Source organism: Pangasianodon hypophthalmus, chromosome 6 (assembly GCF_027358585.1).
Source record: "Pangasianodon hypophthalmus isolate fPanHyp1 chromosome 6, fPanHyp1.pri, whole genome shotgun sequence".
Lineage (NCBI taxonomy): Eukaryota > Metazoa > Chordata > Actinopteri > Siluriformes > Pangasiidae > Pangasianodon > Pangasianodon hypophthalmus.
The window spans coordinates 24,510,465-24,747,488 of NC_069715.1; the positions used below are offsets into that span (position 1 = coordinate 24,510,465).

General features: G+C 39.5%; 8 protein-coding genes across 11 annotated transcripts; 4 read left to right on the forward strand and 4 right to left on the reverse strand.

Moving 5' to 3' along the window:
• The first annotated feature begins 2,395 nt into the window (after positions 1 to 2,395).
• yap1 (Yes1 associated transcriptional regulator) lies at positions 2,396 to 37,703 on the forward strand. Its single transcript, XM_026914057.3, has 8 exons — positions 2,396 to 3,106; positions 4,823 to 5,058; positions 21,265 to 21,383; positions 22,408 to 22,521; positions 28,528 to 28,706; positions 31,225 to 31,358; positions 33,497 to 33,609; positions 34,881 to 37,703. The coding sequence occupies exons 1-8, from the start codon at positions 2,906 to 2,908 to the stop codon at positions 35,117 to 35,119; spliced, it is 1,335 nt and encodes a 444-aa protein (XP_026769858.1). The 5' UTR covers positions 2,396 to 2,905; the 3' UTR covers positions 35,120 to 37,703.
• Positions 37,704 to 37,765: 62 nt separating this feature from the next.
• Positions 37,766 to 43,484, reverse strand: tmem123 (transmembrane protein 123). 2 transcript variants are annotated; one of them, XM_034305056.2, is made up of 4 exons: positions 43,150 to 43,484; positions 40,750 to 40,950; positions 40,048 to 40,160; positions 37,766 to 38,460 (listed from the first exon to the last, which is right to left on the reverse strand). In XM_034305056.2, exons 1-4 carry the CDS (start codon positions 43,202 to 43,204, stop codon positions 38,449 to 38,451), a joined length of 381 nt encoding a protein of 126 aa, XP_034160947.2. In that variant the 5' UTR covers positions 43,205 to 43,484; the 3' UTR covers positions 37,766 to 38,448. The 2 variants fall into 2 exon arrangements, with proteins under 2 accessions (XP_034160947.2, XP_026770135.3); XM_026914334.3 differs by having other exon boundaries at positions 40,048 to 40,174.
• A 2,947-nt stretch (positions 43,485 to 46,431) lies between these two features.
• On the reverse strand, positions 46,432 to 51,762 carry tbcb (tubulin folding cofactor B). 2 transcript variants are annotated; one of them, XM_026914088.3, is made up of 7 exons: positions 51,549 to 51,762; positions 50,580 to 50,720; positions 49,279 to 49,422; positions 48,944 to 49,040; positions 47,856 to 48,047; positions 47,576 to 47,648; positions 46,432 to 47,110 (listed from the first exon to the last, which is right to left on the reverse strand). In XM_026914088.3, exons 2-7 carry the CDS (start codon positions 50,697 to 50,699, stop codon positions 46,996 to 46,998), a joined length of 741 nt encoding a protein of 246 aa, XP_026769889.1. In that variant the 5' UTR covers positions 50,700 to 50,720; positions 51,549 to 51,762; the 3' UTR covers positions 46,432 to 46,995. The 2 variants fall into 2 exon arrangements, with proteins under 2 accessions (XP_026769889.1, XP_053090748.1); XM_053234773.1 differs by lacking the exon at positions 51,549 to 51,762 and adding an exon at positions 51,243 to 51,264 and having other exon boundaries at positions 47,874 to 48,047.
• A 6,636-nt stretch (positions 51,763 to 58,398) lies between these two features.
• six5 (SIX homeobox 5) lies at positions 58,399 to 71,966 on the forward strand. The gene is made up of 3 exons (XM_026914032.3): positions 58,399 to 59,194; positions 65,541 to 67,033; positions 67,216 to 71,966. The coding sequence occupies exons 1-3, from the start codon at positions 58,500 to 58,502 to the stop codon at positions 67,902 to 67,904; spliced, it is 2,877 nt and encodes a 958-aa protein (XP_026769833.1). The 5' UTR covers positions 58,399 to 58,499; the 3' UTR covers positions 67,905 to 71,966.
• Positions 71,967 to 72,109: 143 nt separating this feature from the next.
• Positions 72,110 to 77,816, forward strand: six9 (SIX homeobox 9). Of its 2 annotated transcripts, none has more exons than XM_026913861.3 (4): positions 72,110 to 73,974; positions 74,242 to 74,662; positions 76,048 to 76,211; positions 77,004 to 77,816. In XM_026913861.3, exons 2-4 carry the CDS (start codon positions 74,252 to 74,254, stop codon positions 77,194 to 77,196), a joined length of 768 nt encoding a protein of 255 aa, XP_026769662.3. In that variant the 5' UTR covers positions 72,110 to 73,974; positions 74,242 to 74,251; the 3' UTR covers positions 77,197 to 77,816. The 2 variants fall into 2 exon arrangements, with proteins under 2 accessions (XP_026769662.3, XP_026769663.3); XM_026913862.3 differs by having other exon boundaries at positions 76,949 to 77,146.
• A 2,433-nt stretch (positions 77,817 to 80,249) lies between these two features.
• On the reverse strand, positions 80,250 to 88,205 carry qpctla (glutaminyl-peptide cyclotransferase-like a). Its single transcript, XM_026913860.3, has 7 exons — positions 87,422 to 88,205; positions 85,528 to 85,674; positions 84,767 to 85,060; positions 83,876 to 84,037; positions 83,686 to 83,785; positions 82,768 to 82,884; positions 80,250 to 81,041 (listed from the first exon to the last, which is right to left on the reverse strand). The coding sequence occupies exons 1-7, from the start codon at positions 87,671 to 87,673 to the stop codon at positions 80,896 to 80,898; spliced, it is 1,218 nt and encodes a 405-aa protein (XP_026769661.3). The 5' UTR covers positions 87,674 to 88,205; the 3' UTR covers positions 80,250 to 80,895.
• Positions 88,206 to 90,427: 2,222 nt separating this feature from the next.
• On the reverse strand, positions 90,428 to 185,098 carry sipa1l3 (signal-induced proliferation-associated 1 like 3). Its single transcript, XM_026913529.3, has 22 exons — positions 184,905 to 185,098; positions 153,002 to 153,079; positions 129,194 to 130,769; positions 125,874 to 126,004; positions 123,293 to 123,481; positions 122,107 to 122,281; positions 120,078 to 120,181; positions 115,634 to 115,791; positions 114,811 to 115,396; positions 112,869 to 113,143; positions 103,885 to 104,118; positions 102,817 to 102,978; positions 100,486 to 100,607; positions 99,704 to 99,816; positions 99,043 to 99,500; positions 98,503 to 98,724; positions 98,214 to 98,376; positions 97,828 to 98,020; positions 96,832 to 96,981; positions 96,010 to 96,136; positions 95,161 to 95,242; positions 90,428 to 95,058 (listed from the first exon to the last, which is right to left on the reverse strand). The coding sequence occupies exons 3-22, from the start codon at positions 130,542 to 130,544 to the stop codon at positions 94,915 to 94,917; spliced, it is 5,139 nt and encodes a 1,712-aa protein (XP_026769330.3). The 5' UTR covers positions 130,545 to 130,769; positions 153,002 to 153,079; positions 184,905 to 185,098; the 3' UTR covers positions 90,428 to 94,914.
• Positions 185,099 to 192,676: 7,578 nt separating this feature from the next.
• Positions 192,677 to 235,898, forward strand: map3k10 (mitogen-activated protein kinase kinase kinase 10). Its single transcript, XM_026913981.3, has 11 exons — positions 192,677 to 195,053; positions 226,038 to 226,218; positions 226,733 to 226,881; positions 227,257 to 227,432; positions 228,107 to 228,353; positions 228,471 to 228,593; positions 229,018 to 229,156; positions 229,251 to 229,360; positions 230,814 to 231,040; positions 232,345 to 232,873; positions 233,177 to 235,898. The coding sequence occupies exons 1-11, from the start codon at positions 194,177 to 194,179 to the stop codon at positions 233,569 to 233,571; spliced, it is 3,153 nt and encodes a 1,050-aa protein (XP_026769782.1). The 5' UTR covers positions 192,677 to 194,176; the 3' UTR covers positions 233,572 to 235,898.
• Positions 235,899 to 237,024: the final 1,126 nt, after the last annotated feature.

Consider the following 237,024-nt stretch of genomic DNA (forward strand, 5'->3'; position numbering starts at 1 on the left):
TTTATTTCTTCTTCTTCTTTTTTTTTTTTAAGATTTCAGCAAATTGAAGTTTTATATTTTAGTATTTATTTCTGTTTTGAGCTCATAAAAGTTTATGGATATAAGTGAATTTTTTTCATTTATAAAATATGCTTTTAATTATTAAAGTTATTATTTATGTAATCAGAACATCAATGTGTACAACCCACTGTAGAATTTTACTTAGATCTTCAAACTCCTGCAGGTAAAATACGCTAATGTATTAATTTTCTACGCCTTTAGGGATTTTTTTTTCAGAGGGGCAAATGTTAACAACCTGCAAATAAGTTATAAAATACCTCAAATTTTCCTCCCAGCATAAAAAGATGCATTTCCAGTTTGTCTAAGCTTTCTTGCTATTAATAAAACAAAATCACCCACACATGATACGTTTCCTAAATTGTCAAGATGGTGACTATCTACTTGTGAAAGAAAAAATGCTTATATCATATTCAAAAGAAGCATGGCTTACCCTTTGTCAAGACTGAAAGATTTTAATCCCATGTTTGGTAATTTGGGGATGATTGAAAATGCTTAAATTATAAACATCTGTATATGATCTGAACTAACTTTATTTTTATAAACTAACTTTACTATATTATGTTAAAGTAGTACTTTTGCACATATGCATCATAAATATGTATGATATATATTAGTCAGGTCACTTTTATAACCTTTTGAAAGCATGACTTTTTTTTTCCTTAAGATTTTTGGGGTCAGCTTCCTGTCTGATGCAATCCACATCCTCTTGTATGGTCTCACGTGAGTCAAGTAATGGTACTTCTTCTGAGCACTTCCACTGCAAGGGTTCAGTAATATAAGTTTTTTTTTTCAATTAGGCAAAAAATGCTGCTACATTAACTATCCCAGTTTACTTGATGACCTAATATACCTGAATTCACTCTATTTCTTTACAGATAATTGCACTTAGCACAGTGAGAGACATTTCCATGACATTTCCATGATACCTTGTGTGAAAATAAACCCCCATTTCTCACTTTGCAGGAGTGAGTGGAATCAAAATTTCTGTTTTGGAGTTGATTCTTGGTTCTTGATAGATATAATCAGAGAATCGACTCTTTTTTAGGATTGACTCCTAGTCCTAGATACTTGTTACAGTAACCTTGATCCCTTCTGCTCTCCAGAGCTGCTGTTGCCCTACATCTGGTTGGAGTTCTCATCACTTGGAAACCACTCACTGAGGATGGCCCTACATGGACAGCCTAAAGATCAATGAGATTATTGTGGATGGTACCACTTAAACACCATGAAGATGGCTTTGGACTGCAATTGATATGAACAGACTTGCTACGATGGTTAAGGACTACAGTTGCTATGATAGGACTTTTGCAATTGCCACTAACAGTTTTGCAGTCCAGTCTCCATCAGTGAACAGTTGATAACTTCAACAAAATAGACTTTATGTGAAAACTATAATGAATTTCCTGCGTACACAATTGTACTTTTGATCATGTAGTACACAGTTATAGAAGGAAATTATTTATAGTTGCACTATTCGTTGTCACTCCGATGAGGATGGGGTCCCTTCTGAGTCTGGTTCCTCTCAAGGTTTCTTCCTCATGTCGTCTCAGGGAGTTTTTCCTTGCCACTGTCACCTCTGTCTTGCTCATTAGGGAAAAAAGTTTAAGATGTATATCCTGAATTTATATAATTCTGTAAAGTTGCTTTGTGACAATGGCTATTGCTAAAAGTGCTATACAAATAAAACTGAATTGAACTGAATGGAATTGATAAATGATGTTTGAAATATAGGGGTTTATGTTCACACACATAGTGAAGGCATCATGGAACTGTCATGCAAATGTCTCTTTCATATTTCTTTCTTTTCTCACTTACTTACAAATAATTGCAGTTAGTATTGTGAGATTTCACCTGTCCATGATGCCTTCAGTGTGTGTGAAAATAAACTTCTATTTCTCAAACCAGCCATTTTCAGCCATAACATCTCCTAGCTACTAGCCAGGACTAGGAGTCGATCCTAAAAAGAGTCGATTCTCTGATTACAGCCGGAAATCAAGAGTCGATTCCAAAGCAGTTCGCTAACAGACGAGGCAAAGTCAGAAATTATGAGATGTACTATAGGTTTTATTAATATTACACCTTTTATTTGAGACCATCTACTTTTATGTCCTGTGATTTAGTTTGTAGAATCGAGAATGACTAAAATTATTGTGTGAAATAAATAAAATGTTGAAGCTTGGAATCTTGGAATCGACTCCACGGACACCGGGATTCGACTCCAAAACTTCTAGAAACGAACTGCCGTGCTGCCCTCTCGCGCCCAAGACTCCGCCCTCTGTGACTCACTGATCACGTGACGCAAAAAAAAAAAAAGAAAAAAAGAAAGTTTGATGTCCTGCCCCAAAAGTTGCTGAAGAACTTCAGAGAAAAAAAAGTTTGGTCAGTGAATGCGCAGTGATTTTCAGTGCCTAGAAATCGCTTTGCAGATGTCTCTGGAAGTGGTACTCCACTTACTGGAAAAGGTGTCCAGCTTTCAGATTAAAACTTTTTGAAACTTCGATTCCTGGAGGTTTTTGGAAGAAGTTTTTTTTTTTTTAATCGGGAAAGTTTGGGAAGATATGCGCGTTTCTACACTGGGCAGTGGGTCCTGGCCGAGCGGAAAAATAAACCGTCGCCGTGTGTTTATTTTCGCCAGGCTTGGATAGCGAGTTTACGCCAGTATTTGGATAAGTAGCGCGGCGCGCGGATGAGTTTAGACTCGTTCAGATTGATGCAGTTCGGACTTTCTGCGCGCGGTTGACGCGTCTTTGAGCGCTTCAGTCAGATAAGTGATTACTGCTTGTTTTTTTTTTTTTTTTTTAAATAAGGAGGTTTTTTTTGGGTCTTTGCTTCTTGATTTGAAATCATGGACCCGAGCCAGCATAACCCCCCCGCAGGACACCAGGTGGTCCATGTCCGCGGAGACTCGGAGACCGATCTGGAGGCGCTCTTTAACGCCGTGATGAACCCCAAAAGCGCCGCTGTGCCCCCATCCGTGCCAATGAGGATGAGGAAGCTGCCAGACTCCTTCTTCAAACCACCCGAGCCCAAATCCCACTCCAGACAGGTAAATACAGATGAAGAGCACGCTTACACACGAAACGACCGAATAAATAAATAAATATCCGTCCGCGCGCCCCGGGATAGTGTGGTAGCTCAGAGGTTAAGGCGTTGGACCTCTGATCGGAAGGTTGTGAGTTCAAATCCCAGCGCTGCCACTGCTGGGCCCCTGAGCAAGACCCTTAACTCTCAACTGCTCAGCTGTATAAAAATGAGGTAAATCTAAGTCGCTCTGGATGATAATGTATGTTATAATATGTGAATATATGATAATGATAAATATACATATATATATATAGTCCTTGAACGCACTATACTTCTTACAATTTCTAAATTATTGCTACATTTTCTGCAGCTGTTTGGGTCACCTTGTCTCTTAAAACATCATTTAGCTTTTTAATACACTCCAGGAACTTGGAAAGAGTTTAATCCTAAAATTCGTTTCTCAGAACTTGCTTTTACAAGAAAGTCTGTATAAAAAGTGTTATTAACACTTCACACACATCTTCGTTTCATGCCCTAACATCAAAATTAATCTAGTATCTTAATGAGTGATATATTTGAACACATTGTGAGGAATCTATACTATATTTGTGTATCAAAAAAGTTTTTTTTGCCCCGTACACACTCTCCTTCACTCAGCGCGCATGCGCAGTTGCTCTCCTCCGCTCCTTGAATCACTGCGGTTCAATTCCAAGTGGCTCCCTACTTCCTACATAAGTACAGACACAGGATATGAAACGAAGCACACTTAAACACGAAAGCGCTAAAATATTATTGCTCTTGAACTCACCATACTTCTCACAATTTCGAAATAAATTATTGATTTTTCTGCAGCTGTTTTGGACAGCTTCTCTCTTCAAACATCATTTAACATTGTAATACACGCCAGTAACTTGTTTTATCCTAAAGTTCTTTCCTAAATTCGTTTGTAAAAAACGTGCTTTTATAATGAATGAGATGCTATATTATAATTTTGTGTCAAAAAGTGTTTTTTCGCTGGGTTACACATACGCCTTGACTCAGCGCGCATGCGCAGCAGCTCTTCTCCTCTCCATAATCACAGTGATTCAATCCCAAATGGCTCTCTACTTCCTACATAAAGTGCACTCGCTAAGTAAAGACGCAGGATATGAAATTACGTCTTTTACACCCTATCTAGTGCACTAGATATTCAATCAGGAGCCGTTTCAGGGATTCGGCCACAGAGTTCTTTGAGCTTTCCCAAGCCAGGCCTCTTGTGTTTCCTGTCCTACTCCTACCAGACTAGGCCACATCAAGGGGGGAGCATAAACTTTCAGATTTACCCCTGATCTCTACATGTATGCTTATTCAAATGTTAAATATGATATACTTGGTTAAACTGGAAATTTGCTATCATGTAGAATTTTGTATTCTAACCACTAGTTTTGTGCACACTTGGCATGTGTCTGATTCAGCTCTGAAATGGTCACTGCACCAGATCCTGGCTATTCATATTATAAATCATGTGACTGACCCGCTGATCTCGTACACATCCGTTCTTTCTCATCTTAATCTCTTGCAATAGCAACGTGACTCATGCTGTCTTGTGAGTCACTTCACTTGCACTCACCCTCAGTTTTTTTTTTTCTTTCGCAAATGAATGGCCCACTACCTGCCTATGTCATTAAACTCCACACGTCTGTGGTAGGTAATGGTTTCAGATTGTGTTATGTGAGTTGTGTGCATTTTCTTCTTCAAGGCGAGTACAGATGCAGGCACGGCCGGTACGCTCACTCCACAGCATGTCAGGGCGCACTCCTCGCCTGCCTCCCTGCAGCTGAGCGCCGTCACATCCGGCACGATGAGCACCCTGACCCCAGCAGGCACCTCCCCCCAGCACCTGCGTCAGCCCTCCTACGAGATCCCTGATGATGTGCCCCTTCCTCCAGGCTGGGAGATGGCCAAGACCCCGTCTGGCCAGAGATACTTCCTTAAGTGAGTGTTTTACGGCAGCTTTTTTATTTGATTTTGCCGGCTTTGTGCTCACTCGCTGATGAGTTTTTATTATTTCCTTGCTGTTAGGGCTGGGCAGTATGATGACATGATAAGATTATTGTGATAAATTCAGTAACAATATGTTTTCACCGTACTTTTGCGAACCTGTTTTTGTACTTTTCCGCCCACCTGTTTTATTTTCTTTGTTTTTGTAAAGGTTAAACAAAACTCTCTCCAGCACCATATGTTATTGTAGGCTTTTTAAATTTAGCAACTCTAAATGCATGTATAGGCTGTGTTCAAGTTCACAGTAAATATATCAAAATTATTATTTAATTATATACCATATTGCCCACCTCTGCTTACTATTAGAACTGAATCTGGGTAGTTTGAGCTTTCAGATGAGTTTTTTTTTTTTTTTTTTTCCCCTTCACACACTGAACCAAAGCTTTTGTAAAAAAATTTGTAAAAACTATATACGGTATGATCCAAAATGACTTAGAAGTGAAGTAAAATCTGGTTCAAACACAATGCTGGGCAGTTAAAGGGCTTGTTTAAAGGCCTAACAGTGACTTATTGGCAGCACCCTAATCACTAGGACTGAAGTGATTCAGAGTGGGTTGGGCTGTCAGGTGTGTGTGTGTGTGTGTGTGTGTGTGTGTGAGACAGAGAGTGTCAGTGTAAAACTATAAGTCCAAGCTGACCTCTTGCTGACATTTTTTTTCAATGATTCAACTTCTCTGATTCTGACTTCCGTGCACACTCATAGCCTGTATCACAATAACTGCTTAATTAAAATGATCGATTCTTTAGTTAAAAGAGTAGTATGGCTTGTCTTTTCAAACCCTGAGAGAATCAGTGCTCCTTTTCCAAGAAATACACACCACTCTCGTTTATATACATACAAAATAAACAATACTAGAAGACGGGAGTTTACGCTGCCTAGTGAACGGGACAGAATTTATCTTGTGAGTGTGAAATGGTGCTTACCCAGTACAAATATAACATTTGATCAGTATCATGACATTAGCGTAGTCTAAAGGCCGAAGCATATTCAAGTAACGTGGAGGCAACATTGTTGAGGGTTGCATAAAGACGAAACCACCTTCTGTGGTTTTGCTCCTTAATGTCATCCGTGTTGGAACAAGTCAGCTTAAGACCACCTCGTTTGTAATGACCCATCACAGACTTGGTTGCATAGCGTATTTGTCCACAGAGTTTTCCCAGCTGCCACATGAACGACACAGTGAGTGAATCCTCCACACAACGTCCGTTGCTCTGCAATTATATATTCATGGAAGCCAACTGATTGTCAGTGCCTTGACAGACCATGATTTTTGTTGTTTTCGCTAATCTCAGAGGTGCCATTCAAGATTCGTTTCACTGGCATGATTCAAGAATAATAATTTTGATCAAACTGATGCAGGCCAGTCTGTAGTTGTGAATAGAGGTGTTACAGTGTCACGGTTATTCACAGTGTATGATTGGACAGTTACCCCATCGTTGACTCTTTGGAAATACTGTTTAAAGTGCTTTCTGCCTGTTACTGGTTTTTTTTTTTGGACTGTATGAAGTTCTTTAGTCCAGTGGTTTTCATCCATTTTGTATCTGGCTGCGACTCCCCAGAGATTTTGTAATGCCCTCCCTCTGAACTTCCTCATAATCATACTACAGCAGCCTCTGTTTCTCAGCGCAGGGTATGCGGAAAACTCTTTGGATGTGTCCGCTACTGTTGTAAACACGTTACACTGCTATCTCTGTTGCCACTCGTAGCATATTTGTGATTTGTACCATAAACAACCGAGTGTTTGTGATTTGTACCATAAACAACAAGCACAGAAAAACATGGCATTGCTGACCAGAACTAAATGAAACCGCTATCTATGTTTGTCTAAGCAGTTTTTGCGCACTCAATTTTTTTTGCCTCAACATGCTCCCTTTCTTCGCAGCCATGCTCTCTTTAATGACAGTGTGATAAATACTGATAGCATAAAAGATTTTATGGAAAAGTTATTCTCTAAAAAGAAAGAAAGAATGAAGAAAAATGGTGGGATTCTATCTTTTTGTTTTCATTTGGTTTTTGTTATATGTAGAAGTATGTACAAATATGTACATAATAAATTTTATACATTTTTTTTTCCTTTTCATTTTTAACTGTTCGATTAATACCGGGATATTTTTTTGGCTAGGTTATGACACCTTGAAAATTTCCAACCATAACAGCCCTAATCACAATATACATTAATATCATCACAATAAGTAGCTGTAGTGCTGCAATGTTCACGATAACATAGTTGTCGTTATGTAATGTTACCAATTAGACAATAATTACGTCATACACATTATAGCGCAGTGAATAATCCAGCAGTGACTTTTTCATTGTGGTGCAGAGTCAGACCACCCTGCTCCACCCAAAATCCTTTCACTATACAGGTGATGGAGTGTATCACAACGTGTGGCGATCTGAACTGCTGTGAGTGTTAACGGGAATACACACTACTTCGAATGAGCTAGAGTCCTCTAATGTCTGTAAACACACAGCTGCATTGCGATAGGTCAGAACTTTCCTGCTAGCCTCAGTGCTCAGGCTTCCTGTGTGTGTGTGTGTGTGTGTGTGTGTGTGTGAGTGGATCATGTTTCAGATGGGAACAAAGGACCAGTGTAGCCACAAGAGTGAGTGCAGGATAGAGAGGCCTGCTAAACTCATCTGGGTATGGGTTGCAGCAGGACCGCTTATCTTTTTTTTTTTTTTTTTTTTTTTTTTTTTTGATTAAACACAAAAACAAGGCTTGTTGCATTTTTTATCAATGCTTGATAATGGGTACTGCCGCAACTGTATCTGAGCGTCATTCGTTTTAAGGAGCATTGTCTAATATTTATTTACCCGACCAAAGAGTTCAATGGCGTGCAGAACATCTTCATGGGACGTCCGCTCTTATTTATATTTTTTTGCACGTAAAGTTAATCGGCGGTTTGAAAATTTGGCGAGCCATCTGACCAGCCGGTTCTGGCCGAACATGATTACTCTCAGATTTACTGGGATACAAAGGAGAGCTTTTGAAGCCCAGATGTTTGGAGGAGAAACATCTGGAGGACATCTGCTTCATTTGGAGTAGTTCTTTTAAAAGGGGGACGGGGAAAAGGGGGGTAAAAACTCGATTCGGCTCACGAGAGCAAAACTAATGTCTGGAAATTTTCCCAAATCCTAATGCATCAGACAATGATGAGGGTTTAACGTCTGCACACTCTGCTCCAAAATGGTGTATATGAGAAAAACGTGAGGTCCACGGCAACCATTTTTAAAAGGGTCTCTCAAGAATAGACGCACACGCACTCGGGGAGTCCCCTGTCTGTGTGTGGGCATTGTTTGATCTCTATACACTGTCTCTTTGGGTGTCTGAATGCACAAGTGAGCGTCACAGAGCTGAGCCAGCCCCCGAGTGTACCCCCCTCTTTCTCTGTTCCCCTCCTTTTGTTTGGGGATCGAGAGAGACGGGAGCTGCATTTTCTTCATCTCTCTGTTTGGCGTTGACCTCGGCTCTGTTTGTGCTTCACTTTCCCACAGGGCACCGATTTGGTTTGTCAACAGCTTTGTCGTTTTTTTTCCTCCGAGTCTGCACCCATGTGACCTCCATGAAACTGGAAAGGAGAGAAAGGATGGAAAAAGTCCAAGGGGTTTTTTTGTTTTGTTTTGTTTTGTTTTGTTTTTTCAGAAAGATCATTTACAGTGTTGTATGCCATTGATAGGGCAGCTATGGTGAATGGTGAATGTATTACACTACCCTGTTATGCAGCATGAGCAGCAGTTCGCAATGATGAGGAGCTTGGCCTTTTGTGTCTTGGAGGAAGCACAAGTTGGCACCTGCCTTTCCTAGTTGGTAGTTGTGGGAATTGGGGAAAAAAGTTAAATAATAACAATAAGAGTAATGGCAGTGTTAAAAAAAAAAAATAGGTGTTATGATAATATAATATCAATGTAAGATTGTAAGTGTGTGTGTATATACTGAGATGTTTTACAATATGATACATTTTCTGATCTTTGACTGTTAGTAATAATGAAGTCTATATTATAGAAGCTCTGGTGATATTTTCAGTAAAACTACTGATGCAAAGTGGCATCAGTAGCAGAAAACTTACTGACCGTTAAACAACACGCTGACACTGGAGACTCTTTCCATAAATGTAAAAAAAGAAATGATAATATATTAGGATATATTATAATTGTAACTCGATTTACAGCCAGTACTACTGTCAGAGCTGCTTTTATCGAAAATTAACTACCACCTTCTACTAATCAGATTAGAGAATTCAATCGTGCTGTGCATAAATTGCAACTGATGGAGAAATGTTTAAAAAATTGGAATACTACTGTAAAGATGGACATGGCAGGAGAGCGAGCGAGGGAGTGTGTGTGTGTTTGTGACTGCACTCTGCTCTTTGAAGTCTTAACACCATTCAGCAGGAACTCTATTTGTGGCTCGGCCGCGTGTGAGTCACGCAGCTTTAGTGACTCGAATCAGGACTGCCAGCTTTCCGTTTCAGCATGAATGGAAGTGCGGTTTGTGATGCAGCCTTGACACATGGTCAACAGAGTACGAGTGATTCAAGGAACAGAAACACAAAGATAGCGAAAGTATGACAGAGGGACGCACTGTGTCTGTGACTTGGGTCTTTTATTCTTATTTACTGTCATGGTGGAGATCATTCCCTTCCAGGCACCAGCAGCAGAAGTGCCAACAATTACGGTTTAGCCATAGCAGTGGATAGCAATGTCACCTCACATCTCCAGGTACACAGCTCGATCCTGAGCTCAGCTTACAATGTAGAGTTTCGCATGTTCTCCCTGTATCTGTTTGGATTTCCTTTGGGATCTCCGGTTTCCTCCCACTTCTTAAAACCCACTGGTATATGGATTGGTGACTCTAAAGGGGGAGGAGTAATAAATTAGCTAGCTAGTTAACTTGCCTTACCCCTACATTCTCTCCAAAATCATGTGCCCTCACGGAATGCATTTATCATTTATGAATTTAGCATTGAGGTGTCCTGTTTATCAACATACACTAAAGTTTTTGTTGTAAAATTCTGTTGTTTCTCTCCCTGCTAGGTTTCCCTTGTTAACAGTGTTGGCAGCTTTGCAGTGGATCATCAATACACACAAGATAATACAGTTAGATTGAAGCATAGGTCAAAGGTCAAAGTTTCCTCAGATTTAATGCTAGTTCTGGTGTTAATTCTCTCTGTGATTGAGATTAGACACCCGTCAGATACTTGGGACCTTTGGTTGCCGAGATTAAAGCACCTGTATAACGTAATAATCAGCCGCAGGTTTCTGTTTGCCTGAAAGAGATAAGGGGAAGTGGATTATTGGCTTCCATTCTTCTCCTTCTCTCTCTTTTCCCTCTCTCCCCCACTTGTCTGCCAGCTTCCATTATAAACCCCATTGAAGAGAAGGGTGGGAAAAGGTCAACATGCCATGTTGACCTGTCCCTTTTCCTCCCCTCTTTTTCCCCAAGCAGTTTGCCGTAAGCTTTGATTTATCCCGGGGGGCAGGGGGGTCGCCTTGTTTAGTTCTCGCCTGCCTGTTTAGAGATCGTTTTGGGTGGGTAGAGATGGACCCCCACTCTCCCCACCTCAAAAAACAGAGGGGAAAAGGGCTTCACAGGGCAGAAGTGCTCTGGCCAGGGTCATAAACTAATGAAGGGCCCTAATTTAGAGACTGTGGCCAAATAGACGGGCTAATCAGGGCCTTGGTTGTCTTATTAAAGCCAGAGCAGGCCGTTCTGATGGGAATCATGCTTGCCCTCAACACCCCCACCTCAGAACAGTTCTGCTGGTAATCAGTCCACAAAGGTGTGCCTTGTACAAGCTTGTTCCTTGAAGCGATGGGCTAAATGAGGCCAAAACATGGTGTAATAGTTTCTAGCCTTGGTGTAACCATATGAAAGGGATAAAAGCGTCAAATAATTGTTAATGAGCTCCTGGGCCAAGATCCAAGCAAGTAAACTGAAGCTTTTAAAAACCCTCGCTGGAAGGATCTGCCATCTTGTATGCTGTCTCATACGTGAGTCTGCTTACTGAAAGCTCGAGTCCTCCATCAAGTAGGTGAGGATGACGTGGCTGTAGAGGGTAAACTGTGAGAGGACTGTTTTAATTAGCACGGCTTGGTGATCTCTTACCCATTAGGCCACCAACACTGTGGCCACAAGTGCCATAAAACCAAAATGGCCCCCTTATTTCCTTCTAGAGTCGTTAACATTTGGACTTTTGCTCACTGAGGAAATGCAGAAGCTGCTAAACCTGCAAATTGGGAAAAGGTTAGAGTGTTGCTTGGAGGATTCCCTGCTGGGTCGATGTGCGCGCTCGTTTTTCACCGTCAGACCATGTTATTTAGAGCTTCATTGCAAATGGTTTGCCTTGAGCTGTAAACACAGACACGCACACAGGGGTGAACTGAAGTTTGCGATGCTGCCAGAGGCACTGAAACAGTAAAGTTTTCTGAGTAAAGTTGCCACGCCCAATACTCACACTCTGAATTCAAATTCACCATTAATAATGATTAATAACCATGCATTCTTACTAGTCAAAGTTCCCTGAAGCAGTTGAAGATTGGAAAAAAATTGCCTGTTTTTTCCTGTCTTTAGCTGTTTAGTTTCGGGTAGACCGTGCCCACTGTAGACTCAGATTCCTGTTCTTAGTTGACAGGAGTGGAACCCTAGGTGGTCTTCTGCTGTTGTAACCCATCAGTCTCAAGTTTTGTCGCGTTGTGTGTTCTGAGATGCATTTCTGCTCATCACAGTTGTAAAGAGTGGTTATTTAAGATATTGTAGCCTTCTTGTCGGCTTGAACCAGTCTGACAATGCTCTTCTGACCGCTCTCATCAACAAGATATTTCTTCCTGTAGAACTGCTGCTGCTCACTGGGTGTTTTTTTGTTTGTTTTTCTCACCATTCTGTGTAAACTTTAGAGGCTGTTGTGTATGGAAAAAACCCATGAGATCAACACCAACAACGTCACATTTTTTCCTGCAGATTTTTTACGCAGATGCAGGAATCAGTATTATTTTATGCACTGCTCTGCTACCACATGATTGGCTGATTTGCGTTTGTAACAAATTGGCCAACTTAATTTGCTCTAATGGATTCTATTAATAGAACAGTCATAAATATTGTTAAACAGTGATTTTTTTTAAAATAAACTATGCAAAAAGGTAAAAGATGATTGAAGATGACAGCTAGTTAACTTATTAATAACTTAGCTAACAGGTTTGATATGCTGCCCATTAGACTCAGTAATAGTACATTGTACACCATTCGGTGGTGTAATCACTAAAAGCTGTATGCTTTGTGGTTGGTCACCGAGTGTTAAACCATCTGCACTTCTCTCCCCGGCTCCATTTGGAGCTTGTTTGTGTGGCCACTTAAACGAGGGAGTGTGAGGTTGTTAATGCAAATGGGACCAGAGTAAGCAGAATCTCAGACCAACCACCAGCTCAACTACAACCACAAAACCCTGTAACAACATGAACTCCATGTTCCTGATATGCCTGTGATCAAAAAGGATGTTCCCTAAAAAGCTCTCTCTGAAGACTGATAGCTGATCAGCAACACTACAACAGTTTGAGGTGAATTCGCAGATCTGTACTGTTTACTATGCCACTGTATTTTTCCGCTTGATATTACTAGTTTGCTTTTTGTATTTAAAGTGTTGTAACACTTGCATTGGCCCAGTGCAAGTGTTGCATTGGCCCAGTCGCTGGGAACTCACAAGTTTGAGTCCAGATGATGTCACAGCCATCTTTGGCCAGGAGTCCAAGAGAACAAAATTGGCCATGCTTTCTGGAATGAAGGGATGGTGTTTGTCTCTCGCCATCAGTCAGAGTGAAACTAACCAATCATGGGCATCTGTGAGCTCATGTACGAGGAAGAAGGCAGTTAGCACGCTTCTTCGGGTGTTCAAGTAGCATGAGCATCAGTTTGAAAAGATGCACTGTCTTGAAGGAAGCACATGCTAGCACCTTCAAACTCCCTGGTTGCTAGTTGACATGTGATCAGGGAGAGTGGGAATTGTCAAAATGACCAATTAGGAGGAAAATGGGGTAACACTTTGGTTCACAGAGCTTCACGATGGACGCTAATTTGACACTGAATTGTGTTAACATCTGCAAAAGACACTTGTATCCTAGACATCAGTATATTCAGTGTTCTGGCACATCTGTTATTCTGTAGGAAGGGTTGTCCCAAATAGCAGTGTTTTCCATTACGAATGCTTTCTCTCTCTGCCAAGTTTGGCAAGACTTTCTCTTGTGTCATATTGCTTCATTCTTGAGCATGCTTGGTCTCTTATCAGCACTGAGTCGATTTCCCACTTCTCCAACTCTCCCACCTTTAAGACTCACTTGCTGTGTGATGTGAGCCCGTCTTCAAAGAGGAGCCTAATTTGGGCAAGGGGTCAGAGGGTCATGTGGTAATCTCTGCTGATGATGTCCTGCTGATGGAAACCTCGGATTCTCAGTGCTTCACTTGCTGGGGTGTTAGGAAAAGGAAAGCCTTGTTCCTCAAAGAGCTTTTGTAGGTAGAGACTTCTCAGAAGCTGGGAGAAATCTGAGGCTTCGTCTGTCCACAATGGCTATTACATGCTCTGTTATTTTCTTCTGATTCATAGCTGAGCAGAACACAGAGGTCAGAATAGTTGAGGGCTGGTTTAGATCATCGTGAGTCAGTATCAGATGAGAATAGTTCTTAATTAAAAGTGAGTGATCTGCTCAGGCCTAACATGGATTTAGCCTCAGATAGAGGGATGACTGCATGACGAATCAGCAAAGCACATGGTCTCCTTAATTAAAGGGTATTTTTGTAGTATTAAAAAAAAAAAAAAAGAGTAAATTGAAAGTTATTTCTAGCAGTCTGGGAATCCGCCCCCTCCCTCCCCCCCAATAACACCCCCATTACCCCACCCATTCTGCCCCTTTCTGTTATAAATAACAGCAGCACAATAAACAGGATCCTGATAATTGGGCCATCAATCAGAGCTGTGTTTAGTGCCTGGGTGGGTCCAGTCCCAATCCTGTGAGCTCACTACCCCCCACAATCCCCTAGAGCTCCCTCTGCTTACTGATTTCCTTAGCAAAGGCCATGGTGATGACATCTGGAGAAAGGGCCTAAAAAAGACCCCCTTTTCCACTGCCCCACCACCACTGCTCTAGGGTTTGATCTCTCACTCCATCTCAGTTTGAGACAGTTGTGGGGTCAAGGCTCTCTTTCCGTCTCCCACTTGCTCTTTTCAAGGTCCGTGAAAAGAGAAACAGACCACACATCTTTGATACGATGATATGGTTCTGTCATCGTGTGGCTGAAGAAACACTCCTGAAACTCATAACCTACCTCTCAACCTCTGTACTTTGCATAATTTTAGTGCAAGTGGTGTGCACTGCGAAATTCACCCAGGTGTAGTGTACACTTACATAAAAAAAGTTAAATAGAAATAGAAAATAAATAGAAGTTTAGAAGAATAGAATAGAAAGTCTTTGGATGGATGGTGGGCTTACTTGGAAAAAATTCTGAAAGCGATCCCCTTTATTAAAGATTTCTCCTAGAATGACAAACGAAAGAACCATTTACGGTGCATCTCAGATGAAGCGATATCAGAGCCCCCTGAGGTTTGAAGTTTTCAAAATAGCCAGTGCGTTGAATGAGACTGCTGCTCACAGAAGTAAATTAGGAGTAAAACATGTTGGGTGGACATTTTGGGGTTTAAAATTGGTAGTTGTTCCTGTCGAGGTATGTCCGTGGCATGACGTAGCACACGGTAATTTGTCATTTCTGTTTAGTTTAGTCTGTTAACGTTTGACATGTTACTACCCTGCATAGTCAAGTACATGGTGTATTGTCTAAGATTATAGTGCACAATTTGAGACATAGTCATAAGTCTTTTTAAAGGTGTCTCAACTGTGTACTTGGACAGACTCAGACATGCTAAATATGGCAATGTTCTGTATCTTAATCAATCCCATTTCCTTTCTCATGGCCTAGTCTAAAAACTGGACAACCATCCTCTGCAGTTCTTCATCCATTAGGCTGTCACTACCAATGCCTCTGTGAAAATGCAGAGACAGTTTAATAGGAATGTGTGGCGTAACTGAGCCTCTAATGTCTCTAATGTCAAGTGAGCCATTTGGCTATTAAACAGGCCCAAGAATGGCCTGCTTTCACCAAAAAAAAAAAAGCAATTTACCTGACATGGCAGACTACCAACCACAGAATTTTAATTAATCTATGGAATTTTATGTTGGGTTATGTTTAAAATATACTATATACCAAAAATATTCATTTAAAAATCAAATAATACTACAACAGAACTCTTAAAATATACATACCAAATATAAGCTTTGGTTTTGGAAAAGTTTTTTTTTTTTTTTTTTCCTCTAGCAGTTAAATGAGAGAAGAAAAAAAAAATATTGGCAACCATTAGCCTACTGAGCCTACCTGTCTGTTTGGCAACTGTGTATAAAAAGCTAATTGCCCAGACATACAATGTTCTTGTCTCGGGTGCCTAGACTAATGATTTATTCAACTCTGATTGTGTGCATTAAGAAAATTACAGGATGTATGGTTTATCACTGCTAGGTAGAAAAAAAAATCAAAGCTATTGAGTAGGAAAAAAATCCTGCTACTTTAAAATAAAAACAAACCTGCTGGGTAGAAAACAATAGGTGAACTACGTATATGTGCGACACAGCATGCTTCATAACATATAATCTGTACATAGACCCAATAATCTGTAATGAAATTCATTGCCAACTATTTTATAGAATTCTATTGATTTTGTTGATTTGCTAATGCATCCCTATGTTGCTCTCCGCTAGCTGCTTCAACCAGAACGCTTTGATAACTTTTAGAGACATGATTTTGTGGAGGTTTTTTTAGTCCAGTGACTATATCTTACTGCGAAAAGCTTGTCGCAGTGCTTAAAAGTTTGTTTGAAATGCACATACTGAAATGCTGAGAGCCTGTCAGATTGCAGCCTTCAACATTCTGAAGCTTGTGAACAGAAAAGTGACGGACCATCTGAGGCTGAGATTGTGGCTGGGAGTATTAACCGTAACATGGACGCTGTTTTTTTTGTTGTTTTTTTTTTTTTTTTTTTTTTCTTCCCCCAGACAGCACTGTATACTGTTGCCATAGGTGTTAGTGTGCAGTGTGTGAACAGACAGACTGTCTGCAATAACTCCACTAAAGAATGACTAGAACTGGTTGCTCATTGACCAAAAGTCCAAATGAGCCTCATTTACTTCTCACAGAAGTTTAAAAGAGATTCGCTTTTGGCTATCTTATTACCGCCATATAAATTCACAAGTGCAAGAACACACAAACAATGTAGCACAAGACGGGTTTAAAAATAACCGTAGTTGTCTAGGAAAGAGCAGGGTGCCCCAATTCCAGAAGCTTAGAAAGCAGGATAAGCACTTCTATACGTCCACGTGTCTCCATTGTTTCTGTTGGATGGGATCCAGTTTGCCTCCCATTTCCCGGTACTTTCCCAAACTCACTCGCTCTGGGAAAGAGTTGTGTTGAGGTTCTGAATTGCTTAATGTCTGCTGGAAAGCAGAGGAGAAACTGCATGAACTTGCAGAGCAGGATAGTGAGACAACGATAAAGGTTTTGGCCTGGACCCCTGTATTTGCGAGTACAATAACACATTGTGTTGTGTAACACGTGTGCGTGTGTAGGACTTTTTTTGTTGTTTTTGTTTTTCAGCCTGTTATTAGTTAGATTCGGGGTTTGGGCTGAAACGCTACACTGTGTTTCAGAGAAAAAAAGGCCAAATTTGAGCATTATGTAATTTTGGGAAGCCAGAATTAGATGGTTGGCTGAGTTCAGGGACTCAAGTGTCTCGTACATTGCAGTCCCTGTGAGGGCCTCAGTCTGGGCTGTTCGGCGCGTGAGAGACAGCGGTTTACACATCTAATATGGAGCTGTGTGTGTGTGTGTGTGTGTGTAAGCTCCTAGGACTAATAAAGCCCACCTGTGCAAGTTTGCCTGCTTCTAGGTTAACCCTGAAACCCAAGAGAGGAGATCTCAACACACAACATCCTGTGCACCAATTAAAACTAACATACATATGTGCACACACACACGCACACACACTAACTCTCTTCTCCCATCCTCCCTCCCTCACTCCCTCCCTCCCTCTGTCCCTCTCACCCTTCCTCCCTCTCTCCCTGTCCGTCATAGTTTCCAGCAGCCGGGGAAGGGGGAGGGTCGGGGTGACACAGAGTGTAACAGGACCACAGCGATCCATTCAGCTAGAGGAGTTCTGAGGGATTGCTTCCGCGCTTGTTGTTTGCTTCTTTTCTTTTTCTTCCCTGACGGTCATCCCTCCCCCATGACCCTCCTCAAGAGGCCCCCGGTTGCCCTCATCTGCAGCGGGCTGGGCCGTTTTCCTGGCTCCGTGTGGATGTGTGTGTGTGTGTGTGTGGTTGGGGGTAGGTTGGTGTGCCAGTGGGGGGATTAGGGGGAGTTTCTGGCAGCGCCTTTGATCAGCAAAGCATAAACAAGAAGGGCTTGAAAATGGGTGGTGTAGTGGGGGAAGGGGGTGAAGTGCTGAGTCAGACACTCTTTCTGACGTACTTTATTTCTGTGTTTCTTAGACATTCACTCTCTCCCTCTTTGCCTCACTCTTTGTCTCTCTATCTCTTTATGGGACACAAGACAGCTAGGGGTTTACCTTTAAGCCACACTATTACTTGCTCTTTATGCACAAGTGAAAGCAACGATCAATCAAAACAACACAAACGTGAATAATTGAACGAATATCGAACAACACAACGTTGATACTTCTCAAAATCTGTTCTCGTTGATTACAGGTTACATGGAGATGAGAACTGTCAGTCTGCAGAAACTGCACATTAGGAATGTTTTGATTGATTCCAGAAACTTTAGGTCATCAGTTTTAATTCCAAGAGTCAGTCCTATGCAATTTTTATAATGAGGGTTCAGGTTGACCAGTTATAGGCATAGCAATGTGATGCTATCCTTGTGTGAGTGATCCAGCACTTGCATCACAGTTTTCTCTGGTCAGCGCTCCTTAAAGCTTAATTTTCTTTGAACATTCATGATAAAATTAGCAGCCTAGCATAATTTGAAGAGCTAATGGTAACTAAATTCATTAATAATAGGTTGACTGAACATTTACCTGAATCTTCTGTCAGCTTCATAGTGTTGGTTGCTGTAAGATGCTTCAGCATTAGTGGTTTTTGTAAACTATTATTTCTTAGAAATTTGACATTTCTGTTTTTGCCAAACTAAAATCATGCCAGACAACTGACATCTGTGGTTTGGTAGGAGCCATTTAGCAGACAGCGACAGCGGAATTTGACCTGAAGCTTTGGAGTCAACCCTTGATTCTGTAATCGACTCTCTTTGGCATAGGCTCCCAGTCCTAATGCACAGATAATGGATGATCCAGAGCTTGGATCACTTATTCTAAGCCAAAACTGTTCCACTTGCTAGCTAACTTTGCTAACAATACAATGCCACACAAAGCTGTCATAAAACATCACAGCTAGTACAACACGTTGAATGAAAATGAGTCAGATAATGTCTTTTACCACAATGAGGTGTACAGTACTTTGCAATGTTGTCAGAAAACACCACAGCTAATAGCAGGAATATAAGATGAGGTCTTGCTGTCATTTTATCAAAGGTGCAAACATGATATACAGAGTAATGGCAAGATCAGCACCAATTCCCGGGAAGTATGTAACCATGGATGTGCAAGGAAAAGCTAGAATAACTGAAATCCCACCATAACGTCATTATTTTTCAATGTCAGAGCTCCCCAATCGGGCCCAAGAGGCGAGCACTGGAAGCGGAGGTGAAAGCGGGGGATCGCTGTGAATAGTGTTGGGCCTTTCGGGGTCGTAGCTCTGTCTGAGCCTTTGTCTGTCAGGTAAAAGCTTTGGAAAAGTGGCGCCAGATCGTTCAATGGGCTGACACTTCAGTGTGGCGAAGCAGGCAGCGGGAGAAAGAACTGGCTGGGAAGAGCCCTAGGCGTGACCCTGCCTGAATGAGACAGGCCCGGCCTGCCAGGGAGCCCTTTTCCTCGATTAGCCTTCCATCTTAATCGAGCAGCAAGTCCCAACAAAGCAATAATTAGAAATGCCTCCCTGCCACACAGGCAGAGTAAAGCGTTCTCTGTAGAGAAAAAGATCTCACGCAAAGAAAAGAAAACCTGAGCTTCATTATTTTGTCCTAAATGTTTTTGAAAAAGGCTGATTTTTTGAAAAGGTCAGAATAAATATCAAGTTGAAAAGTCCTCATTTCACCACTCGTGGTTAACACATTGCTTAACCTTTAAGTGTGGCAAACTGCAAGGCACCACGCAAACCCCGCAGGACCGAAAGGCGCAAACCCTCTCCTGCTTTGTTTAGGCACTGAATAAACACAAGTGCGTGCGTGTGTGTCAGCACCGGAGTGTGTTTCAGGGATGGTTTTTCCTTGAAAGGCGCTGGGTTCTTTATGTTACACTCCAGCGATCCTCCAGTCTGCTACTCATGAGCAGATCACATGTAATCTCGGCCAAAGTTGACTCTGCTCTGCTGCTCACTCCTCCTCCTCCTCCTCCTCCTCTCTTCCTCTCAGTGCTGCCCTACCAGACAGCAAACTCGGGTTTGTGAAACGAGCTCCCAAAACATGACTATTTTTAGTCTCGGCAGACAAATGGACTCGAGTCGCCAGCACGCTGTCAGCCGAGTTCAACTGCCTTAGCTTGCGCAGGAGGAAGGCTGTAAATGTGTCATTTTTAACTGGTTATGACGGTCATAAGACCCAAACCGTGCTCTGAGTATGGTACAGCAGTGTGTAGAACTGTTTATAGAGTTATTTCCTTTTCTTTCCACTTCCTTTCAATTAAATTAAACGATTACAACCAATCAAAGCACACAACAACAAAAATTATGATTCCATCCAGATTGTGACATAATTTCCAAGAAAATGTGAAGTGTTTTTCCATCAACTACCGTTTTAAAGAGAAATAACATGATGTCATCATCACAGCACCAGCCAAACAAATAGTCATTGCTAGACTGGAACAGACGCTCGCTGCTTGTTTTTTCTTTTTTTTCCCCACCAAAGAAATCTGTTTTCATTCCTCTCCATGACATCTTTTAGAAATACACCAGCAGGGGTTCTTTAGCAGTCCTTGGTTTTGAACTCACAACCTTTCTGCTCAGTAGCACTGAGAACTTACTTCTAGTATACTGTGCATGTTACATTTTACTTCCAAGTGCTTTAGCTTCTCACCTTTGGTAAAAGTAACATTACCAATGAGTGTTAAAGTTTTTAAAAATGCAGTTGAAATGTACTTACATTAAAAGTTTAATATTTGAATGCATTGAAACATTGACTCTCTAATTTTATAAACATTAGCAAAAGCCTCAGAAGGTTAAAACTTTTTTAAAAGAAAATTACAAAACTGCCTATTTTTCACTCCTCTTCATGCCTAAAAAAATATTTTTTTATTGCACTACTATTTATGCTCACTACATAGGGTGGATAACATGATCGTGCAGAGCCTCCTTCGTGTACCTTATGTCTAAGGACACCTTTTGATTATACACTAGCCTCTCCTTTTTTTCCTCTTGAAATTTTTATCTTCAAATAAGACAAAAAAAACGCAGCTCGTCACATTACTGAGTAAGCAGAAAGCGCAAAATGTTCACTGTCCTGAAGACTGTCACGTGGCAGAAATCTTACTGACTGTTACAAAGTGCTGACACTAGAGACTCCTTCCATAAATTTAAATATGAATTTTCTCTCCTATAGAGAAATAGAGTCTCTCACAATACATTATACAATATCAATGATTAGACGTTTTTCTTACATACCAGCACACCATAGATCATGTCAAGCGTCCCCTGTACGTCCCTTTCAATGAGTTGTTACTATAGAAACGATAACGTATTTGAAGGAGCACGTTAATGTTAATCATTTGAATTATAGCCAGCACATCAGAGCTGCTGCTAAAAAAAAAAATTAATCAACACCTACTGACCAAATCAGATTTGAGAATTCAGCATCATTTTGGTATAGCTGATCTTAGCACATGCTGAATTTGCACTGCTGGTGTCAACTTGCACAAAGCTGTATATCAGTGGCAGTTAATGATTATATGTCTTTTATTAAATGGCGTTTTCTTCTCTCCTTGCAGCCACATTGACCAGTCAACCACCTGGCAGGACCCTCGCAAGGCCATGCTCCAGATCACCCAGCCGAACTCAGCCAGCCCTGTCCCTGTTCAGCAGCAAAACCTCCTGAACCCGGCCTCAGGTGTGCACACACGTCACACGGACTATCTTCATGCATGTTTACCACGTGCACCTGAGCTAAAGCAGCACACGCATGTAAACGGAAGCTTGAAGTGCAGGAGTTGTAGGAGTGTGACTGCAGCACATGCTGAGCTGATGTTTATCTGAAAGCCTGGAGGAGATCTGGGAGTCGTAAAACATGACCAGTCCTGCCCCACGTCAACACACTGCTCTCTTCTCCACCTCTCCTACCGCTCACAAGCCCTTTGTAGTCTCCACCCTGTGTTTATAAAAACGTTCAGAGGTCACTTAATCATTCTGAATACCTCAGCCCTTTAATTCTGACTTGGCAATATTGTACCAAATCTATTTTTTGTACCGATTGTTTGATATTAACTGTGTTTCGTTATCTTTCATACCATTTTTATGATACTACTATATCATGGTACATCATAATATTTATGTTTGTTGACAAAATGTCAGTAATAATGTTTTTAAGTATTGTGATTGTTTACTTTTGCGATATCGCCCATTTCTCCTACATAATGGTGCTTTGTAGGAATGTTAAGCAGCAGTAGTCTTCTTTCATCACTTATTTATCTGTGTGTTTGCCACAGTTTTGCAATCATGGTCCTTTAGTCTGTTATTTCTGCTCTAATACACCCTCTAATATATTTCATCAAATTGTTTATGCACAAATGGTATTATGTAGCCAAATCAGAAACCAAAGTCTATGTTTAGTGTGTAATGATTTAACAATGACTATAGCTTCTATTGCTTGTTAATGGCTTTAGACTCAAAACTATAGAAGCCAGATCATAAGAAGTGTCTTGACTGATCACTACACTTGGTCTAAAGGGGAAGAAATTTGAAACTTTGGCGAGTTCAGATGTACTGAGAACTAGGAATGCATCGATACCATTTTTTCAGACTGAGGATGGGGGATTCTTAAATTAAAAAAAAAAAAAATCATTTTTACATAATACGTGAATTATCAGAATCTGCAGTGTTGGTGGTCGAGCTCTTACCTAGCTGTTCTCTCTCAGGTCCTCTTCCTGAAGGCTGGGAGCAGGCAATCACAGCAGAGGGAGAGATCTACTACATCAACCACAAGAATAAAACAACATCCTGGCTGGACCCACGGCTCGACCCACGCTATGGTGAGTTCTACGATCATTTTATGCCTCTGCATATTTATAAACGGAAATAATACACAACAAAGCACACAACTCTCACTAACTACTGAAAATGTCATGCTAAGTATGGTCCAATATTTCCTTTATTTCATGCAATCATCACTGGAAGGTCTGCTTATCAGTTTTGCTTTATTGCTCTTCACAGTATATTATTTTATACTATTATGCAAAATTCCTCATACATTCTAGTGTGTTCAATAAGCTCTGTGTGGCATTCCAGACTCTCTAAACAGGAGAAAAAAATTTTGTGGACCACCAACCTCCAACCAATCAGAAAAAGGAGGCATCTCAATCATTTTGCCAGTGAATTCATAAATCTCCTTCTTATGCATTAGACATTAGTTGCTGTGCATGGGTTTCAGGGGCATGGCTTTGGAAGAAATGCTGAGAAGGATGGCATTTGTTTACATTTTTAAAAATGGCTACATTTAACCTCCAACCAAAATCATGGACTATACCTTTAATGGCTTTAATAAATAATCATTATTTTGGTGCATTCTGAACATTTTCCACAACGTACTTGATTTGATCTTAATGCCACACCAGTTGGAAAAACACTGCTCTACAGAAAAAGTTAAAGATTTTCTTTCAAGCAATGCACAAGCCACCAGTTTAGAATGACAACATACAGCAGAATGACTTGTGTTTCTAAAGTTAATGGATGGCCTTTTGTAGGTTGAAGACTCATTGAGATTCTATCTGGTTAGTGTGTGTGAGTGAGTGAGTGAGTGAAAGAGACAGTTTTCTGAGTATATTCCCACTTCCCGTGACTCATATTGAGGTTAGCCAAAACCGCTCCTAACTCAGGACTCAGCTATGTGTGTGTATGTGCGCACACACTCATTACTACACGCGCACATACAGTTTATTGCTTCTGAATTACGCAGACAGAAACTTTATTCTTCCTTGTTACAATAGTTGAATATTAGTTTCCCTACATGCTAATTAAACGAGACCAGATGTCTTTCAATTTAAGTTCGTAAACTGTTGGTACATTGGGCAGCATTGGTGGTCTTAAAAAGAACTGTCCTTTTCCCCCCCTCCCTGCTCTCTCACTCTCTCTCTCGCTCCACTTTCTATAATCCTCTCCATCCGTATGGCTCACAAAGAGATGAAGGCTTTTGCTTATGTCACTTTGAGTTACTCACGCTTGGAAGTGCTCTCCCTTCATCCTAAAAACATTCCCTTATTTTTCCTCTCTCTCTTCTCTTCTCTCTCTCTCTCTCTCTCTCTCTGTCTGTCTGTCTTCTTTTTTCTTTTTTTTAACATGTGAAACATCAGCCTTTTTCTGCGTAGAAGGTCTGTGTTGACGTTACGGAGATGGTTTTCATAGAGGTGGTTTCATGGGAAAATTGGAAAACGGTGTGTGTGCCTGCCACGTCCTCTGAGAAACTGAAACGCCGCTCTGAAACTTTTAGCTCTTTGAAGATTTATAAGTCCTGAATGTATGTGTCTGGTGGGCCCCAGAATTAGTTGTAATGTGAGGGGGGGGAGAGAGTAGTGCGAGAGTGGGAAAGCATGAGAGCGCAGAGAAGGGGGGATAAGTTCTTTACTGCAAAAAACTGGATACCATTTTCTTGGATGAAGGAGCGTGTGTTATGTGGTGCTTGTTTTCCTGCTAACTTTATCGCACTAGCCTCTAGGACTGGCAACAGATAGTAAGCTGAAATGGAAATGCCTAGAAGTGCATTTGTTCATATTTGTTATTCTTCAAGCTTATAGATAGAATCTGCGTCCCCAATCACTGCGGGAAAAAAAATTGGAAAAACTAATTTGGAGTTCCTGAGTGACTGTGCCCAATTAATGTTAAAATATTAATAGTTAATAATAATAATATCCATAACTGAACTTTTGATATATGAAAGTTTGTCATATTTGCTGTAGAGGTTGTATAAATGGTTAAAACAGAGTTTATCTGGTGAGTTAGCTCCGAATGTTGGGTAGCTAGCTACGTTGAGTGAGCTACTGTTGTTAGCCGTCTAGCTAATGTTTGGTTTTCTTAAAACTAAATATTTTTCTGTCCAAGTTAGAAAAGAGGAAAACTGATAATAAACTGCTGAATCCAATCAGACCTTTTACTTTCTAGTTTTGATTGTACTTTCTAATTTTGTTAGCTTGTGAATAAGAGGATAGTGTTGAGGTGTTTGCTGTGTGATGAATGCATGTCTGTGAGGGAATACAAATAATGGTTATTACAAATAATATAAATAATGGTTAATAATACAAATAATGGTTGGTTATTACAAAAAGACAAAAAACAATGTATTTGTATAGCTAGTTTGCTAACATTCTGAGGTAAATCTACAGCAAAACTTTGTGCTTAAAATACAAATGCAATGAATTATTATTATTATTATTATTATTATTATTGTTATTATTATTATTTCCCAGGCATAGATTGTGTCTTGGTTAAGTCTGAAGAATGTGTTGCATTACTGTAAAGCTCCCAGGTTGATAGCTGGCAGGCAATGGGGCGAACTAGTTAGTGGGTGGGAACTGGATAGAAGAAAATAATAGAATATGGGGTAAAATTACCAAAAAAAAAAAAAAAAGAAATAGTATTACAGAAGTCATGGTAGAAGGATCTACCATTCTGCTCTCCTTCTTGTGATGTTTCTTCTCTCTCTCTCTCGCTCTCTCTCCCCCCCCTCTCTCCTTGTATCTTTGTTGCTCTCTCTGTTTATCTCTTTTTCTTCCCTCTTTCTGCCTCTTGCCCTTCTCTCACTCTTTCTGTTTCTTTTCCTCCTCTCTCACCCTCCCCTGCCAACCCCCCGAATGAGGCCCAGAGCAGGCAGGACGCTTTTCTGCTGCACATGCAGACGGACTTGAGTCAGAGCCAGATCTCTTTATACTGCAGCGCTGCACCTAATCTCTTCCAGGCCTTTTCACTCAGAGAGACAGAGAACGGGGGAGGGAGGGAGGAGTACAAAGGGGGGCTGACTGAGGTAGACCCAAAGAGAGGGGGAAGGGAACAGAGAGAGAAAGGAACAGAAGAAAAGTTAGAAGGCCGACATGCGTCTACAGGAATCTCCAGAGTGGCTGGGAGCGGTGGAGGCGGAGCTTCACAAATTGGCCTGGACTTAGTGTTCCCAAATGGAGCCTTCATGTTTTTCACACTCCGTCTGCAAAGAGCACAAATAGGGAGGAGCCACGGATAAAGCCACAAGCAGACACGCACGCAAAGTTGTTCTGCTATGTTTTTTCTGTGCCGCTAAAAGGCTATCGGGTTATCGGCTGTTATTTTTTCCGCCTGCACTTCAGTGTAGGAGTTGGCACCTTGTCGCCTGGTGCTGAGTGATGTCACTCTCTTATGGAGCTCTCATCTTTTCCAGCGCTCTGCTATGAGCTAATCCTGACTCACACACACAGGCTGCACGCTTGCCACAGGCCAACAGTTCAGATACACATGTGTGAACGGTTAACATTTGTGACTTCAGCGTGATGCATTCACTATATGCACGCGAAAAGATCTGAAACATCTGAGTCATCTTTTTTCAGGATGGCACTAATATAAGGTTTAAAGAGCGTATGGCAGCCATCTTGATCTTGTTTTCAGCCACAGAGAGAGAGAAAGTGAAGTTATAGTAAGACAGAGAAACTTCTCTTTCTCTTACTTTTTCTCCCACCATTAAAACTTTATCATCCTGGACGTTTTAAAGAACAAACATGTTAACTGGACAGCAGGCAAATATTTGCAGAGGCTTCAAAGGGGCCGTGCCCTGTTGTGCTCCGTTAGAACGTTTCCGATAATTTCCTGGCTTGCTCAGGGTCTTGCCTGCATGTAGATGATCTTGTTGGTGTTGGTGAAGGATGGAGGTCTGATAAGAGCTGCTGCAACGTGTTCCACACAAGCGTGAAAAAGACAAAAGGACAGATAGCATTAGCTCTTATCTGTCTCAGTCTCTCTCTTGCTTTATCTGTCTGATTTATGGAGTCTTTCTGACGCTGTCTAGATCAGTGTTTTCCATCCTGTTTTTTTTTTTATATAGAAATAATCCCACAGCACACCACTAACACTAACCACAAACATGGTCCCATATTTCCTATATATCAATAGATTGCCTGTTCACCAGTTTAGCTTTCATTTGCTCACTGCTCAAGGTTGTTATTTAAAAAAATTACCAGTTATTGCTTTTTCTCTTCGTTCACTTCTAAAGTTTGGTTGTATGAGAAAGCTGTTACTGTGTGTTATGTTAGGATGTGTGTAAGTCTACTAGGAGATGACAGAAAGTGCTGTAGCCTTATTGCATTTCATTGTTATCCAGTTTGATGTACCTCTAAATACAAAATTGAGATTTTTAAATGAACTCTGTTTAAACAGCTAATTCAGATCTTACAGATTGATATAGATATTTGGGTCAAATTTATTGCTACAGTGCTAGATTAATATTTTCTTTTTAAAACCAGACTTTCTTAGTACTTCTGAATGAAGTTCAGGGTACAATATGTCTGAGTTTTATATATATATGTACGTATACATACATACACACACACACACACACACACACACACATATATATATATATATATATATATATATATATATATATATATATATATACACACACACACACACACGCAAGTTTAAGCAGACAGTCCCAAATCTCCAGCCAGACTTAAGCATTGTGTATATTTGTGTATATTTTGTCTGCAAGTTCAACTTTAAAAATGTCAGTCACAGAAATTCACACAATGTGCCCGTTCCGGGGAGCAAGAAGCAACAGGTTTGAGTGTAACAGCTCATTAGCTGTGTTCCCTCCTGCACTGGGAATAACTTACTCTGTACTGCTAGTGCACACAGTTCTGCTTCAATAGACCCATATCTATGTGAGATAAGGGTATGAAAGGACACACACACAATTTATCACCCCTGCAAGCACACCCACACTCTGGCTGTACCACTCACAACATTCCCACACAGTAATACAGCCTCTGGCAAGGTGGGGGAGGGTTAGAGGTGTGTGTGTATGTGTGTGTGGCAAGACTCCGATCTGATTCCCATGGAGAGAGAAGAGCGGAGACTCATTCAAGCCTGAGCAAGTAAACACACACTGATTGAATGGTGACGAGGCCGGCTGGGGGGGAGGGCGGGGCTCCCCTGCATGACAACGCCAGCGTCGTCACTTCTTTGTTTTCATTGGTGGCTTGGGCGCATAAGTAAACAGGGATCCTCACTGGTTTGATTACAGTAACACCTCCCACAATCAGCGCCATTTGTTTCAGCTATTCGTGGTCTCTGCAATACACATGACCTCATTCACATGTATTAAAGTGGTTACCAGTGTTTACATCCCGACCAATTGTTAATGAGCACCTGCACACACACCCATTCCTGCAGATCCACTGACTGCAGACATTTACAACATGATCTTACTTAAATCTGTGATTAGTATGTATATCAACAACCGCCATGTTAGCTATATAATGAGAACTATCTCTAGGTGCATTTTTGGAAGCTTTTGATTTAAATCACAGATTATTTGGGTCAAAGAAAAGACTTGTGTGTATCTGAAGGCTGTTCATTTTACAGAAAATTATTAATACCACAATGGTCTCACAAGGATAGGAATATCTGACAGTTTTGACCTTGTCAGGACATTTAGCTGGTCCCCATGAGTCAAACTGCTTTATATATATATATATATAAATTATATATAATATAATTTACCATTATTTATATATATATATATATATATATATATATATATATATATATATATATATATATATATATATATATATATATAAATAATGGTAAATTATATTTTTAAAAACTAAAAGTTCCAGAAAGTTTCCTTTTGGTTACTGAGGTTAAGGTTAGGGGTTGGTTTAGGTGTAGCTACAGTAATAATTACAGTAATTGAAGGAATTATAAGACAAGGTGTAGGTTTAGATGTATAATTATTGGTGTGAAATACAGGAGAAAACAGGAGTGCAAATCTCTTCTTTTTTATGTCTTCCTGTGTTTAGCTCTGAACCAGCAGCGAATTACCCAGAGTGCTCCAGTAAAGCAGGGCACCCAGCTCCCCTCCAGCCCCCAGAACCCAGCCGTCATGGGAGGGAACAACCAGATGAGACTGCAGCAGCTGCAGCTGGAGAAAGAGAGACTGAGACTTAAACACCAGGAGCTGCTCCGCCCGAGACCACAGGTCCGAGACACACACCTTCAACACCAAATTGAACATGAGTCAAGAGTTCACCTGAGCATTTTGGTCTCCATTAAAAACACACCTGTTGCCAATGATTTAGAAGAATGAGTTGAAAAAGAATTAGAGCACGCACTAATGCACTGCGAAGCAAATTACACTTCATCGTTGTTAGGGGTTGAGTTCAACTATTCACAAAATATTCTGATGCACCATGCATCCGCCAATAGGAGACGTCTGGGTGGAGCTTCAGTCCTTTGAAGTCGCAGTGCAGTTGAGCAAGACGGAAGAGAGACTAATCACAGTTGTCAGCTTCCATCCACAGCTGTACAATCCAGTGTTAAATATTTCAAAACACAGCTCACTAGAAGCCTCAGCTCGGTGTGCGCACGAGGATACACACATTTTACCCTAAGAAGGCAGAATAAAAATATGAGGCTCCATCCAATTATAATACGCATATTTTTTAGAATATTTTTTTCTCAGCATTGTCTTCTCCCGTTCATGTTACCGGAAACAAGGCTTTTCAAAAACACTCTCAATGGTGGAGCAATTTTAATTCCACTTTCACTCTTTTTGTGTGAGCAGGAAAAACATCTACATTTTTGAAAATGCTGACGTCACAGCGTCAACACGTGCATGCACGTTGCCCGTCTGCTGACCAGGTTGTTACTTTGTGGTCTGCAATTTCTTATTTGCTAACGTTTGCAATTTAATTTCGCTTTGTTTTATTATTATTCCGTCGCCTGAATATTCTTACTGCTCCTGAATCCGCAATGCAAACTGAGATTTTTTTTTAACAATTTGTATTTAAGTGTAGCTTGATGCAGTAGCTCCACCCTGTTGTTAGGCCACACAAGGCTTTGCATTTGTCATTTTTATGTTTTGGAACTTTTGGCCATGTTGGTGGTATTCTGCATTTCATACTCTGCATCACTCAAAATGCATGCTCTGAAAGTTTCAAATGGGGAAAAAAGGAATTACAGGATAAATGTGCATTCCTATTTTTATACATTTACATGTATCTTTACAATTAGTAACTGAGTAGACAGTAAAGAAAACATTGACCTTAACAAAGAAATAGCCTAAAAATGCATTTTCTATCTGGTGCAGTGCCAAAAATAGCTTGGTTAAAACATAATACTTTGAAATGTATTAAATGGATGTTTCAGAGTAGCTATTGCACTTGTTATAAAACTTTCAATTTAAACCTTGTCATGGTTGAGGCTTTGTGAATTTCTATATGAGAGTTGGTCATCTCACACACTCTAAATCCTCGGCTGTTCTTATAGCGATCAGCACTGTGTTGATAAAAACAAGTGCTCCTCTTTGGTCTGGGGTGTGTGTGTGTGGGTGTCCGTCCTGTCTGTAAGTCTCTCGTGTGGAGTGACGAGTGTTTGTGTGTGTGTGTGTTGGGGGTGACTGAGAGGGGTCAGGGATCGGAAGAAGAGGAGGAGACTTGGTAGGATAGGGGGGCAGACGGGGACGAGGAGCTCGGAGCCGGGAGAGTTGAAGGGGGGCAGCTTTGGAATGTAAACAGAGTGTTGACTCAGCTCTGTGAACATCACACACACAAACTAAACAAACCGAGCTCTTCAGCCCGAAGCAGATCGCTAATGAAGTCAGACCAAGCCCGATGCTGTCAAACACAGCATGAGATGTTGCACTCGATAAAACACGTGACTTTATCACAAATGCATTATTCAAGACTTTCTTGTAAAACGAGTCAAACTGACAAAACTCTCTTCATTTTCTGTATCTCTGATTTATTATTCAGCCCGTTTGTCATTCACGTTCACATTTCTTCATTCATAGGAAGTGTGCCATAAAAAAAAAAGAAGGATGTGACCCTGTGCCCTACCCTACACTTAATGACACGCAATAAACCCACACCTTAGCAGCGTGCAGTTAACCACCCAGTTGGGCCGAGGCCATAAAATCACAGAGGACGCTTACAGAAAGTGACTTTCACAATCTCTTGACAAATGAGAACCAGATCTGTAGCTTGTGACACGTCGCCTGGGATGGGCATCACAATATCATTCAGCAGGGTAATAGAGGAAACGGCTGGAGGAAAGACTTGTGGGTGAAGCTTGCTTTGTTTTTTTTTTGTTTTGTTTTGCTTTTTACGCCGTTCTGCGTCTACATGCCTGCTACAGTAAAACCAGTATTGTTTGTTCGCTAACAGAACAAAAGGCGATCTTTTTTTTTCCTCCTTGAATGAGATAGCAGATCAGCAGAGCTTGTAGCTTTGATTTAGTAACAAGTTTTAATTACATTAAATCATCAAGCTTTAAAGATCAGAAACTGTCTATTAAATTAAACTGTTGGATATAATATGGATGTATCGTTTTTCATATTTACAGAATTTTAAAGAAAAAATGGCTTTGTTGAAGGTGTAGCCCAATTTTTGGTAACAAATACACATTTGTTCACATTTAACAAGGAGGTGCATCTGGCTGGTATGAAATAGTGTTTATTTGGTCTTGTCATCTTAATCATTGTGTGTGTGTGTGTGTAGGAGCTGGCTTTGAGGAACCAGCTGCCCACCAGCATGGAGCAGGACAGTGGCACTCAGAACCCGGTGTCGTCCCCTAGCATGGGACAGGACGGTCGCAGCATGACCACCAACAGCTCAGACCCCTTCCTCAACAGGTGAGCATGAAAGCAGACACGTGAGGCTGGTTTAGCCATGAACGTCTTCATAGCTGCTCGTCATTCGTGGCTATCAAGGATCTGCAATAGACGTAACGTAACTTTGAATGACATACTTTTCCATTTCCTCTTACAGTTTTGTGAACAGGTGGGAATAATCATAGAATATCAAAGGCACTGTATATTTTATAATAATATAATTTGATCATTCTCTGGAACTTCTTCTATTCAAGACACTTCTCATCAGTGGTTAATCCAGCATAGAGCTACAGATTTAACAAAATGAGTCAGTTCCTGTATGACTAGGCAGACTATCACAACAAATAACAGAAGTGCACCATCCAGTGGCCATTAAGAGAAACTCTCCATGAATGTTCATGCTCATTAAGACTAAGTTACAGTCATATTGTTATTGTGCAGAGTACGAGTACAGAACCAATGAAATGCAGTTTTTCGTATATCCCAGCTTGCTAGGAAGCTGGGGTCAGTGCGCAGGGTCAGCCATGATACAGTGCCCCTGGAGCAGATGGGGTTAAGGGCCTTGCTCAAGTGCCCAACAGCAGCAGCTTGACAGTGCTCAGGCTGAAACCTCCAACCTTCCGATCAGTAACCCAGAGACTTAACCCATCAGCCAACACTGCTCATGGCCATGCCCAAGCATTTTGAGGACCAAATAATGATGCTAATCGCGACAAACACACTTGATAATTGTACTCGTGTACCTAATTGTAACGTGCGATGAACTGCTTAGGAAAAAAAAAAAGTGTTTCAAACAAATATGCAACTTTTAAAAGAGTGGTTATGGTTCAGGGGAACACGTCCATACATATCCATACATATTTGTCAATTTTTAGCCCATTTTTGAGAATACAGTAATTATGAGAAGATTTTGTACTTGGTCCTTGGCATTATTTAGCTATAGTAAAACCTGTGTGTGCGTGTGTGTGCGCACATTTGTCTGTGTGTGTGTGTGTGCGCACATCTGTCTGTGTGAGTGTATGTCTGTATGTATGTATCTGTGTGTGTGTGTGTGTGTGTGTGTGTGTGTGTGTGCGCGTATGGCTGTGTCTGTCTCTGTGTGTGTGTGTGTGTGTGTCTGTGTCTGTGCATCTCCTTTTTGTGTCTCTGTGTCTGTCTGTCAGTGTGTCTGTATGTATGCCTCCTGTTTATGTGTCTGTGTGCCTCCTGTTTGTGTCTTTGTGTCTCTCTTTGCATCTCCTGTGTGTCTGTGTGTGTCTGTGCATTTCCTGTTTGTGTCTGTGTGTCAGTCTGTGTCTCTCTGTGCATCCTCCGTGAGTCTTTGCCTGTCTTTCAGTCTTCTGTTTCTGTCTGCGTATCTGTCTGTGTCTGTGAGTCTTGTGTCTGTGTGTGTGTGTGTGTGTGTTTGTGTGTGTGGGAGAGAGAGAGAGAGGGAGAAAGAAAGAGAGAAAGAAAGAGCTTGTGAACAGGCAGAGCTGCCCGTGAGAACATGTGGTCTCAGCTTTAGACAGGCCATCTCCCCCTCACACACACATTGGTACTCACAAAGACCCCATTCATCACTCCACACTCATCCACTACACACACACACACACACACACACACACACACATATCTCACTCTCTTCATTAGTGTAAGCCTGCTGTATTTGCTCTCACACTGTACCCCTGCACACTGGCCTCTGTTTATGGAGAGGTGTGATTCCTAAGCTCACTCCAAACACCACTTTTACAGCTTTAATTTCAGTGCTGTAAACTGCATTTTCCTGATTCTTCTCTTGCTTTAAGAATTCAAATTTATGCTGCTGTGGGTGTGATCGAAATTATGTATAATTATATATAATTGTTTCTGATGTAGGTCTGATGTTTTCAGACCTTGTCTCTTAACTACATTTGTAGCATATATGCAATTATCCCAAACAATTGTTTTGTTTTACTTGCCTGAAACTTGCTTATAATGGTATAAGGGCAGTCATCCGGGCATACAGAATAGGGTGGTGTGTCAAACTTCAGTCGTCTGGTTAAAAAAAAAATCTATTAATTATTAATGAACAGTCCGTGTTTGGTCATTTATATTTATATACATTGTTAATTACAGATGCTAGAGGCAGGGAGATATGGTGAGTTAATTGTTGTTTGTCTCTTTCTCTCTCTCCTCAGCGGAACATATCACTCCAGAGATGAGAGCACAGACAGTGGCCTGAGCATGAGCAGCTACAGTGTCCCGCGCACTCCAGACGACTTCCTGAACAGCGTAGATGAGATGGAGACAAGTATGATGCTTTAAAAATCCTCTAACACCCCAACCCCTAAATTATGAATGCTTAATATACAATTAAATTGTTTCAATGTGTCAGTCATATGTTAACATTTCTGACATTTTATTTAAAATAATATATTCATCACTTGGAGCTGTTTTAGTTTTTGTTGTTGTCTTTGGTTGTTTTTTTTTTTTTTTAACTATTTATAACAGTTCTCATGTAACTGTTCAGTTAGCAGTCAATGCTAAGTGTAATTCTAGTGTAATTTTAGTCATAAGGAGTCTTTTATCACTCATTTACTAACACATCTGAGAGAAATATTGATATTCCTGATGTGTTTGTTTTGTTCTGTCATCACTGTGGCTTTTGCAGTGTCTGTATGAAAGACTTTAGCTGGCTAAAGCCCTAATCAGATTGGATTAGTTTTACACAGGGTGGTGGGGCAATGTAATTATTACCGGAGTATCTCTGGGATTTTTGTCCTGTCTGAATCTGTTATGTGGGTAATATTTTACAGACTGCACATATACACATCTGGAAAGATGACACTGTATGTTGCATTCTATAAAATGACCAGCAGTAATAACCCTGTCAGAATTGACATAAAGATTGTATAATATCCTGTGGGAAAAGAGGTTTTGCACTTTTTCATGCTTTTCTTTCATCTGCTGCTGAAACCAAAATGAAACCAAGTATCGAGTTAAAATGCAGAACAATAAAATATAGACATTTAAAAGGACTTGTCAGAGAAGCAATGGTCCCAAAGGGTTTTTAAGTATGTTGCATACTTACGTAGCGTATATACATGTTTTTTTCATGTGACTTACTAATGATCAACATTATTACAAGTGCTTACAATATTGGTCACAATCAGTGTGTATTAAAATGACTTGTGTGTGACTGTTGACCATTCGTTCATCATGAAGACATGCTCATCTCTGAATTATGAAGAGATTGTTTATCCCGTGCAAATCGATCATAATTACTACAGACATTCTCCAGCAGCATTCCGTAACAGACGTATGTCTTGAGATACCTTATGCTTGGCATCCATATTTCCCAGTTGTCTAGCAACAGTTATTTGGTGATTAACCACTTGGCCAGCAAGTTTTTGGGTTTCCTGACACACAACTTCACAAGTGCTATTTGAACGCACCATAGGTCGCAACACCTGCTAGGGGACAAAAAAATTGTCTTACATTCTGGTAAATGTGGTACATTGTAAAACACTTTAGGAAAGTGACCATTTCTCAACCCCGTCCCTTGTCCTCTTCCACCTTCAGGCGATTCCCTCGGCCCTGCGTCCTTGGCGACCCAGCCAAGCCGTTTCCCAAACTACCTGGATGAAATCCCAGGCACTGATGTGGACTTGGGCACCCTGGAGGGCGAGAGCATGGCAGTGGAAGGCGAGGAGCTGATGCCGAGCCTGCAGGAGGCGCTGAGCTCCGACATCCTGAACGACATGGAGTCTGTGCTGGCTGCGACCAAGATCGACAAAGAGAGCTTCCTGACCTGGCTATAGATCAGCTTTAACACGCACTCCGCCTCCGCTATCTTCACACTGAACTGCTGCCTAGGCCAATCTGTGAAGGATGTGTAGATGCTTTGAGTTTTTTTTTTTTTTTTTGGTGGTTTTTAAAGAGACATTTCACTCTCTTAGACTTTGATTGCATTTTTTTTTCCCACTCACATTAAGCATTAATCACGGTTGGACTGGTTTCATTGGGGGCTTTTGCCTGTAATATATAAACCGCACTTGGCCGAACTGGTTTTACAAGCAGATTTAATTTCTTTTATTTCTTTTCCCCTCCCATCACCTTTTTTTTTTCATGTCTGCATCCTCAAGGCTGGCCCATGAACAGACAATTATTCACCCTCTCCTCTTATACACGTGTGTATGGCTTTGACAAAGTGTTGAACCCTCATCACTCTCGTATACAACCTCATCCTCGCCCACGGCCTGAACTGCCGTTTCCCTCTTTCCTTCATTCACTACAAGCCTGGCAAACCAAAAACACTCACGAGGGCTGCTTGCATGTGTGTGGATCATGATGAGATCTCAATGAGCTTGAGCTGGAGATCTTGAGGGTTGAACCTGTTGCTTTAGGAAGGCTGATCACCCTGCTCGGCTGTGCCAGCATATCAAACTGTAATCGATACAAGTGCCTTCGGTTTGATCTCATAGTGCAGCAATTAAAACACTACTTTTTAACACTATATATATTTACGAACAATTCTGACCGCGCTCTTTTCTATTTACAGTTTTCATTAATCGAAAATGTCTTTTAAAGTTTATATAAAAATGCATTTTGTTGGATTTTTCTAAACTCTAGCCTCAGTCTTATGACTGACTTTTTTTTTTCCATGTATGATAGATCAGATTCTTTTCTCATGGTAACTGGTTTGTTATCTAACACGGTTGCCTTCCAGCATGCTGCCACTGTTTAATCATCGCAGAATAGATGGAACTGATTATTACTATTACCTAGTAATCAGCAGAAATGATCAGGCTAGATTCAGAGAGCTGTTTTTGTATGTTAATATGTAGGTTTTCAATCATTATTAATGTATTTTTGCCTAATCAGTGACAGTATCGTTCGAAAGCAAGGAGCAGAATGTCAGAGTAACTTTTATCAGTGACAAGCTGAGGAAGAGGATGGACGCCCGTTGGCATGGAAGTGATTGGAGCGGTGGATTTGCTATGTTTTAAGCTGGATAAATAAGCACGTCTCGAGGGTTTGCGGTTTAGAGCGGAGGGTAGCTGGTACTCGATTTGGTAATCACGATTAAGAACGATAGCGTTGTAGAGTTTAATGGAAACAATCAGCGATAACTTGTCAGGATTTTTTATTTGCTTTTGACGAGGCTTCCAAAGAGTTTAATGAGTCTTTTTCTCTTTTAAAAACAAAATAATTTATCCTATTCTTTGTGTGTATACATGTAGCATAAGCTAATGAGAGAATGTCCAGCTGATGATTAGTCAGTGGATATGTGATGACTGTCACAAATCTCCCATACTAGATACTCGATGAGCAAGTTACCAAGAGCAGCCTTGTTGTCAGTCGTTTACATTGTTGCAGAGCGATAGAACACTACAGACGTTAAGCGATAATGCTGTTGTAGATCCTTTATATAGAGACACAATGTGTATCTTAAGATGTTTACAAGATTATTACCCCCTACACTACTCAGATGATGATCCTACACTTTAAATGTGATTTTATTTTTTAAAAGTAAAGGTTTGTTAATGAAATAACAGTTTATTTGATGTACTTGTATTCCTTCAGGAGTCAACATGAACAAGGCATGTGCTGATAATGGCTCATATGATGTATCAATATTCAAAACACTGCAAAACGATCAAAATGCCACTTCCCTTGCATTCCATTTCCGAGGCAGCTGCCAAAGTAGGCAACATTTTTTTGGGGACGTTTGTGCTCCTGAGGTAAAGTCTCTCATTCAGAATTTCTAATTTAATAAAAAATATCATAATGTCAGATACCATGATAAAATGTAAGAAAATATTGTGATATGAAAATTGAATATCAGCACCTGCCTTATGTGAACAAAGATCAAAACCTGTGATCAAACTTCGTCGCTGTGACCTGAACAAATAGTGGAAAACAAGACCCAGGTAGTATGTTTAGAATAGTATCTATTTTTACAGAAGTATGGTGTTGGACACTAGTTGGAATAAACAGTGTTGGAGATAGCAATGCAACAAAAACAAATCATTTTTATAAATTGTTGGTACAGTGCTGGTATTGCATGTTTAACAGAACATTGCTTAAAATGTGTGTCACTTAAACATGATTTTATGCGTAGTTAGTGTGCGACTCTGAATATATAATAACTTTTTTTTTTTTTTTTTTGTAGTGGTAGTACTAATCACTTGAGTTAAAGGATTGGTATTTAGATATCTCTAAATGCACACGGAATGAATTTATATCCATTTATTATGATCTGTTTTTTTTTCTTTCTTTTTTTTTTTTCATAGATTTATGTGCATGTATCTTAGAACCTTATGTTCTGTTACATTCTATCCCTTTGCATAATACTTTTAAAATGGATGGGCCTGTAATAAAAAAAATATATACTTTGTTGTACTGGTTGTTTGTGAAATCATTATTTAACACAACGACAAAAAAAAAAAAAAACACACAGAAAACCTGAAGACATCCACACATACTCAGCAGCCAGTGTATTAGCACATTGCATATTTAATGCAATTATCTAATCAACCAATCAATAAAAATCATGCACATACAAGTTAGTTAATGTTCATGTGATTTTGACTCTTTACACAGTCGTGTGAAAAACAATAAAACATCCAGTGAGTGACGGTCCCGTGGGTGGAAACACCTTGTTGGTGAGAGAGGTAGAGAAGAACAGCCAGACTCTGACAGAATGCTACAGTAACTCAGTTAACCACTCTTTACAACCGTGCTGAGCAGAAAAGCATCTCGGAACCAAGAACACGCCAAATCTTGAGGCGGATGGGCTACAACAGCAGAAGACCACATCGAGTTTCACTCCTGTCAGCCAAGAACAGGAATCTGAAGCTATAGCAGGCACAGCCTTACCCACACTGGACAGATGAATATTGGACAAACATCATCTGGTCTTTTTCCAATCTTCAACAGTCCACTTCTGCTGTCGTCTGTACGTGATGATGATGTTTGATGATATTCAGAGAGGTCAATGAGACCTAATATCTAGAAAGTCTAAAATGTATCTGTAGCAACAGGCACTTCACGATGACATGTAACAGTACAGTAGAACATTTCCCATCATAAAACAGTGTTTTATGACCGTCCGACACTCCAGTAGTCCCACTATTATATGATGGCATCATGTTGTTCTCTAAAAGATAAAAACAAGAATTAATTACAACATCGAAAGCCTTGTTGTTAAGCATGTGCCAATAAACTTTCTTATCTTGATCATGGTCTAATATTTTATCAGATTTTGCATTATGATCGAGATACTGTATTGAAACAAGGACACACTGATATGAAGCACCAATCTTTCAGAATAACTTCATGCTTTTTTTTTTTTTTTTGTCTGACGTTCTGTTTATAGATGACTGAAAGCTCTCTGTATCTAGTGTGCCCACCCAGGCCACCTCCTCTTAATGTAATGCAGGTGAATTGCTCATGATTAGAATACTGTGTGCTCTGAATATTATAAAAACACATAACCATATCAGTATTATGATATATTAGCATTTTATTATATCATGCTAATAAATGCGAAGCAAGGGTTCAAGAGTCAGTATGTAATGCTGTTGTAGGAAAATCCCAGTGTTTTTTCCCTCTAATACCACAGCAATTTGCCAATTAACATTTTCATTTCAGATCAAACTTTTTTATCCATTTATAGTTACAACAAATGTTGTGAAACATTCATGAAACAAGTTCATTCCTGTTACAACAAATCTGATTGGTCAGAAGGCACTGATTAATTTTCTGTAACAGCAGCTCTGACAATAGTGCAGACTGTAATTCAACTCACGAGTTTAGACTAATGCACTCATTCTAATATGTTATTGTTTATATAGCAACAGCTCATTACAGGGACTTGTATGGCAGACACTTCACATAATCTAAGCCTAATTAATGGAATTTAAAAAAAAAAAAAAAAAGACTTGTGATTGTTGAAATGGTAAAGTGGTATGTGAGGAGACATTTATTTAACATTCATAGAAGGAGTCTCCAGGCTCCATTTTCCACCACTGGAGAATTTTCAGGACAGAGGACATGGTGCATTGCATTTTCTAGGTAACATGACCAGCTGTGTGTTTTTTGTTTTTTTTTTAAACCTTATTAATTTCAAGAGAGAGAAAAAATGAGAGGCCGGTGAGGAAATGACTGTTTATAGCTGTTAAAATGCAAGCCATAACTTGTTTTTTTGGACATTCTACAACATTAAATGTAACTATAAACAGATAAAAGTATGACATGTTCTTTAATAAATTAAAAATTAGAATCGTTGGCAAATTGCTGTGTTATAAGAGGAACGAAACACTCGACAGATGCTGTTATTGGAAAATAATCAGCTTTTGGGTGGTAACAGTAACTCTGCTTCATGTTCAGCCGCATCACATCACCTCAGTCTGGTTCTTCTCACAGAAAGTTTCACCATAGCAATGACCATTTTTTCTTTATTAAATAGCAAAACATTGCAAATCTGTTCACTGTTAGGCTTAAATTATGTGAAGCTTCCACCATAACTCCTACTACACTGTAGCTGGGAATATTGTCAGAGCAGCTGTCATAGAAAATTAATCATCTTCTGACCAATCAGAAGTGAGAACTCAGTGACACTGAGGCATAAAATAACATTACAGATTGCTAAGAAGTCACATCAGTAAGACTAAAAACTAGTGTAAATCTAAGCTGATGTACTTGGGCTTGGCGCTTAGTAAACAGGTAAAGTGATGATACTCACAGAGCTCGATAGCGCCCCTGCTGGCGAGAGCAGATTAACCTGTAGCCCAGACACACAGCCAGCGTTACGATGAAGCCCAGCATCATTCCTCCCAGCAAACTGGCCACATGGACCTGCGAACACGGAGCTGTGCGGATTGGTGCAACAGGGTGTTTATTTTATTTTATTTCAGTGATGTTTAAAAATTGACAGAAAAAGGAAGTAGAGATGGTGGAAAGACAACAGACACATACACATACTTTCTATTATTTGTTTCAAGATATGTTGCCTTGATTGATTCAGAATGAATTAAAGCAACAGTACTTAAGTTTGGGAAATAATTTGTGTTTATTACAAATTGCAGCAGCAGCAGTTTCAAATCCTTTTAAGAGTTTTAATAAAAGGTGCCTAATATGAAATTTACATATAGTTACATATAAACAACATGAACAGTTTATGGGATGTTTCAACCATTTTATTGTCCAAATAAAAATAATTAACTATGATAAATATCTTCATTAAAAACAATCTCACTTCTTAGACAACTCCTAAAATTTTCTTTCATGATGATAAAGTATTAAAACTAGCACAATAACATAAATCTATAATGTGAATTATAGCTGGAACTATTGTCCAAGGTGTTCTGTTATAGAAAACTAATTAACATCTTCTGACCAATCAGAATCAAGAATTCAACAGCGCTGTGCTGTAAACAGATAATACCTGATGTAGGAACTGGAGTGTTTTGACTCCCTGTTGTTGTAAATGGAGCTCTTAATAACAGTGTAGTGTGTGTGATGGATTCATGGCTTGATGAGTTTGAAGTTGAGAGAGTCACTTGTCCTTCCCAAGCAGTAACATATACCCCAGTTGCTGTAGTATGGGTTTTGCTCTCATTTCTTGAATTTTGAGAGGCTGATAAATCTGGGGAAAAAAAGTAAAAGGTAAACTGTTTGCAAATGTATTATCTCATGTACAGTGCTTACAAAACAGAGTTAAAGTGTATCCATGCTGGGAGGCCATTCCAGGATAGGAAGGTTAAAGTGTGACATCTTTTTTTTTTTTTTGCACAGCATAGGCACTTAGGGAAGCTGCAGCCCCGGCAGTCCCCCACTTCCCGCACACACACACACACACACACACATCAGATTTTATAGGCCAATTCAAATCAGGCCAGGCTTGACAAATAAAATGCCTCCATGGATGTGTAAAGTGATAGTTTTACTATCTGACACACCCTCAGCTTAAATGCAAAATTACAAAAACTCCATCAAAAACACCAAAATACAATCTCATGTATTTTTTGATCTGACAAAAGCCTTATGCAAAATCATATACTACAGTGATAAACAGTATGTCAAAATAGTGCTTGATTTTGAATGCCATTTGATTGGGTTTCTGTGCCTACATTTGGGATGTTTAAATAAACTGGAATTAAATAGAGTTTCGTGAAAACTTTACTCAGTACTTTTTCAAGATGTTAATAATTTAAACTTTATGCCCACTTCTGTGCCTTTATGTTAGCACTATGTTCTCATTTTTCATGTTTTCTTTTATTCAGTGTTGAACTATCATGCATTATATTTTTATTTTGTTTTAATTTTCTACCATATTTGGTTGTACATTACTTTTTGTATTCTATCACTTTAATCTTAACTTTAATCTTAATTTCGAAACATTTGGTATAGGATATGCCACTGATTAATTTTTGCATATTTAGTATATTTTAATGAATTTGTATAATTTATATTTATATGATTTAATGAATGTGGGGAGGTGGTTGTTTGTTTGTTTGGGGGTATTTTAATGTTAAAATCATGCTGACATTGGCCCTGGCAAAAATCTTTTCCTTTTCTTTCTTTTTTTTTTTTAATCGATGAAGAGAAATAAGAAATTGTACAATATGGCATATTAGTACCATCCCAACCAACAGCAAGTTTCACAAATCAGGTACAATTACAACTAAAGCACATTAAATTAAAAAATGATAATAAAATTATTAAAATAAATAAAATAAAATAAATTCTAATTGCTCTCTATGGCCCCCACTTTTTTTTTTATACATTTGTTCAGTTCATTATCTTGAATGATTCAAAGTGGGATGATTCTGATATCGACAGTAGGATAGCCTGGGCTAACACACACACACACACACACACAAACACACACACACACACACACAAACACACCTGTCTGGCCTAAAGCCAGTCAATCACCTGAGTCCCCTTAAAGAAACAGCTGTAACAGCTCCTATAGTTTGTTGTAGCACTAATGGATTAAATCGTGATAAGAATAAGGACAAAGCTGGACTGCGATTTAAAAACTGTTTCTGTATTTAAAATAACTTTAAAAACAATTCTGGGCGCGTGCTGTCACCATAGAAACAGCAGATCATGCGCCAATGGAACCGGATGTGGTTCTTTGTACAGTGCTGCTCTGCCCCCTACCGGCCTGGGAGATTTGGGGATTTAGCAATGGTAAATAAACTTCTAAATAATGACTAATTAAAAATACACAGTCATTAGTATGCATTTTAACTTATTAAAAGATTAACTACTTCTATTAACTTCCTAAGTAACTATAGGGAACTATCTAGAAGACTGTTAACTACTATGCTAACGGCTACAGTAAAGAAAGTAGCAATTAACCGACAAATAACTAAGACTAAATTCGATTAAAATAATTTTACACAAATATAAATTATGAATAAACAAACTGTGAAGCACTATTAAACCACTATCAACAAAAAAACGGCTAAGATAATACAAAGAATATACAAAGTTGTCAATTTTATTCACAGACACCAAAGATCGCTAAACCAACTGAAGAAAAAAAAAATTGTTTAACTTTGAACCGGCTCGTGCGTCCACACCTGAAAGTTTTCATAAAGAGAGCCCAGTTTATTTTATTTCGAAATAAAAGCAGTGAAATGTTTTAGCTGTTGCTTAATTATTCGTTGTTGGCTGTAATACAGATTAACCGTGGTCTGTTTACTGTAATTTCCATGTGAATGCTTGTATAAACAGGCTGGCGGTCTGAACCCGGAACGCTTTTACACAGCACGCAGGTAGACTCGGGACACTTTTTAAAACGGATCAGTGCTAGTGAGGAAAACTGACTTACCCCAGATGTCAAAGAAAGTCAGGTAGAAAATCATGAAATAGCCGCTGGTTTTCATTCCTGTCACAGATGGAGAACTGCACAGCTTTTAGGATGAGCCCAGATCCACCAGTGAAAGAGCACTTGTGTGATTTATCTTCAAAATAAACCAAATCCGGGCAGAAAGCAGCACCGCAGACTACCCTCCTAAACAGTATGTGGAAACAGTATGCCACGTAAAGAAACTGCGGTACTGACATCCTACTGAATACAAAGGACTTGTTTTCACACATATAGTTCCTTTTCCACTGGGGGAAAATACTTGCGTAAGTGTACTACACTTAACTCTTTATGGCACCATTGGGCAACTGGACTGTTTTCCCCCCTTAATTAAAATAGAATCAGCATTTATTTCCTATTTCATATTTTTAATTTTGAGGGATTGTGGAGTTTGTTGCCTGAGCCAGTATTGTACCATAATGGGAAATACTGAAATATTGGATGTTTGCATGCAAAAAAAAAAAAAAAGGAAAATATTTTAAACCAAGCAACAAGCATGTGGAACACGATGCAATACATGAAAAGTGAAATGTATTACAAATGATTTCTTTAATCTAATCATGCTTGCCACTCTACCTCCTTATTTACCACCACCACCATCATCAAATGCCATCTCATCCATACTATCATCCACTGGGAGTGCCACCTCTGCTTTATACTTCTTTGAGGTTCAGTAGACAAAAGAAGCGTTCATCTTGTAAATAACAGAATTTATAAAAAAAACACATTAAAAGTGCTGTAATTCTTTCACCCAAGTTGGATGTAAATATCCTCAAATTAAAGCTGAACATCTGTGCTTATATTCAATATTTAATTTCAACTCCAATATACTGTAGTAACCAGCCAAATTAACAATAACTTTGTCAATGTCCACATATTTAAGGACCTGTCTGTATGTGAACGTACTTTTTCCATACCTATTCAAGTGGACCCAAAAGGGGAACTAGCTATGATACAATTCGATTCAAAAAGGGGCTCAGCTGCCTTTACGGACATTTTAGCATTTGAACTCTCAGAGAACTTGTTCACACCATGACTTCTTTAGAACTCAGACCCTTACTGAATTATGGATAATAGTTCAGAAACAGACTTGCAGTGAAGTACCAGAAATATCTGGGGGGAAACAAGAAACCAGTCGCAGAACCATCAAAACCAGCTGATGCTTCATGCCATATCCTCATGTGACTCTCATGTAAGTGGCTGGCAAAGACAAAATACTGTTCATACATACACTACTGTACTTAATATTATTAATATTATTATTATTGCTTCTGCTGCTTAACTAGTTAAGCTTAAGCTAGTGCTACAATTATCTATTAGACTGTATGACTTTGTCCTGTTTCTATCTAACACTGCTTACTTTATTGGAGTGTTTCATCCATTAAAGTATTTTTTAACATTGTTTGTATCTGTGATGTGACAGAAGACTGTAGCTATGTATAGAGAGCAAGCCTCAAATTCTTCAGCAGTAAAGCAAAATGTGAGGCAGACTGGGTGGTCCAAGTACAGTTCACTTGTGGGCCATTATAAGAGGCCTGATTTCATCTGACGTATTCGCATATGCAAAGAAAATGCTGAGTCATCGATCTGAGACCACTTAGAATGATAAAGTGGATCATCTACAAATCTACAAGTGCAGTAAGTTTCATGACAGTTACAGCTTTTTTTATGCAATCTGTTCTTGTTTTTTATTCTAGCAGAAGCTATGATCACATACAAAACATTTACACTTCAGAAATGACAGAGATTTACAGAATAAATAAAAGAATTACAATTACACACCAACTGAGCTGAGTAAACTTCATATGACAGGGCAGGGTCTCCATCACAGTTTAGTCATTTATCTGCTTTACTCAACAAATTCAGCTATTTGCAGGTTCATAACAATGTTTATTGAGTTTGTTAGTGCAGAAACAAAAGCAAATTGTGCTGGACTCAAAAAAATTACAGGATGTGAACTGAGAATCGCTTAGAAGCACATAAAAAAAACCTTCATATTTGTCACATTCTCGAGACTTAAACATAAATGCCAAATCTTTAACAGGTGCAGGTTTCTTAAATGTCTTAAATGTGTCTTTGCATTCTGGCCATGTCACTAAACTACCCTGTCATTATTATTCAGTGGACCACGTTGTGTGTTTGGAGTGATACTAAATCTGAAGTATACACTGAAACACATCACATGCTGCTCAATGGTTCTCTAATCCAGTCCAAGGCACAGAGATGCCCGATATGGCAAAAAAGTAATGTCATGATTAAGGCAGGCCAAAAGATTCCCTAGATGTGAATGTGTGTATGTAGTGCAGGTGCGATGGACTGGCATCCTATCTCGGGTGTATTCCCACAACACACAGGCTCTGGATCCACAGTGACCCTGACCAAGACAAGGCAGTTACTGAAAATGAATGAACGATGAGGTGCACTGAATCTTCACAAGCAGATGTTTTAAGTAGTAAACATGCCCAAGGGGCAGGCTCATTCAGACTCAACGGTTTATTCATATGAAGGAATGCAGGCTTATTAATGTGCAATTTGAAAGAAAATGATAAAGTGCAATAAATCTCTTTTATTCTTAAATAAATTAATAAATGATCATAGTAATCATGATTCTTATTTTAGCCATCATCACACAGCCTTGGTCATGATGGATTTTAAGATTGTAGATTGTAGGATTTCTGAGGTTTTCTAGTCTGCTAACAAGAACAAGCATACAAGTAAAGTTTCTTTAAAAAAAAAAAAAAAGTTTAACATTTTTAAATGCTAACTGAAACACTACTCATTTAGTCGCTCTCGCATTCAACTAAATCTCTTAAAAATAATCTGCAGTTGGTCAGTATCATAAAAAAACTCATGATACACACAATACAAATTAAAATGTGTGATAATACGATCTCTTGGACTGGAATTGAGAACCACTGCAAACAAATGATTTTCCCAATCCATGCTAATATTAAATCTGTTTCATGCATAAGTTTAGTTTAAAAACTGAATGTGCTTGTGCATGTTGTACATATGTTGTACAATTCATTGTTCTCAATGAAATCAAATGGTAAGATGTGCAGTTTTGATGGATACCATGATATCCTTGTGGCTGTTGTCTACAGCGGAGAGTGCTTGGTATGTTATTTATATAAATAGCCAACCAATGCATTTACTCTGAAACCACAGAATAAGGATGCACTAAAACAATAAGGACACTGAAAAGGTAGTGCACTGTTAAGTGAAAATAAATGAGGAATAAGGCTATTAGTTTCCAAAAACATTTATACATATTATACATATTAGTGAAAATAAAAGTTCAACATCCCAAATAATTATGTTATGCTATCTCTTCTTACACATTTTATCATTCATTAAAAGCAGCTATGAAGAGATGGAGAAAAACACACTGAAGTTCGGTGAGAAAACAAAATGTGAAATATTCGCAATCAAAACGCAGCAAAATGCTTGGCAAAAAAAACCAAAAAAATCTGTTAATTCTGTCTCAGCTGATATGCGAGACAGCTAATTTGGCGTCTACTCCTGTCCTCACATTATGAGCTAAGCAATGCCAGTGGCCACAGAGATGTAATTAAAAATGTTATTGTTTAATTGCAAGCAGATGCTGTTAAATGTCCACTAACAGTGTTGTGTAAAGGCCACCTTTTAGGTTTCTTCAATACAAGCATGAAACTAAAATATGATTAGCTATAACAACAGGAAAAACCCTTGTAATCAAGGGCTATGACAGTGGACTGACTCGAGTCCTGCTTTGTCCTTCCAGATGTTTTTCCCCCGCCTGATACCTTGTGATACCATGCCAGGTGGAGCCTACATCTCATCCAGACCGTAGTCCTCCTCTGGAAAGTCTCCCACAGTCACGGACAGAGGCTTCACGAATGCACCGTACTTTGGCTCACACTCAAAGTACCGCTTGCCATTCACACTGAAACAACACGCAGACATAGCAACCTACATTACCTCCACAGGGACAATGGGGATACAACATGACATTTCACTTTAGTATAACATACATCTTTTACAGTGCTCACGAACTATCTGGTTCAACGAGCAAAAACACTGATCTTTCAGCTTCACACTGTCTTTAAAGCTTGTGTAGCTGAACCAGGTAGATAAACTTCCAAACCAAAATGTGCTTTGTACCCGATTGTAGAACTTGTACTGTCCACTATCAGCATCACTGTTCCTCTTGGTAATCACAGTCCTCCTTCTCTCCTAGTTATTTTGTAATTGTTGTAATGCTGATAGTGGACGGTATGCCGTTGTAGTTTATCATGTATTTGATGTTCATGTATATGCAAAATCAGATAAGATCCAGCAAAAAACATATTCAAATCAAGGCCGAAGTAATGCCTTTCTAAAGCATGAACAAAACTATACTGATACTGACCTGCCATCATTTTTCCCAAGTGGCTCATCATATTTCACACCCACCCAGTAGCCTGGTTTGAAGTCTGCTGTACCTAAAAGATAGAGAAATGTAAACTACAAACAGCCTTAGGAGTAAACAAAAGTAGATGCATGACCTATGCAAAACTCTTTTGTGTTTACCTAATCGCTACTGCATCAATTACAAGACTCAAGTGATCAAGTACATTTGGGATAACCTTTTAATTCTGATTAAACTATTCTTTTAATCTGTAATGAGTGGGGAAAAAATGAGAACACACCCACAAACATAACTGTACCAATCTTTGTTGGCTGACCAGCAACTTGAACTTGACACCGCTTGCCAACTGTGATCAAGGCTAATGCAGCTTTCTCCTCTTCTTCTTTCTGTGAGTGCGCCTCTTCACGTTTAGCCATGTTGTCTTCGTTGAAGCGTCCTATCTTCATGTTCCTTTTGAAGTTTCGCATCGAGTCTGAGAAAAGTCAGGTGAGTTTCAAAGCTCAAAAAACTGGAACATTAAAGTTGACCACTAAAGTGAAGGTGCGCATGACTGCACAGTGGACATACACATCTGGAAACATGGACAATACGATAAAATTATCACCTTTAACTCAGAAAATCGAAATGTCTGAAAGATTTGTCAATTGGGTTGTCAATAATTAATAATGGAAGACACTATATGAGCAGAAACAACATTGAGATGCTGATTTGGTTAGCGTATAACCAGTGGACATAGTGGACCTTTGCCCTTTTGGTTTGGTATACAGATTTGAAACATGAGCTCTAAATTCTGTGTTGGGCAAAGAAATAAAACAATACACTGCCTAGTTTTATATGTCCTATTAATGTACTAGGCATTATTATTTTCAATGACCTGTTTCACAATACATAACTGTTTTTACTTACACATGGCAGCTGTCACAAGAATGATGATACAGGGGTGGATGAATCACTAGCCTGGTTGCTGCCCAGGATTTAATATACTTGTTTGTTTGTCTTAGTCTTTATTAATACACTTATGTCATGCTAGCTACTACTTTCTAGCCAAGTCAATCAAGTTTCCAGGCAACCAAAACGAGGGACTGAGCAACACAACGGAGCTAGCTAATGAATTTATACTTTGCCCACCCCTGTGATTATTGAAGGATGTAATTTCACTTGATGTGTCAGCTGGCTTTAATGTTTGTACTTATTTATTTATTTATTAAAAACCTGCAAAAAACTATATTAAAAAAGTAGCTAAAACTACTATTATAAAAAAGAATATAATTATACACTGCTTTCCATTAGCACGTTCTGGAGGCTAAGAATATTTCCATACAGTCAATGGAACATGATAAGTAAAATCACCCAATAAATATTAATTACCTGCTCTCTTCTCATATGCATCTTCAGGAATCTCATATTTCTCCACCTTGGACAAATCACTGAACGCTCCAGTCAGAGAACCACTGCGGTCAATCACCTGCAGTTATAACACAACTTTATCATTCATCATATCTCAGCTCTCTGTTTATCACTATGTTTTTAACACTTAGCCATAAAATTCCTTTGTCATAAACCAACATCAGGTGTGCTGGGTTTCTGATCAACAGAATGAGTAAATATTTGCACAGAAGGTTTGGTCTACTCTGATTAACAGAATTTGAAATCTCTAAAGCTATGGCTTCCTGACTGCTTCATTATCCTCAGAATATACTCACGTGTATTCTGCAGTCGTCATCTACAGGGTAGGAACCTAAAAGAGCCTCATTATCATCAAGGTTCTGCAAGAACTTGTCTGAAGAGCTGAACAACTGAAGGTCCATAGAGGCCGCAGGGCAGCCGATGACGAGCTCCAGCTTGCTCTGAGGAAGGAACACACAGCAGAGGGGCATGAGATACCAGCACAACACAGACTGCCTGCTTTAGATTTAACAGTGGTACATGTAAAGACAACAATATATGTGATAAACTACAATTAGGAATTATGAAATACTGATGTAGATAATATGCCACAAAGGTGCTGATTCTTCTTCAGTAAATTCTTTATTCTGCTCAGAGTCATTGTGGTTTAAATATCTAACTTCTTTATATTTTGAACCAGCTAAATTCAACAGAAAATATAGCAGCAAACAATAAAAATGGCAGGAGCCATCAGGATTGGTCGAACTTCTTCCTGGATTGTGCAGGATTGGTCGAACTTCCTGCAGGAGCAGGAGGGACCGGTCAAACTTTCTGTAGAAGCGAACTGGATTGGGCAAGCATTCCGCAGGAGCGGAGGGGATTTGTCAAACTTTCTGCAGAAATGGGCGGGACCAGTCAAACTTTCTCCAGGAGCAGACCATACTGATCAAACTTCCTGCAGGAACAGGAGGGACTGATCAAATTTCCTGCAAAGGCGGACAGGATTGGTCAGGAGTGTTGGTGGGAGCAGGTGTGACTCATCAGAATTCCTTCAAGAACAGGCAGGAATGGGATTAAAAAATAAAAATAATAATAAAAAAAAAAGTCCTGCACACAGCTGTACTTCATTGTAAATAATAAAGTTGTTAATATGCATATTTTGAATTTTCAGAATAAAACCACTGTGGTATTTAAGTTTACATAGGCAATTCTATGCAAATGTCAACCTTACTGTGGAAAAATAAAGTTATTTAGTTATTTAAACAGTGGTTTTAACAATAAATAAATAAATAAATTTCCATGCTGCTGTGGGGTTTCTATTGTGATGCTCTTTCTGTGAAGAATACAAGCAATGTTATATAATGCCCATAACATTCAAAAAAGTGTATATATCTCTCAAGTCCAAGAATATGTTTTAAATATTGCTCTTGGTTCTCCCTGAAATCTCACATGACCAGATATGCACACTGTCTCACTGATGCTGAGCTTGTACAGGCAAGTGAAACAGTCCAAATGTCCCATTCACAGCTCTGGAATTGCCCTTAAGGCTCTTGTGTTAATCATCTTCTCTCTCTTGTTCTTTAGTTTGACTGATAATGCAGGAGTGATGGAGAAACACCTTGAACTCTGCGATGGTGATCCCTCGGTTAAATCTCCGGTTCACCTCGAAGGAGCTGAGGGTGCTGGTCACACGCACAGACACCACGGGGTTGGTGACCACTGTCACACACTCGTCCATTTTTCCAGCCTTGTGTTCCTTCTGCCCAGATAGGGAAAAGGGAGACTTGAGCAAAACTGCATTTTAATACACATTTAATATGCAAACATGCCAATTCTCCATTTCTGACTTGTCATTCATCACAATATAAACTTGATCATCTGGAACTAAACCATTACTGGGGACTGAATCCCCAATCTCTATCTAACATATGATTATAAAATCCCCAATCTCTATCTAACATATGATTATAAAATCCCCAATCTCTATCTAACATATGATTATAAAATCCCCAATCTCTATCTAACATATGATTATAAAATCCCCAATCTCCATCTAACATATGATTATAAAATCCCCAATCTCTATCTAACATATGATTATAAAATCCCCAATCTCCATCTAACATATGATTATAAAATCCCCAATCTCCATCTAACATATGATTATAAAATCCCCAATCTCCATCTAACATATGATTATAAAATCCCCAATCTCCATCTAACATATGATTATAAAATCCCCAATCTCCATCTAACATATGATTATAAAATGATGACTAACGTTACTACACCCTATGCAGGTCTGATGAGGAGCCACTGAACCCATGCAACACAAAAAAAAAAGCTTAGCAACTACATTAAAGTTGCCTTATTTAGCAAAGTGGTGCTTTCATAGCTATGTGTGCACTTTTATTATAATTCCAGTTCAATTTCTATTCCTGTCTATGTTCGTTTTTATTAAAAGTATTAATATTGTTATTTTCATGAGGCTACTCTTCATTGTTAAGCAGCACCTAGCCAGGCTAGCCTGCTTGCTAACTAGCATAACTCACAGGCTAGCTAGCCTTCCCGCCCTTTCAAGACTTACCTCACACTTCGGTCCACACCAAAAATTATTTTATCTTTTTTTTTTTTAAATCAAAACGCACAACACTGAATTTATTCACACACGTATATTAGATCCTGTGAGTATTTCGGTTAGCTATTTAGCTAACATTAAAACAAAAGAGCTTCCGGCAGTTTGCACGCCGCCCAGTCCGCTTCTGGAAGTTTCTGCCCTCCCACTTCACAGGCTGCAGCCCAAACGGCGCCCTGCTCCCTGAGCAAGTGCAGTAGCGACGCTGCACCACTAATGGCTTCTACAGTCTACAAAGTGCACTGTGTCTCTGACAGGGGACCGATTTGGAATTCAGCCGCTGATCCAGGGACAGCAGAAGGGAAAAGTGGCCATATAACAGAGTGAAGTTGGCTCAGCGTTTGATTTGGGGAAAGTGTTTTACAGGAGAAGCAAAAAAGATAAATGAAAAAAAAAAAAAAAAAAGCCTAACAACCCCGATAAGTAAAGCAGATTAGCTTTTTTATTTATTTTAAATTATTATTAAATGTTACTTATGTGCAATATTTATGTTTATTTGTTTGTGTAATCTTTTATTGTCGCCTACGTGTCCACTTTTATTAAATTTATTTTAATAATTAATAAAAAAAATAAAATTAATTCATTAATTATGCTTGTTATTAAATTATTGAGCTTTAGATGAGAAAATAAACAACTTCCCATATGAAATACATCAGTGTGACTGTCAGCAGGTTAAATCTAGTTAAACTGTTTTATATAAATGTTCCTAATTTTTGTAAAAAATAAATAAATAAATACATTGAAGTTAACATTATTTAATGCTTTTAGGTTCCTGAGCTGTAGATTAGGAAATGAGCAACGAAAAAGAAACACATTAGAGAGACTGACATCATTTTAAACCCATGAATTAAAGTGACCAGGGAATCAATCAATCAATAAACAAACAGATAAGTAAATAAACACATAGACAGATAGATAGATATATATATAGATAGATAGATAGATAGATGAAAATCACAGATATTTACTTCATAAACCACTGCAAAAAACACACTGGCTGCAATACCATCATACGCCACATGATGTAGCTTAAGTAATATAAAATGGAGTTTTTTGTATTAAAATTTGTATTTTATAAAGAACCCGTTTAATGTACCTATATTTAATAATTTGACTCACTCTTTTTATGTTATAGATCTATATAAATTTGTAATCTAGCCCTTTTAAAACACACTTTAAAACACATTTTTAAAACAACTCATTTTGACCGAAGTGCTGTACATTGAATAAAATAATACAATAAATAACATAGCATGTGAAATATACAAAATAAAGCAATAATACATAAAACAGCCAGACACAAAATAAAATAGCAACACTAAACAAAAATACAACACATATGTCAGACTATCACCTATCCACCCTCCTCAGATGCCAGCATGTACAGGTAGGTTTTAAGTGAAATATTATAGTTTAATAGTGTAACCTAAAGGTAAATGAAATTTGACTAAAGAAACGAGTACATTAAAAAAAATTAATTAATTTTTGCACACCTTCATGAGCTTCCTGTTTGATAGGAAAAGTGCTTTCAAAGTGACCAGTGACTAAAATCACACACATTTCCTTAGTCAATCCCTGTAGGCTCTGCACTGTCAGTATATTTCACAGCGATTGGTGTGCCTAGGAGGGCAAGTGTGCACAGGCATAAAACCAAAGATGAAAGGCTGACACTTCAGAGGTGCAGATAAATGGGGCAGGATGGGGTAGGGGTGGTGTATAACACACTCTCAACCTCTCACTGCTCTTCATCCCCCCTTCCCCTGTAGAAGTGGAGTTTACATTCCTTCACAGGGATGCCATGGTGGTGCAAAGCCATGCTTCATTTCCCTCAGACATCCAGGTGTGGACATGTGTCTGTGAATTATGTTAAAGTCTTCACTAATCCTGCCTATCCAGCATGCAAAGTTGTATCTCACACACAAATGCACTAAAACACACATGCACGCACACACACACACACACACACGAATGTATTACCTAATTCATGTGTTTGACCAGGTAGTACCAGCACTCTACATAATATATCTGAGACTAAATGTAGCGTTAAACAGTCAGGGTAAATGCACATCAGAGAACATTTCAGCGTGCCTCTGTGTATGTTGGCCTTTTCAAGTCATGCAAATTTTAGGAAAGCATGTTCTCCCCAGGGGCGATCTGCATGTCACCTAGGGACACACAAACAGTGTGGAACAAGTGAACGAACTGAAAATAAGTGTGAATTGGCGAAAATTCCCACCAGTAGTTTCAGCAGAGATGTACATCTTGATTTCTGCACTGATTACTCATACAATATGGTCTGATCTTAAACTAAGTCACAATTATAGACAAACACAATCTGACTAAATTAATAACACACAAACAGTTGTACTTTTCATGTTTTTACTGAACATACTGAGTAAACATTCACAGTCCAGGCTGGAAAAATTATGTGAACCCTTGAATTTAGTAACACGTAGAACCTCCTTTAGCAGCAATAACCTCCACCATTATGAGACTTCAAATTCAAAAATTCAGATTCAAATTTTATTTGTCACATGCATAACCATACACAGTATGACTTGCAGTGAAATGTTCTGACATAAAATAAGAAAATATAGAAACATATTAAATATAAAGAAATATATATATAAAAAATATATGAAGGGATTATATATGTGTGTGTGTGTGTGTGTGTGTAAGAATATAAAAGAATATGTATGATCATACTGTAAATATTGTAAATACTGCAAATCTGTTGTAAACATACAATATAATGCAATATAGTATGTATAGTGTTGGATGGTGGCAGCAGCAGTCTGACAGTACAGATATAAAGTGCGGATATGTGCAGTTTTGTGCAAATAATGTGCCGTTTGTGCGATATAACGTGCAATAATGTGCAATGTGCAATAGATGTTCACTGTACAATAGGATGTGCAACATTAGATGAGGCAGTAGCGTGTGATGTTGTCCACATGTTCACAAATTAGTAACGTTATGTAATGTAGATGTAAATGGAGGTTGGGTGTTTGTAGGAGATGTACTATTTGTAGGACTTGCACAACAGTGAGGAGGAATTTTGGACCATTGCTCCCTGCAAAATTGTTTCAGTTCATCAATATTTCTGGGATGACTTGATCAAACAGCCCTTCAGGCCATGCCATAGCAATCTTAATTGGGTTAAGGTCAGAAATTTTCATCTTTTTCAACCATTCTGTTGTTGATTTACTCATATGTTTCAGGTTATTGTCTTGTTGCATCACCCAACCACTCTTAAGCTTCAGGTCATGGACTGCTACTCCGACATTCCCCTGTAAAATTTCCTGACAATATTTTGAATTCAATGTTTCCTTAATGATTTCAAGCTGTCCAGGCCCTGAGGCAGCAAGTAGGGTAGATTGCAGATTGTTGCTAGTGCATGATGTACTATTAATATGGATCACTATGTGTTTTTTAAAAATAGCAAGGAGGTGCTGCAATTTAAGAATATTTGAATCACCCCACATTTATTTCTGTATATGCTAATCCCATTTGATCATATCTTTTATGGAAACTGATTAAGGTTCCAGAGTACACATTTTAACCAGAGAACAGCCTGTAGGATACTTGTACTTCTAGTTCACTTGACTCCATTCACACTGAAATGTACTCCAGTGGACATTTTTTTCATATTTGGATAAAGTGTGTGCCAAGAAAAACAAAAGTAAGATAAAAAGATGTTTCCTTGTTTTCCCATTTTCATTTTGAAAGAAAAATGAACTCAACATACACAGACCAAGCGAGAGAGGCATGTAAAATCGGAAACTGAACTTCATGCCTAAGGGTGTGTTATTGAACATTTGAAATTCAAAACGAAGTATGCAGATAATCAATTACTAAAAAAATAATCAGTCTTTCTATTTACTCACGGTTTTTGTTCTGAAAGTGAATCTAAAAATTTATGGAATTAATAGGGAGATGGAATGCTTTTAGAAGTTGATTGTACACATACTGTTGTACGCATATGTTTTGGATTTCAAAACTACACCCTTAAGCATGATATTTGGTTTGGAATTTGAGATTGCTCTTTTTCAAACCACGCAATTCAATCTCAATTCAAAATTCAACTTCAGATCATACAAATTCAAAATAAGAAAAAAATTCAAACTCTAACTCTAATTTTGTTCCTTTCTATATTATTGTTCCATATAACACCCTGCATGCACAAGACAGGTGGAGTTTCATTACACCATGCCAACAATTTAGCATGAGAAAGATAATTTTTGCAAAACCGCATAACACATAGCATGACATGCTTTGGGATTGGACAAATATATGCTTCAGTGGTAGGCTTTAAACAAAAATGGAATGATAAATAAAACACATCACAGTCTCAGAACACTGCACTTACTATCTCATCTGCAGATACTGGAAGTGCCTTTGTGAACTGCCAATCATGGCAACACAAACATTTAATTTCTTTGACCAGAGGAGAACATTTGCTGTACCAAAACCACCAATTCTGCATCAATCAGTGTTCTAATGTTCTGAAAGATTCACAGTGTCAACCTGAATGACTTTGCTTGCATCTCAACTAAAAAATCATGCAGAAATTTCAGTGGAATTATTTTTTAAAAAGTATACATTTCAGTGTAATTTCTTAGGACAGAATTATTAATGCATTCATTCATCTTTAACATCAGTACTCGGTTTATCCTAATCAGGATTGCGGTGGATCTATTGCCGATCTTGTGAAAATGATGTGAGGGAATACACGCATGATATTTCTGGTAGGTGGGAGGAAACCAGAGAACCAGAGAACCCAGAGAACCCATGTGAACATAGAGAGGATACGTGGAACTCCACACATCTGAGATCAGGATAATTTTCGCTCACTTGGTTAGTTAACATAAGAACAGAATAGAAAACTGAACACTGAAAAAATGAATTTTCTCGATCACTACTTTTATGTTTACTCAAGTGAATTATTACTGCAGTAGCTGTACTTTTAATCGAGTCAGCATGTTTTATACTCTTTCAACTACTGATATTCACCATCAGCTCTGACTTATTATTATACAAAGATTATAGATTACAATTTAAAATTCAAGTATAGTTTAGCAGTGGTGTTACAAAGTACATATTTGGCTAATGTTCTTCCAGTTTTAATATAGATGAATAATATGTCTAAGACACTTTGATCTTCTCCCACTATTCGAATGCAACATTTATGTACTAACATCATGATAGTTGCATATATACACTCCTGGGCAAAAGAAAAATCTGCCATGCCTAAAATGGCAAAATATCAAGCTTTTAATGGTCTTAACAACAAATCACTGGTCAGGAAATTAGCAGGAATTAAACAAATAGATAAAAGAAGTTAGTATGGGAAGCTTTTCCCTTTGATTTCTTTAAAGGTTTAAGCCTTGTGGCCCTTTATGGGCTGCATCAAGTGTGGCATATAACCAAATAATCACTAATCTTTTATGAAAAAAAAATCCCAGAAGATATTTTTTGAAAAATTTTGCACATCCAGACATGTGTTAGTCTGAATTTTACATCATACATTTTAATCAGTATCATGATTTTACCTTTGCATACAAGAAGACTATATAAGTGAATTTCCCTGTTTCTAGCATTTCCCCAAACAGTTCACTGCAAAAAGTAAACCAGCAAATGGTGGCACAGGAGCTCTCAGGAGTGCATTTGTTTAATTCTTGCAAATATTCTGACCATTAAAAGCTTAAAAATTGCCATTTTGGGCTTGGACCTTTTTTTTTTTTTTTTTTTTTTTTGGTCAAGAGTGCATATACACATATGATGAAGTGAAGTGACGTGACGTGACTTATGGCCAAGTATGGTGACCCATACTCGGAATTTGTGCTCTGCATTTAACCCATCCAAGTGCGCACACACACAGTAGTGAACACACACCCGGAGCAGTGGGCAGCCTTTTTTGCTGCAGCACCCAGGGAGCAGTTTGGGGGCAGTTTGCTTGAGGGTCTCACCTCAGTCGTGGTATTGAGGGTGGAAGAGAGCACTGGTCATTCACTCTCCCCACCTACAATCCCTGCCAGACCTGAGACTCGAACCCACAACCTTCAGGTTCACCTTCTGGTTATAAAATAAAATAAATAAAAATATAAAAATAAATAAATAAATGTATGTATGTATGTATAGATGGGTATTTGATGGATTGTTGTTGAGTAAGGTCGTTGACGAGGCGCGAGGCGCGAGGGGCGTGGCGCCTCACTCCCTACACACAGGGAATGGACATCGCTTTGCTTCACTGATTCGATTCGCAGGAATGAACCTGCTTAAATGAATCAGATGAACATTTTGATTCATTTGATTCATTGCCAATAGAAAAACATTATGTAGTCTAATGAAGTTTTCCATTGCTCACATCCAGTGGTTCCTACTGAAACCTATTTTCATGGATTAAAGAAAATTAATGACACTGAAAATAGCAGCCTAGCTCTGTATAATCACCAATACAATTAGATTACTACTGTTTAGATAAAGTAGCACGTAGTTCGCACTGTGTATGACAGCTATCCCTAATCAAGCAGGGCAAAGTGGGGAAAATAAATAACTATAACGCATTATTAGCTGTGAAGCTGCTGCATAAACTCACAGGGTTTTTATTATATTTATCTGAAGGTATGTAATATAGCATTTAAAAAACAAACAAACAAACAAACAAAAAACTTGGGGAAATTAGAGATTACTCCAGTAAAAGTATCGTTTTAGTTAAATTTAAATTAAAAAGGCATCTTTTTATAAAAGTGAGTGATAGACTCACTTTTCAACAAATGATTCGTTCAGAAAAGGGGCCGACTCTTTTTCGAATCGTCCATCTCAGTATACCCGGAGAATGGGCTGAGGGAACGACGAGGGAGGGAGGAGGAACCGAAAGAGAAAAAAAAGTTCAACTAAAAAATGGCTTCCTTGTCTTTGGAGTCTCCAGAACAAACGGAGAATGGAAGCGCCGAGGAGTCCGGGCAAACAGAAGCCCGAGTCAAAGAGGAGACGGACTCGGAGGAAGTTTCTGAGCGGCTGTTTGAGACCTTCCCAAAGTCCGCGCTCGGCTTTTCCAGTGAGCAGGTCGCCTGCGTGTGCGAGGCTCTCCTGCAGGCGGGCAACGTGGATCGCCTGTGGAGCTTCCTGGCCACCATCCCTCCTTCGTCCGACGTGCTACGTGGCAACGAGACCCTGCTTAAGGCCCAGGCCCTGGTCGCTTTCCACCGCGAGGACTTTACAGAGTTGTACGCCATCTTAGAGAGCCGCGACTTCCACCCGAGCAACCACGGGTTCCTGCAGGACCTCTACCTGAGAGCGCGCTACAAGGAGGCGGAGAGGTCGCGGGGTCGCAGCCTGGGCGCCGTGGACAAGTACCGGCTGCGCAAAAAGTTTCCCCTTCCAAAGACCATCTGGGACGGAGAGGAGACGGTGTATTGTTTCAAGGAAAAGTCACGCAACGCCCTTAAAGAATGTTACAAAGTTAACCGGTACCCAACTCCGGACGAGAAGAAAAATCTGGCCAAACTTACTGGACTTTCTTTGACCCAAGTGAGCAACTGGTTCAAGAATCGGCGACAGAGAGACCGAACTCCATCCGGTACCAACAGCAAGAGGTAGGCGAACTATTCCTACAGTAAGACGGTTCAGCTAAGAAGGTTTGGGTTTGTTTTATTTATTTATTTATTCCATGTTTGAGGTCTGTGCTCTGTATTGGAGCCAGGTACCCTTCAGCTCACCCTCTCCTAGCCAAAACAACCCTCTTTTGTTTAGCAAATCGGTGCACGGTCGACAAAATAGTATAAAAAAAACCCCCCCAACATAGCGTATAACATTGGCATTAGCTTTTGAAGCTCCCATGTTGAATCAACAGGATATTGACTCTTTGGTGGCTTCTTTACGGAGAAAGTTGGCTCTGTTTCGGGTTAAGCTACATTTTATTTGTGCATTCCTCCGCCTCAGTACAGTGGAGCTGTAGACACGCGTAGCTGTCCACTGTAGCTTCGTTATACGGACATGTGAGACAATAATGCAGACTAAAACTACTGTTTCATGTGTAGACTTGGTCGAAATAACGCGGCCTAGACTCGGAATGGTGACGTTTGCTTTTCGTTTTATTGGAAAGTTGGAAAGAAAAGTCGGAAAAGTTGCCGACTAGTGCCGGTTTTGATTAGCCAGTGAGACAGTCGCCTGAAACCAAGTCTGAGACTGCAAGCGTGTTGCTTTGTTGTGAAATGTGAGCTCCCAGCACCCAGAAGTGGCTCAGGTTTCCCGACATGCTGCATGGCGACGTCTCCCTGCGGTACACTGCACAGGAATTTCACAGAAAGGGAAAAGAAACCCGTCAGCTGAAAACGAAGAAAGAAAAAAAACTTTCTGCCGAACTGATTTTAAGGCAAGACACTACATGTATAAACCAAAAATCTGTTTCTAATTGCGCTGCATTCATTAAATTTTACATCTTAATGCTTATCCCTAAAAGAAGGATAAGGGGGGCACAGTGGCCTCACACCTCCAGGGTTGGGGGTTTGTGTGTGTGTGTGTGTGTGTGTGTGTGTGTGTGTGGAGTTGCATGTACCTGGGGGGGGGGTTTCCTCCAGGCACTCCAGTTTCTTTGCCCACTCCACAGACATGCGTTGTAGGCTGACTGCCATCTCTAAATTGCCCATTGTAAGTTAGCACCTCGTCCTGTCCTGTGCCCCAAGTGCCCTTGGATAAGCTCCAGGCTCCCCATTACACTGTGTAGGATAAGTGAGACAGAAAATGGATGGATGATACAAAAGGATAAGAAAGGAATTTGCCAAAATGTTCATTAATTAATTTATTTGCATTAGATTTGATCCTGAAAATGTCAAAATGTATTTTTTTTATTCTGATTGGTCCAGATGATGTTGGTCCAGATGATGTTGATTAATTTTCCATAACAGCAACTTTAACACAAGTCCTGGCTGTAAATCAAATCACAAGTTTACGCTATATGGGCAAATGTTTGTGGACACCTAACCATAACACTCATATGTGCTTTTTGAACATCCCATTCCAGATGTAGCCCCCTTGCTGTTATAATAACCTCCACTCTTCTGGGAAGGCTTTCCACTAGATTTTGGAGCATAGATGTGGAATTTGCCCATTCAGCCACAAGAGCAATAGTGAGGTTGTGCACTGATGTTGGGTGACGAGGCCTGGGATGCAGTCGGCCTTCCAGTTCATTCCAAAGGTGTTCAGTGGGGTTGACGTCAGGGCTCTGTGCAGGACACTCGTGTTCTTCCACTCCAACTTTGGCAAACCGTGTCTTCATGGAGCTCGCCTTGTGCACAGGTGCATTGTCATGCTGGAACAGGTTTGGGCCCCTTAGTTCCAGAGGACGGAAATTGTAATGCTACAGCATACGAAGACATTCTAGACAATTGTGTGCTTACAGCTTTGTAGCAGCAGTTTGAGGAAGGCCCACATATGTGTGTGATGGTCAGGTGTCCACATACTTCTGGCCATATACCGTATATTAATGCTCATTCTGAGACGTTATCGTTCCTGTAGTAACAGCTCATTCACTGGGACTTGTATGGTGGATGCTCCACATAGTCTAAGACTAATAATAAGCAGATTTGAAAAATTTGTTGTTATTTATCAAAGAAAAACATTATTGTCGATATGGTGAATTCTTATGTAAGTAGACATTTATTTAGCGCTTTATTTAACATGACAAGCTGCCTTTTTTATTTTTTTTATTTATTTATTTTATTTTATTTTTTTTGGGTCTTACTAACTTCAAGACAGAGAGGCTGGTGAGACTGCTATAGCATAAATGATAACAGGAACTGGTATCAGGGACATTAAATGTAACTAAACGGTTAAAAGCACAACGTGCCGTTCATTAACGAATAAAAACTTGCAATAGTTGACCGATTGCTGTGGTATAAAAGGGATAAAACACTTCAGAATGTGCTGTTATTGGAAAATAATCCATTTTGGGGTGATAACAGTAACTGTGAATTAACAATGAATGTCAATTTTTAAGAAAGTTAAGAAAATGCTTGTAAGCATATCAGCAGTCAACTGGCAAATATCTATTGATTTTCTATTTTAAATCCCCTATTTCCTGTAGTATCTTGCTTTAAAAATGATAAAACATAAAAATCCCACTAAAATAATGAGATTTCTTTATATCCTGTAAAACCTTTAAATAATTTAATGTAGGCTTACACCTGGGATGGTCCATCAAGGCGAAACTAGTGCCACATGCTTTTAGTCTACCTTTAACTTGGGAATTAAGAATTTAGTTGCTCTTGAAGTTAAGTAGTTGTGTGTTTTCCCCTATGTCTCTCTTATCACAGGGGTTCGTGGTTAGGCAGTAATACGGTGCTCTCCAGACTTCACTGATCACCACAGCTGCTCATAATCACTGCTGTCACTATAGTGGAACTTTAATCTAGTACGTTCAGGTCATACGGAAAACATTGGACCAAAGGGGTAATTTTTTTTTTTTTTTTTTTTTTGGCCCTTACCCATAAAATAGATGCAGATCTCTGATGTGTTTAGGACCCAATTGATTTCAATCACTACTGTCTGTCACACTAATTAGGTGGGAAGTCGTTGTTGTCACTATGTATTGCATGTGGCTAGCTATATGTGTATAGCATGGTGAAATAAATTGCAGTTATTTTACGTTAAAAATTGCATGAACGACACTGGCTTTCCACAACAAAGTAGAGGAAGCACCAAAGCAAAAAAGGTATTTATTGTTGCAGTGAAGGAGACTGCAGTGGAGGCTGGCCTAATGGCTTCAGCTTCAAAAAGTGAGGTAGGTTTTAATAATTCATTCAGTCATCTTCACTAAGTGTTCTATCCTGGTCAGGGCTGCAGTGGATCCCGGAAATACAAGGAGCGATGTGGGAATTCACACTGAATGGGACGCTGGTCCGTCCTAGGGCACCAAACACACACATTCACACCCTTTCACACTTAGGGCAGTTTAGCATAGCCAATACACTTACCACCTACATGTTTGGGAGGTGGGAGAAAACCACAGAAAATTGAGGAAACATGTGAAACTCCACACAGACAGTAAGGGTCGAACCAGGCACCCTGGAGCTGTGAGGCGGAAACACTACAGATTGCAGGTTTTAGTAATTATTCCCAATTATTTGCAATTTTATGTGTAGAGAAAATAAGCTGGTTTATAGTGGTGCCTTTGCAAAAAAAACTAATTTTGTGCCTATATGTTGAAGCATGTTGTTCCATAAACATGGGTATATAACATTTTTATAACATTATAACACAATTAAATGAGTTTGTTATTTCAGCAGAAACACGTTAAGTTGACTGACACACTTGAGCTGAACTAAAGCTTTAAACTATACTTTAAACAAAAAGATGTTTTGATGAACAATACTTCTGAACAAGATAGACATTGTGGTTTTATTTCATATGCTGCTTTATGGGCGAGCTTCTAAACAGACCTCCGAACTATTGTGACTGTTGTTCTGGGACCTCCCCCTGTCTGCGATTGGTCTAATTATCACATGGTCACTGCAGTAAACTGCATTTCTGCTTTCTGGATTCCACATTTGTGTGTTTTCTTTAGGTTGTGGGAGCTGCAGTACAAACACACAAGGAAAAACTCATATGCCGCCTCCTTTTATTTTGCTTTGCAAAATAAAACCGACAGCGGACATCTCCCTCTGATGCATTTTTGCCTCTTCTACCACCCCTTTTGTTTATTTGTTCAATTTGACAGGGTTGGCGTGCCTGCTTTAAAAAAAGAGCACACAGTGAGTCCATTACTCAAAATATACCCTTTCCAAAAATATATGCCTATATATATATATATATATATATATATATATATATATATATATATATATATATATATATATATATATATATATATAGGGGCATATATTTTTGGAAAGGGTATATTTTGAGTAATGGACTCACTATGTGCTCTTTTATTATATATATATATATATATATATATATATATATATATATATATATATATATATATATATATCTTTTATTTATAAATATATATATATATATATATATATATATATATATATATTTTATTTATAAATATATATATATATATATATATATTTTATTTTATTTATATTTCTTTTATTTATATATATATATATATATATATATATATATATATATTCCAAAATATACCCCTTCCTTATACACTGCTTTTTATAGTCTAACAACATGGGTACTATTGCAAAATGCATTGTAATACATAAAAGAAACATAGTGCCACATTTTACCCAGGTTTCCCCCTTCAGGGGTTCAGAAGTAGTCCGCAGCAAAACCGATCCAGCAATTCAATTAAATTTTATTTGTAAAGTACTTTTAACAATGGACATTGTCACGAAGTAGCTTTACAGCAAAAATATAAATTCAGGACTTAAAATCTAAATTTATACATATCCAACCATATATTTATAAATTTATACATATAAATTGATCCCTAATGAGCAAGCCAGAGGCAACAGTGGCAAGGAAAAACAACCTTAGATGATATGACGAAGAAACCTTGAGAGGAATCAGACTCAAAAGCAAGCCATCCTCATCTGAGTGACAACTAATAGTGCAACTATAAATAATTTCCTTCTATAACTGTGTACTATGTGGTGCAATTGTGTAACTAGGAAATTCGTCATAGTTTTCACGTGCAGGCAACACTACAATGTTGTGAAGTCTGCTCAGCTCACAGCTCTCTCTAACCCTATTCTGTACCCCAACGGTGCAAAGTGTCCTAGTGAGCATTAGAGATGGGAATTCCCACTCCTTCAGTGTATCACAGCTCAGTACACATGGCTGCAAGACGCAGACAAAAACACACATTGCACCATTCACACAAACAAACAGATCAAATGTTGAAAAGAAGTTTCCATGATAGCATTTCTATAAAATTACACTGAAAGAGTGCATGAATCTGCAAAAAAAAAAAAAAGAGAGAAAGAAAGAAATAAATGTAAATGCAAAAATGTTTTCAGGGTTTACCTAAAAGTTTATGATCAGAATCAGCACATCACTACTAGAAGTGTGTACAGGAGTTCTGAGTAAACCAATAACTGCATCTGGTGGAGGTTCTTTTGTCATTTGAAGTATACTACCAGCTTAAGTGGCATTTAAGGTATGAGTGAGTTTCTATATGGATGATTGAGGTTGCTTAAGGTGGTGTGTGTGTATTCAGCTTTTACACTCTTACACTTTCTAGTTTTTATTTTTTTTTTAAATGTGTTTTCTAAATGCCAGGCAAAGAATGTGGCAGCTCAGGTGAGGTACAGCTGTTTTTTTTTTTTTTTTAAAGAAACTTTGTTTTTTCTTAAGTGATATCTTTTTTTGTATTTTACTGCTCAAACAGCTAGGTATGTCACTTTAAGTCTAAAGTAAGTCAGATTACCACAGTCATTACGAATTGTACAGAAAAACAACTATTTGCTCTTTTCTAGTTTGGAAGTATTGACATTATGTTTTAATTTAGATAGTACTTCCTACAGAATCCTTTCTGTATTGAGGTAACCAGGACATTTGGGGCCTGGATGGTTGTGTTTTGAAATCAGGAATTCAAGCCATTTAAATGCATGCAAAGCAGTACAAAGGAAACTAGGTCACAAGTCCAAAGTAGTAGTTGTTTTTTTTTTTATTTTTTTTTTTTTAAAAAGACTCTGTTAAGCACTTAAACTGCCATGATCTGTTTGTTGGTCCAGACTTGCGTTCCTTACTCTTCTAACTAGACACATTTCCTATTAATTTCATTGTATTTACTAAATGTTTTGTATTAGTTACTGAATAATGGGTTAATGTCATGCACACAAAATAAGACATTTGATAAAGTTTGTCCTTTCATACAAGTATGATACTTTGTCTGTCAGATTGTCCCATCCACAGATATTTCGGATTTTTTTGTTTCATTTTGGTGTTTTCTCTCTTTTTTTTTAATTTTTATTTTAGTGAATCTGACGGAAACCACAGCACAGAGGATGAGGCTAGTAAGGCTGATCTGGAGGACATTACCGACAAACCTGCTGCTCAAGAGGCTGGAGGCTCAACTGCTTCGCTCATATCCCTTTCTGGTGCCCCCTGTAGTACTGGAGGTCAGCTCATTCTCAATAACACAGGGGGATTCCTTACTAGTCCTCATCCCCTGTTGCTCAATGGGAGCCCATTACTGTCAGGGACTGGAACTGGTGTCATCATTAATGGACTGACTCTGAGCGATGGTCATGCAGTCACCCTCAGTCCTGTAACTACTAACACTCCACTTTTACTCAATGGGGCTCAGGTTATATCTAAGGGTAGTGGGAACAACAGCACCCCAGATGAAAACTGCATTACCAAAATAGAAACGCAAGCCAGCCTCACTACGACAGTCCCTGTCTCATTGACAGAGGAAACGAAAGTGACCAACCATAATGTTTCTCCGTTGGACTTCATTACTGTTCCAGAGGCTATGAAGGCTCAAGATAGCACCCAAATGGTGCCTCCCACCTCCATATCCACATCCACAATCTCTTCCACAATAATGACTCACACCTCCCTTCCTTCATTAGCATTGACTCAAAATGGCATCCTTTCTTCTGCAGTTCCCCCATCTGGTGCAGTTATTTCCAACCCTGCAATGCCACTACAATCCACCCAGCAGCCTGAGCTTGTGGTGGTAGCAACAGCTGGTTCCCAAATAAACCCTACTTCTTCCATTTCACAAATAGCATCTTCTTCCACTGTCTCTAGCCCTCAGGTTCTTTCTTTGCCCCAGGTGGTACCATCCATCCAGGGTATTCCAGTATCTCAATTAGTGCAGCACCCAGCAGGGACTCCGTTGTCATGCCCTCAGTTGGTTCCAGTGTCCCCCATTACCACTCAGCTATCCCAGAGTTCCACTCCTCAGTTTCCAACCCCCAGTCTGCAAATTGGGCCAAGGCTTACTCAAGCTCAAGCTCAGAATGGATCCTCTGCACTTGGCGAGAACACTGTCGTGTCTGTCCCCCGGGTGCCTAATGGACAGGCTCCACAAGGGCTGACACTTCAGTTAACAGACCAGTCCAATTCAGCCCCCACCCCACAGACACAGACCCCGCTGGGTACACAAGGCATTCCCATCTCCTCACCAACACAAGTAGTCCCTGTTTCACAGTCCAAGGACACAGGGCAGCCCCAGCTGGTACCTTTGCCTCAACTCATGCCTGTATCCCCCATTGCTGGAGCACCTACAGGGACCATATCCTTTCCTCAGGTGGTCCCAGCAGCACCCTCTTTCTCCATTCCAACTCCGGGAGGTGCTTTCCAAATCTTAACATCTGGCTCTGGAGGAGGAGTTGCTGTGCCCCAGGGAGCTATACGTATAAGCCCCATAGGACCTCCTCAGAGTGTGCCAACAGCTGGTGCTATTCCAGGTGTCCAGCTTCTCAATTCCGGAGTGATTCAACTTCCTTCTGCATCTCCAGGTAAGATATGGGCAAGTATTATTGAACCATATTAGATTCACCAGACATTTCAAAGTTCACTGCAACCAAACATTAAAGTTTACTGTTGGTTAGTACACCAGCTGCAGCAAAATTTATTTTTGTTCCTTCTTTCTGCCACCAAATGAGAGCGCTTGACTGCATCATTCTGCTCTTGTTTTAAGGTAACTTCCTCCTGGCAGGTGGAGGTCCATTTCTGAGTGTTCAGAATGGCAAACTCATCCTCACCATCCCAGCTGGTTTCCAGTTTACCAGCATGCCTGTCAAATCCATCCCAGAAAATCCAGGCCCAAGCACTAACAGCAACAGTGGACTGGAACAAACCTCAACTTCACTACAAAATCAGCCAGTCTCCTTATCCTCTGCCCAGACCTCTACTCCCTTTCAGTCGTCTCCTTTAATTGGCTCATCTGCGCTTTACTGTAGTCCTGAGCCTGGAGCCCTGGCTAACCCTACACCAGGAGCCTCTCCAAACACTTCAGACTCTCCGACCCCAACCCCGACTAGTGTGCTGCCATCCCAACAGACCCTCAGCCCTGAGAGTATGCTGTCATTCAGTCCCCTCAGCAGTGGTGTAGCCAGTGGTCCCCATCTCATTCAACCTGCTTGGAGTCCCGTGCCACTGTCATCCTCGTCTGGACTCACACTGTTTGATGTACGTGGGAAGGGGGATCTACCTGAGGACCCAGCTTTATTGGGCTTACCAGGTGGGGAGTCCCTGCTATTGGGTACCCCTCCACCAGGCGATGATGTACATAGGGAATCTCATCTGGACGATGTGGAGATGGATGGAGATGCAAAAATTCTTACCCAACTGCAGTCTGTCCCTGTGGATGATGATTTGGGTTTGTAACTATTCTTCTCTTGGGCTACCTTTTAGAAGCCCTAAGACAATCTTGATACTCGGTCCACAGCACTCTATATTTTGTTATGAGTCAATGTATGGCATTAGAGAAAGGAATCATGGTAGACTCGTGGTAAATGATGCCTGATTTGTACATTTACAGATTCATGTCAAAACAGAATGGCCCACTTATTAGTTTGTAGGTTTTGTTAGGTCTAACATCATCTCCCTTTTGGGATTCACATTAAACAGTCATAGGTTGTGGAGGTTTTACTTCCCACAGAAAGACATAGGGATTAATGGCATTTGCAGAGATGCATGGAAAGAACCCATTACCCAATAGCAGGGCTTTTTTTTTTTACAATATAAATCCTGCACTATCACTAGAATTTACCATGCAATCAGATTTTTATTAGTTTATGAGACTTCACAGTTAATGTTTGTAATGAATCAAACACTCCAGTCAATCACTTCATTCCATTCAGAGAAGGCACTGCTGACCATTTTATTTGAAAGCAAAAAAAGGCTAGCTGCTAGTGTCAAACCCACACCAAGTATAACATATGTGGTAAATAAACAGAAGCCTAAATAGGAGACTATTTCTGTATATAATTAATTTTAGCCATTTCTGCAAAACTAAACTTGTTTATTGGATTTTACACCACATTTTAATTGGCATTTTAAAGTAATGAGAATAACAAGTAGTTATTTTTTGTTATTGTGTTAATCACATACTGTCTCACTCCTAGGGCCTGTCTCATAAAGCAGGATTTTGTTTGGTTAGCTAGCTGTCTTTGAAGTCATTGTGATCTTACTCTATCTCCTGACAGTGGTTCACTTTTTACTCAGTTAAACTGCCGTAGTGACGCATATTGCACAGGTAACTTGTTGTGACGCAGATTAGGTTCTGGATTACAGAACATAAACTGTTGTTCATCTCTTAGAAAAATTACACTTATTCCCTAGAATAGGCTACTAATCTTTCACTGTGAAAATGGTTTTAGCATTTCTTTAAAACCTATGGAATTAGGAGCATAAATTGTGAAAAGTCACTTTACACTCCAAGCACATTTACAGACTGACAAAGTTCCTTGGATTTATCTGATTATTTTTTATATCAGACATATAGAATTTCCACTGAAATTCTTTTTGAGTGTTAAATAGTAAAATTCCACTCACAGCTGCTGCTCTCATTGTTCTAGTATATTTATATGCATACTGCTTGCTAAGTTCATTACAAGGTAGTCATTTTACCATTTACTCAATATGGCCATAAAAGGGGACTTCTACAGAAGTGCACTGATGATGCAAACATAACAGTAATTTTCTTTAATCACAGGTATCATTAGAGGATCATTATAGTATAAGCTGATACACACGTTATCGCACAGTTTTTTATTGGGATCACCTCATGCAATGTGAGAAGTAATAATCTTAAATGCCACTGAAATCCCACAGTGTAAAACAAGCTTTAATGAGGAGCCCAGGTTATGATGAACCTGCTTTATGAGCCAGACACCTGGATATAGGACTGTGTGTTGACATCGGAACGTGAAGTAGCCTAACCTACACATCTTATGACCATGCCATTTTTCACAATGAGTACATTTTTAATGACAACGTAATAGACTATGTTTTTGTTTTCAATAGGATTGCTTTAAATGGTTTATGAAACTAGACCTGGATTTTCCAGACAGAAAGCTTAAGTTGCCTTTGTGTTGGATATTGAGGTGAAGTACGCAATCTTTAACGTTGTTCTATCCTTAATGGGAAGAGAGGCATGTTTTTAAAAGGTAAACATCTGATAAAATATAGTATCAGGTATTTTATCGGTTTTAGATGTTTTGTTATGCTATCTGTCTACTTTAGCATTGTAATCATCTGCAGTATGTATATACATTTTATTCATTCATGTACATCCAAAGACTGAACTAGTTTTCCAGAGCATTAATTGTTTGTCTGTGTAATGTCAGCCCATAACGCCTAATGTTTTCCACACCTGCACATTTTTGCTATTTAAATTATGCACCGTAACTTAACCATACAAGAAGTTGTCTATTACTTTTCATAGTTAGTTTCTGATTTAATAAACACTCCCATCCATCACTACAGTGTAGCACATGCTGAGAAGGTACTGTTAGCCAAGTTATTTGAAAGAAAAAGGGCTTATTACTGTTAGATTTTATTATTTTTATCTATGCAAAGACTAAGTTGAATTTATGTGAAAAGAAGATTGGTGCTGCCAAATTGGCATTAGTGTTTTTAGATGAACCAGTTACTATACAGTTAAAGCTAAATCCTATGAACCTGACATACTGTTGAATGCGATTCTTCACACTACACGTTCATCAATTATGTGCAAATATAATGTCTGTTATTTTCTATTTTCATACTGAGAATTTTTTAGGATTTATTTCAAGTTACACACTATGACTGTTGTCTTTCATTTTTGTGTAGTCAAACTAATTGTGCATTGATGATTCCGGTCAAAGCTAGAATCAAATGTCTATTTTCATGTTTTGTATGTGGTAAGGCCAGTCAATACTGTGTTGGTAATATTTCATAAGTAACTTTATGGGTATGATGTACCATACACGTCTATGGAATTGGCTCACTCGATTTCAGAAATACCATTTTTGGCATTCCTGGGTGCATGCGAAGTTAAAAGCTGTAAATGAAATTGGACTTCATCTAAAATTATGGTGCTTATCTCCAGTAGGCCAACGTCTTATTATTTTGCACATTTCAGCCATGAACTGTCATTTACTCTCCTCTTGGTAATATCATTGGTCCTACTGAAGCCATCAAGAAATTTTCTCCACTCTTGACCTATAAATGAGTGGTGATGTGACACTACCGCAAACCTTATGTACTGTTATGTTGCAGGAAACAGTGTGTTAATTCCAAACCTAAATGTGCCTTTTCCTGTTCTGTATGTTTTACTTTTCTGTGTATATTTAAAGCATTAGCAGGGGTGGACAAATCGCTAGCCTGGGTGCCTGAAGCATGCAGGTTCAGTGTTCAGCAGGGTGTTAATATACCTTTAATGGATGCTAGACAATATTTCCAGAATCAGGAATATGAAGGGAAACAGTGACTAAGCTGAGCCAAATATAGTACAGTGCAGCACAAAAACTGTTATATAAACCTAATGCTATCTCAACACACAGGCACCTCACAATTAACACTTTACCGGGTGAAAATGAAGACTCTAACTAGACTAATATCGTCTTTATGTGCGATGAGAGAACACCAGAGCTCGTAGCTGAAATCTTAGCCAAAGACTTCGTGCCTTTTTGTCTAGGGTCCAAACATGATTCTCAGATTATCAGGAGAGGGTAAAGACTGTAGCTACATAAAACCACCCCTTCCAGGGATTCAAACGCTCTTTAAAATCTATTCAACTAGACTAAAAAGTGGCAACTAACATAATTTGCTTGTTATACTTGAGTTAAATTGCATTAGTTACCACTTTTTATTCTATTCAGATAGATTTCTGGGAACCAAAACATGGAACTGGGTAGCACATTGGAGCTGGAGGACTGGTGGGCTGATTAATAAATTGGATTTGTCCACCCCTGATTAATTAGTTATGAACCAGCATTCTGATATTGGTGGATTTGCAGAGGTCCATCAGAATTCTTCTGTTGCATTTTCTGTATACTTTCTGGAAATAGCTGTATTTTAGAAGTGTATTCAAAATAGGACATGTAGCATTTATATGCCAAAGGCTTGTATTACTTTTTCTGTTTTATTTCTTCCATGCACCTGAACAATGTGTTGTTTTCCCAATATGTAAGAAAAAGGGAATCTGTGCGTGTGGTTGTGTGTGTCTGTGTATGCATTGGTATGAATGAGCAACAAGTAATGAACTTTCCTGTTGCTGTTATTGAATGTTAAAATTATTATTTGTGGCTTATTTTAGCATAGTTGTTACAGTACTATCAAATATACAAAGCCACAATCATCTCTATTCCGAGGAAAATACACAGCTAATTGAACCAAAGAATTTTGCAATGTACTTTAAATTTAATAAAGGGATTTTATTGTTCCCAGCATGATAAAACAGCATATCTCTTTAAAAGAGTTGTTTTGTATTTGTTATAGTTACTCTATTTTTTATATTCAGTCTAATTTTTTTTTGGCATTGTCTTAAATATACTTTGCAATGCAAGCTGTTTGGTCTCATTTTGTGGTTTTAATGAATGCCTTCACATTTGCATTTGCATTTGCATTAATTCATCAAAGCGACTTACTAGTGAGGCAGAACAATCCAAACACAGAGCTGAGCTACTTTCACAAACTGTAGTCAGTCATTGAAGACCTGTTTGCTTCTTTCGTTTTGCATTGGAATTACAAGTCTAATGTACACTGCTAGTCAAATGTGTTTTGAACACATTTCCTGCAGTTTCTTAATTGTTATTACAGTTTACTCACTATTATTGCCACAGACCAAACAAAATAATATGGAATAACAATTAAATAAGGGAACCAAACTTTGTGTAACTTATTAACTGCTCGCTCTCAGATCCTAATGGGACTCTAAATGAGTGTTTTATTTAAGGCTGGTGCACTTGGAGGATAAAAACCTTTAAGCCTATAGATAAACGACTCATAGACAGTGCTAGAATTAATTGTACAACTTAAATATATGGTGTGATACAACTCTATTACACCACAGCTCTGCTGAATTCTCGAATCTGATTGGTCAGAGGTTTTGTATATTATGCTCCTCACAATTTAAACCTAATTATAAACTGATTAAAAACATTATTTAACAAAGTTAAATTTATTTGGTTGATATATGATTCTGTAAGGAGGGTTTATTTATAAATTATGTAAGGAGTCTCCAGTTTTAGCACTTTCTTAACCAACTTTTCAGAGGTTCCTTTCAGTTTTCGATCTTCAAGGAAAATCTTCAGGACAGAGGATGTGTTTTGCAGTTTCTCTGTAACAGGCTTCATTTTTCTGTCTTATGAACTCCAAGAGAAAGTGAGGTAACAACTGTTTATAGCTGCTATAATGTAAGTGATAACAGGAACTAACTTGTTTTGATGTTCAGTAACATTAAATGTAAATATAAATGAATAAAAAGTATGACGTGTAGTTCTTTAATAAAAATAAAAATTTGTCATTGTTGGCAAATTGCTGTGGTTTAAAGGGAATAAAATACTTTGAAACATACATTCTAGGTTACAATACTGGAGAAAATCATCAGCAAATTTGCTCAAAATGATTTTACATTACAAAAAACAGAATTCTACCTGATTTTTAACCAAATATAGTAACTGGATGATTTTTTTTAAAGAATTGTATTGTATTCTGGTGCATATGTTTATGGGAAAAATAGTTTTGGGTGAGATGGATGGTTTCACTGAAAAATTAAAGGCACAAACATTAGATGACTGATTTGTAGAAGTGGAAAATTGTACAAATGAGAAATTTTTTTTTTGCCAAACTTTAACGGTTAATCAAGAGCCCAGCAATGGTTCTTGATTGTGTGAGGGTCTTAGTTAATCAGTGTTTTAGTTAATCACCCTTTCTTCACAGATTTTAAAAGGACTATGTCAAATCTGCTGTCTTAGTGCAAAGACCACATTTTTCAGGTGCACATTTGGAGGCAAATGACGTCCATCCCTCTGGCATTCATTACATGTACGCCATGCAGGAGTCATCACTAACCAAATCGGCTTAAACGTTGGTACCCTAATTTGAGTTGGAAATAGGAATGCATTCAAATGTAAATGTGTTTATTTTCGATATGTCCCTCACTATTTAAGATATCAGCAAGGCTCCAGGTTAACAGGTTTGTTTTGATTTGTGCGTGCATGACTCAAATGCAAAGTGTGTGTTAGTGCTTGTCAATGTTTTCTTAACCCACATGGGCTCCGGTTACCTGTGTGTACTTCATCGTGGGCGGATCTGCTCAGGAAAGAACAGGCATAAGTGTGTGAAGCCTCATATGCTTGGATACACTCTCAGTTCTCAGCTTGGCAGGACTTTTATGAGAAACACAAAGGACTACAATGCGATTGACACCTTTCTCTTGAAACCAAACTGAAGGCCATCCTGAGAGAAGGTAAACTTGTTAAACAGTGTAAAAAATATGCAATGATTATATTTCATGGCTTAATTAAATTGGAAATGGTAGCACTGAGGCTCATATTACTAATAATTCTATAAATAATACTGTAATATCCTCTGTAACATTAATTATTGACAATGGATTATTGAATTATTGGATTAATGTCCAATATTGATTATGGAACTGAAATTAAATTCTAGGCCCAGTTTTTTTTCCCCCTAAGAATCTGCCTAACCATATAAAATCAAATCTCTCCTCCAGACTTTTTACCATGGCAATGGGTTTTTCCCAGGACCAGGTGGCGTGTGTGTGTGAAGTTCTTCTTCAGAGCGGGTGTATTGACCGCCTATCATCCTTCCTTCGTTCTGTACCTTCTCTCTCCACATACTCTACGTCCTCGTACCTGGGCCCACAGCACAGTGTGGAGAGCGTGTTGAAGGCACGGGCAGCTGTGGCCTTCCACCAGGGTCGGTTCAGCGAGCTCTACGCTCTCATCGAGGGCAACATGTTCTCCCCATGCAGTCACTCACTTCTCCAGCAGCTCTGGCTCCGGGCACGCTACCTGGAGGCTGAGCTGCAGCGAGGGCGCCCTCTTGGAGCTGTGGGCAAATACCGCATACGGCGTAAGTTCCCCCTGCCTCGAACCATCTGGGATGGAGAAGAGACAAGCTACTGCTTCAAGGTAGGAAGACTTGATCTGCTAATTCAGGTCTTCATATAAAGGTCCTTATATATGACAAAAGTAGGAGTGATGAAGCTAAGACGAGTGGTTCAACAGTTACTACCACTAGACTAAAAATATGTCTGATGTTAAAGAAATACTCCAGCGGTTTCTACCTAATCTCTATTACCTGTATCTGTAGTGTATTGATTACTGTGGACAAGAATTTCAATATTTCCCTGTAGTGAAGTAAAAAATGGAAAATCATTTATGATGAAGACCTAAGGGCAGTTGTTTAATTCTGTCCATAAACACCTAAAATATATATAACATGATTTCAAAAGTACAACCTTACAGTAAGTACACGCTAACAGTAAAGGTCTTGAAACAGACATGAGAAAAAGTCTTATGTTCCTAAGTAGTTTTATCCAACTTTCCATCACTGGAACAGCACCTCCAGTTACTTATGTTTTCAAAAAGGTATTGTGGTATCCACTCAACTACACCGAAATCTTCCCTTGGAAAAAGTAGTCCCATTTCTGAAATCAGAATCAGAATCAGAATGAGCTTTATTGCCAGGTATGTTTACACATACGAGGAATTTGTTTTAGTGACAAGACACAGAAAATAAAATGTCAAATAATACAGATTTAGAGCTTTAAAACTGATGAATTCATGAAAGTTTCCTGCAAAAAAAAAAAATTCTGTTTTACATAAATGTTTATCATTGCAGTTCAGCAACTTCCCTTAGACATCTACTGCTGCATGACTTTTGAAGGAAATCAGAATTTATGGACATTCCTTTATTTTTAATGAGTTCATGAGTTTAAATACATTTAAAGCTGTCCTGTTTTGCAGCATGTTATGATTTTTATTTAGAATTGTATTTAACTAAATTACATTTTTAAATAGTTTACTTACAGTGATATGTATTTATTAAATTATTTTAAAAATAATGAAGGAAAATAATCAATAATGAGAGAAAATCATATCATTGAAACATAAGTGAGTTTTAAATCAACAGATCTTAGATAATTTTCTTAATGCAATATAGTATGCCATCATATGTCCTAATATATTAATAATAATAATAATAATAATAATAATAATAATATTATTATATCTTAATATAATATGGTAGTCCTGAAAACATTGGAGTATTCCTGTAAGCATTTTCTAGACTGTTAATGGTCAGAGCTTTTTACTCATACTGATAAACATGTAGACAAATCCCTCTTTGGAACCAGTTTGCACTTTGGAACAAGGGTATGTGTAGGATCAGTGCACCAATTTAAATCTGTAAATCTTTACACTTCTACTGTCACCATATCAAAGTTATCAAAGTTAAACTTATGACATAATGTCGAGCCACTATGCTGAATGTGTACATGTATGTGTATTTGCAGGAGAAGTCCCGGTGTGTGCTGAGAGAGTGGTACTGCAGGAAGCCCTACCCCTCACCCAGAGAGAAGCGGGATTTAGCCACAGCAACTGGTCTCACAGCCACTCAGGTCAGCAACTGGTTCAAGAACCGCCGTCAGCGGGACAGAGCTGCTCAGGGCCGCAAAGGGTGAGGGAACGTACAGTATCTTCTTCTGGCTTTAGATAAAGTATTGTTCCCCACTCTTAATATAAAAAAGGAAGAAAAAAACCCACTTGGCTTGATTAAAGAAATGGTTACACAATTTCTCCTTTGAAAATGATGTCGTTGCTTCTTGAGTTTTGCACTAGAGTTAGGTGACTAACGTAGATATCAAATGATGGAAGTCTGTCTTGTTTATACAAGCTGCCATCTTGGACAGAATGTGGTACATTTTCTTAGCACAGTTTGGTGTAATTCCACCGTTAGGGAGAAATTTAAAGGAGGAATTGTACCAGAAGGCTGGAGATGATACAAATCATAATGTATTTTCACTATGAACTTATGCCATATTACAAAATCATTTATTTAAAAATAAATGATGTCCGTTTGTAGCAAGTATAAATTTTAGAGAGTAAAATATAGTGTTGTATTTATCAAAAACATTTTGAGTGAGATGGACTTACATTAGTTTCATAGCTCCAGTGCAACAAGAAGCAAACATTAGACACCAAGCATGTCTTGGATGATTGACTAGGTAGATTTTCTTGCTGAACTATTTCTTTAACAGGTATTCTGTGAGGTTACAATTGGTAAAATAGAGCAGGTAAACAATACATTGTGAGAAACACTAAATTAAATTAAAATTGCTTTAATTAAACTGTCATTCATTCATCACATCGTGCCTTCTCTGCTTTCCTGACCTCGCCCTGTCCTATCATGCTTAGAATTTGCTGGAAAATTCCAGCAAAAAAGAGCCTCTTTTTTCTTTTTCTATCTTAGGCAAATGGAGGATGCTGTGCCAGAGTGCTTGGGCTCAGACGACACTAGAGGTTCACTCCACAGGTCTGACGATGACCTTTCACCTCCACCTAGCCCCAACTCAAGAGGAGAACTGTTGCCCTGCTCTCAGCTCTCCTCAGCTCAGCCTCCACCTCTCAGGCACCTGGGAGCTGTGCACTACTTTCCCTACTGAGGCGACTTGAGCCTTCAGTGCAGACTAAACACTGTGAGCTGGAGAATGAGACAGTGAGCTGGAGAATGAACATGGACAGACAGCTACTGCCCCCCAGTGATGAAAAAGCAGAATTCCCTCACTCTGAGTAGTCTGTTGGATACACTTGTACATGCCTTATCAAAAAGACATAAAGAAAGTGTCTTATTATGCTACAGGAAATTGCTACATGTTTCAAAATATTAATTTCCTCCTTATCTACTTGTATTTTGTAACAAACCACATTTACTTTATATTCCAGGACCGTAAAATGTTTTTGCCCTCAAGAAGGTGGTGTAACTTCTGCAGCAAACTGATGTATATGTATTTCACTTCCTCTGTTACTTTTACTTAGCTACCATTTTGTTACTTTATAAAGAAAAAAAATATGTTGTCTTTACAATTGTCTATTTTAGGCATTCTTTTCAGTATATAGTGCACTGCACTGGTTTTACAATGACATTATGTTACACCCTATGTAGTGAGCATATGTAGTGAATAGGAAGCCATTTGGCCTGAGTCGGAGGAGCTTAATTAAAAAAAAAATGTTAAAATAGAAATCCTTTGTGAAGATAAGTTGAAAAATTAAAGTTGATCTAAAATCTTGTGATTTTCTTTGCTTAAAAACAGCAACACAAATTTTATATTATAAAAATGCATTGGCGCTACTGCTAATATTCCTTCAGAATATGGCAGTAAATACATTTAAATACTAAATCTTTAATGTATTTGAAATTGAAATGCAGTTTTTAAAGGAATTTGACAAGGCTAGCCATGCCACTTAGCTAGCAAGCAGAGAATGCAGCACAGTTCTTTCTTCCCAGACAAAAACACCTCATGTATAATGTAATACATTTGTAAATTTAGCAAATGCAGTTTAAATCTTCTTTGTCTCCATTTATTTACAATGAATGGAATCAATTGTATCATCATCTCTATCATTATCCTCACAGCTCGTCCAGAAATATAAATCTGATCATGGATTAACTAGCATGCTACATGAGCAGCCATTTCACTAGAGAAGCTTTCACTCGCGTAAGTAATTAGATGAAGTTTTGCCTACTTTACTCATGTTTGTCTAATTATAATTGATAGTGTTTTTACAGTAGGTAGGCTACGCTAGCAGTTAAAGGAAAGGTATGAACAGCTATGGTTCAGTATGGTCATTATGGTTCAATAACAATATGGTTAGCTTTGTGCTAGCATTGCGAATATCTAGCAGAAACTAGAGCATTATGGTAGCAGCAGTAATTGGGCAAAAGGATTTTTATAAAGTGAATTACAAGATTTTCAGCGTTAAACACTGCTCTGTAATGACTTCAGACAGATGTTCCAGTCCTGACAGAGGAATCTGCAACACTAACAGGAGAAAAATGAAACTATATCAACAGGAGTCTTTAAAATGTCTTTAGAGCTAAAAGACCTTTTGTGAAATTAAAATGCCTGAGACATTAATATAACTTACTGAACAAAGTGACACAAATATTGATTTTTGTTCTCTAAGCATGTAGAAATTACTTATTGTCCAGACAATATTGTATAAGTGCAGGTGACTGAATTATCAGTGTAATAGGTTTATTCTAATGGCATGATATAAACAGGCTCATCCATGCATAATAACAATAATACACACAAATACCACAGCTTTTCTCAGAATTTACTAGTGGAAATTTGTAAATGCTGCTACTGTAATTAAAAAAGAGGATATGGTGGTACATCCTCTACTGACTACAGAAACCAAAACAGAACTGACTTCAGGTTTTTCAAAAAATTAAACAGTGATTCATTACTGAGAGAAAACTGAAATCAATGGGCTTTAGTTTATATTAATTAATCGTGGCTTACTCTGTTAAACTTGAGCCAAGACATTGCCTTAATTAGAACTTTTTTACCAGACACAGCTGAAAGAAAATTGTTATTTCTATTATTTCTTCATAGACATGTGCTAATTGTCTGATAGACAATATGTTGTAATATTGCACGCACAATATTGTGATTACTGAACTATCACTAACTTCTGTGTTCAAACAGGATTAGGCAGCCTAGGTAGGCAGCAGTTCTGGACAACTCCCAAGTCTGTCTCGTTTTGAAGGCACCAATGACAGCTGTCTTCTAAAGACATCTTTCTCAGATTTAAAGCATCATCACATGCTTCTTAGAGATGTCAATCCTCTTATTCTATTTAAAAAGCACAGTGTACTGAACTACTGCTACCAAGAAGAACCAATGTTTTTGAAATGTTTCAAAAAAGAAACAAGTAAAACTCGATGACAACTGTGTTGAGAATGCTTTAGCAAATCTAGTCCTTCTTATTACTAATGTGTATGCCTCAAACATCCTTAAAATATACTTGAAACAGGAAGGAAGCTGTTGAAGAAAACCTATTTCAGACGTCTGACCTTGCTGTTTTTTTTCTTTATGTTGAAAATATTGCAGTTATCGTGATATGGAAGTTTCATATAATCACATGCCTTTTTCTTTTTTATTACTTCAGATATTATTACACTTCCACATTTAAACAGTTGACAGTTATATCAAATATTTGAAAACTGTTATTTGAAAATGTAATTGACAAATGTTTTAAGAATTATTTTTGTAATTTGAAAAATTCCTGATTACTTGGATACTTTCAGACATTAACTAGTGTCCCACTGTTGATTATAATTCAGCAGCATATTTGCTTATTATGGAAGCTGTTAGTATGGATTTTTATATAACCAATGCTTTTTAAGAAATGGCACATTTTCATTAAGCGTTTCCTAATATTCACTCATTCATCTTCAGGGTAGCAGTGGATCCGAAGCCTATCCTGGGAAACGCTAGGCACGTGGCAGTAACACACCCTGAATGGAACACCAAGTCCATCACAGGCCACCATGAATACACACATTCTTCACAGCCGATTCACCTACCAGAATGTTTTTGGGAGGTGGGAGGACCCTGGAGCTGTGAGGTAGCGACATTTGACTTATGGCTTTAAGGATGTATTTAAACATTTAAGGCTAGGTTATCATAGACAGAAATTACACAGAAGATAAGACATAGATGTTTTATTGCTATTTATTTTAAGTGTGTAGCTGCTCAAAGAAAGTTTTGTTAGCATTACCTTCAGCAGTCTAGCTAACATTCAGTTTGTTGCAGGTTTTTTCTCAATTTAATTTTAACTAATTTAAGAGGAAACATGCGTAACAGTTCCAGATTAGGCACTGGCAACAGCACATGGTCTATCAGTAAGTAGAGTTTGGTACTGACAGTTGGTTTAAAACCAGCTCCAAATATTCCCATTTCACCGGAATTGAAATATGAGGTCATTCTCAGTCTCACAGGTCCTGCTGAAAGCTTAATAACAACATTGTTATTATTAAGATACATTCAAATCTAACCAGCACTGCATTTGCAACAGTTAGCAATTAATGGCTCAAACTTACGCAGTAAGTCAAATGAACAGGCTTACCACAGTCTTTGGCTGAATGTCTGTGGTCCAAAAGTCTTTTTAGTGTGGATTACTGATTGAAACAGCTGCCAAAGCATGTGTGTTTATGGCTCTTGTTTCAGCAGATAAAAACAAAACAAAAAAACCTTAAACTAATCGTACCACACTTCCACAGCTGATGCCGTGTCTGTAACATATAGAATGCCACTCCACAGGTGTGTGTGTTTAAGAGGAGAGTCTGAGTCGGCTCAGAGGTGCAAGTATTCAGCCAGGAAGATGGCTAGGATTTTGGTGAGGTTCTCGACCGTGGGCCGGTGCATGTTCTCCTCCGTGTCCTGCAGCGTGTGCCAGAATGGAGGGAATGGTGTTGAGATCAAGTGCAGTACCGGTACACCTGTGGGATGGCATGCACATATTTAGGAATGTTACTTAAGCCTTCATTGTCCGCTGCTGTGGGTGGTCCAACAAGGATACCCTAAAGACTTCCCAAAAACTGCTCTCAAGTCACATCCGAATAATCTCACTTGGGTGCTGCACATTTGTACCCTCTAAAAACTGCTACTGAACACACTGAACATCATTTCTTAGTACTGTATCCCTTTACTCTTCTATACCTGTATACTGTAATGATTTATATTCACAATATCTGGTGTCTCACACAATAGGATGGGTTGGATGGGTTCCCTTTTCACTCTGGTTCCTCTTAATGTTTCTTCCTCATGTTGTTTCAGTGTTTTTTTTTTTTTGTCAGTGTCAAATCAGAATTCTTACTTGTAAACTTAAGGATGGTCTCCTCAACCCTGAGTTCAGAAAGTGACATCAAATCAACATGGCTGCTCAGAGCATCAGCAGTAAACAAAGCAGCACGTCTTACCTTTAAGGGAGTTATGCTGTATAAACAAATATTTGTTTTAGCTAGTGTTATAGATTCAACATATTCACTTGTTGAATCTAAAACGCTGACTACACAGATCACTGTTTTGAGGAGAACACGGTTAGCTACCTAGATTGTTGCTAACAAAAGACAAAGATGGAGGCATCCATGGTTTTTACTGCTTTGTAGCTCGAAGGCATGAAGGTCAAAAATGACGGAATTCTGAATTTTGACTTTCCACTTACAAGGTAAATCAAATGCAGCATAAATTGTCTAAATTGTCATTCTAAAAACTTCAGCCAAATAAAAGTAAATAAATAAAAATTAATTTACTTAGGGTAAAAGCAGCAGAAAAAGAAAAATTAAGATTTTTTTTTTAAACTGTTAGAACAGATACATCAAGAAGAATGGTTGGTTCTGCCAAATATTACAACTGAGATTCAAAAATTGTTCAGAGGATATGAAAGGGGTTAGGGCAGTTATACAGGCAAAATCTGGGCAAACATCTTATTAGACAAGATTTATATCACGTTCAGAAATTGATATACACTCTTGGTGAGAATTTAATACCGAAAGTGTGCACATTGGTATTCAGACCTCTGATGCAACTACAAACTTAAACACTATTCAGAACTTGTGCAGCAGTTACATGGAGTTTGCCTAAAATAGAGGAGTGTTTCAGTTATGCGCAACATTGACCTTAGATTTCAGTGCACTTTTTGTCTGTGATATCGACTGGACAGAGGAGCAGTATTAAATCCAACACCAGTGGCTGACAGTTTGATGTACAGACTATATCATGCTGAAGTTTAGATTTTTGGGCTATAAATACACTAAAGAACTATAGCATTCCATTTGAGGCCAATAATACATATATAAACATGACACTGGACATTTAATAGTATTGTTCCTTTAAAGTTAACAAAAGGGTTTTTTTTTCCACACAGACATCAGAGGAGACATCATCATAATTGTTTATCTCTAAGGAACAAATTTTTATGCATAAAGTGATGAATCAAATGAAAGTGAGCCATAAGCATAGGTGATAAATGTGCAGCATACTACAATCAACTACTTATGAAGTTGATTTACTTCAACAAACATTCCAGCAAACATTATACCTGAACACTACACTGACATCTTTAGAGTTAAGGTTACATTAAGGTTATTTTCACTACCATAAGATTAAGTGTGTTAGCTTTTTTATGTAAGACGTCACAAGCATAACAATACATAGGTCATTCACCTCGAAGCAAGAACGGAACGTGGTCATCCTGCACTGGTCCCAGATAAACGTCCTTCCTGAAGTAGTTTTGTTCTGAACGATGAGATGACAGTAAGCCCTGGCGGTGCAGCCTCCTCTCTAAAACAGTGAGAAAAAACAGAGACTATTATTTTTCCTAACTAAAGAAGCAGACCAAGGCTACAGGGCTGCCAGACTCCTGACACGCCAGAAACAAAAGTGTTTCTTCATTTAACACTCCTGAGGATTTCACTAACTGACAATACTGAGCATTTTCACTTTCCAGACAGTAAGACAGGTTTTGGCCTGTTCTTGTTTTTGCATCATATTGCTGTGTCTGCTTTATAAGACTGAATAAATGAAGTGAAATCACATAGTTGTCATTTTTATTACACAATGTCATTATATTACACAGAACTGCCTGGCAAATCAGTGCAACTTAGACTGCAGTGTAAGAAAAAGATTCCATGCTAGAACAATCACACCAGTGACAAAAACATGCAAACTGGATTGCTTTTCATCTGTGACATGGACAACATGCCACACTGAAAAGCAAAGCCTCTTGCACGGCTTGATCTCGTTACTAAAATGAGCAGCAGGGAGTGAAAAGAACATTAAATACAATACACAAATGGTACTGTTTTCATTAGTAGCATGTGGAAAATGTTCCACACTGAAAAGCAAAACCTACATTGCATTGCTCTTAGATCTCTTGACCTCTTCAGGGAAAACAATCAGCAGGGTTTTGCTTTTTTAAGAATTACATGCACAACACAATTGTGTATTACACTTTGGAAAGTTCTGCAATGACCAAGTAATTTCTGATTTATTTTTGGCTTAGGAAAACACTAAACTGCAGCGCTGTTCAATCCCATGTGTTTATAAAGCAAGAGAGAACGAGAGGATAGAAAAACTGCTGACCTGCAGCAATAAGTCGGTCAAACCAGCGCGCAGTGTTATCGAAATGATTGACAATCAGTGGCTCTGCAGCTCCGAGTAAGTCCAGCAGCACAAACAGATCCTGAAAGACACACAAGACAAAGTGTATGTATTCCCGTTAAAATGATATGAAATACTATATGAATATTACAAATGAGTGTTGTGGCCTCACCACTGCCTGCAGCTGCGTGGTGTGTGTGGAGCCTGGAGGATGAGCTGTTTGGGCCATGAGCTCAGCCAGATGACGTGAGCCGTACAGAGAGTCTGTATCTGTCCATTCCTCAAACGCCTCCTCTCCGTCAAAAAAGACAAGCTGCAGTGTCACCGCAGGCCTCTGCAGGAAGAGAATGAGGGGTTGTACAAGAGAAAGAAGCAGAGAGTTAACAGAGGAAATGTGGGTTTAGGTGAGCAGATAGGAGAACGCTCATAACAGTCAACTCAGCACAGTGCTGTGTTTGCATATCCCAACTTGCTTATCTTTGTGAGTTCTGAGTAAAAACACACATGCACACTCACTAGCATTACTGAATTTTCCGCTGACTGTAGTATTGCTGTAGCTAAACATGGCAATTCCTATGCCAAAATTATACCTTCTGGCCCTTTTTCCAGTTAAGGATGCATTTTGTGTGAAACATTTTTCTAGTACACAAGGTCAATATTTTCATGTTTTCCAATGATTTGGTCTCCAAAGAGTAGGTAAAAGACACAGACATACACAGAAAGCATGCTAAGAAGCTGTAGAGAACATGCTCAGAACATCACTTGAATTGAAACTAACAGACACACAGGCCACGCCTCTTTCACTGGAACTAACAGACACAGGACATGCCTCTTTTACTGGGATTGACAGGCACAGAGGCCACGCCTCTTGTACTGGAACTCACAGGCACACTGGGACAGTTTCTAAATAACAGTACATTAGCAATAAAAACAGTATCATGATCAATATTTTCCATTACCTTCACCTTAATTTTGACTGGATAACACACATCCATCACAATATTTCCCATACATGAGATTCCTGAGTGTTCACTACTGATCCTGACATTCTGCGAGTGTTTACCTGCTGTTTCAGAGCTCTAAGCTGCGTGTCCAGCGCTGATGCCAACTCCAGCAGCATGGCACAGGGTACGGCAGAGTCACTGGCCCCAATAAACACTTGCTGTGGGTCTCTGGGGTCTCGTGGTAAGATTTTGGAGTCATGGTGGCAGGCAAGGAGGAGCCTGCGTGGGGCAGAGGGGTCGAGCACGGCCAGCACGTTACTGAAAGTTACGGGTCCTTTGGGAGTAGATGCCTGGAATGAGTCCTTCTCTACAGTCCAGCCTGCAGAGAGGGAGCGCAGCTGGGAGACAATGTGCTGAACACATAAGAGAATGAGGAGAGAACAGCAGTCAGTGTGAGTCACAACTGCAGTCATAAATCTAGAATTTCCTCTAAGATCTCTTAGGTCACTGGTGCTCTAAGTTTAAAGAATTTAAGGAGAGATGTGAGTTGAATAAAACTGCAATCTAGGTAATGGATGAAGGATAGCATAAAATAAGAGAAAAGATCTGAGCTCAGAACTATTTGTGATGCACACCACACCCTCAGCTAACTGACACCTAGAATGATTGTGGAACTGTCAAAGGTGGGGAGAACTCTGAGAACTTGGCCTGGAGTTCTGGGTGATTTCTGTTTTGCATTAGATAGCCAGGCCTGCCATTACAAACACTTGAGTAGGAGTTGTTGAGTATTAGAGAGGAGACGAGAAGGTAGTGGGTGCAGATGGGAATTTACAGGAAGTTTACTACGTGGAAGATGAAGGTAAAGGTGTCGGCGTCTCACCTGGAGTACGGCTTTGCTGCCTGTTGTACCCGGCACCCTCTCGATCAGCATGGGCCGCAGGTGCGTCTCCCAAAGCCGAGCACCATCCACCTGAGCGGCAAGCTGGCGCACTTGGGCCAGAGATAACTTCCTGGGCTTGTGGGAGAACTACACAGACAGTGGATGAGCAGAAATACTAAGTTGTTTAGGAGGAAGTTTGTTTGGATTGATTTGCAGGAGAACAGTGACAGCCCTTAGTTTGATTTCAAATCTCAGGACTTCCAAAGATCCATAATAGACAACATGTCAAACCTATGGTTTACTTGTTAGCAAAAAATACAGGAAAGAACACTATAGGAACTCATGCCAAACCAGTGAGCACTGAAGTGTTAGTAGGGATGGGTAGATACCAATACTGGTATCGGTACTGGTCCAATAACATGCTCATTTACTCATACTTGTAAAAATGACTCTGACGAGAGATTATGACGCAATGAAAACAATAAAACATTATATTCTTTATATATAGCTGTACAAGAGTTTTTCCAAAGTGGAACAAGTTCTGCTCTTTTTCAACTGTAACTCTACACAATCCAAGGTAACTAATGCTACCTAATGCACTTCATTTCAAATCAACTAGCTAAGGATTTAAAGAATGATCCTAGTAGGTTAAGTGCAAGAACATGGCCACTATGCAAACAGGTGAAACATAAACAGAGCTAACTAAATCATTCTGTGACGTCCCTGACTGATTAATAGTAAAGGCCAAATTACACCAGACGTGATGTATCAAGACTTCATTCGATTCCATTAAAAAGCATTCCAGCCGCATCAGAGTTGCTGCCCTTGTTTTATACTTCATGTCTATGCCTTTTAAGCATAAATTCCATAGAAACCACCAAAATCACAAAACTACACTTTGCATATGCACTTTATTTGAAATCATAGGCTACTAAAATGTCATGACTATTGTCAACGTGTAACCAAGTAGCAAAGCATTTGTATGCTATGATACTCCTTTTACACCAACATAAAGAAACAAAAGAAACATAAACAAACACTGGCACGTCACTGACCCGCTGTCTCATGTCACATTTTTAGGTGAACGGTTTTGTAATTACAGCTGGCAGATCTCTACGGCCAAAACAGGCTTAGTTATGAAGACTCGAGAGCAAACAAGATATACCAGTGTAAGTTTTTGTTCTGCTTTTTCTGTTTTGTGGGCGTTTTATATCCAGTCCTTTGTATTAATGCCCACTTCATGGTAGACTGGCAAAAACTATTAAGTAATTAGTAAACAGAAGAGTTTGATTGGCTTGAAAGGGAGCATGGGTGTCTGCAGGGGATTCTGGTAGCTTTCAAGTTAGGCTTAGTCCATTAATTATTAAACAGTTAATATGGCTCTCAAAGCAAAGAGAGAATTCAAATCCTAGTTACCTATAACAACACATCCTGAAGGGTTTTTTTATTGCTGAGGTATTAGGTTAATAATGTGGCATTAGGGCTGCATGGTGGTGCAGTGGGTAGAGTCCCCCGCTTCAGTCCTGAGCACTGGTTACGGTCTGCGTGCAATTTGCATGGGTTTCCTCTAGGTTCTCCAGTTTGTCCCAAAACATGTCAGTAGGTGAACCCTAAATTGCCTTAAGTGTGTGTGAATGTGTGTGTGTATGGTGCCCTGAGACTGGCATCTCATCCGGGTTGTATTCCTGTCTTGCATCCAGTGTTCCCGGGACACATCACCGTGACCCTGACCTGGACAGAGCACTGTATTTTGCATTTGTAGGTACTGGATTTGAAGCACTGAAGTCTGGAAGTGTAACAGAGCATGCAGTCTCAATCTTAACATCTCAGCTCAGTGTCTGCAGTGCTGTGTCTTAGAGACAAATCTGAAATACACACAGATATACACATTTACCTTGTCCTTAAGCAGATCTGCGCTGTGTTTCGGGCTGTCAGTGATGCCGGGGTAGCTGCACAGGTAAGAGCCTAAGATCAACATCAGCATCAGCAGGATCAGGATCAGCGGCAGCGCGCGCCACAGCCACAGCCGGAAAGCACGAGCGCGAAACGCTCCTGTCGGCGCACAACCGGACATGGAGACACCACCAGCAGCACCCGCACCACCGTTCACCTGTGCAGCTCGACTCCTCCGGCCACTTTTCGCCATTGTTTCCGGAGACTCGGATGACTTTGGGCCAACAGTAAAGTCGCGCGGGATGTGTGTGTTATTGTTGTGTGTTATTGTTATTGTGCACGACTGCAGTGAACACCACCGTCACACTTAAGTAGACGTGGCATTGCAAAGCTGCACACTAACCCGCTCCAGTGAACGCCTCCATAACGGCCATGTTAAATCACACATGACACCACAGACGAAGACAAAAATATATAGAAGTATTCAAATTTAAACAGCAAACAGCTGTGACCTTTGACCGGAACGCGGTGTGTTAAATCCAGCTGCACAGTTTCCCAGCGGTACAGTAGCTTTAGGTAAATAACCTCACTTTAGTTTTATTATCATGCCTTTTTATTCGTTTAACATTGCTAAAACCGCCGATAAAACACTAGTTTTATTCCCCATGATACCAGGCATGAGGTTTTGAATTAAATATTTGCATTATCCATGCTGACTGTACAACACTGACAGTCTGCTGAGCACTGCTGCACTTCCGGGTTTCTTTTCCGTGTGACGTAGACAATCTCTACTGGCCACGTCATCGCAGGTAGCGGAAGTAAACATCACGACTGATGATTGTCACTGGATTGTATGGCATTTTTAGCGGTTTATAGTTGGTCACTGAGTTTTATTTTATTTTATTGTTTTCAGAACCATATACGTTGTATTAATTACATAAATGCAATAAACATATATGTAAACTACATATCCCACAAGTCCCGTGAAGCTACCACATGTCACTTAAAGCGCCCTCTAGCAGCTATAATGCTTTCAGAGATATCACAGAGATCTGTTGTCATTATTATATCAGTTTTATACTCACTGTTTATAACTTGCTTGGTTTAAATCCATACTTTGTAGAGTCATTACCTTTAACTAAAATAAGCGAAAATTATATAACAAAAACAAAACAAAAGGATAAAAAAAGGATAAAACATACAGTGAGTGACAGTTTTAATAAGCTGCCCAAGGAAGCCTAAAATAGTTATTTACACTTATAATTATATGAAATAGTTATAAAGTTATTAGTAATTCACAGTGCTTTTTAGTTTGGCGCTGATTGGGAAAAAAAAAAAAAAAAAAAAAAAAAAAAAAGACACCCGGATCACGTGACGCACACGCAGTAACCATAGCAACGCTCTTACTAGTCCTAGCTAGTATCAGCTATCTAACTAGCCTGCTAGCCTAGATTAGATGAATTATTACCATTAATAAATATGAAGTAAACATTGGTTTAACTCTGATGAGGAGGTTGGTGTCCTCCACTGTAGCTTTAGAGGCAGAAAACCTTACTTTATGCAGCCACATACATTAAAAGTCCTAAAAATATCCAAGGGGTTATTTATAGTTTACAATTTTGGAGTATTGGCAGTGAAATATTTTCCATTCAACTTGCTGTAAATCTCATGTCTGCTTACTAACGTGGCTCATGGTTTCTCAATACTATGAACACGAAGAACAGAAAGAATTAAACACGACAGGGTGTGAAGTTCTGGGAAAATAATCAACACTGGGGTGGTGTGATGCATCCAGACATGAAGTGGAGGTAGTAGCACTCCAGAGATTGATGTGCACAGGGAACTTAGAAACATGAAACTGATGATAGTACTGATAATACTGATACTGATAATACTTTTGTTCTAATTAGAAACTGGATGTCCGCGTCTAGATGTCTCAATGTGAAGAAGCTACAGTAATGCTTATGTTTCTGAAGTGACGTGAAGTGTGGCCAAGTGGTGACCCACACTCAGAATTTGTGCTCTGCATTTAACCCATCCAAGTGCACACACACAGTAGTGAACACACACACACACCCGACTCTCTATCCATTAGGTCACGACTGCCGAATGAATTATGTACAGTACTGAGTAAAAGTCTTAGGCACCCTGTTTTTTTTTTGTTTTAGTACAAATTTGGTTATAGATGTTTATGACTTCTGCATTGTTGAGTGAATACAAAAACATTTATTATTTCCAAATAGTACTTTTCCAACCAAAAATTTAAATTTTTCCAATTAAGAACTGAATTTAAATTATTATTTAAATTATTTAAAATAATTTATGTAAGTAAAGAAAGTAATATATTACGTAACAGACCACTTTTCAGACAAGAAACATAATGAAGGCTGCTGCGCACAAATAACAGAAGCAAGTGAGACAGTCAGAGTATCAGACAACTGATTTTTTTTTCTTTAAAAGCAAAAATGTTGCCACACCAAATACTGATTTTGTTCAGTTTACTACTGTTTACTGCTCTTTATAGTATTTTTTATGAAGACATGTTTAATATAATTTTTGAAAGCATCTTTGCTTTACAGCATTTCTTTGCATGTACCTAAGACTTTTGCACAGTACTGTCCAAAAATAAAAGGTTTTATTGTAAACCCTGAAACGTTCATATATTATTAATGAGGAAACGGCTACTTGTATAGTATTATGATGAGTCTGGTTGATACTTTCAGTTTTCACACTGTCAATTCGTGAATACTATTTTTTGCTAAAGTTTCGCTGAAATGATAACATACAGCCATCTTAATTTAGTGAAAGGTTTTAATGGAGGCAGGATGTTCCTCTCTGACTGTCCAGCTCTCATTTAACATCAGACATTAAAAAAAAAATCATCTCAGTTTTTCTTGTGAGGAAAAATAAAATCTGACTTTAGAAAAACCATGTTCCTGTTTCCTACAAACATCAAAGTGCACTGTAGGTGTTCACATTAATGTTCACACACATGCAAACAAAAAGGTTCAATCAGAAATATTTTTAATATATATTTTTTTTATAAAATATTGAAAACATAATTTACACTTATTAAATGTACACTCATCAATATGAGGTTCCCAGGAGAAACTGAAAGATTAATCAGTTATCGGATTTTACGAGGCATAAAGCAAACTGCGAAGGGCAGCATACAAGAAGAAAATTAAAAATTAAAACAAATCATTAAAAAAAATGAGGAAATTGAGCATTGTACAAAAGAGCAGAAATCAAACATCTCACGTATGACTTAAAAAAATCAACCAAAATTCCTTTTTTTTTCACTGAAAAATGGCTGATGTGTCCAAAGAGAAAGAGATAGAGAAGAAAAAAAAATCCAAAATAAATAATCCAAATTTTTACACATACGACACAGCAAGTTTTACAGCTGGACTATAGTTTAATGATTTATTCATGTGCACAGATTCAGCTAGCTGTAGATCACTTGTACTTAGCTTAAAAGTTAAAATAACACGAAAACATCAAAAACACCTCCACCCTTGAACAAACTAAAGAATTAAGACAGCTGATGGTGTGTATAATCAGCACGCAGAGCTTCGCATGAGGCCGTGAGTGTGTGTTGATGTAGCACACACACACGTGTAAGCTGGTGAGGAGAGGATGACCTGATGTTGGCGTTTAGTGAGGATGAAGAAGGCTGACGAGGATAAAGAGTAGTAATGGGGGCATTTTTACACAAGTAACAGGCTCTTTCATATTTCTATATTTTGTCTATGATGAGAAATTTAGAAATGGTGCAGTTTAGTTGCATTTAAAAAAGAACACCAAAATACAGTTGCAACTTTAAATTGCCTAGGATTTAACGGAAACCTCCACCCTGAAACGCATTAAATATGTTTATATTGTTTAGTGATGTGTTCAGTGATTCTGCTGTTAATCTGATGGTTGGTGCTGTATTTTCCTTATTCCTGTGAGAAGTTAGTGTGCCGTGCTGATGTCACAGGGAGACATTGTTATTGCTAGTGCACTTTAAAATGGTGTTTAATAAGAGAAAACAAATTCTCAGCACATAAGGGAGAACGTTCATGTTTCACTGTTGGCTCCTAAAAACAAAAGAGCAAGAGCTTCTTTTATTAGTCACCTTTTCCCAGAGATGTTCAAGATCATACTAATGGAATATCCAATGCAGAAGTAGAGGAGATGTTGGTGCAAACGTTGGACTCAAAGTTCCAGAATGCAATGCAGCTATATGACACAGTCGTGCTGAGCTACAGCAGAGACTTGCCTCGGCTAGTTGGTGATCTATGAGATGACGAGGGCGATCTTTCTGAGCTGGATAGACTAAAGGATTAAAGTGCTGCTGCATCGATCTTTTCAGGTAGGGATGAAGATAGGGCTAAATCCCACTGCACCAATCAGCAGGCAGTTGAACAGCATTGTGGGTAATGTAGGAAACCATGAAAACAGACTGAAAAAGGCAACTCCGAATTTTATTAAAAAATAAATCTTAGATGCTAGGTTAGTTATAAAGTTGTTCAGGGTGGATTTTTCCTTGAACTGTTGTATGATAATTTTCCAGTCTAAACAGCTCTCTCCAGGTGTGTGTGTGTGTGTGTCGGTGTGTTTATCCATATTAGTTGGTTATAGAATATTTAAACATAACGCCACCCTCTGGTCGACGCATAAATAAATAGAATAAATAGTTCAGGCCGTCGAGGGCGAGTTGTGGCTCCTGAGAGATGAGATGATGTTTTCCAGTTAGACCAGATTAAAGGGACAGTCGGGGTTGCGTCGTTTCACTATGCCATATTAAAGCTCATATATACAGAGTACCTACCGACAGCTAATGAGCAACTGGTCTGGATCAAACCTACTCGCTAATTTAGTTACTGTAACTGTATAAACTGCTCTAATACTAACAAAAAAGCCTCATGAAGGGTGACTAATCTCTTTACAGTGCAGGGGATGAGGAAACCAGCATAAGTACATAACCCATACATGGATCTGTTTGTTCTTGGTTTTAAAAACAGCCAACAGTCGTGTCACCTGATACACCTAAACTGAGAGGTAAATAGAAAAATATATTATGTGTGGAAGGCGCCGTGCCTCACAAGCGCAGGCGCTGTTGTGTCTCAGTTGCATACAGACGTACAGTGTCTCGATTCGACGAAGAAGCCAGAGTTTACACACAGTGCAATGCCAAAGCATTGGAAGGGGAAAATTGAGATGAGCATCACAGTTCTAGGAGCAGTCGCTCTAATTGGTCCTGTGTTTTACAGTAATTCTGTTTAACAGTAGCGGCGGTGATGCTTTAAGAAGAGATCTGTCTCCGTGTTTGATTCCTGCAGAACACCACGTGGATGACTGGAGACTGAGATGGGATGACTGATTATTTTTCTACAGTCACGTCTAGTCATTGAGAAGCAGTACTAATGGGGAAGATATTGTATGAAGAACAACAGAAGTACTGACTCTGTCCATACTCACTAACCACGGTGCACAGAAGGATGTCACCTGGGTAACGTAGAAACCAGCACTGTGAGAACAGGACCTGCAGTACATGATGTCATGATGTCTTAGCTTAGATATGACTGTCATTAAAGGAATGGTTCGGCGAAAATGTAGCCGATCAGCCGAAAGATATTTAGTTTTGCACTGGACTTACACTGCAACCAAGTAATGCAAGTCTTTTTCACCCAAGACTCTTTCCATAAACATGCCTCAAACTGTATACTGGGAGTTTGAGAGAGCACAGTTGGTCATGCTGTCCGGGTGAGAGGGATGGCATACTCTCTCTCCGTGACACTAGACGATCAAGAGCATCTGTGAGCTCATGTATGCGGAAGAGGGCAGATAGCGCTTTCCTCCTAATGCTCAGCTGCCCTGTGACAGCTGGCTTCATGTCTTCACCTTCTCTTTTTGGTAGCTGTGGTGTGATAGGGGAGAGCTAGCTAGTGGGTGGGAATTGGCAAAATGATCAAATTCAGAGATTAAAAAAAACAAAACAAAACAAAAAAACCCTGCATCAAGTTCTGCAGTAAATTTACACAGAATTTATGTAAAATATATAATAACGATATACGTGCTGTTATAGGAAGATAATCAACGACCAGGTGGCATGATGATCCTATCACTTCCCCAATCACTGATTATTTTTCCTATTTTCCTAAGGTGGAGTGTCCACCTTAGGTCTGTCAATAAGTTGTTATAAGATAAACCATAATGTATTAGAATGAGCACATTAATATAAAACTGTCATGTGCCTTTCAGCCAGCACTACTGTCAGAGCTACTGTTATAGAAAATTAATCAACACCATCTGACCAATTGAGAAATCAAGGTCAATCAAGGTATAAGGTCAGTATCACTACATAGTGTCACTTACAGAAATCTGTAAAAATAAATCAAACAATGAGGGCAGCTCACTGGAAAACCAGAATCACTGTTTTCCAGTTCAGCCACTTTGGTCTTAACTGTGTAAGCACTGACTATGTCTTCTATTTGAGAGAAAATCCTTTATCTGAACATTTACACGTGGCCTAATGACATCTGCAATGAGTATATGAAGAAGGGCATGTGTTTATGGAAAAGATTTTGGGTGAAATATGGAAGTGACATCCATCACTTGATTTTTACATTAGTGAAAAATACAAAAGCACAACTTGTCTTGGCTGATTTACTTTCATTGAACCATTCGTTTAAGATCATCTACAATGTTTAAGCTGAGGGTCACATACTGTCTGGTTCAGGTAGCACCCCGATGTGTTTATAACATTAAATTACAATATCTTGATCTTCTTGCATTCCATGTACCTGTAAATATATATATATATATATATATATATATATATATATATATATATATATATATATATATGAATCTGTGGGTCAGTCCAAGAGAATTGTACCTCACTTCAAAACTACAGTACCATGTTTTCCCTTGGCACGCTCTACAGTGCTGCATGCTGGGAAGTGTAGTCTCAGCGCAGGACCACAGTCCCTCTCTTTTTGGCTGAAGAGCTGCATGTACAGTAATAGGCCTCTCTGAATGCAAACTGTACGATCTGATCTCTCAGTTCAACTGGCTCAAGTTTGGTGTCCGCGTGTCTGTTAAGACTTGTCCATTACAAAAATAAAGCAATAGTTGGGAAAATAGCTGTGAAGGGAATGTATTCATGATGCTCCCATACAAGGGGTTGGGACTTGCTTGGCATGAGTTCTAAAAAATAGAGATGCCATATGTTTTTTCCTCTTCCAGTTAAAGATCTGAGGTCCCAAAGTGACTCAAAGGTGTGTTAATTTCTTGTGTTTCCTCTCTCTGCTTTCCTTCCTTGTTCCTCTCTTATCCTTCTCAGTCTCAGAGTTCAGTCTTGTGTGGAGAGAGGTGAGGTGAAGGGCAGTGTGGGCATCATGCCGTGTGTGAGCAGCTCGGGTATGGGAGTCATCCATCACCTCCCTTGTTCTAACTGCTGCCTCTGGTTTTAGCTTTCTCTCCTCATAGAGAGTGAGTCAGAGTTCACTTCCTGTCTGATGTGGAGGAGAGGAGCTGGCTGAACTTGCGCAGCTGCTCGCTAGCGGAGTGAGACTCCTCCTGCAGACGCTGGTTGTTCTCCCTCAGGTGAGCCATCTCAGCCAGCAAAGCCACCTTATCCTGCTTCTCCTGAGAGAGAGAGAGAGAGAGAGAGAGAGAGAGGAGAATTAATACAGTGACTCTAAGATAAAGCCTGTGTGACAATTTTGTGTGAGTATTGCAAGTGCTCACCTTCTCCAGATCATTATTCAGCTGCTTTAACATGACCTCCAGGTGGTACAGCCGGCCTGACAGGTCTCCAGGAACCTCATCACTAACAGACAGAGAGACAGACGGACAGACGGACGGACAGTGAGAGAAAACCAGTCAGAACTTACCAGTGGTCTTAATAGTAACATCAGTAACTATATTTATATCTATTAATGACATTTTAAATACACACTTTCATTTCCAAAACACAAACCATTAACTAAACGTTGAAGTATCCATGAACAAAAAAATTATTTTGATTAATAAATTAGCCAGAACATCTATAATGCTTTACTTTAGTAAACATTATCGTTTTGTCTCTTACATTAGCATAATCATATTCTTAGCTATTTATTTAACAGAAACCAAACAATCAAAACAAATACCCTAATAATTATTTTGATTCACTAACACTGACAAGTAAGCTAACTAGCTTGATAGATTAGCATGCAAGTTGTGTAGCTAAAGGTTTCCACGTATCATGTCATCTTCTAATCTCAGATGTGACTGGTCCAGTGCTGTGGAGCTTATTTTATGACATCACTAAGCTCATACATAACATTCCCTGAATTAGTTTGTTTTACAGATGTGTCAAGAAAGTCTTTGTTTTAAATGAAAAAAGTGACTTCTGCACTGTGTTAAACTTTTGTATAATTGGACTAAGCCATCTAAGAGGAGTTAACCCTTTGAAAAAAATATTCCTGGGCAATTTAAGCAATTCTTCCTCTGCCTATAACTTTATTTTTCCATGTTAAGGTAAACATTTGCATATAATTGCCCACATATACACATAAAAGGTCATACTACTCCATGTCTTTAGTGCCTCATTACCTGCTGAAGGTGGGTGTAGTGCGGGGGGTCTGTGGTGTGTGAAAAGGAACTGGACTTATCACAGGTCTCAGTTCAGCTCCTCCAGCATGAGGCTCAGACAGCGAGAAGAGAGAAACTGCTCTTTGCACTGTGAAAACACACACAAGCCTAGGTTACTGCTAAAATACATCTCCTTCATACATGTTCCAGAATCCTAAAAGATGGCGGCCTAAACAGCTGCCATGCTGCTAAACTCCCAGCCAGTGTATCATATTTCAGCTGGAGTCGTGTCTCCTGAGTACAAATGGCACCTTCTGCGTGTGTAGGCAGAAGAAAGCCCAGGTGACTGTGTAGTGTACGATAGGTTCTCTTGGGAATATTTTGTATCCTCATCCTACAGACTGATGGGCAACAGAGTAAACAAACATGCAGCTGGCAGCATGCAAACGGTTTTGCTATGCATTCAGTTTTTTAAATTCAGTAAGAAAAGCTTAAACATAACATTGTTACTGAAATGATAGCAAGATGTAATCTAGTTAAGTGGCCACTCGAACCTCCATGTATCCAGCTACATTAAAAAAAAAACAAAAACAGTTGTGAATGCTATGAAAATACGGAATGTTCTAAGCTTGGTGATCACATGACCGTGTTTGAACCTAAAGTAAATTCCTTAAATCTCATTTAGTGTAATTTAGAAAAAAAATGTCTTCTACTCCTTCATTACAAGTGCAAACTTCAAATCAAGTGATAGTTCATGTATAGTTAGTCCAACACGGCAAATTCAAAAAGCAAGTCAGACAACCTCAAATGTGTTCTGTCTGTTCTCTCTCAGACATGTCTCACCTTCGTAGGCCTTGGCAGCGTTGACGAGACTCGACCACTCGAGACCGCTTGCCGTGTCAGGAAGGGGCATGAGACCGGGGTCGAGTCTGCGCAAGGGGGGCACTTTATCCCTCACCTCCGTAAGAGACAGCTCTGATGCAGACAATGGCACTGAAGACAGACAAAAACAAACACACACACACACACACACACACAGGAGTCAGCATCAAGCTATTCAAGAATTAGTAATATTCTCAGAATACGAGTCACTCATGAGCCGAGGTGAATGGTTCCCTTTTGATTCAGTGGGATATAAACAATTCCCTTTTGATTCAGTGTAATGTGAACGCTTCCCTTTTGATTCAGTGTAATGTGAACGCTACCCTTTTGATTCAGTGTAATGTGAACGCTTCCCGTTTGATTCAGTGTAATGTGAACGCTACCCTTTTGATTCAGTGTAATGTGAACGCTTCCCGTTTGATTCAGTGTAATGTGAACGCTACCCTTTTGATTCAGTGTAATGTGAACGCTTCCCGTTTGATTCAGTGTTAAGTGACCTGTTTGATTCAGTGTTATGTGACCTGTTTGATTCAGTGTTAAGTGACCTGTTTGATTCAGTGTGATGTGACCCGTTTGATTCAGTGTTATGTGACCTGTTTGATTCAGTGTTAAGTGACCTGTTTGATTCAGTGTGATGTGACCCGTTTGATTCAGTGTTATGTGACCTGTTTGATTCAGTGTTATGTGACCTGTTTGATTCAGTGTGATGTGACCTGTTTGATTCAGTGTGATGTGGCTGATTCCCTTTTGATTCAGTCTAATTAATTTTTATTAGGGAGCATAACATGTAGCTTCACAGAATTTAGGTGAGTGCTTATAGTTTGTAAAATATCATTTGTAGTTACTCCCAAAATATCTTAAATATAAAAAAAAATAATGTTATTAAATTTGCATTAACAAAAACTATTACTATGACAAATAAAACCACTGAAATTCTAGTGTATGTGAGATATGCACCTTTCTTATTGGGTAAGAGGACGCCATGGTTGGTGCTGCTGCCATGGCGACGGGTGGGCAGTGTACTGGTGAAGAGCAGGTCGCTGGGTGGTGCCTGTCCATCAAACAGCGGCGTGCTGGCAAAGCTCGAGTCTCTCCGCCCACTACATAAACTCTCATCTGAGAAGGTCCGCTGAAGGGTCTTCCGAGGAGACTAAACACACACACACGACAGTGATATAATAAATGTGCTGTTTCTTTCATGTGAATGTGATTTTAGCAGTTTTACCAGTTGCCATTTTAAAAAAGACTGCACTTAGCTAACATACAATTAATAAATTTATGTCAGAGGTGCACAGCATAATCGGTGAGGCAGAAATGCACCATACCCTTTTGTGTGTACTTACAGATTCTTGTGGTGTGTCGGCTGGTGTGTCCATGATGATGAGTTTCTTCAGGTCGTCCTCAATAGTGCTCTTTTGTGTCGGACGGCGAGGAGAACGCAGGTCCCTCAGAGAGGCCCTCAGACGCGGCTGACCAAACACGTTCTTACTGTTCAAGTCCACCTGCCTGCACACGCACATGCGCACACACACACACACACACAGACATAAATAACTGACCAGTAATGACAGTTAATAACCTCTCACAACATAAAACAATTTTACACACACACACACAAACACACACACATACTTGCTGCTGTTGCTGTCTGTGCTGCTGGAGGTTGAGGTCATAGTGGCTGTGCTGCTCTCTTCCTGCTGCCATGCACCCTGCTTGTTTTTACTATATAAGGATTTGGGGGCAGAGGTGGACAGCTGAGCTGAACCTGAAGTGGGCGTGGCCGTGGAGGATCGGAAAGGCCGGGGCTTATCAGGCACAGCTGGGGTCTTGAAGCCTTGAGGGGTGTAGCAGGCTCTATATATACACACACACACACACACACACCACATATATATTTCAACCTTTTAAAACATCTGCAGTTGTTCACCCCCTACAGCCTCAAAAACAAAGCTGATGAAAGATGTCTTGTTTCTCTATAACCGTTGTGTACTTCACTTAACTTTTACTAGATTTATCTTCTGCTCCATATGACATTACAGCACATCAGTGTATATTGCAAATTACAAGTGCCTAACTCTAATTAGTTTGTCTGGTTGTTATAGTAACAGCACATACCTGAGTATGAAATGAGCAATATACCAACATGAAGATTTAATGGTTCTTCTTGCTCACCTGGGTTTGAAGTTGTCTGTGCTGGCTGAGCCAGGAGGAGGGAAGGTACGCGTGCGGTAATTCTTGCTCTGATTGGCTGAGGCGGTTATGACAGGTGATGACTCTCGCCGGTGCCCCTCCCCGACTCTGGCTGTAGGGGCAGGGAGCTCATGCAGGCCGCTGTAGGTGGCTGAAGAGTGAAAACTCTTATGGGGCGTCCCTGTGTGACTCCGGCTCAGTTTGCTTGATTTGCTGCTGGAGGTGGGTGCGTACAGAGTTGAGGCGTCGATGCCACTGTCGCTGGAGCCTCCTTTCCCCATGGGGTCGGGGTCACAGGGATCACAAGGGTCACAGGGGTCGCTGAGGGCACCAGAGGTGCTAGCGCCCATTGTGTCAAACCAGCGCTCGTCACTGTGGCTGCTGGAGGCGTTACTGGAAAGAGTGTTACTGCTGGAGTGGCTGGAGTACTGTGTCTCGCCCTGAGAGAGACGGACAGACAGAGAGAGACAAAAAAATTCAATGAAACCTTTGCAACTGTGAAAATAAATAGTTCATTTCCATTCAGTTATCTTACAGACATGACTGCAGAAGTAGAAAAGAGGGCAAAGGGTCATATATTATTATAGAACATGGTGATTTGAAACAGAATCTGGTTTCTATGGTAACAGGAAAGACCTCTCACCTTTGAGTGTCGGTTTGGCGAGTCCTTTCCCTGCAAATCCTGACGAGCCTGTCGCCTCTGAGCTCCACCCCCGGTTGCACTCCGCGACAAGGCTGCAACATGCCACATGGGCTCTGTGACACACACACACACACACACACACACACACACACACACACACACACACACGGACATGAAGATTAATTAACACAGATCACTACACAGAATCTGAATCATTTATAGCAAGTCCACACACACACCCACACACAATTTACCACAAATAAGCACTATTAAATATTTTATTATAGGCAAATTAAATATGAATTAATCAGCATCATTCTATTCACTGGATACAATTCATGTGTACAGTGTGAAACCAAATTAAACCAAACAGAAAACAATCAACCTACTCAAACAGACTAATAAATGAGAAAGCAGCCTAAGGCAAAATAAAATACTGCAATCAAAAGTGCAGCATGTAAAAGGAAAAAAAAAGAATTTTGCCTTCAATGGTAGAGCCAAGTTTCTTTTGGAAAAAGAAATTAATATCTTTTAGAAATAATACTGGCATAACTTCCTTCAAAGTCTCAAACTGAATTTTAGAAAGTTCAGGAAACATGTCATCCTTTTATAACTATTTTGTTTGACAAAAGCCTGTATGAATAAAGCAAACCAAACTACCAGACAGCTGCAGTTCCGCCATTTCACCACCAGAGGGCAGAACAAATGAACAAACCCACTGTTGAAAAACTGCTGAAAAACCCAGGTCTGATGTGTGTAAAATGAGGTGCGTGTGTGTGTACCTGTCTTGCTGCGCTCCATAGTGCTCTCCTGGCTGGTGAAGCCGGATGAGGAATCTCCACTGGATCCATCAAGAGTCACATGAGTTTCGTACGGCTGGAGAGCGCGCTGGGCCGAGCTGAACCTGCGCGCGCACACACACACACACACACACACACATACACACAATGGCATGAGTGTTATATTTGCATTCATTTGTGTGGCAGATGCTTTTATCCAATGCAACTTACATGTGAGGTAGAATATAATCCAACCATATAGATGATATAAAAACTGATCATATTCATTTTTTGCCATTTGCTAAAATAAAACACATCAGTTTTGGTGTGTAAAGACCACAACCAGGATGTACACTATATTATGTTATAAGGCAAAAAGAGAAATACTTGGATATAAAGAGAACACCCTGGATACACACACACACTCAGAGAGAGTTAACTGTGTTTATGAGTCGATGTTCAGGTGCTATGTCTTCAGGCATGAGGGTTGGGTCAAAATTCGCATTAAGGACTTGAACCTGATGCGAGCAACTAGAGGGAACAAAAGTCTGACACACACTGATGACACACACATCAGGCATCTTCATGCTTTTGATCTAATTCACAGAGTCTAGCAAAGATGCACACCAAGGCCATGTGTTTACATGAATGTCAACATAAATGTGTTACTCTTTTGTCCCAAATTGAGTGTGTGTGAGGCATTAATGCAATACACACTCATTAAATCCAGATGTTTGGAAATGAAACCTCAGAAGGTTTCCTATTCATTACTGAGGTTAAGCTTAGTATCAGATTTAGGTGTAGCATAGCATTCATTAGCTGCATTAAAAGGTCCTCCAAGGAAATTAAGGTGTGTGTGTGTGTGTGTACTAGCAACCCAATCTCTATTCAACTCTATTTAATTCTGTTTGAGGAACACTCTTCCAACCATTTCAGTTTGTGTATGCAGGTATGTGGGCAAGCTACCATGTTAGCATAACAAACAAGTGGACAAAAAAAGAGAATATTACTTTAGCAGACTGAAATCTGGGTCAGAAGTACACTCTGTACGCTGCATTACTCTCCTGCGGAGCTCCTTCTGTAAATAATGTGAGGAGTGCTATGTGGAAATCAGTTAAAAAAAACAAGAACAAAAGGTCTCCTAATCAGTGAATACCTCTACATAATGCACGAAAAAAGAATAACTTAAATAAACAATGCAAGTGTGTATTAAAAAAAAAAAAAAAGAAAACAGTGACATGTTCACAAAATAAGAACTAAAAAAACCACAAACTATAAAGAGTGTAATTCATAAAGTGAGTCACACACTGACTGCACTTAGATCACAGAGAACGTGTTACTCTGGTTCAGCAGGGCAACACAGAGTAGGTGTGCTCACACACACAATTAAAAAAAATCAGTAGAGAGCAGATATGTCTGTACATGCCTTGACCTCCCAAAACACCCACACACAGCCACACATGTGTACATGATAGGGTTACAATTCTGAAGGATTAATCAGCTGTGTGTGTGTGCCCTGGCATGCTTTACACACTCCTCGCACCAACACACCTCACTACCGGTCTGGCTTCAGTTTCCTAGTATCTTTTCATACAGAAAACCACTTCTGCAAGCCCAACGATCCATATCAAACAGAGTTGTGTATCAAACAGACTCATCATAAGATGCTTCAGTGTGTGCATTTATCGTTGTAGTCAATAATAAGACCACAACACCAGTCCAATCATCTTCACTTACTATTCGGGTGATTCAATGTATGGGATGCCATTTGTGTCCCAATTACAAATATGTATGTAAAGGTAAAATTTGACAACAACAACAATCTGTGTGTGTGTTTCAGATAAAGAACTTAAAGCATTAATAAAACCTACAAAATCTGTATTTTTGCTGGTCTGATCCCACTATAACTGCACTTTACCTTGAAATATAATCATTAAAATACTTCAAAACTCTCACATAATGCGTGAATCCATGTAACACCTCATGTTTGAAACATCCATTCCAATGCAGCATCCATTATAGTTTATGAAAAATGTACATTTTGTCCCCCAACACTGACTCAACCTTGCTGAATTCACCCCTATGAAATATTTGGAACATTCCACAAGTTAGATGTTCAACAAAAAGCTGCATCATCCTGAATTTCCTGAAGATCTTTGGAAGAAGAAAAGTTCATTGGAAGAAGAAAAGTATCATCAACGATACAGTTGTGTTGACTGATTATTTAGGTTATTATTAAAATTTTTTTTTTTAAGTAAATCATTCAAATGTTAATGTTCTCATGGCATTAATCATGCATTTACAGTTTTTTTCATGGTCATGAAAGGAACTTGCCTGTCTGGAGAGGGTTTGTACCGGACGAACGGGCCGCTCAGGGCTGCAGGGCTGAGACCTGATCCCGGGCTGGAGAAACTGGCTGAGGGGTTGCGGTAGGGCAGACTTCGATCTGCCGCTACTGGAGACACGCTGAAGTGGTTCTCAGGGTAACTGACAGGTCTGAGGGAGGACAGACATACTTAGTGGTGAGACACACAAAGTATATTTCCATTCAAATGTTTTGAGATTATAATTTCCAAAAAGATGATGAATCACTGTCTGTGTCCCATCATCTGCTGTTACACAGAGAAGCAACAAGGTGATGGATAGACTAGAGAGCACACTCACAGTTTCATCATTTATTCCAAAAAAATCTCTTTTCATTACCATTCATCACATTTATGTCATTGCAACAAGAAACATAAAAGAATTTAGTTATTTTGTAACTTGGAATTGAAATGGACTTCTCCCATTTGAGCTCCTTTAGAGCTACCCTTGGCCTCTTGGTCTCTGACTACGGTTCTCCTTACCCGGTCAATGACTTTTGATGGATGACCTCCTCTAGGCAGAGTCACAGTTGGACTATATCTTTTCCACTTTTAAATAATGGACTAATTGGATTTAGTGCTCTATGGGATATTTTTTTTTTATAATCAAACTCTGATTGATACTTCTGACAGCTCCTTGGTCTTTCCTGATGCTGTTGGTTTAGTTAAGCTCTCTAACAAACTGGGGGTATTTATAATGTATTTTGAAATCATGTGACACTTTGGTTGCAGTCTTTTGATGGCAAATGGTTGCACCAGAACTAACCAACAGTAACAGAGGTGAATACTTATACAATCACAACTTCTACTATTTTATTTGTAGATAATTTAGTAAACTATATGGATTTTCCCCCTAAACTCAATATTATGGGCTGGTTTGTGGTGATTCCTGACAAATTAAGTCCAATTCAGTTCCAGGTTGTAACACTACAAAATGTGGGAAAGTTCAAGGGGGTGAATACTTATGCAAGCTACTGTTAATGAACAGCACAAGATTGCTGAAACTTTCCATAGGCGGAACTTTATGTAAATGTTTCACCTTTTAGCAGGAATGTGCTGCGGCTCTCTGTATGGGACAGGCACCAGGCCCTTGTGTGTGCGGCTGGGACCTGACGGAGGCCCCACAGTAGTCCAGCGCTGTGCTGATGGGGCGGTAGGGGGACTGTCCCAACGCCACGCGGGACCTCGCCCGCTGGAACGGTAACTCGCTGCCATCGGCTCTGCATCGCCTTTCTGCTCCTGGGTCTTCATCTCGTATTCCTCTGTGCAGCCCCTACACACACACACATGCACATTAACACACTCTCCAACAAACTCAGAGAAATTCACCTAAATTTTGAAATAATGAAAGTTTACACATCTTTACCATACTGACAGATAATCAAAAGTTATGTTTTGATTTAATGTTTCCTAAAGGAATAATCCTGCCAAAAGTGAAATAAATATATGCACTGTTTTTCTTTTTTTCTTACTGCTAATTCAACTCATCAGCCTGGGCATGTTTGATATATGATGTTTGATTCTTATGTTTAGAACTGGATTCAATTATTCAATTGGTAATTGAGCTAACAACTAAAAGTTTAGTTCAAAATCATATTTTCCTCTAAAGACATTAACACGGTTCTGCAATTTGTAACTTTGGGCGTTTTCCCACTTGGCCCGAATACTCGAGTCCGCACCCAAGACGGATTCTGGGCTTGTTTGGGGGGGGGGGGAGGGGTTCATAATCACAACGATGCTTTTAAACAGAAAATTTCCATCTGAAACTTTCATCTGTGGATCAATTGCAGAATCCCATACACTGCTCTTGTGTACTCAGATTTGCAAAATGGTCACTAGGTTCATCCTTTTGCCGTTCATTATTTTCCTTTTGTATGAACACTCGACTGGCGAAGAACAGTGTTTTTTGGATGCATGTCATGTCATTGTGTTGGAATACCTACGAACAAGGAGCTGTTCTCGTAAAAGAAGAATTTTAGCCATGCAGGCTGGCATGAGATGTGCGTTTTTCACAATGCTCTCAGTGCAAACACTCACACCGCAAAAGTGAACTAATTACAGTGCTCCAGTCCTATGAAAGTCTGGTTTTATATATCAATAAGGCATTCTGTCTTCTCTGCTGATGATAATAACTCTTTCACATGTCTTAACTGATCAACTACATTTGGGTTAAATTCTATTTTTGCCTGAACTTTTGCTTTAAAACCACCAAGCAAAAGCAGACAGCTTTCTCAGCTCTATCTGATGGTTCCAGATGATTCCCTGGCACAGTGTCTGAGCACTAAGCTGTAATTTGGGAATGATCTATGAACAGAAATAGTGTGGTGTAATCCCTCTTGAGCAGCACACTAAGTCCCCTAAACACCAAGTCCATCAACAGCCTCTCTTAAAGCTGGGATGAGTTGCATTCATTTTCAACTAGCATTACTGTAGGTCTCATTGTGATGACAAGAAGAAATGTAAGACCTCTCTCTCTCTCTCTCTCTCTCTCTGAAGATGCCTGCACCATCAGCACTATGCGCTCAGGGGTCAGTTAAGGTTCACCTGCTGTTGGCAGTTTAGCTTCCGCAGGAAATCCAACACACTGACTCCCAAAAGAAATACCAGGGACATCACTTCCATTAATGAGTGATTTATTCCTTACCAATAATCAGCATAGCATCTCCAATCTCCAATATGTGTGTATGTGTGATGTTCCCTGTACATCAAGTACAGCAATAAAAGGCCTACGAATTCACCCCTAACCTTGAATTTCAACCTCTTCCCTCACACACTCCCTCACACACATATACACACACACACACACATCCCTTTTTGCTTTGGATGTTTTCTCGAAAGAGATGTGTATTTAACATATATGGAAGGAGTCTCCAGTATCACCACTTTGAAACACTCAGAGGTAAAAGGTCTTTGCTTAAGAAAATTACAGTTTTCACCTTCCATTTCCTCTGTGCCAGTATAAAACTTACCGGCTCATTAACATTTTTAAAATTCATTCAAAAACTGAATCTATTACATAATTACAATTTAAACATAATTATTAAGAGCATGTGTGCGGCCCTACTAAATGCATTTCAATACTCCTACTAGTTCCATGGCATCCTTCCCAATTAGAGAGCCAGAAACACATCCATATTTCATCAGCCTTCATTTCTATGCTCTTATTCTCTATTCCCACAAGGAGAGGAGAAGGAGAAGGAGAAAAGATGGAGAAGGAAAGCATAGGACTTGAGAAAAACAATGTGAAGAGAAATTCTTCTGTCATTTCTGTGTACATTCTACACTTCCTGACTCTGCGCTTGAACATGCGCACCCTTTACAAGCAGACTTGACAGATGCCATGACTCCTTGTTTGTCACAGACTGTGAAACACAGACTTCATGAATCTGGTCCTACAAAGATCTCTTATACATTATACACAGTACGTATTCAATTTGTGAGATCCTTGTTTACAATACTTATTAATTACTAAATACATTCTGTTCTGTACCAGTATCAGAGGTGCCAACAAAACCATCATTTTATCACAAATACCCTAAGCGTACGCTGCTGGACGGGCCGGCTCCACGACACAAAATTAACATAATTGCATGTGCGTTCTGCAGTCCAGGCCATTTGCATATTATGTTGCACTTAATAAACTGTCTACAACTGTAGTGGAAAAATATTTACTGTCAACGGAATGACTTACTTGTAGATCTGAGCTTCAGTACAGTAGCTTCAGTAGAGACTGGTCTTTACACTTTTATTATTCCCATGAAAGGAACCTTTTTTTGGTAGCACGTAGACTAACTGATCACATGATATAGTTTTGGTTTCTATTGGCTCACAAGACAAGGCTTTTGAACTCACCAAGCAAAGTCCACCTCGATAAAGCTGGTGTGAATCGAAAGTAACCGCCAACAGAAAAACGTAACTTTCACTTCTTGTGTCCTTTCCCTTTCAGTGAATTGGCTTTTTCACCAGTCAAATTACACAGATTTTTGTTCTGACCTCTGCTTTATCTGAGACAGCAGAAAAGCAGAGTTTTCAGATGGCTCATATATCACAGTAGCAAGAGGAAAAAAAAAATCAAAACCATAGATGTCGACACTTGAGCTGTCCGAGTCCAGTCTCCAGATGTTTTCTATCCTGACTTGAATTTGTCTCAGATTTACTGGCATTTGTACTTAGTCTTGTCCCAGGTTTGGGCATTGGCCTCACGAAATATGGGATTAGTCTCGACAGTGAGTTTGTAAAAATAATGTGCATTGTCTTTTCTTTTTGTATGCACAAAGTTTGACAAGAAATAATTCCATCTTTTAGAAAATATAGCCTAATCATTGAGACAATGCATAAATGAAGCCATCTAGTAAAGGCTTGGTTTCAAAAACGATTTGGTGCTTTTCGCTCCCCATCTTGACTAATCCTGGTCTTGAACTTGACAATGGTGGTCTTGACTACAGCCCTAGCTGCCAACTCTAAATTATTTAAGCACCCACTCTAACAAAACAAATTCCTTGTACATGTGAGTGGCTCCAAAAAAAAAAAAAAAAAAAAAAAAAAAAAATTCAAAAGCTAAAGATACAAACACAAGGATCAACCCATGTAGATCTCCAGTACTAACCTGCTTAAAAAAAAAATGACTGCAAAGCAAGCCATCTGTTAGGTCTTCACAATTAAACACAATATTTCCCCCCCCAATCAATTTGGTCATTCTGCCACTAGTAAACTCTACCCTATTACACGACAGCTACCAACTGTGGAGACTGAAGGCTAACCTGCTAACTTCCTCTGAGACACGTGAAGCCAACCTCAGCATCTTTTTGATCTGCTGCTCATGCTGTGTTACAGGGCGGCATAACACACTTGAAGGAAACTGCTATCTACTCTCTTCTGCATACATTCCGTGATTGGCTAGTGTCACTGTGATTGACAGGAAAGAGAGAGTATGCTATCCCTCCCACCCAGAGAGCATTTCCAGTTTTGCTCTTTAAGACTCCGGGCCACAGACGGCTGTAGCATTTTCGGGATTCAAACTCGTGATCTCCTTATGATAGGGTGAACTCTTTTCTGCTGCTCTACTCAAGAACCAAGTTAAACCAAATTTAATTGTGAGTACAATATTCAGCTTCCTCAAATTAATTAAACAATCAACTGCAAAACCTACAAGTCGAGCTTATTATCTTATTGGTTAATGTCAAATATTTTTGTGGTGTGACCACAAAAACACACACCCACAAAAAAAATATTATATGTGTGTATATATATATATATATATATATATATATATATATATATATATATATATATATATATATATATATACACACACACACACACACACACATTATCCATCTATTTGTTTACATACTATAGTGTTTTGTGCCTGATTGTGCTTGATAAGATCAGGTATTATTAATTAATTATTTAAAGATTTCCACATGCGAAGAAATACAGGCTTGTAAAGCACAACATAAAACAGATGGTTGTTTTCTTTTGTCCTTAAATTAGCAGAGTAATTGTGATGGTCACTTAGCCAGTATCACTGCCATCTGTGCTGTGTTTTTTAAATATAGTACATGAAAGGAACTGCTGCGATATCATTACTCATCACAAAGTTTCATAACAGAGCCAGATTATATTTCAAACCCATCTGTGTTGAGAGAAAAATCCCTGAGCACTCACATCACAACCACAACATAAAAGCCACAGTTGATCCAGGAACAAAAAGAGCACGCACGCGACACAGAAACAAAAAAAAGCCCATACCTTCTTACTAGATATTTAGTTAGCAAGAAAAATTCCTCCTCCACTGAATGCTTATCTATTCATCCATCCATCCTTATCTCAGTGATCACTGTGGCTGTTTTATCTTCTTTTGTTTCTCATTCAGTCTCTCTCACTATTTTGGGCAGCACTTGTCCCTCTTGTACTGTCTGGAAGTGTAAACTAACCTCTCCGTGTACAGCAGGCTCTGTCGGATCTCTGAGGCAGTGCCATCGTGCTCGTCTTCTAACCAGCTGGAGCGCAGGCAAGCGCCGACATCCGAACACAAACACGCACACAGCTTGTCTTCTTTTCTCTCCCTCTAGCTACAGTATGAAAATACACTCGAAGATGGAGAGACCTTTTTGTGGGAGGGATGTGAAAGAGGAGGGGGTGGGTTCTCTTTAACACCCACCTACTTCTGTTTCGCGCCGAGGAGGTGTCCGGACACGTTTAATGTCTGCAGGCTTACCAGCGCTTCCCCATCAAGATCCCTGCGCGGGGTTAAAGACGGCAAAACAACACTTTCTCTAACACACACATGCACTCATTGTGCATTATTAATTGCCTTGTCATTTTGTTCGTTCCTTATTTTCTCGCTTTAATCTTGAGCAATCTGTTTCACTGGCACTCAGAGAAAGAGCGTACGAGACAGAGAGAGAAAGAGAGAAAGAGAGAAGGGGGGGGGGGGGGGGGGGGTCGAGACAAATAAATGTGCATGTCGATGAATGAACTGAAACTAAATGGATTCTGCAGTCACCATATCCACAAAAAGACAAGCAGAAGGGAGAGATGTTGGTGAGAGACACTGAAGTGTGAAAGAGAAAGGGAAAGAGAAAGAAGAGAGAGAGAGAGAGGTGTGAGAGAAAGAGGAGCAGGAACAGCACTTGTCGGCAACTGATGATCCACAGGAGATGGAGAGAGAGCCAATAAACAGAAAAAAGGTGATGTAACTGCAAAACATGGAAATTTTTACCGCCCAAGAACCGAACAGCCTCAGAAAATCTCTACATCTTTTTTATAATCCACTCATAATAACGAATAACACATGACAGGGCATGCTGTTATAGGACAATAATCAACAAAATTATTCTGTGTTGTGACCCAGCGCAAAGTGGGGTTACTTTTACCACCCCGAAGTTGATTATTTTCCAATAATAGCACATCCAGAAGTGTTTTTTTTCCTCTCATACCTCAGACAAAGACAAAAAAATGCAGCTCTCTGACCTTTCCTCTGTCTGAAAACATAAAGTTACTGTTTTAACGCTAACTTTCACAAAGAATTTCCAAAAATTTTATACATCTCTCAGAAAATGTCTTTTTCCCCCTAGCAACTCTTACATAAGTTTTATATTCTTACAAATTTGATAGAAATATGAATACACACATATACATAACATATATGTGTGAATGTGTGAACACACACATATATATAGTGGAAATGAGCCATTTAAAATGAGTTAATCATTCATAAATTTTGTTTTTTTGAGTTCACGAGCACTTTAACAGTGGAGACAGGAAGAGGCAGCTCTTTTTTTTTTTTTCCAAAAGAGTTCAGTTGTGTAATTAAACTGCCACAAAAGCTCCATATGGCTCCTGAGTGCAGTGTCGAGGCTGTCGCTGAGTAATTAGGGGCTTGAGGAGCCCCTTTAGCAGAGCGCAGCAGTGATTACATGCCTTAAGTGCTGCTACACACACCACAGCACATCCGCACTCTGGATCAGAACATTCACATGAGTCAAGCTGTCTGAATGAGCACATGTGTGTATTTGTGAATTAAAGTGACAGTGTGGCCAAAAGTTATACACAATTTCCCCACTTACCAAAAACTAGTTGATCAGCCAAGACGTGTTTGGTGTCTGATGTTTTTTGGTGTCTTTAGATTCATACTGAAGCTATTTGGCTAATGTAACTGAGCAGCAAGTGAAGGTTATAGACGCCTGCTTAGCACTGTGTAAACTACTTAAATTATCACACACTCTTCTCAAAAGAATATATGGCTCAGCACCACCAAGAGCTTCTTAAAAAAACAAAGCAAATGTGTGAATAATTCTGTATTTATGAAATGAAATCTATAATTTCAGTTGGAGCTGTATTATCATCCAAATCACTAAAATATAATCCCTACCTTCAGTTTTTGGGCCACGCCTCCTATCAAAGTCTGAAGCTTGCATGGAATCATCAAAATACGTGTTGAGGAAAAATGATTCCAGCATCAAGATGATGGCATAACAGCTAAAAACAGTTGTGCCGTTCAGCGGCTCTCTTTTTTCCTCTCACTTGATGGTAATAAGAAAAAAATGCAGCTTGTCTTGTTACTGAGAAACCACAAAGCCCTCCATCCTAAAGACTTTCCATCGATGGAAAACAAAGTTATAGCTTTACCTTTGACTGTTATAAAGCACTAACAATAGAGACTCCTGGCAAAATCTCCTCTCAGAACACATCACCATATCAACCATTACACAATTCTTTTAATCTGTTTATGTGGAGCGTCCGCCATAAAAGTCCATGTACAAGTTGTTGCAAAAGAAGCAATAGCATATTACAGCAATCATGATAATATAAAACTTGGATTTGCCTTACAGCTGGAACTACTGTCAAAGCTGCTTTTATAGAAAATGACTCAACACCTTCTGACCAATCAGATAGGAGGATTCAGCAGTACTGTGATACACTATATGGCCAAAAGTGTGTGGATACCTGACAGTCACACCCATAAGTGTTTGCTGAAGCTCCCATTTTACAACCATGGGTGGTAATATGGAGTTTTATGCTGCTCTCTGCCCCTTTGCTGCTATAACAGCCTCCACTCTTCTGGGAAGGATTTCCACTAGATTTTGGAACGTGGCTGTGGGGATTTGCCCATTCAACAAAAAAAAGTATTACGGAGGTTGGGCACTGAAGGCCTGCTGTGTAGTCGACATACTAATTCATCCTACAACTGAGCAGTTAAGGGTTAAGGGTCTTGCTCAAGGGAACAACAGTTGCAGTTTGGTGGTGTTGGGATTTGAACTCAGTATCCCAATGCCTTAACCACTCAGCTCATCGTAGCAGGGAGTCAAAAATCACAAACGTGATGGGTAAACCATAGATACTGACATCTCTGCATTTCTTTTAGGGGAATATGATTAACAATCATTTGTTTAGCATGTAAGTACAGCAAAGTATGAACAGAATGAGCTTTCTGTACTTTCTTAAACAGTTATGTACTTTTCCCTCTCCTCTTTTCACACACTCGATGTTCTCTCTCCCTATTCTCTCCAACACTCCCACTCATCGCTACCCCGAGAACTGAAGTGTCTGCCTACTGTCTCCAAATCTGCTATGTGTGTGTGCGAGTTACATAAAGAGGAAACAGACTGAAGAAAAGTTCTTTGCTCTCCGTCTCTGTAATGTCAAATGTATTGTAATTGCAGCAAAGTAACCGCAGTCACTCAACAATAGCGTACAAAATGCCAAACACTGATGGAAGTGTTCAGTTTCGCCTGGATAAATGAACACAGCCGAGAACGACTGAACCTGCGCTGTCAGTGCAGAAAACTTCCGGCAGAAATGAGCAACAGCAGCAGCAGCCTTGCCTGCCAAGGATCTTAGTATTGATCATCACTGAAATGAGAACATGTCTCGGAGGAGGGAGGAAAAAGCAGAAAGCAGATGCGGACAAGCTCGCCAGCGCTGGATTCTGCTGCTGCTCGTATGCTGTGCACAAAATCTGCTGTTTTGTGCAAGTTGTGCTTAATGAGTCTTTAGTGGTCAGCACACCTTTCTGTGCAGGCATTATAAGATTCTAATGCGATAGGCGGGTTTGTCTTCAATACTGCAGAGATGTTGGATGGAATTTGAATTCACACTGTCATGTTGGGGAACTCAGCAGAAGACTGGGAAACACACACAGATTGAAGAAGTGCAAAAAGGAATAAAATGACAAGGGTTTCAAAGCCATAAGTTACAGCACTAAACAAACTTCCTACACAGTGAATAGCCAGATGTTAGGGGCAGGTCATATATCGGACATTACATCATGACAGAGCGAGAGGTAGAGGGGTGGCTGCCCCAGATGTCTGACTGGCCACCCTGAGTGCCACCCAGGGGTTACATAACTGGCTGTGACTTCACCAAGATTGGAAATCTCAGTCAATAGTGAAAAATCTTAAAACACAATGCTCTGCACAATCCTCGATTCTGATGGAATTTGCTTGATTCCAAGTCCAGCAACATGAACACTCATTGTTTTGTAGTACAAATGAAATAAAGATGTTTCAATTGGCTCACCTCCGGGCCCCTCCCTCCTCAAATGGTGGGATTATGACCACTTTAACTGTGACCGATGTCCGCAGCAGGTCGATCATCTGGTCGTGTGTGAGCGTCACCGCGGCGACCTTGCAGATCTCCACCAATCGACTGCCTTGCCGAAGGCCCGCCTGCCAGGCGAAGCCATACTCCTCCACCTCGGAAACGGTGCCGTCCAAGCGCACGTGGAAACCCAGCTGGCCCAGACCGTTCCGTCTCAGCGTCATCTCCACTGTCTCACAGCCGACTGTCAGCGCCTGAGGAAAATTGAAGAGAGTGTTATCACTTAACATAGACAATCATGACACTTATGACGCATGACAAATACAAATTTGATGCATAACACAGTTGGGGTCATAAGTTTACATACACATTGCAGAATCTGTAAAATGTTAATAATTAAAATAATAATAATAATAATAAGAGGGATCATATAAACCTCATTTTGTTTTTTTATTTAGCACTGCCCTGAATAAGCTATTTCACATAACAGATGTTTACATATAGTCCATAATACTATATACTATATATATAATACTATATACTATATATACAATAATAACTGAATTTACACAAATGAACCAGTTCAAAAGTTTCCATACACTTGATACTTAATACTATGTATGTTACCTGGATGATCAACGACGATGATACTATGTATGTTACCTGGATGATCAACGATGTTTTTATGTTTTGTGATAGTTTTGTGATATGTTTCATGAGTCCCTTGTTTGTCCTGAGCAGTTAAACTGCCCACTGTTCTTCAGAAAAATCTGTACTCGTATTCTGGCAATGACAATAAAGTTGAACCTAACCTAACTTTTTAACAGAATAATTGGTGTAAATTGCTATTATTTTGTTTAAAAATCTTATTTTTTCATTTAGTACTACCCTTCAGAAGCTATCAGAAGCTACATAACATATTTACATGCTTTTAATTATTAACATTTTGCAGATTCTGCAAGGCGTATGTAAACTTATGACCTCTACAGGCAAATATTAAGCAATTTAATATCTAAAAATACACATTGTGAAAACAAATAACAGGAATTACAACAAACGGAATTCTTCATGGGTGGGTGAATCATGGAGGAAGTCACTGTGTATTTATTTATAAAGTCCTCCAACCTTTAGCCACACCCATTATATTAACCGGAATTTCACCCAGCACTGAGGCCCAAGCTGTAATATCCACCCAGAGCACAGCTTAGACATGCCATTTATGCCAGACACAACTTTATGCCATTTATTTTGGCTCAAAAACTTCCACAAATCTTTTTATAGTTACATTTATTGGAATGTCTGCAAAACAAGCTAGTTAGTGTTATCACTAATGCTGTAGTAGATATAAGCAGTCGTTCCTCTCTTTTCCTCTCTCTTGACGTTTAAAAAAAATGCAGTCGTGTTACAGAGAAACTGCCAAGACCTGAAGACCCACTTGTGGTGGAAAACTTACTGACTGTTACAAAGCGTTGAATCTTTCATAAACGTTACATAAACATTTCCTTACAGAAAACTTCACCATATCAACCGTTACACTTGATTTTAAATTAGATTACGTGGAGTGAAATCATTTCTCTATATGGTTTATTATTAGCCTTAGATTATGTACACCGTCCACAAGACAGGTCTCTGTGAATTAGCTGTTACTATAGAAACGGTAATATATTAGAATGAGTGCATTAATATAGACCGATCACTTGAAATATTTCTAGCAATACTGGGAAAGCTGCTGTTATAGAAAATTAATTAACACCTTCTGACCAATCAAAGTCAAGAATTCAACAGTGCTGTGGTATAAGTAATTATAGAGCTGTTATAGTAGCATTTATTGATATTAATACGTACTCTAGCTTTACTCGCTGTACCTCACCCCAAACATGAGATTTAGACACATTTTTAGTTGTTTTGTTATTTCTTTTACCTTCAGCCTCTGAACCACCTCTCTGATGTCCTGGGCTCCGCCCTCAGGCACACGCAGTGCCACATGATCCCCTCGGCCATAGTAGAGCTTTAAGTTCAACCTCTCGGCCGTCCAGCCAATCACATCGGCACAGAAGCAGTTGAACACCACCTCTTTTGTGGAGCAGTCAGCCAGCACCACGTACTCATTGGAGATGGCCAGCACACATGGAAGCTCTGCTCCGCCTCCACTGAAATCCTGTGCCACTACCCGCCAGGCCACCGCTCCAGCAGCACCGAGCTCCGCCCCCTGGCGTGCCCGGACCCTCTCGCGCCGCTTGGAGGCTAGTGAGATGAGGTTGTTGAGCTTGCCGCTCGTGTCGAGAGGTGTGCTGCTGGCGCAGTTCTCAGCCAGGTCTCGCAGGTAGCCCTGCCGAGTGCGAGCAGCCATGGTGTGGAACTTCTCTGACTTGTGCGCAGCGTTCTCAGCATTGATGATCTTGGCCAAGAGGAAGGAACGGAATGAGGCAGGGTCGCGGAAGGTCACGCCGCTGGGAGGCAGGGGTGGTCCGAATGGGGGCACGTCCTTCATGCGTGTCACTGCAACACTACAGAGAAAAAGAGAGAGGAAGGGTTGAGAAGGAGAAAAGAAATCATCAGCCTGTGCTTTAAAAGACTGGTGACTTCTATTAACATCCAGTGTCTCTGATGGTGAACTGACACTCTTGTAATGTGGTTTAAAAAAAGCACTGCTATGTTAACATGTAGTATCCACGGCAACTGCTGTCAGGGCAGGGTTGCTATGGTAACTGGCAGCAGTAGTGTACAAGGAGAGGAATATGTACCTGTAGCAGGTGTTCTCGGAACAGGGGTTGTGAACGCGAACGATCACAAAGACATGCTGGAAGTGCGAGCGAATGTTCTGGGGCGTGAATGGCAGCGCGCCCGGCTCCTGGAAGATGATGGTCACTATATCGTTCCCTATATGCCTCTTCCTCAGGAGCTGAGAGAAAGAGAGTGAGAGAGAGAGAGAGAGAGGGAGAGAGAGAAGGAGGAAAGGAGGGGAGAGGGAGGAAACAAAAACACAACTGTGTGGATGATGCAACTTGGAGACAATCTAAAATCTATGCACACGAAAAGGAACAGGGAGAAAGGAAAAAGAGATACCGATTAACAGAAGAGCAAAAAATGAGAATAAGAGAGGATTTTAAGGCAGGCAATGACACATGCTGTCACATATGAACCCTAAACTCTTGTGGTGAGACTCTTCAAGATGCCAAAAAGAGACAGAGAGGAAATAAGACTGTGTGGTAGGACAACAGTGCTGGAGCCCAATGAAGGTACTGTAGGGTACAAGACATTCTCTACTCAATTTCTTTTTAAGGAGATTTAAAGGAGCTAAATATTGTAAAAACTAAAAATATGGGCCAGTTAATCACAGACCAATACTGTCACTTACTACAGAAAAAGTCAGTATCTGCCAATTTCATCAACATTTAATATTTCATTGTTTTTGTCATTTTGTTTAATGCCTCAAAAATAACCTTATTATAAACTATCAAAAGCATGTCTAATTCTAGAGCTACTAGTTGTTTGGCTTGACACCAGTAAAATATTTTACACTGCCTTAATGAGGGTTTCACTGGTGCAGTATTTTCTTAAATAAAGAGCACAACTATAAACGGATAACATATTTTATATACACACACACGCACACACCGATCAGCCATAACATGAAAACCAGCCGCCTAATATTGTGTAGGTCCCCCTTGTGCCGCCAGAACAGCTCTGATCCTTAGAGGCATGGACTCCACAAGACCTCTGAAGGTGTGTTGTTGTATCTGGCACCAAGACGTCAGCAGCAGATGCTTTAAGTCCTGTAAGTTGCGATGTGAGGCCTCCATGGATCGGACTTGTTTGTCCAGCACATCCTACAGATACTCCTTCGGATTGAGATCTGGGAATTTGGAGGCCAAAAGTAGTACCTACTTTTGGTAGGTACTAACCACTGCATACTGGGAACACCCCACAAGGCCTGCCGTTTTAAAGATGCTCTGACCCAGTCATCTAGCCATCACAATTTGGCCGTTGTCAAAGTCTCTGTAATCCTTACTCTTGCCTATTTTTCCTGTTTCCAACACATCAGCTTTGAGAACCGACTGGTCACTTGCTGCCTAATACATCTTAACCCTTGACAGGTGCTACTGTAACAAGATAATCAATATTATTCACTTCTCCTGTCAGTGGTCATAATGTTATGGCTGATCGGTGTGTGTGTATATACATATATATACACACACACACACACACACAATATATATATATATATATATATATATATATATATATATATATATATATATATATATATATATATATAAAAACAAAATTGAGTACATACAATTTAAGTCAGTAACAAAGCTTTGGAAATAAGGTGGTGGAACTACAATTTTATTCCATGTTTAAATCCAGATTATGCCACAGCTGTCTAAGAGAGCACAACTGCACTTTACAAATGCATTGTGTTCAATAAATAAATAAATAAATAAATAAATAAATTCACCTGTGTGTGAGTCATTAGCACCTGTTAGTTCCTATTTTGGTGGTTGGTCAAGAATTTTCACCAATAACAGTAAGATAGCTTTAGCATACACAAGAACCAAGTGCCACCTTGTGGATATAAAATGTTTATACAATTACATATGTGAGTGTTTCTGTGTGTATTCATTTGGCCTCATAGCATAAGAGAGGAAGCCATGAGGGATTTGTACATTATTCAGAGCTATTAACAGCCCTTGTAATTCTCTTGGCTCTGTGTGTGTGTGCATGTGTGTGTGCATGTGTGTGTGCATGTGTGTGTGTGTGCGCGTGTGCATGTGAGTGACATGCCTCCATGCTGAGACATCACGGAAGAGGCCGCCCACTCATTCACACTGAGCACTGCTTGCAGCACTGCAAGAGTATCAATTATATAAGCCAGCTTAGACCTTGTGCGCACAGACGCAAATACAGCGGCCTCCATAATTATTGGCACCCTCCATAAAAATAAGCAAAAATGATTGTACAAAACAAACATTACAAGCAATAGTTCTAATGTTCCACTCAAACAATAGTTCTTCTTGTAAGTCATAAGAAATACTTTTTTTTTTGTGAGTGTATCTTCTCTCTAAAATACATGTACCAAAATTATTGACACCCCTAAGGAACATTTCAAATAAATGCAAACTTATTATTTTCATTTGCTCGCAGTCTACAGGAATGCTGCTGGTGCCTTAACCATGTCCTGTTTCCCAGGAGTATACATACAGAAGTGTATTAAACACACAGGTATAATCCCTTTGTCATCAATTACCATGGGAAAAACCCAGAAATTTCAACACAAAGCAGACAAAAACTTGTTGACCTGCACAAATGAGGTAATGAACATTAAAAAAAAATATAAGCAGTCAAAATAACATTAAGCACAATTAGGACTAGAACAACAAGTTTTGCATGTCTGAATCAGTTAGACATTTGCCAAAGATCCATAAGCATTGTACTCCCACACAGTGAGGAGGATGGTGAAGGAGGGAAAAAGACAACTGTTAAAAGCCACTTTCATAACAACAAGCTGTTGTTATGGAAGTTACAAAATGCAGAGCCAGAACTTCTGCGTTAGAACTACATTATAAGTCATGGTCAGATGAGACCAAAATGGTGACATAAAGGGACAGCAAACAAAGAACAGCACCTGATACCCTGCTCTAACATCTGGTGGTGGGATCAGTGATGCTTTGGGGATGTTTTGTGACTGGTGGTACTGGGGGTGTTCTGAAGACTGATGGCATTGGGAATTACCAGGATATTTCAGCCCAAAACCTGGTTGCCTCTGCCAAGAGGTTCTGATTTAGCCATAGATATAGCTTTCTACAGGAGGATGAGCTAACCTTACTTCCAAATCAACACAGAAATGGTTAAAGAGACACAAAACCTATGTTTTCTAATTGCCTTCTCTGTCTTGGGACCATCTTGATCCCTACTGAAAACCTATGGTCTTGAAGAGAAAATGCACACACCCATGAATACAGGGTGTCTCATAGGTCCAGAATCAAAAAGTTAATGTATTTTTATATTTTTACAGACCATGAAGTATCTAAACAAGGAAAGAACGAATCCAAATAATTCTACTGTGAATAAATGCTTTGTTTCACTGCTCTTTTCTTCTTTGATTATAGACTTATGGGACATCCAGTATAAAGGAGTCTAAAATGTTCTGGATTAAGAAGTGGACCAAGATTCCACTACAAGTCTCTCCAGCCTGGTTAGACATTACAGGAAGATACTCAGCGCTCTTAAATGCACTACTTAAAAGACTTTTCTGGCTCATTTTGGCTCATGAATGATGGCAATAATTTTAAAGGGTGTCACATAGTACATAAGATTACTTTAATAATTTATTTCTCTCTCTCTCTCTCTCTCTCTCACACACACACACACCCGCTCTCTTGTTGTCTAAAATAGCTGAGCCAAGCAGCTTGTCTGTTTGATGTGTCCAGAGAGACTAACAGTGCCTGAGGCTGTTCTCCAAGAGCATGGCCCTGAGGCATCCTTAGCTCCCTAAATCTCTCCTTCCTCATCCCATGTGACAGAACTAGAGACAGACAAAAACAAAGACAGGCTAATGCACATGAGTGAGTTGGTAGATGAACACTGCCCTCTGCAGACTTCTGAAAACAGAGATTAGACATACATATTGTATCCTCCAGACTTAAAGATCTGTCTCTTTATTTACGTATATTTTTTTGAAGACAAGCACCAATATATTACACTTTATATTTGGTGCTCAATACACAGACACACAGCTGCTTGTACAGCAGATGGCGTATCCATGCTGGATCACCATCATGCAAACATGAAAAGTATTAAAGCCACGCCATGCCCTTATCCACGCTGTAGAGGAGAGAGAGACACAGAGTCAGAGAAAATAGCAAGTGGAAAGAATGCAGAGTGAACAATGAGCCTTTACAAAACAAGCCCGCAAACGCAGAAACTGAAAGCAGACTGACAGAAACTCGGCCTGACTGAGTAACTGCACATCAGATAAAATAAAAAAAAAAATGCTGTGGAAAAAAACCCAAAAAACATAGGAGAGTATCTGTAAGAGGAAAGACTTTATAAGGAAGTCTAACTGCTGGGGGGAGTTTGACAGAAAAACAGGGGTGTCAGGACCTGCCGGCTTTCTCTGTGTGTGTGTGTGTGTGTGTGTGTGTGTGTGAGTGTGAGCGTGAGCGTGTTGGGGGTGTTTCCTACCTGCTGGGGGTTGCTGGGCATGTACGGAAGCATTGTAGAAACATGAAACATGATCTCGTAGTCCTGGTAGGTGGTGTACAAGGAGTGTGTCCCAGTGGAGTCCGCTGTGCACACACAACACATACACATACTCAGATAAGGCAAAGACCAAAAGACACAGTGATTAAGAGATTAAAAGAATATTTGTTTGTCATGACAGTGTTAAGCTACACAGTCTCATAAATATAAAAACATTTTGTGTAACAGCAAGGACACTTAAATGTAGCACTACATCGTCATCTGCTAAATTTCTAGATTTCCACTTAAATTCCATCTTTAAATTGTAGTCAAAACTGTAAATACAAAACTGAGATACAAATGTGTATTTAAAAAAAAATAATAAATAAAATAATAATAATAATAAAAGGGATTCCTGCCATCTAAGATGGCTGCCTCTATAACGTTACACCAAAGTTTGGTCAAGTTGAGCAGCTTTGGTAAGGACGAGGGCCAGCATTTTTTCTCCTGGCCAGATTACTAATCCACACTCACATTTCACACCGCCTTACTCAATTTCCTCTTTATTGAGGGAAATCAATGTACAATTAATGCAATGTGTTTTTAAAGATTTTATTGCCTATAAAACTTGTGCAGTTCTACTAATTCAAATGGGCAACTTCATTGGCAATTGACAAGCAATATTACACATTACACACAATATTACAATAAATATCTCAATTGCATTGTCTGCAAATTTGCAAAAAACAAATGCACAAAGGCCCTATTTCTGATTAGTACTCAGAGAACGGTTCAAAAGTGCTTATTCAAAAAATAGTTATTCCAAATGCTATTACAAGAATCCACATATTACAATGAATAATCATGCTGAATATAAGAACATAATTCAGTGCATAAATTTCCATACCAGACCACCCCCAAACACACGCATCTGCAGATCAGTTCAACATTCCCACTATTCACAACACAAGTGAAACCGCATTAGATGCCTTTAGTGATGATTCTCGAACTGTCATGCATTTGGCAAAAATGTTTTGCTGACGATGTATGTTACTTTTAAATGAAGTGAAGTGAAGTGAAGTGATCTGAGATGAGAGCAACTCTGGCGTCACTGGTGTATCTTTCAGCACACGTTCTCTGACTTAATGCAGGATGAATCTAAATCCTACTACACTGTAATCACTACGATGATCGGCAGGTCTGTAGAACTAGCGGCCTCTCCTGGTTGGGGTTAGTATTAACATCCTAATCTGAAAGCAATCTTTCCATGACCCACTTTTCAAATGTATTAAAAGCGATCATCAGAGTATAATATGATCCAGCAGGCCATATTTAAAGATAGTCCCCATCCCTGTATTAGAGTAACACACCATTTAACTTGCACTAAACCTCACTGACAAAGTCTGTGTGGCGTTATTGAAGAACTGGATGTAGTTTGAAGCATTTACATACAGAAAAAATAAAAATACAGTTCCACTATACTTCAAATTACAGGTTTTTTAACTGCATTTGTTCAATACATTATTGTTTCTATGTTAACAGCTCATTTACAGGAACTTGTATGGCGGACAATACAGATTATGGCTCTTCATAATCTAAGAATAATAATAAAAAACAGGCAAAAAAAAAGTGTTGTTTAACAAAGAAAAATGTATAATCGATGATATGGTGAAGTTATCATTAAACATTTATGGAACATTAACCATTTATGGAAGGAGTCTCCAGTGACAGCGCTTTGTACCAGCGCTTTGTTCTCCTGTTTTTTTCGTTTTTGACTGGTCACATAAACTGAAGGGGTTTTAATCCAAACCTCAATAACTCAAAACAAGAAGCAAGTTTTTTTTTTTTAAAGGAAGCACTTTTGTTTTGTTTTTTTAGGCTGCCTCTTGGTGTGTGTATGTGTGTGTGTGAGAAAGAGAGAGAGAGAGAGAGAGAGAGAGAGACATCTGAGAGAGAGGGAGAAAGCGAGAGAGAGAGACACCTACCTGAAAGAGAGAGAGAGAGAGAGAGAGAGAGAGAGAGAGGGACTTACTCTTGGTGTCCAGCTGGGCAGCGTACTTGTTGAAGCCCTTCAAACACACCGTGTCCCCCAGCAGCTCCAGGAAGGTGGTGAAGGCCGGCGTGGCCTCCTCGTTGTTGTACATCTCCTCCTCAGTGCTCTGGTCTGCTCGACACAGCAAGATGCCCACCTTATGCTTCTGGCTCAGCTACAGACCACAGAAACAGGACGTTAAAGAGATCCTGTTAAAGAACTCTAACCTTTACCTACTAGGAGCTGTCAGGATGATTTGCACTGTTTCAGCACTATTAAACAGTGCCACATTATTGTATTTGTTTTCGTCTGATAGCGGCTTTAGATTAAAAAAGCAGAAAAGCGTAGCTGCTCCCGTACCGCCTTATCCGCTCAAAAATAATGGTAATCAAGCAGTACTTAACCCCAAAGTGGTACCACCAAGGGTACATCTTTTGCACCTTTCGTATGTATCTTTTACCTGAAAACAGAAATATACTGTAGATTTAAAAATAATTAGAGGTACATAATTGCACCTCAATAAAGGTCCAAAAGATGTACTTTTGAATTTCAACACCAGCAACAAGGAAACGTACAGTATGGTAAATTTATTTCTGAGAGAGTAGCAAGGGGTCAAAGATTGTAAATGTAAAGCTAAACCACTGACGCTGGCAGAATGTGAATATTGTGAATTTTACATGGATTTCAGGTAGGGTAAGAAATGTAAAATTTTACAAAAAATATTTATTAAATTTATTCAAAATATTATCTTGTGGATAAATATAAAATTAAAAGTCTATGATAAATTATTATCTTTTTACATCCTGTAAACATGGCACTACTACTGTTAATGTTTGCTGTGTCAGTTTGAAATGACAGGCTCTTTAATATTCAAACACATTTTTTGAATAACTAAAATTTGAAAGGAAATTTTTTTAAAATTTGAAGAAAAAAAAAAAAAAAAATCAAACGACAAAGTAACAACCTATAAGCCATCTAAGCCAGGTAAAAACAAATCGCCTTCTTTCCTCTGACGCGTAACTAAAACTTCACCAGCCAGCTACTTTACAAAGCAGAATCTCCCAGTTATGTGGATAACTTGAGCCAAACTGGAGCTGGATTTTGACACTAGACTTCAGCTTTGCAGTTATGTGAGAACTTGTTCTTATTAATATTCCCCTGTGGTTTGCTCTGAGCCGTGACTCACGCCTTGCTCGTCCAGTTTCAGCAGCTGCTCGGTGACTTTGGGGGTGTTGAGAGCCAAACGCAGACACGACAGGTTCAGCTCCGGCAGCACAAACTCCAGCACCTCTTTCAGGGGCAGACCCCGCACCGTCCCGGGTTTCGCTGTGGAGGGCACGGCGTCCTCCAGGACAGAGCCTCGCAGCGTCACCATCTAGAGCAGAGAAAGGCAGAGCCAAAACAAAAGACAAAGATAAAAAAAAATCAGTGAAATACAGAGTGAGAAATGGACAGAAAGAAATTAAGAAAGAGACAGAAATAGATGAGTGAATATAAAAAGAAAAGGCAAGAAAAAGACAGCAAGACAGAGTGACCATGAAAGGTAGAGGGAAGAGGAAAAAATACAGACAGGAAAAAAGAGAGACAGAGAGATATTTCAGGCCATTATGTGATGCAGAGAGAGAAGAATGTAACCGAATGTTACTGGAATATTAAGTATATTAATAACACTATATTCAGTTTCAGGCCTACGCGTGAGACGTGGCCTCTACAGATGGAAAGCTGATAGTTTAGCATCCACAGTGTGGCATCATTTCCCCACATGAGCATCTTCAGGATATGACAAAACACTTCACACACAATATTCACACAAATCTCCTGGGTCTCACTCCTTTTTCATTCATTTTCTACTCTACTGCAGTCACATGAATCAGCGTGTGAGGCTCTAAAAGCCGTGCTGGGACTCATACACCAGCGCTGGTGATTCAGGTCACAAGTCACATGGCTAAATAACACATTTCTAACCTCTAAGGCCTGGTGTGATGTGCTGGGTATGTTTGTCTCTACAAACAAACACAGCTATTCAAACAGTTATTCGTTGTTTCATTTAACTTTTACGTGGATATTTACACACAGTAAGCCCTGTGGCAGCATTATAACATTTGATGTGCATTATTTGGGAATATGATCACGTTGTATCCATTAACAACTGTTCATTTTACAGCACAGAGACAGAGGAACAGTATGGCAGCCAAGTAACTGCATGGTACTGTGTATCGAATGACATCATAGCTATTTATGTCTCTAACATGTATGTGGTGGGTGCTAGCTGCGTTTTGTGCTAAGTAATGGTGTGTGTGAGAAAGTGCTGAGTTGTACTGGCATTGCGTCGCTCGGCTGGGTTTAGCCGGATTACATGGCTGCCTGGATGCATCACATTCACCCAGTCTGAACAATGCAGGGGCTTCAGTTCACACACAGACATGCACTCGTTATGTAACACTACTCAGTCTCCGGATTTACCTCCGCCTCAACGTGAAAGCCGTGTCGGTACATTAGGGAAGTCCTGAGCCCTGTTTCAGATGAAGCCTTTTTTGAGTTCCAATGAGCAGGAACAACAATATGATCCAGTTTCAGCAACACACAGGAGGATTAAATGCACACAAAGCTGACAGACGAGCCGAGGGAGTTCGGCTTTGTGCGTGTTTGTGTGTGCGTGTTTGTGTGTGTGTGTGTGTGTGTGTGTGTGTGTGTGCACGCTAGGGGTTGCAGAACTAAATTTTATTGGTTGATCGGTAATTTAAAAAAATAGTCATCTTTTCCATAGTTAAAAACTGGTTCTGGGCATCGCAACAGATATAAATTACATTTCCAGCTCAATGCTTTTTTAGGCATTTAACAACAAAAGTAAATAAATTGGTACAATAAATGTGAAAAACAAAATCCATGTATCAGATTTTGCATCTATTAAAGAATGTACCAATGCTTAAGGTGCGCTCACGTGGACGTGCTGGTGACTCAGGTGCAATCGTCGATTCTGAAACTGAGAGCACACAGCACAGTATGGAAGCTCCTTATATGTCTACAGCGTCTAAGAGGTTTTTCTGCCGTGTTCAACTCCTCAGTAGCATCCAAAAGCGAGTCTGGATCTGCCTCTTTGACCCGGCATGCACAGCTGATCTGACTCTAAACTAGAAGAGTGGGATTGGATAATGAAGTGCAACCCACGGCTCTGAAAGCGTTCATTCACACAGCGCTGCTGACAAAGGAATTCACTCTGGCTACATTGCAAGGATATTAATTACATTTTATTTAGCTTTAAAGGACAACAGAAATAACTGCAAGAGGAATTCCTTCAGGAGCAGGACATCCCTACAGGTCAAAAAGTGAAAAGTGATAAAGTGTTAATGGTCCATTAAACCAAAAATAACACAAAAAAATTACTATTATTATTAAAAAAATACATCTATTTTCTGCTTTAATGGACCATTAACACTTTGATGGAATCTGTGGCTGGGGATAGAGATGTCTGGGCTTACCTTCTCAGCCTGTTGCCACCATGACCTCCACCAGAAAAAGATTTTGGAAATGATTGTGATATGAAAATGTAATAAGGGCACAATGTCGAGATGGAGTGAAGTTACAGGTGTTAATGTGGCGAGCGCAGCGCTGAGGGGACTAACTCACAGTGTCTGTGTAAGTGTGTGCATGTAAACGGCTGAGGTTAGACTCCAGCAGTGAAAGCAAGCCAGTCAAAACACAGCCTGCCTGCTCTTAGGTTACTGAGGTTATTGCTCTCAGGACACACACGCTGCTCTAATACACACCTCACTGGTACGGAAGATGATGCGGTATTGGTATTGGTCCTTCAGGTCTTTGGTGTCGTCCAGTTTCTCCCTGCGGATGCTCAGAGCCACAGGCCCCAACTTCTCATCTGCTCCAAAATAGTTCCAGTGCTCTAGAGAGAGAGAGAGAGAGAGAGAGAGAGAGAGAGAGAGAGAGAGAGAGAGAAGGACATAAATGAAGGACAAAAAAAAAAAAAACAATGCAAAAAGGTGAGCAGGAGAGAAAATGAATAATTTCTAACATCTAGCAAGGGTAGTTTTCCATGATGTCATGTAAACCTTTTTACACTGCAGTGCTGTTGAAGTCTCAAATCTGATTGGTCAGATATTGTTGATTACTACAGATTATTGTTGATTATTGTTGATTCTAGACTAGTGGAAGCTGTATTTCAAATCAGAATTATATTAATGCACTTGTTCTAATGTTATCGATTCTATAGCAATAACTTACACAGAGACGTATATGGTTCCACATAATCTAAGCCTAAGAATAAAAGGATTTTAAAAAAAAAAGTGTTTTTATTAAATGAAGAAAAAATGTATAATCATTGACATGTTGAAGCTTTCTGTAAGGACATGTTTATTTAACATTTATGGAAGGAGTCTCCAGTGTCAGTGCTTTGTAAGGGTCAGTAAATTTTCCATGTCTTCAGGACAGAGGGCTTTCAGCTTTCCTGTTTTTTTTAACATGACAAGCTGTGTCTTATTAACATCAGAAAAGAGAAAAAGAGAGGCTGGTGATGGAATGATGTAAGTGATAACAGGAACTAACTTGTCTAGTGGACTTTCCACAACATTAAACTTAACTATAAAGGGATAAAAAGCATGATGTGTCATTGAGTAACAAATTAAAAATTGTAATCAATGGCAATTTGCTGTGATATAAAGAGGAATAAACACTTTAGGACGTGCTGTTATAAGAAAATAATCAACCATCCCACCACCTCGTCACTGATTATATTCCTATAACAGCATGCCCCATTGTATTTTATTCCTTACATAAATGTCACTCAGTGATACAGTCTGAAAATATCTAATTAATAGAAGCTGTTTTTACTCTAAGCTGACAGAACTGACAAAGGCGGTGCGTCTTATACTCCAAAGCCACTTACAGTTCAGGAAACACAGTAAATAAGGGAATAAGATGGAGGAAAGGACAGAGGGTAAAGGAGAGAGATTAGGCCAGAATGAATAAACACTTGAGAAGGTCATGTTCAGCTGAGTGGCATTAATATCCTGCCTGTTTAAAATGGCCAAACGTCTTTTTTTTTTTTTAAGAACATTCCTGAGCAATGCAGCACTGTTGACAAAGCACTCACCACAAGAGCACACAGATATAGTAACCTTAAATAGTCCTGCACACAGGTATAAGGTGACAGAGCTACAGAAAGCACATTTACTCAACATCTTTCTCCTCCAAGTGTGTGATTTGTCACCAACCGCCGTGACACTATGGGATTTAATTCCTAGTGTCTGAAATGTCAGCATTGAAACATCTTTCATCCCATGGTTCTAGCTCAGGATATGGGTTCTGGAGTTTCGTAAGAAACAGGAATTCGGAGATGAGTGAACGGATATGAAATACTTCATTAAACCAAGGACATGAAGGACACAGTCTTCCTCAGAATGGGGTTGTCTAGACAGGGCCGTGCCACTGTGTGCCTGGCACACGCATGCAATCACAAGCCAAACACACACACACACACACACACACCCCTACACCTTAACTGTACAATCATTAACACAGTGAAACGTTGCTTACCAGGTGTGGCTACCTGGCGTCATTAAATAAACACTACAAAAGCTAACTACATGAAAGATAATTAATAACTTCATTTCCCTGTGGATTTATGGCTCAACAGTATTCATGCTTATCAACTACAATGCACAGCACTGCTCTCTGTGACACTTATTTCTATAACGCTCTGAGAAAATACATCAATTGCAACAAAAAGTGGTCGAAAGGTGCAGGTTTTTTTTTTCATTCTGTATTAAAATTAAATGTAATCTGTAACATATAATTGGAGGACACATGTAATATCTCTGTTAACTAACCAACTTAGTATTAATGAATCAGGGCATCATGGCCATGCTCACTGATACTGCTTTGCACGTTCAGTTCGGCCACACTAACACTCTCTATTAAAGATATCGTTTAATCACCATAAGGATATTAGGAAGATGTTGTAGTACCTTACACTACACTAACAACTTACAACAACTTACACTAAGCCTACATCACACAGTATCATGTTGGTTGGTCTCACGTAGTGTTTTTATTTTATTTATTTGTTTTTACAAATATGAGTAAATGAGGACAGTATCAGCTGGATACTCGATACCAGTGTAGGTACTGATGCATCCCATGCTGTTCAGTTTTTTCCTGCAGATCAGTAACAAACGAAATACCACATTAAGAAGATGCTACTGCTCAGCTGAGTGACATCTCAACACGAATGTCCACATCTTCATGGTCCTAAAATCAGAGATGCAGCTTATTTCTGGTGCCCTACCCATTATCTCACCAACTCTCCTTTAGAAGCATGACTTTTAGAGAACCCACTATCAGCAAGGTTTCAGCTAATGTAGTTAAACAGTCACAATTATGTTATTTTTGGAGTGTGCGGTTGGAGAAGTTTACAGCACTGGCATTTAAGACCCTCAGATGGATTAACATTTGGAAGGCAGATGTACGCTAGTTTGAGAGAACAGCTTAAAAAGCTGCTACTGTGAGTGTGACTGCAGGTTGCTAGTACATTCTGCTAACTTTTTTTTAAGTTGTTATAATAAGTTAAGATGAGAACTGCTCAGAAAATAATATGAAGAACTTGTCCAAAAATGAAAATGCACCCAATTTATTCCAAGTATAGTTAATCACCTCAAACATCTGGTGTCTGCTTTGCTTATTCGGTTTTACACAGGAGCTAAGATGTCACTATACAGTAAGAGAAGCTTAGAGCTGCCTGTTTAGCATTATGCAAACTGTGTGCCTCAAGAATCACGCACTCACCATGTTAATTTATTAAATAATCTCAAAAAGACTTTCACATGTGTCTTCATAAGTCACATTGCTAAAAACAGTTCTGGCAGCCATCTTGAAACCAGAATCACTTTGCACTCTGCGCAAGCATCAGATTCAGCTAGAAGGTGTGAGCTAAACCCTGATGGCATTAACTGTGTATGATTCCAGTGTGTGTGGGCTAAAAAACCTAGAGAGCTGACAAGCTTTTTTTTTTTTTGGATAAACCTTGCTATAGTATGCATGTCGATGTGTGCATGTGGAAACAGGATGTACGTTATACCTTTCCCGTGGAAGTATTCACGGTAGTATCGGGCTCCCAGGTCCACAAGCTCTATGCAGTGATGCTGCAGTCTCTCCATGCGCGTGGCCTGCTCCTCTAGCCCCACCTCCAACATGGCCACGCTGGCGTTAGTACAGCGCATACGCAGCCTGGCCTCCCCACGCTCTGCCCACGAGCTCAGAAAGCTCACGTTGCGCTCGCCATAACTCCCAGTCTCGTTCAGGAAGTTGGGGCAGGTAAGCAGGAGCTGATGTTGAGGACCTGAGTTCAAGCTGTCCAGTCCTGCTGAGTCCGAGGCTTCCATGCCCAAGGTAGATCCCTCTATTAGCAAACTTAGATCGTCCGTACTAGAGAAGGTGGGTTCGGCTCCGCCCAGAGCCAGAGCGCGGGTCACAGCCAGTGAGATGGCTGCTGAGGACATGGCAGACGCTGAGGACGCCCCTGTGGCTGTGTTACGTCTTTGGGCTGCATAGCTGCGCTGGGCGGCTGCCTCATGTAGGTTAAACATGAGGCTCTGGGCGTCGTAGTGCGCAAAGCTACGTACACACTGCCATAGTTTGAGTGAAGCCTCCGACTGTCGTGTCTCCTCTGAGTCACCGCGTGATGCTTCGGTATCCCCCCTGTTGGCACTGCGAAGCTTCCGAAAAAGGGACGAGGTCCCAAGGGATGATTCTGTGCCTCCGCTCTTTTTGCGCACGCGGCCATCAGGGCGGTCTTCTGAGCGAGGGATGGAGGGGACAGGAGAAGGGGATGGGTTGAGTGAGGATTCAGCTTGCAGTAGTTCTCCTAGCCTGGCAGGGGCAGCACTACGTTGGTCTGGCATCTCCTGCTGGAACTGACTGAGCATGTCAAAGAAGCTCTCCTCAGACACGGCCTGGACATTGATGGATGACGTGCTGCCGTACACCCGGAACAGGCGACTTTCGACTTCTGTTTCATCCTGTTCGCTCAGCGTGATTTCGCTGTTAGAACGCTGCTTCAGCGGAGCGAATCCCGGGATCCGGAAACGTGCAGGAGAACCCGGGATGTTCCTCAGAGTCCTTCCCTCTCGAAACTCTGCATCTTTGCTGCGTCGTAGCTGTGGCACCCTTGCCATACCCCCACGGTTAAACCCTTCGTCGCCACTACTGCTCTCTGCTGTCACACCCTGCCCATTTTCCAGCAGCGATTCTCGTGACTGCTCCCTCCTTGGGGGCCAATCGGCGATGCGAGCCCGTACGCCCATCTTGGGCACGGAGACGCGGGATAAGCTGGCCTCAGCCGGGGAGGTGTGGCCATTGTGGAGCGGCAGGCGCAGGTGAACCGGGGGGAGGGGCTGAGAGAGAGGGCCAGGGTCTCTGTACACGTTCATGGTGCCCGGTGCGGTATCAGGGCCGTAAAACAGGGCAAAGGGGAGAACGGGAAAGGCTGTAGAGAAGAGTGCATCCCGAGCTGAGAGGAGCAAGCAGGGGCTCCACACGCTGGCTTTGTCCTCTGCGTCCTATGCACATGTTGTTTCAGTGGGGCAGGACCACGCCTCCCCAGACAGACCTCGACGAGTCACAGTGAAGTGGCGGAAGTCACTCCTGGCACAGACCTGCAAAATAAAAAACACAGACTTCAGTGAAACAGCCATACACAGAAGAGAACACGTTTGTTTCCATAGCTAGTGACACAGGACGCAATGTTTGGATGAAACAGTCCTTCGAATAATGCAGAAAAAAAACGAATGTGTTTCACTGTTTCAGGAAACAAATGAAATAGGAATTAAGAATGAATGAAGTTAAATATAGACTTAAGTGGGCAATTTTAACCACTTTTTACTGTGCTCATAACATTACCATTTTCCATGGTAAGGATTTAAGGATTCATTTACTTTACATATCCCTTCATTTTCCAAACTTCTTCCAGCTGAATTATCTTGCTGTAATAGCATTAGGAAGATCTTCTGTTTAACAGAAAACTAGACTGAAGCTAAAAATGGAAAGAGAAAGCTTAAAAACCCTGCCTGAAGTGAGGAACTGAAAGACGGGAGAAGATTCCGAAGGCAGATTTTGTCTTGTGCATTTAGGCTAAGCTCTCTCTTCCTCTCTGCTGGCACACATATCATTATCAGTAACAGCAGTTTAAAAAAAAAAAAAAAAAGGTCACATGGCTCAGTCTACAGTCTATCTTGCTCCCTCTAGACTAGGGCAAAAACCTATAGTGTCCGTGCCTCACATAAAGCACTGGTCTGGAAGTGGCCATGTTTTGGCTTTGCTGCGTTTGTCACACAGGTGCCAGAAATCTTTAAATTGGAGTGTTGAGTGGTGTAGTGGCTCAGTGGGGGCTTTTCCTCAGCCAGCTGCTGTCTAAAGCGATGAGAACATGCACTGGTCTTGTCAGGCTAGTGAGGTATGCAAAGGTGCTGACAGATTTAGCACCATGTGAATAATAGCACGTAGCTCATGTAACCGTGGTGACATGACGGAAGCTGGTCAGCATGCTGAAGCACCTGGTGGTTACTAAACTTAATCTAAACGCCAGATTAGCAGGCAGAGCAGGAATAACATAAAACGCACATACAGTGGTAGGTCGCTGCAGTGTGTCCTCAGCCCATATTTACCCAGGACTCCCGGGGCATGATTTGGAGTGACTGGCCATGACTCAAAAGAGGTGCTCTAATGATTTATAAAGAATGAAAGCAGGTAGGAGAGGTTCTCTCCTGCTCCCCTTTTCATGTATAAATAGACACACAAGACATGGGAGAGCAGAACAGAGTATAGAGAATTCAGAGAGTTGTTATATAGGAGTTAAAAGGCTGAATGAGCGACAGAGCGAGGGAGGGAGGGAGGGAGGAAGAGAGAATCTGAGTCACAGTGACGGGCTTTAATATTGAAGTCAGACGGGATCAGGCTTCAGCACATCGCTGCTGCTATAAAAAGCTCACTCAGCATCGCCTGTTCCTTCTACTTAACCTCGCTCTCTTTTCTTTTCGTCTTCCCTTTCTCACTTCATCTACATGGCATCCATCTATTTGATAAGCTCTCAGCATGGGCCTTTGGCTTGCTCTTGAGGTGGTTACTTCGAAAACATGCCAGGAGCTTCAGAAGCAGGTTAGAACTATCCGGTGACGGATCTATTTCAGTCCTCTCAGTTACAAATACATATGTGCTCACTTCAATCACACACACACACATACACACACACACACACACACACACACACACACACACACACACACAGTTTTTGCAGCTTGACCATCTCTATGGTCATATACTACATAATAGTTTAAGTTTCAAGTTTTATTGTCATGTGCATAAAGTGTGCTTGAGCATCTATATACAATGAAGTACTGCATAGTACAAATAAACACACTATAAAATCCAAACTAGTGCTGGGCAATATGATGAAATACTGTAATATCCATATTGATAAATTATAAGATATCGCAGGTGTCACAATAATTTTTATAAATAAAAGAGTTCCAAACTCTAATTAATAAACTTTTGTGCTTTTAACTAATTTTTCAATAATGAAATACTCAATTAATACTTTATAAATGTATCATTAAGTATCTAATTTATTTAATCAGATTTTTTAGAATGTATCCTCCTTTCCAGGGCTAAATCACTGACTTTTGTAGAGATTAAATAAATCATCACAGATTTTTTTTTAAACGCAACACTTCTGTTCTGCTGGCAGTCTGTTAGCAAGCCCATATATTGTGATATACAGTATCATATAAATATCTTCAAGTATCGTCATATATTTCTGTCTGTTTTTTTTAACAGAACATTTTGGTCTTTTATCATAAGTGCACTCACACTAGATGATAGGCAAAGACGTGGTATAATACAAAGTTCTGTAACAAAACTGAAGTTAAACTCATAAGGGAATCAGCACAATCCTATCATGACATGGCACAAAGTAAATATTGTACTGTGTTTCAACATACCTTTATCCTCAGACAAGAAGCATAAGAAAAAAATATATATATTTTTTAAATTATATATATATATATATATATATATATATATATATATATATATATATATATATATGTAAAAGGTAAAACTGTAAATACCTGCCTCAAAACAAATCAGACTTGTGGATGTGGTTTAAGACACAGCTACTGTATCATATACAAAAAAGAAAAATACTGTGTGTATATTTCAGCTTTACCAAATCATTAGTACTCAGTCAGAGTGACACTTCAGGTGTCAAGAGAGCTAACAAGCAACTTCCAGCAAGTAGAGAAATAAAACCCAATTTTAACCGCAGAAATCCTAGCATATATCTGTAAATGAGACAGATGTTGTTTAGATGTGTGTAAAGCAGATGTAAGAAAACAGCAACGCAAAAGTCAGATGTGACCACTCTTTAATAATAATCAGCTGCCTTTTTGGCTTCTACTGACTCACAAGACCAAGGTAATTCACAGGTCAAAGTTCACCTAAACAAGTCATCATAAAGCAGGGTGTGTGTGTGTGTGTGTGTGTGTGTGTGTATGGTTGGAGGGGGGCAGGTGTACGTTCCCTAAAGCAAACAAATGCCTTTTACTTCCCGTTTCCTTTCCTGGGTGAATTTTATTCACGTTTGGTCTGATGACTATCAAAGCAGGAAAGTGTAGTTTTCGGGTGCTCCGGTATCGCTGTAGCTAAACTGTAGACGATGGCACAAATGAGTTCTGTGGCTATGTTCAGCAGGTTTTTATTATCTTCCCCTGGCTGTCTGAACAGCCGAGTCACTGGCTGCCTTCAAACAAACACTAAAGACCTGTCTCTTCATCAAGCACTTATTTAATTTATTAAAAAAAAATCCCTGGACTTGTGTGTTTTCGTTTCTTCTTGTACTAACAGGGTTTTAGCTTGATGGTATTCTTGGACTCTGACTTAGCATGAGGATTTGTTTTTGACAGAGGCTACAAAGCACTTCACTCTGGATAAGGGCGTCTAAAAAATGCTGTAAATGTAAATTCTTCATGTGAACAGATTTATGGGACTGGCTTCTCCAAGAATGTTAAATTCTTTCATATATACCCAAATAAGACACACTGGAAGAGCGGCCCTTATGCTGCTTTCTCTATTACACTGCAGGAATCTGGATTTCTTTTTTTGAAAGTGTCCACAATAGTGTTAACAATACTGTTAAACATTGCGGTATTACATAACTGATCATATCTAATCACATTTGCATTTTGGAAAGAAGGTGTCTGTTGAATGGGTTTTTTTTCATTCAAACATATCCATTAGCTGGTCAAGAGCCAACCATTAAAAAAAAAAAAACAAAAAAAAAAAAACCCACCTTCACCCACTTACTGGCTCTCAATTACATTTATTCATGAAAGAGATCCAATAGAGACCAGGTCAACTGATTCTGCTTAAGAGAGCCACCGCTGAGGCTCTTGTTTTTTTTTTTTTTTATTCCTGTGAGTTATGCGGCTGCCAGCAACAGGCAGTGTGTTTCAGGCAATCACTCACACTCAAGGCCGGCAGCGAGGCAAGGAAGGAGGCGGTGACGCCTCGTTATCTCTGTTTAGGGGGACTGTGACCTCCGGCAAGGTCAGCCAGGGGAAGAAAGCACAAAGCCCTTCCTCCTGGATTTGGCTCTGTCGCGCCACATTACAACAACAGCTGCAGAGAGAGGAAGAAAGGGTTCTTTCTCTTTCCTTTTTTCTCACACTTGCTCCGACTGCCTCTTCATTCAGCGTTTGAGGAACTTGACTGGGAGTGCTGAGTGTGAGTGATTAATTCTATTTACCCCAAATGCAGTCGGCCAAAAAAAAAAAAAAACAACAACAACAACAAAACAGCCAAAACATGTTTGGTGGCACAAACAAAAAAAGACGTTATGACACAAAAAATACTTATTTTGTTCCTCCCCGTCTGTGACTGGTCTAAGTATCAAATAGTCTTGAGTTGGAGCGGCAGTTTTATTTCCGGTTCCTGGAAGCAGCTGACATGTTTGTGAAATAAATCAGTACTACGTCCAAAATCTCTGCTGCATTTGTTGGCCTTTCACTGCCAACACTGCTGTTCATTATTTCTTCTGTGCTTGACAGGTGTGTTATAGAAGCAGCCCAAAAATCTAAGTACTCAAATTATATTATGATGCATTAGTGCTATAAAATACATTTTAACGCGGCAAACACGGTTTCCCGAAATAATTCATATACCACAGTGGCCATTCACATACCATATTCCCTAAACTGGCCTCATTTTTCACTAATGCACACATTATCCATTCATAAAGCAATAAGCAGCAGCAGCAGTTCAAAAGTAGTCGCCGCAAAAGTTTAGAGCAATATTGTACATTCCTCACAACTAGGTGCTGTTATTTATTTATTTTTCCGCAGTGGTTGGTACCACCAGCTTTATGGGGAGGCCATGTTGGACAACCAGATTTGCTGCATTCGACTAAAACTTGTAACTCAGAATTTCTGACCTTAACAGAACAAAGAAAATGTCGCCTCAACTCGGCATTTCCTACTTGGAAACTGTGGAAACTCAGAGTTCAGAAAGTGACATCAAATCAACATGGTAGCTCACATCATCAACAGTAAACCAGTAAACGAAGCAGCCCTTCTTTATTTTTAAATGAGTTATGATGTATATACAAGTATTTACTTTGGATCAAACACTATACAGATATGTGCTCATTAAATCTATAGCTTTGAAAAGGTAAATAAACATCACACATGACATTTATCTGGCTAGCTTGTTACTAACAATGGAGGCGTCCATGATTTTTCTTTCCCCCACTTTGCTGTTCGAAATGCACGGAGGTCAAAAATTTTATTCCGAATTCTGCCTCCTAGGTCCTGCCTTGCAAAGTTTGAAGGTGTCAGGAAGCTGCTGGCTGGATTGTAATACAGTTCCATTTTGATGTTAAATTTGTAAACGTGGACTATGCCTGCTATTTTCCTATTTTTTATTTAAAATGAGAGTGGTACGGTAGTGCAGTGCATAGCCACCTCACAGCTCCAGGTGTCTCTGGTTGTACATGTCCGCATGTAGTTTCGCATGTTCTTGCTGTGTTCTTCCAGGTTCTCTGCTTTTCTTCCAAAAACAATTTGTTTTGACTCTAAATTACTCAGCATGAATGAGTGTGTAAACGTGTTTGTGCACGACGCTCTATGGGATTCCCAGGACCCTGACCAGGATAAACGCTTACCGAATATGAATGAATGTTTCAGATAAGATTATGCTGCCTGTAAGAAGGTCATCTGAAGTATATGAAAATTTGGGTATGAGCTTAGTGAAAACAAACTGCCTCAGACTTCCTCAGACACCAAACAAGTCTTGGCTGGTCGACTATTTTTCATGTTTCGCGGAAGAGGACCGTTCCTTAAAGACAAGTGTGCACCGATGTGCAGATCTCAGAGACACTTCAAAAAGTTGCTCATCTACTCATTAGTCTCGCCTACTTCAGAGTGCGACCACACGCAGCACGAGTAAACACTAATGATGGCAATTACATCTTCTTAGTCATGACTGATGGCTGGCAGCTAAGAGATGATGAGTTCATTTGATAATGTAATGACACGCTAAGCACTCCACCTTACTCCGCACACACACAATAAACAAAACACTTCATCACACGTACGAGAGTAACGATTAACTTCAAGTGCAAGTCTACTTATGTTATCAGCTCTCGATTGACCTTCATTTACAGCTGTGTTGTTTTTCTCCTCTCTTACGTCACCCCCTTTCTCACTCTTTTCAACAGCAAGTGGTGGTATGAGTGTGCATTTATGGAGCCATGAAATTTTACACACACACACACACACACACACACACACAGCGTGTACCTGCTGAGCTGTCAATCATGCACCTGCCTGTACGTTTCCTATGTTTCCTGTCAGTTTTTGAAGCTACTGGTGGTGGCAGCTGTCTCTGTTTATCAAAACAGCATCAAAGGAAGAGCTTAGGTAAGCAGATGACCGTACTCTAGCTTGTAGCATTTTATACAAATGCACGCAACCTTTTACAGCAACAAACTAAATATATTTTGTCTTAAAGTGACAGCCAAGGCTGGATCTGATCCAAATATAATACGTGACGATGCTAATTGACGTGTGTGTTAACGTTAATGACTTTGAAAACTTTTTTTTTTCATGTCTGGAAAGACTGCATGGTTTTTTTTCCAACTATAAAAACACATGCAGAAATAACCCCAGGTAATGTGAGTGCCAGTCTTGGAAAACCCATCGAAAACAGCTAAATAATACATCACCTTTTGGCCAATTTTTGCTCATTTGGCTGAGGTTTTTATTCAAAACAACACAAGATACAGCTGAGCAGTTGAGGGTCTTGCACAAGGACCAAAACGTGGCAGGTTGGCATTGCTCAGATTTGAAATTATAACCTTTCAATCAGTAGCTCAAAGTTTTAACCATTGAGCCACCACTTCTACTATAACATACTTTGACACTTCTACTTAAGAAACCTTAAATATATTTCACCCAAATTACAGGGAATTTTTTATATGCATGCCATTGCTAGCTTCCTGCAAAGACCATGTTGTATAAAGAGCCAGTGTAACAAATATGGTGGCAAGAACAGTCAGCCTGTCTAAAACCTTGCTAGCCAAATGAGATTTCCTCACACAGCAAATGTCATGCATTGATCAAGATGTTGGATAGCGACATGCCAAAGTGAAACAGACATAAGCTTAATTAATTCAGTTTGTAATCAAATGCTGGCTGTCCAAACGTCCATGACACGTCACTTTCAGGGTAGCAAGACTTTAAAATGCTATAAGGATCATGCTATAGGAGTTGTGGTGAGATACGTGTGAAAGAATCAGTTCAGGAAAGCCGAGTACAATGAAGCACAGACGGCGTTTAAAAGTCTTGCCAGTGAAGTGACACTTCTGCAAGTTTTAGTACATTTTTCAGTTCTTAGTATAGGTTATGGATTTATAACTTAAGAATGATCATGATTATAGTCAAGAGTAAAGTAATCAGTTTGCATTCAAGGTTCAATCTCATTAATTTACACAGAATCTATACTATATCTGTCATAATTATTATAGACGTCCTGTTAAATGATGCCTGGAATAGAGTTTTCTTTGACATGTACCCATCCTATACTGGGTATCTTTCCTGAAGTTGATACTGACCTGAAACTCTGGATCAATATCAAGTCCGTTTATCTGATCCACTGATGTATCTAACATGCCAGAAATGAACAAACACAGCACAGATCTTACACTTTAACACGAGACATTATTTGTTTTAAAGCTGATTTTTTAAATAAGTTTTATAATAGAATCTTGAGAGTCGATTCAGAGTCGTGTACTCATAGAGTCGAATCAGTAACTGAGAGGATGTCAGTATGTGATTGGTATCAGAGCTGTAATATCGTATTATAAATGGAAAAAAGGTGCGAGTTCATCCCTAGTTCTTTGCTGGGTAAGAACGTCATTACCAATGCATCTGGCAGAAATAAGGCCACCCCTGACCTTTAACACACAACATATGTAGCATTGTGCTAATCGCTTTAGTGTTGGCTACGTGTCAGCATGGATCATCATTAAGTTTCATTTGCAAACCTTTTAAAGGGGCAGCATATACCCTGTGGACACGTTTAAAATGGATCAGCCGAGGACCTCGATTGATGAGACTTGATGAGGGAAGAAAGCAGTGACCCTAACTCTATTGTACACTGACTTGCTAATCAGCTGTGGGGAGATGAATGTATTTGTATAATAATGGCACCCTCAGTGCTCCTATAACCGAGATCTGGCAAAACAAAACTTTTTATAATGATATTACAGAAAAGACATTTGCAATATGCAAATGAGCCCTGTAACCAAGTGCTAAACATTTTATTGCTCGCTGTAATCAGCCACAGTGTTTGTGTGTGCATGTATAAATAAAATATAAATGAGGCAAATATTTAACCATGTCACAGCAGGGGTTCACCAATGGATTTTTAATATATCACAAGTCTTATCGCTATCACAATATGTCGCAAAGCAATCGGCAAATATTACGTGCAGCCTCATATCTCATCGGGCAACACGCAGCGTGTGCGAGAGAGAACGACTCTCTGCAATAACAATATAAATCTCCAGCGCAGATATCTGTACTGGAATCTCACATACACACTGCGCACACACACACACACACTCTCTCTGATCTTCCTGTCCCTTGCCCTCTCTCATATTAGTTTTATTAAACGTCCCTGCAGACGCTTGAAAGCTGCTGACCTAACCTGCTCTTGGGCTCCACCTTAAAAAAAAATTGGCTGATTTGTTTTTTATTGCCACGGCATATTTATTCCGAATGCTCACGCACTATTTCTGCTGTCTCACTGTTGTCATCGGAAAAATGAGAAACAGATACGATCAGCTAAAAACAATGAGGTTTTTTTCCTTCTTCGGAAGTGTTGGAACCTGAAACAGCAGTTCGTCATCTAAACACAAACATCTCGTCTGCAGGTTGGGACGTGCCTCGCTCAGGACAGACACATCAGCCACAATAACACAGTCTGGCAGAGCAGCGTGAACATTTCACCCGAGAACAAAACTACAGAAACTGTCTGACGGCTTTTCGAATAGCTTGTGCTGGCACAATTAACCATGAAATCCAAACTAACTGTTAGTTATCTCTAACTAACTGTTATTGGGCTCCCAACAGAAGAGTTTTAACTCTATTGTTGGTGAGATCGCAAGTTTGAATCCTGATGATGCCACAGCTATCCAAGGCCTATATGGAGTACAGAGAGCAAAACTGATCGTGCTTTCTGGGTGGGAGGGATGGTAGGCATTCCCCTGTCAATCACAGCGATGCTAGCCAATCGCGGGCGTCTGTGAGCTCATGTATGTGGAAGAGGGTGGACAGCACTTTCCTCTGAGTGTATTACGCTGTCCTGTGACGAGCATGACCAGCAGTTCGAGAAGATGCAGAGAGATGCAGCTGGCTTTACATGTCTCAGAGGAAGCATGTGTTAGCCTTCATCCCCGCCAATTGTTAGCTATCACCAGTTGTGACAGGGGGGAGAGGTGGGAATTGGCAAAGAAAATGGAGGGAAAAAATGACCAGGTATTATCAAGATTCAAAAAACAAACGCCTCTGAATTACTAACAGGTCTCAGATCAGGGGACTTACCTGACATGCCTGACAAACACAGTTAAAACGGCATAATCATCATTTGGGCCTCATTTATCAAGCTAGATACTTAATATTTTTATAAATTAATTTATTCGTAAATCATATGTAGACACAAAAGAAATGTTCATGAAAATCCAGCTTGCTTGGAAAAAAGTTTGTGTAAATTTATGAATAAGCAGGCTCATTAATGTGAACCTCGGCTTGGCTTCAAATCGTAAAATTGGCGTGAGTTACTGTAATTTTATATATCAATTACGCTGTCAAGTTTAATAGCTGATTTATTTTAATCATACACACACATTTAATTAAACTGTCATTGCATATTAATGAAGGAATGAAGGAACTTGAAACTAGTTTAAATTAAGACATATAAGCTTAGCCATTCAATGGGAGACAAAAGAAATGGCACCCCATAAAAGTAAGAAGCGTTAGTGTGTATCTATGGTAGCCGATGCTCTACCCAATGGCTGAGCTGCTTTTGTGGTTTTCAGCTCTGTGTGAGCTCTTTTAGAGTTTACTGGGCATCACTAAATGCGTTCTGTAATGTACGGGTGACTGGAATTCATCATTATGCGCATGAGTATGGAAAAAAAATCAGTCTTACCAAAACTTTTGCAAATCTGGCAGGAATTTTTGGTTCAACTTTGAGAAATGGCCCCTATCATTGTTTATCACTTCAATACGTAATATATGCTGTAATATATAATTATATATACAAGATTCTGATATGTGTGGCCAACAAAGAGTACACACTGAAACACACTGAAACTACATGTGAAATAATGATTCTAAGCTACTGTAGCCTACATCATGTGTTCATAAAAATATGCCAGTGAAAAAGATTGGAGAAAAAAAAAGGGTCATTACTTGACAACACAACACAATGCTGGTGTTTCAGGTCAATACATATCCAATGCTGATACTCGATGTATACATAACCCCAACGCCAGTACCAGTATTTTAGTGTTGTTTTGACCTGATACTGATTCCTGCGAGTGCTTCTGGTAAACCCTTATTTACCTTCGTCACTTTTGTTTTTCAGGTCGGATGAATTTCCTGTAAATGCTGTCGCAATTTTAGAGCAGGTGAGCTGCAGGAACTGATGCCCCTGGGTCGAGAGGTGGGTGTGTGGGTGGAGACAGTCAGCTCAGCGTAGCACACAGGAGCAACTCATCAGCTCCTCTAGACCAACCAACTAGTCTGGCATTTAAAAAAAAAAAAAAAAGCACTAAATATGCACCTTTTAGTTTGTAACAGTTATTTGATTTTAAGAAGTATCAGATATTCGTTGCTATAGAAACGTTCTGCTGGAAAGGCAAGGGCATGGATATCAGTGTGCCATCTTTATCTGGCATGAGTGACATCTGACTGGCAAGTCTGCTATTACTGACTATTACTAAACACACACATACAGAGAGAGAGAGAGAGAGAGAGAGAGAGAGAGAGATGTAAAGGTAAAAATTACACAATTCAGATCAATGATTCATCACTCAGCATGTACATAAAAATAAAAACAAGAGACACAGCCAGTCACACTAAAAATTCCATGTGTACTACATACACCTCATTTTAATACAAAACTGATTTGTCCTGTTTTGTCCTTTATTACTCACATGATGGATTTGGATGGGACTAAATAATTACATTACCCCACCTCCCTCTGTAAAACTAATCCAATCTGAATAGTGATTCAGAAACAAAGTGAGACCAGCTTCAAGATGGCGGCTACTGCTGTTGTAGCTCTGTGACGTTCTTTTGTTCCTCAAACTAATCTTTAGTTTCCATAAACTAATAACTTATGGAAGCTATTCACCTCGTAGCTCCAATACAAAACTAAAGAATCAGGCTTTGGAAATCAAATATCTCAGCTAATCGACTATACTTCGGGTAAGGGGGGAGATTGTCTAAACGTAATCTTTGGTTTTGTTCCTTTAGGTGGGATTCGATTTGGAACACAGCCAGAGAAACTCCCTCCACACCTTCACATACGAGTGAGGCACTGGAAAATGTTTAGAAGGCATTTCTGCATTTATGGAGCACACAGTGGTGTGATATAACGTCCCTGTGCTGAATAATCACAGTTTGTGTGTGTATGTGTGTGTGAGAGAGAGAGAGAGAGAGAGAGAGACAGTGCCTTCGGGCACCTCTGTACTGTGTCATCAGACAATAGAGTCGCAATAAATTTGATAAGTGTGAGCTGACAGCTGCTGTTTTTGTCTGTGTGCACTCGTAATGCCAAGCTAACCGGTTTCTCTCTTCCTCACACACACACACACACACACACACACCCCTCATTCCTTGCACATCACAACTCATATATGCGGAAAAAGATTAGGCTGTGCTCTGTGCAAGGGAGACGAATATTGATTGTGTGCCCCTCGCTCTCTCCCTCTCTCTCACACACACACACACAACACACACAACACACACAACACACACACAACACACACAAATACTAGAAGGGAGGCACGGATGCCACTCTACGCTACACACACACACACACACACACACTCCATCAATACTTATCAATTCAGCTCTAGTTGCTCCATTCACCACACAGGACACGCTTTAGAATATTATGTGTGTGTGTCTGTGTGTGTGTGTGTGCCCATGACACACACTTACATGATAACATCTGTATGTGCATCCATTGTGACTGTGTCTATCTGTGTACAAGTGTGTGTGCCCAGTATGATGACTTTGTCCACCGTACAAATCTCATGGTCCAAAATTCCATCACCATGGCAACTCGGCACAACACATTTTGTCCAGAATGTCCTGATGCAGCACGCTAAGGGCACAGTGCAGGCATCCTGAGATATCACACACGCTCTCTCTCACACACACACACACACACACACACACACACTTTCCTAATGGTTATGGTACATTCAAAGGCAAAGCATGAATTTGTGCTTTTAGCGTAGAAGGTGAATACACTAACCACTAAAACTGCTGTAAGAACACTGTTGCTAGGCAACTAGGAAACATGGACACTGCCCATAAGCTAGCTATTTCCTGATGCTAAAGATTTAACTAACTAGCTGTTAAGTCTTTTCCTTGAACAACGCAAAGGAGGAGGGGAAAAAAAAGACAAAACCATATGGAACATCAGCATCAAATGTGTTGGCAAATTTCTAAGAAAGGACTGCGGTTAAAATTGTAATTACACTCTGTCACACACACCTATCCAAAATTTCCACTTCCAATGTCATATACAACAAAAGTATATTACGGCATGGCTTGAGCACTCACAAGTGACAGCAGTGATCGATCACAACAACACCATAAATGCGGGGACAGCTGTTTATTTTGGCTAACAGTCAAAAATGTTCAGCAAAGATTCGCTGGCACTAAGTTTCAAAGGTGTAAACACGATCAACTTGCGACATAAATGTCACTTAAGAATTCAAGCTGTCAAAATGACCAAAACAAATTTCTAGTTCACGTGGAATCTTATTGCTCACATGTGGACAGGTGAACACGTGGCTATTGATCTCATGGTTAAATAAAGCAGCTGTCTGAGACCAGTGACTCATTTTAAGTGCATGCATGTGCGCTGTAGCTTATATGTAGTGCAGGTCCCAAAATTAAAGCAATTCGCCATGACAACATGACTCGAACAGCCCATAATTAAAGCCGGGGAACGTGGTAATTAAAAATTGCTCACAGACAAATGAACAGTGTTTGACTTATCTGGACTGAATTAGAAGCATTGTCCCTGTTCCGGTCAGTCTCAGTGAAAGAGGCGTGGCCTCTGTGCCTGTCAGTATCAGTGAAAGAGGCGTGGCCTCTGTGCCTGTCAGTATCAGTGAAAGAGGCGTGGCCTCTGTGCCTGTCAGTCTCAGTGAAAGAGACGTGGCCTCTGTGCCTGTCAGTATCAGTGAAAGAGGCGTGGCCTCTGTGCCTGTCAGTCTCAGTGAAAGAGGCGTGGCCTCTGTGCCTGTCAGTCTCAGTGAAAGAGGCGTGGCCTCTGTGCCTGTCAGTCTCACTGAAAGAGGCGTGGTCTCTCTGCCTGTCAGTCTCAGTGAAGGAGGCGTGGCCTCTGTGCCTGTCAGTCTCACTGAAAGAGGCGTGGTCTCTCTGCCTGTCAGTCTCAGTGAAGGAGGCGTGGCCTGATACAGAGCCGCGATTTCAGTGACGGCAGTGAAGCATCATTCAGTTTGTCAGTTCTATGGAAATTAGGTATGAAGCAGTAAATTGATAAATACACACAAAAGGACTTGAATGAGTCCTCAGAACAATACTATGCCAACGTCTCCTCTGTTCCCCACTCACACCTTTATTTCCTACCCGTAATTAGTTCCTATTTTATTTTTTGATGCACATAAATGGAAGAAAAACTTAAACCTGTGGTTTTATCTTGGTATTATCCTGCCATATACAACCTCGCATTAAATGTGTATAGAGACATTAGAAGTATAGATGAAAAGAAGTATAGTATAGAAACTTCACGAAGTAGGAGTGATCTTTGGTGCCTCTGGTGAGTTTATGTAGCTAGCTTTTTTCCCCATAATCTGTCAACAAAGTTAATATGACATTTGTTGACAGATTATAAAATAAGAACATAAGACATAAATCAAACTTAAATACATTTTAAACAAAAGTGGTGTGGATAAATAATATGTAATAATAATGATAATAATAGTGGATTCTAGGCTAGACATTTTGGCTAATACCATTTCTATTCAGAACTAAAAAAAAAAAAGCTGGATGGTACACACCCACAAGAGACAAACTACACACGACACGAGCGACTTGTGACCTGCTAGTGTGAATACAGAGTAAAAGGAGTTATATTCAGAGTATTACTCCACTCTGTTTTGGAGATCACATGGATCCACACTCTCAATAAGACTAATTTTGTCAGTATAACTTTGCTTGGCATCCCTCTGAAGTTCGTCAGGATACAGCTCCTTTTCCTTTTAAGAATGACAAGTCTGGAAAAGCACAACAGCAATGTCGTAGTGTGTGTGGACGTGTTTGTAGCAAATAAAGAACTAGCCCTTCCAAAATGGCAGAACAATCCCATAATGCAGTGCGATGTGATGTAGATTCTCAAGCCTAGCTGGGTTGCTTTGCTGACATATTATTCCCTGAATACAGACTGAGTGGAGAGAGCACTGAGTAGTTTTGTGTGTGTGTGTGTGTGTGTGTGTGTGTGTGTGTGTGTGTACGTGCGTGTGTTCGTGCATTAAATCACTGCAGGGAAGCCCAGGAGGATGGTCTTGCTTGCTTGTTCTTCTCTCTTATATGCTAATAAGGGGCGGGCCAGATTCCTGTTATGGGAATGAAGTGCTCTTAGGGCCTTGGCCTCTGGTGTGTGTGTGTGTGTGTGTGTGTGTGTGTGTGTGTGTGTGTGTGTGTGTGTGTGTGTGCACGTGTATCAGGAGGGGTCTTTCCGGGAAGGCTGATATTCACAAAAAATAAGGTGAGCCTCTCATCTATTGAGTACTTTGATTAAGCATCTAATGTGAAATATATTGTAAATATTAAAGCATTACAAAGCCCTCTGTACATTTTATAACATATATAGAGACTGCACAATGATACATAAAAAGATCACCACAATTTAACGTACTCATATATGAAATCATGAGCATTTACTGCAATCATGTGGCAGATTTAGGAAAAATAATGCTTCCAGTTGTGTTTGTAATGATCCTAAATAAAATATGATTCAGTAACAGTAAAGCTTTTATAAAAAGGGGAATAATGTTTCCTGCTCCCAGAGAAATACAGGGCAACATGCTAAAAATGAGGGAAAAACTGAAGGAGTGAAAGCAAAGTCTTTCATACATACAGACACATACATACACACATTCCAGACATCTTAACGGCCCTGCTGCTTCTATGCTATAAAGCTCACACTCTACAAGAAAACAAATACAGTAGAGCATCACTTCAGTAAAATGTCTACATAGTTTGGAGAAGGAATCTTATCTCAGCTCTGAGGCATGACAAAACTGCCAAAGCCCATACTATAGATATAATTCACTCTGCCTTTAACAAAGGCGTCCACACACACACACACACACACACACACACACACACACACACACACACACACGGTAGGCATGTGTGCAGCAGTGCTGGCGTCAGTCAAGTTGGAGATTAGATTATTGTCTGACACACCAGCATACTGACATGGCTTCTGAGCACACATACACACATACAGGGCATGACTGTTTAATGTGAGCAAACTAGTTGTTGTTAGATCTCGTCCTGCTTTTCTGTTGTCCGTGTCAAGATATGAACAGACAAGTGACAGAGTGCCAGTGACTCAATTTTATATGCCCTATGGGATAATAAGACATCACTGATACAGTACTGCACTGTTTCATTTATTTTTAACTATGCTGACCTAATTAGAGGAGATCATATGTAAGATCTGTAGAAAGCCAGAAATGGCTGAGAAACGCCTGAAGGTAGCATTTGCTACTAAAGAAATAGTTTTGCAAAACATCAAAATTACAACAGTCAATCAACCAAGACATGTTTGGTGCACAACATTTGCTTCTTTAGTTTTGTACTGGAGGCTAATGTAGCTAACACGCACACAAAGCATCCTGTTTAGGACACAATAAGACTTACCCTAGTCTTTAAAAACATGAACAAAACCATCTTGGGCAACCACAATCATTTTAATCGCAATCTGTAATCATTCTGCTCCCTAAACCTTGAAATGGTCGAAGCTGGAATTGTAACAGAAATCTGGAGTTTATGCAAATAATAAAGTTCCACTTTCTACTTAAAGTTTTATATACGGCTATCTCCAACTGTGTTTTTAGGTAGCCTAAAGATTTGGGTGATGAACCTAAGCACCTCTATGACAAACTGCAAAAACAGTGAGAAGCAACGACCAGTAAGTCCAGGTCCAGGAAGAAACTACTGCAAGCGCAAGAATAAGAAATTACTAGGCATGTCATACTCAAATGGTTGTTGGAAACAGCAAAAAAACAACATGAATCTTGATAATGCACAGTATAAAAATATACCTCCAGTTCTCTTTGCAGAACAGACAATTCTCGCTGTCCATGTCTCTCCAATCAATCCTCCCTCTGCGTTTTTTCTTGTTTCCGTACAAATAGTGCAGCAATAACTACTATGGCCACTTGCTTAGACTCCATCTTGACACTCACAAAACAAGTGAGAAAAGTTGATTCGGAGATTTTAAAAATTGTGTAGCCTCCACTAGGTATAAGCAAACAAGGACAAAGGAAGCACCCTAGCTGAATGACAACATTTGGTATAATGGGGAAATTAAGATTTTTTGTTGATCCATTCCTTTAAGTATTGCAGCAGTATAAAAAAAGAATTAGCATCACCTTGGAATAAGGAGTCCAGCATGTGTGTCGTCACCCAAAAGCCAATTTGCTGACCAGACTGGAATTTTGAGTGCATTTGATTCTCTAATAGTGCATTCAATCCACGGTTACACAATCCAGCGGGTTCTCTCCAACATGTTTGACCTCCAGAAAGAATGCAAGCCACTTCCTCCAGCTGTGAGCCTCAAGTCTTCAGCCAGACATCACAATCTCTTCCTGTCTAATGTGGACCGTTTACAGTGTTGCTTCCTCACAGCTCTGGCAACAGGTTTGTGTGCTATTGATTTTTCCCTGCTTGTGATCTCCCATTAAAAAGATTTCAATTATCGATTTAATCATCCAGAACCAGTTAAAAAATGACCCACAGAAATAAAACCTGTAGCCACGGAGTGTTGCTTTTGATTGTCATTAGATTTACATGTAAATAACTCACTGCGGCAGCAAGTTTCTGTAGGACAACCAATTGTAAATCAAACAATTTTGAACAAGGGGAAAATATCATCAATTAGTTTCAGTTATCCAGTTCCAAGAAAGTAGCCTTCTCTGACAAACTGTGCTGACAAAAACCATCTCTTTTGCGAGGTACCCGGTCACCGCTCTTCTATCATACTTCTTGGAGTAAATACAGCGCCTGAAGCAATGGCACCCATGATGGAGGGCTGTAAGTGGAGAACAGGTCGCGAACTGCTTGCTGGCAGTGGCATTCGAGAAAACTCAGTCATGGCTTTGGAGGGGAAGCAACACAAAATACCAGAAGCTGGTTACGAGTCAGCTGTTGCTGCTAGTCACCAGCATTAGCATTTAGTCAGTTTTTGGCTTAATTACCCAGTAACACGCTCAGTAGTGTTTGCAAACCTGAAGTTGGGACTGTAAATAAACCTGACAAGTTAGTAGCTGTTACTAAGCTCAAGCTGTTACTAGTGGAGATACTTGTACAGTGAAGTAGCACTGATAAACATCACATTGTTTCATTTTCTTAATTTAATTCCCCATTCCTGTTTTGAGATCGAAGACATTCCATGCGTGGAAGGCTAGCATGGCTTTATCTGTTTGGCAAGCACGGACAAGAGAAGCTAAGACACATCAGATAAAAGTTTGCTTCTCTGTGCTGAAGTCAGACAGCATACACTATGGACAAAATGGACTAAAAGGAAACACATATTACAAGATACAACACAATTCATTTTTGTCTATCTTAAAGCTGCAGACACCACGTTTTCCGACATATCAGAATCGTCCAGTTTGATAGCCGTCGCATTAGGCGGAATCTATTCCACCTAATGCAATTCCCGATACTATCCTCAAGATGTTATTTCATTTGGATTGACCGGCTGATCCTTTTTATTGTGTTTCAATATAAAAAAATTGAAAGATTGAAGCATGACAACTTTTTGTATAAGGTCTCACATTTTCATCTTGCAATCACGGTTACAACTATGGTTTAAAATGAGATCGAGGCACGTGTTTGAAAAGGTATTTTAATAAGCAAATAGAAAACTAACAAGGAAAAACCTAAACTGAGAGTAAAATCTCACACATTTTTACCATTTAAAAGACTCAATTCAAAAGTTAAATGGTTAAATTCAATTAGTAATTGTCACTGGACATCATGGCAGTGTAAGAGTGTGTAGTAATGAGTATATTGTTAGCTGACCATTTCTGTTCAAAATCTCCTGAGCCTCCCTTTTGCTCCTCCTTGGACACCCTCAGGCCTACACTCCCCTGCAGGGAACTGCGTAACGATGACAGCCTGCAGGAGAAGGTTACAGCTCTACAGCTGTGGTCCAGAGTACGTGCTCTCTCACACACACACATACACACACACAGCATACTGCAGCGGGCATGTGTGAGTCATGTACAGCACTGGGATGTGCACAGTACCGAATGTATTAAATAAAGCCGATCAGCGAGCTGTCAACACGGGGCACGCTAAATTGAAGCCGTATTGAAGAGGACTGTGCTGGAAGGTTGAAGGGTTAGAGCTGCACTCGAATTAAAAGTGAAGCACCTCCTGCTTGCTGCACTTTTTCATTTCATTTGTCCCTGAGCATCAGCCTAGTTTAGTGGCTAAGAAACACAAGAGCGCACGCTAGCTAAATGGGCTCCCTACTGACTCCTCAGAGGCCTTTATTTTCTGTGTGAGTGTATATTTTCTTGACGTTACGAGCAAACAGGATGAGAGATGGACTACGGGGGGTCCTGCACTTCATAGCCTCTTCCGGTAACTAGAGAGGACCGATGACAACCTAATGAGGAGTGATGGCACTCCTGATGAAGGGAAATGACATGAGGCAGGGGGTCTGACGCCGCTGAGCCGCAGAGCCGGGCAAAAGAGGCCTTCGTCAGGGGCGTTCCTTCTTATTCACCCTGTAGCTATGTTCTCGTTCTAAGCCCTAATTAAAAATCTGCCTAATAAAGTCTTGAAAACGTGCAATTTCAGAGGAGCAGTGCAGGGATTAAGGGACTTGTGGAAGAGATCCAAACTTACATGAAATGAACATACTGCTTTACGGTAATTCAGACTACAGCACTGCTGAATTCATGAATTTGGTTGGTAATTTTTTTAAACAGCAGCTCTGACAGTAGTTCTGGCTTTAATACAAATAATGTGCTTGTTCTAATACAGTATTGTTTCTCATTCACACTTGGGACTTGCATGGCGGATGTTCTACATAATCTAAGACGAATAATAAACAGAATAAAATGTGTTGTTATTATATAAGTAAAACATATATTCGTTGATATGCTGAAGTTTTCTGTAAGGAGATGGAGGAAGGAGTCTCCAGGAGTTTCCTGATAACATGACAAGCTGCATTTCTTTTTGTCTTATTAACTTCAAGAAAGAGAAATATTAGCTGCTATATAGCTACTATAATGTGTGTGAAAACATCATATCTCATGTACGTTCATTAACATTATCATACATACAAATGGTTAAAAACATGACACGTTGTTCATTAATAATTGAAAATTTGTAGTTGTTGGCAAGTTGCTGTGATGTAAGGATGTGCTGTTACGGTAAAATAATTAACTTTCTTGGTGGTAACAGTAATTCTGCTCACACCATTCCACCTTACTTAACTGCACAGCAAACATTTGTTGGTCGTTTAGCCTAGCAGATGTATACTCTCCTGTGCTCATGGCATATTTTGCATTAACCGCCGATTAATAGCTTTGGCTAATAACTTGGCAGGCAGTAATCGTCTACGAGAAGAGATAAAGCAGATAAAGAGCTAATAACTCATAAGGAAAGTGGACAGAACGAAGCCTCCCCCTCCAAATCCTGTCATTTGCAATACATTTTTCCCAGCAAATGCAAACAGAATCCAGAACTGTAACGACTCACACACACAGCAACACCCTACCGCACTCTGAGGTCAGACAGAGGTAGAGAAACGGGAGGGACGAGAGAGATGAGAAAGAGATGTTACTGTACACTCGCACAAAGAGTGTCTGACGGTTCCTCCTCTCCTCTTTCTCTCCGTTTTCTATAGCGCTTTGAAATCTGTAGGCTGTTGCAGCGGTGAATGAATGCGAGTCTTCAGACTGATAATATCTGTATTATGCGTGCTGGTTTCTGTGAGTGGGCTCTGTATACTCAGGAGACTGATCTGATTGGCGCTTTGTGAGAGAGATCATTACAAAAAGAATCCCAGAGTGTGATACAGAAAACACCAGTGGAAAGAATGGTCAGGATTATAGATACACTCTCACACAACAGAGGCACGATGTGTTCACAATTAAGCAGATTAATGCAGTGCCAGCTCAGCAGGTTTACGTTATGAGTTCAGCCGAGGCCTTGAATAGGGGTGTTTGAAATGCTCAATAAAATATCACGGTTTTACAGTATCACGGTATTAACTGGCCATAGAAACAGAAGGAAAAAAATGTACCAACCATGTCAATCAGCCAGTGTTTGTGTTCAAAGGTTTTGTTTTTCCACTGGAGCTGTGAGTTTAAAGTGAACAGGAACAGCTAAAGCAGCAGTATAAGTGTATATTAAAAAAAATAAAACACACAATTATAATCTGAATCACTCCTAACACACAACTCCACTTTAAACTGCTGCATGATTACCCACAATTACGGCAAACTATTCGCTGAAGAAGAATTGTTTCAGCTGTGTGACGTCCTTCGGTGCATTTTTACACAGCGCCGTGTTAGAAACCATATAAGCAAGGCTTTATAATTATTCAACAACTTGGCATGGTGTGAGCTGAGTGTGTGGTGATTCAGGGAGCTTTAACACCTATTAGCCCGTTTGCCAAGGCTGAATCAGAGCGAAAATTAATACTTTTGCTTTCTTTGGTTTCACACTGAACATAATTAAACCAACCAAAAAGCAAACAGGCGCTAGTTGAGAGACGTGTAGGTCTGAAAACGTACTCATAAAACTCTCAATCGTTGGTCAGAAAAAAGGTAAACGAAGCTTTGCCAGAAATCACCCGAGCGTGGAGAACACGAAGCCGGCGTTCAATAATTTACTAGAGAAGTATAGAATTAACTAGTTTAAAACATTTTGTGAATGCAGCCAGTGTTTATGTTCTTTTTGTTTGTCCAAATATCCAGAAAAGAGTGTATTTCTGCGGCACTACAGCTCTGATCAACTTAGTTGGTGCCTCGTGGCTCAGTTTAAAAGTTTACTGCATATGTGAAAACCCCTTAGAAATGCAGTTTTAAGTAGGAATGCATCGATACTGGTTCAGTACCGTAAGCCTGACGTACCGCGATGATGTCAGCCTAGTGTATGCTGTCACACTAATGAACAAGCGACACAAAATGGGCGATCTGGATGCTTTACAGCAGACTGCAAACTGTGCTTTCCTAAAATATAAAGAGGAGGAACTATAGGAAGTACAAGTAAACTGATAAAACATCTTAACCATGAAACTGAGCATGAGGAGCTCACTGCTAGCAGCAAACAATAGCTAGGAGAGAAACAGAGCTAAATAAAATGTTCAGTGGTCTCCCTGACTGATTAACACTAAGTAGGTTATTCATTTTTGTATCAGTATCGGAATACCAAAAACATATTCATACTCGCTCTGAAGAAAATGGTATCGATGCATTAGTTATAAGCCTCCAGTATTTGTCCTGGCTGACTGAGTACATTTGGGGTATGGAAAAAAAAATGACATTTTAACCTCCAACTTCTCAGCTCTACGCCTAGATTGGATTCTGCCTCACTTGGATAAAATCATCAGTCGAATAAATATGAATGTAAATATAATCCACTGTCTAAATAATATATTCATTCATCTATCAGCAGGACATATGGCTGAACAACGTAAACTAAGGCTTCATGTAGTTTTTTTTCACAATGTAATAAAAAATATCACCAACTTAAACAGCTCTTATCCTTCATTACTGCGACATTTACTATAATACTCAGATACGTACGTGTCCTTAGAGAACTCCAATCAGTCCACTTTGCCTCATGGCTGCAGGACACGTCTGTGGTTTTGAAACTTTGTTGATCTGAAACAGAAATAGAACATTTTTTCACTTAACTTGAGTCTGGTTTAGCATTAAACAGTCCTGTTCATTAGAATGCTGAGTAATTGTTATGAGCAGATAAATATTTTGGGCCTAATGTGCACAGTTGATTAAACAGCGTCTTTCATGCCGGTCAGTGAACACAGAATAACATTCAGCTGAGCTTTCAATATGCTCAAAGTGTTATTATGACAGCTGGGAGAGACAGAATGTGAGAGAGAAAGGCCAAAAGAGAGGGAACAAAGAGAACGTGTCAGAGAACTGAGAGAAAACATCTACAGAGACCCATGCTGATAAACACAGAAAAACATTCACGGCATTCCTGACGCCCCTTCCTCTTATTTCCTCCGTGGCCTCCCTCTTTTCCCCTGCTCCGTTTGCGGCTTTTGAGATCAGCTGGTATGCGGCCATGGCCCTAATAACTACCTGAACACCAGGCGAGAGAGCGGGAGTGGGAAGAAAGCGAGAGGGAGGAAAAAAAATGTGAAGAGGAAAAGGAAACCCAAGAGAAAAAGAGGGGGCGAGAAGAACCTAAAGTTGGAAAATGCACATGCTGCTGAACTACTTTGAGAAAGCGTAGCAGTATGTGTGCTGCTCAAATCCCAGTAGTGATCAGCGGTTTTCGTTACTTTCCTACGTGTCGCCCTGATAATGCCTGCACGTGCAAACTGCTCCTATGACAAAATGTTCAGATGCAGTGGTGTATAGACCTTTTATATCCACTATATGTGACAACTTTGTGTTGTTCATGCTATTTTGCTCATGTATCTGTGTGCTCCTGATTCTAAAATGCTTGTCTATCATCAATGCATGCTAATTAATCCTAGTAAAATTCGTAAAAATCCTTCCGACGACAGCCAAATTGGCTCTCTGCTGATGTGTGTAGTGCAGCAGGTGGAGGGTTTTGAAATGAGTAGCATGTGCTATAGTTATACAAATCCTGTTATCACTGAAGTTATAACAGCTATAAACAGTCGCTTCCTCATCAGCCTCTCTTTATAATCTCTCTTGATTTTAAGAAGACAAAAAGCAAAACCTGTCGCCAGAAAGCACAAAGTGTCCAAAGTTGGAAAGTTACAGCTTCACTTCTGAAGGCTTCAAAGCACTGATCCTGGAGACTCCTTCCAACGCTAAATAAAAATCTCCTCCCAGAAAAATTCCCCATATTAACAATTACACTTGTTTAAATCTGTTTTCGATTCCCTGTGAATTAGCTGTTGGTATAGAAAAGATAACGCATTAGGGTGAGTGCATTAATATTAAATAAGCCTGTGCTTTCAGCAGGAATTACTGTCAGAGCTGCTGTTATAGAAATTTAACCAATTGAGAATTCAATAGTGCTGTGGTGTAACATCGTATATTTAATTCTGATAACAATAACATACATCTGGCTTTGTGAATTGTTTGGCGCATCATGCGCAGAGTATTCAATTGTTCATCCGGCCCTGCCTGATCTTGCCAACACGAGCCTGCAGGGTGAAACAATAAGCTACAATCACTGGATGTGGGTAAATTATTTATATACTTGGCCGCCGCCGGGCTGTGCGTGTACGAGTGTGCATGTGTTTATATAATTGTGATACAATGACTTTTTTGTAAGCGTATGATGCGTCCCCGCATGTTGGTTGACGTTGTCATAAGCAAAGCATGCACTCTTAAATGGGTCGGGTTAAGCTGACGCACTGAGAGATGGTCAGATTGAGTCTGTAAATAAAAGAGCAGGATATTGTGGTTTCTCGCTGTTACGTCTGGCTTTGGATCACTATGAAAACAAATTGGGAAAACAACTTAAAATAGAGACAGTAGAGGAAAAACACCTAAAGGGCATGACAATACAGTTTCCAAAGCATTATCGCAATACCAGCTTCTGTAATAAAATACCCCGCACGGCTAGTGAGATCATTCGTTCAGTATACGAGCAAATGAAACAGGTCGTATTGACCAATGAACGAACTGCTGTCATTTATTTAGATAATCTTAAGATGCAATGTTTGATCACGTTCCAAATTAAATAACTAGTGTACCCTATGTCACAAAGAGCACTTCTGAATTAGTCCATATCATTCATCTTAGTCTATAGTGTCACATTTAGTACATGTTCCAAACGAGTAACAAGTGTACATTATAAAGATCAGCACCGAATTCACCCACTTTATACGATCTTAAGATACAGGTCTGATCTAGGACAGGTTCCAAATAAGTAACTAGTGTACACTATGGAGAACCACACTGAAGTAGTCCACTTTATACAATTCTAAACTACAATGTTTGATTTAGGACGTGCTCCAAATGAGAAACAAGTATGCACTACAAAGATCAGCACTGAATCCATCCACTTTATACAGTCTTAAGATATAAGGTCTGACATGTTCCAAATGAGTAACTAGTGTACACTATGTCACAAAGATCAGCAATGAATTCAATAACTTTATACAATCTTATTTTAGATGTATAGTTTGATTTAGGACATGTTCCAAATTAAATGACTAGTGTACCCTATGTCACAAACAGCTCTTCAGAATTAGTCCACATCATTCATCTTAGACTATAATGTCACATTTAGGACACGTTTCAAATGAGTAACATGTGCACGCTACAAAGATTAACATCGAATTCATCCAGATTATACAATCTTAAGATACAAGGTCTGATCTAGGACAGGTTCCAAATGAGTAATTAGTGTACACTCGAAAGCTCAGCACTGAAGTAGTCCACATTATACAACCTTAAGATACAATGTTAGATTTAGAACACGTTCCAAATTAAATGATTAGTGTACCCTACGTCCCAGAGAGCAGTTCTGAACTTCATGACTAACCATGTCATTTGTCTTCGACTATAGTTTCACATTTGCTTTCCAGATGAAACAGGCACTGTCCCCTATGTGACAAAGAGGAGCTGTGTGTTAGGACAGGACGTACACGACAGAACCAGGCTACGGCTCGCTGAGTCTCACACAGGGAGCAGCTCTCTCAGTCATTGGCGTTTCCACACGGAGTAACATGAGCATGAGGGAAGGAGTCATTTACCGCAGAATGGATCCACACAGCGCAAGCAGCGCACTTCAAAGCATCCCTAAACCCTTACGTTTACGAGACTCAGCAACTCTTTGAGGGCCATGCTGTAACCACAGTCTTCCCCCTCTTCCTCCCTCATTCACGGAACGCCAGATGGACGGAGCAGAAAAGCCGGGAGAGCGGCGGGCCCGCTGGGTGGCCTCGTCCCAAACCGTCTACAACCCTCAACAATCACGACTAAGAGGGCTACAGAGGCTACTGCTAAAGTAGTGCTCTAAAAAGACGAACGAAGTTAGTCTACAGGATAATTTAGAATGAAAAAGGTTATATATGTACATATTTTATATGCAGAAAATACAATACCTTGGAGCATGCTGTTACAGGAAAATAATCACGTGGACTTACTGTTAGCACCCAGAGGGTGATTACTGTCCTGTGACAGCACTGTTTCCTGTAACCTCTGTTATACCACAGCAATTTGTGAACGATTCCCATTTTTATTTATTAAAACACTGTTAGGAAAAAGACGCTATTGTAAGTGAAAGCGCTGTTTAGAAGAAAGGGCGAGACAGGATCACCCTCCCCCGCTTGCACTCTTTCTCTTTCGTCCTCTGCTAGCCAGTCATCCATTGGTCGTTTGTTCCCATGCCAGAAGGCACAAACTTACAAAGGCAAATATTGACTGCGAGCAGGCAGACTCCCAATTGTCTGTGAGTACAGTGTGCACTTGTAGTGGAGCTCGCTCGATGCTGTGACAATGCAAGACATTAAAAAGTGATTAAGTCTTACTCTATGCTCACATTATCGAGTGAAAATGCGACAGACGACCGTGTCTGTCTCCGAGTGCGACGCGGAGCCTATGTCTGTGATAATGGCAAGCGACAAGTGATATTTGTATTGAGATTTTTTTCAACTGCATGCAAATTACATATGGTTATGGCGTGTCCTATATACCTTATGGAGTGTGTGTTCAGACGTTTCTGCAGTTCCCCACCCACAACTTTATTTCCTACCTGTAATTAGTTCCCATTTACTGTTTGATGCTCAAAAATGGAAGAAAGACTATAACCGTGGTTTCATCTTATCCTGTCATATTAAACATGAATCAAACAGGCAACTTTCACACTGATTAGTGCATTATTTAATTTGTGGGATGTTTCGTCTGTGAGGTACCATCTAGAAAATGACAGATTGTTCTCCTATAACTACACAATAGACTGGGAAGTGTTTGCTTTTAATCAGCTATGTTACACGTGCGTATGTTACTGACATAATAAAATGCTCACGTTACAGTAGTTTTAATAAATAGTTTAATAAATAAATAGTTTTAATAATCTATATTATTGGTCAAGGCATGGAATCACAGAAAATTCATAATGTAAATTTGGAGTCATTTGCCCAAAAGGTTTGGGAACCCCTGCTGCAGGGTTATAGAGCCTAATACAGACAATTCTCCACCTTTTCTTTCCCAACCCAGGCAGACGAATGAGGCTTTGCTGATCTGCTGTGTTCAACCAAACCTACGCTACCACACAGTAAAGCCCAGAGCAGTCCGACTCAACATGCTCTCCCCAGCACAAACCAGAGCTCCTGATACAGATCTGTCTCAGAGGCTCTGATACAAACAATGCTAATGTCGGCAGTTGGGTTTACATCGTTGAGAGGGAAAAATGCCAAACTAAATGAACCGCTGTAAATGATGGAGAACATTCCAGATCTTTCCCAGCGACCACACATCAATCTGTTGTCATGGGATCGCTGGATTTTTACATTTCTTTCCCACTTTCTGTCCCACTGGTCTTATTTTCAATTCAAACCAGAATTTCAAAAGAAAAAGCCTAAATAATATAAGATGGTTTTTATGCTTGGTTGAGATAGAGAAGTATGTGATAATGTAAAAAAGGTCCTGGAATAAATGATGTGTAGCAAGTGGACAAATAGCTAGGCTGGGCAGCTTATACAAACTGCTGTCCATCAACCAGGACAGGTTCCCAGCCCTGATCCAGGAGAACCCACTGTCCTGTTTCTCAGAAACTCAGGACGGTCTCCTCCACCACAGCAAGTGACGTCGAATCAACATGGCTGGATTCTGCCTCAACGGTAAATAAAGTAACCAAAACAAGGTAGCACTGTTTACTTTCACATAAATATTCAACATTCAGACATAATAGCTTGTTAAGTCTTGTTTTCTGAGGTAAATATACTTCATAAGATAAACAGGAAATTGGCCATGTTTTTTCCCATGCTGTAGCTAAAAAATGGCGTAAATCCCACTTCCGAGGTAAGCTGAATGCACCATGGGTTCTGAGGAATTACGCGAGCCAATGGTTTGGATTTGTCGCTTTACCATGTCATACTTAATTTGCGTAGAACTGAGAACATCTCAGATCAGAATGTTGCTGTTGCTGTTTTGTGCCTGCTAGTGCGAATGTACGTTAAACCAAAGGGAGGAAGAATAGAATCCGAGCATTAAGATAAATAGAGGGTTAAACTCATGAAGTCAAAACCTTCCGGTCAGTAGTGCTGCTTCTTAACCACTGAGCTACGACTGCCCCATGACTGCTGTATGAAAGCCATTAGTCACAGTCATCCAGTTCTCCTCGTGCCTGTCACTGCATTCACTGTGCATCAGTGTGCCACTCTACATTATTACACTGCTGACAACTCTTTCACACACTCGACATTCAGGAGCTACCATAAAAAACTCAAGTGTGGTGTAGAATGAGCTACAAATGTGTAGTGGTCATGGTCTACTGTACACACTTCATTTCAGCACGGGTTCAACACAAAACATATCCGAATGTGACCCCATGGTGACCGTAAACCTCAATTCTCTTCTGCTTTCTCTTCTCTCCTTCTTTCTGTTCTCTTTTCCAAAATGCAGCTCGTGTTAATTAGAACTCTGGCAGTTACTCACAGCCAGTTTGGCCTGGCAGGGTGGTGAGGAGAGACAGCGAGGAAGAAAGAGAAAGAGGGAAAAGGATGTCCTGACCTGGTTTTTCCAGTGCTAAGTCAGTAATTCAACATGACATTCAGACCGCAACACTACCAGACACAGACAAACAACACACAGCATACCAGCGATCCAGAGCACTGAAGCCACTATATTAGTGTGGTCAAAAATGAAATTAGCCGAGAGAATTGTTCCACAGCCGTTTGCTTTTTTGGGGGAACTTCTGACTGTAAATGTAGTCGTAGTCGATCAGTCAAGACATGTTTCTGTAGTTCTGTAGTTTTTTTTTTTTTTCTGCACTGGAGTGAGGAGTCTAATGTGGCTAACATGTAATGAAAAGTCTCTCTCACACCAAATCTTCAGCCATCTAAGGCCGCTTTCACACTATTAGTCTGTTTTCTGAGGCTGAATCAAAGCGAATTTGATACAATTGGTTCGTATGCCATTTGGTTTGTTTTCAAATTCCACATAATAACCCACTGAGGTCTGTGAAGTTGCCCACGACATAAAATATTTAGTGTAATGCATCCAGTGTTCATTTTCTTTTTGATCGTCAGTCCAAATATCCAGAACACTCCCGTCTCTGCAGGTCTACAGCTCTGTCACTTGGGTCAATTTGTGTCTCGTGGCTCAGTGTAGCATCTCGTATCTACAGAATAACACCAGAAACCAAAATACATTGTAATTTTGGTTCACTTCCTGCAGCCGAGTCGATTCAGAGCCAGATCGCTTTCTGACTTCAGTGTTACTTTATTTACTTTATCTATTCATTTAAAAAAATACAATACACATTAATAAACTTAGTATAAATGTGTCAGATTTAGCCAAATGGCTCATTTTTCATCTGATGTCTCTGGGCAGGTCGATGTTTAATGAAAACAAAGAAAAAAAAAAATTACAAAAAAATAAATCCACAAAGCAGCATTAAAAAAAGAACATGGTTAACTAACACATAAAACACCAAACACACTAAAAACACATAACACAACTAGAGATGGCACTGATCCAATTCCCAGTATCAGTCAATACTGATACCAGCAAAAAATGGATCGGATATCACATAGAGGACACATATCAGATATCAGATCTTGTAATAAATGGCAAAGGAATTGGATATGGAAAAGATATTTTTATTTTTGGAACTGGAAACATTTTTATATAAAGAGACTTGACTAGTTTCTTTTGTTAGGGATTATTTTTATTACACACCATATTATATTTATTATGTATACGTACAATGTAAGTGGTATTTTGTGTGAAAGAGTTAACCTGTGAAGTTAAAAAAAAAAAAAAAACATTAAAGCTTAATAGTTTTTAAAGGAACTATTGTATATTGGATGGGTATCGGTATCGACTGATACTCAAGGTTTCAGTATCGGTATCAGAAAAGAAACAGGGGTATCATGCCTTATCTACACACAACCCATGACACAACCCCAGCCTCTTTTCTTTCACTCGCCATTTTCTTGGAGAATAAACTAATGGTTCTCAAATCTTTTCAAATCAGCAGGAAGTTCATTCCACCCACATGACGCATGAAAAATGTTCACTTGGAAATGGATTGAGACCACCTTGCACCTCGCTCAGGTCTCGGACCGGTTGTTTTGGTCTGCACCAGAACGTGATTGCTTTGTTCACACACGCCTAAATGAGCCGCAGTAAGCGGCAAAACACACCAGAGTTTGATTCAGACCGATTAAACACTGCATAGTTAAGAGTTTAAACTAAACAAAAATGCAATGACCATGTAGCTGAGCACTAAACTTTATAGAGGCGGCCATCATGGGTAACTTCCTTTCTCCTTAGCACAGTATCATTGATATCATTCCTCCTGCTAGGCCCGAACTCTCAAAATTTGTAGCAGAATGCTAAAAATTACGCTAACGATAATATAGTTCCAATTTAGATTTAAAAAGTAAAGATAGATTACGGCTGTTACTTGTTAGCTACAGCGTACACCGAAAACATCTTGGCTGCATGATTAAATCAGTGGCAAGGGTAAAGCCATGTGAATTTCTTTAGTGGCCGATTCATCACCTGAACTTTCCCAAACTCTGTAGCATTGTTAATGGAGGTTCATACCATGGAAGTCCCCTTAGCTGTTCCAATACCTCAGAAAAAAAATTCCACACACACACACACACACACACACACACACAGGGTGCAGGAAAATGTACTGAAGGCTGGCTTTCTCAATGGCTGACTCAGCAAGCCTGTCTGGTTAATACTCAAAGACAACTTCAGACACCAAATAGGGACACCATAACACATTTTACTGCCAGGAAATGGTCATTGAAGGTGCTAACACAAATGTGCCACATTCACACTCCCATTCACACTCTGTCTCAAACACACACCAAAACACACACAAAGTATTATGGCTGGAAGAAAGGGGATTAAAAACACTGAGACTCTGGCAGGAGCTCAAGTGCTGAAGTGGGTTAAAGCATGCACGCACACACACACACGCACACAAGCACACACACACATACACACACACGTCCTGTCGAGCCAGGCCTGCCTTGCCTGTTCATCAAAGGGCTCTTTTGTGACATGACTGGAACCAGATATACCGCAGCATATATGGGACGCCCGTGCGGTCACACACACTTCCTTGATCCTGGGTGTTGTGGTGTTTACTGACCAGCTGGGGCTACTCCTTTTCCTCCTCCCTACTTCTCTCATTCTTCTTCCCCCTTTTCACAAAAACGCTCATGCATAAATACTTGTTTTTTGTGTGTGTGTTTATTAAGGGGTTTATTAAGCTTTTAATAGTCTTAACAACAAAAAACTGCTCAGAAAATTTGAAAGAATTAAACAAATGCACCCCGAGACCTCCAGTGCCACCATTTCCCGGTTTACTTTTGCTGCAGTGAACTGTTTGAGCTAGAAACAGGGAAATTCACTTATATAGTCTTCTTGTACACAAAGGTAAAATCATGGTCCAAGGTGCACCCCTGATGCAGTCCATCAAGAGCCACAAGGCTTAAACATTTAAAGAAATAAAAGGGAAAACTTCCCATACTAACTTCCTTTATCTATTTGTTTAATTCCTGCTAATTCCCTGACCAATGATTTGTTGTTAAGACCATTAAAACCTTAATATTTTGCCATTTTGCCCGTTTTTTTTTTTTTTTTGTGCCCAGGAGTGTACAGTAAAAAAAATTAACATACATTCAACGTGTTTTCATGTTCCATTAGGCTGAATACCTTCCCAGACCATGCACCAGCATCATATACAGTCTAGAATAGACACAGATTTGGGATTTGAACAAACAACCAGCACAGAACTTTAACCACTGAGCTACTGACTGAAAGTACAGGCAGACGTCTTTGCTATATGTTTTCCATGACGTTAATGTTTTTTACATGAAACTCAGGGATAATGAAAGCATGTCCAACAGAACAGCATTTACCAATCCAGTCCTTGAGGCCCAAAAATGATTCACAAGTTTTTTTCCCTCCCAGCTCCTTACACACCTGAACCTGTGTTCAATTTAATAGACTGCTCTAATTGGATGCGTTACAAAATGAGGAGAGTCAAGGTCTCAAAATCTGGATTATTTTTATTTTGAATCCAAAGAGCAAACTGTAGCAGATTTATTTTGGGTAAATGGCACGTGCAAGTAAAATTAAAAATGAACTGGTTTCCTTCCAAAGGAATCAAAGGGATTCAAATATCAGAAATTAGTTAAGTGCTGGACATATGGCCAAAAAACTATGACAAACTGGTAATATGTTATGTACTGGTAATATGTTCAATTAACATTTCTAACCTCTTGGACTCAGTCTGGCTCAGGAATCCTCTAACACACACTCAGAAATTTGTAGCCCCCTGTTTCTCACGCAGCACTAACATGAGGGCACAGTGTTACATTGTTATCTGCCAAGGCCACAGCAGAAACCCTCTCAGCAATGCTAAGTAGGTCAGGACGAGGAAGAGGGAAAGAGGGCATTGAGTTAGTGCACTACAAGTCCATAATAAAAGGCTTCATTAGCACTTAAACTCTGAGAAACTTTTCATCACACAATGCTGTACATGTACAATGGCTTTAACCTTCTTCACCATTCTCTCCCCAATTTGGTCTTGGCCAATTCCCAATTACCCACTTGCTAACTCTCTCACCCTATCATACAACATCTACCAACCAGGGAGGGTGAAACCTAACATGTGCTTCCTCTGTGCTGTATCACAGGGCAGTGTAACAGGAGGAACATGCCATCTGCCCTCTTCCACATACATTAGCTCAGAGAAGCTCATGATTGGCTATTTCTGTGATTGACATTGTTCCCAACTGGTCAATTTTGCTCTGGCTGTGGCTTTATTGTGATTTGAACTCGTGATCTCCTGACAGCTGGGTGAACGATTTTCTGTTGTGCCACAGGGGTGCGTTTAAGGTTTTGTGCAACTTTCCGAACAAAAAAAGTTGCTTTCTGAAACAGAACGCTGAAGTCAACCTCTGCAGCAATTGACCAGTAATGACGTTGGTGACTGGTGGAGTTTTCACCTTGCTGCCGTAGTGAGATGAAAGAAAGCTTTTCAGGTCATTCTAAAATGATTTCAGTTAATGTTCTGAAATCATGTGTCCATGTAGCGCTGATCAGTCAGAACTTCATCAAAGTCATAATCTCTCCAAAAACATGCTAGTTCTAGCAGTTACAGCTGAATCAGTACTGTACGACCCCAAACTGCACTGTCACTAAGCTAAAAATAGTATAGTGCTCAAGCTACGAGTTAAGGCACAGAAAGAGACACTCATGAGTTTTTTCATATATACTGTTAAACAGCATTAATTCATAACGCTGCAGTTTTTTTGCATGTTTAAAACCTCTGCTATAGACAACAATATTTTATCACACTCCTTCAAAATTAATTAATTTGTGATGGCAATCAAGAAGAAGCGAATTCTGTGTAACAATCTTCTTGAGTCACTACAAAGGAAAAGCAGTTATTATTACTCTCTCAATAAAACAGCTGTTTAACCTGCCGAATCAAAGTTGAGGTCATGAAGCTTGTCAGACATGTTCCTCATTTTAGCTGTTTTGCAGTGGTCGTATCTTTGAAGCAGGAAATTTGAAAAGAGAGCAAAAAGATTACTAATGTGAAATGAGGGAAAGGGGGTGGGGCTTCCAAAGGGGCTCAATTAATATTGGAGAGTTCAAAATACCTACGCAACTGTCAGTCATTTCAGATTTATATGTTGATTGGCTTGTCTTTTTTTTCATTGAGGGTAAATAAAGAAGACTATTTTTGCATATTGTTGAGTAGTACGTTAAAATGTGGAGCTACACAAAGAGCGTAAAATTTGGCAGGTTGTAGATAGCCTGCAAACAGCCAAGGAAAAAGTGTGAATGTCCCAGGCTATCAGAAGTTCTTGTCAAGTGGTTCTGAGAGGAACTTTTCCTTTAGGAATTCCCCTGTTGTATTTATTCTCTGAAAATAGTTTGCTTTTTTAAGGAGAAGAATACCAACACAAAGGACATTAAACATGGCTGTAGTAATTTTCTCCCAGGTGAGCGAGGTGGAGACTGTGGTCTCTATTGGCTGATCAGATATCTAGCTGAAATTAAGGTCTTTGGGCGGACAAAGCTGACTCCTGATCAGTGCTGGAAGTAAAAGCTTTCATTCACTCATTCGCTCATTCACTTAACAAAGGCCATCCTGTATTTATTAACACACATAAAGGAGAAAGGTGTGTCTGCTTTTCAAAGCTGCCTTTCAGTCCATGAAAGAAAGGAAGAGGCATCTGGAACGGGATCAAGATGATGTGTTTGTGCATGTTCAGGTGGAAAAGGGTGTTGAGAAAAGGGCAAAATGCAAAAATGGAGGGAAGCCCTTTTTCCCTGGTGAGATGAAAAGATAGAGAGATTCCTGACCTGGTGCATGCCTGTGCTCCCAGATGGCTAGTTAAGAACATTACAAAGCCTTGCTGTAGACAGTCAGACCTAAATCAAGACAAGCAGCGTTTAAATCAGAGTGGCCTCTTCCTAACCACCCTCTGCTTCCGCCATGTGTTTTCAATACATTACAGCATGTTAAGCTTCCTATTAAACACACTCTTGATCAAAGGTCTTTAGCGGTGATAAAACTCGCCGAGTGAAGAGGCTTACAGCTGCTTTGTCACAGGCGGAGTTTGTAAACAATAGGCGTGTCTAGACATCAGCTCCTAAAAACACGATTCACTAAGAAACAAGCTCGCTGTAGTAGTAAAATTGCAGGTTTTAAAGCGAACTGAATCACTTGCTAAAAAAACATAATCAAATTGAATCTTTGTAACAGCTGCTCATGCTGCATCACAGTGCAGCATAACACACTTGGAGGAAAGTGCTAGCTGCAGACATGAGCTCAGAGACTCCCACGACTGGCTAGTGTCACTGTGATTGACAGAGGAGAGACAGCATGCCATCCCTCCCACCCAGACACCACGAGCAATTCTGCTCCCTTGGCTCCTGGCCATGGATGGCTTTGGCATTGCCAGGATTTGAATCCACAATCTCCTGATGATAACATGCCTCTGTGCCGCTCGCGCTCCACTAGGGCGAACAATTTTTTGTTGCGCCACTCAGTAACCCCAAGATAACGATACAGATACAAATACAGATATGATTAGGAGGCGACCTGCTGGTTGAGTGAGCATTGGGACTGGGATCCTGCGTGGGGATGCAACAGAAAAGTGACACAAGTTGGGAGGTTGAAGCTCCGGGGGCAAAGAAAGAGTACGTTCATCAACATCAATATGTGGTGCTGCACGTATCATTTACAGGGCACATTCATTCATCCTTAGTAACTGCCTGGTCTGGGTTGTGGTGGTTTAAAGTAGGCTGCAAGTTTGTTTAGATTTTGGGAAATACAACCAACTAAATTCATTAGAAAATTTTGCAGGGCTGTACAAACAAAAATAGTAACTTCACGAGCAGGACTTTTTTAAAAAAAAACAAACCCTTGCAGATCTCTAGCTGAAACCAATACTGAACTGGAGTGAAGTAGCTGAGGCTGAGGAACTGTCAAAGCCAGAATTTACACACAATGCTGACTGCTGACAGTGCTGACATTCCTACCTCAGGTTATTCCCCTCAGTGTTTTCCAGTGTTCCCCTAGGCATAGTGGCATGGCTTATATTTAATTTAGCCAGAATTCTTCCGGTTTAGTCCACGGCAATTTCATGTTTAAATCCAAATACAAATAAAGATATAAATATACAGAGCATTAAACAGGTCAAGATAGTTGCATTGAGTTATACCACAGATTGTGATACATACCATGTGTCAAGTAAATGTGAAATCCTGATCCTTTTTTTATTAATGTTTAGGACTAAAATAACTTACTAGAGAGTGCCATGTATCCCAATAGCATTCAGTTCTAATAGCGTAGCTGCATTACAGTTCAGCAGAGACCTACGGTATCATCAATCTACCGTCTGCTCTCACGCCAGAGTCATGTGGCATATCATCTTATCCCCGGCAGTGCCAATAACGCACAGGCAACACAGCCAGACTGAAAACAGAGATGGTAAAGGGCTTCCCATGGCTGGAACATGGGCTTGTTTTGACAGTAGTTGCTATAGGTGGTGTCTCTTTACACTGCACTGCTTAAAGAAGTGATAAACTTGCTTGCCAAAACGGAGGATTTACCGCTGATGTAGGTTTAACTGCGGGTGTGACGAGGCAAGAATTTTCGTAGCTGTTTCTGGTCTAAGACACCCGCCAACTTAAGTCAACGTATATCTAACACACAGCAAATTTTTTTTTTTTTTTTTTTTTTTTTTTGACTGACGGTGCTGAAGCAAGAAGAAAAGCTGTCGAGAGGAAGGACGAAAGGCAGGGGGGGTGAGACGCAAGAGACTGGGGAGTCCCTATGGAGCAGTGAACATTCCTGTCAGATTGAGACATGGGAACCCAGTGAAAGGACACTCCCCTGCTTGTGTCTGTGTGTGTGTGTGTGTAAAACTGCTGTGTAGGAATTTAGTGGGCTTCCATGCGTAGGTCAGGACACACCGAACTGGTCATTTTTAATATAGTCTCCCAGCTGCAGTCTTTCTTCTGTATGTGTGTGATTGAGGCAACCAACAAAGACGCCACCTGACTCCAACAGGACCTGACATGCATGACAGAAATCAAATGTACACAGTGTTCCCCTTACTCCAGTCGGAGTCGATCAGCCAAGACTTGTTCAGTGGTTTATACTTCAATATCCATCATCTTCTTGTTTTTCCCCTTGAAGTGTTCATATTATCTAAGTGATCAGATGAAGTAGCAATGCCTACCACATCGGCCAGCCAAATAAAAGAAACTGTCAGTCTCAAGACGTCTGAAGTAAATTATAGAGGGAGAAAACAGTTTCTCAACACTGGGAGTAATACTTGGCTACATTCTGTATACACAATTTATAATTTAAAGAAAGCAGCAAAGGGATGCCAAGTTTCATGTTTTGCTTGCCTGGAAACCCAAATAACTAGGCTAAAAAGTGATAGCTAATGTAATAATGTATGGTGAGCTAGTTAGCTATGATTAAATACTAGGCGTAAATTGATTACGATTTAAAAAAAAAAAAAAAAAAAAAACAGAGAACTGGTGTTTAAAAAATAATTCCTATTTACAATGATGTGCAAATCAATGGTTAGCATGGTAATTTACCTGTAAATCTAATATTTTTAAATTAGTCCTTCTTCATGTCATTCATGAATTAACATTAGGCCTACCCCAGGTTCTTAAGAAAGCTGGTCACATACAGATCGGAGGCTACTAAATTAAATCCTATCCTGTTGTATCGTAGCAGATTTGCTGCCTTAAAAACACATCATAGCAGACTCAGAGGTATCAAATATAATCGAAATCGTATTGCATTGTAGCAGACACAACAGTATTGTCAAATATCAGATTGTTGCCTTAAGAAGTGAAATTGCCCTATTAAAGACAGACTAAGGGAAATAACCGAGTTCCCAGGGAGGGGATGACTGCCATTATCCTCTTTTTAAAAAAATTCCAACGTAGCACATTGTATTTGCACTCTCGACAAAATGGCAGCAAGATGTTTGGGAATGTTTCAGTTAGGACATGTGGTGTTCTTGCATTGCACGTAAAAGATATTATTCTAGCCTAACTAATGTCTTTATTTTCTCATGATATGTTTAACTGTGAGGTGACACATTGTGTGTATTGTGCACCCAGTAGAGTTATATGACAGCTTCACGCTTGGTGTTCTGTCAGTGTTTCGACATCCGTGCGTGCTAATTAATATCTGAAAAGTAAAAATCATTTCACTGTCAGTCAGATCACATGTCGGCTCTGGGATTCGGACTATACAGTATTTACAGCACTGAGGGGCATCGCACTACTGTTAAGTGAATTATATTTAAACAAAAAACCTAACTTTTTTTCCCTAATGATGGATTGGAGAAAAAAAAAAAACCACTTGGTACAGCTGTATCAACAGCTTATTGAACCTACTTGTTCACCAGGAAGCTACAAATAAAAAACTAATAGCACAGACACGTAATCTGCTTGTCCCGGGCTACTGATTTATCCTCCCCACACTGTATAATTACCCCGACCGAAATATTGTATGTTTATGGTATATTTAGCGAATAGATCACTTTTCACTGAAACTACTATTTAGGTTTTCTGCTGGTGGTGAGGGATTTGTTCATGACGATCACCTTATTTCTATATTTATGCATTAATGAATTTAGTAATTCTTGGCAAACAACCAAATGAGTCTCAGCACATCCAGTGGCGCGTATGGAAATGCTTAGAAGTGTGTTTGGGTTTGGGTCTGAAAAATGAAAAACTTTCTTGGGTTTGGTCTGGTTCCTGTTGGGTTCACGTTTCTTTGCCAAACCACCATCTCTCTCTCTCTCTCTCTCTCTCTCTCTCACACACACACACACACACACACACACACACACACACAGAAAGCTTTCCACAAAATTTTCTCTCTTTCTGAGAATCAGATCCAAAGGTGTAACCAGGCAAAGTGATAGGATCTAAGCAGGAAGAGGCAGGGTGGGAGAGTGAGAGAAGCCAGGATATGGAGAGAAAGATACCTTATGGAGATCAGAGACAGTAGTCGAGAAACTAGAGATTTAAAAAAAAAAAAAAAAAAAAAAAAAAAGGCTTGGATAGGGGTGGAGACAATATCACAACACAACTGCACTTTTGTGCACATAATCATTTTGCGTCATGCACCATACTGGCAATGTAGCAATAGTTTATTCAAAATTATTTAAAAAAAAAAAAAAAACACGTTTTTTTATAAAGGGAACAAGGGGGGATCGATAGAAAAAAAAAAGATTTTAACGTCAGCTACTTGTTCTGAACGAGTTGACTGATTACAGATGTCAAGGTTTCAGCACATTTTTCTTGAATGATCTTGTACTAGTTAGAGCAATTCAAACTTCACCAAAGAAAACAGGTTTTAAACCCGGAGATGAGAGGAAGAAGCCTCTACAGAAGCACTACACAGAGTGAGCGTCTGCCACAGGAACGTGAACAGATCCGAACAAAAAGCACTGGACAGTGAGATCTCCTTCCCCACATTCAATCTGTACGTGGATAGCGTAGATTTATGCGTGCTAAGTATTACAGGGGATCGAAGACACCCTGCAGATGAGATCTTTGTTCTGCTACGCTGGAGAACAAAGAGACTATGTAACCGTTTCTATCGCAGTGCTCTGCACATCCTGAAAGCCTTAAGCTAATTCCTTTATTATCAGCTTTCTAATTACATGATTTATCTTATCCTATTTAATTACTCATCGTCTTATTGAACTCATCTGAATCATTATTAAGGTATTTTCATTTTCTTTTGCACTTTGATCAAGCTCCACCTCGACTTCTATTGTGTGTATGTTTTTAAAATACTTTAAAACAATACAACCGATAATAATTAATGTGGAATAAATGGATTATGTAAAGAATAAAACACACAGTGGCATGGTGTTGAAGGTGTGATGCAGCCCGATGTGAAGCGGAGTTACTGTCACCACCCTGAAGCTGAGCATTTTTTCAATAACAGCAGGTCACAAAGTGTTTTATTCCTCTTACACCACCGCAACTTGCTAAAGATTATAATTTTTTTAAGCATTAAGTGATGACATCACACTTTTATCCGTTTATAGTTAACAGTAACTATGTGGGTCCCTGGAGGACTAGTGGAGAGGCCCGGGTTCGATTCCCGGCCAGGGAACTGACACCGGCCACTGGGGTTGCACAAAACAGTGTGTTGCCAGTACCAGTCCCAAGCCCGGATAAAACTGGAGAGGGCTGCATCAGGAAGGGCATCCAGCATAAAAACTGTGCCAAATCAAACATTCGGACCAATGATCCACTGTGGCGACCCCTAAAGGGAGCAGCCGAGAGAAGAAGTAGTTACATTTAACTTTGCGGAACATCCGCAAAACAAGTTAGTTAGTCCTGTTGTCATTTACAGCTATAAACACTCATTCCCTCACCAGCCTCTCTTTCTCTCCTTCACACCTCTCTCTTGAAGTTAATAAGTTGGAAAATGCAGCTTGCCATGTTACCGAGAAACTTGTCCTGGAAAACATAAAGTTACAGCTTTATCTCTGACTGCTACAAAGCTCTGACACTGGAGACTCCTTCCACAAATGCTTAATAAGCATCTCCTCATAGAAAACTTCAACAATTCCACGTTTATGTCAGCATCTGTCACACGACCCTGTGGATGAGCAGTTCTAATAAAAAAGATTTGCCTTGCCTGTCAGAGCTATGCTGTTCTAGAAAATGATCAACATCGTCTGACCAATCAGAATCGAGAACTCAAAAGCACTATGGTGTACGATATTCTTATCACGTCGTCATATCTTCTACCTCTAGGCTCGCCCAACCTCCGACTAAACCACCGTTTCCTCCATGCCATATGTTCCTTACGTGATCCCTCGCTGAGTGGGTTTGGAGATTTTTACCAGTCTATCACCTCTCTGTAATCAGTCAATCTGTACCCTCCTCTCTCCCATGACAATAAGGGCTTCTCTGGTCTTCAGAGACAATATGGCGCTTCCCTCGCTCGCCCACGCACAGTTCTCCTCAGGGAGCCGTTCGCTCCTCATATTCACTCAACATAGTGCAGCCTTGTGTGTGTGTGTGTGTGTGTGTGTGTGTGTGTGTGCAACAACGCTAACTGTGGCCTTAAATTCCCCAGACACACACAGAACAGATAATCCAAGACACAAACACATAATGATATAAACAAACATGGGTAAACCAATCCACCCTGCATTGCACTAACCCCTTTACACACTCCAAAGCATTTAACTTTTTTTTTTTTTTGCCTTTCTCTCTCACAGACACACCCACGCTATAAAAGGTATAGCAGTTTAAAATAGACCTTGCGTCATTTTCTACACACTGCAGCACCAAGTCAATGAATCTTTTTGTCCCATCCAACAAAACAGGCTTTGGCGCTGACAGAAAAAAAGTGCATTGAAGGAATGACCACATGATTTACTCAATTACAAATAAAACAATGAGGCTACAGTTGCAGGATTGCGACTCTGAAGTGCAACACAAGGGAAAACACACACACGTCTTCCTGTGTGAAGCATTCCAGTCTGCAGGAGTGGTGAGGGGAAAGAGGGAAAGAGGCCCCGGTGCTCTTGGCACGAGCGGCCGCATTAAAGCCAAAAGCTGGCGCTCGGAAACAATCTGCAGCTTTGTGTGGGCCGCTGCGGGAGCTCCCGCCGGCCGGCCGTTTATTACCCTCACACACCCGTGTACACTCACTTCAGCTGTGTTCGCTAATCTGGACGAGGTGCTAATGGACTCGTAGCCAGGTTTCCAGACTGAGACTGCGCCCTTAAATGCTTATTGTGGGCCTTTCTACTGATAATCCCCACTTGCAGGGTGATAGAGAACAGAGACTAAGCCTCGCCTCAGCTTAAACAGATTAATCTCATAAAAACATTGCTCAATATAAAGGATTCTTATCTGACTGAGAAACATAACCCAGCATTAAACTATGTGAGGCGGTCTGGGAAAACCAGTCAGATGTCACTGTGGCTGAATTCTAGAGAAAATTTATGAAAAAAAAAAAATCAGTTTTTCACCAATTTTTTTTCAAAGCTTAAAACATACAGAGAAATATACTTCACCAATTTATTTAGGCTACTTTCTAACCTTGCCTGGTCTCCTGCCGGCAAAATCATATTTGGTAAAGAGCCAATTTAACAAACACGGCTGTAAAATATGTCTAAATCCTAGCTAGCTAATGCTGCATTCGACTTACCTTGTGAGTGGGGGAAAAAAAACAAACAAACAAACAAAAACAAAAAAAAAAAAAAAAAAAAAAACACTGATGCCTTCAGGTTTGGCTTTCGTTAGAAACAAGCTAGCCAGCTAACTGCTATGAGTGATGTATATTTTCGTCCTCAAACAGTGATCCATATAGTCAGTGTTATAGATTTAACAAGCAAATGTCTGTATGTGGATTAATCTAAAGCTAATATTTGTATATGCAGCATGACTCATTTAAAAGTAAGAACTGTTGCTTTGTTTACAGCTGATGCTGTGCGCAGCCATGTTGATTTGACGTTATGCTGTAAACTGGAAAGAAACTCGTAGTTGAGAAGACCGATCCAAGTTGATGAGCTGGAATTTCAAATTGAGGGGACGTTTTCTTGTAACCTTGAGTCGACTGTAGCATAAGATGTGTGCAAATAAAACTCATCGTTCTCATACGTTATCGTTCCTATAGTAACAGCTCATACATGGGGCTTGTATGGCAGATGAGCCACATAATCTAAGACCAATAGTAAACAAATAAATGTGTTGTTTAACAAATAAAAATGTAAAGTCTTCGGTTAGTTTATGATTAGAATTTACGATTTCCGGTTTCTCAGTCACATGACAAGCTGCTGTTTTTGTATCATTAACTATTAACTTTGAGAGAGAATACATGTAAGGCTGGTGAGGGAACGACTGTTTATAACATAAGTGATAACAGGAAATAACTTGCCTCGTGGAATTTCCATAACATTAAATGTAACTATAAACATTTAAAAAGCATAAATAAAAATTGTAAATGTTGGCAAAGCTCTGTGGTATAAGCGGAATAACACACTTCAGATTAACACACTTTGAGGGCATTGAAATTAACCTATCGTTCATGTTATTTGAGCATTCAACCTCGCTGTGGTATAACTGGCAAATATTTCATCACATTCCAGTTCTATAATATTCTAACAATCAAATTTCAAAAAGTGACATGCTTACTTATAACCGCTCTCATTTAGTATGATTTTATCCAAAAAGGAACCACACTGGCATTGCATTTAGGAACTCCTTTACCATTCTGTCCACCATATTTTCAAAAAGTAAGACAGTTACAGATGATACAAGTCATGCTGCCTTAAATAAGGACTCTCTCTTATTCTGCCTTTAAAATGGAACCAGCTTTATCTAAGAAGTGCAAAAACTGCAGCCTATTTAGACAGCACCAATAATTTCAACTGACCATGCTAAATTTTTTAAGATTACACACTACTGATTTGACTGCTGTAGTGAAAAGTGGAATACTACACCTCTGATGAGGTTTGAGCTAAACACAAAGCGCTCTGATCTTAGAAAAGCTTTAAGCGTTTGGAGAAAGCAGCACTCCTCTGCAAGCTTGTAGGAAAGTTGTGAGAATCTGTACAGCTTGTAGTGATGAGTGGGAATGTGTGTAGGCTATACAAAAGTGTGTGTGTGTGTGTGTGTGTGTGTGGGTGCCAAAGAATGGGAAAAAGTCGAGGCGCTACAGTTAAGACCATGGCGATGCTCCGAGCACTCAGGCCAACGCTTTCATGAAGGAGAATGTGAACACTTCAAAATCAATACTGAGTAAAAACACAGCTCTAAAGCCAGCTCAGACTGCTATAAATACACAAGCGCTGGAATAACCAGGAATATTTGTTAAGCTTTGTAATTAAGTAATCAATTTAATAAATCATATGACAAATCAATAGAGTGCTCAAGCTGATGAATAAATAAATGAAACGATAATCAACAAGTGAATGCATGAAAAAAATACATTCAGAAAACAACTGAAACATGATAAATGATAAAAAATGAGAAAGTAATCCTAGTGTAATAACTCAGTAATTGATGATTAATTACTGAGTAATTAATAATTAATTAATGAACATACTTATTTTACTCTCTCATACCACAGGGCCTTATGAAATCCATTTATTGTTTAAAATAAGTACAGCTGTACATTTACCTATTTTTCATTTACTCAGTTTTTTAGAATTTTTAACTATTTTTACTGGAAGTAAACATTCATAAGGCTATGAGGCTAACTGAGTGAGCTGATCTAACAAAAATTTTTCCCACATGCAGGTGCTGGATGCTGTCATGATTTCTTTAAAAAAAAAAAAAATTTTTTTTTTTTTAAATGTTCACTAAAACGACAACAAATGTATATTATTTATATATACATATATAGAGAGAGAGAGATAGATAGATAGATAGATATTACATATATATTAATATATATATTTGTAAAGACAAATAAGAAATGTTTGGAAAAATATTTTGGTGTTTAGGCTCTATCCGCAGTCCGTTTTTACGTCTTGATTCCGTAATTAGCGCATCACCGAAATGATAGTGATCCACACACTTCTAGACACTTGTAGTGTATTAATTATTCTCAACTATTCTGATCCTAAATCTGCATCCTTTTTTTTCTCCTTTTGAGATTAAGCTTAATTCTGTCTCCATAATGATGGACAAGACAAAAGATAAGCTCTCATGAGTCAGCCAAACCTAATAACAGTCATGTGATTCAGCTGCATTATGACTGAGATTATTATTTAGAAATGAACGATGATTATTAACAGTGACTAGACCACTCAGTACACTCTCACAGTGCATTCCCATGATGAATACCCGAGTTCAGGGGGTGATTTAATAAAAAACCGCTCACAAAACATTCCAAAGGAAATATCTGAGATTGTTCCACACACCCACAACACACAGGAAATTCGTACCATGTGATTCATTAGCTCATTCGTTTCAGAAGCAGAGCCGCTCACAGTGCTTCATTGTGATTCAGTAGAGACGCCGCGTAATGAAATGAATTAATCGGAGACCACAAAAAATCCATTTAATGCTTTAAGCCTGTTCTACATTGTGATTAAAGCTGTCTTTTAAGATGATTACTCGTCACACTGTACAACATGATCCCAATAAAATCTTGGCCAAATTCCATAACAGATATGCGATAACATATGTGTGTTCTCCGTGTCAGATTATATGATAAAAATCCTCTAACGATAGACCTATGACAGAAAATTACTATGTTCTGCTTACGTCTAGCATTGCAACAACTAATCAACAAAATCGATAAACAAACGCTGAGGAGCAGTATGTTACTTTATTCAGACTACAACACATTTGATGGAAACGGCTGTATATGCTATAACAGAGAAAACAGTATGACAAAGTCCTCAAAAGTTTGGGAACTCTTCACATTACACTACAATGTTGGTTTCATGACATAACTTGTGTTTTCGTGTGAGTAATATTTTGTTCTATATCTAGTCATTGGTTTGTTGAAATGTGATAAACAGTGGAAGCACCATGTACCTGCTTAAACCGTGCTTATTAACCATTGTGTATTCTTTTCTGTCCGATACTAACTATGTCACACATTTATGGTTATATTTACTGATTTTTCCTACCCTATCAGAAAATATTATTTTGTGCTACTTTGGCACAAAAAAAAAAAAAAAGTCGTTACTTTGTACGAAATTCTACAAGACGAACGCATTCTCACTTAATGTAATGAAGCATGTGCATTATGCAGTGTTGGGCAGCGAGTAGCGAAGATATTTGAATCAGTTAGCTTGGAAATAGTTACTACTAGTTAATAAACGCTACATTGTTTAATTTTCCTAGCATACATAATATATATTAATAAAATATATAGTCAACTGTTCGTTTTGCATTCTGAATTTTCCCGTCACCTTGCGCCATCACCCTATTGCTGATGGATTTTACACAAGCATCATAGCAGCGCTCACACTGGCATTATAATCAAAAATTTCCCCCACTGCCAGAACTTTGTCTTCGGCTGTCTTTGGTCGCAACGGCACTAAATCAACCGCCGTTGAGCACGTCATATTACTTTCAACAGTGCCAATTTCAACATGACCAAAGAATTATTTTACGATCTGCAATTCTGGTCTGCGGCATCAAATCAGGCTGAAAATTGTACACTGCCACAGGGCCGATTTCATTTTACATTCCTATCTGTAGCTTGGACAAGCTCCTAACATACAGTACTGTCCGTGAGAGGATGTGCTCGGTCTCTTCGCAGCGAACATGATTCACGAACTTGTCATCACGCTACATTTATTTCCTGCTCAGCTTCTCCTCCAATAAGCATGCTGAAAAAGTCAGCGCTACTCCTCCATCATCAGGGAGGGAAAGAGGGACCCGGACCCTCTTCTCCATCTTCATTTCCGCTATGACTCGGCTCTGCTTCACGCCCCTCTAAACACCGCTTATAAAGTGTACTTGTCCGTTCTGATCTGACACCACGGGGGCTGCTTGGCTGGGAGTGACTCATGTGAAAGACTCAGTGTCCATTCATCATCATTTCCTTCCTGTTTCGCGTTGCTTGCCGTCGAGGATTCCCCCCCATGCTCTCTCGGCTTCCTCTGAGCGTCTCGCTTCCTCCCCTGCTCCTCCAGAGAGCACCTTTAAATCACTCTGCCAGATCAATAGGAAATGCCTGATGAACACAGAGTTGTGAACGGGAAAATCTCCTGGGATCAGCGATGGACTTGTTCCACCACTGTGCAGGCCAAAATATCTGAGCTCATTAAGCAGAGTAAACAGAGAGCCATTTCCTAAGTGAGAATCAATTACTCTCTTCATATTCAGTTAAGCTTCTTCTCCATCTCCGAGCCATAAAGACTTTTATTTATTTTACAGGATCCTAGCACAGAGTTCAAAAAAATCTCGTTGAACTTTGAAATTAGCAGCTTGTGGGATTTTTACTCAAAGCTCTTCTCAATTCTGAACTCATTATGATTGGCCAATGGAATGGAGAAGAGGCCGTATTTGAGATGCCATGAGTTTGTTAGGCCAAAAGCTAGCCTCTTTGCTATGTACAGTAGTGAAGAAATATAGAAAACAGCTAACAAAAATGTTTCAGTGCAGAAATGTAGAGGATTTCCAGCAGGTTGCCAACTAGCTACCCAAGAATGACATGCGTCACACTGCTAATTTGCTGCCTTTATATAATAGACAGGTCAGTTCAAAAAGTTCACAGATATGTGTTACCAAAAAAAAAAATTAAAAATTAAAAAAAATTCAAGCTGCTTGAATTTTCAATTCTGCTTGATCAGAAGGTGTTGATTCATTTCCTATAACAGCAGCTCTGACAGTATTTCCATCTGCAATTCAGAAGGTTTATATTAATGTTAATATTTTAATATGTTATCATTTCAACAGTAACAGCTCACACAGGCATACTTAAAAAAACAAACAAAAACGTGAAATCAATTCAAGATTTCTAGGAGGAGAAAAGCATTTTTGGAAGGAGGCTCCAGTTCCAGTGCTTTGTAACAGTCCGAGGTAAAGCTGTAACTAAGTTTTTAGACGCAGTGGAGTCTTTAGAACAGAGTCTTTGCGCTTCCTGGTTTCTCGGTAACATGACAAGCTGCATTTTTTTGTCTTACTAACTTGAAGAGTGGGAAAAAAAGAGAAGCTGGTGAGGGAACTACTGTTCATAGTGACAACGTAAGCGATAACAGGAATTAACTTGCTTTGTTCCACAACATTAAAATAACTATAAAAGGATAAGCATGATCTGCTATTCTTCAATAACTAAAAGATTATTAGTGATAATTAAATGCTGTGGTATAAGAGGAATAAAACACTTATATGATTTATTCCTTACTTGTCAGTGCAGCTCATTGCTCATTTCAGTCCTGCTTAAGGATAAAAATGTATTGGTTGCTGCTCGTAAGCATGTATAATCCTTTCTGCCCTACAAGAAGTTTGGGCACGTCAAACTCCAACAACGTCAAAGGAAAATTAAAATGTTGTTAAACAGTTTCACTTTAACTTTATTTTCTCTCTTGTCAGAAGCACGTACTTTCAATATTACACCGCCATGAGTTGTTTGCTGCTGTTTGTTTTGTATCTGACGGGTTTTAGGGGGTGAAAATGAGGCCAAATCGATGCGAGTAAAGCACCTGTTTTCCATTGGCGCACTCCTGTTATACAGGTCTCACTGGTTCTGGTGGCTGAGACAAAACAGGTGGAACAGCTGAACTTGGACAGGTGCGACAGCGGTTTCCTTTTACTCTGATCAACTCTTTCTTTCATGTGCAGCCTACAGGAACGAGCGTTCTTCTGCAGTACGTGTACAATGTGTCTGTTACAAGGCACCAACGAGAAGCTGATGATCAGTATATGATCAGTGGTGATCAGTGCTAGCACGCTGTATGTAAGCAGGCAGAAAAGTCAGTTAGAGGGTGTGTGACAATGCAAATACAGCTCTGGTTAATGTGCAATTACAGAGTGTAAAATTTAACCAGACCAACTGCAAATAGCTGCTACTGACAGACGTGACAAATACGCACAATTAGCCTGGAAAATCAGTTTGCACATATGCTTGTGGTCATCTGGGAAAACCCTTCACACACGTCACGTCTTTGAAAACTACAATGACTCATGTATCATGTGTCATGTATCTCAAGCACAAATAAAGTAGCATTTTATAATCTCATTATCTCCAAAAAATAATGAGAGGAAATTGCATTTAAAGGTTTCATTCCAATTCCACTGAAAGACGCTGCACCTGCCTCTATAATTATAACCTAATCCACTTATGGAAAACCAACATTACTACAACATAGTAATGATAACACTCACTCGCAGTGTTGAACACGAGCCTCTTCATCTTCTCTTCACTCCATTGATCCCTGAAATAATCGCTGGTTCATTCACTCACTTCCGTCAACTAAATTCCTTGTCATTAATGACTTTTATTAGTTCATTTAAACATTTTTAAACTTTATCTGCTGTTGCCTGCACAGAATGCATAAGCACTCTTCTCTGTTTTGATGATGAGATATCGTAGATATTTTTGACAGCCTGCATCTGATTACAAACTGAAGTGATCTGGCTTATGTCTGCTTCACTACAGTATTAAAAAAAATCTTGATCAAATTGTGAGAGAAGCACATTTAGCTCAGAGGTTTTTAGGCATCTTTAGACAGACAGACTGTTTTCACCGAGTTTGTTAGACTAACTCCTTACCTAAAATGACCTTTGCAGGCAGACGCCAAAGCAAGTTTAGAAAGTAACCTAAATAAAAAACATTTCCACTTTATTTTGGTAAATATATATTTATGTTGTCTTTAAAGTAGAATTCTTTTTTTGGCTGTTTTAGAGACTACTGATGGGTTTTCCCAGACCGTCTCACATATGGTGCAGGCAGTATGGATTATTACAAGCTTGAGGAAGTGAACTAAGGACAATAAAATGTTTCTAGCGTGATAAATCTCTCAAACCCGTGGTCTAAGGGTCTCTCTATGAGGAACGAACTCTTAGTCTCTCTCTCTCTCTCTCTCTCTGAGGAAGGAACTCCTGGTCTGAGCACTCTGTGGCGAGCGCGCCTACTCAACATCTGTGTTTATCCTCCGGCTCAAACCAAACAGGCTATATTTACTCCAGTCTAACAGGCCGGGAGTCTGAGGAACAGAGAGCCACAGATATCTGCCCTTAGTCTGCCACTAAAGATGCCTGATGGAAAACGCTGCCTCTACTGCTTGCCATGTAGAATCGAGTTCAAATAAGTTTTAAAAAGGATTTATAAATAGTGTAATTGGTTTCTGACTGTAGTAATTCTGGGGGTTTGTGTTCACTCAGTGTCCTATTTGGGGGTAAAAAATGACAATTTCTTTTCATTTGTATAGGGAGCGTTCTTTAATGCAGTGCACTTAATCAGCTTTAATGCTTATTTCAAACGTATTAATCTGATCATAGTGCAGAAGGAGCTCTCTTTGTGTATATCTGACTGACGCATGTTAAGGGACTTGTACTCCAATCTAACCTGTAAACTTTATCCAATGACAGCAAGCAGAATGCTGCAATGTTCGACATGCTGATGTCAATAAATGCCAGAGAGACTCATTTAGAAATCAATAAGCAATAAGGGGTATTGCTAGAGTTGCTAGAGCTGTGACTGACATGGCTACAATAGATGCATGAAATTATAAGCAGATATATGCTTCTGAGAAGCACGTGATCATATTTTCTAGCCCAGATGCTGTTCTATGTTTAAACACACAATATATATTAACAGGTTGTATGTCTGAAATTGGTCATTGCTTTTTGAAGAAACAAACAGGTTCAACTTAAATGATTGATGTGCATGTCCGTGTTTAATTGCTGAAGAACTCCGGCTGTCGATTTTTCAGGATAAGTAACCGTCATGTGTTCTAGGGAAATGACTAGAAATTGGGAAATGTCCATTTTTTCTGTTGCTCAGCAGTAGGGGTGTTTGAATGTTTCACTCTGTGGTAGCCTAGTCGAAAAATATCATCAATGAACAATTTTTAAAACACACAAACCAATGGTGAAAAACATACTACAAAATCGTTATACAGGTGTCTTTGCACAAAAACCAAAAGGGAAAAAAATGATGAAATCTCCAAATCTTTGAAAACAACTTTGCCATAAAATCTCTTACACTGTCAGTATTTATCAAGTTGTTGTTACAAACGGAAAAAGAGAGCAGCTGCGAGAAAATGAGGCGTGCTGAACCAAAAACAAAAAAAGCCAAAAATAGACAGTTGTTTGTTTCATTTTTGTCAGAAAACCTTGTTCTTCTGTGTGTTTGATAGTCGGAGTGTATTATATAAGTCACAAATGTGCTAGGAGTGGCAGCAGAGGTAGTAATGTCATGTTTACAACAGTAGCAGATTGAAGCATTTTTCAGTGCAGTCCATGTCTCCTGCACAGATTTGCATACAACAGCTTGCAGTTGTATGATTTAGGAGTCTAGAAGAATAGAGATGCGAAATCCAACCTACATTTCTGAGAAGTCATGTGTTCTGTGATTCTGTAGTTTGTTGCACTCACGTAGGAAGTCCAATAATCAGAAAACTCGCGCGTTTGACCTCACGTAGGAAGTCCAATAAACGGAAATGACACGAGCACACATTTTTTTACACAATAAATGAGTTAAAGGAGCTGACATCAAACTTTATTCCTTTACTGTGCCTATGAATCATTCTCATATCCTTATATAGTCATTAAAACGCATTAATGCAGCATGTGACTGAAACTGGTAGAGATCAACAGGTCAACTAGTCTTCAACTGAAAACAAAAAAACAAACACAGACGCAGGACTGTTTTTATCACGCCCTCATCCACTTCCCCTCACCATTATCCGCTGCGGGATCCCGGACGTTACAATAGTCCATTAGTTCATGTGAGCTAACGGATTGAGTCAACATCATGGCAGTCTTTTGTATGTTCAGTGCTCAAAGGAAACGGACCATGCAAATCGACACAGATATCTGTTCAACCTCATTGTTCTTTCCATCAAAGGGTAAATGCAGCCAGACAGAAAAATCCACTAGACCCTCCTCTGCTTGCACAATGTAGGGTTTTTTTTTTTCCACACTTCCTAAGTAAAAGCTCCAGTGTGTTGCACAGTCCCATGTTTAATCACCCAGAAACTTAACTGATTAGGCTAAAAAGTGGTAACTAATGTAATTTATACCACAGTGCGGTCAGATATTTGAATCTATTTGGTCAGAAGGTGTGCATTATTTTCGTCTAACAGCTAACAGCTCAGAGAGTAGTTCCGGCTGTAACGTGAATGACAGGTTTACATTAATGTGCTCTTTCTAATACGTTATTGCTTCTACAGTAACAGCTCATACACAGGGACTTGTACAGCGGATACCTCACATAATCTACAACTAATAATAAACGGCTTTAAAAAACATGTTTAAATTGTATAACCATTGATGTGGGAACATTTTTTTAGGAGACATTTATTTAACATTTATGGAAGGAGTCTCAGTTGTAAGCGCTTTGTAACACTGCCACTGTGCTTTCCATGTTTATCAGCAGAGGAAAGTCTTCGGACAGAGGAGTTTACACTTTCTGGTTTCTTGGTAAAATGACAAACAAGCAAGAGAAAGAGAGGGAAAAAAAGAGCGAGCTATAACATAAGCTGTCTCTCAGACTTTCCACAACGTTAAATCAAACTATAAACAGTTAAAATGTGCAAACATTAATAAAATAAACATTGCAATCATTAGTAAATCACTGTGGTATAAGTGGAATAACACACTCCAAATCATGCTTTTATACAGAAATAATGTACTTTGGGCAAATAGTGGCACTCCCCTCGCAGGTATTGATGCATCACACCCCCCCACCGCATACATTAATTTCGTATAACACGTTATTCCTTACGTAATAACATATAGAAAGCTAGTTTGCTAGTTAAGTGCATTAATACAGACAGGGAAATGAAGAAATATATGATTATTATCCTTTTATAAGAACGTTTCTAATGTAGCACAGATTTGACATCAAAACTCTCCCAAAACAAACTACTTGACGACCCGACACAAATCGCAGTATAAAGCCTGGCCAAGCTTTCAAAGACAGCACACACGTTCAGCAAGTAGCCTGGGACAAATCGCAGTCATTTTGCAAGTGACAATTCAAAAAATAAAACATTCCTCCCACACACACACCAGCTACTGTAAGGAAAAACGAGTGCCAAACACCTGGAAGCAGTTATTCAGATTAACTACAGCATTCAAATCCTCACAAACTGACACTGCACCCTTGTAATGTCATTTCCTTCAGGAGCAATGAAGTGAAGCTGGCTACTGCTCTCGCTGCACTGTAAATGACAGCAGGAAATCATGTCAGGGGCAGATTTGGCATTAGTGTCAATAATCAGTAACATAAAAAGAACCTTGAACATTCAATTTTAGAGTAAGCTGACCAGGTAGTGCTTGTGCTCCTGTAACAGCGGCACATGAACAGCTGTTGGGATCTTTTTTCTTTTTTGGACAGATTTAGAGAAGCATTGCATGTGCTCTTTTGGAGAAGGGCAATCCCATAATTCTGTTTGGAAACATATCAGATAGGCTGTTGGGCTTACAAATGTGTATGTTGTGACTTCTAAATCCAAATGGACTCAACAAAATCCTTCATCTTGAATCTATTATCATAGATTATCACGTTACCCTCAAAGAGGAAGCTTCCAAAGAAGAATGTTTGGAAGCCTCAGAAAAGACTTATTTTCATACTTACCAGGATATTTCCTGCATGCCGTAGTGTGATCTATTGATATAACGAAAGCCAACGTCACATAACCACACACACACAAACACACACACACACGCAAACTCACAAACCCAGCTTGCTCCAGCATGGCCATCGAGCTCAATTTGGTCACATACATGTTATCAGAAAAGATATGATTTTCATAGAAATCATTATTTTAATTCGACCTATAATTAAAGATGTGGTGACAGTGGTGAAGTGTGCAACGTTGCCTTCTCACAGCTCTACAGTTCCTGAGTCGATTCTGAGCTCTGGTTACTGTCTGTGTGGACTTTCACATGTTCTCCCTGAGTCTATGTGGGTTTCCTCTGGGTTCTCTGGTTTCCTCTTACATGCACGCACATGAATTGACTACATTAAATTGCTCCTAAGTGCAAACAAGTGTGTGTGTGTGTGTGTGTGTGTGTGTGTGTGTGATGCCCTGCAGTGAACTAGCATCCCATCCAGGTGGAATTCCCGTTTCATGCCCAGAGTTCCTGATAGGATAGGCTCCGGATCCACCACGACCCAGACCAAGATAAAGTTATTCAGAAAGTACAGATAGATTGCAGGTGTCCCCGAGAGTTTGTGCTCCATGTTCCAAGAGTCTGTGAAGTTTTCCGTGCGACTCGTTGCACATGGACACAATGTTTGACCAAATTCAAATGACTCCCTATTATATCATTAGGCAGATTTGATTGAAATCCGGCTTGCATGGACTAACAGATGCTCAGTGTATTAAGCTGCTGTTATCAGTTTTTGGCATTGGACCAACAACAGCTACATCAGACACAAATCCAGAACCAGAACTAAATCTAAACTGGCATCCTAATCACTATATAAGAGCTCTTGGTCATTTTGTAGCCATGCCCAAAGCCAGAGTGGAGAATATAAAGCGCAATCATGTTTTCTCTGTCAACAGATTAGTGTCCAAATGACGCACCATAGCAGGTACAGAATACCCATAATGCATCTGCATGTTTGTAGGGGAATAGGGAGTAGGCCACCAGGGCAGGTGAGGGAACACACAAACTCTAGCTTCGGCATGCTTCATGTTGGTGCGCATGCGCGCGAAGTCACCAGGAACGACCCACGGTTTACACGCGAATGATTTTTTTAATGTGATATCTTCGGCTGTGTGTCTGAAATGTAAAGTTTTGGCATGTGTGTGTGTTTGTTAAAAACCTCGTGTTAAAGAGCATTTGTGTAAATGGAAAAGAAATTTAAAAAAGAAAGAAAGAAAGCAGTTCAGAGGTAGGCTTAAGCAGAATGCCAAATGGCTCTGTAGTTACTGCTGGTGTAAGTGTGCAGCCCTGGGAAGGGAATACTCACTTTACACCCTACATGTCCAGGGGAGAGTGGTTAGGGAATGACCAGCTAGGCTAATGTACTATGAAATTAGCGCCGCTGCTAACCGGTAGCGCTCGCCTTCGCTAGTGTTTACTCGCCACTTAGCATTTGTTGATTAAACACTTAACTCAACACCCCACCGTTCGTTATAAACGCAACGTTTCTTACCTCTGGCGGTCCGCTCAAACCCAGAAAGAGTTAAATTCCGTCGGGCGTCGAGTCTTTTCTTTAATATGATTCACAATCCAACATGTTAATGGTCGTTTCTCGCCCAGCGGAGACGTACGAACTGCTCCTCTCCCGGCGCGCGCTCTCTCTCTCTCTCCCTCTCTCCCTCGCTCCTCCTGCACTCTGTCTCTCTCTCTCTCTCTCTCTCTCTCTCTCTCTCTCTCTCTCCCAGCTAACCGAAACCACACACACACACACACACACACACACACACACTGCCCCACTGCGCATGCGCACGCCAACACACACACACACACACACACACACACACCGCTAAAAGAATTAACGCGTGTATCATTCATGTCTTCCATATTATGTTTTACTGTTCACACTGTTGCGTTATAACATCGGGTTTCTTTGTGTTTATTTATTTATTTGTGTTTGTTTGCAAGCTGTAGTTATTGTATGGGGTCTGTGTGGTAGAGTGATGCAGTTATATAACACACAGATAGAGTAGTATTGTAGTTACATTGTGGTGCCCTGGAAGAAAGATTGTACCTTTTCTCCCCTAATGAATTAACTCTTCTTCCTTTTAATCTTTGGTATTTTTCAATACAATGTGCTAGTAATTCACAAATCAGTGCAGAGTTTTGGTTTGTTTTTTAAACCATTTGCTTTGGAAAAGCTGTGAAACATAAAGTAAAGCCACAATTCTTCATATTATGTTGTTTTGTTTTACTGAGACGCTCAACACAGTTATAATCACACAGCAAAGTTGAAATGCATGAAGAAATTTGTTCTTTTATAAAGTATATTAAACACGTTACAACAACAACAACAACAATAATAACAATATTATGACAACAATAAAAAAAAAAACTTACTAAATAATATGTCAAAATAGTACATAACAACAGGTTACCACTCTTCCTATAGTATTAGTATAAAGAAATAAAGTATTTAGTAGCATAAACACCACCACCAATAACAACAACAACAACAATAAAACCAGCAAAAAACAGGTTCCACAACAGGTTACCCTACTTACTGTACAGTCTTTAATATAAATAAATAAAGAAAGAAAGTATTCACCGCCACCACTGCTGCCAACAACAACAACAACAACATAATAATAATAATAATAACAAAAAACTAGGAAAAAAATTTAAATAATATAAAAAGTAGTATGACAATGTAGTATATAACGACAGGTTACCACATTTACTATAGTGTTAGTATAAAGAAAATAAATATTCATAGTATAAACACCAACAACAACAACAACAATAATAATAATAATAATCTATGAAAAAATAAAAAGAATGAACTTGAATAATGTGCTCCTCCTGCAGTGCAGAGCTTTGTGGTGGTGTACTGCGCACCCTAGTGGTGTTTCAGTGATTCTCTCAGAAATGAAATGACTGGGGCATCATTTTATATAAGATCATTACAAAATCGTATTTTCTTTAAAAAAAAAAAAAAAAAAAAGTAGTACAGTTCCATGATGTTGTGGGTATTTAATCGTGTGTGTGCTGTGAGAAGTATTTTAACGTGTAGCTTGTCTTTCTGAGATGCATGAAAATGTCTTCAGCTCGGAAAATAGTCCCAGAATGGAAATATGCCTCACCACACCACTCACCAAAGCTATTAATGCAGCCAACAGGCACTAGGCAGATTTATTTCTCTCTCTCTCTCTCTCTCTCTCTCTCTCTCTACACACACACACACACACATATATATATATATACATACATAGATATAGATATAGATGTATGTGTGTGTGTATTGTTTTGTTTTTTATTCTTTTTGTGTTTTTGTCCTTTATTATGCATGGAGCTATAGCTGTTAAGTAAGGATTACAAACTTCAGGGTGTGCTTTTATAGGAAAATAATCTTCTCCGGAGAGTTACTGCTACCACCCCAGAGTTCCCTATAACAGCAAGACCTGAAGTGTTTTATTCCTCTTATGGAACATCAAATTGTCATCCATTACAATTTTTTGTTTATTAAAGAATAGCATCACACTTTTTATCAGTTTTTAGTTACATTTAACATTGTGGATCATCCATGAGACAAGTTACTTCCTCTTATCTCTTATATTATAGCAGCTATGAACAGTTGTTCCATCACAAGCCTCTATTTTTTCTCTCTGTTGTTTTTAATAACAACACACACACAAGAAACCGGAAACCGCAGACTCCTCTGTCCTGAAGACTGTCCCCTGGTGGAAAACTTAATGGCCGTTATAACACACTGACACTGGAGACTCCTTCCATAAATGATAAATATACAGTACTTCTCCTTAACAAAAGCTTCTGAAAATGTAAAAAAAAAAATTTAAATCTATTTCTTAGTAGTCTTAGATATCTGTCAGTTAGCTGTTACTATAGAAACAACAACTTATTAGAAGCTCTGATTTGCCTTCCAGGAGCCCTCCCGCTGTCATATCTTGCATGAATTACTGCACAGCTCTGGGGCTAGTTGCTGTTTCAGCAGAAATGGTTGAACTGTAAGACATTCACATCATCCAGCTGGCTGAGATTCATTTGGGTGCAACCATAAACCAGATGTGTTTTGCTAATGTTTGCAGAGATCTTGCCTGCTTCAGCAGCATCATCTTCATTATCGTGCAATATCTCCCAGTTCATTTCCTAAAGCAGGTACTGCACCAAGCCGCATATGATGACCTCCTAGAGGATGCTGTTCCGTTTTTGTCACACTCCTCCAGCTGCTACGACTTGGGTCTTGTGCCAAAGATGTTGCTGAAGCCTGGAGAGGCAACACCAGAACCAGAAATATCCTCCACTCCCAGCAATGCAAAAAATACACGGTCACCCCACATGCACATAGAGGCAGCAAGCTGAGCTTAAGTCATTACTTTGCTCTAATTAATGGAATGGCTGTGATTAGTGTGATTACATTTTGAACACTGCAAACAAAAGCTTTAAATTTTAATAGGACATTCTGTGAGTGTACCTCATGCATCATAATTATGTTCTAAGAAATTAGCAGAAAGCAGAAGAGAGCAAATTAATAGCAGGTTAGGATGATAGGATTATTATGTGGTTTGTACTTCACTGTTATCTATTTTAGGTCCAAGATTTTATACTCAACACAAGTTGTCAAAGCTGAGCTAGAGATACAAAGTACAGCAGATCTAGAAACAAAGCAGATGCAGAAGGTAGCTGAAAGCCAGCGGCTGGTGGAAAAAAAAACTAGACTTATTGAATTAAATCCAGGTCTGTGTGCCTTGAAGTTGACCATGGACTGCATCAATTCTAGCATTTATAACATCTGTGCAAGGGCATTATGTAGCCACAATAAGGTCTATTATATTCAACCAGAAATGAAGAAGATTCTCACTCTGAGTCTGCTTAGAAACAAAGGGAATCCATGCTGGAAGTGGCTGAGAGTGCTGCAGACCCTGTTTCAGCTGGATCTCCTTCAGGAAAAAGGCATGCGTGTAATGGCTGAGATACTTATTGATCAAGAGCAGGGGCTACAGCAGCTGGCACAGGATGTTGTGCAGCAGGTCTACAGTATTAAGGATGAAGATTAGGATAAAATTCCAGAGGTTCCTGTAAAGGCAAGAAACAACAGTTCTGTGTGAAATATGTGCATATTCTATACCACTACTGACATTAACAGTTAAAAGTATGAGATTATGAGAATTCACCAGTTGAATGAAACCAAGAAAATATCAAGAAATTCCTACAGAAACAGCTGATCATAAGTTTGAATGTGATTGGTTAATCCTGAGCACAATCAAGGCCCAGTTATAAAAGGGTTTGCACACTTATGCAACCAGGTTATTGTCAGTTTTTTCTTTTTCTTTTTTTCCGCTAAAATGTTTCTATTTGCTTTTTATTTATGTTTTGGTGTGCTAGCAAATGGTACCAGCAGTTTGTCTCTTTAGCCAGGGTCACACAGGGCATTTCATATATTTTCACAAGTCTATTTAACACCAAATATGCTTGTGTGTGTGTCAGTCATGGCTCTCTGTGTGCTTTCAGGGTCTCTTATGTAATACAGTTGTTTTCTTTACTTACATACAAACATTTTTCTGTAGCATTATTTTTTGGAAAAGTAATGTTTGGATGTTGGGAAATCTAAAATGTTTTTGTACTGAATCAATAATGCAGAATTCATTTATAAATATATATATATATATATATATATATATATATATATATATATACATATATATATATATATATATATATATATATATATATATATATATATATATATATATATATATAAAACACACACACAGTAAATAAATTGCTACACTACATTTCACACTAAACCTAAGCTCCTGCCTTGATGCTGCTGGGGTCTTCTCTTTGCATAAAACATTTTACATCTTTATTTTAATCTGAGTGTTAATCAAGCAAGTGCTCGAATTCATTATGATTATATTGAACAAGATTCTTAATGAATTCAGGTAATAGTTAAAGACACTAATAAACACGCTGAAGAAGCAGTTTATGTATTAGTATGCTAATGTAATGTTATGCATTTGACATTATTACATATTATGGAATAAAGTTATCTATTTTGAACATTTTCAGAGGAACACAAATGATCTTAACCATCAACCATCTTAGCAACATTCCTTTCCACATTATCATGTGAATAGAGATTACTCAGCCAACTGACCTTCCTGTCCTTACCAGTCACAGCCAGCTCAGCCAGCTCCACCCCACTGATGAAGACAGACACACTCCGACCCCCACCAAGCTCCAAAAACCTCCCCATATTATGAGCTTAAGCTTACCCTTATCAATTCCTAACATGGAACAGTGCCAAAGCCAGAGCCCAAGGTCTTGACAGACCCAGTCACAATGGACATGTACAAGAAGATCTGACCAGCTGGCCATCACTACAGCTCAACACAGACAGCCTGGTACATCTGCCCCCACCACCCCTCACCATCATGAGGTCCTCCGCTTAAAGCCCACCAAAGGCCAAGGAGATCCCAAGGAGAGCGAAAGTATGTGGCAGCACTTCTCTTTCTATGGCTTCTACTCCCAAAAGGCCAGTAGGATGGAGGCTAAGTGCCAGCCCAAACCACCGAAACCTGTCCTGCACCCTCACTCCTATCCACTTTAACCAGTCATCCCTTGGCGAGAGAGTTGTGGAGAGAATTGGGCTTGAGGCACTGCAACTTCCTTTCCAATTCCATCATATCATACCTCTTCCCAGGTTGCTCAACATCCACACACTTGATCATACTGGAGAAAGCCAATATGGTAAGCTGAATGTGGACTGGATAGCTCAGGCCTTATAAGTCTGTCATGAAAATGCCACTCTTCACATCCAAAATGGCTCCTTGTCTGGTGTCACAAGGGGGCAGTGTTAGCTGAGGTTTGACTTCTCAGACTCATTTCCAGAATGAGGATTCATTTTGTTGCATTATTTCATGAAAATTTTAACTGTATGAGTCCATTCCTCAACTGCTAGTACTAGTAAAATGGTGGAATGATAACTTTATTGTTTTTTTGCCAATAAGGTAACTTAGAATTCCGTTCCTGTAGCCTGTAAGTAAGCTTGTTTGAACAACACATTTTAGGTGGATTATGTTTGAACAGACACTTAAGTCAAATATTATTAGATACAAATGGAATGCTTCTGACAAACATTAGCATGCAAATACACTGATGTTCATAACCTGTCCCTGATGAAAACAGTTCCTGAGAATCCACTTCTGATGATGCTCCCAAGCAGGAAAAAAAAAAAAAATCCGGACAGAAAATGTGCATAAAAACGTTAGTCAGCTGGAGTATCTGACAGATGATTGCAGTACATTTTGGACCAGTCACAGATACACTTGACTCTCATAACGGCATTGCACGTTATTTTATGAAAGCCCAAACTGGAATGCCACCTAAACTCAGTCCCAACCGCAGAACAGCAGCCATGACTTACGTGGCTCATGGGGTATTTCTGCTCAAATGTAAGGCCTAAAAGAAATAGGTTTTTCTTAGCAAAACAATTTAGGAACATTAGACAGCAGTAGACAAAACTTTAAACTGTGTAGGACAGGGATTCCCTTGGGGAAGAACCCCTGGTCTACAAAAAAAAAAATTAAAGTAAAGTAGGACAGCATTGTGGTGCCTTAGAGCTCCTGGGTCCCTGATACACCACAACCCTGATCAGGATAAAGTTACTGAAGATGAATGAATTAATGAAGAAATAAGGTATAATCAAAGGCGTATAACTAGAATAGATAGAATAATAGCAACACAAATAATAACAAGGTAATCTGTCCTCTATCTGAAAAAAGAAACAATCTGTGATGTCACTGGCCCAAACTGCCATCACTACCAATCTGCAGTACATATGGGTTGCCAGATTGCAGTGACAGCCTAATTAGGGCTTTTAAACCCAGCTAATTTACTAGCAAACAGTTCACACTGCAACTGAATGTAAGAAAAATGGAGAAGCTTAAAAGTATCTATCACATTAAAAAAATATTTAAGCACAAAATCATATTTATTTTTTTCATTTTTGTTTTTTTTTTCATTATGTTATACAGGTAATAAAAATAAATATACATTTTATAATAATAATAATAATAATAATAATAATAATAATAATAATTCATCATATTGATTCCTTTATTAATACAGCCTTTTTACTTTGAGTGCATAATCCCAGAGTGCTCTACATATAAAATATTAAAAGGTTAAACAAAGTATTAATTAAAGCACATTAATGAAATTAAAAATCTAATATAGAAGAATTATTACAAATAATTAAAAAAGAAAATCTGAAAAAATTTCCTTTTTATATTTCCACAATTTTAGTAAATATTATGTAATTTTTTTAAATATAATTTAAGTACATTTGACTTAAATATTTGCTGGTGATGATGGTAATGAGGGCCAGTAATCATTAATTCCTCATATCGTCTCAGGGGGTTTTCCTTGCCATCGTCGCCTCTGGCTTGCTCATTAGGGATAGAATCATACATTTAAAATTTATATCCTGAATCTATTAATTTCTGTAAAGCTGCTTTGTGACAATGTTCATTGTTAAAAGTGCTACACGAATAAAATTGAATTGAATTGAATTTCTGACTGCAGCTCCAAGTCATTTTGTCTAGGCCAGTGGTTCTCAGAGTGGGGTTTGTGAAGCACAGCCCCGGGGTCAGTGATTTATTTCTTAATTTTGTTCGAGTGTTGGAAATCACAACCTGCATTATCAAAGTTATTATATCAAGGGGCCCAAGCACCAAAGTAAACTCGGACCTAATGTGTTCTATCAGGGGAAAGTTCAGGAATAGAAAGCTCTAAAATATTATTATATTATTATTAAATATTAACAAATTTAAATAATGTTCTTGAAAACAATCCATGGTTCAAGGTTCAAAGTTCAAGGTTCTTTATTTGTCACATACATATTACATACATGTGATATAATGTAGTGAAATGTTTTTCCTTATTGCCTCGTCCCACAGTGCAACAATGAACAGAACATACACATATACACATATACAAACACACAATATAGATATACACATACATATAAAAACAGAATATCATAAATAATAAAATATCCATTTTATTACAGGAAGTTCTTTTACAGTTAAAAAAAATTGAGAACCACTCATCTAGACCAATGAAATCATTACAAAACAAACAAACAAACAAACAAGCTTACCAAACAAAAGCTCCATTTGCCTCCAGCACTCAGTTACAGTGTGCGTATTTCTAGAGAATAAACTACATTACCCACAATGCACTCGACTTCTCCACCCCCTCTCCTGTTCAGCCGGTGTATCTGGATACAAAGTCAGCTTGAGCTGACAGTGCGATCCATGGACACGGAATACACGGGCTGTGTTTGACAGAAGGAGAAAAACAAGCAGGAGACGTGTGGATCAAACAGGAGAGTGCGGGGGAGGAAAGTGGCCCGATTTCCGTCCAGGACTGGAATAAAGCGTCGTAATGTCACGCCCGAGGCTGCAGTAGTGATGATGGACTGTAAAGGGAACCAAGCAACCACCAACCAGGGATATATGGATCACAAAACAGGCTTTTAACCCAAGGACTGAGGATTACAGATAAAACAGCTGGAGGTTGTTTATTATTATTATTATTATTATTATTATTATTATTATTATTATTATTATAAGATGGTGGAAGGATGCGTCGGTTTGCAGCTTCTCTATCAGCATCAGGTCAGATTTCATCATTCTCGACCTATTACAAGGAATCAGAAGCGCAATAATTTCCCATTCGAGCGATATTAATAGCCCCCTAGGGTTAGTAGAGCGGCGTTAAACCCCTCAGAAGTGGCTGCCTCACTTGTCTGTATAACAGGGATATTCCTCTTTAGAAATGACTGCATGGGGACAGTAAGGACAGCAATGCCACGGAGAAAAGGAGGACACGGTCTATGCAGGCATCTATGCAATGCATATTCAAGATAAAGAAGGTGCAGTTGGAGGATGTGGATTGTTGGATGCTTCCCTGGCTTGAACATGGATGGACCTGCAGCCTGTTTCCATAAATCGCACAGGTAATCGAATTAATGCCCGACCTGTGGCCTCTAGCACTAGATGTGGACCCGAACCAAAGACTTTAAAATTGTTTCCACCATTATGACCGAGACCTGAGCTTAAGGATGTGCCGAATGGAAACATGCGAGAATGACTGTCTAATCAGATGGAGGGAGAAGGTGCTGTGTCTGATCTGAGATAGTCGTAGTAAGATTAAACTATAATCGTATACCTCGGTTGCTTGTGATTGTGATAGATGTATGAACAGAATGAATGACTGCATTAATGACTGCGAGAAAAGCATGCCATATCATGTCAAGTCTGCCTACAGATCTATAAGACTAATAGGATAGAAGAGATGCGAGAGATGCAGGCCCTGTGATGATGCTCCAGTGGAGGAAACCAAGACAACCTTTCTCATGCATCCTTGGTGCTGAAGGAAGCACCCAAACTGCTAGATGATCATTTAAAATCAGTCAAAACACATGACTTCATTCTATTTAATAGTAGAAAATTAAGTCATAATGATTTCAGACACCTGTTTGAAAGTGCCTTTATAGATGCTAGTACACAGAGACTGTAATTCTGCTAAAAATAGCTTTCCAGCACATAAGAATAGTGCTTTTTGCAAGAGATTTAACACATCCCTCCAGTTAAAAAGGCCTGAATTTGGTTGATGTGTTCTGCATGGATTTTGTGCATGAGTTGACCGAGGTTCTCCCCCAGCTGTTGAAACCACACCGCTGACTCAGTTATTTTGGAGATGGACCCAAATTCAACACTAAACAGTATGGGTAGTGGAGGAAATGCCACCCCACTACCCTGCACTGGGTGTGGAGGTTCCTGTGGAGCACCACCCCCCTCCATCGTGCTACCAAACACGAATCAGACTCCCTGTCTCACTCATGCAGAGAACGGCAGCAGCTGGAATTCCTCCACCCTGTCCTCCTTGGTCAGCTCCCCTGATTCTCACATCCACCAGCATCATGGAGCCTCCAACCCTTACTGGACAGCCGTGTTTGACTATGAAGCGGCGACGGAGGAGGAGTTGACCCTAAGGCGTGGGGATCTGCTGGAGGTGCTTTCCAAGGATTCAAAGGTGTCTGGAGATGAGGGATGGTGGACTGGTAAGATCCAAGACAAGGTGGGCATCTTCCCCAGCAACTATGTGACACGAAGTGACACCACGCTGCCCACTGGAGGTTTACTGGTGGGTGGTGAGAGTCCTCTGGAGATCGACTTCTCAGAGCTGTGCTTGGATGAGGTCATAGGAGCGGGAGGCTTTGGGAAAGTGTATAAAGGCGTGTGGAGGGCTGAGGAGGTGGCTGTGAAAGCAGCACGCCAGGACCCCGATGAGGACATCAGCGCCACGGCGGAGAGTGTGAGGCAGGAGGCACGGCTCTTCTGGATGCTCAGGCACCCTAACATCATTGCACTGAAGGGCGTCTGCTTGAAAGAGCCTAACCTTTGCCTGGTAATGGAATATGCTCGTGGTGGGGCACTAAATCGGGCACTGGCGGGGAAGAAGGTTCCTCCTCGGGTCCTGGTTAACTGGGCAGTGCAGATCGCCACTGGCATGGACTACCTGCACAACCAGACCTTTGTTCCCGTCATCCACAGGGATTTGAAGTCCAGTAACAGTGAGTACAGTTTCATATTCATAACGCATATACCAAAGCCATCTTCATGAGTTTTCTCACAGTGTGTGCTATAGAGCACAATTTAGAGGTCACTCTTGAATATATTAGTGCCTTGTGTGAACCATATTTCCTTCCTAAATTCAGTCATATTGTGGAACTTGTACTATTTCCCGCATGTCATAGTTGCAGGTGTGTTGATTAATTTGCGTGGGCTACCTGCCAGTTGCAATCCCAAGAGGGACAGCTTATTTCTGGATAGTGCACTTTAAAAATGCACCAGTCAAGAGGAAAGTGGATCAGTACTAATTTTTAGGGAAAATTGCCTTTTCTGATGCGACGCTGGAAGCAAGAGTGAGCAAGTGAACATTGTGTGAGTGTATGCTTTGCTAATAGACTAAGTTACATTTCTAAAACTGAAATATTAGGTGTAGAAATTTCAGGTTTACCTGTCATTGAGCTAGCAACCTAGTCTCATTGAGTTAGCTAGATAACTATTGAACTAACTTCAATAATTATTGAATTCAACTTCAGTGCTAAATAGGATCAGTGTTAGCACTCGTATTAAAGAATAAGATACTAACATAACTAGTTAGCTAGCAAACACCAACTTGCTAGGTGACTTTTAGTCAGCTGTGAATTTGCATTTTCATTTGCTCGATAAATTTAACAATTTTGAAATCAGAAATACTTCAATGAAAAAAGGTTAATTTACATTTGTATTGTACATTTGTATTTCTCATCCATAACTCTGTCCACCATGATTTATAAACCTTCATGCAACTCATGCCTGATAAATAGAATTATGGGACTGCTTTTACCAAGAATAGTGATAGTGCCTTCAAGTAGGCCAAAATAAAAAAAAAATTAAATTCCAGTGACTTTCCAATTGGGACAGCCTCCATCTGATGGTATTTCAATGCGCCCATAATAACAATAGGTGCATTGATATACAGAAACGATTACTGGCACAAGTCGAATGTGCACAGAGATAAGTGGGTATGTGTCAACACAATAAATTGTTTTATTTGTATGAAATATATATATATATATATATATATATATATATACATTTTCACAAGGCATCTGGTGGAGACTAGAGGTGTGCATGGTGTGGGACTGGGATCTGCAGGACGCAACAAAACATTTGTGCAAGTGGGAGTATTTTACTTTCATGCGGGCATGAGTGATTGGTCAGATATGAAGTTTGTGGGATCACCCAAGAGCACTTTCATTAATATTCATCAATCATCCTTAGTAACTGCCTGGTTTGAGTCATGGCAGTTTAAATTAGGCTACTGTATTGTTTGTATTTTGGGAAATCGACTCAGCTAAATTTGTTTAAATGTTGAAGGCAGGTACAAACAAATATAATAACCGTGCGAGTGAGATTAAAACACAGTCCCTCACACATCACTAGTTATTATGAACTTGAGTGATGTGGCTGAGGTTGAGGAACTGTCAGAACCAGAGTTCACAGACCATGCTTACAGTGCTGCCATTTTACATCTGCGGATATCTGGAGCACTAAACAGGCACAGATACGGATACACATAGTGTCATTACTTTACACCCCTAGTGTAAATACATGCATGTGACACTGATGCACTGAGCAAAGAATGTTTTGAAGCATCAGGGGCATTTTCTTCGCCTTGAAGACTTACTCTTCTCCTACTTCCTGCTGTCATCCTCTTCTGCTGAAGGGGAGCTGTGGGCTATTTTTGGTCCATTGTGCTACTTTCTGTTTAAAAATGTACTTGCAGATGTTGGTGTGTTGGCCACACACACATACTGTATACACACACACACACACACACACACACACACACACTGTCCACTTTATTAAGAACAACTGTACACCACCTGCACAATTATCCAATTGTGGCTAATCATGTGGCAGCAGCACAATACAAAATCTTGCAGATACAGGTCAAGAGCTTCAGTTAATGATCACATCAAATATCAGAATGGGGAAAGTGTGTGATCTCTGTGACTTTAACCGTGGCATGGATGTTGGTACCAGAAGGGCTGGTTTGAATATTTCATAAACTGCTGATCTCCCGGGATTTTCACACACAGCAGTCTCTAGAGATTACACAGAATGGTGCGAAAAACAAAAAACATCCTGTGAGTGGAGGGTCTGCAGGCTGAAACACCTTGTTGATGAGATCAGAGGAGAATGACCAGACTGGTCTGAGCTGACAGGAAGTCTATAGTAACTTAAATAACTACTCTTTACACCCATGGTGAGCAGAAAAGCATCTCAGAAAACGCAACACATCAAACCTTGAGGCAGATTGGATACAACAGCAGAAGACCACATCAGGTTCCACTCCTGTCAGCCAAGAACAGGAAGACTAAGACTATCTATCTGAGGCTGGACAGTTGAAGACTGGAAAAAGACCAGATGCTTTTTTTTTTTTTTTTCCTAATCTTAGCTGTCCAGTTTGAGTGAATATGTGCTCATAATAGCCTCAGATTCCTGTTCTTGGCTGACAGGAGTGATCCAATGTGGTCTTCTGCTGTTGTAGCCCATCACCTCAAGTTTCAAAGTTTTGTGCATGCTGAGATGCTTTTCTGCTCACCACAGTTGTACAGAGTGATTATTTGAGTTACTATGTCCTTCCTGACAGCTTGAACCAATCTGGCCATTTTCCTCTGACCTTTCTTATCGACAAGGCGTTTCCACCCACTGAACTGTCACTCATTCAGTGTTTTCCCGTTCACCATTTTTCGCGCATGTGTTTATGTATATATAATATAATATAATATAATATAATATAATATAATATAATATAATATAATACAATATATATTGGGTAGAGTGAAGGGAATATTGAATGTGGGTTTTTCAGTTAGAGCTCTAAAGTCATGGCCTGCTGCTCAGGAGCCACAGAAAAACTTAACAAAGTCCCATAATCCCCATCTCCTTCAAGAGGGGTGCTTGGGGACGAATGGGATGCTCGTTTACATCGCCCCTGTTTGTATGAGGTGGGGGTATTAGACGTTAGACTGTCAGCGTGTAGAATTACTTCTGCTCATTATCCAGGTGCTTAGAGCTCAGATATCCTCTTCAAACTCTAGCCGCACTTGGCAAAGCCACCGAGGTGATGCAGGACGAACCCAAGCCCTGCAGCCTCTTCCCAGCAAACCACTGTTACACAGTAATCAGCCCCCCTCTGCTTAAACCTTTCAGAAAGTAGGAATGTGGCAATTGTGTTGGTCCTTTAAATCCAGCTCGTTGCATGCTTTACTGCCTGTGATTACAGAATTAAATAGCCAAGAAGGGAAAGTAGATACAATCATGGGTCGTTCATCAGCGTCACCTGTCACCTCAGCAATCAATGAGTTATGCAGGACGCAACACTCGACTTATGACAGTGTGTCAACCTCTGACAATGCTACATAATGACTCAGCTGCTCTTTATTATTCGTGGTGCACCCCAAGGCAAAGGCAGTTGAATGAAAATGACAGCATTCATAAATGTTGCCTGTGGTGGCTAATTTTAACACACTTGAAAACCTGCTCTGTGGAACTAGGATAATCTGATTACTGTGACCTCCTTTGGAGTGATGTCACTAGGCCTTTTGTGATCTGATAGGCTGTGCACGCTGGTCAGTCCATGTCCCATACTGAGCTGAACTCACTCCAGACTTTAGTTACCTGCTTCCGAAAACAAAAGCGTCCACCTCGGTCGGCGTATGAGGATCAATTTGAGGGGTGACTCAGCGCAGGGTAATGCTACACCACCTGATCACGTTCCCTGATACACTCCCGAGGCAGACGGTTACCAGAATCCAGTAGGAGTGACAGCCAGTGGCCAGCTCACGTGACCTGTACAGTGTTGTCAGACACATGCTTAAATCAACAGGAGTGCAGAATCGAGTTTTAACCCTTATCTTCTATTCAGATCATAGTTAACCATTTTAAACCATGTTTTACTAAAAAGTGGAACAATATTAAAATGGATTAGACAGTATACATCTACCTTACTGAAATGCAGGTGTAGATTTATGTCAAGATCTAGATAAAACGATCCTGTCAGTATCTTGGGAAAACAATAATGTTATCTTGTGATAATGACATAAATAACTTAAAATCACAAAGAAATCAAATAGTTTCTCATGTAAATAAAATGCGAAGCCATAGTCTTTTAGAACATCAGCAATAATTTATAGCTCAATCAAATTAAGAGATCACACTAAGAGATTAACAAGGTAATATAAGTGTTAAAATTACTGGCAAGAAACAGAAAAGGTGATTTTATTAGTTGTCACATTCTATTCATCTTATTTAGACTCCTGTATGCTCAGGAGGATCAGGAGGACCCTAAGCATAGGAAGACATGTTGTACATCTATTTCCATAAAATTTAATTATATTGCTAGTAAAATCAGATAAATTTGGTATTTTAAAATAAATGCTCTAATGGTGTTGCTATAAAACAAAAAAGGGTCGACAGGTGACTTTCTTAAGAGATTAATGTTTTCTATTATTATATTTCACAGATGAGTGCTTACTGTGTTTCTGATATTTGATTCAGATAAAGGATTTTTAAGAAAAAAAAAATTAAGAATGGAAGTTAATTATTACAGTTTTGGGTAATTTTACAGTATTACTTGTAATTTTGAAGAAGATGTATTTACAAATTCAATATCAAAGTTACATAATGATGTCTAGGGCTTAATCAATGTAATTACAAGGTTATATCTGACAATTGTTGTTTTTTTTTTTTCCACAAACAAAAATCATCCAGTTAGTTGCAGTTCTATCGGCGGAAAAAAAAGCCTCAGTGATGAAAGAAGTCAGAGGAGAATGACCAGACTGACAGGGAAGCTATAGTAACGCAAATAACCACTCTTTACAGCCATGATGAGCAGAAAAACATCTCAGAATGCACAATATGCCGAACCATGAGTCAGATGGGCTACAACAGCACACAACCACATTGAGTTCCACTCCTGTCAGCCAAGAACAGGAATCTGAGGCTACAGTGTGCACATGCTCATTGAACCTGGGCAGCTGAAGATGGGAAAAAGACCAGGTGATGTTTTTCTAATCTTCAACTGTTTCAGCAAGCCTGTGCTCAGTGCTCAGATTCCTGTTATTAGCTGACAGGAGTGGAACCCGATGTGGTCTTCTGCTGTTGTAAGTTATGTCCAGGTTGTGTTATGTGTTGTGCATTCTGAGATGTTTTTCATCTTACCACAGTTGTAAAGAGTGGTTATTTGAGTTACTATAGTCTCCCTGTCAGAACCAGGTCAAACCAGTCTGCCTATTCTCCTCTGACGTCTGTCATCACCGGGGCATTTCTGCCTGCGCAACTGCTGCTAGCCTGACCTTTAAAGTAATATTTTGGTGTAGAATTTATATTCTGTGGCACGTAAATAATGTATTTTTGACATTAACAAAGGTCCGATAGAACATTATAAATCCAACCAAATTAACCAAATCTCATTTCGAGGTCTCTAAGAAATCAATAGAAATAAGTTACCTTGTATGTCACCATTTTTAGGACTGGTAAAACCAACAATGCTACTGATTGGCTGCACATGTCACTAAACACTACAGGCTTGAAAGATGAAGGTGTGTTCCAGCATGGGCAGCACTCAGGTGGTAGGATTCCAGTTTAAAATACTTGGTCTGATTTAACCACAACCATGCATGCCCCAGGTACAGGTTTAGCAGGTACAGCGCAATAAGAGAGGGATAGAGCAGACAAGAGAGAGAGAGAGAGTGAGTGAAGTACACATCTTGAGGCTGGCAACAGCAGCATAGCAACAATGACCCCTTTATAGCACTTCTATGACAGAATTGGGTTCATAATGACAGCAGTCACTCAGCCAGCTGGGGGAAGGGAGGAGAGATTGAACGATGGATGGAGAGAACATGAGTTACATGGAGTGGACCTTGTACCGATGGGAGACCAAACAGACCAAGGGATGTGTGTAAACTGTGTGTGTGTCTTTGTGTGTGTGTGTGTGTGTGTCTGTGTGTGTGTGTGTGTGTGTGTGTGTGTGTGTGTGCGTGAAAAAGCTTCAGGGTCAGTGATTTCCAAAGGCACTGTGGTCACCAGGCTAGAGTGTGACGACTAAAGCATTAAAACCAGGGGTGTGTCCCTACACAATATGACAATGCATTCATGTTATGATATACAGGATATAAAAATGGGATGGAATGTCCCCTTTTTTTAACAGATTGGCCTTATTACGTATGACCATGCCAGGTGAAAATAAAAGAAATCCATATTTCTGTAAACCACTCAGAGCTACCCTCTTTACAGGTCCATTTAAAATATTGCACTGCTGCTACAGTGTTATAAGAATGGATTTACATATTATGTCTCAATATATCTGATGATGGCCTCCATATTGGTCTGCCGACTCTGTGTAAAACGAACAGCTGTCTATGGACTTAACGTAAACATACTCACAAAATATGCAGATATAGAGAAAATGACGATGTGTGCCACGTTTTTCTGTAATGACACCTTGTTTAAGTGTTGTGTCAAGACGTTACATTTGCAAGTACTGTTTAAAAGTTATATTTCTTTTACATGCATTATATAGCATTACTCAAATGACCATGATGTAACCATTAACTAGCTAACTAGCCATCCACTTTTCTCTGCATTATTCTGCTTGCTGTTTTATAGATTATACTATTTAAATGATGAAATTCTGTTAAATAAGTAAGGCGATTCCATCATATTAGGAAAAATATAACAGCTGTAGCCAGGCTAAATTTTTATTTCAATACTCTGAACAAAAAATGCATTATATTAATATAAGATATTAGGACAAATCACATCTTTTTAAACATTTTTTTTTCTAAAAAATTGTCAAATGTCAAATGAATGCAAGTCTATAGGGGGTGCTTATTTCGGGGAGTTTCAGTAGCAAGCACTCTGTCACATTTCTACAGCGCTAATATGTATCTGTGTATATATATATATATATATATATATATGTCATTTAAAATCATCCCTTGTGAAATGTAAAGGGTATGCTAATACTGTAAAATTAGTTTATAGGCTAGATTTGTTCAGCTTATACTAGTGGTGAGCTAACAACTAGCCTTTAGTACGATCAGAGTTCTTTTAGTAAAGTCTGTTCACTCGGCAGCCATTTTGGCAATGCTCCTGGGCTGTTGTATTGTCACACACTCCTGTATTATTAAATGGAGAGCTCCTATATACTTCAATGATATACCAGAAATGTTTCAAACTCAGATTTGAAATGGCTGTTAAAATATATCAAAAAATTGCAACTGCTACTATTGTTGCTTGAAGGTGTGCACTGTCCCCTAAACTTTGCTAGGCTTGGTACTAGTTTTGTTAGCAAAGCAAAGTACTAGCTATGTACAATGACCTGAGACACCAACAATCTCTGCTACTTCCTTTCAAGCCTTAGTTTTCTTTGTAATGTCTCTACGCACATTTAATGAGAGGTATATGATATAGGATAAGATGAAACCACAGTTACAAGTTTTTCTTCCATTTTTTGCACGTTAAACATTAAATGGGAATTGTTTGCAGGTAGGAATTAAAGTTTTAAGTAGGGAATTCTTTGTACATCTTTGAAGAAACAATGTTTGTTGCTTTACCACATCATGGAAATCCATGTCGTGCATGTACATAGAAAATGAATGGTCATCTGTCGTGTCGTTGCATGCTAATGTGGGTTACGTGTTGCATGCTAGTCTGGGTTACATGTTGCCCCATTTATATTTAAATCAGTGGGCTGTTTCTACTCTAGGGGTGTAACGCAATGCCTGTATATGTATCAGTATTTGTGTATCTGTATCTGCATCTGGATTTAAACCCAAAGTGAGCGTGGCCTAAATTGGAGAGTTTTTTTTTTTTTTTTTTTTTTTTTTTTTTTTTATGAACAAGGTCTTTGTTTGTCCTGCTAGCTTCATATCTGATTGATCGCTTGTGCAAACATGAAAGTAAAAACCTCCCACTAATATTTTGTTGCATCTCGTGTGATCCCAATCCCCACGAACACCTCAAGTCTCAACCTCAACAAGTCTCAATGCCTTGGAAAGCTTGGAAAGCTTTCCAAAAAAACAAAAAATCTGGCAAGCTTTCTAAAAAAAAAAAAAACAAAACAAAAAAAACCTTAATAGTGCTCCTCCTATTCATAGCTGTATTTGTATCCATTTAGATCACATTTTATATATATATATATATATATATATATATTTATATATATATATATATATATATATATATTCGTATTCTGTTACATTCCTACTCTACTCATACCTTCTTTAGTATGATGGAGTTTTATGTTACCATGAGATCAAATTGTGTGGAGCATTTAGTAGGACGCAAGATGACCTTTTGCACAGTTAGAACCAATATAATGCCAATCATGTTGGAGGAAGTGTGTCCTTGACGTGGACACGTTCACTGTAAAAGCTTACAACACTTCTTTATTGCTCACACAGTGCTGAGAATTCATCTCCCTTGCTTTTTGGTGCACTATTAATAAGTAATCGAGTGCATTCCTTTCTCTGTGTGACATGACTCAAACCCAGTGATGAGGTTTCTCAGACAGAGCTGATTGTAAAAGGGCCATAGATGATTGTTTGCACTGTGGGTAGAATGAGTGACTCACTGTCGGCTCTCACTGATATGTCTGCTCTGATACCCTGATAAACCAAAGTCGTTTCGAGGCTTTTGGTTTCGCTGACCCTGTGGGAACGAGGACATGTGGGTCACCAGGTGCTACTACTGCTTCCCCAGTAACACAGGAGACTAGATCTCCTTGCTTTTTGTATTTGTGTGTAAATAAAAATTTAGTACTGGGAAAAAAAAGGAGGAGAATGACTGTGCCTCTTGCATCTTAAACAGACATAGATCAATGATCAGCCAGATTGAAATACTCCCACACACATATGGGTGAGCTTGTGCATGTACATGAAAACAACTTAATGATTCAAATGATCAGATAATAAGTCCAGAAATCTTATCCTGTCTAAATAGATCTCCAGAGATGGGAGTGTCTTCATGGTGTAGGCACTGGTTGTTACACTCCATTTACCTAATTTGAATACGATATTTGACGTTTATTCTAAGCCCTTTTTGTAGGTCTTTTGGTTGTGTTTGATCATTAGTAGGTCTCATGACCATAATTTTTATGTAGGCTGTATATATATGTGTGTGTGTGTGTGTGTGTTTTCTGGATTTTAAACTCAACCAGTTCTTGGTTTTGGTTTGGTTTTGGCAGGAGACGACAGAAAAGAGCATGCTCTTCTTAAGTGTATCGATGCTGAAAAGAAGCACAATCCTCTCCAAATAATCAGCCAGGACATGTTTGGGGTCCGAATTTTGCTTCTTTACTTTTGCTAAAGCAACAAGACTCATGAATTTTATTTGCATAGTGCTTTTAACAATGTGACATTGTCACAAAGCAGTTTGAAATCCGTAGATTTGTAGAATGTAGATTTAGATCCCTAATGAGCAAGACAGAGGTGACAGTGGCAACGAATGGCAAGAGACATTCCAAGACCTATTTCTGTACTCATAAAGAGCGTCCTGTGCTCATCCTAGGAACCAGACTCCAAAGGGAACCTGTCCTCTTCTGAGTAACACCAGATAGTAGGATTATAAATCATAACAGTATAGAGGTGGTATCTAAACAGACTTGTTTATGTGGTTTCTGACACTGTAACACACTTCTATCCATAAAAAAGGCCAAGAGGACAGAAAGTTTAATGCTGGAGTTATGTTTTATAATAAGGTGCAATGTAATTTATATGCTTATCTTTTTATTACATGTTTATTTTGCTGTTTTATGACACTGTTTATGTATAAATGGTATTACTGAGCCAAGAATCTGTGATGATAGCATAATCTTAAACTATGAGGTATTAACTTCTCTTACTTGTTAGCCACATTAACCTCATAGCTCCAGTGCAGAACTAAAGAAGCAAACTTCGGACACCAGAAATGCGTTGTCTAATTGACTACATGCATGGTAAATGGAAACACTATGTAAATTTTCATTTTGGGCTGAATTTTTCTTAAACATAACATCTTTAACTGCCATATTGCACCTTGTAAGGTTAATATACAGACCTAACAAGCAGCACACACACACACACACACAATATCTACCACTTGGTGTCTACCAGTTGTCACAGTGGCCACCACACAGATCAATAAAGAGAGAAGTCATGTGGCCAGAGGCAGCAGCTAGTGAACTGTGTTTGACACCATGAAAAAAAAAACGACAAATGCAAACGACACCACTTGCTTCAGATTTGAGCTGAAATACCAAATTTAACAGAATATAACAACTGTGTACAACACAACACATGGAATTTCTCTTCAGCCCTGGCGTAAAGTCCGAGTGCCACCGCGTTATTAAAGAGTAACTGAAGCGGGCTTGCTGGAGTCCAAGGTTTGATCTCGAGCTCACATGACCGAGAGAAAAACAACAGTAACACAGTGTAAACAGAGACTTTATCCACACCCGCACAGCGCTCACACACACACACACACGCACACTGCCCTTAACCTACTTCATGTCACCAAAAACTCATACATCATCTTTAATATGCACATACCCATTCAGTGGCGCTCATATAATTATAGTGATAATCACAGGACAAACAAAAAGGACATTCATTAACTCCATAACACACAAATGCATGAACACACACACAAACATACACGTGGACAAAGAAACTGATGCAAATGCAAAGAGTCGCCACAGCTTTGCACACACAGCGAGCTAGCATGGCACAGCACTGCCGATCTCTGGGTGAGCGATCCAGGGAAGAATGGCACGCGGGGAGTGAGAGGCGTATTGTTCCTGGCCAGCTGGAATCAGGACACTGCTACACCGTGTGCCCTGGCACTACATTCCCCTGTAAAAGTGCTACCACTACCACCACACTCTCGCATGCTCACACTCAGCCATGCTCACACTGACCCAGTGACATGAAGACTCGCATCTATATGAAGCATTCATTGTCCTTATAAAACAATCTCAACTCTTAAACCCTTATACTGTAAGGCTGTGTGCATGTGTTTGTGTGTGTGTGTGTATGGGTGTGTGGAGCTTTGAGGGTGTCAAAAGCCTATTTTCATCTTTTCACAACTAACAATAAATTCTTACAACCTTTAACTACTTGTTTTTTTTTTTTTTTTTTTAAAAACTAGTGCTTGATATACTATATTCAAATGGTGTCGTGGTCGCTGTGCTTCTGAGGAAACACCATATAAACGGCTCACTCTTGTTGTTTTTATAACCCTTTTGATAGCTATGAATATGAATATGAAACAGCTATGAAGTTGTAATGCAATGTTGACATTTCTTAATGGATGTTCGGTTAGCAATTGGCGCTAAGTGTAATTACAGGGCAATTTTAGTAATTTTGAATAATTTTCCAACATATCTGAGAGAAATGTTGATATTCTGGACAGTTCTGTCTCATTTCCATGGCACTGTCCCTCTGTTTTACATTGTTTGTGTACAAGACTTAGGTTACATACAAGCTAGCTAAATCATTAGCTGCAGTCATTAGCTTGCTTATTTGAAGGTTGACTCACGAGCATGTTGTGTGTTTGCTTTGCCATGTTAAAAGCATAAACTGCACTAAAGCAATACTCTACAGTTTTGTTTGAAATTCAGTTATGACTGAAAAGAAATCTTTGTAATGAATACTTCATAAATATACAGCACACCGAATAGATTAATTGTCCCTTTTATACGTACATACAATGTTTGACTGGACACATAAAAACAATTGCTAATTTTTACGCTTCCAAATGTACTGTAGTTGGCCCAATAAGGCATGTTTAGTGTACGAAGTTTCTTTAGTTTCTTTAGTTTTGCTCTGGAGCTGTGAAGCTAATGTAGCTAGCATGTAATGGAAGTCTCAACACATTCAGATCTTCAGTGACGTTATTCACACTAGGACACAGTATAATTTACATTTCACCATGTGATTGACGACAGGAATTTTGGACAACAGGAATCATTTTTTTCCTTATCAAGATGACAAAATGCAGCAGGGTCTAAATTCACTACACATAGCAGGCTAACACAGGCTAAAGAGGTTATGCAAGCATTCATTTATTCATCTTCAGTAACTGCTTTATCCTGGTTAGGATCATGGTGGATCCAGAGTCTATCTTAGGAACACTGGGAACACTGGGTGGGACCAATAGGTAGCTTGGTTGAAAGTGACTTTTTTTTTTTTTAAACTACGCCTCCTAGGCCCCATCCTCCAAAGTTTGAAGGTGGAACTGCCCTGGAAACCTGGAAGTTATCCAGTTGACAATACATGGTGTGTTTGAATGGACTTGTGAACTTGTGCTTTGAATATTCTCACTGTTAAATGTACTTAAAGTGGTGAGAACTCTGTTGCTAACCTAGATTATAATTTAGCTAGCTAGCACATAGTCTTATATATAATAATTTAGAGCCACTGGAAACGAGTCAAATCCATCAGGAATATCAACATTTACCTCAGATGTGTTGTAAATTTAAGTACAAAAGGAGTCCATATCACTAAAATTACACTCTATAGAGAATAGAGAAACATCTGTGCATCATAAGTTTTTTTTGTAAGTACAAAATGAGATTATGTAATTTACATTCAATGCATGTATATGAAGATTTAGTTGTGCTTTTTACATTTTTTTTTTAAACTTTGGAGCCATTTTCTCAGTTTCAGTATTTGCACAGTTACTATGGTATGCAGCTTCATTACTGTAAAGTTTTCTGACTCAAAAAGTGAGATTAGAAATGCAGGAATATAAAAACAGTTAATGAAGAAAATGCAGTTGACCGTGTTTGGAAACGTATACATTAAAATTGGGCTACACTTATTGGTGCTATACTAGTCAGTAGTTTTACAGTCCATGTTCTGTGTATTTATTGTCTTTCACTCATCTCACACTGTTGTGTATTGGCACTTTATGTGGCCTTGTGTACTGTTATGTGTTGCACCATGGTCCTGGAGAAATGTCATTTTGTCCCAGGGTTATACAAGATATATGAGTAATGACAAAAAAAAACCCACTTGACTTGACTTGGATTTCTAATTCTTAAAATTTTATTTTATGCATTCTGCACATTTTTAATAAACGGCAACATGTCTTTGCAGATAAACAACATACTTTTCTCAAGCTGTATCTTTTGAGCTGTGTCAGATTGCAGATGGGGTCACAAGGTTGGGGCAGGTACAGTCTCTGTGTAAGTGTCACTATATGTTTACCTGTGCCTCAGGTGACACTCTTCTTGTAGAGGACGGACTGTTGCCTGTCTGACTCAGACACACATCTGCCCTTTAGAGTATAACCCTGAGGACAAGCACAGGAAATGGAAATTGGCCTAAAATGAACTATACACAATCTCCTACTTACCTCAAAAGTAGTCGATCAGCCAGTCTGTTATTAGCATGTATAAATCATCAATATTTTGAATATTTCTACACTATATTACCTAGGAGTGTAATGCCACAATGAATCTATGTAGTGGGGTGTAGATCAAATGCTCTTGTGTTCAGTCTGGGCTCATACGTAGTGTGTGTTGAATTGTAACACCACTTATATTCCAAAAAGCAAGCAGCTCTAAGAAATGCAAGCTTGGAGCAGGGATCAGTGGCACAGAGGCAGAGAGTGCACTCGTCGCTGTCCTCTGTCCAGGCAAATTTCCCTCCAGTTCCTGCTTGGTGGTTTGCATTCCAAATAGCTTTAACAATGTGTGTTTAGAGCATGCTAACATCAGCAGAGTGCGTAGTCAATATGTACTAATGCAGTCTAATATTTACAGGTGATTACAGATGCTGTAGAATTTTGACTGCAGTTATGAACATACAAGGTAGAGGGTTTAAAAAGAATTGTACAAGAGCAGCCAAATTTCACCTTGGTGATGTAGAGATTACTACAGGAAGGGACAGTGCGCCATGTTGGAGCAGATAAAAGCTTAAGCAAGTGTCATTCAGAGGTCTAGAGCCAATTAGCTGTATCAGTACCACTATGGCTGCTAATACAGAGAAAAGTAACACAGATGCAGTTCTAGCCATATCCAATGCAATCAACATGACTGTTTTTTTGTTTCAACACACAGCATGAGTGACATTTGTAGGACAAATGGTTTAAAGGAAAAAATAGTAAGATCTTTTCTTAAACCTCCTGCCAACTATCATTAAAATAAGTACCTTATTATTATCTATCATAGGTCTCATCAACTGACAGACGGACATATTTCACCAGACTGAACCGAGTGCTTGAAAAATAGTGTAGCAGAAACAAGCAGTGTTGACTATTTAAAAAAAAAAATCTAGCCCTAGTTCAGCAAGTTCAGTTTCCCAGCCCGGCTTCTGTAGCAGATCCTTTGTTTCAGTTTATACAGTCACTTGCATATATGTAAATTATTTAGCTGAAGGCAGCTCATCAGACCACAGAGAGCTAGAGAGGTAAGAAAGGGAAGATGTACAGTATGTGTTTATTTAAGTTAAAAACAGATTTGTTTCAGAGTAGGGGGCAAAAAAAAAAAAGTCATGAGAATGGGTGGTTTTTACTTTAATACTGACTGTCAGATATGAAGTTTACATGGGAATGTATATGTTGCTTGCATGTCCCTCAGTGATGCATTTACCTTATTCATTCATACATTCATTCATTCATTCATTCAACAGCAACTGCTTTATCACAGGATCACAGTGGATTAAATGACTAATTTGTTTATAGTTCGGGAAATGGATCCAACTAAGTTTGTTAGAAAATATTGCAGCCAGGTACAAACAAAGATAAAAACTGTAGGAGTGGGCGGGATTGGTCAAAAGCAGACCTCTATTTCAGCATCCATGGTGCAAGTCCAAAGTGGTAATGTGAAGCACCACTGCGATACAAAAACTTAATAATTTCAAATTGTCGCATTTATTGCCATGATTATACAACAGTTAGTTCCAATCCACTAATTTGATTGGTGAGTGGTGTTCCAAGAGTGCTGATATTTAGTATAAAAGGACTGGGACATTTCACTGTATGTATCATTGTATCGCTCCGCTTGTCTGCGTACAATACATAAAATTCCAAATCTAGCAATAGTTTGTTACGCTGGAACTGTTACTACGCTTACTACAGGCTGTCAGTCAGTCTGTGCATTGGCATGGCAATACACAACGCTCTATCCAAAAAATATTTTGCCATATTGTGTCTGAAATGTCAGGATTTCGCACTTGCAATCGTGCTGAATTTCAGCACGGCTGTGATTACCTGCAGCCTCGTGCCTACGGCCAAATCACAGTCGCGCCTGTATTCAGCATAACCCATTCTTGCTCGTGCTTAAATAAATCCCTCCATCCATTTTCCGTACCACTTATCCTGCACAGGGTTGCAGGGCACAGTCGCACACACATTCACATGCGTTTGGAAATGTCAATCAGCCTACAATGGACTAGGGGAGAAGTAGGGGAATAGCCTTCGGACTAGGGGAGAAAACCCTCAAAGCATGGGGAGAACATGCAAACTCTGCACACACAGGGTGGAGGTGGAATTCGAACCCCCAACCCCGGAGGTGTGAGGCAAACGTGCTAACCACTAAACCAATGTACTCCTAGCTTAAATAAATCATTAATGGATAAACAATAAAAGGTGACTTCTGTCACCATTCAGTCATGCTTGCTAATCTGGACCTTTGTAAGCAAGGTATTTTATGTAACTGGATCTTTTTAGTTAAATACCTCTGATCTATAGCTTTGTTTTGTTAACTTAATATCAACAATGGAAATAGCTGATGCCACATACAAATCTGCATGAGGTCTATCATGACTTATGTGGTGAAATTTTGCTTTTATGTCACGCAAGGATGTGTATGAGGATGTGATGTCTAAAAGAACGACTATTTCTTAATTTGTTCTACCATGCAGTTTTATAAAAGCTACAAAAGGAATAGAATTGGACTGGAGTACGACATAATAACAGTGATCTTCAGCAATCGCCCTGAAAGTCTATGCCTTGTGTTGTAAAACAGGCCACCACAGAGCTGTCAGTGTGATAACAAGCACAGTTAATTGGGAGGACAGTAAAGATTTTTAAGGCAGAAGCATTAACCATGCTGTGTCTGCACTGTTACAGTACTGCATACAATACAATCCTGTAATAACACATAGCTTTTTAAACCAGCTGGATGCGGCGAAACAGCACAGTAGCAATAAAGTGCACAATGCAAATTGAGTATTCTGTCCATCACTCAGCAATCTGGCACGCCCACACAGTTCTGATCTGGTTGTTTTTTTTTTTTTTTTTTTTTTTTTTGTAGTGTATATTTTTGTCCTTGCATCTACCATTGGTTAATGCTCATTAAAGAAGTACTCTAGCATTTTTCTACTTAATATCTGTCTACGGCATCTGTAGTGTATACATGATTACCACAGATAAGAATTTTGACACTTGCCCCTGTGCTGAAACTCACTTATAATGAAAGTCTAAGGGCGCTTGTTGAATTCTGTAAGTGACTGTTTAAAATATAAAGACAATCCAAGGATTTGTCCTCTGAAAAAATAGTTCCATCTCTGAAGGGTGGAGATAAATTAACAAATACCTTTGACTGAAGAAATCCTGAACGTTTTTTTAAAACTAATGTGTGCGTAAACATTTATTGGCAGAATTTAACAACTGCCCTTAGAATGACATAGCACATAAGTATGTTTTGATTTAATGGAGTTTCTTTTCTTTTTCTTTTCTGTTAAAAGATATCTGTAGTAATCTTACATAAGCTACATACACAGAAGATAGACAATAGACTGAGAAAGCGCTGGAGTATGCCTTTATGTCACAAATCTTTAGTATCACAAAGGCATTTTATAACATTTGAAATTATATTGACAGAGACTTAAAGAACTCAAATTACATGGCCTTAGTCTACGAGCTTAATGTAGTGCATTCCATCTGAAATGTACATTCAGCTCCATAATTATTAGCACCCTTGATAAAGATGGGAAAAGTGGCTGTGGAAAAATGTTTTTGTGGTTAATTAGTGTAGTTTAATCCCAAAGTGAAAATGTGAGAGGAATTAAGCTTTCAATCAAAGTAAATTTATTTAAGAAAATAAAAAGAAACACTTTCTATTAAGGAAGACATATCTGTGGGAATGTAATTAAGGTCTCGTTCTTTGTTTAATAAACGTTAACCACGTTAGACACGTAAATGCTTTATTCACTTTAAATCAGCCTTTATTCATAAAGACTTGTATTGCTTCATTATTAGGGATCTATTATGTGAAAATGACTAATAAATGCATTATTAGTCGTGATAATGTGCAATAAGTGTATTATTAAGTCCTTGCTATTTAATTATAGTGAATAAAGCATTTACAGGTATCTAATTTGCAGACAATTACTTGAACCAAGAAAAAAGACCTTATACAACTCCCTCCAAAAATATAATTTTTAACAAACCCAAATGTGCCACAAATATTAGTACCCCTAGAAATTCCTCTAAACAAAATGTAACAGAAGCACGTTCCCATTTATGTTTTACTTTTTTTAAGTTCACCTGAGTGTTTAGGAACTCAAAAGCAGTCAACCATGACTTCCTGTTTCACTGGAGTATGAATATGAGGTGACACAAAAGCCAAACGCTCTTAGTCATTCATCAACATGCAGAAGAGAACACAGGAATAAAATGAGACAAATGTGTACTGACCTTCATAAAACAGGCAATGGTTATAAAAATACACTATATGGCCAAAGGTTTGTGGACACCTGATCATCACAGACATATTTATTGTTGAACATCCCATTCCAGATTTAGTCCTCTCTTTGCTGTTATAATAACCTCCATTCTTCTGGGAAGGCTTTTCTTTAGATATTGGAGCGTGGCTGTGGGGATTTGCCCATTCAGTCACAAGAGCATTAGTGAGATCAGGCGCTGATGTCGGGTGAGGTGGTCTGGGGTGCAGTCAGCGTTCCAGTTCATCCCAAAGGTGTTCAGTGGGGTTGAGGTCAGGGTTCTGTGCAGGACACTCGAGTTCTTCCACTCAAACCTTGGCAAACCATGTCTTCATGGAGCTCGCTTTGTACACAGGGGCATTGTCATGCTGGAAAAGGTTTGGGCCTCTTAGTTCCAGTGAAGGGAAATAACATTACAGCATACAACGTCATCCTATACAATTATGTCCTTCCAATTTTGTGGCAACAGTTTGGGGAAGAACTACATATGGGTCATATATGTAGCCGTATTTTTTGGCCATATATTGTAGCCGTAGGTCTGAAAATGCCCATATCCTTTGTTGGGGCAATAATTAAGAAGATTAAAACAACCAGAGCTGTAACCTGACCACAGTGACCACAGAAACAGGTTTTGCCCTATTGTCAGATGACCTAAAGAGAAGAGTCCACAAGAGAGGATCTAGGATCCTGGCAGATCAGGAGAGATTGTGTATTGAGGATTGCTTTCAGATCCCTTGCTCTGATTTCTCTAATCTAATCAAGCAATTGAATAGGACAAATATAGGAGAAGACTCCTATGTTGTTATGTTGACAAAAATGTTGGTTGCACAAAGTACTAAATATTATTTTCTTCAAATAAATTTCAATTAAAGGTTAGATTTTTTAAAACCCAGCTTCTTTACCAAAGGTGCCAATAATTCTGGAGCTGACTGCTTTATCTCTGGTGGATATTTGAGATTGATATGGAAGAAACAAAGAGCAAAGTGACCTGAATGTAGATAAACAAGGTCAAATGAGAAAACTGAGACATCAGCAAGATACATACACTCTCCTTCTCTTTCTTTTTCTTTCTGCCTTTCTGTAACATGCATGCAAATATACACAGGAGCAAAATGCACATATTCTCATGCATGCAAGCAAATTCAGGAGTAATGTACGCCCTATTTCCTCCCCTTTTTTTGCCTCACTTTCTCTCTCTTTCCCTCTCTCTCTCTCTCTCTCTCTCTCTCTCACACACACACACACACTCATCTCTGGCTTTCTCTCTTCTTTTTGTGCAGCATGAGAGAGAATTCCTAAGCAGATGAAGGAAGGGAGGGAGGGAGAGTGAGATGCAGAGAAAATATGGAGGGGGTGGGGGTGTAGGGGGGTGAGAGGGATTGTCTGCAGGGCATGGCGATGAAGAAGAGGTATAGTCTCCCAGAGACTGTCGAGGATAGGGAGGAGAACACACACAGTCATTGGACCAAACAAAGTCCCACCCAGCTTGCTGTGTCAGCGTTATTGGCTCAGAGCCTTGCTTGTCATCTGCACTTTTCTGTCATGACTTTTTTTGGTGAAACTTTGTTTTTATGTCACGCAAGGATGTGTATGAGATGATATCTAAAATAACAGCTATTTCTTAAGAAATTAAGCTGGGAAAATGTGACGAGAGGACAAACAGAATTCTGCGTTAGGCAGAATGTCTTTTTTGTCTTTGTGATTAAAAGCCCTAGATTTAAGATGCACCCACTCAGCAGTCTAGGGGTAGTGTGCATTAGTAGGAACTGTACAGAGTAATGCAGGAAGCAGGAGCCAGGGACCTGATTCAGCTGCAGCATCAGCTCTCCTTGTGTCCTGGAGCATTGAAAACAACATGACGAGGCAGTTATTGTTAAATAATATACGTGCGAATTATGTAAAATGGTGTACTTACATTTAGACAATTATCTGTAAACGTGATAAACTAATGTTAGTAATTGAAATTACATTCCCATATTGTACTTATGCAAACCTAAAGTACCCTACGCTCAAAACGATTTTTAAATAACTCCTTGCTCTAAGATGGCAGACTCTGATTATATAGCTGTAGGTGTGTGGGACAACACAGTGCTAAATTTCTAACACAGTGCTAAATTTCTATTTTAATCTCAGTAGTGATTTGTGTAGAGTTATATATGAGCTCCGATATATGAGTAATGTTCACAATAAAAATAAGTGATATGCAAATTATATGAGGATATATAATATGGCACTGCAGAGCCTGTGTGCTAAGTTAGTGAGCTAGCTAGCTAGTGGTAAACAAACTCTTGTGCTAAACCTTATGCTATATTTTGACAGATTTGGCTTCTGTTAAATAAATCACTGAGTATATGACAAGAAAAATCGAGGCTCTGGTACTTAAATCACACTTATATCTTCCTGTGAAAAAACTGTGAGGTAGTTTTCTAGAGGTTTACTTGCCTGCTAGCTTTATGCTAATGTTGTCTATAGTAAAATATGATGCTTTTCCACAGTAGCAGTGACCAATGTCAGTAAACACACATTGATTGCTGAACTTTCTGAAACTTTCTGATATGTTCTCTTAGCTTTTTGTAATAATGCTGTTCACCATAGGTGATATGTTAGGGTTAGGGTTAGGGTTAGCTGAATCACGGATGGATGGAGTGGGGATGAAAGGAGAACATGGAGAACATGGGTAGTTTCTTGGGCATTAGAAACTTATCAACTTATTGTCAGTGATTTTTTAAATGGTTTAAAATGACACATGTAGACATACCTTAAATAGGTGGATGTACCTTCCTGGTTTATCCTTTATTTATCCTGGTTTATCCTTTTTCCTTTATTGTGAAATTGCAACATATAAAAATCAAGTGACAAACATCCAGAAATGTTTTAGAGAAAAAAAGAAAAACAAAATACTTCCAATACCCAGCTTGCATAAGTGTGCACGCCCTTTTATATTTGGGAATGTGGCAGTGTTCGGAATCAACCAATCACAATCAAACTCGTGTTAAATACTAATTAGTATACACCTGCCATCAAAAAAACTGATTGACTGATTAACTCCAAATAAAGTACAGCTGTTCCTATAAGATTATCCTAACATCTTCTTGGTAACATCCAACTGGAAAAGCCATGGGCCGCAAAGAGCTTACAAAACAGGTGTGGGATCTCATTGTTGAAAAATATCAATCAGGAGAGGGTTACAAAATAAATTGCAAGCCATTGGATATACCATGGAACACTGTAAAGACAATAATCAACAAGTGGAGAAAATATGGCACAACAGTGACATTACTAAGAACAGGACATCTCTCTAAAATTGATGAGAAGACTAGTAGAAAACTGGTCAGGGAGGCTGCCAAGAGGCCTACAGCAACATTAAAAGAATTGCAGCAATTTCTGGCAAGTACTTGTTGCGCCCTACATGTAACAGCAGTCTCCCGAATTCTTCATATGTCTGGGCTACAGGGTAGGGTGGCAAGACAGAAGCCTTTTTTAACCAAAAAAATAATAATAATAATCCAAGCCTGTCTAAAGTTTGCAAAAAAATACATCCAGTCTTCCAAAACCATGTGAAATAATGTGTTATTGTCTGATGAAACCAAAGTTGAACTTTTTGACCATAATACCAAAAGATGTTTGTTGCCAAAATAACACATCACATCACCACAAGAACACCATCCCCGTGGAGAAGCATGGAGGTGGCAGCATCATGCTTTGGGGCTACTTTTCTTCAGCTGCAACTGGGGCTTTAATCACGGTAGAGATAATAATGAATAGCTCTAAACACTGGTCAATTTTGGTGCAAAACCTTAAAGCTTCTGCTAAAACACTTATGAGGAATGTTACCTTTCAGCATGCCAACGACCTGAAGCACACCTCCAAATCAACAAAGGAGTTCAGCTCTAAATTAAATCGAAAATCTGTGGGATGACATGAAGAGGGCTGTGCACAGAAGACGCCCAGTAATTTGACAGAGTTAGAATGCTTTTGCAAGGAAGAATGGCAAAATATTGCTCAGTCAAGATGTGCCAAGCTGATTGAGCCTTACTCAAAAAGATTGAATGCCGTGATAAAATCTAAAGGTGCTTCAACTAAGTATTAGTTTAGGGGTATGCACACTTACGCATAAGGTTATTGTGCATTTTTTCTTTTTCTTTTTTTTCCCCCTAAAATGATTCTTATTGTTTTTCACTTTAATTTATAGGTTGCAATTTCACAATAAAGGTAGAAAAGGTTCTGACATGATTTATTTTTGTTCATAACAAAAACCTGCCATTTTAACAGGGGTGTGTAGACTTTTTATATCCACTGTAGTTATATTTAATGTTGTGGAATATTTACAAGACAGTTAGTTCCTGTTATCACTTATCCTATAGCAAATATAAACAGTCATTCCCTCACTGACAACTCTCTCTCTCTCTCTCTATAATGTTGGCTAATCTGAAGGTCTAAAAAGCTTTCTCCTGTGTATACCTTGTTGTTTTTCCTTTCACCAGGCAAATAACTTCCACATTTTTCCGTTAAAAGTGCACAGGAAAAAAAATCTATATTACCAAAGCTTTTATCCATTCACGAACCCCCACAAATAACCCATTTAGCTTCTTCCCAGCCATTCTGCACCCCCACTATATCCTATAGAGTGTGCACTTGGGAGAGGTTTAATATTTGCAGAGTAAATATGTAGGAGATTGGTGAGTAAGCCTTGATTTGAGACACAGCCCTGTTGAGTCAGACGGTTATTTAAAGAGGGGTGAAAGAGACAGCAAGTCCGTTTGTTTGTTTGTGTTTGTTGTATCCATGAGAGAGAAAAGTGTCAGTACAAATAGTCTGTTTGATGATCGTTTTAATTATGTGGGCTTGGGAGGATAGATGATGGCTAAGACCAAATGAGATCAAATATGTATGTACGAATCCAATGACAAGAACCATGTTGTTTTGGAATAAAAGTGCATTTTATAGGAATGTGGATCTCTTCAGAAATCTCTCTTCTGTATTTGCAGATCAATGCATGCCCTGTGATCAGATGCAGGAAAGGTACATTTAAAGGAGCCAAAGATTTGATATGATTCGGTTTAGAGCTGTTAAGATGGATTGGATGTAATGCAGCATTTTGTTACACTATATTCTTTATGACTCTATAGTCTGAATAGGTAACAGTACACACTTAGAAAGAGGCTATGTGACGTGTCTCCTATATTACAATGCACTTGTCAGTCCTCACATATTTATTTAGAAAGAAAGTAGCTCACCTGTGTATGACTCTGCTTGCCCCAGTGGAAATATCATGGCTATCCCGCTTGTTTTACTCAGGTCAGTTAAGTTTGCTTTCTGATTCACAACAACTGTTGTGTCAAGTGATTACACTTGGTGAAACACCCCCTAAATTTCATTTATTTTATTTTATTTTATTTATTTATTTTTTTGAGTCTGCATTACCATCAATTCCTTGAGACATCATGAAGCACAAGAGCAGGTGAAATAAACATGACTGCCGTGGATTACTTTCTTGATAATTCAGTTTTTCACTTGTTTTTCCAAAATGGATGTGGAAAAGATCAAAATAAAAGGACTAACCACACATCCAGTTAAGTACAAATTAAAAAGTAGGGACAAATGACAGAACAGTAGGTTTTGTGTGGTTTGAACTAAAGAGCTGGCTAACAGCCAGCGCATCTTTTCTGTTTACTGTGCTTGCTATTCTGAAGAGGCATGACAAGGTTGTGGCCTTGAAATATTTGATTAAAAAAAAAATTAGGAAATATGAAGGGTTATGCGCGTTTGAATTTCAGTGAGTGTGCATGTGTGTGTGTCCCTGTGTGTATGCATAATAGTTTTATGCCTGTATGATGAGAATTCATGCTATAAGGCTCACCCCTGATGGTTTCAGAATAGTAATGGGTAGTAAAATTTGCTTTAACCCAATATCCCGATCGACCGTCTTAAAAAATAGCTCTGAGTAGGGGATTTATACTACAGATATTGCTTCTCTATTTCTTGCAAACTGTTAACATAAATATTGAGACCAGCGCACTGTATCGAGTCTGTTAGTAAGACTTACACAATACTTATCATGATGTCTAATTTTGCTGAAGTTTTGTTCACAAATTGCCAACAAGGTCCACTGTTAACACTGTTTTGTCAAACATTTATAAAAAAAAAAAAAAAAAAAAGTGTTTCATGGCAAAATATAGGCACAATTAAACAGTTGGTAGAAAAATAGTCTTTTCAACAAAATGTTCAGTCAGTTATATATTATAGTTAGGATCAAATAATCAAAGCCAGCATATGACAAAGTTCTGGCAGTGTCAGAAATTTTTGATTACATTCTCACAGTGTGACAGCTGCTACGACGCTCAAATAAATGCCACCAACAGGAGGATGGCAATGGATGACGCGAAACCGGTATTGGCGATGACGAAAGTCCATAAGTATTTAGACAGTGACACAATTTTTGTAATTTTGCCTCTGTACACCACTGCAATGGATTTGAAATGAAGCAATCAAGATGTGAGTGAAGTGTATACTTTCAGCTTTAATTCGAGGGGTTGAACAAAAATATTGCATAAACTGTTTAAGAATTACAGCCATTTTCTTACATGGTTCCTCCATTTTCACAGGCTCAAAAGTAATTGGACAAACTAATAAAATCATAAATATTATGATTTTTTTAATACTTGGATGCAAACCCTTTGCAGTCAATGACTGCCTGTAGTCTGGAACCCAAATACTTGTGGACCTGACTGTAAATGAATGGACAGAAAATTGAATTGGAGAATGTTTATGCTGAGCTAGATGACAGAACTAGACATGATTTTTTTAGGCCTATCGTTAGTGGATCGTCATCATATAATCTGACATAAAGAACACATTGCACTGTCTATTATAGAATTCAGTCAAGATGTTATTTTAATCATCTTGTGCACTGTGACAAGTATATAATCTTAAAACACAGCTGACATCACACGGGCTAAAACCCGGCTTAAGGTAAACTAGCATCCAGATCACAAAGATCTGATCACTAACAGCTGACAGGACAAGCTGTCCTGTGTGTGCACGTTGAATTGAGCATAATGAATGCGTTCATTTTTATCTCTAAATGGCCAATATATCAGTGATAGCAGCACCGATAACAGACTCATTGCTCTCTTGCTAGAAGAGTAGTGTTCACCTGATCAGCAAGGGCACTTTGAAGTGCGCATAATGAATAATGGTGGCTTCAGGTGGCACACACCGTAAACGGTGGCCAAGTGGGCACAGGATTTGCTGTGTTTGATGTGAGTTGTGATGGCAGACTCGCCAAACCTGTGTGACTGTGAGCTCAAATATCATTCCAAACACACAAACTCACCCGTAAACACATTCTCATACGCACACACATGTACGCATATACAGAAGACAAGAGGCAAAACAAAGGTGTGTTAGATCAAACACACTCATTATTGACACGCCCTCACTTTCGGTATACAATCTTTCTTCGTGTCTCTCTGCCTCTCTCTGGCTCATTCTCGATGATACTTGGTTTTTTTGCCTTACTCTCACTTCTCGCCTTCCCTCACTCACATACATATAACCATGTGTTTCCTTGTTCTCTCTTTCTCGCACTCACTCACTCATTTGCACACACATGCACACACACACACCCCCACACACACACAGAGCCTTGCAGAGACAGCTGTCCCTCACAGGCACAGAGGCACTGAAATAGAAAAGGAGAGTGGGGCCATAACAATGGCTTATTATGAATGTCAGTAGTCATCTTCTATTCTGTTCTTCTCTCGTTGCGTTAGAGTACACATAGGCAAGGCCCTCACACACACACACACACACACCCCCACACACACACACATCAACCAGTCTGTAGTGTGATGTTGCAAACTTTGTTCCTGCTTAACACTCCCTGAATCAGTTTTTTCATGGAAGTACTCCACACAAGTCTCTTTTAAAAATGAATATTATCAACAAATAACTGTGAATAGCGCTGTGTTAACAAATTTGACCCTATACAACATTAGAAATATAGAGCACATAAGCAGGCAAAGCTCTATTTTGTATGATGTAGGCATCTGTCTGTCGGAATCTCCGAGCCTGTCACGACACTCAAGCAAACTGAAGATAAAAGTCCGAACTACTACTGCAGTATAAAATCAGCAATCGTGTATTTATAGTGCCTGAGTTTTAACAGTAGCTATAGCTAGTGTTAATAAATAGTGTATGGTTTATTCCACCATAAGGTGATTGCTGAATTTGTAGAACAAGGATTCTTTAACAGCTGTTATATGACTGTATTTACAGGCATTTATTTAAAAAAAAAAAAAGAAAACACCATGTCTTTATATGTCCTCTTTTGACAAACTGGCATCTAAGCCTAATCATTTAGCTCCTTATCTTAATAAAACAACTATGAATACCGCAAAACAGAAAAAAAGGCCTTTCTGGATATCCATAACAGAACATAAATCATACAGACCAGGCATTCTCAGACATTTTGTAGCCAATTACCACTTCAATGTAAAACGAACAAACAAAAAAACACCACCATGAACTCCCTTATGATGACAGCACAGAATTATTTAATGAATGACTATTCACTATTCAAATATATATCATATTAATTATATAGAATAATTAATATATATATATATATATATATATATATATATATATATATATATATATATATATATATATATATATATATATATATATATATGATATATTTCTAAATATGAAACCCAAAGATTGCAAAACTTTTTATATTACATTTAGAGCACTTTGCCTAGTTTTATTCAAATTTCACTTACATTCCAGTTGACATTATTTGTTATTTTAAGTTACTGATGATGGAATTATGCCTGCTCTATTCATGTGACCAATTAAGCTTATAGCTCTAATAACATAATAAAGATTACATAATTGATTACAACTTCTTGTTGTATAACAGCTATAAGTTGTTGATTATGATCTCCAGCACTGTAATGTCATTAAACATCAGTGTTATTTATATTTAGTTTAAGGTAAGGTTATGTAGAATCTATGAGACCGAGACATTATACACAACTATACGCACAGAAAACGCTTCCTCTCTGTTGCGCTGGAATTGAGTCAGTCAAATAAAGCCATTGCTGTGTTCTCTCTCACTCTCGGTTTCTCTGTCTTTTGCATATGCACGGGCGATACGGGAAAGGCACACAGTGCCCCTCCCTACACAGCTCCGAGCAGCTCAGACGAGTATTGATACTACAAACATTTCCACACACTGCACACACACATACACGGAAATGCAAGAGGAAGTCTAGAGAGGAGACACAGGGATAGATACAGCACGTGGCCGTGCGACAGAGAGAGAGAGTGAGAGAGGGAGAGAGAGATTGAGAGAGAGAGAGTTTTGACTCCTGTTCCCTCACCCACTCTCTTACTCTTTCCCATTCTCTCACATATAAACGCGAAGAAATACATCCAAAATCAAATCATCTCCCAGACCACTTTCCCAGTAACAATGAAAAAGTCAGCATAAATGGGATTACATGGAGTACACGACACTCCCAACACCACTAATTGACAGTCAAATCTTTGGAAGGTCAGGCTCTGAGTTACGTTCATCCACGCCAAGAGCCTCCTCAGCATTTCCCTATGCAGACGGCTTTAACCTAACCCTGAAACTCATGAAAGGGAAAATGTTTCACCGGTCAGGCTAAGAGACAATCAGACTGCCACGACTGTCTGAGTCAATATGATGCACATTTCAAAGTGTGATCAATGAAAGATACATTTAAAGGAGCCAAAGAATGTGATACAGTGTGATTCAGTATTGTGCAGAGTTCAATATTAGTTTTTTTAGAAAGTGTTAGCTTTGAGTATTGGGAGTCCATGCCTCCTTCACTGAGACAGACAGGAAAAGAGGCCGTACCTCCTTAACTGAGACTCACAATCTGAGGCCACGCCTCTTTTTTTCTTTTTATTCTTAATTTTGCCACATCAATCCCCCAGCCCCTCTTTTTGTGGGACCGTTGAGACTTTATTTATTTTACTTCATTCATATTTGTAGATGTGTTGTACTTCATATTTAAGAATTAGTATGGTGATGGTGGGATGAGTGGTGGGTGTAGGACGTAATAGACTGGACAGTAGATGAGACAAAACTATAGACAAGACAAGACAGTCGAGGTGACATGAACATGGTACTTATCAGGACGGTGGGTGGAGTGGGGAGAGGTTATGGAGGGGATTTGCTAAGAGTAGTTGTTGGAATGTCGGTTGAGTTAATTAACATGTATAACACCAACTTTGGTTTCTGTGAATTATGTGTATGTGTGAGTAATTTAGTTGTGTGTGTTTGTGAGTAATATGCTTGAGCTGTGTGGTATGGCTTTGGTTATGTGGTTTGCCTGTAGGAACTGTATTGTTAGCTATTGCGAAGTGATTCCCTGGTGTATGTAGGTGATGAGTGGTGCACAAATAGATTTAAACTTGTAGTTTTATTTTTAATTGATTTTACTTTCGATGTTATTCTTTGATTTCCAGTTTGTTATTATGGTTTTCTTGGCGATGGTTAGTGCCGTAAGAAGAACTGTTGTATTTTCCTTTGTGATGTTGATCCCAGATGTATCTCCGAGTAAGCAGAGTGAAGAGGAGAGTGGGATGGTGTAATTTAGAAAACGATGGTGGGATGGTGGGATTCAGAAAATGATGGTGAGACAGTGTGATTTAGAAAACGAAGCGGCCCTGCCTCTTCACTGAGACTTACAGGTACAGAGGCCACAACTGCTTAACTGAGAGTGACAAGCTGAAGCCACACCTCCTTACCAGGACAGACTGGCACAGAGGCCACACCTCTTCACTGAGCCTCACAATCGCACCATTTCTGTTTTTGAAAGCTAGACAACCATCTGAATTAAACAGTTATGCTTGCTAAAATGATTGTTAAAATGCATAGCTAATGATACTAGTGCTCAAAACGACACTAGTGCAAGTGTGCAAGCTAGTTAACCAAGTGTATCACTGATGCATGATATCATTCAGGAAAACTCTCAGCCGTATCTACAGTTTATCCGTGCTTCATTAGAGGCTTTGTATATGAAATAGAAAACAGCATATCAAATTGCTCACCTGTTTGATGTAGTTTGACATGTGGCAACAAAAGGTGGGGTAGAAATGCCAATAGATGCCAAAGATGCCAGAAATGCCAAAAGAAAGCTTACTGATACAGAGATGCCTGGATCCATTCAGTCACCACTGGTTCCTAACCTTTTCCTTGATACACACTCAAGGATCAATAAATCTACTTCTACACACACCATTAGTCAGAGATCCTTTTTTCAGTATGTTCTTAATATTATGATTCATTCATGAGAGCTCTGTAATAGCTACTCATCACTTTACATTTATATTTAAATGGAGTGTGTGTGTGTGTGTGTGTGTGTGTGTGTGTGTGTGTGTGTATGCATGTTTGAGCCCTCTTGAGAATAATGCCTGGACTGTTAGGTATCAGTGAAAACCATTTTCATGACAATAATATACTTCTGATGATGACTACACCAGGTAATTATTAATGCTTCACTGGTTGTTCTCATTTTTTTTTGTGTTTGGTGTTTAAAATAACTTAAATCTAGGGATGCATCAATTCCATTTTTTTTCAAACTGAGTGGAAGTATAAGGACATGTTTTTTGTTACTTGTTGATACTGATACTAATACCGATACCAAGATGAGTAACCAGTACTTGGTTTTAAGCAGTTGGGAATCATGGAACATTTTAGTTAGCTGTGTTTATCTTGGTGCCTTGTGCTGCTAATAATGAACTCCTCGTACTGAGTTTTATGTTGAAGATGATATGGTGTTTATTTTTATAGAGAGTGGGAGGGTGGTTGACCTGAGTGCAGTGGTCATTAAACAAGAGCGCAAGGTGCTGTGAATTGCACCTTGACATGCAAGCAATGTGTACACCCTGGCGAGTGTGTGTCTCAGTGCTCGCAGAAAAGAGAGAAGTTCTGTCTTTCTCATGTGCAACAATTTCTCTGCATGCTGCGCTTCGCTGCTTTATGGTCACCAGCACCTTTGTGTGTGCAATTCATGACACCTTGCACTCATTTGTAACGATGCCGATGGTTGATACTGCTCTTGGTGCTCTCTATTAAAGATACTGTTTAAACCCAATGATACTTTATCAGGTTACTTGTATTGTAGTACCACGTCATGATAATTTCACTGAGAACCATTTACGACAATCAGCAGGACAGTCACTTGTGTGTTCGGATCCAGCAGTGTTGCGTTTAGACAGTGTGTAGTTCAGTTGGTAGTGTTACAGAGACATTGAGCTGTCAGTAAACACGTGTCTGAATACATCAATAATGATGAGAGGATTCATCTCTGTGCTAATGCAGCTTCATCAAAATGTGGATGCTGGACACCAAGTGCAGCAATCTGTTAAGGCCGTAATGGAGATAAGATGTGTGTTTGGTTTCGAGTGTGTATAAGTGAGATTATTAGAGTGTTTACATGAATAAGGGTATTGTATGTGTTTGTGTGTCATGTGTGATATGCATTGCTGTCAATCTCTGAAAGTGATGTGTGTGTAGGCTTAGATTCTGTGTTCCCATTGAGCAGATTGGGATTTCTGGTTCTATGCAAATGTGTTTATATGTAGATATATGTATTTTTTTTATTTATTTTTTGTACAGTTCACAAGGTGCTCTTGAGATAAACCCGTGGAAGGCTGCATTCTTATTTTGGACAAACAAATTGCATTGTTCTTCTATCCTATAATTCAGACCGAAGTGTCACTGTAAACCATGATATAAGATGAATTACTTTTTTTCACATGCCTAGAGAGCATGTGCTGTGCTGCACTTCATTGCCATCGTGTTAAATCAGTTGTCGTGTTGTGAATAATAGTTTACCTGTGTCCCTATGGAGGGAGTAAGTATGTATGTGGTTAAACATACAAATGTGTCAGTGTGTGTTTGCGTGTCAGCATGTGGCTGGCTAGGAGACCTTGTTGCACTCCAGGGTTATTTCACACACACACTACATGCTACTGAGAGATGAATGTTTGATAAGCACACTGAACATCCAGAGTGTTAACTTTATTATACTTTACTTTGAAGGCCAACAAGACATAAGGTCAGTCAGGTGTGTTACAAAAGAGGAAAGGCTAAAATGTGTAGGACAGTCAGAACACATTTCTCAGTTACATAATGTTGGGCAAAATTGTTGGAAATTGTCCCTGTTTAACATAAAGTTTTCTCTCTAACCACTTTTTCCTTATATATCTCTCTCCATGTTTTTCCTGTCCCTCTCGCAGTTCTGATTCTGGAACCGATAGAGAGAGATGACCTGAGTGGTAAGACACTAAAGATCACAGACTTCGGACTGGCACGGGAGTGGCATCGTACCACTAAGATGAGTGCGGCGGGCACCTATGCCTGGATGGCTCCAGAGGTCATTAAGCTGTCGCTCTTCTCTAAAAGTAGTGATGTGTGGAGGTAAGATGGCAGCCTGAGGAGGAAATCTGGCTTTTAGATTGTCGTATTATACCAAGAAATAGACAGTTATTTTTCTGGAAGAGTATAACAACATAGCGTACCTTCCCAGTTCTAGTGTACTTAATGTAACTAAAATTAATGTAACTTAATTTAACTGAGCTAACGTCCTGTAACAGTAAAAAAGGCCTGAACAGTTGACCATGCCACTGAGGACAGCATGAAGGGGGCTTCCAAGGCCTGTATCACTGAAGAAGGCCTACACTACATTTTTAGGTGTTCTCCATGATCTGACATATCTGAACACAATCCATTAGCACGTTAGCAACCACTTAATCAGATTAAAAGGGTGTTAGGGCTGTTAACTGTTAGTGCGGCGAAGGAAGAAGCCAAACACAAACACATTCAACTCATGAAGAGCCTGTAATTAGCAGCTGTGTTGAGGATAATGCTAAAATGTGCACTTTGAACAGCTTGTTTTTGCCCATGTTTTAGTATCATGTTTTTGTCCCACTAGTTTTGGGGTACTGCTGTGGGAGTTGCTGACTGGTGAGGTGCCGTATCGGGAGATTGATGCCTTGGCTGTGGCCTATGGAGTCGCCATGAACAAATTGACCCTCCCTATACCATCCACCTGCCCTGAAGCCTTTGCTCAACTGTTGGGAGGTGTGACTGACACACACACACACACACACACACACACACACACATACACACAGACTGCAACAAGATTTCACATTATCATTCATGGAATGGAGTTAGGTGGAATGTACCACTCTAGTCTTTCCTTTCCTGTTCTTATGTTTGTTAATCTAAAGTGCTTTGGCAGAATACAATCCAATTATATGGCTGAGTAGTTACCCTTTACTCTGGCAGTGCTGGAATATGAACTTATAATTTTCTGGCCACTTCAAACCTTACCCACAGCATTACCACTGCTGCCAAATACCTGTACCCATGACCTGATACAATTAATTTCTACAGTGATTTTTCCCTTTTATCCATGGTAATATAATAATCTATCTCTCTTCTTCGCTCCAGAGTGCTGGAGCCCGAACCCTCACAGTCGTCCCTCCTTTACTAGTATACTGAAAAGGTTGCTGGCCATCGAGCAGTCCTCCATGTTCCAGATGCCACTGGAGTCTTTCCATTCACTGCAGGAGGACTGGAGGCTGGAGATCCAGCAGATGTTTGATGAGCTGAGGGCCAAAGAGAAGGTAACATGTTATTATGTTGTTTTGCCTCTTCTTTTTTGGAGCTGCAGTTCAATGTAATGTCAAATTATTATTTTCACATGTTGGCAGTTTATCAGGTACATATACTTTGTTTCTACATTTATTGGTTATTTTATCAGGTAAATCTACCACAGACCATACACTATAGCAGAGCAAACCTATTATACCACGTTAAAGGGGTAAAAGACTTCATCTTTTGCCAAAATATCAAATATCATTCTCAGTGCAACAGTGACACTGTCCTAGGAAGATGTATTTTCCGTATCTTTACTTAATATTTATTTCCAGTGTAGTATAAGGAGCTGTATTATTTGTAGATTGTTAATAATTTTGATAATGTGAACATAATGCTAATATCTTACAAGCACAGTGACTTGGACAACTGTCAGCTTATAATGCGTGTATCCAACAAATTTTCATTTTATGCCTGTGGAATTAGTAGTAAAAAGCAAAACAGTTTATTAACTCAACTGGCTTAATTGCTAATCTCATTTTCAATTCCCTGTTTACACACTTCATTATTTCCATTTCCCTAATACACCGTTATTCTTAATGATTCTGTTTACCATAAAAATATATGACTATGCCACTTCCAATACTGATGCATGGTGATTATTTTCAAACATATATTAAATACCCTCTTAAATACACAACAGGAGCTGCGTTCCTGGGAGGAGGCGCTGGCTCGGGCTGCAGAGGAACAGAGGACGCAGGAGGAGCTGTTGAAGAGACGTGAGCAAGAGTTAGCTGAGCGGGAGATTGACATCGTGGAGAGAGAGCTGAACATCATTATCCATCAGATGTACCAGGAGAAACCACATGTCAAAAAGCGCAAGGGCCACTTCAAGAAGAGCCGGCTGCTCAAACTGGGCCGAGACAGCAACTGTATCAGCCTGCCCTCTGGTGGGTTGGATGCAAAATGCAACCAAGCGATCAATGAAAAGTCAATTTATGTTTTTATTTACTGGGTTATTACTGAATATAAGTTATAAAAAAAAAAACTCTGTTTCTCTTGAGTAGATTTTGAGCATAAGATCACAGTGCAGGCCTCCCCCAGTGTGGATAAGAGGAAAAGTCAGGGCAGTGAGAGCACCACTCCACCAGCCAGTCCAGGTGTTATACCTCGCCTCAGAGCCATTCGATGTGAGTACTTGTCTTACAGCAGAGCTTCTCCGTCCAGCATTTATGGTCAGTTCATAGTTCTCTTCCAGCTACAAACACAACTGAGATGGAACACAGAAAGCTTCAGAAAGCTGATTATATGTATCAGGGGTGCTAGGATCTGGGCCAGAACCATGATGTTGAATAATTTGGAGGTCTTTAATCATAATGATTTGGAGTTGATGATTTCTGATCTCAGTCCCAGAGACACCATGTTCCTCTGGCTCATTAAAGTAATAATAAAAGTTAATTTACAAAATAATCGACGGAATTTTCTGCATATTAGACACGTCATGTCTGATGTCTGTTTCTTTAGTTTTGTGTTGAGTCTAAATCAGTTAACATGTAATGAAATGTATTATAACATAAGAATGTTTATAATAAAAATGGCCTTTTTGACCTCCAGTGACCCCGAGTGATGGGAGGAACACTTGGGGGCGTACAGCAGTGTGTAAGAAAGAAGACCTGACAGGGACAAAAAAGAAGGGCCGTACCTGGGGTCCCAGCTCCACCCACCAGCGGGAGCGGGTTGGAGGAGAAGAGAGGTACACAACCTAATCTATACCCAATGGCATTATCATTTATAAAGATAATAAATGCAGGACAAGACTAATATTATAAGTGCCATATTGGTTGCAGGTTAAAGTCACTTGGAGAGGGGAAGGTGTGGTCCTCCAGTGCTCCTAATCTGGGCAAGTCCCCCAAACATGTCCCTATAACTGGTGGCTTCTCCAGTCTCAATGAGATGGGTGAGTTAGAGATGGGTCTTTCTCTCAGATAATGTGTGAGAAAGGTGTTGATTAATTTTCTAGACAAGCAGCTTGGGCAGGAGTTCCAGCTGCAACGCAGATCACAGGTTTATGTTAAGGCAGTTATTCTTATGCATTTTCATTTCTGTAGTAACAGACTTAAAAAATAGAAACATACAGTAGCATGTGTAATTTTTGATATGGTGATTTTATCTGTAAGTTTATTTAGCATTTTTGGAAAGAGTCTCCAGTGTCAGCACTTTGTAATAGTCAGTGGTAAAGCTGTTTCTTTAGCTTGTTTTTTGGGGGAAAGTCTTATGATAGAGGGTTTTACAGTTTATCTGCAACATAATAAGCTGTATTTTGTCTTATTATGTTTAACTTTAAAAAAGAGAGGAAAAAGAGGGGCTGGTGAGGGCACAACTGTTTATAGCAGCTATCACATATGTGTTAACAGGAACTACCTTGTTTTGTGGAAGTTACACAACATTAAACATAACTATAAACATGATAAAATGTATAAAATGTATAAATGATAAAATGTACAGCATCTTGAAAAAGAAAAAAAGAGGAATAAAACACTTTAGGATGTGCTGTTATTGGAAAATAATCAACTTTGAGGTGGTAACAGTAACTCTGCTTCACACCAGGGTTTCGTTCATTATTTTTCTAAAACAGCACACCCCATTGTATACAAATTCATTTGTAAGAGATGCACGGGTGGTTCTGAATATGTTGTCCCAGTTCTAATAATCCTAAGCCAGGTAATCGCGTTTCATTATATTTACCAGCTCTTGATTACCTCTCTCTGGTGTGATTATAGCTAGAACAAAAAAGAAGTGTATATTTTCACTACGTGAAGTGCCAGGACCATTTGCCACCAGAAAAGTAGAACTGTGCAAAATGTTACAGTTGTATGATTACTGGTACGTATTCATATAATCTGAGAACTTTGTCCATGTTAGACTTAACATTGGTATAGATGCACTGCACGTCATGGTGACGTTGTTGCACAGACAGAAATGTCTACTGAAATTTATTTGATATTTTGCAAACGTGAGGTTTATTCAGGAAGAAAAGTGGACCCTCCCTTTTTTTCTGATCATGTTAAAGAATCACACAAGGAATCTGTTTTATTGTTGTTTTGTTTTGTCAGTTGTAGAAACGTGTAGGGCATAGGAACACATGTCAGGCTTAAGGCTATCCTTTATTAATTATTCATTTAGAATCATACATATTCATTTTTATCATCACTGTAATGTTTCGGTTGTCTCTCATTGTGCTTGACAACAAACTAAAAATAGAGCCCCATTTTGTAAAAAATACAAAATTATAAACTGACTTCAAGATTTAAAGCCTTTAGAAAAAAAATTCCTCTGTTATGAGATGTAATACCCCAGGATCCATTCCCTGAAGTAATTAAGTGTAATCTTTCATGCCTGTGTCTCTGTAGAGGAACAGTGTGAGCTCGAGGAGAGATTGGCTCCCGAGGGCAGTAGCAACGGGGCGACGGAGGATGCCAGCCATGCATGGACAGGTGTGGGGCCTGGAGTGGGTTCCCAGGATCCTTTGCGTCGCTGCAATCAGAGGAAGAAGAGTGACATGGTACTGCTGGGCTGCGCCTCCATCTTGGCCGCCGTGGGCTTCGGCACAGACCTGCTCCAGCTGGGACGATTGCAGGTAAGGAGGGCTGGAAACACACTAACCTTTTTTTAAATTTATAACATTTAAAGCTTGCTCACTTTGATTTGAAACTTCAGATTTCAATAAGCTCCATGTTTCCTTGTGTACATTTTAAATTAATTATTAATGATGGGTGGATTGGATCCACTGCAACCCTGACCAGGATAGAGCGGTTGATGAAGATGAATGAATGAATGAATGAATGATGATTTGACCACATGGGACACACAGCTTTCAGGCAAACCATCCCAAATGCAGATCTAGAGGTGGAGCAGTGGAAGTATTAGGCGTCTTCATTAGCAATCAATACTGGCAGAGTGAGACAGGAGGTGTTGTCAGCTAGCTGATCTCAGCTCAGAGTCGAGTGGGGTAGGAACTGATTCATACCTGGAGTTATAAGGCTGATGTAGCTGCCAGGGAAAGACAGGAAAGTCTGTCTTCCCCAAAATCAGTAAATATCTACCTCATACTGCACCCAGTGATATCACACAGACTTGTGTATGTGCTTTAGGATATTTAGTGGCTTTAGTGAAAATGAACAAAATTAAACTATTAGTTTTAATGCTGTAACTTTTAAAACCACAAGAGAAGAAAGTAAGAGGAATAGCTAGATGTTAAAGTTTAAGTGTTTCTTCAGTTTTGTTTTACATTGTATTAGTGAAAATGAATGATACAAATGAAACAAGTGATATTTGTTACAGCCATTTTCATTGACAAGCCACATTTAAGCCGATGAATCGATTGTTGATTAATTCACTATTAAAATATTCATTTTTAGCAACCCTCCTGTCTTACATAATGACCTCGGTATAAAAGAGTACGTATTATAGTTAAAGACTTAAAGACCGCAGTCCATGTTTTATGTTTTGTATTCATTTATTATCCTTTTTTCTTATAACAATGAACTATACAGGGTGTCTGAAAAGTCAGGAACCGATGAGAGTAAAACTATGAATACATAATTTTGTATTTATTATTTAAAACATATACTCTAAATGTTTGCCCTTATGCTCTATGCCTTTTCTCAGCCACTGTTTCATGTTTTTGTGGATTTTGCTCGACATTTTAAGATCAACATATTTCCTCAACATATTCCTATTGGTCCCTGACTTTTGAGACACCATGTAGAATGAACAACAGCGAGGAAAGAATTGAATTATTATTTGAATTATTTGAATATTATATGAATATTCAAATAATATATTATAATTTGAATAATATATTTATTATTTATTATTATAATATTATTTGAATTATTATATACACATGTGTGTGTGTGTGTGTGTGGTGTGTGTGTACAGGTGAGTCAGGACGAACAGGATGCACGTGATGAGCAAAGAAAAAAGAAGGAAGGTCTGTTTCAGCGCACAGGCCGATTCCGGCGCAGCACATCTCCCCCAAGCCGTACACTGTCTCTGTCCCTGTCCCACAACCGCCATCATCACGAATCTGCACTGCCCTGCCTGGACCCGTCTCCTTCTGTCACACTCCTCTCCCTCTCCTCTCTTTCTGACTGCAACTCCACCAAGTCCCTGCTGCCCTCAGACCCAGACGATCTGATCCCAAGTCCGAGCAGCACCATGCCTTGTCCAGCACCCGCTCTAAACCCCCTGCTGGATCTGCGAGCAGAGAGTTTCAAACGGGAGCCCAACCAGTCGCTCACACCCACCCATGTCTCTGCCACCATGGCTGTGAACCGCGGGCACCGACGCACGCCATCTGACGGTGCCATCAGACCTCGTGCACAGACAGTGACAGAGCACCGACGCACGCCCTCAGATGGCAGCATGCCAATTCCTCCCATCACGCCCACTAACACACCACACACAGGTGGGTCAGCAGGAATCAGTGTCTACTAGGGATTTATACAACGCCAGTATCTGTCTTTATATTCATATCTATATCTGCTTTGTGCTCCAAATAACCATATCTGTATTTGGATTTAACTGCAGAATGGGTTTGGCCTAAACTTACTTACTTACTTACTTAATTTCTGTCTTTCTTTCAGTTTTCTATTCACTAATATCTTATAATAAGCTATTAAAATACTTTATCTCAAATGACTGGTTTTGTTCTCATTGTATTCAGCGGCTTATATGTACATGGCCGGTGATATTTTGTGTTTTCCCACAGGGTCTCGTGACACTCTAGATATCCCTCGTCTCCCAGACCCATCCACAATCTACCCCGCAGTGCATCGGCGTAAACCTCCTCCTTCTTCAGAGTCCCAGACCGGGACCCTTGAGCGGCCCAAGACATTGGAGTTTGCCCCCCGTCCCCGCCCCACCCCGGCCCGAGCGCGTCCAGACCCGTGGAAGTTGTCGTCACTGTCCCGGACACTCAGCTCATCTCCGGGGAGCAGCTGTGACAGTCCACTAGGCTCTGGGGACAGCGGGGTCAGCGCAGGAGCCACCGCTGGCCGCCAAACTCTGCTGGACATGGACATGGAGGGGCAGAGCCAAGACAGCACGGTGCCTCTATGTGGGCAGCATTCACAAGCCACACTGTGTGGGCAGCACTTCTCATAAATTCCCAGGAAACCTCCATTATAACCAGGGCTGCCTGGCCTAATTTACATAGCCAGCATATTCCCTAGACACAAAAGGAGCCAAGAAAGTCCTGGCTCCGTCCTGCATATCTCATGGAGGCCATTGTGGTTGGTGTCACTATTAGACAGAGTATCCCAGAAACCACGGCTGTCCCAACACAGTGAGTGTGAACGAAGTACTCAACAACAACAACAACAACAAAAAAAATCACCTGGAGGGCTGTGGATTATTTTTCATAGCCACTGCAGTGAACCACAGTCTTAGACCTGCAGCACTTTTATGAGCTCCATAAAAGTAAAGGTCAAGTCCTACTGCTTGCATCATTCCCCTATAGATTGTTCAATAAAACTCTCTTTTTTAATAACCAGGTAATATGTATGTGATGATACAATGGCAAAGCCATTCCTTTGATACTGTATTTTCTGGACAATAAGTTGCTCATGTTTTTTAAGACAGACCTCCCTTCATTATGAAGAAAAAATGATATATACTTAAGTTTGCTATTTATGTCACATTAATAGATAAGACATTTTTATTTTACAAATAACTGTACTCTCCTCTAAAATGGAACATACAATAAGAGACCCATACTGTAATAGTGTGCTTTAGCTTTTGTCCCTTACCACAGTTCAGGGCCATATTGTGTAAGCTTTTTTTTTTTTTTTTTTCAAAATGTTTGCTATACTCCTGATTCCTCTGTCACAATATCTGTCTGAGGTCATTATATAGCAATGTTTTATGCTGAAACCTACATGCCTCAGCCTGCATTCAAAATACTGCACAGCACAGCAATTAGATATTGCATATAATCCAGTAACTAGGAAGCAAAGAAAAACATTCAAGTCTGATTTTATCCATTCACAGTCTTCGAAAAACAGGAAAAAATATTCTACCGTTTCTTACAGGAGCTATAATGGCTGTCTGGGGGATTAGCGTTTAGCTATTCCAATGTCAAGCTAATAACTTGAGTAATTTAGCCATGTTTGGTGGTATTTTTAGTTTGTAATTTCTTCATTTCGTTGTTTCATTTTTATATTGTCCTTTATTTATTGATTTTTTTCTGTATATTTTTCCAAATCCTAAACGGCCTCTTTTTTGGAAAATGGGTAATATTTTACTCTCTCACTGAAGCTTCTGAGATGTCAGCTCTCCTGTTTGCATACAGTTTGCTCAGAAAGCGTCTCCCATGCTTATTTACAATTATAAATTGGCCAAGATATTTTTAGGGGAGGAGCCTTGTGAACGGTTTTAGTGTCTAAAATCTGCCATTAGAACACAGTTCATGTGCATACGGCTCAAATATTTCCAGTTTGATACAATTCTAAGGTATGGCAATTACCATACGTCCAACATAAAGACACTAACAACTGGCTATATTACAACTAGGCTACAAAATGATGATAAGAGGACAAAACTGTGGGTCTTATAGTCCAGAAAATATGGTAGATCTAAGCATATTTTTTTATTCTTCTGTTTTTGAGGAGAAGACTGACCATCTCTGGCTCTCTGCAGAACCTAATCAGAAAGCAGGAGCTGTTTTAATGTGAAGGCCTTGTTTGTCAGCAAATCCTGATGTACAGTACATATTGCCTGTGTGTAAGTATGTAAGCAAGAGTGTGTGCATGTGTCTATCTGTGAGGAAGTGTCATAGGAGTTAGAACGACTGAGAACTGGTCTCATCAGCTGTTTCCGGTTTAAATGCACTCTCACTTCCATTTTCCTCAGTAAACAGGAACATTATGGGCCTGGAGAAAGGGAAGGACTGTTATGGTCAAACGAGCATCTCTGTCCATTTGCAATAAAATACGAAACACTGTACCATAATGTACTACCTGTATTCAAACATACACACTTTTTTACCTCTTCAAATGAGACCATGGAAGATCTTCCTCCACCTACACACTGATCTGAGAGAAAGGAACTGCGAGATGCAGTGTGTAGTGCTTTTCTTTATTTTGATGCCCTATGAAATGCCGCTGTAATCAGTCACAAAGAGAAGGATGCGTGATGACATCATTCCATTCAGAACAAGGAGCCCTTGACCTTGTGTTTATGACGTTGAATTGTATGACGCCGGAACACACTTTTTTGCTCGAAGGTTCAACCTGGTAATCGACAGTATTTTTTAGACTGTCTGCCGGTGAGTGTGTATGTGCGTGAATGCGTGTGCATGTGTGTGTGTGTGTGTGTTCTTATTGTTATCATTTGTATGGGGTGACTCTGTGGAGGGGTAGACACAAAGCCGTCCCCTATTTCCTGTGTGAAAAGAACTAAGAGTATTTATTAAAATTATTGTTATGATTGAAGCAGTGATGAATTATTATTCATTATCAGTCCATTTAATTCACTAAATGATTCCTGCAACAAACAAACAAACAAACAACAAACAGTCAAATCATAAAAGATCCCACAATGGTTACATACACAAAACGGTCACATAATAATTATTGACATAATAATTATTGATGCATTTTTGTGGATCTCTGTACATGATGATTAGAGTAGGTTTAGAGTAGAAGGGTGTTGATTCGAGTCATAAGAGCTTTCCACATTTTTTAGTGTTAAAAATGAGAATGTGAAAATTTAGCACTAGATGTCGCCAAATTCACACACAGCCAAAACAAAATGGCACAATATTACACTGTATAATACCACAAAATGATATTTTTTAAAAAATATACATGAACTAGTAATAAAATAATAAAATATTATTATCAATTTCTGTATTCTATGTATTATTTTTTGTTAGTTTTAGTGCCTTTATTGATCCCTAAGGGGAAATTTGGACAATGATATGACAATAATGACAATAATAATGGCTGTAATAATACAACTATGACTACACTGTACACAGATCAGCCATAACATTAAAACCACCTGCCTAATATTGTGTAGGTCCCCCTTGTGCCGCCAGAACAGCTCTGATCCTTAGAGGCATGGACTCCACAAGACCTCTGAAGGTGTGCTGTGGTATCTGGCACCAAGACGTCAGCAGCAGATGCTTTAAGTCCTGCAGGTTGTGAGGTGGGGCCTCCATGGATCGGACTCGTTTGTCCAGCACATCCCACAGATCAGATTGAGATCTGGGGAATCTGGAGGCCAAGTCAACACCTTGAACTCTTTGTCATGTTCCTCAAACCATTCTTGAACAATTATTGCAGTGTGGCAGGGCACATTATCCTGCTGAAAGAGGCCACTGCCATTATGGAATATCGTTGCCATGAAGGGAAGTAACATCCACATGCATGCCAGGACCCAAGGTTTCCCAGCAGAACATTGCCCAGAGCATCACACTGCAACTGCCAGCTTGCCTTTTTCCCAAAGTGCATCCTGGTGCCATCTCTTCCCCAGCTAAGAGATGCACACGCACCCGGCCATCCACATGATGTAAAAGAAATCGTGATTCATCAGACCAGGCCACCTTCTTCCATT

Bases quoted from the DNA above. Each gene is read 5' to 3' on its own strand.
- yap1 (XM_026914057.3), top strand. From the start codon at position 2,906: ATGGACCCGAGCCAGCATAACCCCCCCGCAGGACACCAGGTGGTCCAT. The intron at 22,522-28,527 runs GTGAGTTCTACG...TCCTGTGTTTAG, and splicing joins ACGGCTCGACCCACGCTATG to CTCTGAACCAGCAGCGAATT. The intron at 31,359-33,496 runs GTGAGCATGAAA...CTCTCTCCTCAG, and splicing joins TCAGACCCCTTCCTCAACAG to CGGAACATATCACTCCAGAG.
- tmem123 (XM_026914334.3), bottom strand. From the start codon at position 43,204: ATGAAAACCAGCGGCTATTTCATGATTTTCTACCTGACTTTCTTTGAC. The intron at 40,951-43,149 runs GTAAGTCAGTTT...TTTTTTCCCCAG, and splicing joins GACTTTCTTTGACATCTGGG to ATTTATCAGCCTCTCAAAAT. The intron at 38,461-40,047 runs GTGAGTATCATC...TTTATCTTTTAG, and splicing joins CAGGGGCGCTATCGAGCTCT to AGAACAACATGATGCCATCA.
- tbcb (XM_026914088.3), bottom strand. From the start codon at position 50,699: ATGGACGAGTGTGTGACAGTGGTCACCAACCCCGTGGTGTCTGTGCGT. The intron at 49,041-49,278 runs GTGAGTATATTC...TTATAACTGCAG, and splicing joins ATGACGACTGCAGAATACAC to GTGATTGACCGCAGTGGTTC. The intron at 48,048-48,943 runs GTAATTAATATT...GACTTTTCTCAG, and splicing joins TGCATATGAGAAGAGAGCAG to ACTCGATGCGAAACTTCAAA.
- six5 (XM_026914032.3), top strand. From the start codon at position 58,500: ATGGCTTCCTTGTCTTTGGAGTCTCCAGAACAAACGGAGAATGGAAGC. The intron at 59,195-65,540 runs GTAGGCGAACTA...TTTTTATTTTAG, and splicing joins TCCGGTACCAACAGCAAGAG to TGAATCTGACGGAAACCACA. The intron at 67,034-67,215 runs GTAAGATATGGG...TCTTGTTTTAAG, and splicing joins ACTTCCTTCTGCATCTCCAG to GTAACTTCCTCCTGGCAGGT.
- six9 (XM_026913861.3), top strand. From the start codon at position 74,252: ATGGCAATGGGTTTTTCCCAGGACCAGGTGGCGTGTGTGTGTGAAGTT. The intron at 74,663-76,047 runs GTAGGAAGACTT...GTGTATTTGCAG, and splicing joins AGACAAGCTACTGCTTCAAG to GAGAAGTCCCGGTGTGTGCT. The intron at 76,212-77,003 runs GTGAGGGAACGT...TTTCTATCTTAG, and splicing joins GCTGCTCAGGGCCGCAAAGG to GCAAATGGAGGATGCTGTGC.
- qpctla (XM_026913860.3), bottom strand. From the start codon at position 87,673: ATGGCGAAAAGTGGCCGGAGGAGTCGAGCTGCACAGGTGAACGGTGGT. The intron at 85,675-87,421 runs GTAAATGTGTAT...CTGTCTGTGTAG, and splicing joins CAGATCTGCTTAAGGACAAG to TTCTCCCACAAGCCCAGGAA. The intron at 81,042-82,767 runs GTGAATGACCTA...GCCATCCCACAG, and splicing joins CGTTCCGTTCTTGCTTCGAG to GTGTACCGGTACTGCACTTG.
- sipa1l3 (XM_026913529.3), bottom strand. From the start codon at position 130,544: ATGAACGTGTACAGAGACCCTGGCCCTCTCTCTCAGCCCCTCCCCCCG. The intron at 99,501-99,703 runs GTGAGAGGTCTT...CGTCTCTCTCAG, and splicing joins CGCCAAACCGACACTCAAAG to GGCGAGACACAGTACTCCAG. The intron at 96,982-97,827 runs GTGCATATCTCA...GTCTGTCTTCAG, and splicing joins CCTCTTACCCAATAAGAAAG to TGCCATTGTCTGCATCAGAG.
- map3k10 (XM_026913981.3), top strand. From the start codon at position 194,177: ATGGACCCAAATTCAACACTAAACAGTATGGGTAGTGGAGGAAATGCC. The intron at 228,354-228,470 runs GTGGGTTGGATG...TCTCTTGAGTAG, and splicing joins CTGTATCAGCCTGCCCTCTG to ATTTTGAGCATAAGATCACA. The intron at 229,157-229,250 runs GTACACAACCTA...TATTGGTTGCAG, and splicing joins CGGGTTGGAGGAGAAGAGAG to GTTAAAGTCACTTGGAGAGG.